The sequence below is a fragment of the Prionailurus viverrinus genome, chromosome A2 (assembly GCF_022837055.1).
Source record: "Prionailurus viverrinus isolate Anna chromosome A2, UM_Priviv_1.0, whole genome shotgun sequence".
NCBI classification, from domain to species: domain Eukaryota; kingdom Metazoa; phylum Chordata; class Mammalia; order Carnivora; family Felidae; genus Prionailurus; species Prionailurus viverrinus.
Window position 1 is genome coordinate 45,613,097 of NC_062562.1, and position 256,659 is coordinate 45,869,755.

Here is a 256,659-nt window from a genome sequence, read left to right on the forward strand (position 1 = left end):
GAAGAAGGAATTCATCACCACTAAACCAGCCCTACAAGAGATCCTATGGGGGATTCTGTGAGTGAAATGTTGCAAGGACCACAAAGTACCAGAGACATCACTACAAGCATGACACCTACAGACATCACAGTGACTCTAAACCCATATCTTTCAATAATAACAGCGAATGTAAATGGGCTAAATGCTTCAACCAAAAGACATAGGGTATCAGAATGGATAAAAAAACAAGATCCATCTATTTGCTGTCTACAAGATACTCATTTTAGACCTGAAGACACCTTCAGATTGAAAGTGAGGGGATGGAGAACTGTCTATCATGCTACTGGAAGTCAAAAGAAAGCTTGAGTAGTCATACTTATATCAGACAAACTAGACTTTAAATTAAAGGCTGTAACAAGAGATGAAGAAGGGCATTATATAATAATTACAGGGTCTATCCATCAGGAAGAGCTAACAATTATAAATGTCTGTGTGCCAAATATGGGAGCCCCCAAATATATAAAACAATCACAAACATAAGTAACCTTATTGATAAGAACGTGGTAAATGCAGGGGACTTTAATACCCCACTTACAACAATGAATAGATCATCTAGACACAGGATCAACAAAGAAACAAGGGCCCTGAATGATACATTGGATCAGATGGACTTGACAGATATATTTAGAACTCTGCATCCCAAAGCAACAGAATATACTTTCTTCTCAAGTACACATGGAACATTCTCCAAGATAGATCATATACTGGGTCACAAAACAGCCCTTCATAAGTATACAAGAATTGAGATCATACCATGCATACTTTCAGACCACAATGCTATGAAACTTGAAATCAACCACAGGAAAAAGTCTGGAAAACCTCCAAAAGCATGGAGGTTAAAGAACACCTTACTAAAGAATGAATGGGCCAAGCAGGCATTAGAGAAGAAATTAAAAAATATATATGAAAACAAATGAAAATGAAAATACAAAAATACAAATGCTTTGGGATGCAGCAAATGCAGTTCTGAGAGGAAAACACATTGCAATCCAGGCCTATCTCAAGAAACAAGAAAAATCCCAAATACAAAATCTAATAGCACACTAAAGGAAATAGAAGCAGAACAGCAAAGACACCCCAAACTCAGCAGAAGAAGAGAAATAATAAAGATCAGAGCAGAAATAAACAATCTAGAATCTAAAAAACCTGGAGAGCAGATCAATGAAACCAAGAGTTGATTTTTAGAAAAAATAGACAAAATTGATAAACCTCTAGCCAGGCTTCTCAAAAAGAAAAAGGAGATGACCCAGATAGATAAAATCAGGAATGAAAATGTAATTATTACAACCAATCCCTCAGAAATACAAGCAATTATCAGGCAATACTATGAAAGATTATATGCCAACAAACTGGACAACCTGGAAGAAATGGACAAATTCCTAAGCACCCACCCACTTCCAAAACTCAAACAGGAAGAAATAGAAAACTTGAATAGACCCATAACCAGTGAAGAAATTCAATCAGTTATCAAAAATCTCCCAACAAATAAGAGTCCAGGACCAGATGGCTTCCCAGGGAAATTCTACCAGACATTTAAAGCAAATATAATACCTATCCATCTCAAGCTGTTCCAAAAAATAGAAAGGGAAGGAAAACCTCCAGACTCATTCAATGAAGCCAGCATTGCTTTGATTCCTAAACCAGACAGAGACCCAGCAAAAAAAAGAGAACTACAGGCCAATATCCCTGACGAATATGGATGCAAAAATTCTCAATAAGATAATAGCAAATCGAATTCAACAGCATATAAAAAGAATTATTTACCATAATCAAGTGGGATTCATTCCTGGGCTGGTTCAACATTCAAAAATCAATTAATGTATACATCACACTAATAAAAGAAAGATAAGAATGATATGATACTGTCAATCAATGCAGAAAAAGCATTTGACAAAATTCAGCATCCTTTCTTAACAAAAGCCCTTGAGAAGGTAGAGATTGAAGGAACATACTTAAACATCATAAAAGCCATTTATGAAAAGCCCACAGCTAATATCATCCTCAATGGGGAAAAACTGAGAGCTTTCCCCTGAGATCAGGAACATGACAGGGATGTCCACTCTCACCGCTGTTGTTTAACATAGTGTTGGAAGTGCTAGCATCAGCAATCAGACAACAGAAGGATATCAAAGATATCAAAATTGGCAAAGATGAAGCCAAGCTTTCACTTTTTGCAGATGACATATTATACATGGAAAACCTGATAGACTCCACCAAAAGTCTGCTAGAACTGATACATGAATTCAGCAAAATCACAAGATACAAAATCAATGTACAGAAATCAGTTGCATTCTTATACATTAATAATGAAGCAACAGAAAGACAAATAAAGAAACTGACCCCATTCACAATTGCACCAAGAATCAAAAAATACCTAGGAATAAACCTAACCAAGGAGGTAAAAGACCTGTATGCTGAAAACTATAGAAAGTTTATGAAGGATACAAAGAAATGGAAAAACATAACATGCTCATGGATTGGAAGAATAAATATTGCTAAAATGTCAATACTACTCAAGGCAATCTACACATTCAATGCAATCCCAACCAAAATTGCACCAGCATTCTTCTCAAGCTAGAACAAACAATCCTAAAGTTTGGATGCAAACACAAAAGATCCCGAATAGCCAAAGCAGTATTGAAGAAGACTAAAGCGGGAGGCATCACAATCCCAGACTTTAGCCTGTACTACAAAGCTATAATCATCAAGACAGCATGGTATTGGCACAAAAACAGACACATAGACCACTGGAATAGAAGAGAGACTCCAGAATTGGACCCACAAAAGTATGGCCAACTAATCTTTGACAAAGCAGGAAAGAAGATCCAATGGCAAAAAGTCAGTCTCTTTAACAAATGGTGCTGGAAGAACTGGACAACAATATGCAGAGGGATGAAACTAGACCACTTGCTCATACCATTCACAAAAATAAACTCAAAACGGAAAAAGGAACTGAATGTGAGACAGGAAACCATCAAAATCCTGGAGGAGAAAGCAAGAAAAAAACCTCTCTGACCTCAGTCGCAGCAATTTCTTATTTGACATATCTCCAAAGGCAAGGGAATTAAAAGCAAAAATGAACTACTGGGACCTCATGAAGATAAAAAGCTTCTACACAGCAAAGGAAACAATCAACAAAACTAAAAGGCAACCAATGGAATGGGAAAAGATATTTGCAAATGACATATCAGACAAAGGGCTAGTATCTAAAATCTATAGGACTTGGCAAGATGGCGGCTTAGGAGGACGCTGGGCTCACTGCACGTCCTGCTGATCACTTAGATTCCATCTACACCTGCCTAAATAACCCAGAAAACCGCCAGAGGATTAGCAGAACGGAGTCACCGGAGCCAAGCGCAGACGAGAGGCCCACGGAAGAGGGTAGGAAGGGCGGCGAGGCGGTGCGCGCTCCACGGACTGGCGGGAGGGAGCCGGGACGGAGGGGCGGCTCGCCAGCCAAGCAGAGCCCCCGAGTCTGGCTTGCAAAAGCGGAGGGGCCTGATGGACTGTGTTCCCACAACAAGCGCGACTTAGCGTCTGGGAGGTCATAAGTTAACAGCTCTGCTCGGAAAGCGGGAAGGCTGGAAGACAAAGGGAGGGAGAGCTGCTGAGCCCCCTGACAACAGAGTTTAGTTTGGTGGGGAACAAAGGCGCTCGCCAGCGCCATCTCCCCCGCCCATCCCCCAGCCGAAATCCCAAAGGGAACCGGTTCCTAGCAGGGAACTTGCTCGCTCCACACAAACACCCAACTCTGCGCTTCTGAGGAGCCAAACCTCCGGCAGCGGATCTGACTCCCTCCTGCTGCCACAGGGCCCCTCCTGAAGTGGATCACCTAAGGAGAAGCGATCTAAGCCCGCCCCTCCTGCCCCCGTGCACCTTGCCTACCCACCCCAGCTAATATGCCAGATCCCCAGCATCACAAGCCTGGCAGGGTGCAAGTAGCCCAGACGAGCCACACCACCCCACAGTGAATCCCGCCCCTAGGAGAAGGGAAGAGAAGGCACACACCAGTCTGACTGTGGCCCCAGCAGTGGGCTGGGGGCAGACATCAGGTCTGACTGTGGCCCCGCCCACCAACTCCAGTTATACACCACAGCACAGGGGAAGTGCCCTGCAGGTCCTCACCACACCAGGGACTATCCAAAATGACCAAGCGGAAGAATTCCCCTCAGAAGAATCTCCAGGAAATAACAACAGCTAATGAGCTGATCAAAAAGGATTTAACTAATATAACAGAAAGTGAATTTAGAATAATAGTCATAAAATTAATCGCTGGGCTTGAAAACAGTATACAGGACAGCAGAGAATCTCTTGCTACAGAGATCAAGGGACTAAGGAACAGTCACGAGGAGCTGAAAAACGCTTTAAACGAAATGCATAACAAAATGGAAACCACCACAGCTCGGCTTGAAGAGGCAGAGGAGAGAATAGGTGAACTAGAAGATAAAGTTATGGAAAAAGAGGAAGCTGAGAAAAAGAGAGATAAAAAAATCCAGGAGTATGAGGGGAAAATTAGAGAACTAAGTGATACACTAAAAAGAAATAATATACGCATAATTGGTATCCCAGAGGAGGAAGAGAGAGGGAAAGGTGCTGAAGGGGTACTTGAAGAAATCATAGCTGAGAACTTCCCTGAACTGGGGAAGGAAAAAGGCATTGAAATCCAAGAGGCACAGAGAACTCCCTTCCGACGTAACTTGAATCGATCTTCTGCATGACATATCATAGTGAAACTGGCAAAATACAAGGATAAAGAGAAGATTCTGAAAGCAGCAAGGGGTAAACGTGCCCTCACATATAAAGGGAGACCTATAAGACTCGTGACTGATCTCTCTTTTGAAACTTGGCAGGCCAGAAAGAATTGGCACGAGATTTTCAGGGTGCTAGACAGAAAAAATATGCAGCCAAGAATTCTTTATCCAGCAAGTCTGTCATTTAGAATAGAAGGAGAGAGAAAGGTCTTCCCAAACAAACAAAAACTGAAGGAATTTGTCACCACTAAACCAGCCCTACAAGAGATCCTAAGGGGGATCCTGTGAGACAAAGTCCCTGAGACATCACTACAAGCATAAAACATACAGACATCACAATGACTCTAAACCCATATCTTTCTATAATAACACTGAATGTAAATGGATTAAATGCACCAACCAAAAGACATAGGGTATCAGAATGGATAAAAAAACAAGACCCATCTATTTGCTGTCTACAAGAGACTCATTTTAGACCGGAGGACACCTTTAGATTGAGAGTGAGGGGATGGAGAACTATTTACCATGCGACTGGAAGCCAAAAGAAAGCTGGAGTAGCCATACTTATATCAGACAAACTAGACTTTAAATTAAAGGTTGTAACAAGAGATGAAGAAGGACATTATATAATAGTTACAGGGTCTATCCATCAGGAAGAGCTAACAATTATAAATGTCTATGCGCCGAATACCGGAGCCCCCAAATATATAAAACAATTACTCATAAACATAAGCAACCTTATTGATAAGAATGTGGTAATTGCAGGGGACTTTAACACCCCACTTACAGAAACGGATAGATCATCTAGACACACGGTCAATAAAGAAACAAGGGCCCTGAATGAGACATTGGATCAGATGGACTTGACAGATATATTTAGAACTCTGCATCCCAAAGCAACAGAATATACTTTCTTCTCAAGTGCACATGGAACATTCTCCAAGATAGATCATATACTGGGTCACAAAACAGCCCTTCATAAGTTTACAAGAATTGAAATTATACCATGCTTACTTTCAGACCACAATGCTATGAAGCTTGAAAAAAAACCACAGAAAAAAGTCTGGAAAACCTCCAAAAGCATGGAGGTTAAAGAACACCCTACTAACGAATGAGTGGGTCAACCAGGCAATTAGAGAAGAAATTAAAAAATATATGGAAACAAACGAAAATGAAAATACAACAATCCAAATGCTTTGGGACGCAGCAAAGGCAGTCCTGAGAGGAAAATACATTGCAATCCAGGCCTATCTCAAGAAACAAGAAAAATCCCAAATACAAAACCTAACAGCACACCTAAAGGAACTAGAAGCAGAACAGCAAAGGCAGCCTAAACCCAGCAGAAGAAGAGAAATAATAAAGATCAGAGCAGAAATAAACAATCTAGAATCTAAAAAAAACTGTAGAGCAGATCAACGAAACCAAGAGTTGGTTTTTTGAAAAAATAAACAAAATTGACAAACCTCTAGCCAGGCTTCTCAAAAAGAAAAGGGAGATGACCCAAATAGATAAAATCATGAATGAAAATGGAATTATTACAACCAATCCCTCAGAGATACAAACAATTATCAGGGAATACTATGAAAACTTATATGCCAACAAATTGGACAACCTGGAAGAAACGGACAAATTCCTGAACACCCACACTCTTCCAAAACTCAATCAGGAGGAAATAGAAAGCTTGAACAGACCCATAACCAGCGAAGAAATTGAATCGGTTATCAAAAATCTCCCAACAAATAAGAGTCCAGGACCAGATGGCTTCCCAGGGGAGTTCTACCAGACTTTTAAAGCAGAGATAATACCTATCCTTCTCAAGCTATTCCAAGAAATAGAAAGGGAAGGAAAACTTCCAGACTCATTCTATGAAGCCAGTATTACTTTGATTCCTAAACCAGACAGAGACCCAGTAAAAAAAGAGAACTACAGGCCAATATCCCTGATGAATATGGATGCAAAAATTCTCAATAAGATACTAGCAAATCGAATTCAACGGCATATAAAAAGAATTATTCACCATGATCAAGTGGGATTCATTCCTGGGATGCAGGGCTGGTTCAACATTCGCAAATCAATCAACGTGATACATCACATCAACAAAAAAAAAAGAGAAGAACCATATGATCCTGTCAATCGATACAGAAAAGGCCTTCAACAAAATCCAGCACCCTTTCTTAATAAAAACCCTTGAGAAAGTCGGGATAGAAGGAACATACTTACAAATAATAAAAGCCATTTATGAAAAGCCCACAGCTAACATCATCCTCAACGGGGAAAAACTGAGAGCTTTTTCCCTGAGATCAGGAACACGACAAGGATGCCCACTCTCACCGCTACTGTTTAATATAGTGCTGGAAGTTCTAGCATCAGCAATCAGACAATAAAAGGAAATCAAAGGCATCAAAATTGGCAAAGATGAAGTCAAGCTTTCGCTTTTTGCAGATGACATGATATTATACATGGAAAATCCGATAGACTCCACCAAAAGTCTGCTAGAACTGATACAGGAATTCAGCAAAGTTGCAGGATACAAAATCAATGTACAGAAATCAGTTGCATTCTTATATACTAACAATGAAGCAACAGAAAGACAAATAAAGAAACTGATCCCATTCACAATCGCACCAAGAAGCATAAAATACCTAGGAATAAATCTAACCAAAGATGTAAAGGATCTGTATGCTGAAAACTATAGAAAGCTTATGAAGGAAATTGAAGAAGATTTAAAGAAATGGAAAGACATTCCCTGCTCATGGATTGGAAAAATAAATACTGTCAAAATGTCAATACTACCCAAAGCTATCTACACATTCAATGCAATCCCAATCAAAATTGCACCAGCATTCTTCTCGAAACTAGAACAAGCAATCCTAAAATTCATATGGAACCACAAAAGTCCCCGAATAGCCAAAGGAATTTTGAAGAAGAAGACCAAAGCAGGAGGCGTCACAATCCCAGACTTTAGCCTCTACTACAAAGCTGTCATCATCAAGACAGCATGGTATTGGCACAAAAACAGACACATAGACCAATGGAATAGAATAGAAACCCCAGAACTAGACCCACAAACGTATGGCCAACTCATCTTTGACAAAGCAGGAAAGAACATCCAATGGAAAAAAGACAGCCTCTTTAACAAATGGTGCTGGGAGAACTGGACAGCAACATGCAGAAGGTTGAAACTAGACCACTTTCTCACACCATTCACAAAAATAAACTCAAAATGGATAAAGGACCTAAATGTGAGACAGGAAACCATCAAAACCTTAGAGGAGAAAGCAGGAAAAGACCTCTCTGACCTCAGCCGTAGCAATCTCTTACTCGACACATCCCCAAAGGCAAGGGAATTAAAAGCAAAAGTGAATTACTGGGACCTTATGAAGATAAAAAGCTTCTGCACAGCAAAGGAAACAACCAACAAAACTAAAAGGCAACCAACGGAATGGGAAAAGATATTCGCAAATGACATATCGGACAAAGGGCTAGTATCCAAAATCTATAAAGAGCTCACCAAACTCCACACCCGAAAAACAAATAACCCAGTGAAGAAATGGGCAGAAAACATGAATAGACACTTCTCTAAAGAAGACATCCGGATGGCCAACAGGCACATGAAAAGATGTTCAGCGTCGCTCCTTATCAGGGAAATACAAATCATAACCACACTCAGGTACCACCTCACGCCAGTCAGAGTGGCCAAAATGAACAAATCAGGAGACTATAGATGCTGGAGAGGATGTGGAGAAACGGGAACCCTCTTGCACTGTTGGTGGGAATGCAAATTGGTGCAGCCTCTCTGGAAAGCAGTGTGGAGGTTCCTCAGAAAATTAAAAATAGACCTACCCTATGACCCAGCAATAGCACTGCTAGGAATTTATCCAAGGGATACAGGAGTACTGATGCATAGGGGCACTTGTACCCCAATGTTCATAGCAGCACTCTCAACAATAGCCAAATGATGGAAAGAGCCTAAATGTCCATCAACTGATGAATGGATAAAGAAATTGTGGCTTATATACACAATGGAATATTATGTGGCAATGAGAAAAAATGAAATATGGCCTTTTGTAGCAACGTGGATGGAACTGGAGAGTGGGATGCTAAGTGAAATAAGCCATACAGAGAAAGACAGATACCATATGTTTTCACTCTTATGTGGATCCTGAGAAACTTAACAGGAACCCATGGGGGAGGGGAAGGAAAAAAAAAAAAGAGGTTAGAATGGGAGAGAGCCAAAGCATAAGAGACTGTTAAAAACTGAGAACAAACTGAGGGTTGATGGGGGGTGGGAGGGAGGAGAGGGTGGGTGATGGGTATTGAGGAGGGCACCTTTTGGGACGAGCACTGGGTGTTGTATGGAAACCAATTTTTCAATAAATTTCATAAAGCACAAAAAAAAATAAATAAATAAATAAAATCTATAAAGAACTCATCAAACTCCACACCCGAAAAGCAAATAATCCATTGAAGAAATGGGCAGAAGACATAAATAGACGCTTCTCTAAAGAAGACATCCGGATGGCCAACAGGCACATGAAAAGATGCTCAACGTCGCTCCTTGTCAGGGAAATACAAATCAAAACCACACTCAGATACCACGTCACGCCAGTCAGATCGGCTAAAATGAACAAATCAGGAGACTATAGATGCTGGCGAGGATGTGGAGAAATGGGAACCCTCTTGCACCGTTGGTGGGAATGCAAACTGGTGTAGCCACTCTGGAAAACAGTGTGGAGTTTCCTCAAAAAATTAAAAATAAATCTATCCTATGACCCAGCAATAGCACTGCTAGGAATTTACCCAAGGGATACAGGAGGGCTGATGCATAGGGGCACTTGTACTCCAATGTTTATAGCGGCACTTTCAATAATAGCCAAATGATGGAAAGAGCCTAAATGTCCATCAACCGATGAATGGATAAAGAAATTGTGGTTTATATATACAATGGAATACTATGTGGCAATGAGAAAGAATGAAATATGGCCTTTTGTAGCAACGTGGTTGGAACTGGAGAATATTATGCTAAGTGAAATAAGCCATACAGAGAAAGACAGATACCATATGTTTTCACTCTTATGTGGATTCTGAGAAACTTAACAGAAACCCATGGAGAAGGGGAAGGGAAAAAAAAAGGTTAGAGAGGGTGGGAGGCAAAACATTAGAGACTCTTAAAAATTGAGAACAAACTCAGGGTTGATGGGGGGTGGGAGGGAGGGGAGGGTGGGTGAGGGGTATTGAGGAGGGCACCTGTTGGGATGAGCACTGGGTGTTGTATGGAAATCAATTTGACAATAAATTTCATATTAAAAAAAATAGATCTACCCTATGGCCCAGCAATAGCACTGCTGGGAATTTACCCAAGGGATACAGGACTGCTGATGCATAGGGGCACTTGTACCCCAATGTTTATAGCAGCACTCTTAACGATAGCCAAATTATGGAAAGAGCCTAAATGTCCATCAACTGATGAATGGATAAAGAATTTGTGGTTTATATATACAATGGAATACTACTTGGCAATGAGAAAGAATGAAATCCGGCCATTTGTAGCAACATGGTTGGAAGTAGAGAGTGTTATGCTAAGTGAAATAAGTCAGGCAGAGAAAGACAGATACCATATGTTTCCACTCATATGTGGACCCTGAGAAACTTAACAGAAGACCTGGGGGGAGGGGAAGGGGGAAAAAAAGTTACAGAGAGGGAGGGAGGCAAAACATAAGAGACTCTTAAATATTGAGAACAAACTGAGGGTTGATGGGGGGGAGGGGGAGAGAGGAAAGTGGGTGATGAGCATTGAGGAGGGCAGCTGCTGGGATGAGCACTGGGTGTTGTATGAAAACCAATTTGACAATAAATTTTGAACCCAAAAATTAAAAAAAATAATAATAATAAGGATGTATAAATTACAGCTTTGTGTAACAACATGATGAATCTCACAAACATGGTGTGGATCAGAAGAAAGCAGATTCAAACAATTTCCTAGCACATGGTTATGTTTACGTAAATACAAAACATCAGGCAAGCTAAACTATAGCAGGTAAGGATGCAAGTGTAGGTGTTAAAACTACAAAGCAAAGTAAGAAAGTGTTAAGTAAAATAAGAATTGTTAACTTTGGAGTGCACAGAGAGAGAGAGAGAGAACAGGGAAGAGCAGGGGCGAGTCCTAAGGTGGTGACATTGTTCTATTACTCTGTTTTTGACCTGGGTGGTAATTAATTGGTTGTTGGGGTTCTATAAATGTGTGCTATATTTTCCAATTAAAAAAATTGTTTGTGTGTGAGAGAGAGAAAGAGAGAAAAAGAGAATCAAAAAAAATTGTGGTTTTAGTTTATACTCCCTGATGATGAATGATGTTGAGCATCTATTCATATGTTTATTGATCTTTTGGATATTCTTTTTTATGGTTGTCTTTCTTTTATTTTTTTTAATATGAAATTTATTGCAATACAATAAATTACAATTTATAAGCAATACAGGGAAAAATAAACAAAAAGAAGCCAAAGACGCAAAATAACAATAACAACAAAAACAAAAGCAAAACCCAGATTTTGGCTCATCAAGAAGTCACAATAAAGTCAGCTAAGGTCACTAAGCTGTGAGTGTTCAGAACAGAGCAAACCCCAGCCTGTGCAAGTGTTCTGTGAGTGGGGTCAGGGCCAGAACATCAAATCAGACTTTACATGAGGGCATCAATTTATAAACAACCAGAAGCCTATTTTTCTTGTAATTCCTGTAGGCAATGAACATAGTATCCAAACTGAAAACTAGACCAAGTAACCATGAAGTCTTCAGAGACAACATTTTGTACATATTTCATGATTTCTTTTTAGGGAAATGCACAAGGTCTAATTACACAAGCTGTTTATTCTCCTCATTAGCCTTTTGGGTTTCAGCATATGTGGATTTTCTTAAGCTTTTCTCACTATTAAATCAGCCAAATTCATACTCACAAAGGAAGTTAGATTCCAGCATGCAGCTCTACAGCAGGTCCCCAAGCTACCCAAACCCATGGGGTAATCAAAAACATTCTGTCTGCTGCTATATGACTTTTTTATTTCCTCCTACAAATAGCTGTAGCAGGATTAATGTCAACACACACGCACCCACAGGTTTAGCCTGTTTAACTGCAATTAATCTCCTGAGTGAGATCTTTTGTGTCACTTGGTAAAGGTGAAGAGAACAGAGGGCAAAGAGAATACATTATTAATACAAATAAATGCATAATGCCTTATATTATTCAAATTATTTACCTTATATTATTCCAAATTTCAAAGCACTTCCACATATTTGATCTTTTTTAACTCAATGAAGAAGCAAGGTATTTTGCATTCCCATTTTACTGATGAGGAAAACTAAGGTACATGGAAGTCAAGTGGCTAGCCAAAAAGTTATATGGTTTGTAGGTGGCTGAAACCCATACTCATATCTTCCATTCCAGAGTTCTTTCCACTATGCCAAATGTCTAAGAGGCTCAAGACAAAAAAGTGGTGAAATGGCTTTACAAATTTCTTTCCATCCATGAGATGCAAATTCTCACACAGTCATGGTTTGCAGTAGACACAATTCCTTGATGCTTTGGAGACTAATCTTCACCTAAATTTCTCTTTTACCTCTCTGGCTTGCCACAGATCTGCATTTTCAACATTAAAGGTCATTCCTCTGGCTATAAAGCTGGACTTCACTATGTAAGCCAATTTTTCTCAGTACTTTTCATGAGGAAATACTTTCATTTCCCAGAAATAAACTGGGATTATGTTAAGAATATAAATTCCTGGGCATCATCCTAGATCCATGGAATCAGATTCTCTTGGGGCAGGTGTGTTTAGGAATGAGCATTTTTAACAAGCTCCCCACCATGGACTTGTTCCTAGTTTTCAAGTTGAGAAGCAGTGCTCTCAGCAATGAAAAGCCTGAGATGTTTTGAGCCAAAGACTAGAACTATCAACGGATTATTTTTAAAAGATAACTGTGGAAGCAATGTTTGACATGTATTGGAGTGAAAAGAGACTGGAGAACTGATCTGACATTACAGCAGTAGCCCAGGTACAGGATGGGTGGGAAGGGTAAATATGGGAATAGAAAGAAAAACTGTAGGGGTATTGCATAAGTCACTATAATTTCCTCCCTTTGTCTTCTACAAAATGTCTACAACTACTGTACATTATTTGTTTCATTTTACCTAAGCTCCATTACCCATTACTAAGAGGCAGAGTTAATTCTGGGAGCATATTTCATGGGTGCCACAGTTCAGCTCTTCTTCCTGTGTGTGCTATACTTCACATAAGGGGATTTAGCTATGGTTCATGCAGGATGGCTTAATTAGTGTCCTGTGACTAAAATTTGAGCTCCTTTGCTAAATTCATTTAGATTAGAAGAAAAGGTAGTGAGTTACCAATACTAGAGTCCAAAGCATTTCAAATTCATTTTTAAAATTATAACTCTCCAGGCTTCTCATGTGTGTTGGAGAATTTCATGAGAGCATCACTTTCCAAATCATTGTGTGTGACTCACATTTTGTTCCCTCAAAGTTAAAACCACAGAATGTACCATCCAGGAAAGCTCTCATTTTCATTTGTTTCCCTTTGCCTTTTGTTCTCACTTCCCCTCTTCTCTATCTTGCCTCCTTTCTCTTGCTCTTTCTATTTATAAAACACATTTAAATAGTGTCGAGTGTTGTTCTTGGATGATTTAAGTTTTTATCTTCCTCAGAAACTCAGAAATCACATCAGCCTAGATCAGAATGCTTGAGTTCTTTTCTTTTTAATTATTTTAAATGTTTATTTATTTTTGAGAGAGAGAGAGACAGAGCGTGAGCAAGGGGGACAGGCAGAGAGAAGAGAGGGAGACACAGAATCCAAAGCAGGCTCCAAGTTTCGAGCTGTCAATACAGAGCCTGACATGGGGCTCAAACTCACAGAACAGTGAGATCATGACCTGAACCAAAGATGACGCTCAACCGACTGAGCCACCCAGGCTCCCCCAGAATGCCCGAGTACTAGTTCATTTTACCACTAACTTGCTATAGGAGCTTGAATAATTCAACTCTCCCTCCTGGAGCTCAGTTTCCTTATCTGTAAAATGAGAAGACTGTACTAGCAGTTATTCAAAGTCCCTCCAGTTCAAATATTTTACAATTCCGAGTCGACTTTTCTGGATCCCTTCCAGCAACATGAAAGTTTAAAATCTCTAGATCCAAATTACTCTTTGGTTCATTTGAGTTCAGAGCATTTAAAATGTCTGTAAGAGTGTGCAGTAGAGTCCTGTGCTACAGCAGCGGAACTATAATAAAGTTGGTTTAGCTACTTAACTGTCTGCCCACACATATTTCTCATTGCAACTTCTTTAATCAGGTCTAGTAAAACTAGGTAAGGGAAAGGAATCTTAATGAAATAAGCAATCATCTTAGCATCTGGCCACATCAGAGAAGCGCTGTATGCCTTCTATTCACCACAAGGCTTCCTATGGGTAATTTCCCATCGTCTTCCCCCTCCAACCATCACACAAGAAACATGTGCTGATGCCAAGGACACATATGGCATAACATTAGCAGTACTAAGATAAACATGTTCCCTGTTTTCCTAGAGCTAGCTCACAAGATCAGTACAGTGAAAGGAGGAAGTGGTTTAAGTTGTCCTGAATCTTAAGAGTCAAAATGTCCTTTCTCATTAAGTTAAAAGCAGCATAAAGTTTGGGTTTGGCTTAGTTGTTTTTGGCTTGTTTGATTGTTTTTCTTTCCCCTTTGGCTTTAAAAAAAATGCACTGCTAACTATACATAAGGAAAAAGCCATAACCTGGTGTCCATACTTCTGAAAGCCTGATCCCATTTCCCAGTGATTAGACAGCACTCTCATTATCTCCTAATTTAAGACCCACCACAAAATGGACATGCCATTCATTTATATGGCATTTGAAAAATATTTATTAAATGCCTATTATGTGCCAGGCACTATACAAGGAGCTAGGAATACTCTGGTGAATGGGAGAGACACAGTCTGCTTTCATGATGGTTAAATTCATTTGGGGGTGGATGAAAAATATTAATCAAACATCTACAGGAATAAAATGTAATATGTATTATACAGATATATTTTACATACACACACACACACACGTTTAGTTTTAGTATATGTGCTGCTGAAGTGAGCACTCACACACACATTTAGAAAAAAGTCACGAAGTATATGCATTCAAATGTTAATGGTAGTAACTGCCAAGAGGGAAGGTTATGTAACTTTTTTTTTGTTTTCTTCCTTATAATGTCTTAAATATCCTCTGTGGGTTTTTTTGCAAGCATTAGATTTTTAACAGAAAAAGCCAATAAAAATATTTCATGCTTTTGAAGATTTATTGACAGAGAGAAATGTCATATATTGCTAAAAATTAAAGTTGTAGAGCCGCATGTATAAGATTTCATTTTGATTATATAATGCAGTAATAACAAACTAGAAAGATATATAGCAAAATACTAATAGCAATTACCTCTGGTGCTATAAGAGATCATCTCATTTCTTATTCTGTTAAAAAATTACCCAAGATCTCTACATTGAGCATGTATTAACCTTTTATTTATTTTATCTTACCTCCTCTGGGGAGCATTCTTTGACCATCAGCACCCTTAGCCCACATGCTCTCCCTCTGCTGAACACCTATAGCACTTGGTGACTCTATGGCCATTTTAACACCATGACATAATGTTCATAATTATTTTCCTTGTGAGAAAGGTATCAGGTGTTTTATTTCTTTCACCTACACTAGTATTTGATCATGGTCAGTAAAAGGTGGGAGCTTAACTGATTACTCTCAAATCCTACTAGGACACATTGCCAGCAGTGTATAGAATCAGGTTGTGAGATACACAGACAGTAGCACTCCCCAACAGCCCCACACCTTATTCCAAGCTCTTTCCCAGAATGCCTATCATCTTCATCCTCTCACACAGAGGGTACCTCCAAGGGGTAAGAACTCATTTCTGAAGTGTGAGATTTTCTGCCTCAACCCATCAAGTTTCACTGCAAAAAGGAGTACCAGCAGACAGAAGAAAAGGGCTCATTATTATAGAACATAATTTATTACCCACAGGATCCCTGAGTCACTGCTGCTGGGCAAGGGAATAGAGATTCAGAGAATCTTGAACCTTGAAAGGAGGCAAGTGTGAAACTCAAGCTTACCAATGAAGAAAGAGGGTACAGAGATAATAAGTGACATGCCCTGGGTCCCACAACAAATTGGTGGCAGAGTCGCTTCTCCCACTCCAGCAGGCTGAGAGATAAACTAAAATACAAAAATCTGCACAGAATGAAAGAACAACAATTGAAATGGGAAACTGTCACATTTGCCTCTGATTCTGTATTGTTAGACTCTTTTATAAGGAAACCACAATATTTCTTAATAAAGATATACCTTTTTAAAATAAAAATACCAGACAAACAGAATGATTTTTACTAATAATATCAGCTCTCTGGATGGATTTCATGGGACTGTTTGTTGGCTTCTTATCAAATTCATGCAGCACCCTCCAGCAGCAGAGCATTGTGGTTAAGGAAAAGGACTTCGGGGTCAAACAGGTTCAAGTTTGTATATAAACTTTGCTTCTTAGTAGCTGTGCAATTCGGGCAAGTTAATTAACTGCTTTGTGCCTCTGTTTCCTTAGCAGGAAAATGGAGATAATAATATTACATAGCTCACAGGGTAAGAATGAAAAAACATGATGCATGAAAGTGCTCAAAACAGTGCCTGGAGCAGAGCAGCTGCTCACTTTGCCTACTCATTTTTCATCATCACATTCCTTGAGGCCACTGTTCCTACTATCACCACTCCCAGGCTGGTTTTGTGACAGAAGACAGAAGCCACTTCTCACTCAGCTGCTTTATTCAGGTTGCTATTATTCCCTAGAACGGCCTCCCCTCTCCTTTCTATCCACCAAAAGTCTGCATTTTCTTCCAGACGCAAGATTCATCCCTCCAAAATTATCCCTAAATCACTGTCACAAAAAAATTTAAAAAAAAATTATTGGGATGGTGGCCATATGTTTAAATACAATGAGCAAACACGATAAGAGAATATGGGGAAGAGGAAAGACCCTGAGCTTCCGAGTCAGAAGGCTCTAAAAACTGCTAATCTGCCAACCACCAGCTGTGTGACCTGGAACAAATCACCTTAAATTCTCTGAGCCTTCATTTCTTCAATTTGTTCAATAAATTTCATAATCCCTCCAGCCATTTCTTCTGTCAGGAACTGCCTGATATAGAAAAGCATTAAGGATAAGAGCAGGCAGAAAAGATCAGGAAGAAAAACAGAACAATCAAGCGTACTCAAAAAAAAAAAAAAAACTGGCAAGGAGGGTGTGACGGCTGATGAAGATGGAAAGAGCTCAGCTGAGGGGAACCATGCAGGGTCTATATGTCCGTCCTTAGGAGAAAAAGCAGTTATGATTCCTTTGGGCAGAGTCAGAGGAGCCTCATACTTCCAGACTGGTGAATAAAAGAGCTTCTATCAGAAAGAAAGCAGGTGACCTTGGTATTGGTTAAGAAAACACCTGGAAAGGGAAGGAAAAGGCAAGAACTGAGCTTTACAAGTATCAGTTGAGAGCCTGGTTGCGATACTTAGACCCAAGCTGTGTAACTAGGGACTATTTTTAAAAATTTTTTTTAATGTTTACTTATTTTTGAGAGAGAGAGAAAGAGAGTGGGGGGGGCAGAGAGAGAGGGAGACACAGAATCCAAAGCAGGCTCCAGGCTCTGACCTGTCAGCACAGAGCCCAACGTTGGGGGGGTGGGGGTGGGGGAGGCTGTAACTCGAGAACCTCAAGATGATGACCTGAGCCAAAGTGGGATACTTAACTGACTGTGCCTCCCAAGCGCCCCAACTAGGGGCTATTTTATTATTGAATTCAGCATATAATGCTTGAGGCATATTATGATACCGCACAAATTTTTTAGGTCCCCAAAACATTTCCCCCTCTTATTTTTATAAAAAACCATGCCATGTACACCCCGACCACTACTCTGAGTTCACTGAGATAGACACATGATTAGATCTGGTCAATAAGAATACCTCACTTCTAAAAATGCTACTTAGGATGTTTCAACCAGCACAGCATGGGCTCCAAGAGTGAGGATAGGCTCCTGCCATAAATAACCATTATGACTATACTGGCCTGCCCACTGGTAAGCCCTGCCCACTTCCCTGGGCACATGATGAATATAACCATGGATCCATGACAAAGTAGGGCCAACTGGATCCTTTTCTGAGAATGACAAATGGGCGTTGGGAAAAAGAAGCAAAGCTCTTTACAATGGAATCGCTAAGACATAAAGCTAGATATAAGACAAAAAAATGAAAACAATCAGGGACAGGCAGAAATGAGAAATGAGCAGAAAGAAAATCCTGGTGAAATTGTGTCCTGATTCTCAAGTCCCTGGGTCCTGCAGTTCTTTCTTTAATTCTGTGGTCGGCACCATCATCCTTTCCAGTTATCTGAGCCAATCAACTCTATTTTTTCTTAAGTTTGTTCAAATTGGACTTGTCACATACAATCAAGGGTTCTAACTAAAATCCTTCTGCTCACTGTGGCAAACCTCAGCTTGAACAAGAAGTGACCATGTACCAAACTAATTACTCTAGAAAGACAAGGAATCATTAGAGCAAGAAAGGAAGTTAAGTCCCTGAATCTGGGTATTCGATCTTGTGTGAAAAAATCTCCTCTCCACCTATAGCACATTTAACCACTGGTGATAGTGTGATAGTTAATCTTAGATTAAATGTCTGCTGATAATTGTGCCTAAGAGGCAACCCTGTACCATGTTAACCCTCACCCCAGGTCTCTAGTTTTCAGTCAGCTTCAAGTTATTATGCACTTTCTCCTGTGTGCAAATACAGCTGGCTCTAGATTGTTTCAAACAAGTAAGTCCCATGGTGACAAGCTATTACTTTCTTAGCATTTCCCAGAAATGGAGGCTCAAGGACTTATATACAGTAAACACCCAATGAATGTTTACATCTAAAAGAGTGGCCACATACCACATTACAAAGTTCTTCAGTCTCCCACGTGCTTCAGTCTACATTTATAGGCCCTGTTGATATGCATGCAAGCAAACAGCACTAAATAGTCCAAATCCTTGGGGACCAGAGCTCAAATGACCAAAACTGATGGGCTTGTTAGATTGGAATCTGGGTGATCTTGAATGTGAGCAGTGAGTAGGGAAAGGTCAGCCGAGGTTAGAAAAGCCTCAGTAGGTTCTAAGAAAAACCCCTGAAGTGAAACTACTCAAAAATGCAGAGCTCAGGAAAAGTCTATACAGCAAACACCTTCAATTAATCCCACCTATAAGAGTTCATTATTATGGTCATATGACCTTGGTTAGAGATCACTAGGCTTACAAGTGCTTGTGGCTTATTGTAATGCTATGCATCAAGGGCAGCCAATAAGTCAGGAATGTACATGATAGATGACTCATCAGAAAGTGGTAAAGTGGGAACAGACACAGAATAGGAGGTTAGACATTACACCCACTATGTCCCAGGTCATACAAATGTCTGATCAACCTTTACCAATGTTCCCTGGACTAGGGAAATTTTTGAACCACTCCAAATAGACAAGATCCATTAATTCTCCATATATAAGCAATAGTGGTAAGTATTCAATAAATGTTAGCTACGTGCTAGGCACTGTGCCAGTAAGCACTTTGTAAACATCAAATAAGTTAACACTTGGTAAAAAGTTGGCATCATGTTTGACACTTATCAAGAGTTGAATATATGTCAGTTACTATAATCATCATCGTTTTTAATCTTCACAGTTCTTCCATGAGTTAGGTATTTATTTGTTATGGTTATTTTATAGATCAGGAATTGGAGACTTAGAGACATTGAGTGAGCTGTACAAAGTTACTCTATTAACAGAAGAACCAGGATTCTAAACCAGAAAATCTGACTCAAGAGCTCTTAAACTTTATACTCTACTGCCATCCTTCAGCTCAAAAAGGAGTTTTCAAAATCCAGATAGCAGCCATTGCCCATAATGTTTATATGACACAGCTGTAGAAGTATGATCTTGCTTCCTTCTATCCCCTATTCCAGGGGTTCCAAACATTTCTATGAATCAAAATCACCCAGGGAGCTTGTTAAACACAGGTTTGCAGGTCCCATCCACAGAGTTCCTAAATCAGGTGATGCGTGGGGCAGGGCCTGAGAATTTGCATTTCTGGCAAGTTCCCTGGTGATGCTGCTGCTGGCCTAGGCACTATACTTTAGCAGCCAGTGCCCTATTCTTGCCTTCAACTCTTGTCTCTACCAACCACTGAAATGGCTAGATTCCTCAGGAAACACTCCACAGCTTCTTTAGGTGTAAAGATATGATCACAACAATCTATCTCCCTTCTTCTCCCATACTCTGATTTCCTTGACTATTTAATTCATTCATTCCACATGTAATTACCAAGCTCCTATGTGCAAGCACAGGCACTAGAAAGTACCACAAGAACAATGTAGAACTGATTGCCAACCTAGAGAGGACACAGCAGATATTAACCAAATGAACACACAAAATACACTAAATTTCCAATTGGACAAGTGCTATGAGGAAAAACAACCAAATTCTGTAAGAGAAAAACCATGAAGGAGACTACAGTGGAGCTTGGTTGGCTTTCACCCATTCAGTATGCATTCTTCCCTATGTCTCCCTCCCACAATCCTCACCCCACTCCACCCCATGCACACACATATAAGTTCTCCACACTACATTGGTAGAATATCTCAAACACAGGACTCAATGCACTCCTCTAATCTAGGCCTAGCCAGGCCCAGGAAAGAGGGATGTAATAAAGTGGTCTTTAGACATGCCTCCTCCTCCCCCCCACCACCTGGTAAAGTAAGTCTCCAGACAGAGAGAATGAGTTCAACAGTGAACCAAGCTGAGAGATGAGAAAGACAGAGGAGACACAGAACCTAGGAAGTATTGTTTTTGACTGCCTGGATCCAGTCATGCCTGAAGCCAACTCCATCCCTGGGCTCCTTGGTTCAAAGACCCCTGAATTCCTTTTTCTGCCTAATTTTTATCATCTTATTAAACATAACAATTACAAACATAGAAACATTAATCGTATTTGAGAGCAATATTTCTTTGAAGAAGTAACATTTGAGTTGAGACCTAAAGTATAAGCAAGAGATGGGGCACCTGGTGACTCAGTCGGTTCAGCGTCCCACTTAGACTCAGGTCATAATCTCACAGTCAGTGAGCTGAAGCCCCATATTGGGCTCTGCGCCAACAGCTCAGAGCCTGGAGCCCACTTCAGATTCTGTGTCTCCCTCTCTCTCTGCTCCTCCCCTGCTCACACTCTGTGTGTGTGTGTCTCTCTCTCTCAAAAATAAATAAACATTTAAAAAATTAAAAAACAAAAACAAAAAAACAAAAAGAAGAAGCAAGAGAAGTAGCCAAGGGAAGAGTTAAAGGCTAATTTTAGGTAAAGAGAACAAATATGCAACGACCCTATGATGGGAAAGAGCTTTCTGAAGGAACTAAAAGCGGGAATGGCATGGGGGATGGGTGTGGTGGGCAAGGAGGTAGGAGAGTTATGTGGGGTCATATCCTACAGGCTGTGAAGAGGACTTTGTAACTCATTTTTACAATATTATCCATGACTATAAACTTATGTTTAATAGCATGATTTAAACTAAAATTAGTTAAACCAATATAAATTTTCCTAGACACCTGCTCTAACTCAAAACACAACTATAACCATACAAAGTCACTCTACCATGCCTCCTTGATTCTTTCTATATGCATATTTCCTCCTGCATTCAGCTGACTGAGTCCAAATATCCCTCATCCTATACTAGAACAAAGCACACATCCTTTGGTAGCAGATGGCAGGGGACAGAATACTCAGGATAACACTGCTGTTCCAATAACTAAGTTCATGGAAAGTGGCCCCCATGGGGCCAGTTAGAACCAATACCCAACTTTAATTAATGGCAGTAGCCACATTCTCTGACATGCCCTCACCTTTATGCAACTGTGCTTCACTGCTTGTCTAGATCAAATATAAGCGGAATTTAAGGATGGTGGAAAATATGGTTACAGAGAAATTCAAACACCTGATACCTCTAAGTAAAGAACATTCTTTCCTCCAGCTTCCTAAGGTCCAAAATCAAAAAAAAAACAAAAAACCTGTAAATCCTTAGACCTCTGACATATCAATTCTTTTATTTTTTTCAGTCCTTTTAAATGGACCTCTTTAAGCAGGAGCAGCAGCACTAGATAACTTTCATAGCCATTATGAGATGTCAGGCACAGAGAGAAGCCTCTGCATGCTTTGTCTCAGAAACCCATGAGATAAATGTTATAATTTTTCCCAAATTACAAATAGAGAAAATGAGGCCCCCAAAAACTAAATTATTATAACTAAGGATACCCAATAAGTACAGATAGGAAATAAAAATCAAACCCGATGCAAAGACGATGCCCATAACCACTGTGTTATGTAAACTTCACCATCAAGAAAGAGTGCTGACTGGTTTACAAATCAATCAGTCAAGGTCAAGACAACTAGTTCTAGGAACATAAACTCTAAATGAATAAAACCTATAAAGGATATACAGACAGATAAGTAAAACACCAGATAAATAAACACACACTGTATGGCCAATTTCTCTCTGGCTGGTCTAAACCTAGGGCTCAGGATAAGGCCTATTCCTTCCTGCATTCTTCCCTCATCACATGCATATATTGCCCATCCCACCAATAATCTGGCATCTGGCCGCATACATTTTACTCCTGTGAGATCCTCTGATGATTCTTTGATGACAATCCACCTTTTAGTTAAATGTTTACAGCCCCAAAAGTCAAGATGAGAAACTACTGTAGCATGTCTTACTCAAGTCATTTCTCCTAAGAGTTTCAGCCCCACTCCTTTCTAACTGAGTAATATGAGGCACATTATTTAACCTCTCTGAGCCTTAGTTTTTCATCTGTGAAATTACCTTCCTTATGGAGTTGCTGTGAAGATTACATGAAATAATTCATAGTTAGCACTTGGCATTTGGCATTATGCCTAGCACATAGTAAACATTTAATAAATTCCAGCTATTATTGGCCATATTATTATGTATGATATGCTCTAAGGAAATGCAATTTATGAAAATCAGAATTTGCAAATACATAAATTAAAGATTATTAACAATATTAAAAGAACTTTCATTTTACAAATATTTCTCATGGGAATTTTTTTTCTTTTTAGATCAAAACTTCTCTAGGAGACAAATGAGACTTGGTCTGTGCTGTTTCTACTCACAACACTTCTGATACCAGATGGGTGGGTTTTTTTCCTCACACCAAACAAATTCTCCAACTCTCTAAATATCAGCTGAGTGGCCTATAATTCAATGCAATTCCAACACTAGGCAGAGTTGGCATCAGACTCCACAGGTTTAAGAGCTGAATCCCATAAGACTACCCTCACTTCTGATGCCAGTTCCAAGTATTTGGTGCCCACAATACCCACACTTCTATCTGATGTGGCTACAAAGTTGACAGTTCCCACAATACCCCCTTTCAGGTTTGGTAATTTGCTAGAACAGCTCAAAGAACTCAGGGAAAGACTCTACTTACATTTACTGGTTTATTATAAAGAATATAGCCAGGAAGAGCCAGATGAAAGAGATGCGTAGGCCAAGGTAGGGAGGGGGTTCAGATATTCCATGCCTTTCTGGGTACACTACCCTCCAGCTCCTCAGTGTGTTCACCACCCTCCAGAAGCTCTCCAAACCCTATCACTTAGGACTTTCTGAAGGCTCACTAGGTAGGCATGAGTGATTAAATCATTTACTGTTGATTAACACCAATGAATGCTGGAGGTCACAGGTTGGACTGAAAGTTCCAATCCTCTAATCATGCCTTAGTCTTTCTAGTGACCAGTATTAATCCTGAAGCTATCTGGGGGGTCCTCAGCTACCAGTCATCTCATTAGGTTACAAAAGATACTCTGATTATTCCAAGGATTACAGGGTTTTAGGAGCTATATGCCAGGAACCCAGGACAAAGGCCAAATACATACTTCTTATTGTATCCACATTTGGGTACCCAAAAGTTAATTTACCACAACATTTGAATTACAGAATTTAATAACCTTATGCCCACAAAGATTTATAGCAAGGAAAAGAATATCATAAAAAAGATATTCTCATTTCTAGAGAATTCAAGCCAGCTAGCAGATATTCCCAAATAATTTATTGTGCAAGAGAACAAAAGAAAGTCCTTCTGCCCTGGAACCAACTAGAGAGCTGGCCTGCTAATAGCTGGGCACCACCCAGTTTTGAGAGGTGAGAATGAGTTTATTATAAGAAATTGAGGAAGAGAAGTATCATGTAGCCAACCATTCAATCTTAGCTAAATCACAAAACCTTTATGAACTTGAGTTTCCTCACTAATGAAATGAGATAGTTATAAAATAGATGATTTTTCAGGCCCCTTTTCGCTTCCAAATGCAATCATCCATTGCCTGGGGCGGGGAACAGTACAAAGAACTTGTCTCAAATAACACAACTCTTCCTTCAAGTGGAAAGCATGCTGTTTTATTTCAACCTCTCACTCTATCCCTTGCTGTAACCCAAACTAGGCAGCAATTTTATCTGCAAGAAAGGAAATGAACTGATGATTTTAAGGATCAGGTCACAGAGGTGCCATCCTGACAGCCCCAGTGATATGCCCTTTACAGCTTATACATGCAAAGAAGAGACATCTTCTTTTTCTTCCTTCCAGTTTTATTGATAAGTTCTGGGAAAGAGAGATTTTAAGCAGTCAGGGGCAGGTGTAACAACCTTCCCTTAAAAAACCACTACGCCTTGATAACATAGCTCTTTATGTTACAAAATCACGGTATTTATCAGAGGAGTAGGTCAACAGTGCATGCTATTATCCTGGCAAGGGAGAATCCTCACAATGGGAGGGAAATATGTATGCTGTATGGGAATCTTGGATATAAAAATCACCCTACCTTTATAGCATGGTCATCAATACTATATTGACTTTCAGGGTGATCTCATTACAGAGAAATTCATTTCATGTTTTATTAAGCCTAGGGAAAAATATGTATTTCTTAATCTGTCAAGTGGTAAAGAGTACAGGTGAAAATTAAACTGGAATGATCAGAAGATGTAACTACAACTAGTGAGTATCCAATGAAACTACTCCCAGACACTCATTCATAAATGTAAAATGAGTTCATTTTAGGCCACTAGACTTGGACATCAGAGTTCTTGATCATAAGTAACACAATCAAGGTTGATTAACAATCAAAAGCCAATATATTGGGTAGAATGTCACAGAACCAACAGGAGCCTGGAAGAGCAGGCTTAGCATCATGCAGCAACCAAGCAAATCCCAGAAAGCCAAGAAGCAAGAAACACAGCAAGCACACTATTGCAGTTGGAGCAGGAAACTACTGCAGCTGCTTCCCAGGATGAATTATTTCCAACTGTAGTTTGTGTCCTTAAATCACTCACTCAAGAGAAAAAAAAGAATGTGATTGCCAGGGCTAGGTCACATGTCAACCCCCCAGAGCACAGAGCAGAGGCTCTGTCTTCTTCAGATTCCATGGAGGGAGACAGGCACCTGGAAATTTACTGTCCCAGCAACACTAAATGAAATGATGGAGGGCAGTTCTCCCAAAGGAAATCAGGTTACTCTACAGGAGGAAGAATTTATGCTTTCTTGCAGCCAAAAGAAAAAAGAAAGCTATAAACAAAATCTGTACGTGTATTTGTTCATTAATCATTCAATAAAACTTTCAAGGTCATATGATATTATAAAGATAATCCCAGGGCAGAGAAGATCTCACCAGCCAAAAAGTACAATCTCTGATACACTTTCACTACCAGAGATATCCCAAACTGTTGTGCATTAAGGAAGAAAGAGATTCTGATATGGTTGCTATGCCTGTAGTCAAAACAAGAATGTTCAAGCACTTGAGGGCTGGACAAATCTCCACAAGGTCATTGGGTTATTTTACTTCCTCTCCTCCTTCATCTATAGAAGGATAAAAAAAATTAGGAGATTGCACAGGTCTAAGAGTCCCTAACTCTCAAATTTAGTAATTCCATGTGTGCAGATGCAGTTGAAAAAGCCTATGGACTTAAGTAAGGCAAATATCTGTACCCTCTGCTAAGCTAGGTTTTCAACAGTGAATCTAAAACAAATGATGTGGACTTATGAAGACTCATCCTCAGATCCGGGTACAAATGGGGTGTTTGGCAGCAGTATACCCTTTGTAGATCAATGGGTAAACACCTCACCTTCTGCGGGAGCTTGGCCACTGTTTATACTGAGATCTGCAGATGGCATCATGAGAGATGTCATTATGGCCTATCATGTCAATGTGAGTTGATGTGCTTCAAAAACCATCTACATCAAATCTTCCTACTCTGCTGAACAATGAGTTATAAGTTATAGCAATAAAAGTCCTTGTAGGGAGTTTTTACCTACAGAGGGTAATTTTCTTATTTTTTATAACCCATTTTAACTTTTTAATTTAATTATCACAAGCTGTTATTCCTATTCCATGAGGAAGTAGTCAACCTAGATAATTTCAGTCAGTGATTACTAAACTACAAAAAGTGCCACTTTAATATGGTCATTGTTTTTTAATATCCACAAAAGGCTACTCTGCTCTGCTAACAGAACACACTACCAATTTGAACAGTTGAAAATAAAGTATGCAATTCAGTAAGGCCTTAAACTATCACAGTGCAGTTTCAAAATGACTGAGTCATGAAAAATTGTTTGGGCACAGAGGAGCCGACATGAAATGCTGTTAAAGAAGTTTCTTGAGGTAGTCCCTGAATCTGGGTGAGTTAGGTGGGAATATGAGTTATGAAACTGAAGTCAATACTAAATGAGCCCCAGAAAGAAGGGTAGATGGGAAAAGCAGAGTATTGCTGTTCCCTTCCCCAAATAAAAGTGCCAGTGTTTCCAATGATACACCAATAAATATTTCAAGTATGCCAAGACGTGCCCCAACAATTACCAGATTCTCCCAGGGACTAACCAGATCACCCCTGCCTAATTAGTTATTAGTTCCTTGTTGTCCATCAGTGTCCCATATGTACTGGACTGATTACATCCTAACCTAAAAGAATTACTCCCATTTGTCTAAGGTATCTAAACTGAGAACTCAGATAATTTTCTACAAGAAACATAATGCTATTTTATGGGTGCTCATGTATACATGGTGCCTGAAAGTATGTGGCATCTGGTCCTGACTGTTTCTAGAACAAGTCACTTACCCTCTGTAAACCTGTGTTTTCTTATTTTTTTTTTAATTTTTTTTCAACGTTTTTTATTTATTTTTGGGACAGAGAGAGACAGAACATGAACGGGGGAGGGGCAGAGAGAGAGGGAGACACAGAATCGGAAACAGGCTCCAGGCTCCGAGCCATCAGCCCAGAGCCTGACGCGGGGCTCAAACCCACGGACCGCAAGATCGTGACCTGGCTGAAGTCGGACGCTTAACCGACTGCACCACCCAGGCGCCCCTGTGTTTTCTTACTTTTAAAATTAGTGATTAGGTGAGGCACCTGGGTGGCTCAGTCAGTTAAGTGTCTGACTTCGGTTCAGGTCATGATCTCACAGCTTGTGAGTTCAAGCCCCGCATTGGACTCTGTGCTGACAGCTCGGAGCCTGGAGCATGCTTCGGATTCTGTGTCTCCCTCTGTCTCTCTCTGACCCTCCCCTGCTCACACTCTGTCTCTCTCTCTCAAAAACATTAAAAAATTTTTTAATTAGGGATTAGGGAGAGGTAGTTCAAGATCACATCATAGGAGGATCCTAGACTTACCTGTTCCCATGGACATAACAAATCTACAGCTACATATGAAACAATTCCCTCTGTAAAAAACACCTAAAAACTAGCTTAACAGACCCTCCACTGCAAACAATAAAAAGGCCGCATTAAGACAAGAAGGAGAAGCAGAGACACAGTCTCATCAAAAATCCTACCTCTGGCACAGCAACCCACAGCAGCAGGAATTAGGAGGGATCACACAAATATAGAGTTTCTCTCTGAGGAGTGAGAGGGTTTCTGGCCCACATCAGGCACCCCACCCACTGGGACCTGTTATGGAGAGACGAGCACCCAAAACATCTGGCTTGGAAAACCAACAGGCTTAAATCTAGGAGAAACATATGATCGTGGAGAAAGGATATTCCACTCTGACAGGGCTCAAATGCAAGCTTGTTCACTCTGGGACCCAACATAAAAGCAGCAGATTGAAAAGCATTTATATCATATGTGAAGGAGATTCATTTTCTAACTTTAAGGTGTCTGCCAAAGAGGCATAAACCTTTGGGACCTTCTCTGAGGACAGAGGAGCAGATGAATACTATTCTCGGCATTCTGCCTCTGCTTTGCTAGTGCTGACAAGGTGGGCACCATCTTTGTGCTCTCCCTCTACTTTTCTGGCACTGGCAGAGGCAGGTGTCATTTTCACTCTAGCCCACTAATACTGGCAAGCAAGTGCCCTGGCCCTCTGTACTGTTCATACAGCTGCTTCTAGACCCAGGAACCCACACAACGGACACTTATTGAGTGCGTGGCCCTAATGGCCTGGGGGAACTGCATTTCTGGGCTCCGTGGGTTGGAAACAATCAGAGAGACAGTTCAAGAGACAACCAAGAGCTAGAGCAAACTTAAAAGATAAAGTTCATCCCACATACAAGTCCCTTCCTTCAATACTGTAAGAGATAGCTGTTTAACCTAATATATAGAAACAAACACAGAGAGTCAAGAAAAATGAGAAAACAGAGGAATATGTTCCAAATGAAAAGAAAAAAGATAAACCACCAGAAAAAAAACTTGAACAGAAACAAGTAATTTATGTAATAAAGAGTTCAAATTAATGGTCATAAAAATGTCAGCAAAATGAGAAGAAGAATGGAAGAACACAGTAAGAATATTAACAAAGAGAAAATATCAGAAAGTACCAAACAGAAGCCAGAGGGCTGAAGAATACAATAAATGAACTGAAAAACTGGGACAACTACAAGTGAAATAACATTCATGTTATAGGGGTCGCAGAAGGAAAAAACACGAAGGAGCAGAAAACATTTGAAGAAATGGCTGGTTTTCCTAACCTTGGGAAGGAATCAACCTCAAAATTCAGGAATCCCAGATAATTCTAAACAAGATGTACTTAAAGAGACCCACACCAAGATATATTATAGTTAAAATGTCAAAAGTTAAACAGAGATTCTTAAAAGCAGCAAGAGGAAATAACTTGTTACATACAAAGAAACCTCCATAAGGCTATAAGCAAATTTTTTTCCACAAAATATTTGCAGGCCAGGGGTGCCTGCGTAGCTTAGTTAAGTGTCTGACTCTTGATTTCATCTCAGGCCTCATGATCTCATGGTTGATAGGATCAAGCCCCACATAGGGCTCTGCACTGATAGCATGGCGCCTGCTTGGGATTCTCTCTCTCCCTCTATTTCCGCCCCTGCCCCACTCACATGCACACTCTCTCTCTCAAAACAAACAAACAAACAAAAAACTTTATAAGCCAGAAAAGAGTGGCATGATATATTCAAAGTGCTGAAAAGGAAAAATTTCCAATTAAGAATATTGTACCTAAAAAAATTATCATTCAGAATTAAAGGAGAAATAATTTCCCAAACAAGCAAAAGGTAAAGGAGTTTGTCACCATTAAACCAGTCTTACAAGAAATGTTAAAGAGACTTCTTTAAGCTGAAAAGGGCACTAATTAGTAAAAAGAAAAAATATGAGAGTAAAAATTTCACTGATAAAGTTAAGTATATAGTAAAAGTGGTCTTACAAAGCTAGTATAAACTTTAAAGATAAAAGGAGTAAAAATAAATATAACTATAATAATTACTTACGGAATACACAAAATTCAAAGATGTAAAATGTAACATCAAAAACATAAAACAGGGGCGCCTAAGTGGGTGGCTTAGTTGGTTACACATCTAACTCTTGATTTCAGCTCAGGTCATTTGTGAGATTGAGCCTCGAGTCAGATGTCAATACAGCACAGAGCCTGCTGTTTGACAATGTACAAATTCAGTGCAATCTCTATCAGTGGAATCTCTCCTCTCTCTCTCTGCCCCTCCCACTCTCTCTCTGTCTCTCTCTCTCTCTCTCAAAATAAATAAATAAACTTTAAAACACACACACATACACACACACACACACACACACACACACACACACACACACACAGGGGCACCTGGGTGGTTCAGTTGGTTAAGCATCCAACTTCGGCTCAGGTCACAATCTCAAGGTTCATGAGTTCAAGTCCAGCATCAGGCTCTGTGCTGACAGCTCAGAGCCTGGATCCTGCTTTGGATTTTGTGTCTCCTTCTTTCTCAGCCCCTTGCCTGCTCACAATCTGTCTCTATCTCTCAAAAAATAAAATAAAATGCTAAAAAAGTTTTTTTTTAATTATTAGCAAACTGAATTCAAAAATATATAAGTATCATACATCATGATTAAGTGGGATTTATTCCAAGGGTGTAAGATGGTTCAGCATCCACAAACCTGTTAATGTGATACACCACATTAACAAAATAAAGGGTAAAAATCATATGATCACCTCAATAGATGCAGAAAACCAACTGACAAAGTTCAACATCCATTTATGATAAAAACTCTCAAAAAGGTGGGTAATAGAATGTACCTCAACATAATAAAGGCCATATATGAGCTACAGCTAACATCACACTCAATGGTAAAAAGCTGAAAGCTTTTCCTTTAAAAGCAGAAACAAGACAAGGATGCCCACTCTCACCACTATAATTCAACACAGTATTTAAATCCTAGCCAAATCAAGAAAAAAGAAATAAAAGACATCCAAATTGGAAAGGAAGAAGTGAAACCATCACTATTTGTGTACAACATGATTTTGCATATAGGAATCCCTGAAGACTCCAAAAATAAAACAAAACAAAACAAAAACAAAAATAACACCTGTTAGAACTAATAAAAAATGTTGGTAAAGTTGCAAAGTATAAAGTCAGTATACAAAAATATGTTGTGTTTTTATATACAGACTCTCAGAAAGAGAAATTAAGAAAACAATCCTGTTTATAATTACATCCAAAAGAATAAAATGCCTAGGAATAAAATTTAACCAAGGAGGTGAAAGAGCTCTACATGGTAACGTGTAAGAAACTGATGAAAGAAACTGAAGGAAAAACAAGTAAAGGAAAAGTTATTCTATGCTCATGAACTGGAAGAATCAGTATTTTTTAAATGTCCATATTATCCAAAGCAATGTACAAATTCAATGCAATCTCTATCAAAATTCCAGTGGCATTTTTCACACAAATAGAAGAGCCACAAAAGACTGAATAGCCAAAGCAATCTTGACAAAGAAGAACAAAGCTGGAGGCATCATGCTCCCAGATTCAAACTGTATTACAAAACTTTAGTAATTAAAACAGGGTGATATTGACATAGAAACAAACACAGAGATCAATGGAATAGAATAAGGACCCCAGAAATAAACCCATGAATATAGGGTCAACTAATTTATGACAAGGAGATAAGAGAATACGATGAAGAAAAGATGGTCTCTTCAATAAAAGGTGCTGGGAAAGCAGGACAGCCACATATAAAATGATGAAAATGGAACTTTCACCATACACAAAGATTAACTCAAAATAAATTAAAGATCTGAATATAAGACTTGAAACCATAAAACTCCTAGAATAAAACAGGTGGTTTTCCTTGACATTGCTCTTGGTGATATTTTTTTGGATCTGACTCCAAAGGAAATGGCAACAAAAGCAACAGTAAACAAATGGGACTACATCAAGCTAAAAAGTTTCTGCATGGTGAGGGAAACCATCAACAAAATAAAAAGGCAACCCAGTAAATGGGAGAAGATATTTGCAAATCACATATCCAATAATGGGCTAATATCTACATATATATAAAGAACTTACACAACTTAATATCAAAAGAACAAATAATCTGATTTTAAAGTGGACAGAAGATCTGAAGAGACATTTCCCAAAGAAGACACACAGGGGACCAACAGACATATGAAAAGATGCTCAACATCACTAATCATCCGGAAATGCAAAATCATGATCAAAATCACAATAAGGTATCTCACAACTGCCAGAATAACTATTATTTAAAAGACAAGAAATAACAAGTGTTAGAGAGGATGTGGAGAAAAGGGAACTCTCATGCACTTTTGGTGGAAATGTAAATTGGTGCAGCCACTATGGAATGTAGCTTTCTCAAAAAATTAAAAATTGTACTACCATATGACTCAGCAATTATACTTCTGGGAATATATCCTAAGAAAATGAAAATACTAATTTAAAAAGATAGACGTATCCCTATGTTTATTGCAGCATTACTTACAACAGCCAAGATATGGGAATAACGTAGGTCACCACTGATGGATGAATGGATAAAAAAAAGTCATGGAATACACATATATATAGCAGAATACTACTGAGTCATGAAAAAGAAATAAGTTTTGCCATTGTAAAAATATGGAGAGACTTTGAGGATATTATATTAATTAAATAAGTCAGAGGTAAACATACACTGTATGGTTTCAGTTATATGTGAAATCTAAAAAAAAAACAAACAAACAAAACAAAAGTCACAGACACAGAGAACAGATAAGTGGTTGCCAAAGGGAACAAGAGCTAGAGGGATGGACAAAATGCATGAAGGAGACCAAGAGATACAAAATTCAAGTTATAAAATAAGTAAGTCATGGAGATGTAATGCACACTATGATGGTTACAGTTAATAATATTGTATTGCACATTTGAAAATTACTAATAAAGTAGATCTTAAAAGTTCTCATCACCAGAAAAAACAATTTTTTTGTAACTTCTATGAGGACAGATGGCAATGAGACTTGTTCAGATGAATACTTCACAATGTATACAAATACTGAATCGTTATTTTCTATATCCGAAACTAATACAATGTTATCTGTTAATTTTATTTCAATTTTTAAAAGGGAGAAAAAATACTTCAATCCTATTTCCACTATTCATTTTTCTCAAGAGAAAATATTTTGATCCTTTTTCTACTACTCATTTTTCTCAGCATTTTATGGAACTTTCTACTTCTTTCTGAAAATGGCCAAATTGCTAGAATGGCTCCTGGAATATAGTAGGCACCAATAAATAGTTATTGAATGAATGAAAACAATCATGGGTCAGACTAAAAATGAATAATTTTTATGATTAAATATTTCTATTTTATGAATTAACATTCAGAGAAAAGAACCAATTTATCAAAGATCAAAGGGAGTATGAATTATTTCATGTCTTTCTCACTTTAAGTAGAAGCAATAATTGGAAACTTTACCTTCTGGTATTAAATGTTTTCTTTCATGTTCTTGCTTTTATTTTTTTTCCTTTCACACACTTCTTTTTAACACCAAAGTCCTATGTAGATGCTAAATAGAATCTTTCCATTTCTCAGTTCGCCTACATACTCACTCAATAAGCATGCATATAAATACTTACGTGTTTTAATACATGCACAGAACTCAGCCTGCTGGGATCAAACATGCAAACAAGAATTATTATACATCATGACAATATACCTTGATGGAAAAAGCAAGAATATTTCCCAGGGAGGACCTCTGAATGATACCTATTCCAGAGTTCAGTGATAAAGGAAAGATTAAAGGAGAAAAAGATATGTAAAGCGAGTCAAGACACAAAAGATAAGAATGAGTTACCAATTAAAGAGGGGTAGGACAGACAGTCCAGGCAAAAGAAATAACCTGTGTGACATTCCAAAAGGACAAGAGAGTAAGATGGCCAAGGAAAAGAAAGAAATTCTAGCAAGAGGAGGCTATGACGTCTGTAGGCCATGTCCTCAAGAGCATGTCTGTGTATGTGTGTATGTATGTGTATGTATGGAGACATAGATGGTAGATAGATATAGATGATGTAGATATTAGGTATCTCCATATTATGATAATAAATTTTACAAGTCAACTTGACTAGACTAAGGGATGTGCAGATGGGTGGTAAAAACATTACTTCTGGGTGTGTCTCTGAGGGTGTTTATGAAAGAAATTAGGATTTGAATCATTAGACTGAGTAAAGCAGATGGCTCTTACCAATGCAAGAGGGTATAATCCAAACTGTTGAGGGCCTGAATAGAATGAAAACATGGAGAAAGGACAAATTCATTCTTTATGCTTGAACTGATACAATGATCTTCTGCACCGGTGCATCAGTGCTCTGATTCTTGGGCTTTTGGATTCAGATAGAGGCTTAGACTATCCATCCTGTGGTTCTCATGCCTTAACACATAGCCTGAATTACACCATTTCCTGGTTCTCCAGCTTAGAGACAGCAGCTCATGGGACTTCTGGGCGTCTAAAACCACATTAGCCAATACCTATAATAAATCTCCTCCTATATATTTCTCTACCTATATCTCATCAGTTCTGCTTCTTTGGAGAACCACAACTAATACATACATTTTTATGTTAGAGATTTAAGCAGGAGAGTAACACTGAATTTGTATTTTAAAAAGATCACTCTGGCTGAACACAATGAGCAAATCAGACAGAAAGCAGCTACAGTAATCCACTTGAGAAACACAGTAGCCTGGACCAGGACAACAGTGGTAAAGATCGACGTGAATGTAACAGTAAAAACAAACAAACAAACAAACAAACAAAGAAAAAAACAATTAAAAACAACATGTAGCAGGGAAAATCAACAGGACTTGAGGACCAACCAGATGTGGGGAGGATAAAGGAGACAGAGAAATAAAGGATGACACACATTTTTTTTTCCCTGAGCAATTGTTTGATAGTGGTCATATTCATTGTATTATGGAAGATTAAGAAATTCTGGAAAAAAAGGACAAGAGCAGTCATGAATTTCCTAAGTCTGGGGAACATGTTCAAGGAGAGTAATAACAGACGACACAAGAGATGCAGATTTGGGAGGCATCAGCATTCTGCAGGTAAGATCAGTGAGGGAGAATGTGCTAAGAAAGAAGAGAATACAACTCAGAAAAAAAGCTCTCAGGGATAATCAGTAAATGACTAAATTAACTATTATACAACTCTGTAGAAATGATGCAAGTCCTGAAACTATAATTAGGAAAAATGCTTTATAATATTCTGTTCAATACCTCATGTCCTCACCTTTCTTACGAAAGTAGAAGGTTGGGACAAGAAGCAAGGGAGGCTATCCCGCTGATTTTTTTTTTCCAGTTTACTGCAGCACTTTATTTTCCTCAAACAATGACATGTTGCTGAGAGCCTAATGTTCTCACATGACAGGAGAAAACCAAAAAATGTTGTCATCTCTTAAACAATTGAGAATTGTGTACAAAACCTTAGTATATTAAAAGGATGAATAAATTTACAGGTGTAAATGTAAACTGTTTTCCAACACAAGGCAGTTAGTAACAACCCACAGTGTTCTGGTAGGAAAACACTGGATAAGAAAGGAAAGTGGGTCCTAAACCTCAGACCTTCCTAATCCTGTCAGACCAGAAAGACAAAGAAATTTCAACTGGTTCAAAAATCTTGCCAGCCTCTAGATAATCCTGAAATAGGCAGCTCTCACACATTAATACCCAACTCAGATCAAGAATGTTATGGGGGTGCCTGGATGGCTCAGTCAGTTGAGTGTCTGACTTCAGCTCAGGTCATGATCTCACAGCTTGTGAGGTCAAGCCCCACATCAGGCTCTGTGCTGACAGCTCGGAGCCTGGAACCTGCTTCAGATTCTGTGTCTCCCTCTCTCTCTGCCCCTCCCCTGCTCACATTCTGTCTCTCTCTCTCTCTCAAAAAATAAACAGTAAAAAAAAAATTTTTTTAAAAAGAACCTTATGGAGGATGCTCATCAAACCAATGGATTTCTCTTCCATAAACATGTTCTCCCCTCAGCCATGAAATGACTAAGCCACATTCTATAAAAGAGGTTTAAATCAAGGTTATGTACAAGGTATTAAACATATACCAAGAGAAAATTTAATTTGAATACAAAGTCAAAATCAGCAACAATCTTCCATCCAGGGCTGACATCAGATACAAGCTTCAAGGACAAATTTATTTTCAAAGGCGTATTCCAGTTTATGAGGCTAGCATGAAGTGTACACATTTGCCAGGGTAAATTTATACTTAGGAATTAACTCATGCAGCAAATGCTACATAACTGCTTGCAAGGCATTTAGAAGCATCTGCAGTGGGAAGTGGAGGGGACCAACTCTTCATACTCCTGTTTGCTGATTCACATCTGCTTAAAGGTGAACAGCAAGGCCAGGATGGAGCCCCTGATCCACACAAAGTATTTGCATTCAGGAGAAGCAATGACTTTGATCTTCATAATGCTGGGTTCCAGGGTAGTGCTCCCTTTCTGCATTCTGTCCAAGATGCCTGGGTACATGGTGGTCCCACCATTCGGCACTGTGTTAGAGTACAGGTCCATCCAGATGTCAGAGTCACACTTCATGATGAAGTTGAAGGTGATCTCATGGATACCAAAGGACTCCATACCCAGAAAGGATAGCTGGGAAAATCCCACAGGGCAGTGGTACCACTTCTTGCCCATGGTGATCAGCTGACTATCAGCCAGCTCATAGCTCTTTTCCAAGGAGGAGGAGGACACCACAGTGGCCATTTCCTGCTCAAAGTAGAGGTTGACCTAGCAGAGCTTCTCGGTTATGTCACACACGATTTCCCACTCAACTGTGGTGGTGAAACTGTAACCACTCTCTGTGAATATCTTCAGGAGGTAGTCCATCAGGTCCTGGCCAGCCAGGTCCAGGCACAGGATGGCACAGGGCAGGGAGTACCCCACAAAGATGGGCATAGTGTGGGTTACCCTGTCCCCAGAGTCCATAACAATACCAGTGGTGGAAGTGTTGTAGTGCTCCTTGGGGGCCATGTGCAGTTCATTGTAGAAGGTGCGGTACCAGATCTTCTCCATATCCTCCTTGTTGGTGATGATGCCAGGCTCAATAGGGTACTTGAGGATAGGATGCCTTGCTTGCTCTGGGCCCTGTTGCCCACATAGGAGTCCTTTTGGCTAATGCCCACCATGACAACACCTTGGAGGCAGGGGGTTTCTGACAATGGATGGGAATATGGCGGGGGGACAAGGGACATCATTCCCAGCAAAGCCCACCTTGCATATACCAGAGTTATCATCAGTGATGAGTGCAGGGATCTCCTCTTCCAGGGTGATAGGTGGAGGTGGCAGCCGTGGGCATGAAAATGAGTGGTAGGAGGACAAGAAGCATGGGTGGACTGCAGTGAGCGAGACCCTCAATTTTCTTAATGTGTAAGCATCTCAGATCTTTTCCAGTTGACATTGCTAGAGACTAATGTGCCATCTCCCTCCCTTCTTTTAACTAAATGCTGCCCTGAATTACTGCATCCTTCCCCTAGTACCACCATGCCAATTTTTTTTAACACAGATTCACTGGAACTTCTTAAATGTACCAGTCTTCAGGAAAAATGCATGATAAAGAAATGTATTAAATGACACAAAGAGCATATGATCATCCAAATTCAAAAGTGGGTCAAATGGTTGTTTCTATAATTAAAAAGTGGCATTTTAAAAGAAAGGGAGCATGAACCATATGGATTACAAGACTCTTAAGAGCCACCCCAAACAAATGCAATATATGGATTTTACCTGAGACCTGATTTAAACAAGCCAAATGTAAAGGTGTTTTAGACTTACAGAAAAGTTGCCATAGTGCAAATAATTGCTTCCCCTAGATTTCCCAAATGTTAACAATTCATTATATTTACTTTAGCATTTTCTCTATATATATCCACATTCACTGTGTGAAAGTAAGTTGCAAATAAATGCTCCTTTACCCCTAAGTTTCATTGTGTATTATCTAAAGACAAGGACATTCTCTTACAGAATCACAGTACAATTATCAAAATCTGGAAATTAACACTAATTAACATTTACCATAGGCTTTATTAAAATTGTCCCATTTGTCCCACTATATCTTTTATTAAAAAAGAAAATAAATTTTTTTCTTAATCCAGAATCCAATCCAGAACTACATGTTGTAGTATCTCTGTAGTTTTCTTTAATCTAGAATAATATTTCAGTCTTTGTTATTCATGACTTTGACTTTTGAAGAATAAAGGCCAGTTATTTCGTAGACTATCTCTCAACTTTAGTTTGATTACTTTTTCTTTATTATAGTCACGTTACCACCATGCCTATTAATCTTTGAGGTGGCTTTCATGACAGTGGTGAAGTACTGAGAAGGAAAGCCAAACACATCGCTAACCCAAGGTGTATACTACATTAAGATTAAGATACCAAAATATAGTTTGAAATGTACAAAGGAAACTACTGGTAAAACTATATAGCAAACAAAATTAGTGGGGGTGGAGGATGATAAATATGAGCTGAATTCCTCATCTTTCTTAGCACAGCAACAAGAGAAACCTTCCAAAGCTGAAAAATCAAGGGTTAGATATAAGCATCTTACAATTACCAGAATAACTAACAAGAGAAATGAGAAATGAGAAATGGCCAAAGATGATTCTTTTCTAATAAATGGACCTGTAGAAATAGAAGGCTGGGGTGGAGGGGCTTTTTTTATTAGATAGACTCTGTCTTCTAGAGTAGTTTTAGGTTCACAGTAAAACTGAGTAGAAAGTTACAAAGAGTTCCATATATGCCCTGCCTCCACTTAATGAACACACAGCGTCCCTGTACCACAGTGATACATTTATAACAACAGATGAACCAACACTGACATACCATTATCACCTAAAGTCCAGAGTTTAAATAGGACTCACTCTTGGTGTTTTAAATTCTATGGGTTTGGACAGACATATAATGGTATGTATCCACCATTATAATATCATACGGAATAGTTTCTTCACTGCCCTGAAAATTCTCTATGCTCTGCCTATTCATCCCTCCCCCCATTCCCATCTTCTGGCAACCACTGATCTTTTTACTATCTCCATAGTTTCACCTTTTCTAGAATGTCATGTAGTTGGAATAATACAGTATGTAATCTTTCAGATTGGCTTCTTTCACTCAGTTAAGCATTCAAAGTTCCTATGTTTCTTTTCATAGCTTGACAGCTCATTTACTTTTAGTAATGAATAAGATTCCATTGTCTGGATATACCACAACTTAATTATCAATTCACCTACTGAAAGTGAATTCACATACTTTTGGTTCCAAGTTTTGGCTATTATAAATAAAACTACTATAAATATCTGTGTGCAGAGTTTTGTGTGCATAAGTTTTCAACTCTTCTGGAGAAGTACCAAGGAGCACAACTGCCGGATCATATAGTAAGAGTATGTCTAGTTTTGTAAGAATATGACAAACTGTCTTCCAAAGTGGCTCTACCATTTTGTATTCCCACCAGCAAAGAAAGAGAGTCCCTGTTGTTCCACATCCTCACCAGGATTTGGTATTGTCAGTGTTTTGGATTTTTGCCATGCTAATGGTGGTATCTTACAATACAGTTGTATTGCCATGCTAATGGTGGTATCTTTACAATTCCCTAATGACATATTATGTCACATATCTTTTCATATGCTTATCTGCCAACTATAGATCTTCTTTGGTAAGGTGTCTGTTCAGATATTTTGCCCATTTTTCAAACAGATTCTTCATTCTCTTATTGATGAGTTTCAAAAGTTCTCTGAATATTTTGAATTTAACAGTCCTTTATCATAAATGTCCTTTGCAAATATCTCCTCCCAGTCTGTGGCTTGTCTTCTCATTCTCTGGACAGTGACTTTGTAAAGCAAAAATGTTTTAATTTTAACACAGTCAAAATTATCACTTATTTCTTTAATAGACTGTACCTTTCATGTTGCATTTATAAAGTCATTGCCAAACCTGAGATCATCTAGATTTTCTCTTCTGTCATCTCCCAGAAGTTTCATAGTTTTGCATTTATATGTAGGTCTATGGCCCATTTTGAGTTCATTTTTATGAAGGTTAAAAAAAAGGCTTTTAATTTTTATTTTGAACTCTTTGGTACTATTTTATTATTGTTCCCAATTTTATGTTTTAATTTTAGAAAAAGTGATGATTTTTTTTTATTATTGCCCATGAACCTGATGATTCAACTTCTAAGCAATTTCCTAAGAAGATAATCGGAGGTTTGGGGAAAGAAGTTCATCCAACACCATTTATGATAATGAGATATTAGAAACAACCTAAGTATTATAAAATTGCAAGGATGGTTATATAATTATATTCAAATAATAGAATGTTATAAATCTATTTAAAATAGTCTTTTTAAATAATTTTTACTTTCCTGAAAGGGATTATACTAAATGTTATCATTAGAATAAGAAATATGGATTATGTTTATTCTTTATACTGTTTTATATGATGTGTGTTAGTTTTGTAATCAGAAAAGAATAAGATGTTCATAAAGCCCCCTCAAAATGAGATTTACAGTGACAAATTTTTCAGCACCCTGGACCAAAATAAAGATACGATGTTCTTTGCCACTGTTATCATGTGATAGATTTAAGTATCCAAAACACACATAAAAGTCCAATGCAGAAGTCAGTGGAAAGTAATTAATAGAATTTGGTTTATTAGGGAGATAATTCCAATGATTAGAAGGGGGCTTGGGAGATAGGAAGGATAAAATGACAGAATTATAGTCAGGAACCAGAAAGGGATCTTCAGGTATCTCTGTGAAACATGGTATCTCAACAGAGAACAAAAGATCTTCAACTTCGGAAACCTGTGATATAAACTACATCCAGCCTATCCTGATATCTATCATTTACCTTTATTGTGGACAAGGGGCTACCAAATGAAATTCACTGATTCCTTGTTTCCAAACAATATGTCCACTTAGAGAAGAAAAAAGCTTGGCACTGGTAGACTAGGTTATGGATTGAAGTCTAAGGCTCAAGTTTAAGTCCCAGCTTAACTGCTTATTTAGGGCATGATGTGGGTAGGTCGCATAACCAATATGGGACAGTTATCTCATTTGTTAACTATACCAGCTCTGCCTCTACAGTAGAGCTATCATGATGACCAAATGGGATCATATGAATGAGAGCTAAGAAATGTTAAACAAACAATAATAAAATAATTCTCACCCTATCAATAATTGTTTGCCCTCCAATACTAATTCAGAAGATAAGAAATTAAATCCATGGTTGAAAGAGAAATTGACATATTGATCTGGCTGCTGTTCCATGTGTAGTGTAACTAAATCTGGATCCAAAAGGCAGGTCAACAGAGAACATTCTTTGGCTAAAGTTTATGTGTAGCTGTGCTTCCAAGATGGGCCACCAAACAAGTTCTCAAATGTACCACTAGCCATTCATATTGTTTTGCTTGATCTGGATCATTCATTTATTCATTGAAGGCAGATTATGTGCCAGGCACTGGAAACAAACAATAAGGAACACAAATCAGACAAAGCCCTGCCCACTTGGAGCTCATACCAGGATGGAGAAACAAATATTAATCACAGAATCACATATGAATGTATCATGAAAATTGTGATGACAATAAAAAGAAAGAATATTTAGTTGGAGGGGCTAAACAGAGACATCATTCCTGAGTTGAGATTTGAGATGACCCAGTGGGGACACAAGAGCCAAAGGATCAAGTAGAGGAATCAGAGTTACTAAAGTTCCTGTGGCCCAAAACAGTGATATTCAAGAAACCAAAAAGGGGACAGTATGTCCAGAGCAAAGAGAGTGAAAATGAATGAAGTGTAAGATCAGAGTAAACAGGTAGGCTGTGTTAAGGATTTCTGCCATTATTCTGAGAGCAATGGGAGCCACTGAAAGCTACTAAGTAGAGAAGTGACAAAATCCATTTTGTGTTTTGAAAGACTGCTCTGACCATAATGTCCCAGGATGCCAGGTCACTGTGTATGAGACTCACATACAAGTTTGTTTTACACACAGAGTTAGGTACAGGGTCCTACAGTTGAAAATTTTCTATTTAAGTTCTAATTTCAAAGACCTCTGTATTTCCTTGACCCTATTTCTACAAGACAATATTGATGAGCACACACAAGAGATTCTTGATGATTCCTAACTTGATCAATACTGCCTAGGAGGAATTAATAAAATGTAATGAGTTTTTAGCCCCACGTTTCTCATCCTTTTCCAACATGGTATACCAGCAGGTTTTGGTTAACGAAAAGAAAGAAACAGATTAAAAGAAGCAAAGGGGCCCAAGTCTGAAAAAACTGGAAAATTCTAGCAAGCAATGTGAATTTAAACGTCAACAACTAGAATGGAGTTCTTATCCATAGTGTTAAGATATACTAATATGTTAATCAACAGTGATATGACAAAAGTAACTGGATTCTAATAACAGCACAAGTAGTAATACACTGAAGTTAAGAGATGATCAACATGTTTGTGGACATCCTTATAATAACTTCAGTCTCACTCGTGTCCATTCGGAAATGTTTTCTTGAACTAAAGAGAAAGGAGCTACTATAGGCTGGGACATTACACACACCCTTCATCTGTTCTGAAAACTCACTGTCCTCTCGTTACTAATATATAATTGGAAATTGAAACTACTTAAAATTATTGTACCACATGCTGTCAATAACTTAATTTTTTCTTATTTTCTCACATAGGCATAAATATTTAGTAATAAATCAAGTACAGATTAAGAAAGCATAAGTGGTACATGCATATTTACCTAGGGCAAATGTGAAGAGGCTGCCAAGAACAAATAATGGCACAACAATTACAATTTCTAGGTCAAAAACCATGTGATAGTACAAGTGAACTTTGTAGTAATGCTAGTCACACAGATAACATAGTTAAAATCTTGAAATTATAAATCTTATAATCATCACAATAAAATAAAACATTTTATGTTTATTCTTGATGATATATGCTTATTTCATTACCTTGTAGAGCATAACTCCTCTACTAAAGTGAAGATAAAAATCAGATTAGTCATGTTAACTGATTTTCTTATGTAAATTATAATTTTGAGATTATAAAATCGGTAAACTGTATTACTGACATGCCAGAAAAATATCTTACTGAACGCCATGTGAAATGAATACAAATTGGTGGTACTATTTGCTTATGTACTATGGATTTCATCGAACTCTGGGGTGTACTTGTAGAACAGTAATATACACGGGAATAACACTCATCTTGTGCATTCTATCAGTAAAAGTCTGATGTCCAGGGGCCATGGCAAGACAAAGTAAAGTGGACAGCCCAGATTAGAGAGACAGGAGATCAGCACAGGTGGGAAGGAGAAAGTTGGCATCAAAGAGCCACAGGGTCTGGCTTTTACCACAGTGTGGACATCATTAGCATAAAGTGAGGGTACAGGGAGCAAGAAGCAAGAACTTCAGTTAGAACAGAGGGAGCACAGAAGTAGTGACACAGACACTGAGACTGACAAGAAACAGAAGTCAGGCTCAAAGACGCTAATAATACAAGTCAGAGACCAAACCTTGAGAGCACAGAGTGCAGGACTTCAGCAGGAGCTGGAAGACATAGATCGAAAAAACTGACAGGAGGAAAAGAGGGGTGATGACACTGACTGCAACCTTGATTGGCTAAGGGCAGGAGGACAAAGGTGTATACTGGTAGCCATGGAGGGGCATATACTTCTCGTGACTGGAAGGTTTAAACTTCTAAGGAAATCTGACCTAGAAACTCAAGAAAACCCAGAGGAAACCTACAATGAACAGAATATCAATTGGGAAAGATTCATTGTGTGACATGCTTCAGATGGAGGGATGAGGAACCACCACTGGGTTCAAATCCTGGCTTTCTTAACTGCAGCTCAAATTTAGGTCAGTTCTTCAATTTCTGTGTGCTTCAGTTTCCTTTCCTAAACAAGATAAGTAGGGCTAATAATTCCCATTTTTCAAGGCTGTTAAGGAGATTAAATTAGAGAACACAAGTGAAAGATAATGGATCTTGGCAAAATAAATACTCATTTCTGTACCTTCTCCCCTACATCTACCAATACCTATTACCTTTCATCAACTGGGCAGTAGTGCTGACTTCTGTTCCACATGAACTTTACAAAGCTACAGTGGCCTTTTCTACATGCATTTGTTACTTCCTCCCTTGATTTTTTTGTGATGTTTCTATACATGTTGTCATGATTAAACAATATTCTCAGTCTTAGAAATAAGTGACTTTGCTTGAAATAATCTGTTCATTAGCTGAACAGTGTGTTATCCGTGGAATAGTGGAAAAAATTCACTGGTTTGCAATTCTTTTTGCCAAGGTAGCTTCAATGCTCAAAGTAGCTAATTGGCTCTAGGAGTCTTTTCTACCAAAATCACACCTCTCATTCAAATGACAGGCAAAAGAAGTAGCTGGATCATAATAATGTAAATCCCTGCTGCTTCTAAACAAACTTAATTAAACTGCTCCATTTTTGTATAAAGAGCTTCAAATGCAGATAAGCATAACTCACTGAAAATGCCAATTTAATGACAGCATTGTCTAAACTGGTCCTGTTGGGAGCAGAACATTTCAGAGAAACATATAGAAAATGAAGGGATTAAAAAGAAGAAGAAGAAGAAGAAAGAAAAGTTAACTGTAAAGTTGTTTAGGTAGCTACCCTCTCTTATGTTTTAATAGTAAAATACATCCCTTTCCCCATATATATCATGCTGAAACATCAAATCCAAAATCAGCTCTGTAAATTCCATGACCTCAATCAATTTTTGCCATAAACCTGATAAGTTAGCTAGCAATCATGGCAAATAAAAAACTACAAAGTGGGGCGCCTGGGTGGCTCAGTCGGTTAAGCGGCCGACTTCGGCTCAGGTCATGATCTCACGGTCCGTGGGTTCGGGCCCCGTGTCAGGCTCTGTGCTGACCGCTCAGAGCCTGGAGCCTGTTTCAGATTCTGTGTCTCCCTCTCTCTGACCCTCCCCGTTCATGCTCTGTCTCTCTCTGTCTCAAAAATAAATAAACGTTAATTAAAAAAATTAAAAAAAAACTACAAAGCATTACAATAACATAAATCCTGTATTTGCATTATAATTCTTGATTGATTCAGTCATTCATTCAATTTAACAAATAGTTATTGTGTGTCTACCACACATTTGTGGCATGTAACAAATTATGATTTTGCCCCTCAAATTAAAAGATAAAACAGGGGCACATGGGTGGCTCGGTCAGTTGAGCGTCCAACTTCAGCTTAGGTCACGATCTCATGGTTTGTGGGCTCCAGCCCCACGTGGGGCTCTGTGCTGACAGCTCACAGTCTGGAGCTTGCTTCAGATTCTGTGTCTCCCTCTCTCTCTGCCTTTCCCCCACTTGCATTCTGTCTCTCAAAAATAAATAAACATTTAAAAAAATTTTTTTAAAAGATAAACATTAAAAAATGTTACTGCAAATGAAGAAGGAAAGATGGAAAACACAGAATTCTGAAAAGTCAAAAATTTTTAAATTCCTTTACTCCAAGTGACAGTGTTTCTCTCTCATTCACAGTCTATTTCAAATCCCTAACTCCCATAAAAGTTAAATAATTCTGATAACTAATTTACTAAAGTCATGATCCTGTTCTTGGCAGAATTGTTTCTCTCTTTCTGAGTTAATTATTAGAACCTCTTCTATTCTGCCTCAGAGTGGAAACCAGTTCCTGATTTGCATTATTTTCATTGAATATATCTACCTTACTATGATAGAGAATCCTGTTAAAAATCCTTCTGCCAGACCCCACCACCTTTTGTTGTTTTGTCCACTGATGTAATTACATTTTCACATCTTTGGCCACAATTTGTATGATACCTGGTCTTGGTAAACGACCTTCTAACACAGGTATTCATTAGAAATTCCCACAGTCACTTGTCACTCCTTTTTAGTTGCCACTGTCATCTGAGCTTTTTGTTTTTCTGTTTCCCAATGTCTTTTATTTAAGCACTTTTGAAAGCTTTTTTTTTTTTTCATTTTAGGGACAGAGCACACAGGTGCGAGCAGGGGTGGGAACAGGGAGAGGAAGAGAATTTCAAGCAAGCTCCATGCTCAGTACAAAGCCCAACACAGCGCTCGATCCCACAACCCTGGGATCACGACATGAGCTGAACTCAAGAGTCGGATGCTCAACAGACTGAGCCACGAGGCGCTCCTGTTTCCCAATGCTTTCTTTTTTAAATTTTATTTTATTTTTCATTTACATCCAAATTGGTTAGCATATAGTGCAACAATGATTCAGGAGTAGATTCGTTAGTGCCCCTTACCCATTTAGCCCATCCCCCTCCCACACCCCCTCCAGTAACCCTCTGTTTGTTCTCCATATTTATGAGTCTCTTATTCTTTGTCCCCCTCCCTGTTTTTATATTATTGTTGTTTCCTTTCCTTATGTTCATCTGTTTTGTCTCTTAAAGTTCTCATATGAGTGAAGTCAAGTGATTTTTGTCTTTCTCTAATTTCCCTTAGCATGATACCCTCTAGTTCCACATAGTTGCAAATGACAAGATTTCATTCTTTTTGATTGCCGAGTAATACTTCATTGTATATATATGCTACATTTTCTTTATCCATTCATCCATCAATGGACATTTGGGCTCTTTCCATACTTTGGCTATTGTGGATAGTCCTGCTATAAACATGGGGGGTGCATGTGCCCCTTTGAAACAGTACAGCCGTATCCCTTGGATAAATACTAGTAGTGCAATTGTTGGGTCATAGGGTAGTTCTATTTTTAGTTTTTTGAGGAACCTCCATACTGTTTTCCAGAGTGGCTGCACCAGCTTGCATTCCCACCAACAATGCAAAAGAGATCCTCTTTCTTCCCATCCTCACCAACATCTGTTGTTGCCTGAGTTGTTAATGTTAGCCATTCTGACAGGTGTAAAATGGTATCTCATTGTGATTTTGATTTGTATTTCCCTGATGATAGTGATGTTGAGCATTTTTTCATGTGTCAGTTGGCCATCTGGATGTGTTCTTTGAAGAAGTGTCTATTCATGTCTTTTGCCCATTTCATCACTGGATTGTTTTTTGGGTGTTGAGTTGGATAAGTTCTTTATAGATTTGGTATACTAACCCTTTACCTGATATGTCATTTGCAAATATCTTCTCCCATTCTGTTGGTTGCCTTTTAGTTTTGGTGATTGTTTCCGTCACTGTGCAGAAGCTTTTTATTTTGATGAGGTCCCAATAGTTCATTTTTGCTTTTGTTTCCCTTGCTTCTGGAAATGTGTTGAGTAAGAGACCCAATGCCTTTTAATTGAAGATATTTCACAAGTCTCTAAGAGATGTGGTTATGTTGTGGTTAGACAGCAGCCCCCAAATCTTGACATTTTCATAACTCTTTATGACATGAGAATAAGGACAAACACAACAGTAATCAAAGGAAGTACAGCACTAATTCTATAGATCACAGACCCACTGTTTTTTTTAATTACATATTTTTTAACACACATTTCATTTTTGGTTAAGTTCAACCAATTTTTTCAGGGCTAATGAGTCCCTAGAAGCTAATGAGCTTTAAGTATATATCACATACATTGATTTCAGGCCATGTCTATGAATTGACTTTGTGTTTTAAGCATGAACTTCCATCCTGCTACTTAAATGGATCATATGTAAATAGTAAAACAATAAAAAGTACATGGCACAAAGACAAATATTCTGCACTGCCCCATTGCCTAGATGTTGAAAACAATGAGTCAGCAGCAGAAGTGGCACCAGAATCAAGGCCAACTAATTAATTCACTGTGCAACATTCATTGCATGAAAGATACAGCACTTAGGAACATGTGTTCTACAATTTCCACATTTGGCCCAGTCTCCTCTGAGCTAATATGTCCTTGATGTTCCCCACAATGAGAAAATCCATTAATTCAACTCTTCAACTCTATGTTAGACTAAAATCAGCAGACCCCAAAACACCAATAAAGATTTCTAGGTAAAACCATATTAAATTCAATATTAGGTTGTAAAATTATAATTCAGGATTTGGGAAAGTGGAGATGTTCACTACTTACTACATTAATCATCCAGGAAATCTGATTATAATCTACATTAAACAAGCAGAGGAGGATGAGATGAGTGAGAAACCTAGATGGAGCTCTGAAATGCTAACTGTGGGAGAGGACTGGCTTAGATTTGTTGTAGGCAAAGCAAGACATGAATTGGAGAGAGCAGCCAACAATCAGACTAAAATTAAAAGTGCACGTTTCAACATAGAGGGAGTACATCAAGAACAGAAAAGCAGTGGCCCACTAGACCTAGAAAAGCATCAAGCTGAATTTAGTGACCCAAACAAGTCACCACAAGACTTATTGATTCAGAAACCAAGACTGATGAAGTGCAAAGAGTACATGGAATCAGAATGCCTCAGTTCCAGTCTAGAATTTAAATTCTTGACACACGTGTGCTTGGGATAGCCTCTTGATCCCTCTGAGTCTTAATCCCCTCATACAAAAAGGGAATTTTAAAAAGCTACCTTGACAAGTTGTGGAAGGTATTCAGTATTTCATCAGAAAATGGTCTGGAAGATGCAAATTGACACACAAATGTGAACTGTGGTGGTGGCATTATTATGGCTCTTGATTTTAGCAATATTGACTTGATGGGCTAACATTTCGAATATTGTCTGCTACATTTTCATCCTGTCTAAATTTTGTTGACCATGTGATCCTCTAGCCACTGAGGCTAAACATCCACAGCTGGAGGGCAGAAAATAAAGAAGTCATTGCCCAACCTTGACTTTGTTAAGTAATAAAAAATGTAACAGTCATGAAAGCAATAGGTATCAGCTGTAAGAGCCATATAATAAGGAAGGGGGGGGAAAAAGCTTTTCTAAGTCACAGAAGCTTCTCTTTATATTAAAAACCAGACATTGACTAAATCAAGGCATCTGGTTTTTTCCTGTAAGCAATAGAGTAAGAAACATATAGGACACAATGCAAGAGGAACCTTCCACTACAAAAGAAAGCCTTCAAAACCATTCAAAAGCTTAATTAAGGAGGTGAGAGAAACAAAAGAGCATTAGATTTAAGTGAAGGCTTCTTTCACATCCTCCCACACATCCCCATAGACCTGGGGTTTCATTCCTGGAATGGGAGAATGGGTAGTTGAAATATCCTTCCTGGGAAGCCTGAATGGCTCAGTCAGTTAAGCTTCTGACTCTTGATTTCAGTTCAGCTTGTGATCTCACAGTTGAAACTGAGCCCCAAATCCAGCTCTGCACTGGGTGTGGAGCCTGCTTGAGATTCTCTCTCTCTCTCTCTCTCTCTCTCTCTCTCTCTCTCTCTCTGTCAATCTCTCCCAAAAATCAACCAACCAACAACAACAAAAAAACATTCTGGGGGCGCCTAGTGGCTCAGTCAGTTAAGCGTCTGACTTCGGCTCAGGTCATTATCTCATTGTTCATGAGTTTGAGCCCCACATCAGGCTCTGTGCTGGCAGCTCAGAGACTGGAGCCTGCTTCAGATTCTGTGTCTCCCTCTCTCTCTGACCCTCTCCTGCTTGCACTCTGTCTCTCTCTCTCTCCAAAAATAATAAACATTAAAAAAATTTTTTAAAAACACACATTTTTTCCCTTACCTACACTTTGAGTATGTAAGCGTAGAAGGGACTTTATTCCTGCTTCCACCTGGACTCCTGGGACAAGGCAAACTTTCAGAATATATTCCACCAAAAGCAAGGGTGTAGTAGAGAAAAATGGCTATAGACCGAGGGAGAGAAGGTACATGCAGAGAAAAGGTCTGTGAGAGCAACACAGTCCCAGAGCCTACATGTGGTATGGAGAAAAACCAGAAGCACCCAACTGCCCCTCTGGGGCCTGCAGACTTGCTGAGAGGATCAAGGGATTCAAAGAGGCTTGACATAGAGTTGAGACACAGATAGCATTTGCATGAGCTTTTGTCTCCTTCTCCTAGTTTCTTCTCTTCTCCTTGGGCTACATAAGGGTCATCTGTGGACAAACAAATCCCCTAAAAAGTCAACAAAAAAGTAGCAAATAATAATTCTGCAGCCATTTTTGGATTCCCCTTCTAATGTGCAGGCACATGCATGCATGCACGCACGCGCGCGCGCGCGCACACACACACACACACACACACACACACACACACACTCCCACACATACACACACACTGTGAGCTGTTGAAAAACATTTGTACAACCTGCCCACATTATCTTTATCATAAAATAAAAAAAAATAAAGTAATCCCTAAATATATTCACACTTAGGAAACTACTGAACTTTCAAATATTGAAAAATAAAACCCTGAGTGGCAACAGTAGGGAATGAACACAGCCAAGCTCATTACCAGCCTGCCTTTTTGCCTTTTTTTTTTTTTACAGATACAATGAACTCAGAGGTCTCAGGAAGAGAATGAAAACTAGGAAAATTGAAAGTTACAACCTCAAGCAGTTTCCATCAAACCACTTTCTTCCCAATTTGTTATATACACCCAGCCTACCCCTTCAATGGAGGAGAAAATCTGTTTTTTCATCAGATACACTGGGAAACCATACCAAAGCAAGGAAGTCTACTTCCAAGAGGAAAAACTGCAAATTGCTTGATTTGGTGAATAGTCAGGCACTCAACAATCTCAAATTGCACTCCTGTATCTTTATATTTAAACACAAAAATGCACCCTAAAACAAAAGTGTTCATAGTACAATCTTATCTAAAATGCCAACTTTTCCACTGACTCATTGCACTTCTGAAATCATAATTTGGGAACATTTGATTTAGATCATGTGACTTTCAAAGTAATTCATCACCAATTAGACTTTATTTGCACTTTTTCAGAAAGGTTTTCAATTTTTTAAAAATCCAGCTAACTTTTATATGTCCCATGAGTTGTAGTGTGAAAAAAGAAAAAAAAAGGCACCGTTAAAAAGGTTTTAAGACATAAGTTCAATTTATGTAACTAATTTATGGTTTGCTTTCCATCTCTTATATTCTCTTCAAAATGGGATCACAGGTTGAGGACGAGTCTTGCCTATCTCTAGCAAAATTTCTTTATATTATTCCCATATTTTCTTAATTTAAATTAATATCACCATGTTTGACCTATATAGTACTAAGGCAAAAAGCTTTCCGGAAATCTGCAGTTATTTAAAATGGTATGACCATTTAACGTCACATGAAAATATCAGACATGAGTTATTTACATGTTCCTGCCTTTTCAACAAAGTAATATTTGGATTAGATGTGGGATATGTGACTTTTTTGGACTATGGACTGGTTTTTGTTTATTTTTTTCAATCAACAAATCTCAGTACCTTGCCTTTTGTTTATAAATGACTCTGAATAATCTAGGAAGGGAATTGCAAGTCTCAAAATATCAAGCAATGAATAATTTTCCATTCAACTCTCTTGCCTAGAGCTTCATAGTGGTAGCACAAAACCTAGTGGCAAAAGGATGTTCTTTAAATAAATAATTTCCATTACATTTTTTCAGATTATACAAGTATCACTTGCACTTAGGACAGCTGGAAAACATTTTCAAAAAGAAGGCTATCAAAACAAACTATGATATACTACCTAGAAACAAAGAATTATCACCTATTTCCTTATTTCTTTTTTTACAAAAAGAAGGAAGTCAAAAATACTGAAAACCTTGAGAGGCCTGAGTGGCTCAGTTAGTTAAGTGTCTGACTCTTGATTTAAGCACAGGTCATGATCTTGTGGATCATGAGAATGAGCCCTGAGTGTGGCTGTGCACTGACATAGCAGAACCTGCTTAAGATTCTCTCTCTCCCTCTCTCTCTGCCCCTCCCCTACTCATGTACACATTCTCTCTCTCCACCCCTCAAAATAAACAAACATTAAAATAAATATTGAAAACCTCAATTAACTGTCTTGCTCAAAAGAATGGGTATAGTTGTAATGAGTTGGAAAATTTTCTCAAATACCATATGTATTGTTTTTGAAATCAGGAAAAAAAGATAAAATACAGTAATCTGTTTTCTAGCTCAATAATTAATAAACAAAGCATAATTAATGACTCAGGAACTCTTAGTACTCCTAGTCATCAGGGTAAAGTCCATTTTATAGTAAGGATGAAGTTACAGAAGGGATAAGAATATCCCCTTCTTAGGGATACAGAAGCTTAAAAATTCAAATGTTTATACAGGGACCAAGCAGATAATATAAATAAGCAACTACAAAAATCCTGTCAAGGGGGCGCCTGGGTGGCTCAGTCAGTGAGGCATCTGAGTTTGGCTCAGATCATGATCTCGGGTTTGTGAGTTTGAGTTCCACAGCAGGTTTTGCGCTGACAGCTCAGAGCCTGGAGCTTGGTTCAGATTCTGTGTCTCCCTCTCTCTCTATCCCTACCCAGCTCATGCTCTATCTTTCCCTCCTTCAAAAATAAACAAACATTTTTTAAAAATCCCATCAGGACAGCAATTGGTAGACACTCCCTAGTGTTATTAAATTCTCCTTTTTGTTGTTTTGTTGTTTCTTCAAGAGAAACCAGATATTTGTGTGCTTATGTGACATCTCCCAATTTAAAATTTTTCAGTTAAGCAAACATTTTTAAAATAAGTCGGCCAATCTGAATGACTATAAGCCTAACTTGGCCTATCAATTACCAGCGTGCAGCCCTGCTTATCAAAGACTGAGTCGAATCTGAGTTAACTCTAGACCATATTCTTGATTTACGAAACACTACTGGGAAAAAAGTAAGCTTCCATACCATATTGAAAGGGACTTTCAGAAGGCAGATGAATAACACACCACCCGTCAAAGATGTCCATACCCTAATCCCCACAACCTGTGAATATGTTACCTTGCACAACGAAAGGGACTTTGCAGCTATGATTAAGGTTAAGGACCCTGAGAGGGGGGGATTATCCTGGATCATCAATCTGGTGGGCTCAACCTAATCAGACCAGTTCTTTAAAATACATGAGTAAGGCAGAAGAGTAGATCAGAAAGATATGATATGAGGACTTGATCTGCCATTGCTGACTCTGAAGATGGAAGAAAGGAGTCATAAGCCAAGGAACACAGTGGCCTCTAGAAAGGCAAGGTAACAGATTCTTCCCTGGAGCCTACAGGAGAAAAAACAAGAACAAAAAACTAGTAACATCCCTGCTGACAGCTTGATTTTAGCCCAGTGAGATTCATATTGGGCTCCTGACTTACAAAACTGTGTGGTAATACATTCATATTGTTTAAGCCACTAAGTTTTTGATCATTTATTATGGCAGCAAAAGGAAACTAATACAGTGATCCTAGTTTGACATTTTACAGATTGGAACACTAGGGTCCACAGACAAAGCCAGGAGAAAAATACGTTTCAACATTCCCGGGCCAGTGATATTCCCACTTTACCAGCCCATGTTGATTGCTTTTGTGTTTGCCTTTATGTGATTTTCTCATAAGGGAAGAGCTATTAACTTGCAAAAAATGGAGGAATGGATGGGGAGAGAGGAGGGAGGGAGGGAGGGAGGAAGGGAGAGAGGGAGAGAGGGAGGGAGAGAGGGAGAGAGAGACAGACAGAAGGAGCTGGGGAGAGGGAAAGAGAAACATTCTAACTAGGACTTACTAGAGTAGTAACACTTGGTTTGGGATTCACAGCTAGATAAGAGGACAAATAAGTAGAGGGAAGAAAGAGATGTATTAAGATTAAAAATGCAAAGCTGCTACAATATATAATCAGTCTACCTTTTTATTATTACTTAAAATGCCTGCCTCTAATCCTTAGCTGTCTAACCAGTTTGGAATTTGCAGAAATTTAAACAGGCTGGGCATGGATTGCACGTCCTGCTGTCTGTGAAGGATTTGTAAGGATCTGTTAGCCCAGGATTATGCACATTTTCTGTTGGCTTAGGTGTCAACCATCTGCAATATAACTAAAGCTGTGATATGCCTGCCGAGATCATGATTGCAATCACAGCTCAACAGCAAGAGCAATGCCAGAGTCAGCAGCGTGAAGGACATCAGAGCTCAAGTTTGCTTGGAAAATCTGTCCACTTTCATGTCTCTTCCCCCTTCCAGTGTGTAGTAGAAGAACCACCTTGGTGCCACATATACACTTCTCCCAAAGGCCCCACAATTAGTGTCTGTGCTGCTGGCACCTGAGCACTAATACAGAGAGACAGGTGGAAAGGACAGGAGATGCTTCGGCTCTTTGGTCCTAAAAGTACACAATAAGTCCACAAATAAGGCTGTCCTTGATGTTCATTTTAGGCAGATTCGATCAGGAAAAATATTCGGGATAAGAACAAAAGGGAGAAAACCACGCATATGACATGATCTGCACCTCTTTTTCTCAAAATGGCCAAAATTGACCACATCTCCAATCCTCTCTCTGTACACTCAGAGCTGTTGTAACCAAAAGCATGTCTGTGCCTTGTCTCATCCCAGGCATACAGTTGAAAGCTGGGGTGGCTGCCCACCTTTTCTAAAAGCTGACCTCAAGGGTACCTAGAAATGCCCCTTCCTTGGCCAGGTAGGCTGAAGCACACTGCTCAGCAGAACCCCCAGAGCATGAAGGAGAGAGCTGAGCCCAATCCAAACCCATTCTTCAAAGTTCATTAAAAATGCCATCTCTAACATTATGACTTCCCAAACCTTTTCAGTTCCCATGAACAGGCTTCTTCCTTTGAGTTTGAACCCTAACACCTAGAGTATTTCTTTAATTGCATTCATCAGTAACAGAAACACAGTTCAAAATAGCCAAAGGAAATTATCTATCTATCTATCCTTACCTATCTATCTATCCTTATTATCTGTCTATTCTTATTATCTATTCTTATCTATCTACTCTTACCTATCCATTCTTATCTATCTATTTTTATCTATCTATTCTTATCTATCTATTCTTTATATATCTATCTATCTATCTATCTATCTGGGCAGACATAACTAAAAGAAAATCCAGAGTATAATGCCAATTTCTAGCATGGCTGGTACTTAGTCAAGATCATTGGTAATCTCTCTCTGGCTCTTGGTTCTGCTTTTTCTGCCAGTTGGCTTCATTCTTACCTAAGTGATAGCAAAATGGCTACCAGCAGCATTAGGCTTATATTCTATTTTCTCAGCAACCCCAGTAGAAATGCTTCTTTTCTAAAAGTTCTAGCAAAAGTCACAGAATTGAATCTGTGGTTCTGAATGGCTGACCCGGCATGAACACCTGCCCATCTCTAAGCCAAACATAATAGGCAGGATAATGCAACTGTTGAGTTGGCTAGTCAGGATCCTTCAAGATGTAGCGTAAGTCAGTTCTATACTAACTCCATGGCCCAAGAGTAGTTTGTTTCTCCAGGGAAAATCAGAGTGCTACATAAGGAAAAAAAACAAACAAACAAACAAACAAAAAACCAATGAATGCCAGGCTGGCAAAACCACACAAGTCCAACTTTGCCCTAATTCCTGGCGAGAGTGATAGCAGTAGTTCTATGAGAGGAAAGGACTCATGGGTATGTTTTCCTCTCTGTTTCTAAACTTTCCATAATGTTATTATATTGTCTTTATCATTTAATTGAAGGTGGAAGGCATGGAATAAAAGGAAAGAAAGGTATTGCTAAGTTTTAAATAAAGGTAGATATGATAATATAAAGGTCAAGGCTTTCCTTCAGAATAGAAGAATCTCCAATTTGTAATAGATACTATCCTTTTCAAAGTGTCTCCTTGTGTATTATCTCATTTGATCAGGTTTAAATGATTAAATAAGACAAATGGCATCATGAACTTATTTTCCAAATGATTTCTGTTTCACCAAAATATGTTTCTCTGAAAACAAGAGCATGACTCTGAGACCCTTGGATAGCTCAGTCAGTTAAGCCTCTAACTCTGAGCCTATAACTTTGGCTCAGGTCGTGATCCCAGGGTCATGGGATCGAGCTCTACACTGGGCTCCAGCTGAGCATGGAGCCTGCTTACAATTTTTTATCTCTCTCCCTCTGCCCCTCTCCTGCTCACACATTCTCTCTCTCTCTCTCTTTAATAATAATAATAATAATAATAATAATAATAATAATTTAAAAATTAAAAAAAAACACATGACTCCAAAATAATTCAAGGAAAAGGTCTGTTATGTGTTTTAAAGAAAAAAATAATTCAACTGGTTCCAAACTCTGTGGGAAGAGATCTAGATTTCCCAGACTAAGACCCTCCTGGCTCCTGCTCCAACATATCTCTTTAGTTTTGTCTCCTAGTACACACAACCATGTACCCGACACTCATTAATAATGGTCTGTTTCTACTCCAGCAACCCATCAAGCATTCTTAAGACTCCTGTCTTTTTCCACTCAGTTCACTGACTAGGAAATGCCCCCAGCCTCCTCTTGGCCTATAAAGTCTTTTCATCTTTAAAGCCCTACATAAATACCACATTTTCTAGGGAGCACTCCCTGATCCCCTTTTAAGTACTCTGAGCTCTCAAAGGACACTACGAATACTCCTCTGTGATCTTCATTTCAGTCTGCTTTATATTACAGTAAGCACTATAAGTAGGCAAGGCTGTGTCATTTTCTACAGTGTCACTTTACCATACTGAAGATTGCAAATGAACTGCTTATTTTATTTTACTTTATTTTATTTATTATATCACTGCATGATAGGAGACCAAAAGAAAAGATTAGAGAGTTGTTCCTCCAAAATCTCCAGAGAGGAAAAATATATAGCAAATCTTTAGTATTATGTATATAACATTTTCTAGGTAAGTCTAACATTTTATTCCCTTCTCCTAGTGGCAAAATACAAGAAGAAAAGAGTTATGAACTCCACTAAATAGGGGGGAAATTGTCTAAAAATGAAAGGGAGCTCTCCTCACTACGATCAGACTTCAGCAATCATCTGAAAGAGAGGCGAGTTAAAAATAAAACTCTCACCCAAAAGGCAGCCAGGATACAACCCAGTTGCTTACGCTGAGCCAGCATCTTTCCAGAGCCACTTCCCAGGTGGTTAAATACAGCCATGCAGTCCTCTGGGCCAGAGCCTGAGCTAATTAGGGAGTCTCTGGAAAGGAATACAAGGACTTTTAATAAAAGAGCCACCACAAGCCACTGCATTGGTGTTATACCTCTTCCAAATGCCAGTCCCTTTCTTACCATCAAGCATCACCACACTAACAAACACAGGAAAGGGGAGTTTGGGATGACAATAATTCTCTGAGTCATAAATGTTTCTGTGATCTACAGCATCAGAATCCTTTTTTATGGAAAAACAGCAGGGAAAGGCACACACTTTACTTTTCTATAGATATGACTTCTAAAAGTCTAACTTGGCTGTCTTTGACTCTTTAAAGTGCTTTTTTTTTTTTAGAGAAATAACATCCCATTTAGGTTTTCCATAAAGCTTATTAGTTTAAATGATAAAACAGATCGTATTATAAAGTACATCATTGGAAAGTAGGCTCATTGTAAATGTCAGGGAAAGACAGCCCTGACTCTCTCAGAGTATAAAAGTGATGCTTAACCAATATCAGATGTCATTACAGGAGCAATTTCTAACAAATCTGAATCCAGCTCTCATCAGTTAACATATAGGACAAAACTGTGCCCTCTGTATATGGTAAGAACAGGGAGAGCCATGGTTGTGTTAATATTTTTGTTATTTTTGAATTATTGCTTGTGTTTTCAGAGAATCTCAAGGTTGATTACCATAAAGATCATCTTGTCAAACCTTGAATCCAAACACCATAAAACTCGTGGAACACAATACTCTTCCTTTAAAATTCCTTTAGTCATTTATAAGTGACTTCAAGTGTGGTTTGTCCATTTTTCTTTTGGCAATAATGATTATGATTCCTCATAATAAATAATACTCTATAGCTTACAATACACTTTTTCACAAATAATACTATCTAAATTCTCACAGCAGTATCTCTGTTAATTGCCCCCAAGCTTACCTAACTAGCCCCCGCAAATAATAAGACAGATATTCTGTATCTTCCCAATTTATTTTTAAATACTAAAATATGATTTTTTAAAGAAGCAAAGAACTATGGAATCACATTTCAGAAATGTGAGTGCTTAATTAGTTCATTTTTAGCAATACACATTTACCAAAGTATATAAACCAATGCATTGGAACTATGGCATTCCAAATTTCCAAACCTTAAATGCAGAAATATAATTTTAATTTAGTTTACTCATAAATTATAATTAAAGGATTTTTAGTAAATATATGCAAATATAAGGCAATTTCAACAAAAGTGCCATATTTCAAATTATTTGGTATATTCACAAGATAGGGCAGCACTAACAGGAAAGAGAGCCTTAATAAAGTCCATAAAGGAAAGGAAGAATGAATGGGTAGTCATCCTGATAATCAAAAATTCAAGTTTCCCAAAGCCCAGCAGTCATGGCCAAACACAAAACAGGTAAATTCCTTATGTGGAATAATGTTGGAAGTCATGAAGAAGCTAACAAACACTCCATGAGATCCTTCCATTTGACTAATTAATTTGACTAATTAATTCCACCAGAGATGCATCCCTTCTGTTTGAGGATTTGGCCCTGTTAGATTTCCATTCTTTGCATGATGTAGTAGGAAATGTAGGGTGTATAATACAAGCTGCTCTTGGTTATCTATACTCCGTGTAACTGGCAATCTCAAAGAGGGAAATTTTAAAGGTGAAGAGTTGATAATTATATAATGAGTGAGTGTTATGTGCTAAGCATTTTAGAGCTACCATCTCATTTAATCCTCACATCAATGCTATGAGTTAGGTATTCTTAACCACATTTCATATATAAGGAAACAGAGGCTCAGATAAGTTAGATGATTTACCCAAGGCTCAGGGGGAACAAATGAGAACGTATGGTCAGAGCTGGACCATTAGGAAAGATAAAGAGATGCTAAACTGATACTAAGTCAATGGCTTTGGGTTCCTTAAAAAGAAACCTCAGTACCAAAAGCACTGTTGAAGCATGACTGACTCTTCAGGTGACTAAGTGGCCTCCGGTCTGAATCTAGAAGAAAACAAACAGGAAGACCAACAGAGAAAATATCTTTCTCTTCTCTTTTCTTTCCTCTCCCATCCCTCACCTTACTCCCTTCCTCCTCCCCCACACACTCTCTCACACACACACACCACTTAAATTCAAAGCACACTGATAAAGAGATAGAAAACTTAAATCACCTAATAAGCAATGCATGTATAATTACACCTCCTAATTCTTTAGGATTCTGCCACAACAAGGGTACATATTTACAGAGACAAAAGGAATTGAGTGTAAGGGGAATTTTAATTTGTGGCAAGAAGGTCATCAAAAAATAAATGGCACTGAACTTTGCCTCAGATTTGAACAAAGGACAACCAGCATGTGGGATACTCCCTAAATATAACTGGAATTAAAACTTAATCGGGTCTGGTAGCAGAGTACTTCCTGGTTTTGCCAAGCAAAGATGTTAGATAATTTAATATTGATATTAACAAAGATAAAGGGAGTAGTTATTTGATTTTCATCATGTTTAGAACTTCCCTAGAGGGTTTTATATTCTTAAACTGTAGCATTTCACCCAGAAGAGTTTTGGACACCACAAAATAAAACAAGGTCATGAAAGATGGAAATTGGTCAACTAGATCTGACTTAGAAATAGAAAATGATTTTAAATATGAACAGTCACACGCATCAAAAACAGTAGTATTAAGAATGACTGGAAATGCAGAGGAAAACAAATCCTGGAATATGCCAACTCAGTAACTGAAAAGACCATTGTTAGCCTGATTTGCCAATGCTAATACCTATTACCAATCACATTCATGAGTTATCTGTAGTGTTTTTTTTAAATGAATTAAAATTTTTAGCTCCATGAAACAATGGAAATAACCAAAGTCCTGTAATACAAAAAGGAGAGCAAGGTTTAACTTAAAAACAAACAAACAAACAAAAAAAAACATTTGACCAAATTTTAGGTCTTGTTCTTCCTGGTGTTCATGAACCAAGCATTCCAAGTTCTTCTGAGTCATGTATTCTTACCTATAAAATAAGGAGGTTGAACTAGATAAACTTGGGAGTCTAACATTCTCTGATATTGTAAGTCTTTTTTTTTTAATTGCTTATTTATTTTTAAGAGAGAGAGACAGAAACAGAGTGTGAGCAAGGGAGGAGCAAAGAGAGAGGGAGACAGAATTCGAAGCAGGCTCCAGGCTCTGAGCTGTCAGCACACAGCCTGGCACAGGGCTTGAACTCATGAACCATGAGATCATGACCTGAGCCAAAGTTGGAAGCCCAGCTGACTGAGCTGCCCAGGTGCCCATTAAGTCTTCTTGATTAACTTTTAAAAATCCACTTTATTCAAATGTTTCTATACTATAAATGGAAATACTAATTAGTTAAAAATTAAAAGCATAGCCTATGCTGACAAGTGTCCTTAAAAAAGGAATTCCTTGGAATTCTGCTGTTTTTTAGAGTATACTAAATGAAGTTTATTCCTACATATTCTGCAGATCTCTGGATGATATAGGAACATCCAACACAAATAATTATTTTGGAGAACAAAGTGCTGGAAATTTCAGAAATAATTAAATTCTCCTTTTTCTTACCACATGTTTGCTAGTTTAACTAGCATCTCACTGCCCTCTCTTGGTAGATTAAAATAACAGAAGCTGATTTCTTTGCAGGGATTGGAATCTGGCATCAAGCTTCAAGAAAATAGTCTGATTATTGCCAGTAGGGGGATCTACTTAATAAGACAAGTGTCAATGTAATCTGTAATATTTAAAAAGTAAGAATTTGTTAGTTTCAAGGATAGCCTCTTCCAAGAACCAAATTAGAGAAAGAGTAACATGCAGAAAGTTTAGTAGGGACTCAATACTTGCGGAGAAAAGAAGGAGGAAGGCAGAAGCTGGGCTGTAATGCAGTTCCAACAAGGGCCGAAAATGACCCCAAAGTTCTGAAGCTAGAGGGCCTTTGGAGCTGACCTGAGTTGGGGCAAGAAGACCCAAGGCTCATGTACTTCATAAGCCACATTTCAACCACTTATGGGATACTGACTTACCTTGGAAGCAGCTCTGACCATGGACAAGGTGACTCTTTAGCCAGGGACAATTTCTGGGGAGGGCTGACACCTGAGGACTGTCATTTAGCACTTCTGGAAGCTGGAGCAATAGAAGACCCTTCAGTCCTGAAGGAGAATCAGAGGTGTCACATCATAGTGTCTGCTATATACTGTCATTAATAACTCTCTGTTTCTTAATAAATACCATAGAACTAATCTTACAATAATTACAAAAATAAAAGGTAATGAATACAGGAAATGGTAATAGCCACTTTGGAAAGTAAACTGGTACTTCCTTTTAAAAGTAAATATAGGGGTGGGGCACCTGGGTGGTTCAGTTGGTTGAACATCCCACTCTTGATTTCGGCTCAGGTCATGATCTCACATTTCATGAGACTGAGCCCTTTGTTAGGCTCTGCGCCGAGAGCACAGAACCTGCTTGGGATTCTCTCTCCCTCTCTCTCTGCCCCTCCCCAATGCATGTGTGTACTCTCTCAATAAATAAACAAATACTTAAAAATGTTTTAAAAAATAAATTTACCATGTGACTCAGTAATTCCACTCCTAGGTCAAAGAGAAATGAAAATATATGTCCACACAAAGATTTATACAGAAAACGCTCATAACAGCATTATTCCTAATAGAAAAAAATAAAACAACAATTCAATGCTAAATGGATAAACATAATGTGTTATATGCAAAAAATGGAATAATACTCAGCAATAAAAAGGAACAAAGTACTGATATATATATGCTACAACATGGATGAACCTCAAAAATATTATGCTAAGTGAAAGTAGACAAAAGCAAAATACTACATATTTCTGATTCCCTTTAAATGAAATGTCTAGAAAAGGCAAATCTATAGTGAGAAAATAGAACAAGGACTACCTGAATTGGAGATGGAAACGTGAAATGACTGAAAATGGGCATGAGCAGTATTTTGGAAGCAATGGAAATGTTCTAAAGTTGGACTGTGGTGGTGACAATACTATGTGAATTCACTAAAAATCTTTGAAATGTAAAATTAAAGAGTATATTTTATAGCAAGTAGATTATAATCAAGGAAGTGGAAAGAAGAAGAAAGGCAGACAGGCAGGCAGGAAGGGAGGCATCATTCATCATACACTAGGTGGTGTGACCTGGTAAATGGGGTTTTTTCTCCAAACTTAAGACCATAGGGTTAAAATAACAGCCTAGTTTACATCTCAGAATATGTCATATCAGCAAGACCTTGAACATTAATGTTAGTGAATATTTGAATTCATTTTGGGTAAGGATCAGCATAGACTAGGGCTCATAAATAGTGTGACAGATACTTCCCTAAGGCAGCTATAGAAGACTAGCCTATAGATCATATTTTAAAAAAAAAAACAAAAAAACAAAAAGAAAAAGAAAAAAACACAGAGGTGCCTGGGTGACTCAGTTGGTTGGGCGTCCGACTTCGGCTCAGGTCATGATCTCATGGTTGGTGGGTTCAAGCCCCGTGTTGGGCTCTGTGCTGACAGCTTGGAGCCTGGATGGAGGAGTCTGCTTCAGATTCTGTGTCTCCCTCTCTCCCTCTGCCCCTCCCGCTCATGCTCTGTCTCTTTCTGTCTGTCTCTCTCTCAAAAATAACTAAACTTAAAAACAAAAAAAAGTAACAAACAACTCTGATACATACCAATGTACCTCTAAAATTTCCAACTTCACCCAGACTGACAAAGAGGATCGCTCTTCCTCACTTCTACATATAAGTGTGTGTATGTATATATGTGTGTGTGGAGGGGGTATATATATATATAATTCATAATAATTATGATTAAGTATAATCATTATAACATTAAAATTATTACTTAACAGTATTATTATTTAATAATTATTAATCTTCAATATTATTGCTTAATAATATATATTTACACATAAGTATGTACACTTAATATATATAAGTACACTTAATATATATAATATATATTTATATATAAGTGTACATATATACTTAATAGTACTATGTTTGACTTATTTCTTCCTTCATGATCAACCTTGATGTTCACTGTAATTTTATTTCATTAAGATACAGAATTCAGGGGCGCCTGGGTGGCTCAGTCGGTTAAGCGGCCGACCTCGGCCCAGGTCATGATCTCACGGTCCGTGAGTTCGAGCCCCGCGTCGGGCTCTGTGCTGACAGCTCAGAGCCTGGAGCCTGTTTCAGAGTTAGCCAGGAGTGAGAATTTTAAGAAATAAGAAAAAAGAATCTAGCCTCAACTGAGAACATACTATATTTAACACTCTCCTAGGCATTCTTCATATATCATTTATTTTAACTACATTGTGATGGGAATAATTATTTTTATTTACTGAATGAGAAAGCTGAGGCTCAGAGGATTAAGCAACTCACCCAAGGTAACCCAACATGGCAAATAAAACAACTATGGATAACACTATATAAACCTGACAACACACAAATATCACACTCTTTTGTAGTTGTCTTTTTGGAGTTATACAGTGAAACCCTGCCCCTATGAATAGGGATGGCAGTTCCCTTGGCGGGGCAGGGGGGAGGGGGACAAAAACTGAATACCCTACTGTAAAATATCCTGGGAAGCTGCAAAGAAGTCTTTCCTGTGCTTGGAATCAATCTCTGAAAACTTAAATTAAAAAAAAAAAGCTTCTGCATGGTCAATTTGCCTAGGACACCAAAGTTCAGAAGATCTTGGGACATGAGCTGTCCCTGGTCACACAGAGACAGGACAGCAGTTACACAGGAAGCTGGCCTGGAGTCTCAGGTGGATTCTCTAGAAGCAGATGCCAAGATGGTGTTTGGGGTGTGAGGCGTTTCTTAGGGAACTCTGCCAGTGAAAGGAAGGATGAAGAGGCAGGACTGAAAAGAGGAACAAGTTCAAATGTGATGCAGGCCCAATAAACCCCTGATCAACCTGTTGGGAATATCTGCAGGAGGCATCACACTTGTCCTGTGCTGCATCTGTGTCTACCGAACCTGGGAAGAGACCTTAGAGTGGGTTTGGCTTTATGAGTCTTTGAAAATTATTCTCTGCACTGCATATTCATTTCATTAGAGTCTAGTCTGTGATGTAAGCATTTGGAAAAAGAGCCTGTGATCATGCTAGCATAATAGACGCAGCAGAAGTATCACCATGAGAATGACTTCAGCTGCAAATACAGATTGTTTCAATGTGTTGAAACAATATATTGTTTCCTATACAAGGCAGTTCAGAGATAGAACGATTCCAGAATTTGTACCATCAGGGTTCCAGCTCCACATCCCTGTGATTATCATGCTTTTCCTCTCATCTGTGTTGGCTTTATCCTTAGGCTGGTGGTAAAATAAAAGATAGTTCCAAATAAAACATACAACAGTATAATGTCAAGAAGCAGAAGAAGGATGGTCTTTTCTGGTATATCCTCCACAAAAACAACAACAAAAAACTCTTCCCAGTACCTGCCACTGCTACCCCAGCAGTCTTTCCCTCACACCTTACTGGCCAGAACAAACCATATTGCATCCCTAAACCAACCACTGACAAGTGATTCATTTAAAACCATTATGACCGGGGCGCCTGGGTGGCTCAGTCGGGGAAGCATCCAACTTCAGCTCAGGTCATAATCTCATGGTTTGTGAGTTTGAGCCTCACATTGGGCTCTGTGCTGACAGCTCAGAGCCTGGAGCCTGCTTCGGATTCTGTGTCTCATTCTCTCTCTGCCCCTCCCCTACTCGTGCTCTGTCTCTCTCTGTCTCTCAAAAATAAATAAATGTAAAAAAGTAAATAAGTAAAAACATCATGACCAGGATGCCTGGGTGGCTCTGTCAGTTGAATGTCTGACTCTTGATTTAGGCTCAGGTCATGGTCCCAGGATCGTGGGAGCAAACCCCACATCAGGCTCCACATTCAGCATGGAGACTGCTTGGGATTCTCTCTCCTCTCTGCCACTCCCCAACTCACATGCACTCATGCTCTCAAAATAAATAAATAAACTTAAAAAATAAAATAAAATCTTCATGACTGGCTCACTCTAATCAGGATCTACCTACTATACTACACATGAGGCCAGCTTCTCCTAAAGCACATAGCTCTGAGAGGAGGGGTGGATATTTGGACAAAATCAGAATTCTCTTAGGAAGAAGAGAAAAGCAAACTGTTGGTTGGGCATGCAACCAACACTATTCCCTGTATAAGAGCTCTATTGCTGAAATCAGCAAATGTCACCCAGCCAACTATGCCACAAGGGTCAGAAGTAGCAGAAGCAGCATCTTCAGAACAAGAAAGGAAAAAATCATATTGGCTAGTTTCAGCTCATCTCATAGTGTCCTAACAGAATGTGCACCCTGAAAACATCTCCCAGGAGGCTAATTTCCCCAATCACTTTCACCTTACTGTGGTTCTGGTTATCTAATACATGACAAGCAAAGTATGTGAACTCTGATCTCTCCGAGTTCATGGGTTCAAGCACGGGTGCTAATTTTTCTCAGATCCCAAGTCCCTTGGGGGAATTTAGAGACCAGACCAAACACCATTCTCTGACAAGAGATCTGAAAGGGTCTTATACAAGAGACAACAAGGATGCTTAAGTTTAACTGGTGCAGGAATGGGCAGAAAATACTATTTACTGCATTTCCTAAAACTGAAGCCATATGACAGCACCCTGTGAATGTGTAAGTTAATTTAAATGAACAAATGGCCTGAAAAGATATTTTGTGACTCACCAAACAATAAATGTTTAACTGATCTCCCTTAATACTATTATTACATGAAAAAAATACACAACTATGTCTTTTACAATGAGAAATGAGAACTTTAGACCATAATTAAAAATCAGTAGAAACTTTCACCAATACTTTATTATAGAAATAGTCCTATTTGTTTTCATTATAAGAGGAAAATAAAAGAAGAAATTCTGTCTGTGAAAATAGTTTATAACTCTAGTTCTTCCACTCACTGTTTGGAGGTCTCAAACTCTTGAGAGTCTCCTCATTTTTTCATTTGTAAAAAGCAGGTGATTTCTAGGTTCTTTCTAAGCCTCTCAATCTAGGACTGTAAGATATTGATTCCAAGAACCAATAATACTATGCTATACCATACATGTCATGTGGTTCTTGGAAACAAGGTATTTCTTTTTGTTTTCTTAGTTACCAAATATGGTTTCATAGGCCATTGGGTGGTAATGTATGTCTCTCATTAGTAGTTTTATTTTCTAGGATTAATTGCAATGCTGTACATTTTGTTAGCCATTGAATTAAACTGAATCATTGTGTAAATGTTAACAAAATAATTATATAAATATTGATACAACAATAATCCTCCAAAGCTTTAAATGGGTTCATACTTTCAGCTTTCAAGACTTTCTAATAGAAAATAGGGAAGATGGAAGACAAAGAAAGATGAAGTAAAATATCACACAAATAATTTCGGAACTGTAAAACACCTTGGAGGTAATCTAATCCAGTGGCTGGAACACTCAGATATGTAATCTAGTGACATGCAGAACTGGATTAAAATAAAACTCTCCCCCACCAGCCATTCCCAGCCTCCCATCTCCAAAAGAGACTCACTAGTTTTAAACTAAAGCAAGGCTGGCCATCTGTATTTTTATCAAATTCCTTGAGTGATACTGAAGCACAGGCAGGTTTGGAAACCAATGATAGAAACCAACTGAATTATATAATAAATGAGAAAACTAAAGTTCAAGTAGTTAAAGAACAAAAGCAAAATCAAATTACTCAGTTCTCCTTTACCAAAAGTCGAGGGTTCTTTCTATTACCTCATCAATATACATCTTAATTATGTAAAATCAGTATGCTCAACATTAAATTAAGAACTAGTTGTAATTATTCAGATCCAGGAAGAAAGACTACCCAAGGAAGAGCAAGAAAATGAGGATTAATTAGGGGAAAACAACTGCATGGAATGAGGTAAAGCACATAGAGTAATCCAGACCTAATAAGAAAGAGGGAACTGGAGAGCATCTGGGTGGCTCAGTTGGTTAAGAAAGAGGGAACTGGAGGGGAAACAGTAGGGTACAGGAAAGGCAGGGATGCTATCCAGGTTAGTAAAGAAAAATAGCAGGGCAGAATCCTGAATTGAACTAAAAATGAAGAGTACTTAAATTCTTTACCTCCAGAAAAGATGGACAGAGCTAACATAAATAAGAATGACTTCATATGTACTATTTTTGTGTTATACTTTCTGATTCAGCATAATAATCTGAGGAAGTATAGTTATATTGGAAAAAAAAGACCTAAAAGCTGTGGTAGAGGATCTCCATTAAAAAACAGGCCAATACCTAGATCACTGGTGACAAAGGTAGAGCTTCCCCTGAGGGTCTATCATTTCCAGGCAATTAACTTTAAGCAGGGCCCATCCAAAGATTTAAGATACTGATGGGATGACTTAATCACCACTATAATCATCATCATCATCATCATCATCATCATCATCATCATCATCACCATCATCAAGTATGTACTACATACCCACTATGCCAGGTGCTAGAGATTAAGGGACAAAAAAACCTTCTTCCTGTTTGGCCAGGAAGGTTGAAAAGCACAGAATCAGGCCTAAGACATCTGGAAGCAGTAATACACTGGTAATGTTGAAGAACCATGGGAAAGCCCTGATTAGTCCATTTGCATGCTGTAAATACTCCCATGACGGTCAGTTTCATGCTACCAGGATGATATCAACCAGCTAAAAAAATACCTATAAATTTAACAATAGATTCTTATGAGCTGAAATGAGCTAGCCTCAGTCCACCACTGTTTAAAGACCATAAAACCAATGCTTCTATTCTCCTCATATCACATTCAGATAAAAAAACAAAGAGATAAAGTGACTTGTCAAAGGCCACACAACTAAGTTATGACAAAACTAAGAATAGAACCCACTTCCTTGCTTTTTCCATTATAACTCACCTTGTAAGTTCACATATGGTATTTTATGGCATTTGAATTTAGTGATTGAAAAATCAGGTCCTGAAGTCCACATGCCTAGGCTCAAATCCCAGCTCCAACTGTGAATGAAGACTATGACCTTAGAAATTTAATGAATTTGTCTGAGCCTTATTTTTTTATCTGTAAATTGAGGATGATTACACTACCTACATCTAACTAGATTGTAGTGAATATTAAATATGATAAAATGTGTAAATTGCTTGCCAAAGAGCCTGGCATACAATACAAATTCAGTATACATTGGCTATTATTATTATGGCATATTAATATCTGCTAGGCCAGCACTGATTCACAGACTGTTATGGTCCTTGACAGGATAACCTATAGAATCTGACAGTAAGTGTTTAGCAATGTGTGGGGCACGTGGATGGCTCAGTTGGTTGAGTGTCCGACTTCCACCCAGGTCATGATCTCGCAGTTCGGGAGTTCAAGCCCCGAGTGGGGCTCTGTGTTGACAGCTCAGAGCCTGGAGCCTGCTTCGGATTCTGTGTCTCCCTCTCTCTCTGTCCCTCCCTTGCTCACAGTCTGTCTCTCTCTCTCTCTCTCTAAAATAAATAAAAATGTTAAAAAAAATTTTTTAAAAAGAAACTTCTTTGGCAATTTGACATTGACACAATATCCAAGCATAGGACCGTGAACTCATTTTGATAAACAGGGTATAAACAAGTATGGATGCTGTTGAACTCAAGCAGTGATCAGCATAGGGCCCAAAATGCATGCTAGTTAAGCACAAAAGATTGCTTAAACACATGATATTTTATGTTAGTTTATCACCTGTAACCCACAAGTCAATGAAAATCTGATAAAATATAGGTATTTGTTTATCTTAAAAATGTATTATTTTTACAATCATCGCAATTTTAGGTCAAGCTTATTTTCTAAATTTATACTTTAGTAAGCTAAATTAGGAAAATAATATTATTTTATTTTTAACTCTAATTTACATATATTGAGATAAGCCTCACTGAACTTCTGTCAAGAGTAGACACTCATTTTTCTGAATGCAGCAGTGCTAGTAAATCAAATGATAATGATGGAAGCTATTCCTAATAAATGAGAACCAAAAAAGTTTGTACTAATTCTCTTAGGAATTTGGTTGGTACCTTGTATATTGACATTGGTTGTATAGCCATAATTCAGAGTGAAGTACTAACATAACAGTGTGATTATTTTTGAGATGTACTGACTAATCAAACTTAAATGGATCTTACATATAAATCATAACTAAATAAGCTCAAAATCAAAGAATTGTTTTAAAGAAAGGGCAATGAGTTAAAAAGCTAACAGAAACATGTTCTCAATATCCCACATATAAATATTAGTAATTCTCAGCTCTTTTTTAGGTAGCAATTCAAGTTGCTAACACTAAAAGATTACAGACAAAAATGTTTGCTTGGAAATACAGGTGAATCTAAGGCAAAGAATGTAGCTCAAATACCACTTTTCAAGGTATCTGAATAGCCCAACATAGCTAGGCACTGGCTAACGATATAGAAGACCAACTCACACAGCACATAAAGCCAGTTGAGTAGTTTTCATTGTTAATATAACTATTTTTTAACTGTGTTTTAATTTTTTCCCAGCTTCACTGTTAATAAACACAACTAGTTCTGAACCGTATAATATCCTAAGTTGTCAACATTGTCAACATATGGAATTTGGAATTTTAATTTTGTATAAGTGTGTTCAGATGGCATAGCTCCAATGACAGGAAATGTTTTTGAATAGCTAATCAGATTAAGGAGTTTGAGTGAAAACATAAATCATCACACTACCTCCTTCAATGACAAAGTCCTGTTATTCAAAAAAAGTCAACAGAATTAAACAGTGTGCTTATAACGTACAAAATCGTGTCATAATAAGAACTAATTCACTTAAATCTTATACAATTCTGTTTTTTAAGTATTGATATAAAAATTGATAATAAAGGGGAGCCTGGGTGGCTCGGTTGGTTGAGTGACCGACTTCGGCTCAGGTCATGATCTCAGGGTTCGTGTGTGTGAGCCCCTGGTTGGGCTCTGTGCTGACAGCTCAGAGCCTGGAGCCTGCTTCAGATTCTGTGTCTCATTTCTCTCTCTGCCCCTCCCCTATTTGTGCTCTGTCTCTCAAAAATAAATAAACATTAAGAAAACTTTTTTTAAGATAATAAAAATACTTGTGTGTGTAAGTACAGCACTTATCAACTGGAAAAAGTCTGTAAAGAATGTTTGAACTCAAAAATGAACTTGTTGTGCTGCTATGATATAAAGAAGTAGATGGATCCCAATCTTTTAAGGATATAAATTGAATGAACAGACTTGCCTGTTTGTCTAATATTTTTGGCATTTTAAATTCTCTTAATATCTCTATTGAAAGGAGTGCAACATCTTAAAGGCAGATAAGAACAAAAGACAAAATAATTTTAAAATCTTGGAAGTAAATACTATGACATTCTATAATTTATCAATATTATCAAAGAAATAAGTAGTCTTGATGTACCAAACACCTTCCCAATTTGATAAAATTTCTAGATTTTAGTTTCCATTAAAAGGAGATCTACTCATAAGAAATTCATTTATTTAGGATCTATTAATTTAATTGATTTATCAATAATTTTAAATGATAAAATTGTTAGAATTTGTGAAACTGATGAAAAACTGAAGAGGAACTTTAAAAATGTGGGATCACTTGCTTAATTTTGAGTCAAATTTTAAAAATTAGTACCCTGAGCTTGATGAGCTTGTTTTAAAATTTCTTCTTACATTGTCATCAAATACTTCTTGAGACTGGTGTCTATACTAGAATGTTGTTAAAACAGACCATAGACACAGTTCAGATATACATTACCTCCTACAATTAGCATTATCATCAAGCTAACCAAGATGAAATAAATTTAATAAGCAAAAAGCAAGTCACATTGAATTTCAATATGAGTTTGTCACATTGAAAGTGTTAAATTTTGAAATAAATGGTATTCTTTTTTTAAAGTTTATTTATTTTGAGAGACGGAGAGAGAAAGAGAGATAGCACGTGCACAGAAGGCAGGGGTAGAGACAGGGAGAGAGAGAATCCCAAAACAGGCTCTGTGCTGGCAGTGCGGAGCCTGACATGGGGCTCAATCTCATGAATTGTGAGATCATGACCTGAGCCAAAATCAAGAGTCGGACACTTAACCAACTGAACCACTCAGGTGCCCCATAAATAGAATAGGTGCTATTCTATTTATGCTATTTAACTAGCATACTATGTATGCTAGTTAAAAGTATGCTCTTCTTTTAAAGTGGGCATAGATATTTAATACAAGGAGACACTGTTTCACTTACAACATGCTGTGTAGTTATAATGGGAGAAAAATTAAAACTCATAATAGAAATTCTGTGTCAGCTGTTCTTAAACTTTTTGGTTTCTTTACATCTGAAAAATTATTGGACAACAAACACTTTAAGAACCACTCCTCTATATCATATAGACTTATTTTGTATGCTTTTTAAATTTTTATTTTTCTGATTATTTGTTTTTACTGCACTTTACAAATCTATCAGTCTGAAAAGGACTGGAATTTTTTAAAAAATCTAAATCTGTCACCACAGATAGTTTGAGAACTGCTCTAATTCAACCCTGTATGACTCAGTTAGACATTTCTATTTTAATACTGAATAATTCATCAGCCATTTCACTTGACAGATGAAGTTTATTAGTATTATATTGAAATACTACATGAAAGCCATGATGACTGAATAGCTCATTAAAAACCAGGTATGTGAAGAAAATCATCTAAATGCTCTTAACCTTTTATTCTATTTCAGGATGCCAATGTTAAAAAGTCTAATCCCTTTAAGAGGTCAAATATGTGTTTTTAACAGTTAAACGAATGACAACAACCTTCATGTCCATCAACACACCTATAGCCCCTATCATGGCTTTTAAATATCTTTCTCCACTGAAAGGAACCAAGATTCCTTGGAGAAATGGCTAATTACAGGACTGTAGTATGAAAAACATAACATAAACCTGTAACATCTTTTTTTTTATGCCAGAAAACTAAATAAAGGCTCAAAGGATAATGGCAATGTGTCAAAAGAACCCAGAGCAAGCTTGAAGGGGGTTCCCACTGGCCAATTCTGAGATAATATGAGCATCTATATAAATAATGATGGTAATCATTTAAAAATTAGGCATCTATGAGATTATAACTTACATAAATAAATAATGAATAAATCAGGAGGAAATGAGAAAGCTCTTTCCAACTGATGAATGTAGAATGAAGTCATTAGAAAATCACTGTTTTCAACCATCATAGTTATAATTAATTCAGCCAAAAAAATATTTATGGATGCTAAAGCCAATGGATAAAAGTTTGAAGAATAATAAGAAATTTACAGGGAAAAGACAGTCTCTTCAGTTAACAGTTCTGGAAAAACTGGACAGCTACATGCAAAAGACAGAAACTAAGACTACTATCTTACACAATACACAAAAATCAATTCAAAATGGAGGCATTTGACTCTTGGTTTTGCCTCAGATCATGATCTCCTGGTTTCCTGAGTTCGAGCCCCAAGTAGGGCTGTGGGGCTTTGCTCTGGCAGTGCAGAGCCTGCTTGGAATTACCTGTCTCCCTCTCTCTCTGCCCCTACCCCATTCACACTGTCTCTGTCTCTCTCAGGATAAATAAATAAACTTCAAAAAAAATTTTTTTAACAAAAAAATCAACTAAAAATGGATTTAAGCCCCAAATGTGAGACCTAGAACCATAAAACTCCTTAAAGAAAATATAGACAGGAGCGCCTGGGTGGCTCAGTCAGTGAAGTATCCTACTTTGGTTCAGGTCATGACCTCGCCATTAGTGGGTTAGAGCCTGCATAGGGCTCTGTGCTGACAGCACAGAGCCTGGAGCCTGCTTCAGATTCTATGTCTCCCTCTCTCTCTTTGCCTCTCCCTCACTCATGCTCTATTTCTCTCTTTAAAAAAATAAACATTAAAAAAAATTTTTAAAGAAAATATAGATAGTAATCTCTGGACAGTGGCATTAACAACATTCTCCTATATATGTCTCCTCAGGCAAGGGACGCAACAGCCAAAATAAACCCCACCCCACCCCCCAAAAAAAACTATTGGGACTACACCAAAATGAACAGCTCTTGCACACTGAAGGAAACCATCAACCAAAAGGAAAAGGCATCCTACTGAATGGGAGAAGATATTTGCAAATGATGTGTTCAATAAAATGTTAATATCCAAAATATATAAAAGATTACACAGGAGGAGCCAAGATGGCAGAACAGCATGGAAGCTTTTTGTGTGTCTCACGTCCATGAAATACAGCCAGACCAACACTAAACCATCCTACACACCTAGAAAACTGATTGGAAGACTAACACAAAAATCTGCACAACCTGAACCACAGAATTCAGCAGGTACGCAACATAAAGAGCTGAACTTAGGGAGCAAGCAGCCGCAAAAGGTAGGGAACCCCTTTTGCGAGCAGAGAGAGGATGAAGACTAGGGAGTGGGGAGCATACAGGAAAAGCAACCCTCCCCAAAAGCAGCTGGAAAGAAGGTGGAAAATTGGAAAAAGCCGCAGGGACTAAACTAAAAAGGGAGAAAGGAGGAAGGAGAGGGTTTAAATTCCATTAAGACTGTAAACAAGGGGAGCACAAAGGCTGCAACTCCACAGCTCCATACCCGGCAGTGCTCTGGTGGGAAAGGTGAATCCCCAGGAAAAGAGTGAGGTCGGGGAGGCTCTTGGGCCACACGGAAAAAAGCAGTTCCACTTCTGGAAGGACATTTGGTAGAGACTGTTGAAGCCACCTGGTCACAGCAGACCCCAGAAGGCAACCACATTCACTGGTGCTGGGCAAGGTCGTTGAGGGTGAAACCTGGTGCCAGATGTGTGTTGCAATTTTCCACAATCCCTGAAACGCTGATGCCACACTGTCTCATGATCTTTTTTGGGGGCAGGCTGGCACCTGGCCACAGTCTTGGGGCACATGCAACAGCAGGGTCCAGTGAGCGTTGCTGGGTGCAGCCAACATTTGACCATTGCTTGTTCAGCCATTGTTCAGCAAGACCCTCCACAGAGAGGTGGAACAGGTCAAAGCCCCAGTTCTTTGGAAGTAAGGGGCCGGGGAAAACAGCCACATTTGAGACAAAACTTGGGAGAGAGGTACTGCCTGGGGCCTGGTCACAGAGAGTGGAAAAGCGGGGAGGGAGCGAGAGCTGAAGACACAGGACCAGTGCGCGATTGCTAATCTGGGAGAACAGACTGGGTAGCTGGGTGGCGCCATTTTCACCGCTCCAGCGCATACGCACCTACCAGCACCACAACAATCCACCCCAGTAGGCTAGCAGCGCCATCTAGTGGAGAGCAGAGCTGTTACACCGAGCCTTGCCCAACTGGGCAACTTCGCTCCTCAAGAACACAAACCTCACCACCAGCTTAATTTATGGACTATAAAGAGCTACATGGACTGACCTCTAGGGGAAAACGAAGCAATTTCAGGCCTACTTCAATCTTTTAGCAGTTTCATCTATTTAATTTTTTTCTTTTTTTCTTTTTTTTCTCTTTTTCCTTTTTCTCTTTTATAATTCTTTCCTTTTTCGTGAATACAGAAAGAGAAAAAAACTCATCTTTATTTTCAACTTTTATTAAAGATATCTGTCTTTAATTTTTATTACTATATTTTTTACTTTTGTGTAAATTTTTTCAAATTCTACTTTACTTCCATCATTTTATTTTAGTCTACTTCAGTGTACTCAACTTTTCAAATTTTCAAACAATTTTCCTTTTTTTCTTTTTCATTTCTTTTCTTGTTCTTCAATGCAGAAAGAGGAAAAACTTCATTTTTACTTTCAATTTCTTTTAAAAAATATTTTTATTTAATTTTTATTACTATATTTTTTGCTTTTATGTAAATTTTTTCAAATTCTATCTTACTCCCATCATTTTATTTCAGTCTAAGACAGTGTATTCACTTTTTCAAAATTTTTTTCTTTTTTCTTTTTTATCTTTGTTCTCTTTTTTGTTTCTTTTCTTTTTTCTTAAATACAGAAAACAAAAAAATTCATATTTATTCTTAATGTTTATTAAAAACATTTTTCTTTAATTTTTTATACTATATTACTTACTTTTGTGTATATTTTTTCAAACTCTATTTTACCCCCATCATCACATTTTAGTCTACTTCAGTGTATTCATTTTTTCAAATTCTCAAGATTTCCTTTTGTTTCTTCCCCCCCCTTTTTTTTCCTCTAATCTGTCAAACCACTTTCTTTCTTTTTTTTTCCTTTTTTTCAATATATGTAGTTTATTGTCAAATTGGTTTCCATTCAACACCCAGTGCTCATCCCAAAATGTGCCCTCCTCAATACCCATCACCCACCCTCCCCTCCCTCCCACCCCCCATCAACCCTCAGTTTGTTCTCAGTTTTTAACAGTCTCTTATGCTTTGGCTCTCTCCCACTCTAACCCCTTTTTTTTTTCCTTCCCCTCCCCCATGGGTTTCTGTTAGGTTTCTCAGGATCCACATAAGAATGAAAACATATGGTATCTGTCTTTCTCTGTATGGCTTATTTCACTTAGCATCACACTCTCCAGTTCCATCCACATTGCTACAAAGGGCCATATTTCATTCTTTCTCATTGCCACGTAGTACTCCATTGTGTATATAAACCACAATTTCTTTATCCATTCATCAGTTGATGGACATTTAGGCTCTTTCCATAATTTGGCTATTGTTGAGAGTGCTGCTATAAACATTGGGGTACAAGTGCCCCTATGCATCAGTACTCCTGTATCCCTTGGGTAAATTCCTAGCAGTGCTATTGTTGGGTCATTGGGTAGGTCTATTTTTAATTTTTTGAGGAAACTCCACACTGTTTTCCAGAGTGGCTGCACCACTTTGCATTCCCACCAACAGTGCAAGAGGTGTCAAACCACTTTCAACACCCAAACCAAAACACACCTAGGATCTAGCATCATCTATTTGATTTTTGTGTGTATGTGTGTTTTTAATTTTTAATTTTAATATTTTTTTTAATTTTAAGTTTTTTTAACTTCACTTTTTCTACCTCATTAATTCCTTTTCTTCCTTCAAAATGACAATACAAAAGAATTCACCCCAAAAGAAAGAGCACAAAGAAACGACAGCCAACACAGATAAAAGCAAGATGTCTGAACCAGAATTTAGAATCACGATAATAAGAATACTAGCCACAGTTGAAAATAGAAAGAATCCCTTTATGCAGAGATACAAGAAGTAAAAAATAGCCAGAATGAAATTAAAAATGCTATAACTGAGCTGCAATCACGGATGGATGCAGCGGTGGCAAGGATGGACGAGGCAGAACAGAGAATCAGTGATATAGAGGACAAACTTATAAAGAAAAATGAAGCAGAAAAAAAGAGGGAGATTAAGGCAAAAGAGCACGATTTAAGAATTAGAGAAATCAGTGACTCATTAAAAAGGAACAACATCAGAATCATAGGGGTCTCAGAGGAGGAAGAGAGACAAATAGGGGTAGAAGGGTTATGTGAGCAAATCATAGCAGAAAACTTTCCTAACCTGGGGAAAGACACAGACATCAAAATCCAGGAAGCACAGAGGACTCCCATTAGATTCAACAAAAACCGACCATTAACAAGACATATCATACCCAAATTCACAAAATACTCAGGCAAGGAGAGAATCATGAAAGCAGCAAGGGGAAAAAAGTCCCTAACCTACAAGGGAAGACAGATCAGGTTTGCAGCAGACCTATCCACAGAAACTTGGCATGCCAGAAAGGAGTGGCGGGATATATTCAGTGTGCTGAATCAGAAAAATATGCAGCCAAGAATTCTTTACCCAGCAAGGCTGTTGTTCAAAATAGAAGGAGAGATTAAAAGTTTCCCAGACAAACAAAAATTAAAGGAGTATGTGACCACTAAACCAGCCCTGCAAGAAATTTTAAAGGGGATTCTCTGAGGGGAGAAAAGATGAAAATAAATAAATACATACACACACACAAACACACACACACACACCCCAAAAGCAACAAAAGATTCAAAAGGACCAGAGAACACCACCAGAAACTCCAACTCTACAAGCATGATAATGGCAATATATTCATATCTTTCAGTACTCACTCTAAACGTCAATGGACTCAATACTCCAATTAAAAGACAAAGGGTAAAAGAATGGATGAGAAAACAAGATCCATCTATATACTGTTTACAAGAGACACACTTTAGACCTAAATATACCTACAGATTGAAAATAATGGGATGGAGAACCATCTATCATGCTAATGGTCAACAAAAGAAAGCCAGAGTAGCCATACTTATATCAGACAATCTAGACTTTAAAAAAAAGACTGTATCAAGAGACGCAGAAGGGCATTATATCATAATCCAGGTGTCTATAGACCAAGAAGACCTAATAATTGTAAACATTTATGTGCCAAATGTGAAAGCACCCAAATATATAAATCAATTAATCACAAACATAAAGAAACTCATCGATAGTAACACCATAGAGTAGGAGACTTCAACACCCCCCTCACACCAATGGACAGATCATCTAATCAAAAAATCAACAAGGAAACAATGGCTTTGAATGACACATTGGACCAGATGGACTTAACAGATATATTCAGAACATTTCATCCTAAAGCAGCCGAATATATATTCTTCTCCAGTGCACATGGAATGTTCTCCAGAATAGACCATATACTGGGACACAAAACAGCCCTCAACAAGTACAAAAAGATCAAGATCATACCATGCATATTTTCAGACCACAATGCTATGAAACTCGAAATCAACCACAAGAAAAAATTTGGAAAGGTAACAAATACTTGGAGACTGAACAAAATTCTACTAAAGAAGGAATGGGCTAACCAAGCAGTTAAAGAGGAAATTAAAAAGTATATGGAAGTCAATGAAAATGATAGCACCACAACCCAAAACCTCTGGGACGCAGCAAAGGTGGTCATAAGAGGAAAGTATATACCAATCGAAGCCTTCCTAAAGAAGGAAAAAAGATCTCAGATACACAACCTAACCTTACACCTTAAGGAGATGGAAAAAGAACAGCAAATAAAACACAAAACCAGCAGAAGATAGGAAATCATAAAGATTAGAGCAGAAATTAATGCTATCAAAACCAAAAAAAAACAAACAAAAAAAAAAAACCAGTAGAACAGATCAATGAAACCAGAAGCTGGTTCTTTGAAAGAATTAACAAAATTGATAAACCACTAGCCAGTTTGATCAAGAAGAAAAAGGAAAGGACCCAAATAAGTAAAATCAAGAATGAAGGAGGAGAGATCACAACCAACACAACAGAAATAAAAACAATAATAAGAGAATATTATGAGCAATTATATGCCAATAAAATGCGCAATCTGGAAGAAATGGGCAAATTCCTAGAAACATACACACTACCAAAACTAGAACAGGAAGAAATAGAAAATTTGAACAGATTCATAACCAGTAAGGAAATCAAATTAGTAATCAAAAATCTGCCAAAAACACAAGAGTCCAGGACCAGATCGCTTTCCAGGGGAATTCTACCAAACATTTAAGGAAGAGTTAACACCTATTCTCTTGAAGCTGTTCCAAAAAATAGAAATAGAAGGAAAACTTCCAAACTCTTTCTATGAAGCCAGCATTACCTTGATTCCAAAACCAGACAGAGACCCCACTAAAAAGGAGAACTATAGACCAATTTCCCTGTTCATCAGGGAAAAATCCTCAACAGGATGCAAAAATCCTCAACAAGATATTAGCCAACCAGATCAAACAATACATTAAAAAAAATTATTCACCATGACCAAGTGGGATTTATACCTGGGATGCAGTGCTGGTTCAATATCCACAAAACAATTAACATGATTCATCACATCAATTAAAGAAAGGACAAGAACCATATGATCCTCTCAACAGATACAGAGAAAACACTTGACAAAATACAGCATCCTTTCTTGATAAAAACCCTCAAGAAAGTAGGGATAGAAGAATCATACCTCGAGATCATAAAAGCCATATATGAATGACCCAATGCTAATATCATCCTCAATTGGGAAAAACTGAGAGCTTTCCCCCTAAGGTCAAGAACAAGACAGGGATGTCCACTCTCACCACTGTTATTCAACACAGTATGGAAGTCTTAGCCTCTGCAATCAGACAACACAATGAAATAAAACGCATCCAAATTGGCCAGGAGGAGCTCAAACTTTCACTCTTCAAAGATGACATGATACTCTATATGGAAAACCCAAAAGATTCCACCAAAAACTGCTAGAACTGATTCATGAATTCAGCAAAGTTGAGGGATATAAAATCAATGCACAGAAATCGGTTGCATTCCTATACACCAACAATGAAGCAACAGAAAGAGAATTCAAGGAATCGATCCCATTTACAGTTGCACAAAAAAAACATAAAATACCTAGGAATAAATCTAACCAAAGAGGTGAAAAATCTATACACTGAAAACTATAGAAAGCTTATGAAAGAAATTGAAGAATACACAAAGAAATGGAAAAAGATTCCATGCTCCTGGATAGGAAGAACAAATATTGTTAAAATGTCGATACTACCCAAAGTAATCTACATATTCAATGCAATCCCTATCAAAATAACACCAGCATTCTTCACAGAGCTAGAACAAATAATCCTAAAATTTGTATGGAACCAGAAAGACCCCGAATAGCCAAAGTAATCTTGAAAAAGAAAACCAAAGCAGGAGGCATCACAATCCCAGACTTCAAGCTATACTACAAAGGTGTAATCATCAAGACAGTATGATACTGGCACAAGAACAGACACTCAGATCAATAGACACTCAGAAATGGACCCACAATGGGCCAACTAATCTTTGACAAAGCAGGAAAGAATATCCAATGGAATAAAGACAGTCTCTTCAGCAAGTGGTGCTGGGAAAACTGGACAGCAACATGCAGAAGAATGGACCTGGACCACTTTCTTACACCATACACAAAAATAAACTCAAAATGGATGAAAGACATCAATATAAGATGGGAAGCCATCAAAATCCTCAAGGAGAAAGCAGGCAAAAACCTCTTTGATCTTGCCTGCAGCAACTTCTTACTCAACACGTCTCCAGAGGCAAGGAAACAAAAGCAAACATGAACTACTGGGACCTCATCAAAATAAAAAGTTTCTGCACAGCGAAGGAAACAATCAGCAAAACTAAAAGGCAACCGACAGAATGGGAGAAGATATTTGCAAATGACATATCAGATAAAGGGTTAGTATCCAAAATCTACAAAGAATTTATCAAACTCAACACCCAAAAAACAAATAATCCAGTGAAGAAATGGGCAAAAGACATGAATAGACACTTCTCCAAAGAAGACATCCAGATAGCCAACCGACACATGAAAAACCGCTCAACATCACTCATCATCAGGGAAATACAAATCAAAACCACAATGAGATACCACCTTACACCTGTCAGAATGGCTAACATTAACAACTCAGGCAACAGATGTTGGAGAGGATGTGAAGAGAGAGATCTCTTTTGCATTGTTGGTGGCAATACAAGCTGGTGCAGCCACTCTGGAAAACAGTATGAAGGTTCCTCAAAAACCTAAAAATAGAACTACCCTACAACCCAGCAATTTCACTACTAAGCATTTATCCAAGGGATACAAGTGTGCTGTTTCAAAGGGACACATGCACCCCCATGTTTATAGCAGCACTATCAACAATAGCCAAAGTATGGAAAGAGCCCAAATGTCCATCGATGGATGAATGGATAAAAATATGGTGTATATATATATACAATGGAGTATTACTCAGCAATCAAAAAGAATGAAATCTTGCCATTTGCAACTACATGGATGGAACTGGAGGGTATTATGCTAAGTGAAATTAGTCAGTCAGAGAAAGACAAAAATCATATGACTTCACTCATATGAGGACTTTAAGAGACAAAACATAGGAACATAAGGGAAGGGAAACAAAAATAATATAAAAACAGGGAGGGAGACAAAACAAAAGAGACTCATAAATATGGAGAACAAACAGGGTTGCTGGAGGGGTTGTAGGAGGGGGGATGGGCTAAATGGGTAAGGGGCATTAAGGAATCTACTCCTGAAATCATTGCTTCACTGTATACTAACTAATTTGAATGTAAATTTTAAAAAATAAAAAATAAAGTTAAATTATAAAAAAAAGAAGGCACCCATATGACAACAAATGTTTTCTTAAAAAAAAATTTATACAACTTAATGTTAAAAAATAATCTGATTAAAAATGAGCAGAGGACCTGAAAAGACATTCTTCCAAAGAAGACATACAGATGGCCAATAAACACATGAAAATTTACTCAATACCACTAATCATCAGGGAAATACAAATCAAAACCACAATGAGATATCACTTCAGAATGGGTAGTACCAAAAAGACAAGAAATAACAAGTGTTGTTAAAGTTGTGGAGAAAAGGGAACCCTCATGCACTATAGTTAGGAATGTAAACTGGTGCAACCACTGTGGAAAACAACATGGAGGTTCCTCAAAAAATTAAAAATAGAAACATCATATGATCTAGTAATTCCACTATTGGGCATTTACCCAAAGAAAATGACAACACTTATTGAAAAATATATAGGCACCTCTATGTTTATTGAAGCATTATTTAAAATAATAATCAATATACAGAAGCAAACTAAGCATCCATCAATAGACAAATGGATAAAGAAGATGTGGGGTTTGTGTGTGTGTGCACATGCACATGCACACACGTGCAATGGAATATGGCATGTGCCATAGAAAATAATGAGATCTTGTCATTTGCAACCACATTGATGGACCTAGAAAGTGGTATGCTAAGTGAAACAAGTCAAACAGAGAAAGACAAATACCACATGATTTCACTTATATGTGGAATCTAAAAAACAAAACAAACAAAGCAGGCCCATAAATACTGAGAACAAACTGGTGGTTTCCAGAAGAAAAGGGGTATCAAAATGGACAAAATGGGTGAAGGGGGGTGGAAGGTATAGACTTCCAGTTGTGGAAGAAGTAGGTCATGGGGATGAGAGGTACAGCACAGGGAATATAGTCAATGGTATTATAATAGTGTTGTATGGTGACAATGGTAACTACACTTGTATTGAGCACCACATAACATAGAGAGCTGTCTAAGCACTATGTATGCAAGCAATAAATGTAATATTGCATGTGAACTATACTTCAATAAAAAAGAAAAAAGAGATTTACATATTTTCAAAGTAACTCCCCACAAATATTTACTGATTAGAAATGGAAAATGAGCAACTTTCCAATGGAGAAACTTGGTAAATATTATCTTAAAGAAATGACCAAGGTTAACACCATCAATAACCAGTAAAGTCTAGCATCACCTGATGGATGAAGCAAGAACACAGCATCATTTCTGTTGATATTACTGACCAAAATGAATATAATCATGAATAAATATGATACAAATCCAAATTGAAGGACACTCCACTAAATAATTAATCTTTAGCCTTCAAAAGCATCAATGCCATAGAAGTCAAAAAACTAAGGAAATGTTCCAGACTAAAGGAGAACAAAGATATATGACAGCTAAATGCAACATGAGAAATTAGACTTGGTAGTAGTGAACAATGAATAGAAAAGATTAATAAAACTAAAAGCTGATTCTTTGAAAAGATAAACTAAATTGGCAAACCTTTAGCCATACTTATCAAGAAAAAGAGAGAGGAGTCAAATAAATAATTTAAAAGGTAAAATAAGAAGTTACAACCAACACTAGAGAAATGCAAAGGATTCTGAGAGACTACTGTGAAAATTACATGCCAAAAAATTAGTCAACCAATGAAAATGGATAAATTCCTAGAAATATATAATCTACCAAGACTGAATCAGGAAAAAATTAAAAGTAGACCAATAACTAGTAATAAAATTGAATTGGTAATCAAAGAAACAACAAAAATCCAGAGGCAGATGACTTCACATGCGACTTCTGCCAAACTTTTAAAGAAGAGTTAATACCTATTCTTCTCAAACTATTCCAAAAATAGAAGAGAAAGGAATGTTTCCAAATTCATTCTACAATACCAGCATTAACCTTTACCAAAACCAAAGACACCACAAAAAAAAGTAACCAACCAATATCCCTGATAAATATAGATGCGAAAATCCTCAGCAAAATATTAGCAAATCAAATTCAACAATATATTAAAAGGATTATGCACCATGATCAAATAGAATTTATACCAAGGAGTCAAGGACAGTTCAATAGCCACAAATCATTCAATGTAACACACCACACCACAATAACAAAATGAAGGTTAGAAATCATATGATCATCTCAATAAATATAGAAAAAGTATTTAACAAAATTCAACATTCATTCACAATTAAAAACAACTCTCAACCAAAAGGATGTAGAGGGAATGTACCTCAATATAATAAAGGCCATATAGGACAAGCCTATGGCTAATATTATATTCAATGGTGAAAAGCTGGAACATTTTCCTCTAAGACCAGAAGCAAGACAAAGATACCCATTTCTGACCATTTCCTGACCTATTTCTGACCCATTTCTTGACTTTTATTCGATATAGTATTGGAAGTCCCACCCAGAGAAATTTGGCAAGAAAAAGAAATAAAAAGGCATACAAATCAGAAAGAAAGAAATAAAACTATCACTATTTGCGGATGACATATTATATATAAAACATCATAAAGACACCACCAAAAAACTGTTACAACTAATAAACAAATACAGTAAAGTTGCAGTGTACAAAATCAATATACAAAAATCTGTTGTATTTCCATATACTAACAACAAATTCTCAAAAAAAAAAGAAATTGAGAAAACAATCCCATTTACAATTGCATTCAAAAGAATAAAATACCTAGAAATATGTTTAACCAAGGAGCTAAAAGACCTATACCCTAAAAACTGTAGGTCGTTGATGAAAGAAATTGAAGAAGACCCAAATGCATGGAAAGATAGTCCATGCTCATGGACTGGAAGAATTAATAATGTTAAAATGTCCGTATGACCCAAAGCAATCTACAGAACAATATAATCCCTATCACAATTCCAGTGGCATTTATTCACAGTAATAAACCTAATCCTAAAGTTTGTATGGAACCACAAAAGACCTTGAATAGCCAAAGCAATATGGAGAAAAAACAACAAAGCTGGAGGCATCACACATTCTGATTTACAAAGCTATACTAATCAAAAAAGTATGGAGGCACCTGGGTGGCTCAGTTGTTTGAGCATCATACTCTTGATTTTGGCTCAGGTCACAATCTCAGGGTCATGGGATGCAGCCCTGTGTAGGGCTCTGCACCAAGCATGGAGTCTGCTTAAGATTTTCTCTCTCCCTCTCTCTCTGCCCCTCTCCAGCTTTCATTCTCTCTCAGGGGGAAAAAAAAAGTATGATATTGGCATAAAAACAGACACAATTAACATATATCAATGGAAGAGAAGAGAGAACCCAGAAATACATGGTCAATTAATTTATGATAAAGGAGCCAAGAATATACAACGGGGAACAGACAGTTTCTTCAACAAATGGTGCTGGGAAAACTGGACCACCAGCAAAAGAATGAAACTGGACCACTCTCTTATACCATACTCAAAAATTAACTCAAAATGGATTAAAGACTTGAATGTAAGACTGGACACTGTAAAACTCCTAGAATAAAACATAGGCAGTAAGGTTTTTGGTATCAGTCTTGGTGATGACTTTCTGATTTCATACCAAAAGCAAAGACAACAAAAACAAAAATTAAAAAGTAGACTACATCAAACTAAAAAGGTTCTGCACTACAAAGGAAACCATCAGCAAATGCAAAGCCTCAATGGGTAAAAGTGGTCAAAATGTACAAACTCCCAGTTATAAAATAAATAAGTCATGGGGATATACAGTCATGGTGATTGCAGGTAATACTTTATTCCATATTTGAAAGTTGCTAAAAGAATAGATATTAAAATTTCTCAGCACAAGAAAAAAAATTTTGTATCTGTATGTTTACAGATACTAACTAGACATTTTCTGGTAATCATTTTAAATATATACAAATATTGAATCATTATGTGGTACACCTGAAACTAATATTATGTTATATGTCAATTATACCTCAATAAAAAAATAAATCAAAAAATCGTAAAGCATCCACTCATATACAAAAAATTTTAGAATGAATAAAAGTAGTTCAGCAAGTATACAGGCTACAAAGATCAACATACAAAAATTAGTTTATATACCCAGAAATGAACCATGTGAAAATGAAATTAATAAAACAATTTCCTTTAAAATAGCACCAAAAAAGGAGACAAAAACAAGTATAAGACTAATACGCTAAAAACTACAAAACAATGTTGAAAGAGATTAAAGACCTAAATAAGTAGAATGACATCCCATATTTACTGACTGAAAGATATAATACTACTTAGATGGTAATCTTTGCAATTCTGAATTAGGCAACAATTTCTCAGAAGTCTAAGAAACTAAAGCACATGAACACAAAGGAAAAATAGATAAACCATAAAACATCAAAATTTATAACTTTTGCATATCAAAAGACACTATCAAGAAAGTAAAATAACAAGCCACAGAAGAAAATATTTGCAAATCATATAAATAGGGGTCTAGAATAAAGAATTATTGCAACTCAACAACTAAAAGTCAAATAACCCAATGTTAAAATGGTCAAAGGGGAGGCACCTGGATGGCTCAGTCAGTTAAGCATCTGATTCTTGATTTTGGCTCATGTCAAGATCTCAGTCATGAGATTGAGCCCCAAGTGGGGTTCCACACTGGATGTGGAGCCTGCTTAAGATTCTCTCTCTCTCTCTCTCTCTCTCTCTCTCTCTCTCTCTCTCTCTCTCCTGCTGCTCTCTCCCACTTGGACTCTCTTACTCTCTATAAAATAAAAACTAAAAAAAATTTAAAAAGATTCTCTCTCTCTCTCTCCCTCTTCCTCTGCCACTCCCTTGCTCTCAGGCTCTCACTCTCAAAAAAAAAAAAAATGGGCAAAGGATAGACACTTCTCCAAAGAAGACATACAAAATGCCAAAAGGCACATGAAGATGCTTTACATCATTTGTCGTTAAGAAAATACAAATCAAAGGCACAATGGGATACCACTGCATACTCACTAGGACGGCTATAATAAAAAGACAGAAAATAACAACCATTGACATAAATATGGAAAAAAATAAATGCTTACACGTGGCCAGGAGAAAGATAAAATGATGCAGCTGATTTGGAAAAATGTTTGACAATTCCTCAAAAGGTTAAACATCATATTTCTATATGACCAAGGAATTCCACTCCTGGAATTGAAAACCTATGTTCACACAAAAACTTCACACAAATGTCTACAGTAGCATTATCCACAACAATCAAAAAGTAGAAACAATCCAATTGTCCATCAGCTGGTGAACAGCTAAGGAAAAGGTGGTATCCACACAGTGGACTACTATTCCATAAAAAAAGCATTAAGTACTGATACATGCTAAACATAGTGAAGCTTGAAAACACTATGTTAACAGAAAGATACTAGATACAAAAGGTGTGTGATTCCATTTATATGATGTGTGATTCCATTTATATGAAATGTTCAGGATAGGCAAATCCATAGAGACCAAACATAGATTAGTAGTTTCCAAGGGCTGGGGGAGGGAAGAATGGGGAGTGACTATTAATGGTGTGGTTTATTTTTGAGCTAATAAAATGTTCTGCAGTGAGATGGTGGTAATGGTTGCACAACCTGGAGAATGTACCAAAACCACTAAATTGTAACCTGTAACAAGGGGTGAATTTTATAGTATGTGAATTGTAGTTGAATAAAATACATAGGTAGATAAATAGGTAATTAGGTAAAGAGGTAGATAGATAGATGATAGATAAGGATAATAGGCCTTTGGTTGAGGTAATTAATAATGATAATAATAATAATAATAATAGTGGCATTTTGTACCCCTAGGTGGACATCAGACTAGTCAATTAACTTGCTAACTTTACCCACTATTATCAGTGAAGAGGGAAAAAGCATCAAACAGATATGGCCCAGAAAGGGCCAATTCTGCTCCCAATCTGAAGTAATCAGCTCCCAATAATTATGTACAATGGATCCCAATCATGCCAGCAAGTTCAAGAGTTGGCCAGACAAAGCAGATGAAACTACATTCTTATTGAGGGTCATCATAGAATTTGACAAAGAGGATGTGATATGAAGCTGTCAACTGAGGTCAGCCAGGGAATGTAGTCTAGTCCTGAAAGGGGTAATTATTGTCTAGGGGACCTGAGACTTGAACATTCTTGAGAGGAAGACATTTGTCGGCAGAACCTGTTGAAGCCACCATACATCCATGGTGTTCACTAACCATAAATGTTAAGGCCAAAAGGCTGTAAATCAGATATGAGATTGAAGTGTTTAAGTGAAAAGTACTAAAAAGAAAGGGAATGAGACTATTCTGACAACAGAGTACCTGAAAAGTTATGCAATTGAGCTGTGACTATATTCTCTATGGGAGATGGAGGTTCATCATAGCAAAACTGGGGGTAACAAATGCCAAAAAGAAAAAAAAAGAATTTTTTGTTTATACTTTGAGAGAATGTTCATAATATGATCCAAATTACATATGCCAGTTCTGCAGGATGGAAGATAACTTTTTTAATGTGACCACTTTTTCCCAGCTCTCAGCTGTATTCAGGGAGCCCAGTTGCTAAGATTCTCAACTTTAGTACACATAAAAACTAGTGTACCAGATGGTACATACCAAAAAACTGCACATACTATATTTTATGAGGTATTTTTCAAGATTTTAAAGAGAATTTGGACAATACCTTAAAGATAACTTTAAAGAATCCTTAAAGCTGTATTCTTTAGAGGATTTGGCTCAACTGCAATAAAAACATATACATAAGAAGTGACAATATCCATCTGTAAAAAAGAACAATTCCAAGAAACATTTTATGAAAATTCACTGCTAATGAAACCAAGGATCTGGGAAGAACACCTTAGGGTTTTAAAAACACTTTAACTTAGGTTTACTTAGTCCATACTATGTGTTATGGACCACAGGAAATTCAAAAGTGAAAACACACAATGCCTGTCCTCAGGATCTAGAAGTACTTAATGTACCTTAACTTAAAATTTTTTAATAAAACAAGATAATCCAATAGAAAAAAGAACAAAGAACACAGAGGCAGGAACGCTTTATATGGGAGGAAGGTCAGGAAAGCTTTATAGAGAAGGTGACATTTGAGACAAAAATTTTAATTTTTTTTAATGTTTACTTATTTTTGAGAGAGAGAGAGAACACTAGTGGAGGAGGGGCAGAGAGGGAGAGGAAGACACAGAACCTGAAGAAGGATCCAGGCTCTGAGCTGTTAGCACAGAGCCCCATGTGGGGTTCAAACACTTGCACCACGATATCATGAGCTGAGCTGAGGTCAGACGCTTAACCAAATGAGCCACCTAGGCACCCCTAGGATGAAATTTTTAAAGACTGCATTTGTTTCCTGAGGTTGCTGTATAACATACCACAAGCTGGCTGGCTTAAACATCCGAAGTTTATTGGAGGAGGGGTGGGGGAGAAAGAGGGGAAAGAGGAAGGGGGGAAAGAGAAGGGGGAGGAGGGAGAGGAGAAGAAGAAGAAAAAGAAATTTATTGTCTCATGTTTCTGGAGGCCAGAAGGCCAAGATCAAGATGTCAGCTGGACCACAGTCCCACTGAAGGTGCTAAGGAAGGATCTGTCCTAGGGCCCTCTCCCAACTTCTGGTAGTTCCTTGGCTTGTGGCAACATAACTCCAATCTTAAAATGGCATTCTTCTTGTGCGTAAACTGTCTGTGTGTTCAAATTACCCCTTAAAAAAGACATCTTATTGAATTAGGAACCACCCTAATAACCTCATTTTAACTCAATCATCTGCAAAGACCTGATTTCCAAACAAAATCACAGGCACCGGGGGTTAGGACTTCAACATTCTTTTGAGAATGGGAGGCACATTTCAACCCACAACAGCTTGTTAAGTGGATACACAGGTACTGAGAAGTATGAGCAAGGGGGAAAAAAGACATGTGCAGAAGAGCAAGAAAGAGGACTTGCATGAAAACAAGGGTGAACAGGTAAGAAGAACCTAGATCATGAAGTGTATCACATGATCTCTGAAGTATATCCTCTGTGCAGAGGATAAAAGTCACAGAAAATGCTCTACCTGCAGTGTGATTGATAGATGGACAGAGGCTGTACTAGAGACAGGGAAAGTGTGAGCTTACTGTAGCTTTAATTCAGTGAATACTTATGGAAAAGGGTGATTGCACTTTGGGAGAGAGAAAAGGCCAGAGTAAACGGAATAGAAACTGACATATATTAATTGCCCACCAGAGGCTACTAGCTATGTATTACCTCATTTAAATCTCACAGCACGGGGTGCCTGGGTGGCGCAGTCGGTTAAGTGTCCGACTTCAGCCAGGTCACGATCTCGCGGTCCGTGAGTTCGAGCCCCGCGTCAGGCTCTGGGCTGATGGCTCAGAGCCTGGAGCCTGTTTCCGATTCTGTGTCTCCCTCTCTCTCTGCCCCTCCCCCGTTCATGCTCTGTCTCTCTCTGTCCCAAAAATAAATAAACGTTGGAAAAAAAAAATTAAAAAAAAAAAATAAATCTCACAGCACATGTCATACGTACTGATTCTTCTATTTTCATAAGTAACTGAGAACCTTAAGTTTAACCCAAGATTACACACTTAGTAAGTAGTAGAACCAACACTCAAATACAGGTTCATCTAACTAAAAGGCCAAAAATTCTAGTGCAAATATTTAGTGTTCAGGAGTGAGAGAAATAATTAGAAGAAATAACAGTAACAAAGATTCAGAACAGTCTATATGTTAAGTGAACTTTTAGGGGAAAAACTGGGCTGGAGAGAATAAATATATGTATTCATATAAAGAATAATTTAAAGATTTACCAGAAACTAGTAAAAGTTGTTACCTGGAAGTAGAGTGTAGACAGCAGAGAAAGAAAAAAAGTAGAAGTAGGAGTAGGAAGAGAACACCTGACACATACTTTTTATACTGTTTTGATTTTTTATCCATGTGACATACTTCCTTTTCAAAAAGCAGCATTAAACATTTTACAAAGAAAGAAAAATTCACTGGATTATGTGTTTTTTGGGGGGTTGAGTTTGGTAAATTCTTTATAGGTTATTGATAGGCAGAATACAGAAGATTATACCGGTACTTAGAAATTGCCTTTGGCCTTTTGGTAAAATCCCACAATATTGATCTTGTTTATTTAACATACCTGATTTGTCATTATCACTATACATTTTATTTAATGTTGTTTAGAGAAAAGAGAAAACATCTTTAATGACTCTGTGTCGGTTAAAAAGACAGCTAAATCCAGTAACAATGTAGAAAAAATTAGAATCAATAATCTCTTATTTTGTTAAACCACTAATCTCCATGAAACATAAAATCAATGTACTTATTTACACATAGAAAGAAATTGCATGCAAATGAATGGGATGGTTGGGGGAGAGCTTTATTACAGTTATACCAGAAGTAATACCTGGCCATTACTAAAATACAATACTAAGAATTTAAAACCTTGCTGTTTACAATGAAAAAACATACAGGGGGAAAGGATGTAGGATTAATGCACTTCTATTTCTATTTAATTTCTTTTTTTTTTTAGTAGGCTTCACACTCAGTGCAGCACAGAGACCAGTGTGAGGCTTGAACTCATGACCCTGAGATCAAGACCTGAGCTGAGATCAAGAGTGGGACACTTAACTGACTGAGCCACCTAAGCACCCCTATTTAATTTCTATACTCATTAATTAAAATCAAAAATTGATTCACACAAATCTTCCACAACTTCTCTACTATACAATTCTTCTCTTATCAGAGCAAGGAAATATAACTAGTTGGTACTGAGAGTGGGAAGAAAACCCTTATAGCAACATGAATGGCTCTTAGACCACAGTTATTATTATTTCAACCCTTTTACACTAAATGGCCCTTTCAGTGAAAACGATAGCCACACAAGAGTGGAAGATGAGAGAGCTGGTGCTTAGCCAACCCTTATTTTTAAAAAATCTTTAAAGAAAATTTTATTTTAAAATTTAAAGGTCATAAAGCACTTCTCTTAAAAGAAGTTGTCTGGTTTTTGTCCTGCATCAATCATGTATTCCTTTCTCCTGTAACTGCTATTGGACACATAATATCTTCAAACATACTGTCAAACAAGAACTCCAAAAATGTCTTTATTGATTGGATGCTCTGCCCAATGAAAAATTATCTTTTTATTGGAAATGGCTGTCAGAGCTATTTTTATTGCTTTCCTAAGGGCTCAGTCTGTAATCATGTACACACTTCTCTACTCTGAGAAGAAAATGAATTAGATGACTGCATCTCTTTTTCAGACTGCATATTTATGCCATTTTAGGAGTTCAAACTGTGGATGTGAAAGTAATTGATACTCTGCATTTGGTGCCTTTTCCTTGAAGATCTTTAGAGTCATAGAGATAGAAAAATCACTAAGGACAGAAGGCTTGCAAATCTGCTACAAGTTTGTTACTTTTAGTTTAAATCTCTTGAGGAAAATTGTCCCCACATTTAACTTCTGGAGGCAACAGTAAAGCCTATAAAACCTTGTAGAAAAGGAATTTCCACATGCCTATTTGCATTAAAGGCCACAAGTAGCACTTCCCTCATCTATTCTTTTCAAAACAGAACTATCTATTCAACTGGAAGTGTCTAGCTGTCCATACGATGAACTGAAGGGTCTGTGTTCACAGACTGGTCTCCAAATATCTTCTCCAACACATCTGAAAATTTAACAATAAATATTTGTTCATCTTAGTTAAAGCTTTGCCTCCCCAGAAATTTTTTGTCAAACTTCAAATAGGCATAAAAGATTAACAAATTTAAATATCCTAAAAACATCTTTGGGGAAGTCAGCCTATTGGCTTGTTTTCCAACACGATAACCAAGAAAACAGCCAACAGTATGTGTTTAGCTTTAATAATGAGACAAAGCATAGGTCTAAGTAATGGCCACCATATAAATAGAACAGGAACAGGTGTTACCCACCAAAAAGGAACTACAGAAAAAATAGCAAAGGAGAGCTAAGAATGGGGGAAAGCTAAGAGAAGATGTGCAAGTACAAAAAAATGGGTTTGCTCTGTTCTTCCATTATGCATACTGGTGGCCCTGCCATCAACTGTCCATTACCTACATGTGAGTGACCCACTTGAAATACTATTTTTGAACTATTGTTCACTCCATTGTGATATTTTCTTGACACCAAAAATGTCTTTAAGCTAGCTCCTCCAAGGAATTCATACTAGTATCAAAAATTACTTAAAAGATAAAACAGGAAAGGGAGAGAAATCTACCAAGGGAAAAAAATAGATTCCAACACAAAATATAAAGAAGCATGGAATCAGTTGATTTTTTTTTAATGTTTATTTATTTTTGAGAGAGAGACAGACAGAACGTAAGCAGGGGAGGAACAGAGAGAGAGGGAGACACAGAATCCAAAGCAGGCTCCAGGCTCTGAGCTGTCAGCACAGAGCCTGACGCAGGGCTCAAATCCACAAACTGTGAGATCATGACCTGAGCTGAAATTGACACTCAACTGACTGAGCCACCCAGGCGCCCCTCAGTTGATTCTTAGACTATCTGTGACATGATGCTTTTAAGTGAAAAAAATTGAACAAAAAGGAATTTTTTAATATATTTTCCTATGAATAGAAAATCTTAATAAAGCGAATGCCAATTCAAATACAAAGATTAACTGCTAACTTTTATGTGGGCTTAGTAGATGTGCTAAGATTTCACCTCTCATGTATAATGTCTCTAAGAATCAACTGACAGTCCTTCTCTTCTCTGAAGAGAAGTTTCACTTTTGTTTCTGAGTAGAACCTATCATATTCTTAGAACTCTATGAATGAAATTTTCCTGTTCCTAAGCCAGCAAGTGAGAAAGCTGCATTCTCTTTTGATGTCTTGGGCACAACTATGAAGTTAAACCCATAATCATAGCCAAATCACTACTGTCCATAAAACTATGTATGATTAAAGTAACTTGTCCTAACAGCATTTCCTCTTCCAAAATCACCAATACCAAGGGTGGTATGTAACATTTGCATTATTCCTAGAACTATACTGGAATGAGCATCCTTACAAAGCACTTTTCAAGAGTCTACTTAAAATAATGAAGTGGTTAAAGCAAACACCAAAATATTAATGATGATAATTGTTATGTCAAATTTAAAAATACAAGCATTTTTTCTTCTTTTTGACTTCCTAGAGTATGAATTTTTCACAATTAGAATATATTATTGTAATAAAGAAAATATATACAGTTAATTTCAATCTTTGACAATAAAATTTCCCAAACAAAACTAGTATCTCTCCATGAATGTAATTTTTGTTACTAAAACTTCTTTTCTAGTACTTAGCATTTTTGTCCATATATTCTATTTTCTTGTGCAGATATGTCATAGATTATAAGCTCTCTGAGGACACATTCTGGGTCATACATGTGTTTGTACCTCATATTTGGTAAGTGAGCTTTTTTGGTACTCTCACTTACCAAATGATCAGTAGGTATTTGAGGAATGAATACTTCCATGAATGCAAAAGGTTAGAATTTATATATTCATCAGATATTTACCAGAACTGGTAAAATGTTGAAATACTTCTGTACTAATCAGTAAATACTATAATAGTAATATACTAAGCAGAAAGATTTACTAAAAGTATCAATTATACCTTAAATTCATTAAGGGTGCCTGGATGGCTCAGTCAGTTGAGCACCCATCTCTTGAATTAGGCTCAGGTCATGATCCCAGGGTCATGATCAAGCCCCACATTGGGCTTTGCACTGAGCATGCTGCCTGCTTAAAATTCTCTCTCTCCTTCTGCCCTTCTCCCCTGCTTACACACACACTCTCTCTCTCTAAAATAAAATAAATATATAAATAATTAAAAAGTAATACATAATAATTTAAATTCATTAATTCAAGGTAATTGTCAGGGTATATCATGAAAAGAAATCCTAAATGGTCCTCCCATATGAGAGATAAGAAATATAAGCAATAACCACCTGTGTGGCCCACATCACAGTACGCAGCAAGAGTATACTGCACAGGGCACCTGGGTGATTCAGTCGGTTAAGAATCTGACTTCAACTCAGGTCACGATCTCACAGTTCATGGGTTCAAGCCCATGGGTTCAAGCTGTCTGTGCTGACAGCTTAGAGCGTGGAGCCTACTTCAGATTCTGTGTGTGTGTGCGCGTCTGTCTCTCTCTCTGCCCCTCCCCCTCTCACACTCCCTGTCTGTCTCTCAAAAATAAAATAAGCATTAAAAAAAAGTAAAAAATAAAATAAAATAAAATAGTGTATTATATTCCCAAATTACATAGTTAATTCTATTTTTAAGTGGTTTAGTTTTTTTTCTTTGGTTTTATTGTCAGGACTTCACATTTTTAAAATAGTAAGTGCATAGTTTCTTGGTATTTATACATGCAAAACTTTATAATAAAATATTAAATACTCAGAATTAAAAGACTATAAAGTTAGAATCGTTTCACAATGTTCCTTATGAATATTGTAAATATTAATTTTCTGAATCTGTAGGAAAACAAAGCAGAAACCATACTAATAAAGAACATCTTCTAATACTGTACAAAGTGATAATAGTCTAGGATATCTTTTGATGCTGAATATGAATCCGTGCAAAGAAAAAAAATTTACTTCTGGAATGAAAAATGAATTATTTGAACAAAAATATGACTGGCTTATTTTCTTAACAAAATTTTGAATATGACGGGCTTATTTTCTTAACAAAATTTTGAATAAAAATGATGCTCAAAAGTGTTACTGCTTAAAATTCATTTTCATCAGCACAACACTCAAGTTCCAAAAGAGAAAATGCAATTAATTAAGGGATACTGCATATAAATTTCACACACTAAAGCATCTAAAATAATTATAAGGTCAAAAGATATTTAATCAGTATCAATAAAGCAAATAAAAAATATTAAGATCTCTCATCACATAATACTTAACATGCATTTATAACACTATGCACAATAAAAATCATCAAGCATTTTTATATGTGAAATATTTACACATAACTTGAAAAAAAAAGAACACTGCTATTGTTTATCACTACAATCCAAATTTAGATTTTCACTTATTGTAAAAACTTATCTACTGCAAATGTTCTCAAAGTGTGGCCCAGGGGCCCCTGGGATCTCTGAGACCATTACAGGGAGTGTGGAAAGTTAAAATTATTTCATAGTAATACTCAGATGTCATCTGCCTTTTGTAACTATCATGCCCTCGTTTTCATAAAACTTTCATAAAAGTGAGCCCTCCCATCCTTGCATTTTTAAATAAGTTAATATGCATACATGTCTTATAAAAGCATATCCTTGACAAATATAAAAAGATATTTATTAGGTTGCTAATGAGCTACCTGGGAAGGAAATGAAAAGGTAGAAGAAGAAGGAAGAGGAAAGCTAGCAGAAATAGAATAAAATACATTTTAAAATAGGTAGATGATTACATTTGTACATTTAGATAAAATAATGGGGAAAAAATACAAGAGCTTTTCAAAAGAAAAAAAAAAGGCCACCCAAACAAGTTTTTAAAAAGAATTTAAACTATTGGTTGCCAGGGGCACATGGTGAATTAGTCAGTTAAGCAACCAACTCTTGATTCCATCATGATCTCATGGTAGGTAAGATCAAGCTCCATGTTGGGCTCTGCACTGACAGCATGGAACCTGCTTGGGATTCTCTCTCTCTCTTTCTATGTCCCTCCTCCATGAGCCTGTGCACATGCAAGTGTGCTCTCTCTCTCTCTTTCAAAAACAAACCAAACTAAACTAAACTAAAACTACTGGTAGCTAAACTTTTTGGTTCACAGTAACCTTTAATGTTACCTTTAATGTCATGACTTAATTTTTTCATGACATCTGTAGTCCAGAAGAAATACATAAGAGTTCTGTTAGGCACAAACAACTTAATAACTCTTTATATCCCAACCACTCAATTGCTATTTAGAAGGACAATTTACACAAATTGAAAAAAAGAATATTTTAATTTTAACCACATTTACTTACTAATGGGATGCATGTGTCTACTGATCACGGCACAACTTCTCAAGCCTTAGAATCAGTTAGAACACTGTCACTCTCATTTCCTGTCACACAATGATTGGCAACGGTACCTGCTTTATAAAAGAGTAGTCACCAAAAACCCAGGTTCCTGACGATACTACCTAATCAAAAGGAATGTAGGATAAGGATAATCTAACGTTGAAACTATGAACCATCCCAGAGCAGTAATTTGTGTATCACTGTGTTTCCCTTGAACATTTAAAATATCCTGCAGTACCTCTGTGAGTTGCCTTCAGTGCCCCAAGGCACTTCAGTGCATTTTGGGAACAATGGATTTAAAGCTTGAAGTGCTTTTCTTTGTCACCATGGTTAGTTCTGCATTAGCCAATTGTCTGTGGTTAGAAAATTCCATTATTAACAACTAAGCAAAGTTTTAAAGTAAATTAGCAAATCTTCCAGCACAGGGAAACAGGATGTTTGAGAAGATTTTTGACAGCTCATGGATTTGGAAAATTCATGCTGCTTGCTCTGATACACATGCTTTCTTTTCTCCTCATCTTCTGAGATCCCTTTCCCAATTCAACAGCGGTATGAAAAATTTAAAGATGATTCCATGTAAAAGTAAAATAATGACCCTGGAGAGTTCAGGAACCTACTATCTTCGATACAGGCCTATGACCATTTAGAACTACTGCACCAGAAAACACCTAGGGAAGGTGAGGAATATACAATGATATAAACGAAGTTCTTAATTGCTTCATTATTGATGCATAATTCCAGATCCCCAATCTCAGTGACTATGTGTGAGCAGCACACAAATAGTACTGACAAGTAGAAACACTATGTATGCATGGACAGAATTTCCCTCTTGGCAAAGCACAAAAATATCATCAGCTTTAGGCAAAGAATAAAAAAGCAGAAATTATTGTTTTGCACAATTTCCACTTAAAAAATAAATATTCTAAAGCTTTTGACTATGTGGAAGGAGTCTGAGAGAATTACTATGATTGGTCTCCATCCCCAAACAGTTAACTGTTCTTGTAGAGTTAACATTTAGTTAGCCCCTCTAACCTAGTTTAGGATTACAATATAAACACCTCACTCAGAAACTACAAGTTATGCAGCCCTCTATCTCTGAATAAAATTTAATTTCCACCTACCAAAGAAGGTTTCAAAACTGCAAACTTCCCTTTATTTTGCTCCTTTCTTATTTATTGTTTATCTATGACAATCAAGAAGAATCACAGGCCCACAGAGTGTTACTGTTCTATCAACTCTATCTCACTCTTCATTGCTATCCAGCTTTTTCTGCTACAGTATATAGCATAATTTTCTCCTGGTGGGAGGTAATGGCATTACAATTAGAGTGAGGGCTATTTTCACCTTATCTCCATCAAACCAGAACTGAACTAGATTAAAAACAACTGGAGGGTTGAGGGTAGAGATAGGGAGAGGGCTAATGACAGAAAGGAATCCTGAGAAACTCCAAGTGAAGGTGACAGAATAGCTGAAGGCTGAGACAGGGTCACTTGGGGATGGGGGCAGGAATCTACACATCCCCTTCCCCTCTTAGTGCTTAAAAATCACTTTCCAGTTCCCATGTCCCACATTTCCTTCCTAGTTAAATCTTCAGGCCTATCCTATGAAGGCTGCGGAAATGCTCTGTGAGAAACTGGTCACTCACAGATTGTGTGTTGGGGGCATGTTCTCACATTACTGTTCCAACATTTAGAAACTTGCAATAAGACTGAAAGGAACCTGAGACAGGCCATAATTCCTTGCTTTCAAGCAAGTCTGTGTTTTAATCACACCACTTCCGTTCTGGAACATTTCTGCAGAAGCACCACCCTTCACATTAGCCCTCCATCACCCAATCCACTACTGTTTCTGCTACTGTAGAATGGACCTACCATCTTTCTTAATTTAAACCCATCTCCTTTGGAGCTATCATCCATGTGGGATAAAATGTCTAGTTGTAAAGTTTCCAGCTGGAGCATTCAGTGAACTAAATGACCATTTAAAATAGCACCTAGCACAATAGATGACACACAGCAGGTACTCAATAAATGTGTATTAAATAACCAAATAAAAAATGCTACAAGTTACAAGTAACTCTACATCAAATAAACTGTGTTCTTGATTAAAAACACACACACACACACACACATTTTAAAACTTATACTGTAATTGGTTAAGTTGCATTTTTGCAACTATTAGCAAATCTAGACACAATGAGATTCAGATACAAAACATAACAGGTAAAACCACGTGGCATAATGACTGGCACACTTTAGCCATTCAAATCTGGTGGCTGAATTTAAATTATGTTAGACTGGGGTTTTTAATCACAGTGAAACTTAGATGTCAGCAATTCTTAACCTCAGACAAAATGCATCCCCAAGGTTAGTACCTCTGGACAGTACTTTATATCTTTGTCAAATTTATTCCATACCTACTCAAGTTATATCTTCAACATGAAATTCTCTTAGATTGTTAGAAATGAGCAGAAGACACGAATAGACACTTTTCCAAAGAAGACATCCATATGGCCAACTAACAGATGAAAAGATGTTCAACATCACTCATCATCAGGGACATACAAATCAAAACCACAATGAGATACCACCTCACACCTGTCAGAATGGCTAAAATTAATGTCAGAGAAAACAACAGATTTGGCAAGAATGCAGGGAAAGGGGAACCCTCTTGCACAGTTGGTGGGAATACAAACTGGTACATCACTGTGGAAAACAGTATGGAGGTTTCTTAAAAGTTAAAAATAGACCTATCTTATGACCCAGCAATGGCACTACTAGGTATTTACACAAAGGATACAAAAATGCAGAGTTGAAAGGACACATGCACCCTGATATTTATAGCAGCATCATTAACAATAGCCAAGGTATGGAAAGAGTCCAAATGTCTATCAACTGATGAATGGATAAAGAAGATGTGGTATATATCTCCAATGGAGTATTACTCAGCCATTAAAAAGAATGAAATCTTGCCATTTGCAACAACATGGACAGCACTAGAGTGTATTATACTAAGCAAAGTAAGTCAAACAGAGAAAGACAAATACCATATGATTTCATTCATATGTGGAATTTAAGAAACAGAAAAACATATGGAAGGAAAAACAAAGAGAGAAAGAAGCAAATCATAAAATGCTCTTAAAGATAGAGAAAAAACTGAGGGCTGATGGAGGGAAGGGTGGGGATTAGGTATTAAAGACAGCACTTGTTGTGATGAGCACTGGATATTATAAGTGATGAAGCACTAAATTCTATTCCTGAAAACAGTATCACACTATATGTTAACTACACAGCAAAAGAAAGCATTTCTCTGAAATTCCTCATCATGATTCCCACAAGAATTTTTTAACTCTTTCCTTATTTTCAACAGAGAAAAACTTCTTGTCCAGTTATGTAAAATGGGTAGTTTTTCATTTGCATTTAAAATGAGCAAAGGATAGAGTTATCCCACCACCTTGTGGACTATTAGGGTATTGCTACTTCGGAGCCAAAAGCACATTTTAATGGGAAGCTTGTGAACACTGAACACTGAACAGTGGTTTGCTCATGCTTTTCCAAATCCCCGCAGCTGTGCTGTCCCTGATTCCACATCATCAAATCTTACCCATTCCTCAAAGCACAGTTTAAAAGTCCCCTAATACAGCCTTCTATAACTGCAAATTAAAATTACAAGAAAATAGCTAAGTGAACATGTATCTCTGCCCTAAATTTCCATTCCACTTATCTGGTTCCTCTTATTTTCTAGTTGTATTACATAGTTTTATCTTCCCTATTGGACTTTAAATATTTTTAGAACAAGTAGACAATCCCTTTCAGTGGGGTACTGAAGCCAGCTCACACCTGCTCTCACGAACAGTTTAATACACAGAAATTTTGCAAGCCAGTTACTAAACTGTTGAAAGCTTAAAATCATCCAAGCTTGGATGTATATTTATACAACAGAAATCACAAAACATCACAAATCATGACACTTTTAAAAAAATTATTTATCTTTAACTTCTCCACATCTCATTTTCTCTACATGTAATACATAGTGAGAAGTAGCAGTAACTTCTACCTCACAAGATTGTTGTAAAGATTAAACAAAACCTACATAAAAGGCTTTGTCTAGCATCTGGCATATGGTATTTGTTCACCAAATATTATAATTATTCCCCATAGTCCATCACAGTTCCTGGCAAGAGTAAATCCTCAATATATACTCAATTGTTGAATGACAAATAAAATCAAGAATTCCAATGGGAAATTTTAAGAGACTTTAGTTAACAGTGATAATAGTCTCAGGTTAACAATAGGACAAACCATTACCAGGGACATAAGCTCATACTTAGAAATAACCCAGACATTTTCTTTCTTTCCCTCTTCCTCTAAATCAATCTCTGAGAGAAAGAGAGAGAGAGAGAGAGAGAGAGAGAGAATATCCTTATCTCCTTCAGTATTTCTCCGATTCTCATTTACTCTAAAGCGCCTTCCTTCCTCATTTCTCTTTTAACTTTATTTCATAATGCAAAATAAATAATTTATGCTGTACTCTGTTCCAAAAAAGCTTTGTGGTGAATAATAGATAACTTGGTTTCATGTTTAGTGAAGAAGCATTTTAAGTCTCTCCAAGGGAAGAAAATGAAGTAGGTTTTTAACCACCTCTTTCATTGATCCCATGCTCCTGTTTGGCTTTTGGCAGAAAATGCGTTCTTTATATTGACTTTTGGGGAAAGACAAAATTAAGTTTGCAACTACAAAGCTGAAAACCAAATTACCATTAATTCCAGACACTCTCCAAAAGAGGAAGCAAGAAATGACCCTGTCTTTTAAAGTTGATGTCACTCTTTTATCTCTACACCTATCTCATCCCAATCGTAATATGGTGTTTCTTTAGATATAAGGCAGCTTCTGGTAGTTAACTATGTCCAAAGATCTGCCATAGCTTTACTTGCTTACTGAAAAATAAAACCAAAAAACTGGAACAACCAATTAGTTGTACATAGAATATTATTTACTCCAGATGGTTTGAAATAAAATTCTAACTGTTCAAATACAAATTTATTTGCCTAAAATAAATTTTCCCTTGCTTAGATATTATTAACTACTACAGAATTTTTTAATGGTGAAAAATTAAAGTATTATAATACTACCTCTAAGATGACCATTTGCGCTAGAACATATAAATTCTGTCCATGATCATTTCTAGTTTAAAAATACACATAGGTTGAAACAAAGAGCAGGTCCACAAGGTAGTGCAAGGCACTCTGTTTAGTGGAATATGTACATCATTGTTGGTCTACATAGTGCCTTTGTCCAAGAACATGTGGATGACAATGTGTGACAGGAAAGGGTTTCCTCCAAGAAGTGGAAATAAGGTGGGTGAATCAGAAATTAAAACTCCAACTAACCTGCAGGCATCTATATTTAAGATAATATATTGTGTTTGACTCAACTCCCAGACTGTTTTCCAAAGGACACTGTCAAACGCAATGATTCTTTTCTCCCACCAGCTGTCACCACCAAGTTGGCTATACTTTGTGTTTTCCCTTTGTGTTTGAAAGTCAGACCCAAAGCAGATGGCTGGACTCAGTGCCAGAGCAAAAGTAAAATTGGTTGTCTCACCTCAAGAGATACTGCCAGACTTCAGTAAGACAAAACTTGTAGCAACAAACACCTACAAAATCTGGGGTCTGGAAAACACAAACTGAACCTCCTGTTTAATTTACCAAGTAAAAACAAACAAACACACAAACAAACAAAAAACATGTAGGGGGGAATTGTAATTAGTTTGCTAAAAAATGATGAGAAAACTCACATATTTCATCTTCAGTGAGACACTGTTCCTGTGTCCTCAACTCTATAATTTCCAGGCTCTGTAAAAAAAGCAAATTATATTCAATGTTCTTCTAAACTGAGCTCACAGATAAATTCTAAAACATGAAATATAATCTTCCAGAGCTGAAACTTTACTAAAGCAAATATATGTTAAGCTATTTGACTAAAAAAATACTGCAAATTAAAATTACAAGGGAACTAAATGGAAGGTGAGACTGTCCAACTGAGGGCATTAAAGCTAGAATCAGGATTAAAGAGGGGAATCCAGAACTGCAAGAAATGACCATTCATTAACCACAGTGTAATTATAACATATAACTGAGAGTGGAAGAGTTAGGATCAGTATAACACTGAAAAACCCCTCTTACTATTCCAAAAAAAAAAGTTTTACTTCCCATAAAAATAATCTTCTGGCCTTCCATTTTGAAGCTGAATGGTTTCTGAGTTCAAAGAGCCACCTATTTGGTCTGTCCTAGGTGGCACAGAAACAGAGCAATTTGTTGCTCCCATTAACTTATTAAAAATGTCTAAAAAGACAAGAAAATAATTAACTTAGTAAAAATGTCTAAAAAATCAAGAAATCACTTTGACAGCTATTCATAAATTGGTGGTTTTCTCTGCATTTTTATTACTACCAAGAGAGATGAAATCATATATGCAATAGATTTCTCTTATTCAGTCCCCTAGCTCAGATTACTGAAGACTAGTAAATTTATATAATAACAGCTGACTGTCACAAGGCGGAGACCTCAGTGGCCTAACTGACCATTTTCAGTAGTCAGGCTTCAAGAATAGGATACCCAGCAGTAAGATAAAGGTTTCTTTTGAGGCAGACTAATTAATCTGATTATTTAATCAAAGCCCAACGGCAACAGCCCTCAAAATAAAACTTTTTTCAGACCTTAAAAAAAGAATCTCTCAAATTACATGGTGCCCTTCACTACAGAAATCACTATACAATTAAACAATGTGAGGGTTAGAGGCACTGACCCCTCACACAGTTGAAAATACACATATAAATTTTGACTCCAATACTTAACTACTAATAACCTACTGTTGACTGGAAGCCTTACTGATAACATAAACATTCTATTAGCACATATTTTGTATGTTATATGTGTTTTATACTGTATTCCTACAATAAGCTGGAGAAAAGAAAAGGCTATTGAAAAAATAATAAAAATACATTTACAGTACTGTACTTTAAAATATCCATGTATAAGCGGACCCATGCAATTCATACCTATGCTGTTCAAGGGTAAATTTTACTTTCAAATAAGATGAAATATTGTATATATTTTTTAATTTCATGATTTCTAAGCCTTAACTTCCTCCACAGCAGCTGGTGGAAAGGTAGCCTCTGAAAATGGCTAAGACTTGGCAACACAACTTGTGAGAAACTTTGTCTTCAGAGAGGCAGCTTCAGACCTGGGCCCAAATCCCACTGTACCACTCATACATATAGGAGAGACAAAAAAATATATATATATATATTTATCTGAACTTCGGTTCCCAGATTTTATCCAAGACAGCAAATATTGCCTACTTCACGAAGTGGTTGTGAAGATTAAATAAAAATGTATAATGTTTAACACAGTGTGTAGAAATGTATCATCCAATACAGTAGTCATTAACTCTACGTGACTATTTAAATCAAATCTAAATTAATTACAATTACATTTTTTGATGTTTATTTACTCTTGAGAGAGACAGACAGACAAACAGAGCATGGGTGGGGGAGAGGTAGAGAGAGAGGGAGACAAAATCCAAAGCAGAGTCCAGGCTCTGAGCTGTCAGCACAGGGCCGGATGCAGGACTCAAATCCACCAACCGTGAGATCATGACCTGAGCCGAAATCAGATGCTTAACCAACTGAGCCATCCAGGTGCCCCTAAAGTAATTACAATTAAATAAAACTTAAAATTCAGTTCTTCATTCACACTAGCCATATTCCAAGTAATCAATAGTCACATGCAGCTGGTGTCTACTATACTGAACAGCATAAATACAGAACATTTTCATCATCATAGAAATATTTGGACATTGCTAGAGAATGTAAGTGCTCAATAAATGTCCATTTAATCTGCCTCGCATTTTTTCCTTCTCCTCACCAATTTCACTAAGTTCTCAGGATGCCCCAAGATATTTCCATATCAGGAAAGAAAGCAGTATGATAAAACATATATGTGTTTATCACTTCTTTCACTTCCAGGAATATTGGAGTTCTAAAAGAGGACCAAAGTGCTTACCACAAATGGGAGTTTTATTGATGGGGATTTCAAGCCTTGCAGTCAGATACTGGAGAAGGTCTTTTTGCAGAAAAAGAGTATCCACAATGTTCAATTCATACCTAAAAATCTACCTATTCACAGCAATGACATTGATTTTAACACATTAACATTTACTGAGACGATGAAAAAGAAAAGAGCTTTTTCCCCTATAGAATTAATTTCACAACATTTTTTCCTGGTTGGAATATCTAAAAATAAACATAATTATCAGCATTTTTCCAGAAATACTTTAACCATGTTCGTTTGGGTATTTGAGTAGAATTCTTTGCATCAGTCTTTTTGTTTCTTTGATTTAATTTCCTTTATCCTTCCAAATAACCAGAATTGCAGCTGGTAAGCTACTAGAGTGAACATACTGACAGAGGTATAGAAAGTTGCAGGAATTATAAAACACTGACATTTAATAAAACTCCTAAGAAAAATCCTGGTGTCAGATGATACTTGAGGGTATCTGGTGAAATTATCTCATAGATCCTTGTAGACATGGGCTTAAATGTTCCAGGTAGATTTCTCTGCAACACGACATTTGTGGCACTAAACTTCAAAGGATACACATCTTTGCTTTCAAAATTATGAGTAGAAGAGGCTGGCCTATGTGCCTTATTATAAATGAGGAGAAAGGAGATGTAGTACTTTTTAAAAATCATGACCTTCGCTTATGCATGGCATCTTTCTAGGTAATATGCAAAGCTACATTCTCGAGTCAAAATGAAAATGTGTGAACCTAACTCCTTGAATGGCTTTTGCAAACAAGTTGCAAACACAGCCAATCTATTCTCATAGCCTTGGTCATAGTACTTGAATACACCTGGTAATAAATCTGATCATAGGTCTTTAATGAGTGAAATAAATTCCCTGCTGGTGATGTTTCAGAATTAAGTACATAATTCTCTTCTTTCACCTCTTTTACCTATGTTACTTATGCTAACAATATTCTGTACTTTGCTAACAATATTCTGATTGTGATTATTCCTCGATGTGTTTTGTTGTCAATATCAACAAGGTATGGATTTCATTAAACTACAATGCAATGCTAACAATATAGGACATGAGCAAGTTTTTTATTCTTCTGAAACCATATATTTGCTAGCAGTCTAAACACAAAAACATAAGCCACTGTCTTGTTAAAAGTACAAATAACACAGGATCATAATTTTGTAAACAACTCTCAAGTTATTTTAATCAATAGCCATATTTTTTCTTACTGCAAAATGATCCACATGCCATCCACTTTGACATACAATTTCAGCTACTAAAAAGACACATTTTCTGAACAATTTACTTTCTATTCTGCTATCATTTTACAATATTGGGCACATATTATGTACAGTATAACTCATTATTATCCCTTCCACCAGGTATAAATTTTATGTTTCTTACTATTGTTGGATGTAAATTTCTACTCATGTTATCCTGGGAGGCATTCTGTAGTGAAAACCCATCAAAAAGACAAAGTATTCAAAATAAAACACATAACTTACCAACTTGTAAAATGAATACCAATTCATAAATATCAACTAACTTCTGTACAGAGCAGAGTGGCTGATATTCTAGCCTGAACCTTCTAATAATGATAATGGTAATAATAGTGCCGTCATCTCCAGTGGTCTAAATTCTTTGACTACAATTAAAAAAAAAAAACCACACTTGGGGCGCCTGGGTGGCGCAGTCGGTTAAGCGTCCGACTTCAGCCAGGTCATGATCTCGCGGTCCCGGAGTTCGAGCCCCGCGTCGGGCTCTGGGCTGATGGCTCAGAGCCTGGAGCCTGTTTCCGATTCTGTGTCTCCCTCTCTCTCTGCCCCTCCCCCGTTCATGCTCTGTCTCTCTCTGTCCCAAAAATAAATAAACGTTCAAAAAAAATTAAAAAAAAAAAACCACACTGACTTCACCTAAATCCAAAGGAAGAATTTATTATAAGAATACAAATATGTAGTGTGAATTAAAAAGCGATCAGAACCAGAAATATCCAGGTGTTAGGAACTAAGAAATCCTCTCTCCTTGTCACTTATCTGCCTTGTTTTTCTCTGAGAAAACTATCTGCCTCTCCATCAATATACCTCTGCTTCTCCACCAATATACCAAATAAAGCTACCTCCTGCTCCCAAATTATACATATAGTTTTAGCTGGGTTTGGTCTCAGTTACTCACAAAAACAATCTTAGTGGCCTAGTGTAAATAAAATATGCATCAAGAAGTCAAAAGTATGAGTTAAGACTTAGGAGTCATGTAATACCAGCAAGCCCACTCCATGATTGGGATGGGATGGGATGGGATGGGATAGGATGGGATGATGGGGAGGGGCATGTTCTCAGAAAGTAAAGAGTCAATAAGTAGGGCAGAAACCCCCAGAAGTATCAACAGCTGTGCTTTGTTCTCTTCAAAATGATTTCATTTACACAATCTTATTTGATGAGAGGATCCAGGTGCTTATACTAGGCCTACTTAATATTAGGTAGTGATAATTATTATGGGAAAGTTAAGATTTCCAAATTATTCTATTCATGCTGTCATTAACACTAACTATATAACTTGTGCTTACTTTAGGCCTTTCATCACTGACTATAAAGTATATCCAAGATTAAACTCAAATAATGCTAGTAAGACTTTGAGGAAAGAGTGGCTTCTTAATACAAAATCATGCAGAACTTCATTAAAACATTGCAAAAAAGTAAAAAATAATATATACATATATATATGATAAAACTATGTCTATTATAGTCTATATTTTTTGTTAAAAAAATGGTAAGATCATATGGTCATACTCCATAATTTAGCCAAAGATCATTCAACCTACATAATGTTAGAGTTTTAGTATACTGAATTATTTTTTATTAGTGATCCAAGATTCATTTTTCTTCTGCCAATGAAAAAGCCAAAAAAATTTTTGAATAATCAATGTAATATTCAGGTCCAAGACTATTCATAGCAGTCAATTTGGGCTACTCATTAATGTCCAGGAATACATCTTTTTCTTTTTACCTGTAACAGTTTTCAGAATAAATTTTGAAGATCTAGGTGTCTGGTAGTGAAGAGCAGGTGGCTAGAGAAAGCAAGGTAAGTTTTTAGACATGGAAAAGATGAAAGACTGACTGCTTTGCACTCTGAAGATTGGATATATCAGTCTGCAAACATCCTCTCATTATTTTAATCTCACACAAAAGTATATAAAATACTTTTGGATCCTTTGTTAACAAGATAAAAACAAATTAAACTGAAGGGCTGACATGGACTGAATCTTATTCAGGAAGCACCGTCACCAACAGCTTCAGGAAAAAACCAAAGTGGATCCTTCAAAATATCATTCCAAAGGGCAGATGATACTACCACAAAAGAGTAAAAAAATAAAAACAGCATGATAATTGCAAATACAGGATAGTGGGTCTTCTCATTGCTCCTATAATTCTTTCTTCATAACACTCTTATTATTCTTATTAATTTCTGGGTATATGCAATTATTTGTTTGCTGGAATGGAACATTCCTTGGACATCTTGTCTTCTTCATGAGTACTTTCCCCAAATTGGTAAACAGACCACTATGCATGTAATCATTGTTCAAAACTTTTCTTAAAATGGAAAAATGGCATGTTCTTTAGGCATTTGCAAAATTTTTTCATTGTTTACAATTCCTGAAAAATGAAATGAACCTATCTTCAGCCAATCTGAAATTACTCTTTTCTATACACATCTTTCTCTTTATTCCTTTACTCATGCTATTCCTTTTGCCAGGAATGCCCTCTCTTAATCTTCCTAAATCCTATCCATTCTTCAAAGCCTATGGTAAATAGACTCTTCTCTGTGAAGCTTTCCCTGGTCTCCCCAGCTAAAAATTTTTCCTTCTGTTGAAGTTCCATAGCATTTTACCTAAACCTTCCCTATATCCCTTATTTATATTATAGCCGATTGCATTACATAAATGAATATCTCCTAAGTTTAAGAGTAAGTACACAACCATGTCTGATGAAGTATTTACTAGGCAGCTACCTTTAAGCCTATGGCTCTTAGGGGTATAAGACTTCGATTTCAGGAAGCTCCCACACTCTATTAATGAGGTTCTCTTCTACTTGCATTTGAGCCATTCTCTGGGAAGACAAAGAAGAATGCTCTGAGGCACCTTTGTGACCTGCCGTGTAACTGACCACATGCACTATTCCCACAAAACATCTGAAGCCTCTCTGATGGCAGGCTGAACATTCTCAGTTAACCTAATGCCACATGTGGCCTATGAGAGTCCTGTGAGTCTGAACATTTAGTTAAATCTAAAATGATCCTGGGTAGGCCATTTTAATAAGGATCCAAATACCTAATTATGGAAATTAAATAATTAGTACATGGAAAGATTTTAGTGGTGTCTGGCACATAAAAACAAATAAATAAATATTAGCTACTGCTTCCCATGGTCAGAAACTGGTCCAGTAGAACTATAAACTTAGGCGTGTCTGATTCCAGATTCTATGCTCCATTTCTTTGGGGCATTTTACTACATAGAATTGATTTCCTATTTTCCCCTCTAAACCTGCTCTCAAAAATGAATTTTTTTGGAAATGCAAACTGGTATATCACTCTGGAGAACAGTATGGAGGTTCCTCAAGAAACTAAAAATAGAACTACCCTATGATGCAGCATAGTTTGGGTTAGGTAGCATAGTTTGGGTTAGGTATTTACCCAAAGGATACAAAAATACAGATTTAAAGGGGTACATGCACCCCAATGTTTATAGCAGCATTATCAACAATAGCCAAACCATGGAGAGAGCCCAAATGTCCATTGACTGATGAATAGATAAAGAAGATGTGTGGTGTGTGTGTGTGTGTGTGTGTGTGTGTGTGTGTGTGTACATACACACAATGCTATAGAACTCAGCCATCAAAAAGAAATCTTGGGGCACCTGGGTGGCTCAGTCAGTTAGGGGTCCGACTCTTGATTTTGGCTCAGGTCATGATCTCCTGATTTGTGAGATGGAGCCCTGTGTTGGGCTCTCAAAATAAATAAACTTAAAAAAATATGAAATCTTGCCATCTGCAGTGACGTGGATGTAGCTAGAATGTATTATGCTAAATGAAATAAGTGAGTCAGAGAAAGACAAATTCCATATGAGGAATTCAAGAAACAAAACAGATGAACATATGGGAAGGCAGGGGGAGAAGAGAGTGAAACAAACCACGTGAGACTCTTAACAATACAGAACCAACCATGGGTTGATGGAGGGAAGTGGGTGGGGGATGGGCTAGATGGGTGATGGGTACTAAGGAGGGCAGTTGTGATGAACACTGGGTGTTGTATGTAAGTGATGAATCACTGAATTCTACTCCTGAAACCAAAATCACACCGTACATTAACTAAATTTAAATTTTAAAAAGAAAAAAAATCGGTTTTTGTATCACACGTGTACTTCAGTGCAAAACGAAGTTACTTTCTTACTTGTTCCTGGATACACATTATACGCCTGATTATCTATTTCTAAACCTATTGGGTATGGACTGAATGTTTGTGACCCTCTAAAGTTCACTTGTTGAAGACCTAACGTGATGGTATTTGGAGGTGGGGCCGCTGAGGGTAATTATGTAATGAGAGTAGAACCCTCATGATGCGATTTTATAAGGAGATGAAGGTAAAGCTAGCTCTTTGTCTTTCCCCCACATACGGATACAATGAGAAGAGTCAGCCATTGCAAACCAAGAAGAGGGCCTTCACCAAGAAACTGACCATGCTGGCACTCTGATCTCAGACTTCCAGCCTTTAGAACTGTGAAAAATAAATGTTTGTTGTTTAAGACACTCAACCTATAGTATTTTGTTATAGCAGCATGAACTAAGACACTATTAATACCAAGGGAATGGTATGAACTATGAGTGTAAACAGTTTCTTCCCTCCAGAAAAACTAAGAGCAACACTCTGGAAAACATGGGGGAAAAAAAAAGAAGACAAGTCACCAAAAACCATTTTGTATTGAAATGGGTCTAAGAAAAGTATAAAAAAATGGGGGGGGGGGGGGGGGGAAACGGGACACAGATCATGAACTCAGATTTCTTCACTGTCTTTTCGTTCCTGCACCATTTTAAAGACCCCAAACTGGAATTGAGAGTAAGCATGACATGGATTCTAATCAGTATACCCCACACCACCCCCAGGACACACACACACACACACACACACACAGACTTTGGCCTTGTATCAAAAGACATACAAATAAATGTACCAAAATTACTTCTTAAAATATTTCCCTCTCCCTCCCTCTTTTCTATATCTCTTCCATGTATATGTAATTTTTATGACTTTAATAAGAGAGTTTTGCCTGCGAGTATACTAAAAAGTTTCAGAAACCAAGAGAAATACCTTATAGAGTAAATTGGGAGCCCAAAAAAAAGAATAACCAAACCTATAGAAAGCAGGATCAGGAAAGATAGAGAAATGAAGACACTTGAGCTGAGTAAACAGACAGTATGGGGAAAAGGCAATGGAGACACAAGAATAATGTGGCCAAAGCTACGGAGGCCCAAGTAGCATGACTGGTTGAGAAAATGTAAGTAGAACAAGGGGTTAAAATTTGAGACCAAAGAAATAGACAAGGGCCTTATAAGCCAGGATACAGAAGGTGGACTCTGAGAGAAACATGTAACAAACACGGGATTTTAATTATTATTTTTTTAATATAATTTATTGTCAAGTTGGCTAACATACAGTGTATACAGTGTGTGCTTGGCTTTGGAAGTAGATTCCCATGATTCATCACTCAATTACAACACCCAGTGCTCATCCCAACAAGTGCCTTCCTCAATGCCCATCACCTATTTTCCCTTCTCCACTGCCCTCCCACCATCAACCCTGTTTGTTCTCTGTACTTAAAAGTCTCTTATGGTTTGCCTCCCTCTGTTTGAAACTATTTTTCCCCTTCCCTCCTGCCATGGTCTTCGGTTAAGTTTCTCAAATTCTACATATAAGTGAAAACATATCTGTCTTTCTCTGACTGGCTTATTTCACTTTGCATAATACTCTCCAGTTCCATCCACATTGTTGCAAATGGCAAGATTTCATTCTTTCTCATTGCCAAGCAGTATTCCATTGTATATACAAACCACATCTTTATCCATTCATCAGTTGATGAACATTTGGGCTCTTTCCATAATTTGGCTATTGTTGATAGTGCTGCTATAAACATTGGGATACATGTGCCCTTATGAATCAGCACTCCTGTATCCTTTGGATAAATTCCCAGGAGTGCTTATTGCTGGGTCATAGGGTAATTCTATTTTTAAATTTTTGAGGACCCTCCACACTGTTTTCCAGAGCAGCTGTACCAGTTTGCATTCCCACCAGCAGTGCAAGAGGGTTCCCGTTTCTCGACATCCTCACCTCCATATCTGTTGCTTCCTGACTTGTTAATTTTAGCCACTCTGACCGATGTGAGGTGGTTTTCAATGTGGTTTTGATTTGTATTTCCCTGATGATGAGCGATGTTGAGCATCTTTTCATGTGTCTATTGGCTATCTGGATGTCTTCTTTGGAAAAGCTTCTATTCATGGCTTTTTTCCATTTCTTCACTGAATTATTTGTTTTTCAGGTGTGGAGTTTGCTGAGTTCTTTACAGACTTTGGATACTAACCCTTTATCCAATACGTCATTTGCAAATATCTTCTCCCATTCTATCGGTTGCTTTTTAGTTTTGTTGAATGTTTCCTTAGCTGTGCAGAAGTTTTTTATCTTGATGAGGTCCCAATAGTTCATTTTTGCTTTTATTTCCCTTGCCTTCAGAGATGTGTCCAGGAAAAAGTTGCTGCGGCTGAGGTCAAAGAGGTTGTTGCCTACGTTCTCCTCTAGGGTTTTGATAGTTTCCTGTCTCACATTTAGGTCTTTCGTAATTTTGAGTTTATTTTTGTGTATGGTGTAAAAAAGTGGTCCACTCATTCCTCTGTATGTTGCTGTCCAGTTCTTCTAGCAACGTTTGCTGAAGAGACTTTTTTCTTGGATACACTTTCCTGCTTTGTCAAAGATTAGTTGGCCATACATTTGAGGGTCCAATTATGGGTTCTTTATTCCATTCCATTGGTCTATGTGTCTGTTTTAAGTACAAATTTTAAAGAAACTATAATAAAGTAGGGGTGATTTGGGAGAATGTTAGACTCGAAGAAAAGAATTTCAAGAGTCAAAGGAAGAAACCACAACCTGAGACTAAATAGAAATGAAAATGTGAAAAATTACAAAAGTAGAATCAACAAGATTTGGCCAGGAAGCTCCTAACTATGGAGGTCTAAAGCGAGGAAGAAATACAGGGAAATGCTTTGGTTTGTTGCTTTAGTAACTCTGGCAATCGTGGACAAATTACTGTCCCGGTTTATTTTAAAAGAGAAAAGGAAGATTAGCAGAAGAATTAGTCACCTAAGGTCCATATGAACTTGTGGTGTCTGTAAGACAGGAAAAATGTTCAATAATCAGGGGCACCTGGGTGGCTCAGCTAGTTAAGCGTCTGACTTGGGCTCAGGTCATTATCTCCAGGTTCAAGAGTTGGGGCCCTGTGATCCACTCTGCTGACAGCTCAGAGCCTGGAGCCTGCTTCAGACTCTCTCTCTCTCTCTCTCTCTCTCTCTCTCTCTCTCTCTCTCTCTGCCTCTCCCTCGCTCACGCTCTGTCTTTCTCTCTAGAATAAAAAAACATTAAAAAAAATTTTTTTTATGTTCAATAATTGGCTATCCACAACCAGAGCAAAGCAGATATCCACGTCTGAGCTGGAGAGAGAATACCTAATACTTTATAACAGTATTTGAAGCTATGTGGGGAAATGCTATTACTGAGGAAGCCCAGACAAGGCAAGTGAGAAGGAGCAGAGGCAGAAACCTGAGGGACACCCACCAATATTTCAGAATCAGGCGGGAAAGGACAGTCAGCCAGAGGGCAGCCCATCCAGGGCAGGTGCCACAGAAGCTGCAATGAGACGGGGTTTCAAGTAGATGCGACAGAACAATCAGGTCAGACAACTTGGGAAATATCCCACTGGATTCAGCAATTTCGAGTTTTTATCAGAATCCTTTGTTGAGGCAGAGTTTTTTCTAGGAAACGGGAAGCTGATGGGAAACAGATACCGCAATCAGGGCGTTCCCACACATGCCTTACGACGCCCTAAAGGCTATTCTGCCGCCTGAGAGCAAACCCCTTCACACGTCACCCAACTGCCACGCAAGTTCCAGAACCTGAAAAACCCTGGTGTGCAACTCCCCACTCAGCTTAGAGCGCGCTCCTCCCCCCCACTCCCGCAATCTTCCCAGCCCTCAGAAACCTACACAAATGACTTCACCTCCAACCCTCCCTGAGGCTCACAGGAAAAATTAAAGCACTTCATTTTATGGTTCCAAAGCTATGTCCGTACCTTACAAAGCTTTGTATTATTTGTTGTGCATCTGGCTCAAAACAGAGCGAGCCACACCAAAACGTAGAGGAAAGCTGAGAAGACGCCCTCACAGGCCACTTGTGAAAGGAGAGAGAAAAACTACGACTCCCAAAAGGCAGCGGAGGCGCACGACCCGTGATTCCCAGCATCCTCTGCGAGGCTCAAAATCATCTAGGTGGCCAGCGCCTCGAGACGACAGGAAATGTCCGCGGGAGAGTAGAAAGAGAGTCTTGCGGGAATGGCAACGTCTAAGGAGGGGCCTGAGAGACCGACGGAGCGCCTGGATATTGCGCGCGGCCTGGAGAACGTGCCCGTGAGCGCGTGGCCCCCGGGGGCGGAGCCAGAGCCTTTCCAGGTAGGGGGCGGGGCTCGGCCGCAGAGACTGGGGCTGGTGGGTGCCGGCGCCCAGCTCTCCGGGGAAGTTTGCCCACCACGGGCACTGAGGGCTCAGCCACCCGGGTGGAGCTGGCGCCGGTCCAGGTGGGGGGCGGAGCTGAATAGCCCCAAGGACCAAGTGCGTTGCTTGCCCACCGGGCCGAAGTTCTGTGGTGCTCATACCGCAAGTTGTACCCGTACTTCTCGACGTTCTTTCTTACTCCATCGCAGAGCTGTTTCGCGCAGGAATAGCTCTTACATGCTCAGGTTTTCGTCTTTATCTTATTTATTTATTTATTTATTTATTTATTTATTTATTTATTTATTTATTTATTTATTTTTATTTTTTTAATGTTTATTTTTCAGAGAGAGAGAGAGAGAGACAGCATGAGCGGGGGAGGGGTAGACAGGGAGACACCGAATCCATCTGAGCTGTCTGGGCAGAACCCGACCTAGTGCTCCAACTTACGAACTGTGAGATCATGACCTGAAGCGAGGTTGGCGCTCCAACGACTGAGCCACACAGGCACCCCGGTTTTAGTCTTTTTCTATGAACCCTCCGTAATGACCTTAACAACAAGAATATTCCTCTTTTCTGCCTGTAGACTGGCAGTTCCCTGAAGGGCAAAGCCAAGCGTTTCGTGTGGTCCCTTGGAAACAGCCCTGAGAAACTGGCCTTTTTTTCCCCCTGGTTCTGTCCCCAGAACTCACTGAGGGATCGGGGCAAATCATTTACCTCGCTGGTGTCAGGTGTCTCATATGTAAGATAAGGCATGGGCCGTATTAACGGCCCTCAGCCTAGTGGTAGGGTTACAAACTTAGGTCCTAGTCCCTAGGATGAGACTTTGCTGAGTCTCCCTCGTGGTCTGAGGTCTTTTGCAAATATAAACTAGCCTCAGCTAAGCCTTGGAATCCTCCCGTGTACGATTAAAATAATAGTGCCTCTCCCGGATTGCTTTGAGAATTACAAGTAAAATGCACTTCTGGTTTGCTAAAAGAACTCAGGAAATGTTCTGCACTGTTACCACATCAAAACCTTTCCTGAAATAACTTTCCCACTCCTGTGACTTTGGACTGCTTGTTGCCTAAATAATATGACTAAAAAACAATGATGGAGTGAAAGGAGCGCTGGACTTGGAAGTAGGAGAGGGTGAGTTCAGGGCTTGGCCATCTTAGCTATTTCTTGGAGCCTGAGCTTCTTCATCTGTAAATGAAAATAATTAAAAATGTATAACCCTTGTCATGTACATTGTCAGTATGGAGCCCCGTGTGCCCCGCCTTCCTAGGGTTGTTGTGAAGCTCAAATAAAACAGTAGATTCAATAGCAATTTTCAGAGTGGGCAGGATATTAATGTTAGAAAAGGTTATTTTTCCTCAAACTACCTCCGGCAGTTTATGGTTAATAATATAGTTGGCTAGGACCAAACACTTTAGGGATTCAACTGTAATCCCTAAAAGCTTATTCAGTACCAAACATTGCCGAATATGTGGTCCAAAATCCTGACAAATGTTTTCTTTATTCAGCAAATAATTGATTGTGTATAATGTGCTAGGCGTTAAGCTAGACGTAGAAGATAAAATGGTGACAACTTTTCTTTTGAGCTTACAAGACCACATAGAAAGCATTCATTTGCTATGGGGGTCAGGAGGAGAGGGTAGAGGGAGGAGAAAGGAAGCCTTATGACTGATACTTACACCTACAGTTAATGGGCATAAGTGAAAATCTGGAGACCAAGACTCAATCCCACAGTATTCTAGCTGCCAGCCTATATGCATAGCTCTGGATAGAGTCAGGATTACTAAGATCCTTCCTCAAGGAGCTTATAGTCTTTTTTTTTTTTTTTTTTTTTCAACGTTTATTTATTTTTGGGACAGAGAGAGACAGAGCATGAACGGGGGAGGGGCAGAGAGAGAGGGAGACACAGAATCAGAAACAGGCTCCAGGCTCTGAGCCATCAGCCCAGAGCCCGACGCGGGGCTCGAACTCACGGACGGCGAGATCGTGACCTGGCTGAAGTCGGACGCTTAACCGACTGCGCCACCCAGGCGCCCCTAGGAGCTTATAGTCTTGATAAAACATGCTTGAAACATATTTATGACAAGCCTGAAGTGCCTTTAACTAGTTTGCTTTCATATATTCATAGAGCACAAAACAAGTCTTATGAAAGGTCAAAACAGCTTGCTTACCCCAAACCCTGCCTTCACAGGCATGTACACACATAGGAATTAAGGCATGAAAAACTCAAGTTAAAAATAACTTTGTGTCTAGTTTGCCTTTGAGTACTGTGTGAAAAGGCAAAAAGAACATTCACATATTCATACTGGAAACAAGCCTATCATAATGCCATCTGTGTTGAAAGCCAAACAGAAAGTAAACTAATTGATTTTCTTCAACTGAGTGTTGAATCTAGCCTTTTTTTCAGGTTTCTGAAACCAGCTTTCAGGTTTCTGAAACATTAAGATTTCAGCTTGGCCTTGACAAGAATTATCTGGCTCACACGCTCTTAATAGCTGCTTGAAGCAAAAACAAACTCATGGGGTAGAGGCCAAGTACAAAGATTCATGTAGCTGGTGTTTCAACACAACCAAAAAAGGAATGAAGATTTTCACAGTACTTCCTTAAAATTCAGAATCAAGGCCTAGGTTTTAAGCCCAAAATATTATGCAGTGTCATAGTTAAGTTTCTGGGGCTTTGATATAGAATGTGACTTAGAAAAGTCAGACTTCTGATCAGAAGTTATCAAGAAGTGCAGTCAAGCAGCCAAAAAATATTTCCTACGCCAGCTGCCCTGTGCCTAGCGCTCTGAAAAGTAACTCATCCCCCATTATTGTGTCATACCCCAAATCACAGCACCATTTCTTTGAGACATATATTTGTTAAAAAAAACAAGACTTACACTTGTAGTAGAACTGGAGATCCCTACAGGCCATGCCATTTAAATCCCAAAGTTCATGCTTTTAATAAGTGCAGGTCTAGTTCAGAAAAGAGAGAGATTGCGTTTGAGACTAGCCAAGGAGGTGTATTTGCTTTTCGACATGATGTCTCCTGGGCTTCTTGAGTGACGATGGTTTATAAAAAAGTTTTAAGTTTTGTGTCAAAAAACTTGAAATCTCCACCCAGTTCTTCAAGGATCTGGTTTCTGCTACATGATTTTGCCTTTGTCATTTTGCATTTATTCCCAACTCTTGCATGATCAATGATTGCATTTTGATACATACCAAGAAAAAGTAAAATTTATGTTATTACAATACAAAGAAATGATAAAAATCCCATTCTTTGTGTCCTTTTTGTATTTTTCTGACTGGTTCTTTCTAAAACCTGGCATGTGCACATAATGGGCAATAAGGCAATATTTGTGGATGAATGAAAGATGTGTGTGCTGGGTCAATTCTTAGTTTCCTCCCTTTCAAGATGAATAAGTAATGGAAGATAGGAATATAGTCACATGGTCTCCTAGAGATAATTTTGGTTTGACTATGTTTGAACCTGGAAAATTTAACTTCAGAATCTGTTGTTTCCACCACCCTACTAGATAGCCTACATAATTCATATTGAACACTTATGTGCCAGCCACTAGAGTAAGCTTTGTACATGGATTCTTTGACTTTATTTTCCTTCACAGCCACCTTTGAGATAGACAGAAAGGAAATATTTAGAGAGATTAAGTAATGTGCCAGAAATATATGATGTTTTACATATAAAACCTAGAAATAACATCTAGAAGCATTGAAGGAAGCTACTATTCTAAAGATATAAAGGGCCTGGCACTGAGTATGGTGTTAGTTATTTAAATTTAATAATATCTGGGGTGGGGGACAGGTACAGGTATTATTCTTGTTTTATAGGTGCTTACCTGAAGCTTGCCCTAAGTCACAATGCTATCAAGAGGATTGTATATGTGTCTATGTTCTGTACGTGTCTCCTTTAGGACATTCCATGCTCTACATTAAGAAGGTCTCCACTAGGGAGCCTGGATGGCTCAGTTGGTTAAGCATCCAACTCTTGATTTCTGCTCAGGTCACGATCTCATGATCCGTGGGATCGAGCCCTGTGTACGGCTCTGGGCTGACAGTGCAGAGCCTGCTTGGGATTCTCTCTCTCCTATCTCTCTGTCCCTCCCCCAGCTCATGTTTTCTCTCAAAATAAGTAAACATTTAAAAAAAAAGCTCACCATTGCCTGTCACAGGCATCTCTGGCCTCCTGCACATTTTGCCTTAGCCTCATCTCCCAACTGGAGACCTGAATTCTCATTACCATTTATATCTTTGACTAAATTTTTCAGCCATTTCCTGGAACCATTGTCAGTTTCCACCATGAATATATCAATAAAGAGTCATTTGTCTGTGGGGCGCCTATGTGGTTCAGTGTCTGACTCTTGATTTCAGCGTAGGTCATGATCTCACAGTTCATGGGATCAAACCCTGCATCGGGCTCCACACTGACAGCACGGAGCCTGCTTGGGATTCTCTCTCTGTCTCTCTCGGTCTGCCCCTCCTCTGCTCACTCACTCTCTTCTCTCAAAGTAAATAAATAAATTATAAAAAAGAAAAAAGAGTCATTTGCGAGAAATAAAAATACAATATAAACTAACTCAAGCATAAAAAGGAAGGAATTGCCTCATAACAGCAAAGTCCAAGAGTGGTAATTATAGGCATGTCCAGATATAAGAACTCTAACGATGTCATCAGATATTTCTTTCTACCACCTCCACCCTTTGCACACCTGCTCCTCTTTCCGCTGGTTGGCTACACATTCAGTAGGTCTTACGTATGCAGTAGAATTTGAGATTTCCAGGTGAACAGGTAGAATGAGAATGTCTCTTGCTGATTGTTTAAGCAGAAATCCCAGAATCTTTTTTTTTATGTTTATTTGAGAGAGTGAGCATGAGCGGGGGAGGGGCAGAGGGAGAGGGGGTAGAGGATCCAAAGCCCACTCTGCACTGACAGCACAGAGCCCAATGTAGGGCTCAATCCCATGAGCCGTGAGATCATGACCTGAGCTGAAGTTGGACACTCAACTGACTGAGTCACCCTGGCACCCCAAGAATTATTTTTCACTGATCTGGCTTAAGTACTGAGCAGATCCAACCAAACACTGTTGAAAGGAACAAATGATGACCTGATTAACCAAGTATCCCCCATCCTAACCACTGAGACAGTAGTGGGAAGGTTTCCCTGAGAAGTCAAGGTGCTGTTATCAGAAGAAAAGGAACAGATGCTGGATGAGTAAAAACATGTCCTCTGTGGTCTCATTCCTCAAGCTTTGATCTCTCCTTGGTTGAAGGTAAGCACAAAAATCCTCAGGGTAACTCCCTTTTTTCTGAATCAGTTTGGTCCTGGGCTTTGTTCCAGGAAGTAGAGGACAGACTATGGAAAGAGCTACAAATTGGGAGCCTTTAAACTCAGGTCAACTGACTCCCCATTTATGATGCACTTAACATTAGCTTTCAGATTCTCAAGAGTTAACAATTTGCATAACATAATATTTGAATAGAATATAAGGTCAGTGACATCAGATTATTTCTGAAAACAATTTTTCAATATGTAGTTAGATACCTGTAAATCATGTTAAATTAGAAATGGTTTTCAAAAGATTATTCTTTAGCCATTTTTCTAAGTCAGGTGAATCATCTTCCTGGAGTGGTATTTTACTGACTGTTTAAGGAAGAGAAAATGGAAATATATGGAGATAAAATGATTTGTGTTAAGCATTGGTTTCTGGATTAAGGATTACATCCATAAGGGAAAACAAATATTCTCTTCAAACAAGAAGTTTATCCAGAGGTCTCTATTATCTTTTGGAAGGTGTCTGCAGCTCATTTGGAATTATTTATAATCTATCTCTAAAAGACCTTAGATTGTGCATCAAGTTTAAATTCCAGAATTTAAAAAAAAAAAACAAAAACTGTATCACTAGATTCTCCAATATCTTTTTTTAAATATGTAAATAAAAATAAGCAAATAAATGTATTTTTCCAAACCTCACCACACCCAAATAAATTCAACAAAGAATAATATGCTCTTCTGGTTAGAAAACAGCAATAAGTCAGACTTGATTTTAAAAGGAATTATCTGTATCCAAAAAAAAAAAAAATCACTTTAGACTTTAGTGATTTATATGGTACTTTAAAAATATGTGCACTTTTAAGAAGAAATTAATTTAAAAGAATTCTTCATGAGAAGTTTAACAGAGAAACAGTAAAATCTTCATTTTGCAAGTACTTTTTAAAAATGTCTCATAACCATTTATGTTTCAACCTTGACTCTTTCAAAAGCTGGAAGTAGATTCTGTATAAAACAGCAGCCATTGAATTTGACTGATAGGGCATCTTTTTCTAAGCCATTCTTTATCCCTTTAGGACATCTCTACTAAGCTAAAGCTGTAAGAAATGACACAAACAAGAGAAGCTATTTCCGCTCTCCACCCCCAAATCACTTTTTCAGCAGAGTGTTGGCCTTCCCCCACAGGTGCTCCCACTCATACTCCTCATCTTACCCAAAGGATGTCAATCCTTACCCCAGCTCAACGTTTTTTAAAATGTAGGGTTTTGAGCCTAACTGCATAGCTCCACCAAGGCTCCACCACAGGGTATGTAAGTACATGTTGTTTAATACTTTCTCCAAAGCTTAGTCCTGAGAGATAGGCGGTTCAGACATTCCTCTAGATACTCTTAAAATCTATCCCTGAATTAAAGCCTCTGCAGCTGGTCCCTCACAGTACTGCTCTTGCTCTCTCTGCATGGGCAGCATGCCAGTAGCCTTTGTTGAAAGTCAGAATGAGAAACAGCCCATGAAACTGCTTTCTGGAAGAGAATGGTTTAGACAGACACAATGGTGAAATTTCCCTCCAGTTTCCATACTGGAAAAAGTCAGTACTTCTGAACAGTGAGAATGTTCTTTATGGATAGTGTAAGCCATATGTCATATCGTATTTCCCTCTTGGAAGTGGCTGTGCTCAGAACCAAACATCCAGTTTACTTCTGGATAGGCACACTTTGTGTGCCTAAGCTCTCTCAACTAGCTCTTACTGTTCTTCACCTTACATTTCCTATGTATTGTTCATTTATCTTATATCTTTGTTAGTCTCATTAAATCCTTTTTGGAACAATGCAGCTGTGCAGCTGTGATTTTGTGATAAGAAATACATATGTGATCTTTGTCCCCATTTCTGGCACCAAGTTCCTAGAACCCTTGTTATTCACTAAGTGATGAGAGCAGCCAAAGGTATCTTTTGTTATGTTAATGAGGCAAGTTTTGGAAAGCACCTGAAGGTGAGAGCTGGTTGCCGGTGGAGCCAACCAGGTGATTTGAGAGTTGGAACTTTCAGTACCCTCACCCCTAACCTCCAGCTACAAGAGGGGCTAGAGGTTGAATCATTTGCCCGTAGCCAGTTTTAATCAATCTTGCCTCTGTGATCAAGCCTCCATAAAAGCCCAAGAAAACAGGGTTCAGAGAGCTGGGAGCAAAGGTGCTGCGAGTGTGGCATGCCTGCGGACGGCATGGAAGCTCCTCTCCCTCTCCCCATACCTTGCCCTGTTCATCTCTTCCATCTGGCTGTTCTGAGTTGTATCCTTTTACAATAAACTGGTGTCTGCTATGTAAAATTTTTCTCTGAGTTCTGTGAGCAATTCTAGCAAATTAAGCGAACCCAAGGAGGGGATTTTGAGAACTTCTGATTTACAGCTTGTTGGCCATAAGTTCAGTAACAACGTGGATTAGTGACTGGTGTCTGAAGTCCAAGGAAGGGGTCATGGGAACCTCCAGTATACAACCCATCAGTTAGAAGCACATATGACAACTTGAGCTTGGGACTGGTTTCTGAAGGTGGTGGGAAGCAGTCTTAGGACTGACTCCTTAGACTGTGGAATGTGATGCTATTGGATAGTGTCAGAACTGAGTTGAATTACAGTATACCGACCTGGTGTGCGAAGCATTGCTTGTTAGAGGTGTGGGAAAACCCCACACTACCACCACACTGAAGTTGGGTCCAAGAACACTAACAGCATGTATAAATGAATTAGTTTCCATTTAAGCAAAAACTATTCTATACATAAGGAAATATCTGGGCTTATAAGAGATACTTTAGGGGTGCCAGGGTGGCTCAGTCAGTTAAGCGTCCGACTTCAGCTCAGATCATGATCTCATGGTTCATGAGATCGAGCCCTGTGTCTGGCTCTGTGCTGACAGCTCAGAGCCTGGAGCCTGCTTCGGATTCTGTGTGTGTGTGTGTGTGTGTGTGTGTGTGTGTGTGTGTGTGTGTCTGCCCCTCCCCTGCTCATGCTCTCTCTCTCTGTCTCAAAAATAAAGAAAAACATTAAAAAAGTAACGAGATGCACTTTAATCTTTAAGGTTTGGAAATATGCTTCATTATGCTAGTGAGGAAATAACCGGAGATCAGTTTTCACACAGAGATTTTAGACTTGAGACTTTCTTCTTTTTCTGTAATGTAAGAAACTTTTCCATATTATCTCTTTACCATTTAATAAAAACAGGATTTCTTCACATGTATGTAATACACCTACATTTATTAATATCTGTATAACAAGTATGATTTTTGGAATTCTGTCTGCAATTTCTTGGCCAATTTTGCCTATTTTTAACATTGTGAAGACTCAAGTAAAACTCTGAAGTAATAGTGTCTTTTTTGAACATCAAAGAATATTTAGGAATTTAAGTAATCTTCAAGTTAAGAATTCCTTTAAAAATCAATGGAAGACTTTCTTCCACAGTCCACTTTTCATTAAGTTATTTATCATTTATGACTTTCTTATCCCCAAAAAGCATCTGCGATGACTCAATAAAATACATACATGCAGGGGTGCCTGGGCAGCTCAGTCAGTTTAAGCATCAGAATCTTGATTTTGGCTCAGGTCATGAACTCATGGTTTGTTGAAGCTCCAAATGGGATTTTCTCTCTCTCCCTCTCTCTCTCTGCCCCTCCCCCCGCTTGTGTGCGCATGCGCACACATGCACGCACTCTCTCAAAATAAGCAAACATTTAAGAAAAATACATACATACATTTATATTGTTAGATAAATGTGAAAAGATCAAGAGCCAAGGGCGAAATTCTTAACTGCATTCAAAAACTAAACTCAGCACTGATTATTCTGATATTAAAGAAGAAAACAAAATGAGTTACCAATCTTCCAATTTCTGATGAGAGAAAAACTTTTTTCTTTTGTTACCCCATACCTAAAATAAAACCACAGAGTTTTAAATGTAAAAATTAATCTTGGGGTGCCTGGGTGGCTCTGTCAGTGAAGCATCCAATTCTTGACTTCAGCTCAGGTCATAATCTTACGGTTCACAGGTTCAAGCCCCACATCAGGCTCTGCACTGACATTGCCGAGCCTGCTCGAGATTCTCTCTCTCCCTTTCTCTCTGCCCCTCCCCCACTCACTAACTCTCTCTCAAAATAAATAAACTTTAAAAAAGTAAAAATTAATCTTTTTAAATTGAAGAGGTATGTTTTCAAACAATATTTTAACAGATTGTTGTTCTTTGTTAGTTTCGTTTGAACCTATTTTTATATATGTTGGAATTAGGAAGTGTCTCATCCAAAAGCTGCTTGAAATGTGTATGAAATACATGCCATGGCATGCTGACTTACAGCATTTCTGGTTTTGCAGTATACTCCTGACCACGTAGCTGGACCTGGAACAGACATCGATCCCACACAAATAACCTTTCCGGGATGCATTTGTCTCAAAACCTGCCTCCCTGGTACTTGCTCCTGTCTCCGTCATGCAGAGAACTATGATGATAATTCCTGCCTTATAGATACAGGATCCCAAGGCAAGTGTGCCAACCCGGTTTTTGAATGCAATATCCTGTGCCAGTGCAGTGACCAGTGCAAGAACAGAGTGGTCCAGCAAGGTCTACAGTTCCAACTCCAGGTGTTCAAGACGGATAAAAAAGGCTGGGGACTTCGTACCTTGGAATTTATACCAAAAGGACGGTTTGTCTGTGAATATGCCGGAGAAGTTTTGGGATACTCTGAAGTACAGAGAAGAATTCAGTTACAAACAATACAGGACCCAAATTACATTATAGCCGTCAGAGAACATGTTTACAGTGGGCAGGTAATAGAAACATTTGTTGATCCTGCCTCTATAGGAAATATTGGAAGATTTCTTAACCATTCTTGTGAGCCAAACCTGTTGATGATTCCTGTCCGAATTGACTCAATGGTACCCAAGTTGGCACTTTTTGCAGCCAAAGACATTTTGCCAGAAGAAGAACTCTCTTATGACTATTCGGGAAGATTTCTTAATTTAATGGACAGCAAAGACAAAGAAAGGCTAGATCAAGGGAAAACAAGAAAACCTTGTTATTGCGGCACCAGGTCGTGTGCTGCTTTCCTCCCTTATGACAGTTCACTATACTGCCCCTTAGGAAAGTCAAACATAAGTTAGGAATGAAAAAATTCCTAACCTAAGAGTCAAAAGAGTCTATTCCAAGTCTTTCCTAAACACTGAGTTAAATGCATTTACTTTATTACCATGTTTTTAAAAATGGTGACACTTCTATTTTTGAGAACAAACATTAATAGATATGCTTCTGTGTAACTGTTAATATAATAATATGTAAACATTTTATAATTATAAATTACTGTAAATTAGAAGGTTAAAAGGTAGCATATATCTTTATGGAATTAAAACATAAAAATTGGCTTCAATTTGAAGTCAATTTCCACTGACTTCATTGAAACTGGAAATGTGTACCTTGGAAACAGTTTTGGCCCAAGAGTAATGAAGATCATACTTGGAAAATTAGGCTTTTCAAATTGATTTTTAATGATTTTTTAAAATTCCAAATTTATATTTACAAATTATCAGTGGCTAAATGGAAATTTTTGCTTTAATTGGAACTATTTCCTTCTCCCTCTTATTCTCAATATTATGTCTCAGTACCAGTTTAGCTCTGAAGCATAAAGCAGGAGTAGATTCAGGATATCAACGGGAGACTAACTTGGATAGAACAGAAGATTTTAAACTCAGGAAGGTCTTGTTGTAAGGGTGGGGGGAGGTGAAACTTGCCCAAATTGTTTTCATTCTCCTGAGTGTTCAAAGAGTATTTGTGCAACATATTTCTAATTTCAGCTTTGGCACTTTTCAGTGTATTAGTGTTAAGCAAGTTACTGAACCTCTCTAAATCTGAATTCCCTTTTCTGGATATAGCAATATTGGGAAGATCAAATGAGTTAAACCTTGTAAAGGGTTTACCACCATTACTCAGTACTAGGATGGCTATAATAAAAAAAGACACAGGGGCACCTGGGTGGCTCAGTTGGTTAAGCACCCAACTCTTGATCTCAGCTCAGGAACTCGATCTCAGGGCTGTGAGTTCAAGCCCCACACTGGACTTAAAAAATTAAAAAAATTTTAAAAGACACAAGTGTTAACAAGGACATGGAGAAATTGGAAACTTCATATATTGCTGGTGGAGGTGTAAAACTGCACAACTATTTTGTAAAGCCTTTGGGTTAATTCCTTAAAACATTAGATATAAAGTAAACCACATGTTCCAGTAACTCCATTCCTAGGTATGAGCTCCGGAGAAACAAAAACATGTTCACAGAAAAGCCTGTACACAAATATTCATAGTGGCATTATTCATAATAGCCAAAAAGTTGACCCACCCCAAATGTCCATTGACTGATGAATAAATAAACAAAATGTGGTATCCTTACTGTGGAACATAATTCACCCATAAAAAGGAATAAAAAGTATTGATATACACCACAACATGGATGAACCTTGAAAATATTATGCTAAATGAAAGAAGCAAGATACAAAAAGGCTACATATTATGTGATTCTGTTTGAATGCAATATGCAGAATAGGCAATTCCATAGAGATAAAAGAAGATTAGTATTTGCCAGTGGCTGGTGGGGAGGGAGGTATAGGAAGTGATTCCTAATAGGTATAGGGTTGCTCTTAGGGTAAATGTATGTACTAAAAAACACTCTCAAGGGGTGAGTTTTCTGTTATATGATTTATACCTCCATTAAGCTGTTATAAGAAAAGGGAAGAAGACATGAGTGCCTCTCCTTTGGAAGCTGATAACCAATGATGCTGAACATTGCTCTCAGGAAAAACTCTTCAGGTCCCAGAGAAATGCTTCTCCAGTCACCTTATGCCCTAAAACCAGACACAAGTGTGCCTAATGCTGTGATTGTGGCCATTACCACTATCAGAGATGACCACTGCTTCAGAGTACAGTGAGATTTTGAAGCACACAAGTGTTTGGTTTGATAAGAACATAAATGAAGCCATTAACTTGTCAGGTCCTTCCTTTCAGATGGCATGAATGCAATTCTTAAATAACAAAGTGTGGTTTCCTTGTAGTGTTGAATGCTAGTTTTCTCCTTTCTCTTTCTGTTTGTTTGTAGTTGCAGGCGTACTCACACATTAGCACTGTATTCATTACATTTGCACATGGAGACACACATTTGGCAACATTAAACAATTCATATTACTTTTAAACTTGTAGATGTGCAGTCTAGAAGTTTGATATTGGTTCTGCACATTACTTCACACTACTTGGTTGTCATTATGTTACTTTTAAGAAACGGTTAAAATTGATAGTTGTGATAGTTTATTTTTTTAAAATTAAAATATTTTCTGCAATAATAATTCATTAAATGCAATCCCATTACAGTGTTTGAACAGGATAAGTAAATTCCATGGTTTATTTTCAAATCTGTCTTTGCAGAGTGAAGCTTTCTCAAATTGAAATTAATAAAAAAAAAATATCAAAGAGCTACTCTGACTCAGGAAAGATGGTCTCATTTATTTATTTATTTATTTAGTGTTTATTATTTTGAGAGAGAGATAGACACTAGTGGGGGAGGGGCAGAGAGAATGAGGGAGACACAGAATCCAAAGCAGGCTTCAGGCTGTGAGCTATCAGCACAGAGCCCAACGCAGGGCTCGAACCCATGAACCGCAAGGTCATGGCCTGAGCTGAAGTAGGGTGCTTAACTGACTGAGCCACCAGGTGCCCCAGGATGGTCTCATTTAGTATCATTGTTAATAGAACACGAACTATATGAAAATCTTGCTTATAACAACACAGTTTATGATTTTACTAAAAAGAAAATAAGAAAAAATAGAGTCTTTGAAATAAATATATAATAATTTATGATTCAGGTCATTATTTTATTATCCATCTAAACATTGCCAGTTCAGTTGGGTGCCCATGCATGAGCAAGGATAATTAAGTTTAGTCATATCTGATATTTTGCCTATTTTCAGTCATATAAAAAAATGACTTTATACATGCTTTCCATTCTTGTGATTATGAAGTTATTTTTGTCCAAGTAGGAAGATAACTTGGTTTGTAACTCTTAACTATTTCTACGTATTGCCTATAGTTCTCCCACAAGCTGTCTGGCCTTCACACTTATAAGGAAGGGATGAGCTAGCTTCCCTAGCAAGGATCACATAAAATAATGGATGTATATAGGCTATAACATACTATATAAATTTTGATATCATTTCAGACCTATTTCTGTGTTAACACTGCTATACAGAACAGACAGCATATTACCATAGACATCTTTGGTTACATCAAAATTCATTTAGATTCAATATAACAGTAGGAGTGTCTTGGTGGTACAGGTTATGAAAATATTAGAATAAACTCCTAAAGGAGGTCTGTGAATCATTTAAGTGAAAGGACACCTGTCTTTGGCCATTTAAGTGTAGCTAAAATTATAGGCAAAATCTGAAGTTGGAGTTCCTTTTTGCTTTAAAACTATTAGGGATTTCCCCAGGATAATTAAAATCTCCTCTATTCTTGTGTATACACCTATTCAGTTAATAGGATTACTTTTCACTTCATTGGCTAAAGCTACAAGCTGTCCGTGCCTCTTCCTCCTCTTCCTCACTTCAACCACGAAGTCCTGCAAATCCCCTGCAGACATGTCTAAAACCTGTTTTATTCACCTGTTTTATCATTTTGTGCCACGTTTCCATCATTTCTTCCCTGCAACAGCCTCTCGGCCTCCAGCCTCACCATCCCTACTGTGCATTCTCCCCACCTCTAAACCTTCCCATGACTTCTCATCACACTCAGGATGGAGCCCAAACTTCTCAACATGGCAAGAAGGCCCCTTCCTACCTTTCCACATCATCTCTCACTTCAATTCTCTGTGGTCCTCTTTGAAAAACCATATGCCCTCTCTCATCCCCCACCTTAACAACTGGTATTCCCTTTGGGAAGAAGCTTAAGGAAGCAAGTTGCTTACCTTTGCCTTCAGAGGGCATTAGAGGGGTGGAGGTGGGGGGGAGGAATTTTGCTTTTTTTTTTCTTAAGTTTATTTTGACAGAGACAACATGAGTCAGGAAGGGGCAGAGAGAAAGGGAAAGAGAGAGAGAATCCCAAGCAGGCTCTGAACTGTCAGCACAGAGCCTGATGCAGGGCTCAATCTCAGGAACTGTGAGATCATGACCTGAGCCAAAATCAAGAGTCAGATGCTTAACTGACTGAGCCACCCAGGCGCCCTGAGATATTTTACCTTTTTTTTTTTTTTTACTGTTTATTTATTTTTGAGAGAGAGAGGGAGACAGAGCACAAGTGGGGGACGGTCAGGGAGAGAGACACACAAACAGAATCTGAAGCAGGCTCCAGGCTCTGAGCTGTCAGCACAGAGCCCTATGCGGGGCTCGGACTCACGAACCACAAGATCATGACCCGAGCAGGAGTTGGGAGATTTAACGGACTGAGCCACCCAGGTGCCCCGATATATTTTACTTTAAATTATTCTTACCCTTTCCTTCTTTGTAGAATACTCTGGAGTTTCTTCATCCTTATATCTTTTTTTATTTATTGCTGGGATTTCTTACATTCCCAATCTTACATGGAAAGCCACTAGTGAAGTTGGAGCATTTCCTATGCTGCGTATTTAAAGGTGGCTAAAATAACAAAACAGCCAACGATATATTCTGTTTTATTTCCCTTTCTCTTGCTCCTTCCTTCTCCTGTTTCTGTTTGCTGCTAGCTGGCTATTCACCACTCTCATCAGCCTGCTGTCTCCTTGTTATTCATTTTCCTCCACCAGCTTCCCAGGTTGTCCTCAATGCCACATTCCCATGGTTGAACTGGGAAAATACGAATTACTTGATTTACTGTATAACCATCCCTGCTGCGTACTGCTTTGCTAACTTTGTTAGTTCTCTGGTCCAGACACACCCAATGCTCCCTGCTTATAAGGGAAGCCAATTACAGAGTGCTGATGCCACTAATTACAACCCCATATGTCCCATGGCCTCTGCTCACCATGCCCCCCTCTCTGGCCAGCCCACATTCTACCCTACCTCCACCCCTTGTCCACTTCTGTCTTCTTTTCTGAAACTGCCAACACCTCAAAGCATTTACGCATAGTAAGTGGACACAGAGAAGTGCTTCCAAACAAATTTGAGACCTATTTCTCCTTACCTGTATTTGAACATAATGGAATCTGCTCAGAGCTTCCATTTGCCCTCAAGGAGTTTTACAAAGTGCATTTGTATTTGCTGTTTATTTTAGAGGTGTTTGCTTTTTTATCAATCTGTTCCTCCTATCTTCCCCAACTCATGAAAATAACCTCCTTCCCCTTTCCTCACTTCCTCCCACCCCACCTGCAATCCTAGACTCATTGGTATACATCCGAAGCTCTTTCAAGGGTGGGGATTAAGAACAGCTCAAAGACTAATCCTTGACCTTCAACAGACACCAGAACCTTTCACTATCTTAACTGACCCTGTAGAATTGTTCCCCAAATCCTGGCTAGTTTAAAGCAATTTTAGCTACTTTTTTTTTTTTTTACATTTTTGCATAGTAAGAGTATTTAAAAATAAATTAATACTTACTATCATCATCCTTCCAGGAAGAAAAGGCATTTTAACACAGGTAAAGGGGCACATAATCACTTGAAATCTCTTAGCAATTCTTAAAATGAAGTCAGTGTAGCTTCAGAAATATGACACCTTGTCCTTATCTTTCTTTGTTAAGACTATCACTAGGGAAGGGGTTCTGGCTGAACCATCTAGGCAGCTAAACAATTTTATTATTCATTCATTCATTCATTCATTTCATTCATTCTTTCGGTCACAAACATCTGCTATATGGTGTGAAGTCAAGTTTCTGAGCTCATAATTCATTCAGCAAATGTTTCTGAGTACCTACATTCTAGAAATGGAGACAAAAAGTTATCTTTATTCTCAAAGCATTCATAGTCCAACTAGAAAAAAACAAAAAACAAAAAAAATAGAGAGGGTCTCAACTTAGGGTCCACGCATCGTGTCTACACTTCATAGGTCTTTGGAACACTTTAATTTGGTATGTGTGTGCAAATTTGACATTTGTGTGATTGGTTTATGTCTAGCCCTGCATTAGACTGTTAGCTCCTTGAGGACTAGGACCAGATCCATTTTTGCTCACTGCTGTCTGTCTAGCACTTACTGGACACTGTTGAGCGAACAAACTAATAAATGTTAGTGTCATGAATCTGACATTATCTTTAGGATCAAGTCCAAATTCTTTACCAGGGCACCTTAATGCTTCCACAACCTACTTTTTCATCATAGCCCACAAGTCCCTTCTCATTTTATCATCTGGCCTATCTGGGTAGTTCTCCATTTCCTAAACAAGCCTTAGGATAAGTTTGGCTCACAATGCTTTCCTCCTGTGGAACATGTCCCATCTCAAATCCTACCACCCCCTCCCTTCACTGCTAATTGACTTCTTTCCCATCCTTCTTTAAAGCCTCAACTCAAATCCCATTTCCTCTTTGAGGCATGTGTTTGGGTTCCTGGAGAAGGAGACTCTGAGAAGAAGAGGGGGAGATTATTATGGGGTGCTGTTAAGATTAGCGCCTGTGGAATAGATGATAAGGAAGCAGACTGGGCAAAGGAGAGTTGGGCTGCAATGAAATTTCAACAAAGACCACAGTCAACCCAAGGAGCTCTGAAGATGAGGTGGCCTTTCATTGGAGTGAGAAATGGGGCTTTTAAATTCCTGCATCAGGGGCGCCTGGGTGGCTCAGTCGGTTAAGCGTCCGACTTCAGCCAGGTCACGATCTCACGGTCCGTGAGTTCGAGCCCTGTGTCAGGCCCTGGGCTGATGGCTCAGAGCCTGGAGCCTGCTTCCGATTCTGTGTCTCCCTCTCTCTCTGCCCCTTCCCCATTCATGCTCTGTCTCTCTCTGTCTCAAAAATAAATAAACGTTAAAAAAAAAAAAGATTAAAAAAAAAAAATTCCTGCATCAGCCAGTCACTGGATGCAGACGACCTCTGGAAAGGGGTGTGGGCTTGGGTGAGAAGACCCAACAGCATTCTCAGCAGCTAGGGAAATAAATCCTTCCGTCTTTCACGGGGCGTGTGGGCACAGCACATAGCATTCACCACACTGATTTTCTCAAGTTTTAGCACTCATCAAAATCACCCAGAGGGCTTGTTAAAACACAGATGATTTGGCCCCAATCCTAGAGCAAAACCTAAATCAAAAGATCTACTAAATCAAAAGATGTAGAATTTGTATTTCTACAAATTCTAGAAGTTTCCAGGTGGTGCTGATGTCGCCGAGCTGCAGACCACAATTTGAGGACCACTATACAACACACTGTAACCACATAATGCCCAGAAATGTAATTTCTGACCATTCATATTGCTCTTACCACTTGCTGCCTTGTGCTATGTAAGTTGTGTGTGTCATATTTTTCTGAGTCTCATCCTCCTGAGAATGCAAAGCTTACAGGTCATGTTATGGTATATGTTTGTTATGGACTGAATATTTGTGTCCTCTCAGAATGCATACATCAAAGCCTTAACCCCCAATGTAATGATATTACCTCCTTTGGGAGGGGCAGGGCCCTCATGATGGGATTCGTGCCCTTACAAGAAGAGGAAGAGACACCTATGTCTATCGGTGTCTCTCTGTCTTTTTCTTCACAAGCACACCAAGGAAAGACAATGTGGACACACAGGCAGAAGACAGCTGTCGATAAGCCAGGGAGACAGCCTCACCAGACACTGAACCAGCCAGCTCCTTGATCTCAGACTCTTGAGACTCCAGACTTCAGGAAATAAGTATCTGTCGTGTAAGCCATCCAGTCTGTGGCATATTGTCATAGCAGCCCAATCCAAGTAAGACAATGTTCTCCCTGAAAGTACATGGAAAGCCACTAGTGAAGTTGGAGCAGAATGGGGACGTGATCACATTTATATTTCTAAAAGAAATGGCAATAGTGGGGACAGCTGACTTGAAATGAAGGGCAAATGGTTTGTCAGAGAGGATCCAGGGACACCAATTAGGAGATTGTACATAACAGTCCAAGAGAAACATGCAGCTTGGACTACTGATGGTGGAGAAAAACAGACTGGAAGGTGTATGTCAGAGGCAGTAGTGACAAGCCGTGCAGATGGACTAGATGCGGGAGATGAGAGAGATGGACAGGTCAAGAATGACACTGCAATTTCTGGCTTATGCACCTGGATGTACCGAGGAGAATTTCCTGAACACTGTGAGGGAATCAGCTTATAAGACCAAAGGGTCTCAGCTACCTGATTTTTCCGCATTAATATTCCCAGTGTAAGGAGATGTATGTGATGTAGCGTTTGTCTTCAGGAATGCTTCTTTGCATATTTGACCATCAAAAACAGGTTTAAAGTCTCATAAGAGAACATCTTGTTCTAAACTGGCTGTACCCAAAAAAAGTGACAAAGAACATCACATGGCATTATTGCCAGAAAGCATCAGCATCTGGCCAAATTTGTTCTCCCATCTCAGATACAAGCTCTGGGCAGTCTGATGACAGGAGAAACAGGAGAACAATAGGAAGGGTGACATGGAGCAGAATATGAACAGTGTAGACAATGGATTCAGTTCAAGCAAACCTCCCACCATGAAGCAGAGGTGCTTAGAATAATGATACATTTGGGAGACCAAGGGCATTTTAGTCTTTCAAAAGGAATGGCTTTTCCCCATTTAGATCAGTTTTCATTATTTTTTCCATTTAACACAGTTTGTATTACTATTGTTATTTTTATAGAATATATCTTTAAATGGTTTTAATATTCAATATTTTAATGTTTAATATCTTGTGGCATACATTTTAACATGACAAAGTGGTAGAAAATAAGTGTGTTTTTAGGGTTCATTTCAAAAACATAGGTAACGTTCTGCAGTACTTTTTAAATCTAGGCTTTTATCCCCCTTTCTGTTTCTTTTTTCCACTGAGATACAATTGAAGTATAACATTGTGTAAGTTCAAGGTGTACAACTGTGTTAATTTGAAATATGTTTGTAACATGTTATATATATTGCAGTAAGATGACCACCCTAGTGTTACCTAACACCTCCATCAAGTCACATGATTACCACTTCCTTTTTGTAGTGAGAACATTTAAGATCTAGTCTCTTAGCAACTTTGAAGTATGCAATACAGTATTGTTGACTATAACCACAATGCTGTGCATTAGATCCCCAAAACTTCTTTTAACCCTACACTTTAACCGGTAAGTTTTAGCTATGAACAAATATATAGCTTTCCTTTTTTTCTATTAAGATACCAGATAAAAATAAGAATTTAAATTTCAAAAAATCAGAAGACTTACAAGGCTACAAAGCAAGGGGGATTTTTTAGAACCTGTTGTTTAAAATAATTTAAGATACAAAAAGCATTCCATAAACATTCGTTACTGGGCAGGGATCAAATGGATTCACTAACAATATTTTCCCTTTGAAAGGACTCTATTTCTTGGGGTGTCTGGGTGGCTCAGTCAGTTAGGCATCTGACTTCGGCTTAGGTCATGATCTCACGGTCTGTGAGTTCAAGCCCCACGTCGGGCCCTGTGTTGACAGCTCAGAGCCTGGAGCCTGCTTCAGCTTCTGTGTCTCCCCTCCCCTCCCCTGCTGGCACTCAGTCTCTCTCTCTCTCTGAAAAAAAAAAATAAACATTTAAAAAATTAAAAAAAAAATAGGACTATTTCTTTACCAATACACCTATTATGTACTTGGTATTTATTTACCCCTATGTTTGTGGTTAGATAGGCACGCGGTCCACCTCCCCAACAACCGCCACAAAACATGAAGGGTGATGACAAATGCTATTCATACTTTTTCTTTTAACTGAGAAGAGATTCGGTTGGAATTCTCCAACTGCAGTTTCAGCTTATTCATTTATAAATAGTGCCACTTTGAGGACACATAAGGGAATAAGTAATAATTTATTTTCTACCACAAAGCCAACTTGGCTGAGTGTTGCAGACATTCTGGGACCTAACAGTTCCAAGTGCCAAGTTTATATTGCAAAATCCATAGGTCCCCACAAAGAAAGCACATGCCAACGGTAACCAACAGGCCACACACCATTGAGAAGTTGCTACCAGGTCGACCTTAGGTCCTCACTTCCCACACATGTCAAAACCTCAGCTTTTAGCCAGCATTTCTGGAGCATACCAACATATCTGCTATTGTTTAAGGGCTCCCATACTATGGTAAGCTTTCTGTTGTGTTTTTGTTTTGTTTTGTTTTGTTTTGTTCAAAGATTTTATTAAGTAATCTCTACACCCAACAAACATGGGCTCAAACTTACAACACTGAGATCAAGGGTTGCAGACTACCGACTGAGCCAGCCAGGCACCCCACTGTTGGTGTTTTTTTTAAAGCTACTATAAAGTGAAAGCTACTTTTCACCCACCTAGGTTTACGTGGGTGGTTTCATCTTTGTTTTACTTCACCCAGAAAACCCCATCACGGACTTCCAGAGTGGAACGTTCCTCAAACCATATGAAATGAGAGGTCTACAACAGATCTATGTGAAGGGAGGTGTGTACAGTTTTTTCCATCTTACCCTCTTCCCAACTGGTTTCCTGTCATCTGGTTTCCTCTCTTCTGGTTTCCAGAAGAGTCAAGAAATAGAGCCGCATCCATCAATGTTTCAGCAACAGGGCCATCCAGATGGACACCCCAGTGACTTCCGGGAGCAACTGTCATAATGTAAAGCCTCCAGGCAAAATTTTCATGACAACCCTCCTCTCCTTTCCCCTACAGAATAGCTCCAGTAATTGAAACCCTCATTATACAGAGAATGCAACTGCACCTTCTAAGGGGTAAAAGGCTCAGGGGGTGAGAATGGGGACTTGGGAATGTATCTAATCCCAGGCCACATTTCAGTCCTAGTCTTCCTGGGAAAGGACTCGTAAAAGTGTATTTTTTACAATATCCCCAAGGTACTTCTATCACAATAATCCAGGTGAGGCAGGGACCAACTCTGAGGACATCAGATAGAGGAGGGTGACGGGTGAGAGGAGGCTGGAGAGATTAGATAATATGTAAGATTCCTGACCTTCAGACTGTGATTTTTTTACTTTTTCAGAGGCACGTGAGGTCAGATGCATCCCCCACCAAGCCATACTTAGGAAAAGTCAGAATTATTAACTCAGCGAGGGGTTCCAGATCACCAAACCACAAAGAGAAAAATAACATGGTAATTAGAAGCAGTTAAGAGGTCACTGTCGGGTATGGGCAGGGGTGGAGAGTGGAAGCAATTTACTAGTGAAAACTGATTTAATTAACAGTGAGTCACTTTTTGCAGACCAGAGTCATTTGCAACCAAGATTGGACCGATTAGCATGCCCTAGAGTTGTATTTCAGCAACAACCAGGAATGCTCTAGTGCTGAGGCCAGATGAAGACCTCAGTTTGATTTCATTCATCTCCCCTGACAACTATTCCTGAATCCTATAGATGAATTTGCCTGATGCTGAGCTACCTTGGTTGTTTTCAGATTCATTTTAATATTAAAAAAAAAAAACATCGAAAAGCTGCAGATTCACGGCATGTGGGATTATAAATTGGTTCAGCCTTTTTGAAAAGCTGTCAATCTATATCCATCACAACTTAAAATAACCATGTGCTTGGATACAGGATTTAGACTCCCAGGAATTTATCCTACAGAAATATCTGCACAAATTGGCAAAGATATATGTAACTACAAATGGGTTTATTGAAACATTTTTAAATAAAAAACTGAAAATAACCTAAATATTCATCAGTAGTGAAATGTTTAAATATATTAATTTAATTAATTCAGCTATTTTAAAAAGGGCTAGACCTATATAGTACTTTCCTGAGATGTACAAAATATATTAAATGAGTAACATTTATAGAATGATTCCAGTTTTTATTTTATTTAAAACATTTTTAAAGTGTATTCATTTATTTTGAGAGAGAGAGAGAGAAAGAGAGAAAGCACAAGTGGGGTAGGGGCAGAGAGAGGGAGAGAGAGAGATTTCCAAGCAGACTCCTTGCTGTCAGTGCAGAGCCTGACGTGAGGCTCGAACTCACAAACCATGAGATCATAACCTAAGCCGAAACCAAGAGTCAGACGCTTAACCAACTGAGCCACCCAGGTGGCTGATTCCATTTTTTTAAATTATTATTATTTTTTTTTATGAGAGAGAGAGAGAGCGTGAGCAGGCGAGGGGCAGAGAGAGGGGGGCAGAGGATCCCAAGCAGGCTCTGCACTGATAACAGTGAGCCCAATGTGGGGCCTGAACTCACAAACCATGAGATCATAACCTGAGCCAAAGTTGGACTCTCAACCAACTGAGCCACTCAGGTGCTCCAATACGATTCCATTTTTTAATAAGAACCAAATATGTTATATACACTGTGCCTGATTTCTGAGTGTGTGTGTTCAATATACATCAATATATACATGTATGTCTCTAAATGCAAAGAAAAAAAGGCCTGGAAAGATACAGTAACTGTCAGTAATAGTTACCTGCTGGCACAGGTTTGGAAGAAGACTGGAACCCACAGGACAAAGGGTTTCTAAGGATACTTCGAGTATTTTTTAGAGTTTCTAGTTTCACCCTACGCATTTTGCTGTTCTTATATTTAAAAATAATAGTAAAGAGTTTTCTAATGAAACTTTATGGATAGCAATTAACAACATAGTTGTTAATACAGGCATAGGAATTCAGAAAATAATCAGAGCAAAAAGATAAGAGATGATTCCAAAGCCTTTCCTCCCTTCTACTGACCACATTCGTCATCTCCAACTCCTCATTAAAAAGCTAGATTGGGGTGCCCAGCTGGCTCAGTCAGTAGAGCATGCAACTCTTGATCTGGGGGTTTTAAGTCTGAGCCCCACGTTGTGTGTAGAGATTACTTAAACTAAATAAAATCTTAAAAAAAAAAAAAAAGATAAAAAGCTAGAGACTGTAATGGACAAACACTTTAGAACAATTTTTTCCTGTGGAAAAGAAGTTTGTGTCCCCCTGTTTTTTACCCCCTCTTCCTAGCCTTCCCAAATCTAGAGTACCCCTAACTAAAAGGTTCTCCCACTCAAGAGATGATTTGTACAAAAATAGTAAAACCACAAACGATCTGGCCACTAGAGGGGGAACATTACATATAAAACCATCGTAAGTTGCCACTTCACATAAAAAAAAACGTTCCCACAGATGGAGGTCCAAGGGCCAGCTCCAAAAGAGGTTGTTCAAAGCTAACAGCCCACAAGCAATAATCCATGTGATTCAGCCTTTGGCTTGCCTAATATGTCCCGAAGCAAAAGGTTTTGTTAATAAATAAAAAATTATACATGTGAATGTGGTTCACATATTAGCGAGGTTTTTTTTTCCTTTACCCACAGAACTGAGGATTTACAAATGTTCTGGAATGGAGGCAAACGTTGAGTTGGAAACTGCACTGAAAATTCGTCCAGTTTTTAGCCCAGCAACACAGTTCTTAAAGAGTGAGAAACTTTAGCCTAGATTCTCAAGCACCAGGGGGATTTCATCTTATCAAGAAGTCCTCTCTGGCTTTTTCACAGTGCTATTTAACAAGCCTGGTGCAGGACACTTTTCTCATCGGTCTTTATCAGCTGTATTCTTTTCATGGATTTGAGCTTGGTACAAATGAGCTGATAATGCACCTTGTGATCATTATTTCCAGAGGATCAGTGTTTCCCATATACCCAAGACTTCTCCCAACCCCCACCAAAAATCCCCTTCTTTATGGATGCATAATCGATTTTATAAAAAGAAGTGATGCATTTGGGGGTTGGGGGGAGGGGAGGGGATGTGATGAAAACATGCCTTTTGAAAACACGTAGCCTTAACCTTTGGCATCTCATTACCATATGGAGAATAATTACTGCATCAATCTTCAAAGTTGGGATGGACGTAAAGCAGGTCAAAGGTTTAGATGCAGATAACACTATTCTATTTTAAACCTTCCTGACTCCAATTCCACCTTTGCTAAAAGTACTTTCACTTCATTTTCAAAATCAGAAAAACAAATAGGTTTAGTAACTTGCCCAAAGTCACAATACTAGCAAGTGGTAGGACAAGAATTCAAAGCTAGACAGTCTGGCTCCAGAGTCCGTGTCCTTAACCACTAATCCATTTCAATTTCTTGCTCTTTGCCTTTTTCCACCTCGGGGCCACTTCCTGCCCCATTATTCTCCCCTCTTCACTCCACCTCTCCCCACGCCAAACTCATGATTGAACCATGGGTTTAAGGGTACAGTGGAGAGAACAGAAGTCTCAAAAATGGTATGAGTTGCTGCTTCTGCCTGATTTGGCTGTGTCACCTGAGTACCTTGGAAATACTGTGAGTCCTAGTTTCCTAAGTGCACATCGGAAATGCTAACCAAAAATAACTGGTTCCTCCCAAGATTGCCTGCAGATTAAATTAGATCAGAAAGCACCCAGCACAGTGCCCAACTAAGAGGTGCTGAAAATTGTTGGCTGGAAGGCACACCGGCAAAGAAAAGAATCAGAACAATCACAATTTATGGCAAAATGAAGACAAAATCCACCAGGAGAAAGAGTTGCTTCATGGAAGCAAAACTACGATCTTTCCCACTAGCTTTATAACACAACCACCATCTGAGGAGGCAGATGTGGGTGACATACAGGGTCCCACCATAAGGTCACCTTGGGCAGAGGCTGCAGCAGTGGGGGTGGGGGGGCAGGGAGCTGCATGTACCTACACTTGTGAGTCTCTTTTGGGGAGTTCTGTATCAAAGTGATTCCAAGTACAGCACTGTTCACACACAGAACAGTCTTTCGGAGGACCTGGTCCCTGTCACCTCTGCGTTTACTAGATCTCCCCAAATGAACAGGAGTGGTCCTTAACAGTTAATTTTACTTTCTCTTATGGCCACTTAACCTCAGTTCCTCTTGACTGTTTTCGAAAGAAATGGAGAAGAACTCGTCATTATTCCCAAAACGAATTCAGACACCAGCAGACCTTACTTTTCTCCTAGATCCAGAGTTCCCCAATGTTTTGCTCTCAGGACCCTTTTACATGCCCACAAATTACTGAAGACTCCAAAGAGCAGCTTTTGTAATTGGGTTAAATCTAGAGACATTTAGCATATTAAAAATTTTTTTAAATTTTTTTAATGTTTATTTTTGAAAGAAAGAAAGCACATGAGCAGAGGAGGGGCAGAGAAAGAGACAGAGACAGAGACTGTGAAGCAGACTCCAGACTGTCGGTGGAAAGCCCGATGGGGGGCTTGAACCCACAAACCGTGAGATCATGACCTGAGCCTAAGTCAGATCCTCAATCGACTGAGCCACCCAGGTGCCCCAAGACTAGGACATTTTTAAAACATAAAAATATACAAGCTTATATTTTATGTAGTCTCTGGAAAATCCCACCACACAGTCAATGAAATAATGAGAATAAAAGAGGCAAATAACATCTTAATAGTATTATGAGAATAGTTTCAACTCAACCCCCTGCGAAGGAGTTAGATAGAGATCTCCAAGGGTCCACAGACCCCATTTGGAGAACTGCCCACTACATTAATCCCTAGGAGTGCTGTCTGCCAAACCATCAACTATTCTCCTTTGGACATCATATTGATTTTTATTTTTAATTTTTTATGTGCTTATTTATTTACTTTTGAGAGAGAGACAGAGAGTGTGAGTGGGGGAGGGGCAGAGAGAGAGAGGGAGGGAGAGAAAATCTCAAGCAGGCTCCAAGCTACCAGCATAGAGCCCTACACGGGGCTCGACCCCACCAACCCAGAGATCATGACCTGAGCTGAAATCAAGAGCCAGATGCTCAACCGACTGAGCCACCCATGCACCCCTGATTTTGAAATCTAGTAATTTATGAAGTCAGAATCTAGATCCTGGACCAAAAATTTCAAAGAAGGATTAAATGAGAAAGAAGAATTTCAATGAGTAAGCAGAATTTCCTAAACAACTATTATCCGAAAAGCAAATTGTTTTCTCTAGCATCAAAGACACCACCGAAAATGTTAACAGGCTGATCAACATATTGCAGGCCAACTACCCTCCTTTTTCTGTTATCCTCTTAATTTTTGTTAAGAATAACTATCTCTATGATATCCAAGAATGATACTTTCATTGGTATTAAACATAGCAGAGGTTCTTTTCTTTGTGAGGGTAGATTCAAGAGGAAAAGCTTAATAATTATATAATATATGTAGCGATAACCAGATCTCCTTTCATGAGAACTTTATGGGACCATGTAGTATCAGGATATTTTCAAATTCAAGCATTAACAGAGATTTGGGGATCAATCATGTGGGCTTATTTTTTTAATGTTTGAGACAGAGGTCAATTTCATGCTTTTATATTCAGCCTCTTAACTCTTTCTTACTTCTTGTCGATTAAACTCTCCGTTCTATAGCTGTCTCCCCTGGCTGACCAGAACCATCCAGTAGTACCTTCTTGGTCCTCCACCTTTAATAATCATATCAATAATAGGAACAAGAGCCTAGTAAACACTTAACCCAGTACTTTATTTTTGCTTTACTCCATTTCATTCCACAACCCTAACAGGTAGGTACCCTTATTATCCACATTTTACCTGAGAGGACACTACTTGCCTATAGGTACCACACAGTTAAGTATCTGGTTGGCTAATTCCAGACAATCTTATTCCAACGTTCTCTTCACGTGATGCTAAACTGCCTTTTAAAGACAGTCACTGAAGAGATTAAAGGGACAGCCTTCCATGTCACTTAAAAGTAAATAAGTAAAACCTTATTTGGAGTGTCTGGAGCGGAGAAAATTGTGGCCTTCAAAAAATCAGCCACAAAGAGCCTTTCCTCATCAGCACCAAACTAAATGCAGGTGAACCTTTATCAGCGCCACCTGACAAGGCACAGCTTATCTCTTTTCCTGATAGTTAGCTGGTTTCACTTTCCACCCATTTGTTGATTCAGAGCTCTTAACGTTACTCTGTTGAGGTGCCAAATTGACAGGTTGGAAGAGTTGCTCTGATCAGTCTCCCATTCCCTCAGCAAAGAAAACAGGAGTTTGTCAAACATGGCCCAGACCAGGAGGTGGGAGAGCAATCCTATCTGACCTTCAATTATTCTGAAAAGGAATCACTTTCTTGCCTGACAACTGTGACTAATTCCAAAGGCCCAACCAGGCTTCTCATAGTGATGACTTTGGGGTCAATTACCATCTGGGGGCAGATTAGAATCTGAAGAATTAGAATTAGAATTAGAATTAGAAGCTGAAACATTCCACCCCTTAGTGCTAATCCCCTGAACTTTCCAATCCTAAATAGGGCAAGTTTCAGAAAAGAGCATTTCTCACTTTATAGCCTACCTGAATATTATCTGTAATGATTTTGCTTAATCAAAAAATTAAACTCCTGCTCTAATGGTCTAAACAGAAGAGTCAGAGGAAGGAAGAAGTTCTGGCCAGCTGCCAAAGCTCCATCTGAGGCTCTAGGCTCAATAATTTCCATGGTGTTTTAAGCATTTGAAACAACAAAGGCCAGCTTTCACTAAGACCACAACGGATTCCAGCAAATCTATAAATACAAGGCCAGCTCTAGGGTAGTTTGTATTATAGAGAATTAAGTTTCAATAAATGAAATGAAAACCAAAGTCAGGAAAGTGACGTTTCTGCTATTTTCGGGTAGGAATAAGTGCTAAAGCTAGTAGGAAAGGACTGTCAGGGGCGCTGCTGAGCCTGCCTGTGTCTGTTAAGTGGTTTCAGGTGGGATAAGCTGGGGACGAAGGGCGAGTCTCATAAGGCCTTTCTATGTAACATGTCCTTGGGCTCAAGCCACGGCCCTTTTTCACACTTTTCCAATTGGTATCTGATCAGTATTTTTCAGATAAAAATACATGAGATTTTGTGTTCCATGAAATGAATCAAATTTTCATAATCCAGGTTGAAAAGTGCCCCCCACCCCCCAAGCCAAATCTGGCTACAGAAACAATTTATTAGGTCTTCACAGTGTTTGTTTTTTCATCTGAATTGGTTGCCAACATACTCAAAAAAAGACTTCACATGAAAAGGCATGTACCCAGTTACCCTCAGAAACTGGGAAAATTGAGCAACTCTGGACTCTTATTTCTTTTTTCTTTCTTTTTCTTGTTTATTTTGAGAGAGAGAGAGAGTCCCAAGCAGGCTATGGGCTGTCAGTGCAAAGCCCAACACAGGGCTCAATCTCATGAGAACTGCCAGATCATGACCTGAGCCAAGATCAAGAGTCGGATGCTTAACCGACTGAGCCACCCAGGCACCCCTGGTCTTGTATTTCTGATACAGCAGCCCCTTTAGAAAGGGCATCACTCATACACAGCCTGCATCTTGCCTGACCCCATTCCCACAAGGACCCCACTCCGTACCTCCGGTTTTCCTCCTAATATCCAGCCTGTAGATTAATTCCCTTATGAGGAATATTGTTAATGGTAACGTTAATATTTGTTGGAAAGGAGAGGAAGAAATGCATGCAAAATATCATGTTAAAAAAAAATAAATCCCTTGGGGCCCTTAGGTCATGACCTTGCCATCTGTGGGTTTGAGCCCTGTGTGCTGACAGCTCAGAACCTGGAGCCTACTTCAGATTCTGGGTCTCTCTCTCCCTCTGCCTCTCCCCAGCTTGTGCTCTCAATAATAAATAAATAAGCTTAAAAAAATTAAAAATAAATAAATATCACACCAGTCTCTTTTATGAACTTCCTGAAGTCTCAGAAGAAAAAACACCATAAGTCACTGTGTTTTTCAAGATATTCTTTTCACTGTCAACTATGGATTTTACCACATGCAGTAATTGTATGTGTAGCTTGAAAACATGATCTATTCTGAAAAGGTGAGGACTAGAATTCTGAGATTCTTGTGGATCAAAGGCCCATTGCCTTATTTTATGTCAAAAGCAGAATTCTTGGTAAAGAAAATCTGTGGGAAAATAGAATTTACCTATACACTAGTTGGGAGCTACTACTTTACCACACCTCAAATCAATACTTACTAAAATAAACAGCACCTTCCATTTCTTCAGTGTCATAGTGACAACAGAGAAGCTTTGTACAAAAGGAAGAAGAAAGGGAGGAGGAGGAGGAGGAGGAGGAGAAGGAGGAGGAGGGAGAGGAGGAAGAGGAGGAAGAGGAGGAGGAGGAGGGAGATAGGAGAGGAAGACGGGTGCCTGGGTGGCTCAGGCAGTTAATCGTCCGGCTCTTAGTTTTGGCTCAGGTCATGATCTCACAGTTCGTGAGTTCGAGCCCTAGATTGGGCTCTGTGCTGAGAAGCATGGAGCCTGCTTGGGATTCTCTCTCTCCCTCTCTCTCTCTCTCTCTCTCTCTCTCTCTCTGCCCCTCCCTCCTCACACTCTATCTCAAAAATAAACATTAAAAAAAAAGAAGAAGAAGAGAGGAATAAAATGTCTAAACTGATGCATATCAATATTCCATTTTCAGTTGAATGACACAAAGTCTGAGGCATCCATGTAATATGATATTTTCCAAAAGGGAAATTTCACTCTTGACCACCATCACCTTCATTTTCCATTCCCTCCTCACTTCTAATCATGTTTACAAGGCTTTAAAAAAGAAGATATGACTTACTTCCCACTTGGCTCAGCAGGTACGGCCCTGAAAATAAATTAAGACTGTCCAGGAATGAAGACCAAAGCAGACTGAAGACCAAACCTCAAATTCCCTCCATCCTTCAATGGGGCAAAAAATAAGAGTTATAAGCACAGACCCAACATAAGAGCTCCTTAAACAAACAAAACCCAGATTTTCAATACTGGTACTAGCACATCAACCAAATAGTCTGTACTGCTACAATAAGTATTTCTTTAATGCAGAATAAGTGACCAGTAAAGAGACAATGGAGGACAGGAGAATGCAGAAGTCATGTTGGGGCATATGTAATCTGAAGTATGCCTTGTGATAATCAGGGGTAAACTTTCCTGTAGTTTAACAGAAAACCTCAGCAATATATGGAACTTGCAGAAAAAAAATTAAAAATCTCATGAAGTGCAAGCAGTAGTTCATTTAGCGGCTTCAAGAACTGCTGTGCCTTCCACCACTTAATTAAGCTTTCTGAAAAGCTGAGGGTGCAGAGAAAGATGTTACGAAGACAGTGCCCATACCCCTTAAAAAATGAGTGATCAAGAAGTGTACACCCCAATATTTTGAGTTTTGAACTGGTCTCTGTTAAAAGCAAATGTCTTGGGGCTCCTGGGTGGGTCAGTCAGTTAAGCATCCCACTCTCTCTCTTTTTATTTTTTTAATGTTTATTTATTTTAAGAGAGAAAGAGAGCATGAGCACCTGTGAGTTTGGGAGGGACAGAGAGAGAGGGAGACAGAGAATCCCAAAGAGGCTCCGAGCTGTCAGCATAGAGCCCAATGCAGGGCTTCATCTCACGAACCATGAAATTATGATTGAACCAAAATCAAGAATCAGACGTTTAACCAAATGAGGCACCCAGTTGCCCCAAGCATCCAACTCTTGATTTCAGCTCAGGTGATGATCTCATGGTTTGTGGGATGGAGTCCTGCGTTGAGCTGTGCACTGACAGAGCAGAGCCTGCTTGGGATTCTCTCTCTCTCCCTCTCTCTCTCTGCCCCACTCCAGCTCACATGCACTCACACTCGTACTCACTGTCTCAAAATAAATAATAAAATAAACATTAAAAAAAAAAAGCAAATGTCTTTCAGAACTTATATCCTGGAGAACAAAGAAGGAATCCCAGGGCATATGGATGCAAAGGGCTGACTCAGGCTGGGATACTGGCTACAAATGCCCCTGGATAGTTAATGGAGCTACTGTGTTTCATAGGATAGTTATTATTTTTGTTTATGTTCTAGTTACAAAGTTCCTTAAGCTTTGAGTGGTCTGCCCTAGCCATATTTTTCCCTTATGTCCCCTGTTTTTTGCATGCAAAAACAGGTTTTTCAGGAACGAATCTACGGCATTAAAGCTGAAGTTATCCGATCGCTGTCTTGTTGGTCTGTTCACATGTCAATACGCAGTTGTATGAGGTGTAGCAGTCACGGCTGTCTATAGTTTGGTGTACTTGTTGATTAATAACCTAGAAATGTGGTTCTTAAGGCTTTTTGGGATTTAATTTTAAATGCTTTCCAATATTATGCTGCTGCTAAAAATCAATTGTGAAGACTAAGCCAAAACACACCCAAAAATATTTATGCTATATAACATTCATTAACAAGAATCTAAATATACACACTAAAAACATAACTGTGTTAAGAAAAATTCAAGCAGGTGGGAGGTAACAAGTAAAACAAAAACTGTGCTTGAGTAGTGATGACTTTAAGAATAAAACACCTTATTTTTTACATTAGCTTTTTCAATTAAGCAAGTGCATTTTTTGTTTGTTTTGCCTGGAATTCATCATCAGTTGGTAAAAGTTTGCAGAGAAACATTTTGTATCCACAAACTGACAGATTAACAAATATAGCTGAACACCCCAGCAACATGATTGTTTTTTAAGACAAGTGTTTAAATGTTAGGTGGCTATGTATGAAAGCAGCAATCAAGTGTTGTTGGAATACTTATGAGTATTATCTGACTTAATTTTTGAACACTGACATAAAGATGAGCCATTTCTTTCAAATGACCCGTCTTTTTGGGGTCTTCAAGGGCTGGGGAATCAGGATGGGATCCTGATGAAGGGTCATCTGGTTGAGAACCATCGCTTTAGAACAAGGTGCTCTCCTGACAAGCGAAACTGTCGGGTTTTTCGGGACCACCAACCGAGGCAAACGCCCCTGCCTCTGCCCCATCTACTGAGGCACAAAGAAGCAAGGTTATAATAAGGTTCCTGGCCAAATGGTTTTGCTTTCTGGAACAAAAATTCCCGCAAACTGCTCACACATCAAAGTTGTCAAGTATCCAATGGACATGAAAGCTTTATAGCAAACAAAATACATACATGTCACAAAGACATTTCTTTAAAAGAAAACACAATGGAGAGAAACAAGAGGAGAAGGAAGCCTCCTTTAGCAGATACCAGTTTATTCGACATAGTGCAGGATTCAGAGCATCTGATATTCCACAGCCAACAAGATGTCCTACTTCCCTATTATAAAATACTGGATACCCTGAATAGAGTTAATTCAAGGTTCTCTTTCCTCTTCTCCTCCATCTAGAATTAAACGTTTCTTCGTGTAGCATACATTTCACATTCACCGAAGGCTTTGGGGAGAGGGGGGGATATAGGGCTTATAACCGCCCCCCTGAACCAAAGGCACTTAATGTTAAAAGATAAAGCACAGTAGAGTCACCCCACAGACATTCCTGCATGTTCAGACTGCTGAACTTGAGTGCACTACCAGGGGCCCACGTGGGATTCATCCTAACCATGTAAAAGACACTGATTTCCTTGAAAACACAAAGTGCAGTATGAATATAAAGACTCATCACCATCACCTTTTCCACCACCCCATCCTTTTCTCAAAATAATACATAAGAGAACTCTTATTTTACATGATTAGTATTACCCAAGGTTCACACATGGAAAAAAATAGCTAAAAAATAATCTGTCATAAACTCTTACTATGAAATCACAATAGAATCTAATATACGCATAGAATTTGTCGGAGAAGGCCTCAGAGATCATGCTGTGCATCCGCCCCACTGGATAGAGGAGGTCATGGAGGCTCCAGAAGGTCAAGTGTGGGACCCTGAGGTCTAGCCCTGGTGGCAGAGCCTGGGAAGAACCCATGCCTTCTGAAGTTTAGCCCAGGGTCTCCTTCACCCCCTTCCTCTTTGAGAGACTCTCCAAACTCAAGCACAGCGATGATCTCCAGAAGTGCGCCACACCATAAAGCACGCACGCTGACACAGGTCAGCAGTCTGGTCCTGCGAGGCAGCTCCTTTGGCCCCTGGGCAGGTATGTAACCCAGCTCGGAGTGGGGATTCTTCACTCGAGGTTGGTTGTTCAGCGTTCTGAGGAAAGCCAAGGGCGGGGCAGACGAGACTTCTGGGCATAGGAAGGCTCTTCTTGGCTCTTAGCCCGTGGTGGGCTGACGGTCGGCCGCACAGCGGAAGCCCAGGTTGGAAGCAGAGCTGTCGGGTGTGTTCTGGCTTCGAGCGGCACAGCGGTACCGATAGCAGTAGGACTGAGCAGAGACGAAGGGAAAGGGGAGAGTGCTTAGTTTCTCGCTTAAAGGCTCTAAACTGTCAGATGCATGCTGCACCCGAGCACCAGCTACTGGGAAGTCATGCCTACCTGTAGACAGGGCTTCCCAGCGCCCCGCCCCACCCCAAACACCCCCTCGGGCCTACTTGGCACGTATGTTTTCAAGAGGGCAGCACGTCCAGAGTTTGACCAGTAGTTACCTTATAAACAGAGACACGGTGCAAGGATGCTAGTACCAGCATTGCTTAGAACAGTTAAAAAAAAAAAAAAAAAAAGGAACAACCGATGACTACAGAGGTTATGCACATCCACAAGCTGGATTACTCAGCAGTCATTAAAAGTCATGTTTTTTATGTAATACTTAATGACACAGGAGATTCTCGCGATACACACACAGTTAAATGAAAGAGTCAGAATGCAAAACTGTGTGCGTGGTATGATCTCAAGCTACACAATTATATACGTCAAGGAAACAAGACTGATGATTCAAAACGGACCACAATATATTTGCGCAGTGGAGTTTCAAATTTCCCACAATAAGTGTATGTTACTTTTATAATTTGAAAAGTTATTTTTACATTTACAGTATATGACATTAAAGCAAAAAGTAAAGCTAAATGGCAATCAAGGAAATATTAATTATGAGTACCATTAACATATTAAATATTCAACAGACTGGCAAAAAATAATTTTATTTATTTAGTTATTTTTAATTTACATCCAAGTTAGTTAGCATATAGTGCAATAATAATTTCAGGAGTAGAATCCAGTGATTCATCCCCTACGTATAACACCCAGTGCTCCTCCCAACAAGTGTCTTCTTTAATGCCCCTAACCCATTTAGCCCATCCCCCCACCCACAACCCCTCCAGCAACCCTCAGTTTGTTCTCTGTATTTAAGAGTCTCTTAGTTTTGTCCCCCGCCCTGTTTATTATTTTTGCTTCCCTTCCCTTATGTTCATCTGTTTTGCATCTTAAATTCCTCATATGAGCAAAATCATGTGATATTTGTCTTCCTCTGACTGGTTAATTTCACTTAGCATAATGCCCTCTAGTTCCATCCACGTAGCTGCAAATGGCAAGATTTCATTCTTTTTGATTCAGATTGGCAAAAATTAAAAAACAAGCCTAGGAACATAAAAAGTATGAAAGGCTGTGAAAAACATTTTTTGAAATACACTGCTTTTGGATTGGCTACACACTGCTGTGTGTGGATGTTTTGTATCTGTTTTCTTTTACAGGGACAGAGAACACATATATACATGTGCACAAACACACACACACAGACACTGAGCACCTAGTACACATCAGGCACACTAGACACTTCAAGTGTTATTTCATTTAATCATAACAGCACAGAGGAATTAAATGAGTCATCCAAGATGACACAGTTGTTGAAGGAAGCAGAATTTGAACCCAGGTCTGACCATGGCGCATGTGCCTCCGAGGCAAGATTCTATACTCCTAGATGGAAAGACAGCACATCTCATGCTCCTCTCCCACCTCTAATGCATTCATCCTGCACGTACATGCATACTTGCACAAATAAGAAGGACTAACACTCATGGATGGGCACCTAGTAGGTATTCAGTGAATAACCACAGCTGACTTACATCAAAAGTTTCCACATTCCAAAAACAACCATGCACAGAACTCTCATATCCTAGGACTGTACTTTGATCCAAAACAACAGAGAATGAAAATAAACTAGTTATCTTGTGTAGCATGAGCATTAATGCTGAGTCGGCCCAGTGAAACTAAAGCGTCTGCCAGGTTACAGAAACTACTACACAAAGAAACTTTGGGACTCAGGAAGGAGAGATCATTGGGGGGGGCCGGGGGGGGCATGGGGGAAATAGGTCTGCATGAAAGAGGTTTTTATTTTTTTCTGAATTCTTACTCTCCTTTCTCAAACAGAAGGTGAGTGTTTCTAACCTGCATAAAAATGATCTCTTGAGGTGCCTGGTTGGCTCAGTTAGTTAAGCTGAGATCTTGATTTCAGCTCAGATCATGATCTCACAGTTGTTGAGATTGAGCCCCTCATCAGGCTCTGTGTTGAGCATGGAACCTACTTGGGATTCTCACTCTCTCCTTCTGCCCCTCCTCTCTCTCAAATCAAAAAAACATTAAAAACATTTCTTAATTAAAAATAAAAAAAATTATCTCCAAAGCTGCCACAGAAATTCTCCAGAGTACATCTATCATAAAAAGAAAGACAAAGTGGTTTGTCTTCCATAGATAGTGAAACAGTAGCAACCAATTTTCTCATTTTCCCTGTGGTCAGTGAGGAATATAACATATTACCAATACTCAGGCAGAGAGAGGGAAGATGAATAAAAAAATATACCTGGAAGAGTGAAAAGCTGATGGCATCTGCTATACTGCCTGTGCCTGGCGTGCAGCTCTAAAATGTCTAGTTTATCACACAGGGGGATGCAGCAGAAGCCTCATCCCACAGAGGCCCTACTCACCAGGCTGCTGTCAAGCAGTGCTTTGGTATTTCTAGAATCAAATTCCGGGGGACAATCCAGGACTCTGTGCTACCAACTATGTGTAGTGAATTTGACACTGGAGCAAGAATCGAATTCAGGGAGAGGCAGGCATCTAGACATGGATATTCTTGTTCCATAACTGCACCACACATGGCAGAAAACAAGCAAGCACTTCCTGATTGCCTGCTGTGCACAGCCTAGAGGAAGCCTGACCGTACGCATGGTCCTGTCCTGCTGCAGATCACAGGCTGGTTGCGGAAACAATGGCTGTACATCAAACGGTTATAAAACAGGCTAGGGTTAAAAGAGTCTGAGGTTTTTTGTTTTTTGTTTTGGGGGTTTTTTTTTGTTTTGTTTTGTTTTTTTACTAATTCAGGTGAAGGAATTGTCCCTTGTAGAATGCCAAAGTCTTTAGTAAAGACTTCTAGAAGGCAAAACCAGGCCATGGCTGGATTGACATAATTACAGCAGTGGTCTTCTGACTTGAGTATACATTTAAGAATAGCCTGAAGACAATCAAAAAGAATGAAATCTTGCCATTTGCAACAATGTGGATGGAACTAGAATGTATTAGGCTAAGTGAAATAAGTCAGAGAATGACAACTATATGATTTTGCTCATATGTGGAATTTAAGAAACAATAAAATAGGGGAAGGGAAGCAAAAATAACAGAGAGGAAGACAAACCATAAGAGACTCTTAAATAGAGACAACAAATTGAGGGTTGCTGGAGGGGTGCTGGATGAGGGGATGGGCTAAATGGGCAATGAGAATTAAGGAGGGCCTTGTTGGAATGAGCATGGGGTGTCATATGTAAGTGATGACTCACTAAATTCTACTCCTGAAATCATTATTACACTATTATGTTAACTAACTTGGATTTAAATTAAAAAAAAAAAAAAAAAAAAAAAAAGAATAGCCTGAAGAGCTTAAGTACCTATTCCCAGGCCAGACACCTAAAGGTTCTGATTCAGTACATGTGGTGCAGAGTCCAAGAATTTGCATTTCTAACAAGCTTTTAGGTGCTGCTGATGCTATGGGACCAATAGGCTGCAGTTTGAGCAGCAAGGATTTATAGAATTCAGAAAGGAAGAAAGAACGTATATTAAGTAGAGAAGACAATGACATCAGAGGTATGAAAATGGAAAAATTCAGGCAATTTAAGGGGATAGCAAGGCCATAGCCTGATCATGTCAGAGCAGGGTTTATTTACTCATTAAATATATGAGATTTCACAACATGCTAGATGCTATTCTGGGCACGAGGGATAAGATGGGGAACAAGACAGACAATGCAACTGTCTTCAAGAAGCTTACATTCAACAGGGATTAGTTAGACAATAAATGAATGGATAAATTCAAGATGGTTTCTGGTAGTGGTCAGCTTGGAAGAAAGTAAAATAGGGAGAGAGGAGTGGCACTGACTAGGTGGCTACTTTAGACAAGGTGTCCTGGGAAGGCCTATCTGAGGTGGTGCCAGATGAGCTGAGTTGCCCAAAGGTTTGGAGAACAGTAATTCCAGGCAAAAGCAATCACTGTATAAAGCCAATAAGTGATAAAAAGCAGGAAACATGGGTAAATAGGATGGAGTTACATTACAGGTGGTCTTCTCACCAGAAAGAATTTGGGCTTTATACAAACGGAAATCATGACAACCATTGCACTAATTTATGAAAAGAAAGAGCAAAATCCGAGACGCATTAGCGATTTAACCTCAGGTAAAGCCTTTCTCAGTCTGTCCCCCCATCGACGAAATGGGGCTATTAATGGGAAAATGTCAAAATGCTTCATCTTGAGGCGCCTGGGTGGCTCAGTTGGTTGAGTGTCCCATCTCACAGGTTGTGCACTGCTAAGTGCAGAGCCTGCTTGGGATTCTCTCTCCCTCTGTCTCTGCCCCTTCCCCACTTGTTCTCTCTCTATATATAAATAAAATAAACATTAAAAGACATTTTTTAAAATCCTTTATCTTCTCTTGACATAAAAAAGCAAAGCATCAGACACATGGAAGTTACTGTAACTGTTACTTTATAATGAACATAACACTCTTAATTATAGAAACTAACTTTGTCTTACCTGACATTTTGGGGTTCATCTGCTTTCTCACTAAAACAAAAGCAATAGCCAGCTTCTCTACAGGTCTTAAAACCTTATGTTGGAAAGATAATACTGCCAGTATCCGAATATGGATTTACAGCTGACCCTTGAACAACATGGGTCTGAACTACACAGTTCCATTTAGGTACAGTTTTTCAATAAATACAGGACTACTGTAAATGTATTTCCTCTTCTCTTTATAATTTTATTATTGTTTTCTTTTCTCTAACTTACTTTAAGAATACAGTATGTAAGGGGAGCCTGGGTGGCTCAGTCGGTTAAGTGTCCGACTTCGGCTCAGGTCATGATCTCCTGGTCCATGTGTTTGAGCCCCGCGTTGGGCTCTGTGCTGACAGCTCAGAGCCTGGAGCCTGCTTGAGATTCTGTGTCTCCCTCTCTCTCTGCCCCTCCCCCACTCGTGCTCTGTCTCTCCCTCAAAAATAAATAAGCATTGAAAAAAGTTTTTAAAGAATACAGTATGTAATACATATAACACACAAAATGTGTGTTAATCAACTATGTGCTTGATAAGGCTTCTGGTCAACAGGAAGTTACTAGTAGTTAAGTCTGGGGAGAGTTAAAAGTTTTATGTGGCTTTTTGACTGCCTGGGGGGTTGGTGCCCCTAAGTGCTACATTGTTCAAGGGTCAACTGTGCATTTGCTACACAAATGCCAAAGGTATTTGCTATAAAAATGGAAAAATGAGGAATATGTGTAGGAAGGCATGGGACTAAGGTCTTTGTTGGATGGCATATTTCTATATGCAACTTATCCCTCAAATTATATAAAAAACTATTTTAAAATAAGATGTTGTCCATATGCCACAAAACGCAGGCTGTAACAACTCTGACAAACCATCCCTGCCCGGAGCACTGTGTTCAGAAGGAATGTGAGGCTGTGACATAAGATAGTAGAAAAAGATCCATGATATGTAAGAGATTTTTACAACAGCCGTATCTGAAGACCCTGGCACATAATGAATAATTCCATTTGGCGGGGAAAAGAAATAGAAGTGTACCAAAAAGTGTGGGTAAAATACTATCAACAGTTTACTTCAGGAAGCAGGATGAGTGGTTTTTATTTTCATTTTTATGTTTATTAGTTTCTAATTTTCATGTAATGAATGTTTGCTTCTGTAAAACAAACAAGCTTAAAATCAGTGACAACAAAAAGAGCTAGTCTTTATGAGATCACAGCAGACCCTAAAATCTTCCATTAATCTAAATGGCTGTGAAGAATTGAGCCCTAAAAAGCAAGGCTCACTGTAAATTAAAGTTTGGGAGGTCAGGACCACCATAAAAGAGACCGTTCACATCATCATTCCATTTCAAATGAACTCATTCACTCAGCAAACATTTATTAATAAGTAGTTCATTTTAAATTCGAATAATGGGCAACTAATGGAACACATATTTAAAGCAGAAAATGGCCTGATTTTAATGTCCTCATTGCTTTTCCTTTTTTTCCAACTCTACTTTTAGCACCAAAAATGGTTATTAATGATGTTAGGTCTTTTTGAGTGGCTGAAATATGGGTCATTTTACTAATTAAGAACACAGGTAGTGGCAAGGACCTGTATTAGCCCCTTTTCATTAAAATGGATAATTATTGTGTAAAACTGATCTCAATATCTACACTAAGAATGTGATCCTGGACTCAGAAACAATCCATTTAAGATAATGACTTACCAGCCTTGGGGCTCTGAAGTCAAGTGGGACAGCAATATGGTTTTTATGAGAAGACAACTTTCAGGAATAAAGGGAAGTTTTAAGGAAATTATAGCTCATTGTGAAAAAAAAAGAAATCATTATATAAAATCACCTAAGCAGAATCCTGGTCTCTCAATTTCACATCCACTGCTCTTGCCATTGACAACTAAATCAACTCCTTTCTTAGTAATCTTGGTGTAAAATGGCAGGAGAGTGAGGATTTCCTCCATATTATGAGTTGGGATAAATACCCCACAGGGATTAGTCTAACAACATCCAAGAACAATAGCTAATATTTCTTGAGTACTTACTATATGAACTGTTCTAAAAAATTCACATGTATTAATTCACTTAGCCCTCCCACTAATCCTCTGAGGAAGGTATTATTCACATCTGCATTGTATACACAGGAAAAATTGAGGCACAGAGATGCTAATAGTGTGCCTAGGGTCACCCGGTTTTGTAAGTGGTGGATCCAAGCCTTTTCAATCCCATTTCAGAGTCTAGGCTCTTAACCCAATGCTGTGTTGACTCATAGTTTTTCATTCTGTGCTCTCTTCTCATTACTAAAGCTGTACTTCAGATGGACTTTCAAAAAGTTATGAATAATCATCAGAGCTTACTTTAATCATGCCAACTAGCTCTGGTCCATGATCAAAAGTAAGTCCTCTTCTAAGCAGGGTGATTTTTTTCGAAATGAACTTCAACATTTTTTTTTTCTTTACAGCAATTTCCTTTCTTTTACTGATCTTCACCTATGCCAAAAGAATCATTTCAAGGATTCTGCCTCTCAAGTTAGTTCATTAGTTGGCTCCTTATTCAAAAGGAGAGGGGAAAAAACAATCTAATGATAACAAACATGATGGTTAATGATGATGGTATTAGTCATGCTTATATACTTGGTCCATTCTTTACTCATAAGAACCATACAGTAGGTGCAATTATGGTGTGCATTTTACAAACGTGAAAACTGAGGCTGAGAAAGGATAAGTAATTTTCCTAAGACAACAGACTAGCAAGAAGTTATAGAACTCCAACTCAGATCTAATTTCAGAGTCTATAGCTCAATAATTTAATAATAGCTGCCACTCTTAATCTAGTGGAAAGGATAAGTGCTCTGAAAGCAATTCACAGCCAACACTGTGTTGTTTCTCCTGACAGACTGATGTTAATTACCTCCATCATCTACAATTAACTTGACCAAGATCCTAGAGCTACTGTTTTTGTTTTGTTTTGTTTTGTTTTTTCTGAAAAATCCCATGGATCTAACCATGTTTTGTTACTCTGCTATTCCTCTTCTAGAATACTCTATCACTCTGAGCATAACTAAATTAAAATTTATCTTGCAAGTAGATTAAGAAAAGCTAAAGATATGTAATATAAGCTCTAAATGAAACCCTAAAATTTTAAGACAAAGAGTTTTAGCTAATAAACCAAAGGAGAGAGAATAGAGCGATAACAAATGCTTAACCAAAAGAGGTCAAAAACAGAGAAAAGAAACAGATGAGACAAAAAAGACTAAAAATATCAAAAGGGCAAATTTAAATTCAGCCATATCAATAATCACATTAAATATAAATGGACAAACAGCAGGGCAGAGATTTTGCCAGTAAATTCAACAACTCAGATGAAATAAACAAATTCCTTAAAGACACAAATTCCCAGAGATTAATCAAGAGGAAATATAATCTGCATAACCTTGTAGCTATTAACTAAATTAATTTTATGGTTACAACTCTACTCCTAAATGGTTTCCCTGGGGTGGGGGAATTCTATCAAACATTTAAGGAAGAAATACTGCTAATTCTACATGAACTATTCCAGAAAATTGAAGATAAGGGAATATTTACCAATTCAATTTATAAATCCAACAGTACAGTGATTCCAAAACCCGACAAGAAAACAAGCGACCAATACCAACCATGAACATATATGCAAAAATGCTCAACATTTTAACAAACTGAATCCATAATTTATACATAATATAATACATCATACCTAATGATAATACATCATACCTAAATTAGCACACTCTAGGAAGGCAAAGATGGTTTAACATCTGAAAACTGAAAATCTATGAATGTATTCACCATATTAACAGAGTGAAAAAGAAAAACCATACAAACATCTCAACAGCTGCAGAAAAGGCATCCAGCAAAATTTATATCTATTTCTGATAAAAATTCTCAAGAAGCTAGGAATAGAAGGAAACTTCCTTGAACTTATACAGAACATCTCTGAAAACACTATATAGCTAATATAACTAATTTTGAAAAGTTGATTTTTTATCCCCTTAAGATAAAAAATGAGGCAAAAATGTCTGTTCTTACCAGTCATATTCAATACTATACTGAAGGTTCTAGCTAATGCAATACAGCAAGAAAAAAGTAATAAATATTTTAAAAGAAGTAAAACTGTCTATATTCACAGATGATATAACCAGCTATTCAGAAAAACCAACAGAATCTACAAAAACATTACTAGTACAAATGAGTTGACAAAGGTTGCAGAACACAAGATAAACCAATTATACCACGTATATTTATTTATTAAAAACATGTATTAGGATAAAAAATACTTTAAAAATAATAAACTGAGAAGCTTATGAAAATACAGGTTTAAAATAAGCAAATAATATTAAATGTTAAAGTAAACACATTCATATGCATGGCAATGAAATACATTAGTGTTCACACTTAAATGTTTTTTACAAGCTTCATTTTCTCTTACTTTCTTGAGGGAAAATCTTCTGGTCCTCAATTCTTACAGAGTAAATGGATTCTCAATTTTTAAAAGTGCCATATGTCAGAAACACAACTGGAGGTAATTAAGGTTTTGAGATACTATTCTTCAAAGAGAAATTCACCTGTTTTTCATGGAATTCCATTTCCCCAGTAAGAGGATTCAATATACTTGTAGTAACAGCTTGAATAAGAGAAAAAATCTGGGACTAAAGACTAATGTATGTGAACATGACCTAGGGCAATGTTTTTATTTCAAGTTAAAATTAGAATTGTAAAGATAAATTTCTATGCATCTTGTTATAAATGTAGGTGTAAAGCATAAAATAAACTCAATTATAAACCTCACTTAAATAACTGGATTAAAATTTTTAAGAAATACAGAAGACACACACAATCTACAGAGATTCTCTTAAAAACATTTTTTTATGTTTATTTATTTTTGAGAGAAAGACAGAGTGTGAGTGGGGAGGAGCAGACAGAGAGGGAGACATAGAATCTGAAGCAGGTTCCAGGCTCTGAGCTGTCAGCACAGAACCCAAGGTGGGGCTTGAAACCACGAACTGCGAGATCATGACCTGAATCAAAATCAGATGCTCAACTGACTGAGCCACCCAGGCACCCCCAGAGATTCTCTATAGACTAGTGGTTTCCAAACTTTACAGAATGTTTTAAACCCCTTGAGACCTTTAAAATCCTGAAGCCCAGGCCACACTCCAGAGAAATCAAAATGAAGTGAGTGGGAAAACAGGCAACAGTCTTTTTTATGGATCCCAGATGATTATAACATGCAATAAAGTTTGAGAACCACAGTTTTAAGGTAAAGTTTGGTAGTACATCCATCGTTAAATTAGTAACTTAACGTGGAGCCCTGATAGCTTGTTTTAAGTCTCTAACTGCCTGGACTGACTGAATTACCATAGGAAACTTCTTGTAATAACCATCTGCAAAATGCCATCTTTGCATAGGGATAGAAAGAAGCTCAAGTGTTGGAGATACTAAAAATATATGATTTAAAGAAAAAAGGGAGAGGTGGTATTCAATTTCCAAACTCCTTAAAAAGGTTATTCATGAAACACCAACTCATGCTGACTACCCAAGAACAACCAGTTCTGACACTGAAATCATAGCCCAAAGAGCAGAAACACTCTCTGAGATTGATGCTTATTTCATAGAGCACACACATTATACCTAGAACATTTGTGATGTTTCCATTCCAGTACAGCACAATCCACCCTCCATTTCTAACCCTACCTTAATCTCCACAGAGTATCCAGATATAATCTCAAATAAATTAAGGGTGTACTTCCAAATAAGCATGCTGGAAATAGTATATAGCCCACCCTGGTTCAGGGGACAATAAAGGTCTCTCAAAGGGATCAAGTTTCAACAGATGGAATTTGGTTAACAAAAGATTCACAACCTCTGCTGTTTTTCCCCATGCCTGTGTGCAAATTTGAGATGACTATTTTTTTTTTTTTTTTTTTTTTGGTTTTGATGAAGATAGGTATATATTCACAGAAGTGATGGGACATTTTAGGGCTAATGACAGTGGTTCCATTAATGAGCTGTGAGTACACCAAAACAGAATGTAATGACTTGACTCACCTTATGGCACATGTAGGATCCACCTTTCTTCACCCGGTCTTTCCCAGAAGGGGGTCCTTTCTGTGGATTAAGAGAACTCATTAGCCCAGAGAACACAGATGCTCCTCACAGACTGGCGGAGAGTTCATTTTAGTCCAACCAGCTCTTCCATAGCTGCCTTAACTTTCTATGTGCTTTTCCACCTGTGGGCAGAAAACCCGTGAACCCATGCACCCTGAACCCATGCACCTTCCCAAATGCCCACCTCTCCAAATCCTACCCATCCTTTAAGGTCCCGCTCAGGTTCCCACTTTGATAAAATCTTTATGACTATAGTAAGCAATCTCACCTCTAAACCCCTGTAATAGCATTTCTCACCTAGATGACTAACAAGCTGCTTGGCAGTATCTCTTATATCACCTTCTCAAGCTGATATGCAAATTTATCCTGCATAACAACTGACTTGTTCAACTAGACTGGCTAGTCTCTTTGAATTATGTTTTTATAATCCTACTGTGTAACACCTAGTAAACCCTTTGCTGACTGAAGAAATTTGCCTTTTATCTTTTAAAAAAAATTTAGGTCAGGTTTATTGAGGTATAATTTACGTACAGTAAACTTTAACCTTGTTAAGCCTTTTTAAATGCACATGCCTGATGAATTTTGACAAATGTATAGGCATGTAACCACCACCACAATCAAAATATAGAACACAGTTTATCTTTTCCAAAAAGATTTATATAGTGCTTACTATGAACAAAGCATGGATGCAAATATTAACCCCTGTAATCTCCGTAACAACTTTTTTTTAAGATTTTAGTTTTAAGTAATCTCTGTACTCAACATGGGGCTCAAACTCACAACCCCAAGGTCAAGAGTCACATGATCCACCAACTGAGCCAGCCAGGTACCCCACTCTATAACATCTTTTTTTTTTTTTTAATGTTTGTTTATTTTTGAGAGAGACAAAATGTGAGTGAGTGAGGGGCAGAAAGAGAGGGAGACACGGAATCCGAAGCAGGCTCCAGGCTCTGAAGTGTCAGCACAGAGCCCGGACACAGGGCTTGAACTCATGAACCGTGAGATCATGACCTGAGCCAAAGCCAGACACTTAACTGACTGAGTCACCCAGGCGCCCCTCCATAACAACTTCTGATGTAAGTTAAGCAAGTGGCAGAACAAGGATTCACACCCAGGCAGCTGGTTTGAGTCCATTACACTCCCTGTAATGGGACCAGAAATGGAGGAAATTGGACAATCCCTAAGAGGAGGCAAGAACACACAGTGACTACCACTGTAATGAAAATTGAAGCCAGAAACAGCCAGCCAAGAGGTAAGACTATTTTTTCTAAGGAGAGCTTTGGATAGAAGTGCACTGGAAATGAACATCCTAAAACTTCAGTTGCCAGGATAAAAGGGCCTCAACATCAGATTAGCCATGCAAAGAACATCTGAGAAGTACCAATAACCTCCTACAAACCAGAACCACATACGGAAAGTTTGGGGGCTACAAGGATCTTTTTGCTTTTCCCCTATTATGCAAAAAAAAATCAACTAATCACACAGCTGCCTACTTTTTGTCTACTGAACACAAGAGATGGTTGAGTAATGCTGCCTATCTTAGTTTTCCTTTTTCTTGACAACTACTTGTCTAGTGTCAAGGGCTCAGACAAAAGTGGCAGAAGTTAAAAGAATCATGTTTTCTCCAAGCATGGTTAACACACTGACTTGCAATTTTTTTTTTGAAGTTAAAGATTTTTTTTTATTTTTTCAATAAATGAAATTTATTGTCAAATTGGTTTCCATACAACACCCAGTGCTCATCCCAAAAGGTGCCCTCCTCAATACCCATCACCCACCCTCCCCTCCCTCCCACCCCCCATCAACCCTCAGTTTGTTCTCAGTTTTTAAGAGTCTCTTATGCTTTGGCTCTCTCCCACTCTAACCTCTTTTTTTTTTTTTTTCCTTCCCCTCCCCCATGGGTTTCTGTTAAATTTCTCAGGATCCACATAAGAGTGAAACCATATGGTATCTGTCTTTCTCTGTATGGCTTATTTCACTTAGCATAACACTCTCCAGTTCCATCCACGTTCCTACAAAGGGCCATATTTCATTGTTTCTCATTGGCACGTAGTACTCCATTGTGTATATAAAACACAATTTCTTTATCCATTTGTCAGTTGGTGGACATTTAGGCTCTTTCCATAATTTGGCTATTGTTGAGAGTGCTGCTATAAACATTGGGGTACAAGTGCCCCTATGCATCAGTACTCCTGTATCCCTTGGGTAAATTCCTAGCAGTACTATTGCTGGATCATAGGGTAAATCTATTTTCAATTTTTTGAGGAAACTCCACACTGTTTTCCAGAGTGGCTGTACTAGTTCGCATTCCCACCAACAGTGCAAGAGGGTTCCTGTTTCTCCACATCCTCTCCAGCATCTATAGTCTCCTGATTTGTTCATTTTGGCCACTCTGGCATGAGGTGATATCTGAGTGTGGTTTTGATTTGTATTTCCCTGATGAGGAGCGACGTTGAGCATCTTTTCATGTGCCTGTTGGCCATCCGGATGTCTTCTTTAGAGAAGTGTCTATTCATGGTTTCTGCCCATTTCTTCACTGGATTATTTGTTTTTCGGGTATGGAGTTTGGTGAGCTCTTTATAGATTTTGGATACTAGCCCTTTGTCCGATATGTCATTTGCAAATATCTTTTCCCATTCCGTTGGTTGCCTTTTAGTTTTGTTGATTATTTCCTTTGCTGTGCAGAAGCTTTTTATCTTCATAAGTTCCCAGGAGTTCATTTTTGCTTTTAATTCCCTTGCCTTTGGGGATGTGTCAAGTAAGAAATTGCTACGGCTGAGGTCAGAGAGGTCTTTTCCTGCTTTCTCCTCTAGGGTTTTGATGGTTTCCTGTCTCACATTCAGGTCCTTTATCCATTTTGAGTTTATTTTTGTGAATGGTGTGAGAAAGTGGTCTAGTTTCAACCTTCTGCATGTTGGTGTCCAGTTCCCCCAGCACCATTTGTTAGACTGTCTTTTTTCCATTGGTTGTTCTTTCCTGCTTTGTCAAAGATCAGTTGGCCATATATTTGTGGGTCTAGTTCTGGGGTTTCTATTCTATTCCAGTGGTCTACGTGTCTGTTTTTGTGCCAATACCATGCTGTCTTGATGATGACAGCTTTGTAGTACAGGCTAAAGTCTGGGATTGTGATGCCTCCTGCTTTGGTCTTCTTCTTCAAAATTACTTTGGCTATTCGGGGCCTTTTGTGGTTCCATATGAATTTTAGGATTCCTTGTTCTAGTTTCAAGAAGAATGCTGGTGCAATTTTGATTGGGATTGCATTGAATGTGTAGATAGCTTTGGGTTGACTTGCAAATTTTAACTATGTGGTCAGAAGTTCATGTTTTCTAAGCATTTCCAGGTACTTAGAAACAGTCACAGACTAAGCCACTGTCTATTCTTCATTCCACTGCAGGGTCGCAGTATTTCCATGGCCTTAAATGCTTAATGTTACATTAACAAACTTTTAGGACTTGATCTCACCAACTGTGAAATCATGACCTAAGCCAAAATCCAGAGTCAGTTGCTTAACCGACTGAACCACCCAGGTGCCCCCAAAACTGGAAGTTCTAAATGTCTGCCCCAATAATCCCAAAAGGCCAAGGTGCAGCTAAAGTTCTCAGGAAAAGAGATAAAGAAGCAATCTCTGAGTGTCAGTGCAGGGGAATATATCTTCATTCAAAACACGTAGGAAGGCATGAAGGCCGTCAATAATGAAAAATCCACACAAGATACCACAGAACCCTCATCAGTACAACTGGCTTACTGAATGAGAAACAAGCCTGCAGGAAGGAAGGTGGCCAACGTGCTCAAGGCCTGCCAAGATGTATTTCATAAGAGAACTAACAACGACATTTTGTGTAGTCAGGAGAGACACTTCCTTGTCCCTCCTTTTTATACCCAACACAATGACAAGGGAAAAAACAGAAAGGACAGAGTTGGACAAATTTTCATCAGTCAGCAAAGAGTCAAATAGCACTACTATTAAACATGCTGTTTGATAAAGTCCACAGTGTGGACTACTAAACAGCTATTAAAAAGAATGAGGCATGAGGCATTTCTGTAAGAGTCTATTGCACTATCACTTTTGCTTAGAACATAACACGGAATCAAGCATTTATTCTGATTTTCTTATACATGGTGTCCCAGTGGGGAGTTGGTTACCCGGAGCGAGCATCTGACCCTGGGGCACAGGAGGATGCCACGTGGGCCACTCCTCGCTGGTAACACATTCATCTACGTCTTCATTCTCATTCAGTTCAGTGCACTGTTTGATTTACCTCGAGGCTTGCCCTATGACCCATGGATTATTTAGAAGTGTGTTGTTTAGTTTCTAAGTGTTTGGAGATTTTCCTATTTTGTTTCTGTTATGGATTTCCAGTGTGACTCCACTGTTGCTGGAAACTATACTTTATACAATTAAAACTTTTTAAATGTACTGAGGTTTATATGATGGTATGGGATGTGGTCTCCATTGGTATATTTTCCATGACTACTTGAATGGATATTCTGCTGTTGTAGGGTAATTGTTCTAGAAATCTTGGTTAGATCCTATCCACTGATTGTATCACTGTTATTTTATGTCCTTGCTGATTTTCTATGTAATTATACTATCAATTGTTGAGAAAGGGGCATGAAAGTTTCCAGCTACAATTGTGGATTGGTCTATTTCTTCTTGAATGTTCTGTTAAATTAGTTTTTGCTTCATATGTCTCAGCTGTATTCAATGGTATATACACATTTAGTATTACTATTTCCTGGGGCACCTGGGTGGCTCAGTCAGTTAAGCATCTGACTTTGGCTCAGGTCACGGACCATGAGTTAGAGCCCCACATCAGGCTCTGTGCTGATAGCTCAGAGCCTAGAGACTGCTTCAGATTCTGTGTCTCTCTCTCTCTCTGCCCCTCCCCTGCTCGCACTCTGTCTCTCTCTCTCTCTCTCTCTCTCAAAAATAAACATTAAAAAAAATTCTTAAGTATTTCTATTTCCTCTTGTTGGATTAACCATTTTATCACTATAGAATATCCTTCCTTGACTCTGGAAACTTGCTTTGCTTTAAAGTCTACTTTATAGGAGTGTGTGGGTGGCTCAGTCATTTAAGCTTCCAAATTCAGCTCAGGTCATGATCTCATGGTTCATGGGTTCAAGCCCCATGTCCTATGCTGACAGCTCAGAGCCTGAAGCCTGCTTCAAATTGCCTCCTTCTTTGCCCCTCCCCTGCTCACACTATGTCTGTCTCTCTCAAAAGTAAACATGAAAAATTTTTTGAAGTCTACTTTATGTATTAATAAAGCCATATAGCCATCCCTGCTTTCTTTTGATTAATGTTTGTATCTCTTGTCCCAACATTTTATTTTTTTTTAAGGTTTATTTGTTTTTGAGAGACAGACAGAGTGCTAACAGAGGAGGGGCATAGAGAGAGGGACACACAGAATCCGAAGCAAGCTCCAGGCTCTGAGCTGTCAGCATGGAGTCCAACGCAGGGCTCAAACTCACGAACCATGAGATTATGACCTGAGCCGAAGTTGGACACTTAACTAACTGAGCCACCCAGGTGTCCCCCAACATTTTGTTTTCAGTCCACTTATATCGTTATATTTTAAATGAGTTTCTTGTAGACAGTATATAATTAGGTTATATTTTTTAGTCCCCACTGCCAATCTGTCTCTTAACTGATATATTTAGAGCATGTACTTTTAATGAAATTATTGATATGTTAGAACTTAAATCTACCATTTTGTTGTTTTCTGTCAGTTCTCTATGATTTTGTTTCTGTTTGCTTTTTCCTGTCTTCCTATATATTACCTAAACATTTTTGTTAAGAAATCCATTTTTACTTACCTATAGAGTTTTGAGTGTACATTTATATATATATGTGTGTGTGTGTGTGTGTGTGTGTGTATACATGTATATTGTCACAGTTTTATATATAGATCACAGTTTTATATATAAATCACAGTTTATATCTTATCATTTATATCTACATTACAGATATATATGTGACATGTAAACATATATATAAAACTGTGATGATATAAAACATCAGAGTCTACTGGTGTTATTTTACCAATTCCAGTGAAACATGGGACACCTGGGTGGCTCAGTTGGTTAATCATCTGACTTTGGCTCAGGTCAAGATCTCAAGGTTAGTGAGTTTGAGCCACAAGTCAGGCTCTATGCTGACAGCTCCGAGTTTGAAGCCTGCTTCGGATTCTGTTTCTCCCTTTCTCTCTGCCCTTCCCCACTCTCTCTCTCTCTCTCGAAAATAAACATTAAAAAAATAATGTATGAAAGACTTCTTCTAAATTCATTTAGAAACACATCAGACTATGCTATAATTTCTGCTTCAACCATCAAACAAAATTTTTAAAACACGAGACAAAACGCTTTAAAACTATCATGCCATTTCTTCGGGCCTTTATTAGGATCTCTGATGAGAAGTCCACTGTCATTCGATTTGACTTTTTCCCTATAGGTAAGGTATTCTTTCCTCTGCCTTCTTTCAATATTTTTCTTTGTCTTTTATTTTCAGCAGTTTAATTATGATGTCTTGGTATGGATTTCTTTGGGATAGTCCTGTTTTGGGTTCACTTAACTTCTTGAACCTACAGGTTTAAGTCTTTCCTCAGTCTGGGAGGTATGCATCCAGTACCTAATTTGAGTGCTCCCTCAGCCCCACCCTCTTCTTTCTCTCCTCCAGGACTGCCATGACACAAATGTTAGATCTTTTGTTAAAGTCACATAGGTCCCTGAGGCTCATTCGTTCGCTTATTTTCTCTTTTTTCTTCTGTTGTTCAGACTGGGTACTTTCTTTTATTCTAGTCTCCAGTTCACTGATTTTGTTGTTGTTGTTCTTGCTGTTGCTATTCTGTCCCTCCTATTCTACTTTTGAGCCCATTCACAAAGCTTTTATTTTGGTCATTCTATTTTTCAGCTCTAAATTTTTCATTTGGTTCTCATTTATATCTTCTATTTCTTTCCCGAAGCTTTCCATTTTTCTTTCATTTGTTTCAAGCATGTTCTTAATTGCTCACTGAAGAATCTTTATCATGGCTGCTTTAAAATCTTTGGTGGAAAATTCTAAAACCTCTGCCATCTTAGTGTTAGCATCTACTGTTTCTTTCGTTTGGTTCTGGGTATGATTAAATGATTATTCAGTTGAAACCTGAATACATTTTTATTATGTTGCAAGCCTCTGAATCTTATTTAACCGTGCTGTTTCACCTGGCTTTCTATGACCCACTGGCAGGGGAAGGGAGGGAGGGAGCGATCTCATTATTGCCAGGTGAAAGTAGAAATCCAGGTTCCCCACATGGCTTCCACTGACACCTCAGGAGAGACTCTCGTTATTTACTGGTACATGGAGGGGAGAGCTCTGGTTCCCCACAAAGTCTCCACGTACACCACAGTGAGGGTGGCAGTATTACTGCTTGGAAATGATGAAAGGCCTTGTCCTTACTTTACCTTCTCTGATGCCACCCTGGTGGGGGTATTATGGCACCTCAACACAGAGTCATGAGGGTGCAAGTCTAGGCTCTCCACATGGACTTTGCAGGCTTGGATGAGAACACAATTTTTTATGCAGCGTTTGGATGGAATAGAGTGGTTACTGCCTAAAAGTTTTCTGTATGGTTAGACTACCCCTTTCCTATTTTCTCTTTTAACTAGGTAGAGCAGGCTTTCCTTGGGACTTTATCTATATCTGCTGGCATTTGTAGGTTGCTGGTTTCCTCAGCTCCACTTCTGAGACATATGGATCAAAAAGAAAATGCATGTAACTCACTACCATTTCATTTCTAAGGTCCACAGGTACTCTTCCTTTTTTTCACCTATCTTATTTATTTATTTATTTATTTATTCATTCATTCATTCATTCAGAGAGAGAGAGAGAGAGAGAGAGAGAGAGAACATGAGTGGGGTAAGGGCAGTGAGGGAGGGAGAGAGAATTCCAAGCAGGCTCCACACTGTCAGCTTAGAGCCTGATGCAGGACTCAAACACATAAACTGCGAGATTGTGACCCCAGCTGAGATCAAGAGTTGGACACCCAACCGACTGACCCACCCAGGCACCCTTCTTTTCACCTTTCTTACATTTATTTTATTTGTAGTATCCAGAGTTTTAATTACATTTAGTGGGAGGAACAGGGAAATGTATGTCTCCTCCACTTTGCCAGAACCAGAAGAAAAACCTCCTTCATCTTCGTTTTTAAAGGATAGTTTTGTTGGACACAGAATTCTTAGTTGATGGTTTTTTTCAGCACTTGGGATCTATCACTACACCATCTTCGGGCTTCCATTGTTTCTGATGAGAAATCAGCCATTAGTCACATTATTCTTGCCCTATATGTGTTAAGGGGCTTCCTCTTTCTACTTTCAAAATATTATCTTTGTTTTTCAATAGTGTAACTATGATTTGTCTAGGTGTATTCTTCTTTGTGTTCATCCAAATTGAGGTTATTTCAACTTTTTGGATTTTTCAGATAATTTTTATCAAATTTGGTATTTAAACAATTTCTTCAGAAATATTTTGTCCCTTTTTCTCCCTCCTCTCCATCTGGGACTCCTATTATACATGTGTTACATAATTATGTTGGAGCACCTGATATTGTCACACAGTGCTCTACTGATTTGTGTCCAATTTTTCTCCCCTCTCTATTCTTTGGCTTGGGAAATTTCTCTGGATTTACCTTCAAGTTCACTGATTCTTTCTTCTATTTCTAATCTACTGAGTTAATCTAGGGAAATTTTATTTCAGTTATTGTATTTTTCAATTCCATAAATTTCACTTTTTTTAAATCATTTGCATTTGTCTATTGTGATTCTCTGTTGACTCACATCATATTTCCTACTGTATCTTTGAATACATTTTCCTTTAGTTCTTTAAATATAGTAGCTGCTTTGAAGTCTTTGTTAAATCCAAATGTGGGCCTAGTCAGTTTCTATCTAACTAATCTTTTTCCTTAGTATGGGTTAAACTTTGTTAATTTGCATGTTAATTATTTTTTAGGTGAAAAGTAAACATTTATTTAGATTATCTGCTCATGTGCACACACATACATACACAAACACACACACACACACACACACACACACACACACACACACACACTAGTTGCTATCATGACTGGCAAGATAACATTCTCTCTACTCTTACTAATTAGCATTTCCATAACAAAATCCTAAAAAAAATAACACACTCATATATGCTAATACAAGTATAGACTCCCTTTATAAAAAGGGCCATTAAAGGACAACTGAAGTTGCTTGAAGAGGAAAGAAGGGATTTGAGATACAGGATGAAAGTGTGTACCTTTTGAAATTCACATCCACAAACTACCTATTCATTTAAAAAACAAAAACAAATCTGTTTCACTGATACTCAGCAACAGCACTGTTCATTAAAACCTAAAAGCACCTTTTATTTTGCATTTACTACCTCCTCATTATAATCGATTCTTAACTACAAAATAGCACAATACATTTTTAAAGCAGGAAATAAGAGTTGGCCTCCAAAAAATGGCTAACCCACCACATCATACACTTTCCTTTTTACAACCATCATCCTTTTTATGAACCAAATAAGTGAGGTACCACTCCAATGGTATTCAGATGCTAGCTGACTATTAGCCTTTCAACTATTGTCAGTGGGAGCAGGTTTGGAAATACTATTCAGTTTAAAAGTAACAAGCAGATTTCTTTTAACACTAAAGGGACTCAGAGCTGAGCAGAAAAGGTGGGAGCAGTGGATTTACTCCTGGATGGCAAAATCTAGGTTGTCTGAAATCAGAAAATGCTTTTGAGATCAGCTTGTTCAGAAGCTCCCCATCTGAGATCTTTGGAACTGAGAAAATAGGAATGGGATATCCTGCACTTATTCAAGATTTCAAGGAGACTTTTTAAAGACCTCATAAAATTATCAATGAAAAAGCTGCTCTAGATAACCAAAATAGGTATTTTTTAGGCCCTAAGTCTTTTTGGTCATACCTGCATTATCAACATTATTTCTCATCATTAGCCCCCAGGACAATAAGTTTCTCACGTCCCCGCATTGATACTAGATTCTTTCTACCTTATATGCCAGTCCCCACTGTCCATTAAACTTCTATTTATCTTGCAAGATCCACCTCAAGTATCATCTCTTTTTTTAAAAAGAACACATTTTTATTTATTTTGAGACACAGAGAGAGAGTGTATATGAGCACAAGCAGGGGAGCAGCAGAGAGAAAATCCCAAGCAGGCTTAACCAACTGAGCCACCGGGGAATACCATCTCTTAATGAAAATATTATCTCTTAATGTAAAGCATGAGCTCTGCAGCCAGACTACCTGCCTGGGTCCAAGTCATAGCTCTAACCCTGACTGTGAGACTAGTCTAGGTCTCATCAGGTATCCCGTCTGCCTCCCACGTTCTTCCCCAGCAAAATGGAGATGATGATAGTACCTACTTCATTGGACTGATGTGGAGATTAAATAAGATAATGCATATAAAGCACTCAGCAAGTAATAAACAATAAATGTGCAGTTGTTACTATCATATAGTATTAGTTCATAACTAATCAGGTTTCCCAAAGGTGCCCATAAACTTAATAATCCAGGTGGCATGTACTTTCTAAAATTCCAAAACCAAAGAAATCACTTGACTCAGTTTTTCTGAATCCAAACCCCCAAAGGGAGTCCAAGTTCTAATAAAACACCTGACATGTTAATAACCCTGTAGAAGGAAGACAGGCTATCCTACTTTATGGTGAAATTCACAAAGCTAGTCACTGCGTGCAGATGTTATCACCACAGCATCAGACTTAGCAGAACATTTTCAATGATAAAACCAGCACAAAAACATTCTGGGAGCCATGAAAAAAGTGGAATGAACTTCACCTCAAGCAGCTTTTAAAAGCTCTTAAAAATGTGATTTGCCTCTGTACTTCTTAGTCTCTCCTTGCCTGGTCCAGATGATACTACAAACACCTGAGGAGAACAGTGAAATTCATTATTTTCAACTTGACAATGGCAGCTAGACTTTATTTAATATTATTCCTGATAACACCCAGTAATCCTGTAAATACTTTAAAGTGCTTCAAATACAGTTTTTTCATCTGCAGTTCAAGTACTGCTTCAAATCAACCAATGATAATAATGACAGCTTTGAAGAAGCAATGGACATTCAGGGAAGGACTGAATCAGGAAAGGTCATACATAGCTGCTCCTCACTGAGTCTCCTCTGTTTCATCACACTCTCTTCATGTGCTCAAGCTAGAATCCTCAGGGGTAATTCTGGATCCCCCCCCTGCCCTAATCCCCAAATCCAGCTGGTCTGATTAGCTCTACCTCCAAAGCAGATCTCTAATTGTGGCAGCTATCATCTCCATGGTAACCACCTGGTCCAAACCACCATTTCTCACCGGGACTACTATAATATCTGCTAAAGGGTCGTGCAGCTTCCTAAATGGTACCTAGTCAGAGCATGATGATTTTGGTAGAATAGACAAAAGACTATGCTACGGCGAAAAAAAACTGGACAAAAAAAAAAAAAGTATGTACTTTATGATCTCATTCATCTAGAACTCTAAAAAATAGAAACTAATACATTGTGACAGAAAACAGATCAGTAATGGGTGGCAGAGAGGGGCAAGAGGAAAGGATTACCAAGGGACACAAGGAAACTTTTCGGTGATGGATATGTTCACTGTCTAGACTGTGGTGGTTTCATGGATATGTGTGTGTATATACTTTTTGATCTGTGTGTATACACATCCACACTGATGTATAAACTTATCAAATAGCACACTTTAGTTTCCTGAAACCTATGCCAATTATACTACAATAAAACTTTTTAAAAATAAAAACAAACAGGATGATATTTTTAATAAAATATAAAGTGTGGGATCTGCTTCAAATAAACCAGGGGAAGTAGGGAGCAAGGACAAAATGGGTAGAAATACAGATGAAACAAGATTAGACATGAGTTGATAATTTTTAAAACTAGGTCCTAAGGACATGGGGGTATAATATACTATTTTCTTGACTTTTGCATATTTGAAATTTTCTATAATAAAAACAATTTTTAAGTTAAAGGGGAGAAAATCATAAACCAGGATAAACTAAAAGAAGAAAAATACTATGCTGGCTCCAGAGCCCCAGACTGCTAGTAGTCAAAGACTTCCTTAGAAGTTGAAGAGCAGGGGAATGTGGAGTTTAAAGGGACAGATTTTATTCTCTACCCTATCACCTGAGAAATGTGCATGTTCCTTTGAGAGCTAAGTCATCCTATCCCTGGTTGGCTCAAAGCTGGGCGCCCTTGCACAGTTGACTTCTAGTCGAGCCTTCAAGCTGTCAGATCACACAGGCTCCCACAGATATGCTTCCAACAGCCTGAAGTTTAGGATAAAAGAAAAACCATCTTGCCGCCCATTTGAAGTACTTCATACATGCTGAAGCAGCACCTGGTTAGATAGCCAAGTACTACAGCCACGGGCAACTCAGAAACACACAAACAGAAGCAGCATTTTTATCCTCTTTTCCTCCAAGCTTCTGCTCATGGATCTTCCAAAAGGAGTCCCAACCACATCAACCAATTTTTAAAGAAAGGAACTCCTGGCCAACATTTGCTTAGAGCACGCTAACTCATCATCTCATTTGAGCCTCATGTTTAACCTTGGAAAGCAGCACATATCTTTACCCCCATTTTAAGCATGCTAAATACTGAAACTCAGAGAGATGAAATAAATGGAGTGCCCAAGGTCACACAGCTAGCATGTGGCAGGGCCAGGAGTCAAGGTCTGTTCCACCTCTGTGCCTGTCTAGCGTGACTACCTTTCAAGCTTAGCCGCAACTCTGATCAAGATGCATATATGAAGAAAAGTCATATCCCAATTAACCCACTTTTTTTTTTTTACCCAATCTCAAACACGTCAAAGGATTTTAAGAGTAGGTACATGAAACCATTACTGCAAATAAAGCTTTTTCAGTTATGTATAATTTCTTTATCCCCTAGCACAAGGATGTATGAAGAAGGGACAGCAATTAACTTTAGACATTACATAAGGAGAGGAAAAGGAAGGTGATGCCCAAAGAAAGATCAAAGAAAGAAAACTAGGGATCAGACTGGAAAGAACAGCACATTAAACACAAAACCCAAATTAACAACCCCCATGGTATGTTCTCCGTAAAACCAGCATGCCCTGGGTGGTGATTACCCTGTTAGTGAAATGAAAGAAAACAGCCATTTCTTTCAAGCTACTTGTTTCACCCATGCTAGGTTAAAGTGGAAGAGAATTTTTCAAAACTGTATTAAATTTGCTCACACTGTGGTGATTCTCCATTTTCCAACAAAAAAAAAAATGTCACTTTCAGAGCTCAAGGTCTACAGTAACAATTCTTGCTTCTGGGGTAATGCATGAAACTGGATACTTAAAACATGGATTCTAGTTGTTACAGCTAATAATAGCAACTAATACTTACTGAGCACATATTATAAGTAGGTATTGTTTTTAATGCTTTTAATCTTCAAAATGTATCTTCTGACACAGGTTCAATTATTGGTAGGGCAACTATATAAACAAAGATACTTTGAGGAATCAAAGGGGAAAGCCATTAACAATTGTGCCAGGCACAGCCACAATCCAGAAACATTTGGACATACAATCATTAGCCTCATTTTGCAAATGGAGACTTAAGGAACAGAAAGGTTAAATAGCTATCCAAGGTCACACATCTAGTAAGCCAGGGTTTAAGCCCAGGTCATCTGGCTCCAGGCTCATATTCAGCCATTCTGCCATGTGCCCCCTCATTCCACTGTTCACTTTGAAGCACACAAACCTCTCTGTATTTCAGAATACATTTGCTACAAGAAAATGGCTAAAACCCAAGGAGAACTATGACCCAAGAGTTCATATCTTTAAAAAACAAAGACAGGGTGCCTGGGTGGCTCAGTCAGTCAGCCGTCGGACTCCTGATTTCAGCTCAGGTCATGATCTCACGGTTGGTGAGATGGAGCCCTGCGTCAGGCTCTGCACTGCCAGATTCTCTCTCTTCCTCTCTCTCTCTGTCCTTCCCCTGCTTGCATTCTTTCTCTCTCTCTCTCTCTCTCTCACAGAATAAATGAAAACTTTAAAAATACACACATACATACATTTGCTCTTAGATATGCAACTGAAACATGTCCCTTGTTAGACATGCTTTTCTTAATTACTTTTCTCCGCATATAGTATCTCCTCATTTCACTCAGGAATAAATCCACATCTAAAGCAGCAACACCTACCACTCAGACATGCATACTTAGATTGATACCACAGATACATTCAGTGTTTTCACTGGCTCAAACCACACTGGGCTTTGGGGTCTTAACCTTATACCATAGAAGCAAAGTCTCACCTTCCCTTGAGTATTACTGGAATGGGTTTCAAAAACTTCCAAGGAAAAATGATGTCCCAGAAATGAGTTTGGTAAGTAGGGAGTTCAACATTTTCCTTTCATTACTAAAAAAAACTACAGGCATCATAAAACTTCAGAGAGCCACAACGTCAGGTAGGTAGAAAGTGTTTTTGTGAATATACAAGACCGCTTGCGGATGTGCTTTTTAAGGCAACACAATACTGGCGTGTTTCACATCATCCCCTTTCTCAAATCCCTCAGTGATACCACTGTCCTTTTACACTTACAGCTCTTCCTGCATCTTCCCTCAGATGAATGCACGTTTGCTTCAATGCTCCATTTAGTGTCTCTGTCAGATGGCACTTCACCAGCCAGGCTGAAAGATCATGCCCTCCCTCCAGCCAGCATTACTCTCTCTCCTCTTACCCCATCTATCCCTTTCTTCCTAGCCATGGTAGAAGAAAAAATAAACATTTGGTCTTTGTCCCTACTTCCTGGCAAACAGCTCCTAAAACCCTTACAATTTCCTAAGTGCTAAAAAAGAAAAAAAATTCTTTTGTAAGATAAAGAGATGTTTCATTAGAGATAGGGGCTGGGTGTAGCTACCTTCAGGACGGGGCCTGGTTGCCAGAAAAACCAAGCCATTAGAGGGGTTGGAACTTTCGGGCCCACGCTGACATCCAGGGAGCGGGGTCGCAGGGGGGATGGACATTGAGTTCAATCACCAATGACCAGTGATTTGATCAATCACGCTTACTTAATTAAACATCTATAAAAACCTCTAACCAACGGGGTTCGGACAGCTGGATCAACAAATGGATGTGCTGGGAAGGACATGGAAGCTTGTGTCACTCCTGTTCCTGATCTTTCCCTATGCATCTCTTCTATTTGGCTATTCCTGACCTGTGTCCTTTAAAATTAACCAATAATGATAAGTAAAGTAACTTCTTAAGTTCTGTGAGCTGTTCTAGTAAATTACCAAGCCTGAGGAGGAGAACATGAGAGCCCCCATGTTTGCAGTTTGCTGGCCAGAAGTGTGGCAAGCATGGTGACCTCATTTGCAACTGGTGTCTGAAATCTGAGACCTTGATCTGTAATGACTAACACTAACTCCAGAAAATAAAAAGTCCTGGGCTTAAGACAGATTACAAGCAGGAAGTATCAGTGAGAAAACTTCTGAGACCCCACAGGATGAGCCAGGGCAAAAGGTATCATCAGGGAGCCACCACACAGGCCAATAAGGTAGGAGAACCCGTGTCTACTCCAGGCTCTGTCACTTTACTAGTGGCCTGAGTTTCCTCACTCATGAAATGCAGATGCTGCACCAGAAACCTTACGAGGCCCTTTCTTCACGACCATTCAACACAAGCTAGTGGACACATCCCCAGATCCTTCCACCTTAGAGTTTCTCCATCCCAAATCACTTCACTCCCTCCAGGGATCCTTTCCACTAATTCTTGCCAAGACAGGAGACAGGCAATTAGCAACACGATTTTCTTTCAGGTGCCTTATCCAAGGACGTTAACTTTTTTTTTTTTTTAATCATGGTGAAATACACATGACCTAAAACTTACCATTTCAGCCATTTTTAAGTACAAGTTGATCCTTCAACAAACCGGGTGTGAACTCTACAGGTCCACCCATAGGTGGATTTTTTTCAATAAACACATTATAGTCCTATATATGTATTTTCTGATTTCGGTTCATCCTAAACAATACATGGTATATGGTGGTATCATTCTAAAGAAAGGTAACTTCTGGGTCAACTGACCAAGCCGCCAACATCACAGGGTATAGACTACATTTGCTGAAAGGTTTGCTCCGACTCAAATCACTTCCATCTCTCAGAATAATGTTATAAACCTGTTCAATCCTCCTTGCAAAGTCAGACATGGCTCTAAGCACTGCGTGAAGTGAGACACATAAAGTTTTACCCTTCCTAAGGATTTCATTGATCACATTCTCTTACTCTCACAACTTCCTTTGTCCTTCAGTGAAAACTCATTAGCAAGTTAGGAAGAGAGTATAAGCAATGAGCTTATACCAGATGGTATTTAGAGATAAACATTATTTTCAATGAGTACTTGAAGGCTTCCATGTTTTTATTTTCAACATTTTGAAAGTGGACAAGTGCTAAGGGCCCAATTCTCTAAGTTCTGCTTAGAGGAAGCAGTGTGTACTTCCTTTAGTAACTATAAACTAAAGACTGTCCACAGAAAGAAGTGTTATTTATAACTGCATGCTACCAGATGGCTTATCTCCTTATCACATCCCTAAAAAAGTCTAGAATAAATGTCTTCCGTAGACTTGATTTCAGAGAGAGGTATCAGTTCATAGCTTGCTAACTTACTGTACTTAAACGGTCATTGCACATTGAACATAGTGGTCATAATTAGGTTTATCAAGTAGTTACTACAGAACAGCCACGTTAAAATTTTTCTCTGCATTATCTTACTGAAACCACAAGGGGCGCTCCTATTTCCTCACCAATGAGGAAGCTGTGTGAGAGTTTAAGTGACTTGCCCCAGGCTATTCAGCTAGTAGTGGGCAGAGCTAGGAAACCAGGTCCAACTCTAAAAATGCATGCTCTTTTTCTTTTTTAAAAGTTATTTTTTAACTTTTTTTAATGTTTATTTATTTCTGAGAGAGAGAGAGAGAGAGAGAGAGAGAGAGAGAGAGAGAGAGCATGAGCCATGGAAGGACAGAGATAGAGGGAAACACAATCTGAAGCAGGCTCCAGGCTCCCAGCTGTCAGCACAGAGCCCGACACAGGGCTCAAACTCACAAACTGTGAGACCATGACCTGAGCCAAAGTCGGACGCTCAACTGACTGAGCCACCCAGGCGCCCTTAAAAATGCATGCTCTTAACTATCATGTTATATATACTTCTTCCATATGTACAATTAAATACATATGCATATATATGTATATACATACGTATGCATATATATGTATGTTTATACATATGCTTAAATGTGTATACACACACACACACACACACACACACACACACACACACACAATTAGGTGCATTTGCTTGATTCTTTAACATCTACAAGATCCTTGAGGGCAAGGAATTTGTGTCTGTTGGACTCCCAGAACTCAGCACACGAGTCTGGCATTGAGTGGGCTGCCAATAATTTTCCTGAATGAATAAAAGTATAGACTTACACAGAAATCATAGGTGTAGATATGTATATGCCTATATTATAAATGTGTCTACATATCGACATGAAAAAAAAAAAAAACAACAGAATATCCTGGCAAAAAAAGATGATTTAACTGTTCTGTTTTTCTCTTCTCAATAACATGATTTTATTTCCAGATCCTTAGGGAAAGAACAAATGAGTCACACTATAGCATAGGGAGTCATGGAAGGTAAAGCTATAGAAATGGGAATGACACTATAATACTCTGAAATTAATTAACAAGTCAAATGTTAGGTACAAAAGTCAATTTGCCAGATCAATATTTTTAAAAAATAATTTAGTGGAAATAACAGATTAGGAACGTAAGAAGAGAAAACTGATTTAAAATCTCAAGATATAAAGAACGAGAGAAGTAATTCACTGCCTCTCCCTTGCTTTTGGAAGAAGCCACTGCATGACACAGCAATTCACATCTCTTAAATTATCTTTCATATTTATAACACTTCCTGAAATTCCTGACTTAATGTATGCAGTTTGTGATAAAATACTACGTGGAAGTAAGTAGCCTTTCGTGTTTTGTTTTTCAAATAACATCTGGAGTCTGGTAAACACTGTACAAGTCTCAACATCAGAAGACCTGGGACTTAATCCTGACTCTGAAAATCAAATTCAAAATCTGGGGCAAAGTCAACACCTCTCTCCATTCCATGAATTCTCATAAGAAATGAATCTAAGACCACATTCCTCTTTTTACACAAGCAGGAATATTTTGAGGATATGAGAAATGAAGGGAGAGAGAGAGAGGGAAAGCACTTTGGACTCTTCAGGGGGAAAGAAAACCTCTATAAATGTAAAGAATAAGCACTTTGACTGGACTCCTCCCAAAAGCACTAGGCAGCCCCGGGTATAGTCAGGGTGATCACACCAGAATGCAGGGTCTGAGGCTTATCTCTTTGTCTGGAACCAAAAACACACTTCACACTAATAATCTAGAAAGCTAATGTAGGGAAGGGCTTGGGGGACTGTCTTCAAGCTGAGAGACTGCACTTTTTCTTCCCAAACAATTGGTAATGATTCTGACAGAGAGGTGCCATGGGAAAATGGTTTATGAATATGGACTGTTGTGTGGGAAAAACTATAAAGAACAGAATTATTCTGTGTGTTGGAAAATACATATAAGTGAGGTTAACTTTTGCTGACTTCCACGTGTGATGAGATAGAGGTCTTAACTGCAATCGTTAAGCCTAAGTTAGGGGCTAAGATACCAGGGAGATATTGGGAGATTCATTGTAAAACCAAGAAGAAAACTTCCCAGGGGAGCCCACATATGCAAGAGATGGAAAGGGAAGCCCACAGAGTGGAAGACAGAATGCCAAGCCCAGCTGAGAGGGTCTGGTCCTAGAGGTAGCATATAAGCTTCTGGCTGTCAATTCATACCACAAAGCACACCAAGACAGGAGATTCAAACCTCAGCAAGTGGCCCGCACTGCACACCTACTCCACCTAGAATTTCATGAGTACCCCTCCTCTGGCCAGAAAAGCTGCTCAGCCCTGGTCTTTGGGCTTTGGACCCAAATAAATAAGGGAGCCTTTGCAGGCCCGACCATGCTCCTTTCTTCTCAGCCCTTTCCAGGTAAACAGAGCACATGGAAAGAATAAACAGCCTTTGAGAGGAAGCCAGAAACCTGGGCTTTGGTTCTGACTTCCTAAAGGTCAGTGGGGCAAAAACTTCCTATTACTGTTGAAGTAGGGGACCATAACTAGGGATTTTGAAATCCAAACTCTCTGTAGGCAAGGACTAGCATTTTTTTTTTAATGTTTACTTTTGAGAGAGAGCATGCGTGCAAGAGGGAAAGGGCAGAGAGACAGGGAGAAAGAGGATCTAAAGTGGGCTCCTTGCTGTCAGCACAGCCCAATGTGGGGCTCGAACACATGAACCGTGAGATCATGACTTGAGCTAAAGTCTGACGCTTACCTGACTGAGCCATCCAGGTGCCCCAACGACTGTGATGTTTACCACAGCAATTAACTGCCCCTAGCACACAGCACATGCTCATTAAATGTTTATTAAATAAATGAAAGAAAAAGAACTTAATCTGGCCCAACAAAAAACAAGAGGAAGTGCTGAAGGGGACAAGATTTTCAAAAAGGAAATGTTCCAATAGACAGGTACTTGGAAAAAAATAACTGGCTTTAGACTAATGAGTGCTGACTATGGGGCAGGCACAGTGTGGACTGCTCTCTCTAACCTCTTTCTAATCCTGCGAACAACCCAGTATCCTCATGTGTTGTTGTTAGTCCCATTTTGTAGATGAGGAATCTACAAATGACAGATGACAGAATCAAAAGATGTCATCCTCTTCCCATGAGGCCACCATGCCAGTAAGTGGCAGAACTAGGATGTGGGCCTATGTCTGAATCATTTTAAAACCAGTCCTCTCAACCATGTTACTGCCAGCCACTTCACCCATCATGGCCTACTCTCCGAGCCAGCACCAGACGCCAGGGCGATTGCCAAAATTTACTGTGCACCCCACGAATTGCTTGCTACACCCCTAGCAAAATGTACAGATGAAGCAGTAAGCCAAACAAGGGCAAGAACACCTAAGGCCCCATGACTCTTTAAAACTAAATTTCAGATGGAAACCCAGGCTACTGACCTCTGCTTTCATCACGTAACAATGGTTCTGTTACTCAGCGCAGCAGGACGAACCTGACTGAGGATGGCAAATAATCACATTAGCAAACTCTTCACTGTTTCATTTAACGTTTCTATTATAACCCCAATCCATTATGCTAACCTTCTGTCCTCCCAATCTTAGAGCACACATGGTTTTCCCTTCCCAGGAGTGCCATACACTGTGAAAAAGATAGCTTATAAAAGCCCTTTTACTGAGCACATACCAAACTAAGAACGACAACTTACAAGTCATTCTCCAAAGCCCTAGTTGGTTAGCTAACAAATTCTTTAAACAGCTCTAATGCTCCTATAAGGATGAGGTAAATACGTTACAGCAAAACTAAAAAAAGCAAGCACACAAGGACACAGGCATGCACACATGCGTGCACTCATGCGCGTGCGCACACACACACACACACACACACACACACACCCCTCACTATTTTTACTTTTACTTTGAGCATGGAGAGGGCTTGATGTTTCAGGACTAAAGGGCAAGGACAGGGCAGCTGTGGCGCAGGGTACCAACGGCTGAGCACTTACTTCAAGAAAATGAAAGCAGTGGAAAAAGACAAAACTCCTTCTCTGCTTACTATGAATTCTTCAAAGGGCTGTGCCCTGTCTTCCCTGTCTGGATGTCAAGGACCTAGCAGAGGGATCTTGCCAACTACTGCCATCCTTTCATAGGGCACCTCCTCAGAGAAGCCCTTAAAGCTCCAACCAGCAGAAAACAGAGTTCATCGAGGCTCCCACCTCTACCATACCAGCAACAATTCTTACCACGGTGCCTCTGGATTAATCTGATCGCTACCCAACCTACAGGCTTCTCAACAACCAGGTCTGTCTCATGCATCTTTGCATCCCCAAGAGAGCCCTGGAACATAGTAAGTGCTCAGTAAATGCAGGCTGAGCCCCCATTCAGAGTGTATCAATGACAAAAACACAACCAAATCTGTCAATTATAAAGAGCTGGAAGGGAAGGCTATTACCATAAATGACAGTGCTGATAGTCACAACGATTTCTATACACTGTTTCTCAAAGTTGAAAATCATAAAAAAAATTGAATTTCATGGACAGAAGACATAGGCTCTGAATTGTTTCAAAATGCAGCTATAAACATAGAGAAATTTCTCAAAAGTTTTCTTTCAAACTACTTTAAAAAAAATAGTTGCATAAAAAAATAGCTGTATGGGGGCGCCTGGGTGGCTCAGTCGGTTGGGCGTCCGACTTCGGCTCAGGTCATGATCTCGCGGTCTGTGAGTTCGAGCCCCGCGTTGGGCTCTGTGCTGACAGCTCAGAGCCTGGAGCCTGTTTCAGATTCTGTGTCTCCCTCTCTCTCTGACCTTCCCCCGTCCATGCTCTGTCTCTCTCTGTCTCAAAAATGAATAAATGTTAAAAAAAAATTTAAAAAAAAATAGCTGTATGGCAAGTGTATGTGGGGGGGAAATAGCCTAAAATCAATGTATATGGTGGTGGGGGGAAGGGAAGTTTTATTTGGTTACAAGCTTACTAGGGGCCAACAGTGAGAAGCTGCCCTTCCTGTTGCTGCTGCACTATTCATAAAAATAATAGGACTCTCAAGAATAATGCTACAGTACTAATAATGATTAAAATGTATCATATGCTTGCCATTTGCTAAATATCATGCTAGGTGATACAAACTTTCTCTCTGTCCCTCACAATTCTATGAAGTCAGAATCTTCTATCCCCACTTAGGAAAAGAAGCAAACTGAGTTCCAGCGTAGTAAAGTGACTTTCCCAGGATCATACCCAGGATCATACAATACAACTGGTAAGCCAGAAGTATAGCAAAAACATTCAAACCCAGTTCTATTGGATTCCCCTGGCTCACCTCTTCACTGCTGACATAATCTGAGATCTGATGAGAGAAAATGATGGAAAAGGACAGTCCTAGAATTAATAGCATGGATCAGGGGACATATTGAATACTGCATACAGTTCTGGGTGCCCGTTGAGAAAAAAGGATTTTTCCCTCCCACTCTTGTTATTCAGAGGAATGTAATGCAGCTTGCCTTGGACTGGAAACCAAGTTATCCAAGGTGCACCTGAAAGTTGGGGATGCTTATCTAGAAAGACAAAGACAGAGGGGCACAGGCTGGGACTATCTTTAGGTATTTGGAAAGCTTTTGTGTACAAGACAGAGAGAAGATGTGTTCTGTGTTCTCACCAAGTACAGAATGAGGTGAAACTTCAGGACAGGATACTCTGGTTGGTCACAGCAACCTCACAACAAGGAGAATATCTGATAACACAAGTTGCCGCAGGTGTTAGAGCGGCTGCAGGATCAGAGCTGTCCAGTGTACCAAAGAAGGGATTCCTACAGAGGCAAAGGCTGAAGGTCTTCATTTCCCACTTTTAAATCCACTGGTCCTCCAAACTGAGAGGGGAGGCCAAGATACACGTGAGTGTCCTGCTCTGTTTGCTCAGGGAGAGTCAACAGTAACAAGAGGCTGTAAAGGTAACTTCTTATTGTAAAGTAGAAACAAACAGTGTTTTTACGATCTTCCAAACAGCAACTGGAATTCGCATTCACTCTTTGCAAGCAAAAAGCGAGTGTTTGGATAATGGGTTTGAAAATGTGTTTACAGGATCTAAATATCTCAGCCATATACATTCACGGTTATTTCTATTTCTCAGCACTTTTGTTGTTGTTGTTGGATGATCAACCTTGCTCCAGAGCCACAAAGAAAAGCAGCAGTGGAGAAACATTAGCTTTTTCTCCTTAATGATTTCCATCTACCACTTGGGAGAAAAAGAATTATTTTCCCTGACACAGTCCCAAGACACTGTTTTCCTTTTAGCACATACTAAGTACAATGTAAACCATATTAATTTACTATCAAGTTTAAGTCAGCTTCATTAACACCTGAATGTTTTTTTTTTCATTTTTGATACTAGGTTACTTCTCCTTCAAATCGATTTATTCATGCCCCTAAAACATCCTCATTAAAAATATGGGAATGAGGTCCTTAGGTAAGGTAAAAGCAGGTAAAAGTCCTCAGTCAGCTCCTCGTCCTAGCACAACCTAGGTACCAATGACGGCTTGCTGCACTGATTAGGCTGCTGTTGGGTAATCGCTGGGTGTGGCAGGCTCAACTAAGAACGATGACATGATATTTACCGGGTTTTGCCAGACTGAAACAAGGACAGTCGCATGCCAATGGCAGAGGAGGACTAGGAAGACAGGCTAAGTAGGAATCTAACATTCTTGCTGTACAAAATTCATTGATTCATGCAGTGGCAGGAGACCAGAGGAGGGGTTACTGGGAAAAGAAGTAATCAAGTGTGGAGTGTAGAGGATGGACCAAAGTGATGTCCCAAGTGCCATAATCCCAAGTCCCAAGGGCAATCACCGCATGGAAAACAAGATTTTGAGCAGGACTGACAAGTGTGGCACCTGCCAGCACACTGTACATGCAGATTTCAGGTCAGAGGGAAGGCATGCGCCATGTGTGACAGCCAGGGGCTCCGAGTGTCATTCAAAACCGTGTCATTCAATGCAGACAAGGAGGGCTTACCACCTCCCTGGTCAACCCTATACCGTGACAAAGCAGCCTGGCAAAACAGGATACAGTTCCAAAAATGTCTGGAGCTATACAATCTAATTGAACAATCAAATTACACACCAACAAAAACAAAACAAACTCAATCTCTGGCTAATAGAATTTGGCAAGCAGCCGGATTCATTCAAAGCAGGAATGGTTTTTGAAAAACTTTATTCCCGCTGAACTTGAATGAACCATGAAGCACTAGCAAGTTTCTCATTTAAGGATGACAATGTGTTATGCCAGCCAACGGTAAGGAGAGAAGGAGTTCTGAGCATTCTTTATTTATAAATATCACTTTCTTCCCCAACATTCCTCATCAACTCTGCCTGAGAGAAGCATATAATACCCCAAGTAGGCAGTCAAAACACAATTTAAACAAAAACAATACACAACAACACTTCTGAGGTATAAAATACTTTCACATGCAGCATCATCAAATTTAACTTCACAACAAATTCATGATAAAAGTAAAATTATTCCCAACTTGTAGATAAGGAAAGTTAAGATATCCTAAGTTTAGGGGTACCTGCGTGCATTCGTCAGTTAACTGTCTGACTCTTGGTTTTGGCTCAGGTTATGATCTCATGGTTCATGAGTGTGAGCCCCCCTCATTGGGCTCTGCACTGGCAGTGGAGAGCCTGCTTGGGATTCTTTCTCTCCCTCTCTCTCTCTCTGTCCCTCCCCTACTTGTGCTGTCTCTCTCTAAAAATAAATAAATAAACTTTAAAAAAAAGAGAGATATACTAAGTTTACAGAAATTCCTTTAATATTAAGTGGCAGAGCTATAATCCAAATTACTTTGACTCATTCCAAGACTGGAGTTCTTTCCCTCAGGAAAAAAAAAAAGCTGCCCGAATGAAACCATATACCTCAAAGTTAGAGTGGAAAATATATCATAGATCACACCATCCTCTCACACAATCAGCAAGCAAGTCAGCATGGTACGTGGGTAGTGTGAGTGAGTATGCAGGTGCTGGAAATTAGGGTGCTATGTAAGCTCAACACATTCTTTACTGAAAGCACTACATACTGCCATAGATTAATATGGGCCTTGGGGTGAGGTAACTGAAAAGGGAAAAAAATGACCTTTTTTTGTTTGTTTGTTTGGTTAAAAGAAATAGTAGCAGCAATGGTAATACTCTGGACTGTATCTGTGTGGAAAGAGGTGATGCCATCTTAAGCAGCTCCAGAAGACACACACACACACACACACACACACACACACACACACACACACATATATGCACACACCCTCCACGTAACCTCCTACCAGCTAAGACCAAACCAACCCTCACTTCATATGGTCAAATACATCAGCCTCTCTCAGAATTGTGTGTACAAAGCACACAAGATATTTCCACCACCTGCTTCTGCCATAAATGACTGCCCAATAAAATAAGCACTAATGATTAACTTTTGCTCCCTGGAAGTCACTGAATGAGAAAAAGATATTCCCTGAATAGCCTTTGCATACAGAACACTGACTTTTCTCAAGCTCCCCAAAGAAGCTTTAAAATGATTTGCCATTATGAGTTAGTCTTGGAACTAACACATATGCATGGCATGGAAGAGATCAGTTCCTGAGTTGAAATATTTACTAATCGGGGCGCCTGGGTGGCTCAGTTGGTTGAGCGTCCGACTTCAGCCCGGGTCACGATCTCACGGTCTGTGGGTTCGAGCCCTGTGTCAGGCTCTGGGCTGATGGCTCAGAGCCTGGAGCCTGCTTCCGATTCTGTGTCTCCCTCTCTCTCCGCCCCTCCCCCGTTCATGCTCTGTCTCTGTCTCAAGAATAAATAAACGTTAAAAAAAAAAATTAGAAATGTTTACTAATCACGTGGACATTTTGGTTCAAAACTCTCCCTGAAAATGTCTGTTTCCCAGCAGCCTTTGCTTTTGAAACACCTGAAATATGAATAGTGGTCACACTCAATTCTAGGTCTCTGGAACTGGCTTTGTTACAGGACCAGCTATTATGCACCACATTCTTTGCTAGGCACTGGAGATACACAGGCCATTAGGGAAAGAAGGCAAATAAATTGAGACCTCAGTGAGAAATAGGAGTTTTAACCAAACCAGATGAAAACTACTATAGTTGCAACTATAGTTGCAGTTCCAGAGGAACTGCAGGGCTCAAATTCCAGAGAAGAGGGAAGCTCAGAGACGACCTTTCCCATTCTTAGTTTCACCTAGAGGTCTGCTGATTCACAAAGGCAGCAGGTATAAGGCTGAGAAGCTGAATAGAACTCTCAATAGACTCGTGGCCTAAGGAAACAAAAAATGGAATTACAAGACCCTTCAAGGAAGAAGAGCCATAGTAAAACCCCTGACTTTTGGTTGGCATCCTAAAAACTACATCCAGACAAGCCCTCACAGGGACTGAAGCGCACCTTCAAAACATCCCAACTCCTGATTGGAATTAGCTCATCTGAAATGGAAGTTTCCACAGGCAAAGGTACATCCTCTCTAGAGAAAGATCACGCTATCCAGATCTCCAATAATATCTATAATTTTTCATATGCATTGTCTGGTACTCAGCCAAAAATAGCCAGGCATGTGAGAAAACAAGATGTGACCAAACCCAACAATGACAACAGAAGCAGGTCAAAGGGTAGCTAGAGACTAGAGTTATGAGATGCAGACTTTAACATATGATGACTAAAAACCACAGTGAGATTGCACTATACATTGACTAAAATTGTTTAAATTAAAAATATTAACAATATCCAGTGTTAACCTGGAGACCAGTTTTTGTCCTTTTCCTCTGGTTAAAAGAAATACAGTAAATACAGTAAACTATTAATATATGTTACGTCTAAATGGCAGGTATGTATTATACTATTTTCTGTACCATCCTGAATTTTTATTAAATTTTATAACTAAATGTTTGAAGAAGAAGTAAAAGGTATGGCTAGAAAGATCAGCAAGGATTAAATGATCTTAGCCTTGAGAACTTGTGTTCAAGAAACTGTACTTTCTTCTTTAGACAAGAAGCCACTGAAGGGTTTTAAACAGAGGAGTGACTGCGTTAAATCTGTTCTCTGTAGACGTCATTGTAGCTGCATAGTGCAGAGAGATGGAAGGCAGAGGCCCAGCTGGGAGGCTGTTGCAGTACCCCAGATGGGACATGCCAGTGGCACTGGAAATGAAGGAAGTTGTAAAGATTTGAATGACGGAATCTGAGTTCTCTAGGAAGTTGGGGTTTAGTTCTCAAAACAGATGAATTTTAGCCCATTCAAATCAGGAAGCAAATGAGGCCACTGTGACCAAGAGAAATCTAAAATCAGAACAATTTATAAAGCAAGGACGACATCTAAGATAGCTCCTGGGACTGGGGAAAACAAGAGAAATGTGAATTTTTCTGTAAATCCTTAGAAGACACACAAGCAGTTATAAGACTGGAAGCTAATAAGCACTCAGCTCGACAACAGATGGTCAGATAGATACATTCACAACTTGCCAGAATCCTGAAGCCTTGTGCACCCCCTTGCAAACATGCAGATGCTTTTATCCGAGGGGGAAAAGTTCTATTTCTGACTCTGACAGCAAATGCCAAGTCACATCTTGCCAGTAGAGAATGGCATCTCCCAACCACAAACCTACGGAGAATTTCACAACCTTATTCTCATTTTGGAGAGAAGAGTTGTCTTTGACCGCTACTTGCACCAGCCCTGCCAGAAAGTACAAGGGAAATGAGTGGGGGAATGACAGTTTCCGAAGAACTCAGCTTTTTCATCTGCACCCAAGAAAGTAGGTTTGTGTCTCCAGATTATTCATGAGCAGCCCACATGTTATTCTGTGAAGAAAAATCAAGCACATCAAACAAATTTATCCTTATATTCCGAAAAAGGGCCTGAGGCACAGAGCCTGACAATTTCTTCAATTACTCGAGCTGCTTAACCCTCCACTGACGAGAGACTGAAGAATTAATTTTCTTTATAGTTACTCTTAGTTGCCTTTTCAAAAGTTTAAGGTTTAAAATTGAGCATATTAAGTTCCCAGTCTAGCTAGTTTTGGTATAAATATATATTCTTGATTCTGACTTATGAATGTCTAGCTTGCTAGAGATAGGATTTTTAAATGGTTCTTTCCCCCCACACAACAAAAAATATTCAGACACGGTTTTTTTTTTTAAGGAAGTACTTCTCACCTACACGCCCATGTAGTCCCTCAATTTTTGTATGTTCTTCTGGCAGAGCCTGGTTTTAGGGGCACAGTTGAATGTTAGTTGCATTTAACATTCTTCCCATACCAGAGTAGGTAAAACTTAGATAAACTTGGTTGTCTTAATTCCCAAGGCATATGATGCACCGAACTGACATACTGCAGAGTGCAGGAAATAATCACTAAATGACTCAACTTCCTGACTCAACATTGACCAGAAAATACTTTCTCGTTTTTCTCTAAATAACACTCCTGAATCAAAATTTCAGCCAATCAAAACTCAGGCACTTAGCTGCATGATAAATACCATCTAGCATATCTCACTGGTTATTACTAAAAACATTAATGAATTTTGCATAGTTATTTAGATATCTTACTCTGATCAAATTTATGAGGCTGAATAATAATTTCTAAAGTTATAGGCAGATTCACTCAAATAATTATTACCATCACCATCCAGAAGTACATAAAATGCTTGTAGATATTTCTACACAGCGCTTTAAACTTGAAATGAGAGACACGTACTTAATATCCCTTTGGGGAAATTCCAAGATTAATTTCAAGAGCAGACAAATACTCTTCAGAAACACATGAAATTCTTGCCACAGACTGCCTAGGGGATGGATATAATCTTCTCATGATACAGTCTGAGAATGATACTCACTGGATTAAGTGTTTTTTCAACAGAATGGTGAACGGTCCACCAGTCTGAAGTCCATTCCCATGCGTTCCCCACTATATTGTATAAGCCATAACCATTGGGAGGAAAGGCGTCGACCTAAAAATTAAAAAAAGGGAATATGCTGTCAAAGTACTCACCTTCTTTGGAAAATCTCTTTGCTGCAAAAATGCACTAAAAGAAGTAGAACTTCAAGGTATGAATATTAATTTTCATTCTGACCATCAAACTGCAATTTGGCCAATGTAAAAACAAAGAAAGAGACATGTTTTGCTTTGATTTCTCAAGGGGAGTTTAGAAACCTAAGGAGAGTTTATACTACATGGTAAGGAAGTCAACAAAACTCTTCCTAACAGACAAATAATGACCAAATCTGTACCTGATGGGGGAGGGGGGAGATGATGATTTCAACTCTCAAAAGCATAACAGAAACATCATATCAGACCCACTATAAGTTTTACCATCAGAGCTAAGATATGTGGCCACATGATGTCTTTTACGTTGAAAAACACCAAGTCACTTCTGTCCTCTCTACCCACCAGCCCCCTCCAACTCACTATCTTATCTTTAAGCCTCAGTCATTATCATCAAAACACTGAGACGACTTGTTTTTCTAAAGAAAATGTGAATTCATTATCAAGCATATTTGTAAGAAAAGGTTTGCAGTCAGTCTCTGGAACCTGGAAGTATGAGGCCAACTGAGATTCATCAGCAAGCAATCATATCACATTTCAAAGGCAGGTCAGACAGCCTGCCACATAATATTGTCATAGACAAAGAGCCAAAGTATAAAGCTTTTTTAAGAAGGAGGGAAGGGAGAGGGGTAAGAAAAAACTTTAACTGAAAAAGTTAGTGTAGACAATTACACTATTTTAGCGACTTAAAATATTTTCCCAACATTTTTTAATGGAAATTCTCAAACATAAAGAAAATTTTCATTTTTTAAATGAAAATATACTAAGTTATCTTTGGGTTTTTATTATTTATTTATTTATTTTTTTTTTTTTGAGACAGAGAGAGAGAGAAAGTACAATCAGGGAGAGTAGAGGGAGAAAGAGAAAAGGAGAGGGAGAGGAAGAAGAAGAGAGAGAGAGAGAAGGAGAGGGAGAGAGAGAGGAGGAGAGAGACAGAGAGAGAGAGAGAGAGTATCCTAAGCAGGCTCCACACTCAGTGCAAAGCCTGACACAGGGCTCCATCCCACAACCCTGGGACTGTGACCTGAGCGGAAATCAAGAGTCAGATGCTCAATCAACTAAACGCCCCAGGCGCCCCTATCTTTGCGTTTTAAAAAATATTTTTGTAAAAAATAAAAATAATAATATAAAATACAAAAATATATATGTTTTTGTAAATCCATGGGGTTTTTTCCCCCATACTAATGACGTAGGACTAAAGAAATGAATAAACTAAAAATTCACCTCCATTTGACACTTGAATATGGAAGCACCTGATACTTGGGCAGTTCAGAGCACTTCAAAGTTATGAAGCTACTTCCTAAAAGAACTTCATCTGGATAATTTGGAAAGCTAAAAAATTTTGCCACTCTGCTTCCATATTCAGCATTCATTATGGAAACAGCAGTCTTTATTTACTGCATCATTCAGTAATTCCATGCATGTCAAGTGAAGGCAGGAAGGGATCAATGGCGTAAAGACATCAAAGAGCTTACTGAGGGAGAAAAAATATATACCCAAAACAAAAAATCTAATTTTGTAAGACAGAGTGGGATGAGTAGGGAAATGAGTGGGGAAAAAATGTCTCAGAAATTCCCAAGAGGGAGAGGATTTCTGGCTGCAGAGATTTCCGGTTGCAGATTTCTGGCTGTATCCTCCTCTACAAAGGTAGAAGAGTCTCATTGGAATCAAGTTCACAGTTCTAAACTGAGAGAGACAGTAAAGGTGGAGAGGCCACAGGCATAAACCGTTCTTCAAGAATTTAGAGATGATCGGAAAGAGTAAGGTGGGATAATAGCTGCAAGGAATAGAAAGAAAAAGAAGAATTTAATTTGTTTCAAGAAGAGAAGAGAAAGAGCCAGGGGCACAAGAGCAATTAAAAGATGCAACAAACATTCTGGAGGAAAGAATCATTTCTCAGGCTCATAGAACACACAAGCGGAGGGGGCTCAAGTTCATGTGCCTGAGGTCCTTTATATGTGCCCACACTTAGCAGCTACTGAGCAAGCAATTTAACCTATCTGGTGCTCTTAAACCATTCAGATGGGGAAATAAAATTGACTCAAATTTTGGGGTTTTCTTCCCCCTTTAAAAAATCTGATGTTTAAGTGAGATAAAATCTGGAAGTCACCATCCCTAAAATTACCATCTATGAGTATGCCATTAAGGAGAAGAAACTGTATAACTGCTCATTGTTAAATTAATTGCACTAACCAAAGCTTCCTTCCAGGAACCTCACAAGAAAACAAATGTGCATGAGAAATATTTCAAACCTGCTGAATGATTGCTATGCATTAAAACCAAAACACACTAATAGTTGTATGAAAGCAGCTAACAAAATAAAAATCCAATTCGTAAGATTCACTGTGGTCAGAATAGTTTGCTCCGTCCACACCAGAAGTAATAGCATACATAAAATATCAGGTGAGAGAGCTGTTTCACTGTAGTCCACCCCACCATTGAAGTTAAATTCCTTCTCTCTAATGAACAGACTGTGTGGACACAACAGCTCAAGTGGACTCAAGGTAACTGTCTGGGTCAACAGTCCTATTTTGAAGATACAGATCTTGCTAAGTCTCATTCCAAACACAGGTGGAAGCCACCTCCCTGTGCCCTCCTGCTTCTTTCTCCCCAGGTCATGTCTCTCAAATTGGTTCTTTGAGGGCCCCTGGGAACTGTTCTAATTTTGTCTTAGGAACTTGCATGGTTGCTTCTTGAGGTAATTTCTGGTGCATATATTCCAGGATAGACATCTGCTGAACTCCCAGTTAAATGTTCCCACTCCAAACATCTGTAAAGTGTCCTTATTTCACAGGGAACTTTGTGTTTTCTGAACAGGTGCCCTTAAGGATAAATGACTGTTTTCCTTGGAGACTCAAGTACTGAAATAGGATATGAAATTCCATAGCAGTAAGCACTGTAAAATATTCATAACTGCCCAGTCCAGCCTTTTCTTGGCCTTTTACTATAACTGACAGGCGCTTATATAATTTGGTCCATTGGAAGCCCACACCTTAGGATTCAAGGCTTACTGCAGTAGCCCTACTTCTCACAGCCTACCATCTAGGAAGGGGACCCAGGCTGCTAAGGCCCTTGTGCCAGTCTCTCTAATGTATCTGCTACCAAAGAAGGCCGGGTATGAGCCCAATGTTCTGAGCCATCCATGTTAAAGGTTAGCGCACTGCAGGTGAGTTGCTGCACACTCCGTGGCAGTGTATAACACTTCGATGGCCACTGTCCCACTGCCTCCATCTACCAACATCTTTCCTAGGGACTCGTGAGCATCCTCACCGAGCACCTACAATTCCAGTTTTGCTGACCAAAGGTGGCCCATCATTAGCTAGGTTTCTCACCCATGGAAAGTCTGAGAAAGGGTGGAACTCCTTTAGTCCCTGACATGTCTAATCCCTCATTTTGCTGAATACAACTATGTGCTTGTGAGAGTAGCAGCTATCATGAAGGAAACTTTGGAGGAACCAACTTCTAGATCAAATGATTAGTCTTCTGCTTCCTTCGGGTAGTACATCATTTCCCATTGGTTTGTGTTGGTTCCTTTATCACATGCTTACACATATATATGGAATTTTATATATACACATATGCACTCCAATACCTCTTGGAAGGCTACATCTTCTCATGTAATCTATTATTTACATCAATTGCCCCCCAAAAATGAAACTATAATGCTTTACTATAGCTCAAACTATTTTTAGATTTCTGGTAGGTCAAGTGTCTCTCCATTCTTCATCTTTTCCAAAAATGTCTGGGTCTTTCTCACTACTTTATTATTTTAAGTCAAACTTTAGAGTCATTTGGCCATCTTCCAAACAATGTATCTGTGTTACATTTATAAGTAAATTTTGGAAGAATTATTTTTGTGTGAAACAAAAATACAAATATGAAAAAAATGACAACTGTTTAAAAGAGTGTTGAAAGAAAATCATTCCCTGTAACAACAAACCCAGTAAGGTGTTACTTCCCCACCGCAAGATTTCTTTCCTCACTGTTAGGAGAAAATGAAATATTTCCAACATTGCTTCATTAGTGTATGACTTTGCCAGCAAAAGAGCAATGAGAAAAGAACTCTTATATACTTGTGGAGGGAAGTATGCGATATGCACTCTGGAAAACAGTTTAGCCATATATCTAAAACCTTTACCAAGAGTGTTTACTAGTCTTTGGCTCATTAATTTCATTTTGGGAAACCTATCTTAAACAAATCATCAGATATACAATTTAATATTTATTTATGTACAAGATGTTCCTTGTTAAATTATTTAGCAAAAACAAAACATGACAAAACAACAGATATAACCTAAATTAGTGAATGATTAATAAAAGGCAAATAAATTAGGGCTTATTCAAATGACAGGTTATCCATCTGTTGAAAGACAATGTATTTGTTCCTCATATTAAGCAGGGAAAAACAGGATTTTAAGTATTACATTCAGCATGACCCAAAAGCAACATGTAAAAAGTATATACATATATATATATAGACATATGTATATGCATATATGTATGTATGTGTGTATACACACACATATATACACATATACACAGCTATATATACACCAGAAAAAAATATGCTGGCATATATGGTAGTTCAGAACATGGGCTTTGGAAACAAACAGACCCAGTTCAAACTCCAACTGTGCTACTTTCCAGCTGCGTATCCTTGGGCAAGTTAGTTAACCTTTCTGTCCCTCAGAATGCCCACCTGGAAAATGAGGATAAAATACATGGTACCTACTTTACAAAGTTGAATTAACATTAAATGCATTAACTCATAAAAATGGCCTAGCACCAAGCCTGCCACACTGCACTCACTCACTAACTACCAGCTATTATTAGCATCAATAAACATGGAAAGGAGCATAAAGAAATGTACCAAAATGCTAACAAGGTTTATCTCTGAGTGGCAAAATTCCAAGTCCTGTTAATTTTCTCTTTTATACTCTTTTTGTTTTCCGAAGTTTCTCTAAGTATGATGGAATCAGAAAGAAAACTGTGTTATGAAAAAGAATATTTGATTAATTATTAGGAACTGCCACGCGCACAGGCGGATGAACACAGGAAGACGGCAACAGACTGGTCAGAGAGCGCGCAATGCCTTCCGCGCATGTCCGCGTTCTCTGTGGCTGCCGCCCGCCTCCGGAAGCCTTGCTACTCACAGGCGCAGTCCCTCGGAAGCCATCCTCCCCAGTGTTGGTCACAGGAAACTCGCCCTGCCAAATGTTGGCATAATGTTGGCCTTTCGGCTGCAGTTTGTTGCCCCAGGGGAAAAGTCTGTCAGAAGAGACACAGGCATCAGCCTGTCAAACAGGCACAGGTTTCTGGATTAAAGTCAAGAGAAGGAATGCAATGAAAGAGAGGGCATTGCTCACTTGTTCTGAGAGAACTACGTTTTACATTTCAAATATATAAATAAATAAAGCTTTTAACCAGAACTGTTTTGCTTTTGAAACTTCCGCACAACCAGCTCATGTCAAGTTCACCACAATCTCCGTGTTTCCCGGGTACTAGAGAGGCCTGCAATAAGTCACATAGCTAAAAGAAGGGCTTATAGAAGGCTGGGAAAGTAGGCATCATTGTGGACTTATATGGTAGCACAATCAGGCAGTATCACACCACACTTTTTTAAAAAGCCTCTGCTATTTTAAGGAGCCTTTCCTAGAAGATGTGACCCAAACATGAGCTTTCTGTCTCATGGTTCTAGAAGCAGAGAAATACCACTGCTTCAGGACATGCCTAAAATAAGAAAATCCTAAACGCAAGGCAGCCTGCCAAGAGGCTCTGAGGAGGACTCTGTAAGATCATAGGGAGATGAATGCGTGAAGCACCCTTTGGGGCTGCAGGGAGCCCACTTCACCTGACGCTTTGGTGACCCAGGCATCAGTGTCTCCTAGTAAGTTCATGCAGATGAAGAAAGCCTAGGAAGAAAAAGCTCTTGTTTTCAATCAACTTTCTAACCGAAGTAAGTTCCACAGATTTAGAAAAAGGTCAACACATAGTTAGGCAAGGTGAGACGCTCCAAGTACCTGTTTTGCAGGCCTCCTCGACAGCTGTATTCCCACTCAGCTTCCGTGGGCAGCCGCTTTCCCGCCCACGTGCAGTAGGCCACGGCATCGTTCCAGGAGACGTGCAGAACTGGATGATCAGGCCTGGGGAAGAGCAAAAGCAGAGTGTAGAGGGGCACAAACTAGAACAGGAAACAGAAACCAGCTTCAGCAAAGCGCCTATAATCACCCTCAGTCCAATCTGGGTGTCCAATCTCAGTCCAACCAAACCCCCAGCTGTGCCACATCTGTCACCTTCCACCACAGGTGTCTGACATCCGAGTCTCCCAAATGGGTTATAATCCTCCTTGGAACTAGACTTAAAACATGTCCTCCCCAGCAGGCAGGCCTAGACCCCCAGAGAATCTCACTTGGTACACTGGGTGTGGAGATGCACCCCCCATGTCCCCCTCGAAGGAAGGAGTGCTGTTCCAGCTGCTAGGAGTGCCCCTTCAGGGTCTCCCACAGCTGTGGAGAGTCACCTAAGAACAGCCAATGACTAACCACAGTAGGGGCATAAAAGTCCAGCCATTTCAGAACACCCACAGCTCCGTCCTACAGGCCCTATTTACCCCAAAGCCCTCAAAGGGATCAGTGGGGACTTCTTGGGCCTACATTATAATCTCAATTGTTCCCTCTGCACAATCTTGCTTTTCCCCTCCTCTGCACAGGTTGCTTGGCTTTAAACTTTGTGCCTTTCTACTACAGATTAGTCATCTATATGCACCTCCTGCTAGCAGATACCAAATGAGTATTTTTTCTAAGGGCATAGAAGGATAAGGAAGGTTAGGGGGAAAGTTTGCAAATAAGGGGATCCGCACGTTCATACAGCACTAGATAATTCTAATTCCCTGTTCACCCTTTTTCAAGTGAACTACACACTCCTAGTCCATTCCTTAAACACCTCTGAATTCCCTCCAGCAATTACACCATGACTTTCATTTATTCCTTCAACAAATGTTTACTGAGTACCTGTTACGTGTCAGTTACTATTTTCAGCAATTAGAGACATACTTTGCTAAGAAAATACACTCAGTGGAAAAAATACATTCTCCTCTGGGTTTTCCTTCTGCCTTAGCTTTTTCTTCTATTAAGTTCATGAAAGAAAATACCACTTGGGAGCTAAGAGGCCCAGTCAACCTGTGGTGCCCAAGAATTCTATGACTTTCTGCCTCACAGTCCATTTCTACCACGAAGGCTGCCAGCTCAGGCTTTGCAAGGTTTCTGCCCTTCGTCAAGGGGCTATATCCCTAAAGCTGAACTTCATGAGCTCTTAGCTCCCTGACAATGAGGGCAATAACCAGGGATGTTGTTAAAAATAGAGGCTCAAAATTCCCATCAGAAAAAGTGGGTTAGGAGAACAGTTTTCTTAGGCTGTTGAGATGCTGAGTCCTGACCCAACCTTTCTCCATCTCCAGGGCTTAAAGTGCTACTCTATTTTTGCTTGAGATAATTATTTCCTTGCCACCCTGGAGACTGGCTGACCGACTTGCAGCTCTGTGGTTTTTCAGTCAGATGGTGGCCTCAAAGTATGTCAGTCCAGGACTGGAGATAACATGAATCCTATACCCAAGGCTTGAGTTTCCACAGTGACCACCTGGCCAGACACAACTACTTATCCACAGCACAGATGGTCTTCTTCCTCATCGTGACCCACTCATAGGAGAGAGCAAACAGACAGGTTGCAAACATTAAATATGTCAAGAGATTTATAATAGGCCTGTCAAAGGCGGAAAAATTTTGCAAAGCAAACTCTTTGAGAGGCCAAATGAGGAAGAAAGAGGTCACTTGTTAGGAGCCTTCTATGAGTTACAACAGTGTTTGGGTCTCCACATATGTTATTTCCTGCTATGTTATTTTCCTACCAACCAACGAGAGTTGGTCATTAGCACTCTTTTACAGATGAAGATGGCCACCGAGTTCCTTTTCAACAGCACAGGAATCTTTTTGGCAATTAAAAATGTCCACCAGGGAAAGAACCATCAGCCTCACCTGTGTCGAACAGTAGAGTCTGGTCCTTCTGGGTGTCTCCAGTTAGCGCCTTTAACAGGTAACCACCAGGGAGCAGCTGCAACCTCAAAGCAACACCCAGAAAAGCTGAGGTTAGTTAGGATGACTCTAGAAAAACAATGACTCAGTATGTGCAGAAAAAAATCTGACTTATGATCTTCAACTTCCATATCAGTTACCAAACAAATACTTTTACCAGACTATCAAAAATAAATCTTCAACAAAAAAGTATTATTTCATATCAAAAAGCACCACAATGACTAAATAGACATGTATTTAAATGATGTGTATCTCCAAGAATTGTTTAAAAGAGGAAGTGCTAGCTAATCCTCTATAATCTCTAGCAAGTGAGAGACAGGTAGTACTGCTCCTGTTTAAAACATGGGGAAACAGAGTTAACCTTACAAGTATGTGCTGGGCTGAAGGTCCAACCCAGGTGGTCAGATATCAAGCTGAAGCATAGGGTGAAAAGCTGCAGTGTGCTTTCAAAAGACCCTGGTTCAATTTCTAGCCCAACATCAGATGTGCAGCCCCAAGCAAGTTCACTGTTTATCTGGCTTCATCTGCAAAATGGGCACAGGACCCTGGCCTCACCTACCTCAGAGGTTGAATTAGATAGGGAAGTGCTCAGCCAGATGTTCCCAGGACCTTAATTCCTACTTTACAGTTCCAGTTACCCAAGTAAAATACCAAGTGGGCCTCATTTAGTGACTGGTTAAGAGCTTGGCTTTGGAACCAGTCAAAACAAGAGTCAAATCACGCATGATGTGACCCCTGGCAACCTACTGAACCTCCCAAGACCTGTTTTCATACTTTTAGATGGAGACAGTAACAATACCTACCTCATGGGTTATGACAAGGAGGAAACATAACATATATGAAGGGCTTACGAGTATGCCTGGCACTACCATGCACTCAGTACAGAGAACTCATCTCAACCATGGCCTCCTGACAGGAGGAGAGTCATAAAACATCTTCATTACCACTAACCGAAGAACAGAAATTTGCAAATGACTCTTGTAATATAAACCGAAGTAGACTCAAGGTTGTCCCCATGACAATGCTACTGTCAGTCATTTGCTCCCTGATGAGCTGGGTTGAGTGGAAGAGAAGGGGGAAGTGTTTCTGCTAACAATTACAGCACTCACTGAAAACACCAAACTCTGTTCTTGTTCTTTTTTTCATATCAGCACAATCAAAACATTCATGGGATTCCAATCACAACCTGATGGGAAAAAACAAATTCTCTTATATTTTTCAATGATACAGGCATTATGTCCTTAAAGGACACTATTGCAAGGTGTTTTATTTTTCTGAGACCAGGAGAGGCGAAAGGCATGGCTTATTTCTGTTTCAAGTATGGCCCTGCAGACACTTAAATCTGGGGATGTTCTCACTGACTTGACTGCTGGATGCTTAGGGTCCAGCGACAGGTAACCCCTTCCATGTCAAGGGCAAAGGTGCATAGAAAGCCGAGGTTTTCCCACTTTTGAGTTTCAGTAACTTCAGATCACTCACCCAACCCCAACCCATCCCCAACACTGATCAGAGAGGGCACCAGAAGTTCTATTTCTTAAAATAATAAAAGAAGTAAAGAAGACAAATGTGACAAAATGTTAACCTTTGTTAAATCTGGGTGGAAGAAATGAGATTGCCTAATTTTCTTGTACCTTTTGTGTTTTGAAACATTTCATCAGTAGCAACTATTTTTAAAAAACTGACTTATTGATCTATTCTTCTACTGATGGGCATTTGGGTGGGTTCCAGTTCAGGGCTATCTATTATGAACAGTGTTTACTTCTATCAACATTTTTAGGTGCTCCTGACTTTCAGCAAGTATACATATGCATTTCTGTGGACTGCACACCACAGAGTGGCACTGCTGAATATGCACACCTTTAGCGAAGACAACCAAACCCAAGCCCGAATGGCACATGTGCTCCAAGGTTTCCAGCCCCTTCTTCAGAGGGGAGCTTCCATGGACCTGGCTGATGTAGAGCAGACCCTGGTACGGCTGCTCCAAGGGCCTCTTAGACTGTTCCCTTTCCTCTCCTCTTCCCCTCAATTCACTCTGGTTACAAGTATTTGCTGAACACCCACTGTCGGCCAGCACTGAGCCTGATTCCTAAAAGATTTCTTCCACTCCAGGAATCCTCAGAGTATGAGTTAAGACAGTATATTGAGGGGCACCAGGGTGGCTCAGTCAGTTAAGCGTCAGATTCTTGGTTTTGGCTCAGGTCATGATCTCGCGGTTTGTGGGTTCGAGCCCCATGTCGGGCTCTGCACTAACAGCGCAGAGCCTGCTTGGGATTCTGTCTCCCTGTCTCTCTGTCCCTCCCCCGCTCACTCTCTGTCTCTCTCTCTCTCTCACAATGAAAGACAAGACAGTATATCGATAGTTTTTAAATTATTTTGTTTATCTTACATGGTTCATTGCACAAAGTGGGGAAAAAATGTGGACCTAGTCACTTCATTTTCCTTTAAAAATGTCTACAAAACTCAAACTGGTGGATCTAGGTACCACCTTACACACACTAGTGCTATAGGTCTGACTCAGTTTCCTCCCCACCACACACACACACTTTCTCTCATTCTAAATATCTCCTTTTCACTTCTCCCAGGATTTCTCTTCTCTGGAACCTTTCACATTATCTTAGCAACGCATCCCAACCAGACCCCTAGCTTACATGACTTGAATTCATGGAGGTTCACAATGATCAACAATCTCAGGGATGTGCACAGTGAAACACGAAGAACAGACTGGCTTGAGATGGGGAGGGGACACCACGGTAACACTGCCCTCGTCCAAAGGCCACAACCTAGTTTTTCTCCAAGATACTAAGACCTGAGGTAAGTATGCAAAGATACATCTACAGTATTATAGTATTATTTCTAATTAAAAATTACAAAGTAACCCAGCCTTGGCAGCCATCCATCCAAAGGAATACTGTACAGTTATCAAAAGATACTCCGAGGTGGAAATATGTATATAATGTGTTATAAAGATAACCTATAGAATAGGATATGTATTTGATTCTGTAAAATATATGCATACGAATGTATATGTAGTATACTCAGAAAAAAAGTCTGGAAGAATATACCTGCAATTATGGGGGTCAAGACTAGAGGAGTAATATGCTTTTTTAAGAATGAGTGTATATTACGATAATAAGAGTTCTCAACCTCAGCAATGACTGACATATTAGACCAAGTAATTCCTTGTTGTAAAGGGCTGTCTTGTGCCCTGTAGGATGTTTAGTAGCATCCCTGACCTCTTCCCACTAGATGCCAATAGCACCCTCCCCCTAATTGCGGGAGCCTAAAATGTCTCCAGACATTGCCAAATGCACCTAGGAGGTGCAAAATAACCCACTGCACTATGGTAATCAGGAAAAAAAAAAAAAAAAGATCGTCTTTCTTAAATGTTAATATATAGTTCATAGAGGCATAGTAGTAAGAGCATCCTATCCTGGAGCCTGGCTACCTGAGTCTGAACAATAGCACCACATTTTACAAGCTGCATGATCTTGGGTTTCTTAGTTTAACCTTTCTAGGTCTCAGTTTCCTCATTTGTAAAATGGGATAATAATACTTCTATCCTCTTCCTTGGGTTGTTGTGAGGATTAAATAAAGAAATGTACATAAAGAGCTTAGAACAGTGCCTGGTACAGAGTAAGAATTACGTAAGTGTTAGCTCTCATTATTACTGTTATTCATTTACGCTATTGCATGTTGCAATATTCTCTTAGAACTTTTGAAGAATATATATTCTATCAGTGAAAATTTGCCCCCTAATACTTCTTCAGCATGAGCCCCAGCCACCCCCCAGTTCAACCTTTTCAGAAGATAGGCTGAGAAATTAGAACATGTGTCATTTCCAAAGAATTCTCAAGAAGAGTGTATAGTTGTCAACTTTCATCACAATCATGATGTGAGAACCATCTACACATAAACTAACCCATTCCCTGAAGCAAGTAGCACCACAGAGTTGGGGGGTGGGGAGGAAGGGGGTAGGGTATAGAGGATGCAGGAGGAATCCACAGTCGCCAAGCCCTAAGCCAGACGAAGCTTTGGGACCTATAAGAGTACCTATACCACATGCCTATCTGTGATAAAGACCTTAAGTCTTCACTGTAATCATCAGATACATAGTCAGGAACAATCTCCCCATCTGACACATGATGAAGAAAAAACAGGTAATCAAAGTCACCCCACACGAGAGGACCAGTGCAATCAGAGGTAGGACATCACTTATCCTGGGAATCACACTCTAGGAAAGCCATGATGTTTTCCAGCCCAATTTTAGGCAAACCCCATCCAATGTCACTAGATGCCTTCCTTTTTCCAATTGTTACTGTTAACACTACGTTTTTAAAAACTTGTTCTTGAACTCCTGGTTTGTCTTGAAAATAAATGCTATCCTACCATGTTGAGGAACTTATGAAACAAATAACTTCTGAGAGCCATATATGAGTCAGCTAATCAAGGTCATACTGCAAATTATGGTATCTCTAAGCTCCTTTGCTTCAACAGCAAGGGTCTGCAGGTGTGTTGCTCACAGAGTCGAGCAGACTGGCATGTATGATAAGCCTCATCCTACAAAGAGGACTTTTTTTTTTTTTAATGTGGTTGCCCACCTACCCATTTTCTGTTCAACTGAGACAATTCCAGAGTTACAGCACTCCCTTATATCCAGGGGGAAAAGGATTTTAACTTGACCTATTTCTACTTAACCATCTCCATAGCAACTGTCTTGGGTTTTAAGTTGAAACAGCTGTACCAGATAGCCAGTGACCAATTACAATGTAAATAGAAGCCATGTGAGTATTGATGTCCCCTTGAGAAATGGACTTCCTGGCGCAAAGACATCTTTTCTCACCTCTCCCTAGGGAATTGTAGTAACAGTTTAAAGAAAAGAAATGGAGAAGATATCAAAGGCATCTTTATTCTTGCCAGAGGTGGTAAATTATGCTTCTTATACACACACAGCCTAGAATACAGTCGGCACAGGAAAAAGAGCACTGTGTAATTATGCATATTCAAGTGTAAAGATGTCAGGTTCACAACTTTACAGCTGTTCTCTTAAAAACTAAATGCATTTAAACAAGCAAATTAAAAAGATGGACATTTCTTGAAACAGTTTAAATATGACAGTTACCCCTATAAAAACAGCCTGGGAGAAGTTTCAACTGACTCTAGTGAACAATGAGAAATTATAGACCTGTTCAAATTCATGAAGTGTAAGTTAAAACCGGAGGAGAATCCAGCAACTGAAGGAATCAAACAAAATAGAAAGCATACAGTGAGTTAAAAATCTCTTCCTTCAGGGGCCCCTGGGTGGCTCACTCAGTTAAGCATCTGACTCTTGATTTTGGCTCAAGTCATGATATCAGAATTTGTGAATTCAAGCCCCACATTGGGCTCTGTGCTGACAGTGCAGAGACTGTTTGGGATTCTCTGTCTCCCTCTCTCTCTTCCCCTCCCTACCCATGTGTGCGTGCTCGCTCTCTCTCTCAAAAATAAACAAACAAACAATTAAAAATAAAAGAACTAGGCTTTAATAAAGAACAAAAATGAATTCATCATTGAAATAGGTAGGTAGTCAATTCTGAAGGCTTATTTTAAATTAAATCCTAAATTAGGTATTCATTAATAGAATTTGTGTGACAGAAAAAGGCATACTTTTTCACACAGAGTACAAATATTTATGAAATTTAGGACATATATGAAAATTTTCAATACTTTTTGCTTCAGTTCTTAGTGAAATTCCTCATGCTAGAATGCACTACATTCCCACGGCATCAATCAGTATACTCTAAATATTCATTACACATCCTTAAGAGAGAAGTGGGTAGATAGCCTATATATAGTCATTCACTATATGTAACATGAAAAAAATCGCTCAAAGAATCACTGGGCTCAAAGAATCCTTAAATATGATCTAGTTTGTCTCCTTTTTTTTTATCTTATTCTTCCTTCCCTTCCCCCACGTTCATCTGTTTTGTTTCTCAAATTCCACATATGAGTGAAATCATATGATATTTGTCTTTCTCTGACTGACTTATTTTGCTTATCATAATACACTACCCATAAGAGACTCTTAAATACAGAGAACAAACTGAGGGTTGCAGGAGGGGAGTTGTGTGGGGGAATGGGCTACCTGGGTGATGGGCATTAAGGAAGGCACTTGTTGGAATGAGCATTGAGTGTTATATGTAAGTAATGAATCACTAAATTCTACCTCTGAAACCACTACTACACTATATGTTAACTAACTTGGATTTAAATAAAAAATAAATACATTTTAAAATTTTTTAAAAAATAAAATAAGTGCTCTAGTTTACTTCTCAGTTGTGTGAAGAAAGTTGATTTGGGATTTTTAAAAAAAAGAGAAAGAAAAAGATTTTTTTTAATATATATATTTTTTACTTCTTTAGGCAAAGAGGTGTCCATGTAAATCAACATAACAGCAATTTGATAATACTCAGCAGAAGACTACATCATATGCACACACAGCGAGGAGACCGGCTGAGTTGCTTAGCTTATTTGTACATCCAGAGGAAGGAACAGAATGTAGTCATTAAAAATTATATGCAGGAAAAATGTAAAAATGTAATTGCTTAGATAAATGTTTACCCTACACAGAAAATGAAAAAAGCCACTTATAAGTAAGTATGTGTAGACAAGTCTACTTAAAAATGTGTTTACAGACAGACACCATAAACACACCCACCCCAAGAAAAGATTAGTAGTACATATACTGAAGTGTCTGCGATGGCTATTTCTGGGTAGTGAGATTATGGATAATATTTAATGTTCTTTTGTGGGCACCATTTTTAATTTGTAAATTATCTACACTGAACATATTTTTACTCAGCTTTTCTGTTTTCTTTTAACAGAGGTAAAAGACTTAAGTTTACAATGAAACACCAAAAAATAATCAATATTAAAAATATTTATTAATTTAATTAAAAATTATTTATATCCACCATTCTTCTGCAAACTATTATTTTTAATGTTTATTTAATTTTGAGAAAGAGAGAGCAGGGAAGAGGCAGAGAGAGAAGGAGCAGAGCATCTGAAGCGGGCTCTGTGCTCACAGCAGATAGCCCAATGCAGGGCTCAAACTCACCAACCGTGAGATCATGACCTAAGCCAAAGTAGGACGCTAAACTGACTGAGCCACCCAGGTGCCCCTGCAAATTTTATTTTTATATTCATCTTCCAGTTTCATCAATCAGCGTACACATTTTTACATATTTTTTCCAAATTATATATTGATTGTTTTCATTCATTTTACTAAATATTTTCCTATTTTTAATCTGGACTTCACAACAAACATTTTTAGTGGCCACACACAATATTTTGTCATCTTGATATATCATAATTTACCAAATAATCTCCTAACACTGAACCACTCAAGTTATATTAAACTTTGTTGCTCTTGGGGGGGGGGGGGGCAGCTATTACAGATAACAATACAGTAAACATCTTCAAACACCTTTACTTACATTTTGAATTTTTTTTGCTTCTGCTAAATTTCCAGAAATAGTACCTAAGAGTATATCTCTATAGTTCTTTCTAAAACTCATTTTTAAAAATCTTCAACATTAATAGATTTTGTGAGTAGTTTCCCTCTGCAAAGAGGGCTGAATATATGTAAAAAAAATCATGGCACTCCACAGCAAGGTATTTATTACAATTCTTTACAAGGAGGCTCCATTTAGGCTCCTTAAATTGGTAGTGGCTTACTTAGATCCTTTTCAATGTATAATACAGGAAATTGCACAAAGTCTGAATGCCATTTGATTTTTTTCTTCATGCCTTCCAAGTTCTGAAGCTTCTGAGAAAAAAAAGGGCAAACAGAAGACAGAATGTAGAAAAAGCATCCTAAGAATGGGAGATTTTGGAGGTAAATCAGAAAATGAATAATCCTGCCTGTTTTTTGGAAAAGAGAAGAAAAAGAGGAGAATCATCACCCCCAAAAGTATCATGATAAAGGGGACAGGACTCTTGCTGCAAAGGCAGTCAAGGTCCACAGTCAGACATGATCTATCTACTTCCTAACTGTGGTTTAGCGACAGGCATCTGCAGAGGGTCACACAGCGTGGTGGTTCAACTCCTGTCCCTTGAAACTAGAGGCTACTAGGGGCGCCTGGGTGGCTCAGTCGGTTAAGCATCCGACTTCAGCTCAGGTCATGATCTCGCGGTCTGTGAGTGCAAGCCCCGCATCGGGCTCTGTGCTGACAGCTCACAGCCTGGAGCCTGTTTCAGATTCTGTGTCTCCCTCTCTTTCTGACCCTCCCCCGTTTATACTCTGTCTCTCTCTGTCTCAAAAATAAATAATAAATGTTAGGAAAAATAAGAAAAGAAAAGAAACTAGAGGCTACTACTGAGCTAGCTCATCTCAGCCTAGGGCTGCAGGACCACAGAACAAATTCTGAATACTCCACAGGGCTAACTTCTTCAGGTTACCAGCCCGACATGTACGTTTCACCCTGCAGCTGGACACTGTGCCAGAGGCAGCATAGTGAATGCTGATTCTCCTTGTGGTGACAACACACAATATAGGAAACATATGCATAATTTTTAACAACATTGTGTATCTTGCAAAGCTCTGCTAGAGTTGGGGAAGCAAAGACGAGCTTGGCAGGGAGTGGAAACCTGGCTCTACACTCAGGGATGCCATGTTTTCCCAGTATGACTGCATGCTTAACACAGGCATGCTTACAATGCTGCAGGGTTTTAAAGGTGGGATGGATCTGGGAGGCCATCTATTTAAACTTCCTCATTTTACAGATGAAAAAATAAGCCCTGAAAAGCAGCAGGCAAAGCCAGGAAAAGAACTTACAACTGCAGATTTTCAGTTCATAACTCTTTTCTACTATCCAAGCATTTTCCAACAGCTGTTTCCTAATAGTTTACAAGATGTTGGTAGGTGAAGGGGGAGGTGGTGGTGGAGGTGGGGAGGCTCCACAGTCACAGCAGTCTAAGTAGTTAGGAAGGCACAGGGTCAATCAAGTTAAACAAGTTATTTATTATTATTATTATTATTATTATTATTGCAGAACTTTTCAAAATCTTTAAACTGTAACATGTAATTAAGTTTTGAATAAAGGGATATAGTATGCATCTGAGCCAAGTAGTTCACCAAGTTGTTAGTAGGTTCCAATCCTGCCTCTCCTACTATTTACTAGCGATGTGACATTGGGCAAGTTACTGAACCTCTCTGAGCCATGGTTTCCTCAATCAGTAAAATTAGTACACTAAGAAATCTTATCTAATATACTAGATATTAGTAATATACTAGTAACACCTAGTCAGTTTATTACTAGAAATCTATAAAATTAATTCACAACTTATTTATTTATTTATTTATTTATTTATTTATAAAATTATCTCACAATTTGTGGGTTCAAGCACCAAGTCAGTCTCTGCACTGACAGAGCCTAGAGCCTGCTTCAGATTCAGTGCTCACCTCTCTCTCTGCCCCTCCCCCATTCATGCTCTGTCTCTCTCTCTCTCTCTCTCTCAAAAATAAAAATAAACATTTAAAAAAAAAAACTAATTCACAATGGTTTCATTCACTCATTCATTCATTCACTCAATAAACATTCCATGAACATCTGCCCTACACCAGCCCTGTGCTGGGCCCAGGAGGTGCAGAAACGAAGCATACAGTCTGGGGGTGAAGGCAAACAAATGAGTAGATGACTTTAAGCCTGCATTTAATACTGTGACCAAGAGGAACTGGATGAGCTATGGGAGCCCAAGGAGGGGCACCCAACCACAGTCAGGGGATGCTACTTTGCAAGTGCTTCCCATAAGAGGTGAGAAGGAAGAGCAAGTGAAGCAGGGAAGGAGTGGGTAGGGCATTCCACACAGGAAGCTGCCTGCATTGTAAGTGTACTTCACTTAATCAGAAAAGTTGGGCATCAATATTTTTGGTTCAATAAAACATACCACAGATCTTCAGAACCTTAGATCTGAATGGAATGTCAAGAGGTCACGTGATTTCAACTTTTATACCCAAAGGCATCCTTTCTACGGTGTCCCTAGGAGGACAGGTAAGGTAGGATAAACACTGGTCCTCATGTGATGGAGCAGTCCAGATTTACACCTGTTATCCAGCATAATTAAGAGCATCCCATTTCACTCTCAAAAGTGTCCTGATTTGGACAATAAATTGTATGGTCACTCTATCAATAGATGGTCTCCCTGTCTCAGCTTGAACAATTCGGGTGACCAACACCACTTCCTCACAGGCAGTCCCTCATGTCTAGGTCATTCTAGTAAACAGAAGATTGCTAATCAATGGTTAAAATGAAATGCCTTCCAGAGGCCTTCCAACTGCTGGCACTCATTAGGCTCCCAAGGATCACATGGAATAAATTAAATTCCTTTCAGATCACCTTTCAGACATTTGTAGAATAATTATAATTCAGTCAACTCTTAGTCTTCACTAGGTTCAGTGATTTCTCCAACCTTCTCCAGGTTCTCTACCATCTCAAAGGCAATCGCCATCTCCCCAGCTTCTCAGGCCAAAACGTAGTAGTCATACTTGAGTCCCTCCTCTCCTTCTCCCCTTATGGGTTCAGATGTACTTCCAAACATCAGACCACTTTGAGCATCTCTACTCCTACCACCCTGCTCTACAGCAATCAAGTCTCACCAACTGTGACAAAACCCATGCAGAAGCCAGAGCAACCTCTTTACTTTTTTTTTAATTTAAATTTTTATTAGTTAACATATAGTGCAGTATTGGTTTCAGGAGTAGAATTCAGTGATTCATCAGTTACAGACAACATCCAGTGCTCATCCCAAGTACCCTCCTTAATGTCCATCAACCATCTAGCCCATCACCCATGCACCTCCCTCCATCAACCCTCAGTTTGTTTTCTAACATTAAGAGTCTCTTGTGGTTTCCCACTCTTCTCTTCCCCACCCCTTCCCATATGTTCATCTGTTTTGTTTCTTAAATTCCACATATGAGTGAAATCATATGGTATTTGTCTTTCTCTGATTGACTTTGTTTAGCGTAATACATTCTGGCTTCATCCACGTCATTGCAAATGGCAAGATTTGATTCTTTTTGAGTAATAGTCTACTGTGTATATATACCTCATCTTCTTTATCCATTCATCAGTCAACGAACATTTGGCTCTCTCCATAGTTTGGCTATTGTTGATAATGGTACAGAGCAGCCTCTTTAAAATGTTAACTAGGTCCGGGGCGCCTGGGTGGCTCAGTTGGTTGAGTGACTGACTTTGGCTCAGGTCATGATCTCATGGTTTGTGAGTTCAAACCCCACGTCAGGCTCTGTGCTGACAGCTCAGAGCCTGGAGCCTGCTTCGGATTCTGTGTCTCCCTCTCTCTCTGCTCCTCCCCCACTCATGCTCTGTCTCTCTCTGTCTCAGAAATAAACAAAAAAATTTTTTATTGAATGTTAACTAGGTCCAATGGCTTCTCACTGCACTGAAGAAGAAACCCAAACTTCTCTGAGGCTGCAGAGCCCTATGTAATCCACTTGCCACCTATTTTTCCAACCTAACCATCAACTTACATCACAATCCCCCTCGTTCATCACTCCCTCATTACTGGTCATGCTGGCTCCTATTCCTCATTTAGGTTTCCACTCAAGTGTCAGAGAAGCCATCCCAGACCCCACAAATAAAAGAGCCAAATGAACCTGACCACAGTACATTACAGCCACTTTCTATCCTGTTACTCTCTTTACTTTATTCATAGACCATTAGCATAGTCCATTACAACTTCACTTGTTTAGAGTCTTACAGAGTTAAACCTTCAAGAGACTGAGGACTCATACCTGCTTCCCTGTTGTATCCACAGCACTCAGAACACTGCCTCGCCCATAGCACATACGAGATAAACATTTGTTTAATGAATAAATTCACCTGTTCCTGAGGTTTCCATGTTTTCCAAACCCCTCCCCACTTTGGGTGACCATGTTCTGGATAAATACCAATTTTAGATATAGTCTTTCAATGGGATGTCCTTTTGTAAAGAGAGACTCAGCTCCTGGCTTATGAGTTTTACACAGTGGGAAAGGTCCTATACTGGTTCTCAGGGACTAATAGGTAGGTACCACCCTCGACATTATCCAGAACTGAGGCAAACCATTTCCCCTCCTGGGCCATAACTGCCTCATCTATAAAGAAAGGGTTTTTTGCCAAATAGTTTTGAAAGTTCCATTGACTCAAAATTCTCATTTTTGCATAACTTCTTCTTAAAGCTGGATCTCTCCTAAGCATGACTCCCTACTCAATAGTCAATCTTTGTCTCACTTTAGAGGTTTACAATGCAGACACCAATATTTGGGAGGTACGAGGATGTGAAAATCATTATTACTTCTTCATCGAAGTCAAATCACAAAAGACCTAGGACTTGGAAAGAAACTTAAGGGGGTACCTGGGTGGCTCAGTTACTTAAATGTCCAACTCTTGATTTCAGCTCAGGTTTTGATGTCAGAGTGGTGACTTCAAGCCCCGTGTTGGGTTCTGTGCTGGGTATGAAGCCTACTAGAAGAAGAAGTAGGAGAAGAGGAAGAGGAGGAAGAAAATGGAAAAGAAAGAGAAGAAGAGGAAGAGGAGGAGAAGGAAGAGGAGGAGGAGAAACTTAAGGACTCCTTAAAGAGATATTTCAAGTCTGAGCCTCTAGAACCCCAATATGCCTTGCTTCATTCACACTCATTCTGATCAGGTGCCTTGTTTCAGAGCAGGTTGGAAAAAAAACTATGCCCTGTTATCCTATTGTATTGGGTTCTCACCTTCCAGGGTTATCAGGCTTTGCTTCCTGAGCCTACACCACACATTGACTCCTCAATCAGACAGACAACTATTCTTTTCAAAAACAGACACAAAATACAGTTGTGTGATTATGTTTTCTTCTTATCTTATCCCGTCAGCCACCCCTGGACCACCCTTCCCAAATAACTCAGTTACTGTGAACCTACCTCAACCCCGATTGACTAAGCCAGTGTTTTCTTGCCAAGAAAAAGCAACTTTCCAACATGAGACAGGTCATGTGAGGTCTGAGCCCCGTAGCTTTCAAAAACTAAATGCTCTAATAGATGATACCCAAATGGCATTCTTTCATTTTTTTGGCAAATATTTATTAGGTGCTTAAGCGATAGTAACTATGCTGGGGACATAGTGGTATAGTGCATTCTCACACACCATTATAGAATATACCTGGTAAAGGGGAAGGCATTCAACAAATACCTACAGAAACAATTATAAGTGAGACAACTGACATAAAAAGAAAGCACAGGAAGCGACAAGAATAAATGGAACAATCTAAATCCGGAATATGGGACAAGAGAAAGCCATTTCAAATGGACTTCCCAGAGTAAATGTAGCTAAGACCAGACTATAGAAGGCTGAAGGTGAGTAGCCAGAGCATAGGAACATAGTAGGTCCTTCACCAGATGCTTTGCTCTAGTTGATCCCAAAATTAGTTATTCCATATCTGCAAGGCTTCCCTTAAATGCCTCTTCCTCACACAGTCCTTTCCTGGTCAACAACAAATGCAGCTCTCCAGGCACCTCCCCTAACTGCTCCACAGCACTCCTTACCACAGCACCTGTCCATGCCCTTCCCAATTTATTTCTCAATGTTATTTCATGCTACCTCCAGGACATTCCACGATGGTATGGATCTCACATATTCTCATTCTTTTTGAAAATTTAAAAAAAACATGATGTATGTGTCTTCGTTTTTATTTCTCTAAAATATTTGATATAAAAAATTCATAAATCAGAAAAAAACATCTAATTTTGGTTTAGAGCCTATATGACCCCATCCCTTAAATTGTGAGCCTGTAAAGGGCAACAGGGTGGAATATCTTCCATTTCTGTATTCTCAGGAATAGCAAAGTATCTGGAGGACAGTAGGACATTTTTTATTGTTTGCTAAAGAGGCCACATTTTAAGCCAAAAAGCAAACTTTCAAACAGAGGGAGGTAGACTCATTTCCATCACTAGAAGAAGTCAAAGAACACACCACAGGGATAATGGCAGGTAATTAAGGAGGCATGAATCCAAACAACTACTCAAAAAATACGTCACTGTACATAGTCAAAAGAATTGAAAGCAGGCACTCAGACACTTGTAGACCAATGTTCACAGCAGCATTATTCACAAAAGCCAAAACAGCTATTAGATGTTAAATAGCCAGAAACAGCACAAATGTCCATTAACAGATGAACAGATAAACAAAATGTGGTCTATAGAAACAATGGAGTATCATTCAGCCTTAAAGAGATGAAATCTAATACATGCTGTAACATAAATGAAACTTGAAGACATTTTGCTAAGTCATGTAAGCCAGACACAAAAGGACATTTCTATGAGACACGGAGAGTAAAGAAACTTATAGAGAGACCAAGTACAATCAAGGTTACCAGGTGATGGGAGGGAAGGGAGAATGTGAAGTTATTGCTTCATGGGTACAGAGTTTCTGTAAGGGATGGTCAACAAATTCAGAAAAACTACAGTGATGATGACTGCATGACATTGGGAATGACTTACTGCCAGCGAACTGTATGCTCAAAAATGGTTAAAAAAGGGCGCCTGAGTGACTCAGTCGGTTAAGCGTCCAACTTCAGCTCAGGTTGTGATCTCGATTCGTGAGTTCCAGCCCCACATCGGGCTCTGTGCTGACAGCTCAGAGCCTGGAGCCTGCTTCAGATTCTGTGTCTCCCTCTCTCTCTGCCCCACATCCCACTCACACTCTGTCTCTCAAAAATAAATAAACATTAAAAAAAAATTTTTTTAATGGTTAAAATGTTAAATTTTATGTTTTTGTATATTTTCACCACCCCCACTAAAAAAAAAAAAGAAAAGAAAAGAAAAAAAAAAAAGAAAAGGAAAGGATGTATCACTGATATTTCTCCAGCCAAGGACTCTGAGATAATCCAAGAGGATTTATTCCACAATACCAAATCCTTTCAAAATATCATTACAACTTGGCAGAGTGCTATATATGATGTTATCAAATCTTACAAATGGGCAACAGTAAAGCAAAGCAAAGAAAATTTAACTCAATTTTCAATTAGAGATAGCACACTGGAAGAAGCCAGCATAATGACATTTACTAAAAGACTTTTTATGTGCTAAGTACTGTAGTAGGTGGTTCTTTGTACATGAATTTGATCTTTACAATACTCTCCTAGTTAGGCATTATTACCCATACAAGAAATTGATTAAAAGAAGCAAAATGCTAGTTACAGTAAAGAAAAAAATAATTAACCACAGTGATGCACTGGCAAAAAAGGAATGAAGAAACAAACTACAAAATCACCACTGGCAGTAAACAAGACAAAACTTGGGGTCTACACCTAACCAGGTTACCAGATTAACTGCCTTTAAAAACAAAACAAAACAAAACAAAAACCTCAACATTTTCCTGAGAATTATATCAAGACCAGAAACTCAACACTGAAGGGAAAAGAAAACGAACCAGTGCCAACCATAAGATACCCCATAAAATGGAATTACTCCATAAGATGGAATTCCATAAGATGGAATACTCCATAAGACGGAATTATCAAAGACTTTTTTTAAGGGCATGGAGCCCAACACAGGGTATGAACTCACAACCCTGAGATCAAGAATTGTACATTGAACCGACCAAGCCACCCAGGCACCCCGGAATTACCAAAGACTTTAAAGCAGCTATTACAATCATCAGCTATGAGGTAAAGGTGAATATTCTTGAAATGAATAGATAGGTAGGAGTTATCAGCAGAGAAACAGGAACTATTTTTTAAAAAGAAACTTTAGAGGGGCGCCTGGGTGGCTCAGTCAGTTAAGCGGCCGACTTCAGCTCAGGTCATGATCTTGCAGTCCGTGAGTTTGAGCCCCACATCCGGCTCTGTGCTGACAGCTCAGAGTCTGGAGCCTGTTTCAGATTCTGTGTCTCCCTCTCTCTGACCCTCCCCCGTTCATGCTCTGTCTCTCTCTGTCTCAAAAATAAATAAATGTTAAAAAAATAAAAAAATTTAAAAAAATAAAAAAACTTTAGAATTGCAAAATATAATATCTAAAATTAAAAATTCACTGGATAGGCTCAAGAGCACAATGACAATAACAGAAAAGAGGGAACTTGAAGATATATCAATAGAAAGTACACAATCTAAAGAACAGAGAGAAAAAAACGATTTTAAAACAATGAAGAAAGCCTTAGGAACCTGTAGGATAATATCTACATGGGATAACACCCATGCATTGGAGTCCTAAAAAGAAAGGAGACATTAATGTTGAAAAATATTTGCCAAAATGGCTGAAAACTCCCCTAATGTGGTTAAAGCCATAAATCTACAGACCAAGGACCTCAAAAAATAGGATAATCCCTAAATCCTAAGAAAACCCCAAATGTCCAAATCATAATCAAACTACAAAGACAAGATTTTTTTAAAATGTTTTTAATGTTTATTTTTGAGAGAGGGAGAAAGGGAGAGCATGAGCAGGGGAGGGGCAGAGAGAGAGGGGGACACACAATCTGAAGCAGGCTCCAGGCTCTGAGCTGCCAGCACAGAGCCTGATGCGGGGCTCAAACTCACGAACTGCGAGATCATGACCTGAGCTGAAGTCTGATGCTTAACTGACTGAGCCATCCGGGCGCCCTAAGACTTTTTAAGTCTTGAAAGGAGCCAGAAAATAATGACACTAATAGATATAAGAGAACAGTGATTGAACTGGTGCTATCAGAAACCACATGACTAGAAAAGAGTCAAACATTTTCAAAGTGATGAAAGAAGTGCCAACCCAGAGATCTGTTGTATCCAGTGAAAATATCCTTCAGGAATGAAGGGGACATAAAGACATGTCTCATCTCAGATGAGAACAAACTAAGAGAATTCATGGATATAAGACTTGTTCTCACATAAATGCTAACAGAAGTTATTTAGGTTGAAAGGAGATAATACCAGAGGAAAACAGGCAACTTCTGAAATACAGAGCAACAGAAATGGTTTGGGTAAATATAATAGATTACTTTTCTTCTTTAAATTAAAAATATAGGGGCACCTGGGTGGCTCAGTCGGTTAAGCATCTGACTTGGGCTCAGATCATGATCTCACCGTTCATGAGTTTAAGCCCCGCGTCAGGCTCTGTGCTGACAGCTCAGAGCCTGGAGCCAGCTTCAGATTCTGTGTCTCCCTCTCTCTCTCTCTCTGCCCCTCCCCCACTCGTGCTCTGTCTCTCTCTCTCTCACTCAAAATTAAATAAACATTAAATATATATATATGTATAGGGGCGCCTGGGTGGCGCAGTCGGTTAAGTGTCCGACTTCAGCCAGGTCACGATCTCGCGGTCCGTGAGTTCGAGCCCCGCGTCGGGCTCTGGGCTGATGGCTCAGAGCCTGGAGCCTGTTTCCGATTCTGTGTGTCTCTCTCTCTCTCTGCCCCTCCCCCGTTCATGCTCTGTCTCTCTCTGTCCCAAAAATAAATAAACATTGAAAAAAAAAATTTAAAAAAAAAAAAAAAATATATATATATATATGATGTTGCAAACAAAAATTATAACACCATCTTGGGTCTTTTCAATGTATAGAGATGTAGTCTATATGCCAAGTATAGCACAGGGGTAAAGGAACCTTGATATGGTTATGAGGTACTTACATTTACTTGAAGCATTAAAACGTTAACTCTATGATAGACTGTGAGAAGTTATGCACACATCTTGTAATCCTTATGGCAACTACTAATATTACCAAAGACATAGCCAAAAAGCAACGAAAATTAAAATAAAATATATAAATGGAATATATATACCTATAGATTCAAAAGTGGGTTTAAGAGATTGACAAGGGCTGACTCACACCTAACTGGAGTCCCTAAGAGGGGTAAGTGAGAATGAAGAAAAAGCAATATTGAAAACAATAATGGTTAAGAATAGTCTGAAGTTGGGGCGCCTGGGTGTTGGTTAAATGTCCAGCTCAGGTCTTGATCTCAGGGTCGTGAGTTGGAGCCTTGTGTTGGGCTCCACGTGGGGCATGAAGCCTACTTAAAAAAAAAAAAAAAAAAAAAAAAAGAGTCCACAGTTGTTTAAGAAACAGTCCTCAGATCCAGGACGCCCAATGACACTCAAGCTGGATAAATGATAGAAATCAACACCTATAAATATCACAGTCCAAATGTATAATCACAAAGACAGGAGATAATCTTAAAAGCAGCCAGAGCCAGATCACCTGCACAGGAAAAGCACCAGACTGAAGAATGGCAACAACAGAAGCCAGAAGACAGTGAAATCATCTCTTCGGTGAAGAGACAGCAAATAATTGCCAATCTCAAGTTTTTACTTCACGAAAATATCTTTCAACAATAAAACAAAATTAAAGATACTTTCAAACTATTAATAACAAGAACATTTACTACCAAAGGATGTCCTTTAGTCAGAAGATACATTCTGTCCGGCATGCAGAAAGGAGGGCGCAGACAGCAGTAATTATAGCCACAACTGAATATTGATTATATAGAAATGTATTGATAACATCTAAGTACTGGAGGAAGAGAACAAATTGGAATAAAATAGTGGATGTCAGTAATACATAAGTTGGATGGGGATGATGAGAGCACAGTCCTAGTATTATAGAGCAGAAAAATGAACAGACTAAAAGTTAGACTTTAAATGAACGTTACAATAGTTTAGTAAATGAAGATACATACATAAAGAACTTCTAAGGAGACAAGTGAAATTAGAATGAGGAGAAAAAAGAAAAATATGCAAGAAATTGAAGAAAAAAGAAGAGAAAAAATGTGATAAAGAGAAAGAAAAGAATAAAATGGTAGAAATAAAGCCAATACACAGGTAATCATAATAAACTATATATAAACATAAATAAACTCTTGACTGAAAGACAAAGACTATTGGAATGGATTTCTTAAAAACAGTTATATACTGGGGTTCTGGGTGGCTCAGTCGGTTAAGCATCTGACTCTTGATTTCAGCTCAGGTCATGATCTCGTGGTTTCTGGATTCGAGCCTCTTGTTGGGCTCTGTGCTGTTAGCTGGCATTCTGTCGTTCTCTCTGCCCCTTCACCACTCACTCTCTGTCTCTCAAAATAAATAAATGAACTTAAAAAAATAAAAATAGGGGCGCCTGGGTGGCGCAGTCAGTTAAGCGTCCGACTTCAGCCAGGTCACGATCTCGCGGTCCGTGAGTTCGAGCCCCGCATCGGGCTCTGGGCTGATGGCTCAGAGCCTGGAGCCTGTTTCCGATTCTGTGTCTCCCTCTCTCTCTGCCCCTCCCCCGTTCATGCTCTGTCTCTCTCTGTCCCAAAAATAAATAAACGTTGAAAAAAAAATTAAAAAAAAATAAATAAAAACATCTGTATACTATTTACAGGAGATATACTTAGGTGTGCCCCACTGGCTCATTTGTAAGAGCATATGACTCTTGATCTCAAGGTCATGAGTTCAAGCCTCACACAGGGTATAGAGATTATTTAAATAAATAAAACTTTGGGGGAAAAAACCCAAAAAATCTACCTAAAAACATAGATACAGATAGAATGAAAATGAAAAGATGGAGAAGTATGTATTAGATAAAAATTAGACAAAAGAAAGCTTGTGCACCTATGTAGATACCAGAAAAAATAGACTTGAAGATAAAATTTACTAGAGAAAAAGAGAATCCCTTTTTACAAACCACAAAACATTTAATTCAACAAAAAGAATACATTTCTACACTTATGCACTTACAATTTCAAGCTTAACAGCATAGCTCTGAAATATATGAAGCAAAAACAGACAGAATCACTAAGAGAAATGATATTGGACGTTAGAAAATATTTAGGTATAAATACAACTATATTATAGGATGTGGAACTAATGGGATCATAAAAAAAAAATCTGTAGGTCAAAATGCTTAAAAAAGATGACCCAAAACTTTCAAAATAAACTCTCAAACTTGAAAAGTCAAAAAAAAAAAAAAAAAAAAGAGTAGCAAAGAAATTAAGTGCCTTTTCCTAAAACCAACTGGTAAAAGGCATAGCTGAGGTTTAAAACCAGGTCTCCCTCACTCCAAGGCTGTGATCGTTTCCTTATGGCTTCTCTGAATAAACAAGCCCCAAAATCAGTTTGAGAAACAAAAGCCTTGTTGGTCCTGTGAAAGCAGAAACTTCTTAAAGCCGAAATGAAGTTGTTCAGAGAAACCGTGGTTGAGCTACCAGAAAAGTAAAACTTCTAACATCAAAAACGAGCCTGAGCCATTTATCCGTCAGGTTAATGTTTTGAGTCATTTGAATTTACTTTTCCTACATACTGGAACTTGCCTTTCTGAACACTTTCTGGCTTGGCTTACACTAGTTGATTTACCAGGGCTTTTTCTAAAAATTATTTTTGCGGTATGACCTCAGAATCTTGCTGGGCCCCAAGGCATTTCTCATTACAACCCATGCACATTTAGGTAACTGAATCACATCCTTACTAAGGGCTCTCTTTCTACCTCAGAGTCGTCACCCAGTTGTGATTATTTAAGAGACAGTCAGGCTGCATTACTCCTTGCGGTTTGTGCTGGTCCAGCCTCATCCAAATAACACAGTACCCAGCATTACTTGGGCAGGAGACGGCTGTCTCGAAATTGTTTTTTACTTCAAAAAAAAAAAAAAAATGACTTGGTAATTCTGATTCCTCACTTGAAATTGGCTTTCAGTTAAAAAGAACTTCTCAATATAGTCTACCCTCCTCCTTTATCAAGGACACCTATTCAAATTTGTTTCCTTAAAATGTTAGCAAATTCAGAAAGTGCCAAACCACAAACCAAGAGCAACTGTTTTCACCCCACCCCATGGCCATTCTTCATGTCAAAGATTTATGAGACATATTAATAATACAATTATTAAAAAGAAGGTACTTTTTAAACATTAAATATTTTAAACACTATCTTTTTCAACAATGGAAGGTTAACTAGATTAAAATACCATAAAACAAAAATAGCACAGCAACAAAAACTAGCATTAATCCTTTAAAGGATTTAAAAGCTATACCTTTTAAGACGATTGTTTCAAACTGAGCATTCAAAAGATAATCACAACAGGGGCGCCTGGGTAGCTCAGGTTAAGCATTCAACTGTTGATTTCAGTTCAGGTCATGACCTCAGAGGTTCCTGGGACTGAGACCCGAATCAGGCTCTATGCTTAGCAGGGAACCTGCTTGGGATTCTCTCTCTTCCTCTCTCTCTGCCCCTCCCCTCCTCACTAAGGCACTCTGTCTCTCTCAAAATAAATAAATAAACACTTTTTTAAAATCCCTTCAAATGATAATCACAACTAAGTAGATTTCATCATGCACATGTACTCTGTTTTAAACAATTCACACAGTTTCAGATATTTTTGCGGGAAAACCCTAAAAGCCAGTTCAATGTCTTGCCTCAAAATTTTACATTAAAAAAAAAAAAAAAAACACCTACCTAAGATGAAAGCAGCAGTATAATTTTTGGATCTCTCCAAATCTATGCATAAGACAGACAAAGCAACTAAACAGCAACATCAAAAACCTAAGAACAATGTATACAACAAACACCATATTATCTGAGGTCTTGCCATAGGGCTTAAACACAAGTCTGATCAGGCCTGTGGATCCAGCTCCCAGACCACAGGAAATGCAGAGGACAGAGAAAACAGGTGAAGTACACCACGAGAGGGAAAACAACAAGATTCAGACCAGGGAAACGTCCACAGGATTCTTCCAGAGATAAATTGTTAGGGATAAAAAGGGGGGGGGGGGGGGGCGGCGGAGGAAAGAGGACAATGGAAGGGAAACTTGTGATTTAAAATGTCTTGAAAAAGCCACAAATTTATGCTTAAATGGGTAGGATTAAACTATAGTATAGTAGTCTTGGGATGTACAAATGGTGATAATACTATAAAGAAATACAGGGAAGCATTTACTTTATTTTTTTTAAGTTTACTTATTTATGTTTGAGAGAGAGAGAGAAAGCATGACTGGAGGAGGGGCAGAGAGAGAATCCCAAGCAGGCTCTGAGCTGTCAGCACAGTCTGACTGGGGCTCGAACCCATGAACTGTGAGATCATGACCTGAGTCAAAGGTGGACAGTTCACCGAGTGAGCCACCCAGGTGGCTCAGGAAGCATTTACTTTAAAAAGCAGGATAGCTTGATCTGATCTCAGCTCAGGTCTTGATCTCACAGTCATGAGTTTAAGTCCCGCACTGGGCTCTGCACTGGGCATGAAGCTTATTTTAAAAATAAAAAAATAAAAAGCAGGATAATGGCAACTTTAGGGACAGAGAAGGGGAACAAAGCTGTGGTTCATGGAGGGGGTTATTGGTACAGGCAGCGAAATTCTTGTTCCTGACTTAAGTGATAGTTACAAACATGCTCACCTTAGAACACTCAGTAAGCTAAACATTTGCTTTGTGCGGTTTTCTGTATTTGTGTTTTATTTTACAATAAAAAGGCTTTATTAAAGGAAAATCTGTATCACCAGTGCTGTCACAAAAAGAACATTTATTACATTTAAAATAATTACATTCATTTAAAAGTTGTATGAATTATTTTAAATAATTATATGAAAATAAATAATATTATAAAATAATTACATGAAAGTAAACAATATTACTAAATTCTGTTAGCTACTGTAGCCTGGGGAAGGTTTCAAGGTCAATTTTGCATGTTTAAAAGGAGACTAACAAGTGTCACCTAGTGCTAATGACGTTATCACTCAAATGAGACTTACGCCTTGACGTATTCAGGTTTAGGAAGAGACCTGAAAAGGGAATATCTGTCTCACTCCATGGATTAGCTTATGCTTAGCTGCATACCACCTTAACTTAACTCCTATTTCACTTCAAGTCCCCTCCTGGGCCATCCCATATGCTATGCTTGTGGAAACACTGGGTTAAAAAAAGGTCTGGTGCATGAGGCTATGTCAGGCCTAAGAAGGGGTTGAAAACAAAAACTTAGCTTTCTCAAATCACGAATAGATTCATCGTATTCATTCCAGCCGTTTCTAAACATACTTAAAAGGTTTGCTTTTCCATTATGAGCATTTAAGCAAGTGAGCAACACTAGGATCCCGTGAGAGCGGCTTGTTATTGTCCTAGTTACAGCCACACACACTTCGCTAGGCACTTACAGGGCACCTTCAGAGCCTAGCAATAATCTGCCTATGCCTTTATGCCTAATGTGTTTGGAGGTTCTCAAGTGACAGGAGGCTCTGTATCTAAAAGAGCAAATTACAAAAATAAGTACAGAGGCCTCCCTCATCTGAGCTCCGTATCTCAGAACAAGGTACTGCATCCTGAGTTGCTGGCTCATCAACCCTAGGCCAATGTGACCTCAAAGGCCTTAAAAAAAAAAAAAAAAAGTCTATCAGATTACATAGTAGACTTGTAATAAAAACTTGTAATGAACAAAGAAAACTGAAATTCAGATGCAGCTTGGTCACGTTTTAAAAACATTTATGTAAAACACATACAAAAAAGTGGCCTGATTCTCCTATAAATGAATTGAGAGCAAGTCTGGTTTCACCTCATGTCTCCCCCACCACTTTTGCTACAGTCATTGGAAAAGAAAGAAAACGGGAGCCAGGACAGTTTAATTTTTTTGGCACTACTGCTCACAAGAGAGAACAGTGACACCAATACAGAAAGACCAAGTTCAGCCAACTGAAAGGGAATCTGTGTAACAAAGGAAGATTAGGGTTGAATTCCTGTCTTCAATCTCTGTATCTTAATCAGTCTCCCTTGCAATCAAGGCGGCCCCCAATTCCCTTCTCTCTCACCACCTCCTGCCTCTTCTGCATTCCCTACCCTCTTTGTTTTGTGAACCTTCAACCTCCTAGCTTACCCACACCCCTTCCCTTGTTCTTATACTTTCTGCCTCCTTCTGAGACGTGTGTAAACAAATATTCAAACATACAGAAATCCCAAGTTCCGCTCACCACACAGGTTATGGAAGCCCAATGCACTATTCCCATGATTTCTGAGAAAAACACACCTAATTCACATTCCCTGGATCCTCTCTATGAAAGCAGGTACACCCTGGGTGGTAAGGCCAGTTCCGTGGCTCAGTGTCTTGTGACTATCCAGAGCAAAGGTCCCCCTTTCATGAATACTACTCTGATCATAGGAATTCATGAATGTTTAATTAAATAGGAAGCTCTCTCTCCACACTGGCACCTGAGGTCAAGACTTTAAGAAGAGAACTTAAAAAAAAAATTCACATTTAAGCCTCCATTCTAGACATGACTATAAGTAAAAGAAACCCAGAAACATCTAGTGACCAGTTGAGTTTTCCTCAGCAACACAATGTGTCACTCAGGTACACGAGACAGAAACCCAAGTCAGACCCAACACTTCTTCAAACACCATCCTGGACTTGCGGCATTTTCAATTCAAGGTGGTCTGGCCCATGGGCCTGTTACCACAATGAAATCTAGAGCAGAAATGGTTAGGTGCTGGGGGTGGTGAGGAGGGTGGCACTTGTAGTTTGGAGTTTTCAAGCCCTTTCCAACAAGCAGTAGGAAAATGTGAGAGTCTGTTTAAACATTACTTACTGCCTGCTGGATATCAGTCTTCACTTGCTCACTCAACATGCCTTCAAAGACAAAGGAGTCACCAAACTTCTCAGCCTGAAAGGAAAGAAGGCAATAAAAATCCAGGAAGGTTGGAGTAACATGTTTCACAAGTACCATTTTCTTTGCACACTGTTAAAGTGATTCTTCTTGTCCAGATGAACTTAAGTTGTTCTTATGACTTCCCAGAGGATTCAGAAATGACTTAAAAGCATCTGGCTTCCTATTAAAACAGGTTAATATCACTTACAGAGGCCACTGTCTTTTCAGGTTCATTTAGCTGATAAGAACGCAGACTGGAAGAGATTAGCTTTTGAGAATGTGATTGCTCCTGTTGATGGAAATGCATCTCCCCAAGTATTACAAATGACTTGGAAATAATAGTATTCCTTACATGTCAGATTACATAATCAACCTTTGTCCTTTGTTCTGCTGCTGCAATCTAGCTAAAAGAACTAAATGGCATTGCTTGCTGATATTCTGATATGATACTCTGGCTCCATTGAAGTGTCAACTGTGTTTATAAATCTCAAGTGGCCAATTCAAGCATCAGATGGAAATTTGTATTTTGATTATTTTCGTTTAACATTACCGTCTCAAGTCCTCATCTACCTGGTCTTATTTGTTGCATGTGACCTCATTCTGCAAATGCCTACATTAACCCCTTGGTCTCCATGGTTCTATTCTGCTAGTTTCCCTCCTCTTTCTGACTCTTCCTACTCATCCCCTGAAATACACAGACTCTTCTTCTAGTCTCTAGACCACTGTTCCTCCCTAGTGCTCTGTCTGGGCTCTCTACTCGTCTCTCACTACACCAGTGGCTCTTGGGCTTTGCGCAGTGGAGATCACCTGGCCAGCCTATCAAAACTACACATTACTGCTTCTCAGTTCCAGAGATTCTGATTCTGGAGGTCTGGGGTGAGGTCAAGGAACCTGCATATGTGAACAGCTCAGCTGGTGATTGTAACACAGGTCGTCCAAGAGATCACACTTTGAGATACAGTGACAAACTGCTACACAAAATCCTTCAGTCTCATCCCTTTAATGGCCACCAGCACACACTGCAATTGACCCTCACATCTCTACCTCCAGTCCTATTCCCACTAGATGATATTAACCACCTACTGGATCCCTGTAGTTCAGGCCTTACAGACAGCTCAAACTCCTTTTCCTCATCAGAGCTCATCATCTTTTATTCTCCCCTGCTCTTCTTCCTTCTTCCCTTGTGGGGACATGCCTAAGCATCTAAGCCAACCCTTCATCCAATGAACATGTATCAAACACCCATCTCTGTTCGGTGCCTGACTATGAACTAAATGACAGAGATACAAGATCAATATAAAATAGGCACAGTCCCTGTCTTAAGAGCAGTTACTTAGTGCAAGGGGAGGATGCAGACAAAAAAAATCAAATCAAAGAAAAAAAAAGGAAGAAAATAATTACAACTTACTTGACGCTGTAAGATGAAGAGTATCAAGAAAAGCCTCTGTTTGATAGAGTGCGCCGAGAAAGCCTTCTTGAGAAGGAAACATTAAGCTGACACGAATCAAGAAAGAAGCCAGCCACAGTAAGAGGGGGACAGGCAAGGAGAAAGGGAAACTCCAAGCAGGGAAAAAAAATATGGGCCACTGGGGTACCCAGGAGGCTCAGTCGGTTAAGTGTCTGACTCTTGATTTCAGCTCAGGTCATGATCTCAAATTCATGGGTTCAAGCCCCATGTCAGGGTCTATGCTGACAGTGTGGAGCCTGCTTGGGATTCTCCGTTTTCCTCTCTCTCTCTTTCTGCCCCTCCCCAACTCATGCTTTCTCTGTCTCTCTCAAAATAAATAAATAAACTTTAAAAGAAAAAAAATATGACTGAGATCTCAAGATGGAAAAGAATGCTGAGTTTTCAAGGAATAGAAACAAGACCAGCTGGGCTAGAACATGGTGAGTAAGTAGAATGTGATATGAAATGAAGATGCAGGGGAAGAAAAAAAATGTAGTGTCATAAAAAGATGAAGTATTTATGCAAAATAGGGGTTCTTAACACTTTTGTGCCCTGGACCCTTCAGGCAGTATGGTGAAGCTTAGGGGCCTCCGTCTCAGAATGAAATGTTTAAAGGCATAAAACAAAATCAATATGATTACAAAGAAAACTAGTTATCTATAAATATTAATAAGGTAAATTTATGCTATAGTAATATACATGTCCTCTTTATTAATAATATTAAGTGAGATCTAGTGGAAGGTATCATAATTATCATTTCTAAAGTGGGGATAAATGCAAATATTTTAAGATATATACAACAACAATAATGTGACAAAAAACATTTGTGATTTCTATTGGTGACAAAATTAGAGGTGCTACTACCATTAGTATGATTTGTCATCTGCCTCAGAATTGAAGGAAAAGCTAAATTTCAGTTAAAGAGTAGTAAAAAGCTAGATGTCATTTTTCCCCATCCATGTTCCTGGGTGCCCTAAATTCTGTTGATTCTATCTTCTTTATGTTAAATGCTAATCTGAAGGGAGCTCCTCTCCTTCCAAGTCTTCGAACTTACGTAGACTAATGAGGAAACTGATCTGAGAGGAACCTTACGAAACAATGAAAAAAAGAGGGACTTCTTGTACTCTAAACACATATAAAAGAGAAAAACACTTTATATATTTTAGGAAATTCAAAGAAATGTGATGCTGCATAACCACTGTTTGAACACTGTTTTGCTTTCAACATTTACTCTCAAATTACTATTTTTTTTTAAGATTTTATTTTTAAGCGATCTCTACACACAATGAGGGGCTCAAATTCACAACTGTGAGATCAAGAGTCGTATGCTCCACCAACTGAGCCAGTGAGGCTCCCCTCAAATTACTTTTTTACTTAAAAGAGAAAACTGAGGGGCACCATGATGACTCAGTTGGTGGAACGTCTGAGCCTTGATCTCAGCTCAGGTCTTGATCTCAAGGGTATGAGTTCAAGCTCTGCGTTGGGCTCCATGCTGGGCATAAAGCCTATTTAAAAAAAAAAAAAAAAAATGATGTCTTGGGCCTGGGCAGGGGGAAATAAAAGAAAACAAGGATCCCACAAACTGAAGGCAAGGGTAAAGTCCTCTGGTGACAGAAAACGGGAAGTCTACAAAAGTACACTCTAGACACTTAGAGAAAGTTTCATAAACTAGAAAGCTTCCATCTCATTCCCTTTTAGAATAAATATCCACTTTCAGAACCTTGCTTTGGGATTCAGAACCAGAGAATAATCTGGAACTGCTACAGGAGAGCTTATGGGTTGTCAGGCATTGAAATAAAACCACAAAAATGAAAAGCCGCACTTCTGCATCTATAGCTTAATGAAATATGTAACCAAACTCCAATTTTTTGAAAGGGAAAAAGTGGCCTTACTCTAGATGCTATGTGCTATCTCAAAAACCCCGAGCAGTGGTACTCTGCATATTAAAGCCCAGACACAATATAGGCTACTGGTTAAGAACACAGGCCCTGCCATCTCACTAGCCAGGCCTGAATCCCAGCCCCAACACTAGCTGTGTAACTCAGGGCAAACCACTTTCTAATCCTCAGTTTCCTGAAACATAACTGGCCTCATGGGGTTGCTATGAGAACTAGATTAGATGAAATATACATAAGGTGTTGAACATGGTATTGGGCACATAATAAAAAGTGGATAATCAATATTAGAAAAGAACAAGTTCAGGGCACCTGGGTGGCTCAGTCAGTTAAGCGTCCAACTTCAGCTCAGGTCATGATCTCATGGTTCATGGGCTCAAGCCCTGCATTGGGCTTTGTGTTGACAGCTCCGAGCCTGGAACCTGCTTCAGATTCTGTGTCTACCCCTCTCTCTGCCCTTCCCCCACTCATGCTCTGTCTCTCTATCTCTCAAAAATAAACATTTAAAAAAATTTTTTTTAGAAAACACCAAGTTCTTCCTCCCCATCCCAACCCTATTACCTCTGTCAAATAGCCAGTTGAGTTCACAAACTTCTCAAATTCAGCATTACTGACTTCATAGGCATCCATGTAAAAGGCATCAATAGCAACTCTCCTCGCAGGTGCTTCCCCATCTTGCTTTATCTGAGGATCATCTGTGCCCATTGTAAACACTCCAGCGGGGATGAGGACCATCTGCAGTGAAAGGGGAGACGAGGAGTTGTGCCATCAGAGCCAAAGTGGACCTGTGTCAAGCACAGAGCACCTAGCACACAATAAGCACCTACATAAGGTATTACATGCCTACCACATAAATCACTGCACAGTGATATCACTCATGCTCCTGTGCAAGTCTCAAAAACACGTGAAAATTCTTTCGCAAGGTAGTTTCCTTAATCAAAACTCTACATGATATATGCCGTGGAAATAGGTCTGGAGCAATAAATAGTCACCAACCTGCTAATGGCTGGAGTGCAAAGGCAGGGAAAATATTCCACTTTTTTATACATTTCAGTATGATTTTCCTTTAATATGCTCTCATTTCCTTTGAATTTTTTCAAATTTTATTTTTAAAAATAAAATCAAATGCAAAAATGCCATATATCATATTCTTAAAAACCACTGAGTGAGGGGCGCCTGGGTGGCGCAGTCGGTTGAGCGTCTGACTTCAGCCAGGTCACGATCTTGTGGTCAGTGAGTTCGAGCCCCGCGTCGGGCTCTGGGCTGATGGCTCAGAGCCTGGAGCCTGTTTCCGATTCTATGTCTCCCTCTCTCTCTGCCCTTCCCCCGTTCATGCTCTGTCTCTCTCTGTCCCAAAAATAAATAAACGTTGAAAAAAAAAATTAAAAAAAAAAAAAAAACCACTGAGTGAATGTGGGTCTCCAATGAAATAGAAAAGACTTAAATCACTGAAATGGAATATGTAAAAAGTTTAATAAGGGACCATGTCTTGCCCTTATTATGTCCTTGTCCTTAATTGATTCCTTATTAAAACTCTAATTGCAATTACTTTGCTATCTACGGTCTCAAATAAAATCTAATCTCCAAGAGAGCAGTGGACTGCCTTGTTCACAACTGTATGCCTAGCCCTAAACAGAGCACCTAAGGACTGCACCGAATATATTCACCTAACAAATGCAAGCCTATGCTCAACATCATGAATCATTAGAAAAATAAAAGTAAAAACTAAAAAGAGACTCTACTTCATGCCCACTAGCATGACTACAACCAAACAGATTGACAATAACAAGTATTGACAAGGATGTGGAAGTTGGAACCTTCACATATTGCTGGAAGGAATGTGAAGTGATGCAGCTGCCTTAGAAAGCAGTCTCTTGGTTCTTTAAAAATCTAAAAACAGAGTTACCATATGACCCTACAATTTCACTCCTACAAAGATATCCAAGATAAATGAAAACAAATGTCCACAAAGAAACCTCCTACACAAATGTTCAGAGTAGCATTATTCACAACAGCCAAAAAACCAGAAACTCAAATGTCCATCAAATGACAGATACACAAAATGTGGTACATCTATAAAATGAAATATTACTCAGCCATAAAAAGAAATGAAGTGCCAATACATATTACAATATGGATGAACCTTGAAAACATTATTCTAAGTGAAAGAATCTACTCACAAAAGGCCACATCTTGTATGATTCCATACCTATGAAATGCCTGGAACAGACAAATCCAAAGAGACATAGTGTAGACCAGCAGTTGCCAGAGGTAGGAGGAAAATAAAAATGGGGAATGACTGCTAATGGATACAGGGTTTCTTTTTGGGGGTGATGCAACGTTCTGGAATTACTGATGCTGGTTGTGAAACCTTGTGAATGAGATATGAAACATTGAACTGTGCAACTCATAAAGGTGAATTTCATGGTATGTCATTCTATCTCATTTTTTTTAAGTTTATGTATTTATTTTGAGAGAGAGAAAGACAGCATGCACACACATGCAAGCAGGAGAAGGGCAGAGAGAGGGGGAGGGAGAGAATCCCAAGCAGGATCCACACAGTACAAAGCCTTGATTTGGGGCTCAATCTCATGAACTGTGAGATTGTAACCTGAGCTAAAATCAAGAGCCAGACAGGTAACCAAGTGAGCCACCCACGCATTCCTATCTCAATGTTTAAAACACACACACACACACACACACACACACACACACACACACACAACCATACCATCTGTCAGAAATATACTCTGCAGGCACAGTATCTTACTTTCTAATCAGCTGAATGACAAATCAATTCATTGACCTCCCAGCAGCTTAAGAATTGTGAGGTATCTAATCTATAAAATAAGGGTTCTCAGGGTGCCTGGATGGCCCAGTCAGTTAAGTGTCTGACTCCTGATTTCAGCTCAGGTCATGATCTATCTAACAGTTTCATGGATTTGAGCCCCACAATGGGCTCTGCACTGACAGTATGAATGGAGCCTGCTTGGGATTCTCTCTCTCTCCCTCTATCTCTGCCCTTCCCCCACTCACACTATCTCTGTCTCTCTCAAAAATAAGTAAACTTTAAAATAAAATAAAAATAAAATAAAATAAGGTTCAAATTGAGGAAGGAAAAAGAGGAAGTCAAAGAGAGATAACTAGGAATAAAAAGAAAGAATGTGGGTTAGCAGTAACAGCAGAAGATCTGGAAAAACAAGATCAGAAGAAATGGAAAGTAGTAATCAACAATCATTGATTCCTACTATTTCCATTGATTATCTTTGCTAGTGGTTGTCTTTAATTCTGTGCATATATTTCCCAATGAAAATGAAGCTCTTTTCATCTATGATATATGGGTAATAAATGCTTATTGTTTGTCCAATGTATTACTATTCCTCTAAGGAATCATGCTTGGGGCACATGGATGGCTCAGTTGGTCAAGTGTCTGACTCTTGATTTCAGCTCAGGTCACGGTCTCATGGTTGGTGAGACCACATGCGTGCACACACATGTACACTCCCTCTCTCTCAAAATAAATAAGTAAACTTAAAAAAAAATCATGCCTGACTATTCCTGTCCCTAATCCCAGCATTACAGAGGTCACCCTGTCTTACTGGATCTCCTAAATGTATTTCCCTCTGATTTGTCCCCTCTTTTCTATTCCCAGACAACTGCAGGAGCCTCACAACCAGTCACCCTGTCTCCAGTCTCATCCTTTCAAATCCCTCCTTGCTCCACGCTAAGCTGTTTATCTTCTGTTCAGTCATTCATTCAGCAAATATTTAAGGACCTACTGAACTTTCTGAAATGCCAATCTTTGGTATCCAATACAATTTATTACAGCTCTGTTTTTAACAGAAGATTGGAAATAACCTAAATGTCCATCAGAAGTAGACAGGTTAAGTAAATTGTGGACCATCCACAAAACAGAAAGTTAAACATCCACAAGTAAAGGAAATACATAATAAATATATTTACCAATATATAGCAAACATAGTGGACTAATCACTTATAAAACTAGCATGAAGATTAAAAGACACAGAAAGTGAAAACAACTCATCACAATAACAAGTTAAGGGATATGTAAAATGAAAAGATACAAAATGAGATACCAAAAACATGAAATATGGCAGTAGGGAGTAAAAATGTGATACTTTAGAATGCAATAAAACAAGTTATCAACTTAAAAATAGGCTATATAAAAATCTCATGGTTGTTATATGAAAACCTCATGGTAATCACAAAGTGAAAACCTATAGTAAATACACAAAAGATAAAGGAAAAGAAATATAAGCATACCCCTAAAGTAACCAATCAAACCACAAAGAAGGAGAGCAAGAGAAGAAAAGAGGAACAGAGAGGAATAACAACAACAAAAGCCAGAAAACAATGAACAAAATGGCAATAAGTACATACCTATCAATAATTACTATAAATGTAAATGGGCTAAACTATCCAATCAAAAGACAAAGAGTGACTGAATAAATTAAAAAACAAGAACCATCTATATGCAGTCTACAAGACACTTACTTTAGAGGTAACCACACACAGACTGAAAGTGAAGGGAAGGAAAAAGATATTCCATGAAAATGGAAACCAACAGGAACCTGGAGTAGCTATACTTACATCAGACAAAATCAACTTTAAAACAGAGACTACAATAAAACACAAGGAGGGGCGCCTGGGTGGCACAGTCGGTTAAGCATCTGACTTCAGCCAGGTCACGATCTCGCGGTCCGTGAGTTCGAGCCCCGCGTCAGGCTCTGGGCTGATGGCTCAGAGCCTGGAGCCTGTTTCCGATTCTGTGTCTCCCTCTCTCTCTGCCCCTCCCCCATTCATGCTCTGTCTCTCTCTGTCCCAAAAATAAATAAACGTTGAAAAAAAAAATTTAAAAAAATAAAACACAAGGAGCATTACATAATGATAAAGAGGCCACTCCAACATGGGGATATAACACTTGTAAAAATGTATGCAACCAACATATGTAAATATATAAACATGTAAATAGATAAACCAAATATTAATAGACCTAAAGGGAGAAATAGACAGCACCACAATAATATATCCCACTTATATCAATGGATAGGATACCCAGATAGAAAATCAATGAAGAAACCACAACCTTAAACAACACATTAGGTCAAATAGACTTAACAGACATATACAGAACATCCCATCCAAAAGCAAAAAATACACATTCTTCTCAAGTGCACATGGAACACTCTCCAGGATAGATCCCATGATAGGCCACAAAACAAGTCTTAATAAATTTAAGAGGTCTGAAATCATGTCAAGCAACTTTCCAAGCACAATGATATGAAACTAGAAATCAATTCCATAAAGAAAACCACAAAATTCACAGCTACGTTAAGATTAAACAACAGGCTACTTATCAATCAAGGGGTCAAAAAAGAAATCAAAACATAAATTTAAAAAATATGAGACAAACAAAAATGGAAATATACTAAAATTTATGGGATGCAGCAAAAGAAATTCTGAGAAATTCAGAGCAATAAATGAAGAAACCAGTTCTTTAAAAAGATAAAAATGATAAATCCTTAGCTAGACTCACCAAGAAAAAAAGAGAGTGGACTCAAATAAATAAAATCAAAAATGAAAGAGAAGATATTATAAATGATACCACAGAAAGACAAAGGATCATAAGAAACCACTATGAACAATTATATGCCAAAAAATTGAACAACCTAAAAAACTTGAAAAAATTTCCAGAAACATACAACCTATCAGAATGAATCATGGAGAAACAGAAAATCTGAACAGACCTATTACTACTAAGGAAATTGAATCAGTAATCAAAAACCTCCCCCAAAAAACAAAAGTCTAGAACCAGACAGCTTCACTGGGGAATTCTACCAAACATTCAAAGAAGAATTATTACCAATCCTCCCCAAACATTTCCAAAAAACTGAAGAGAGAGAACTTCCGAACTCATTTTATGAGGTCAGTATTATCCCAACACCAAAACCAGACAGGATGCTGCAAGAATAAGAAATTATAGGCGCATATCTGTGATGAACATAGATGCAAAAATTCTCAACAAAGTATTAGCAAACTGAATTCAACAATACATTAAAAAGATCACACACCATGATCATGGGGGATTTATTCCTGGGAAGCAAGTCTGATTCAACATCTACAAATCAGCCAGTGTGATACACACATTAACATAACGTATGAGAAAAAATCATATGATCATATCAACAGATGCAAAAAAGTATTTGACAAATTTCAACATCCACTTAATTTTTTTTAAGGTTTATTTATTTTGAGAAGGCGGGGGCAGGGGCAGAGAGATGGAATCCTAGCAAGCCACATGCTGTCAGCACAAAGCCTGACACAGGGCTCTATCTCATGAAACATGAAATCGCGACCTGAGCTAAAATCAAGAGTCAGACACTTAACTGTCTGAGCCACTCAGGCACCCCCAAAATTCAACATCTACTTATGATAAAAACTCTCAACAAAGTGGGTACAGACAAAAAGTACCTAAACATAATAAAGGGTATGTGACAAGACCACAGGTAACATTATACTCAATGGTAAAAAGCTAAAAGTTTTTCCTTTAAGATCAGGAACAAGACAAGGATGCCCACTCTTGCCACTTTCATTCAATTTAATATTGGTAGTTCTAGCCAGAGTAATTAGAGAAGAAAAAGAAACAAAAGACATTCAAATGAGAAAGGAAGAAGTAAAACTATCACCATGTACAGACAACATTATATAGAAAACCCCGAAGACTCCACCAAAAAACTGTAAACTAATAATCAAATTCCAGTAATGTTGCAGGATACAAAATCAATAGCAAAAAATCCTGTTACATATCCATACAGTAATAACCAAATATCAGAAAGATAAAACAATCCCATTTACAACTGCATCAAAAATAATAAAATATCCAGGAATAAATTTAACCAAGGGGCTGAAAGACTTGTATACTGAAAACAACACATTAAGAAATTGAAAACAACCATGGAAAAGATATTCCATGCTCATGCATTTAAAGAATTAATATTGAATTAATTAATAAATTAATAAAGAATTAATAAAGAATCGCATTCTTACAATTCAATGCAATTCCTATCAAATTCCAATAGCATTTTTCACAGAAATAGAAAAAAACAAACCTAAAATTTGCATGAAACCACAAAAGACTCTGAATAGCCAAAGCAACCTTGAGAAAGAACAAAGCTGGAGGCATTGCACTCCCTAATTTAAAACAGTATTACAAAGCTACAGTAATTAAAACAGTATGGTATTGGCATAAAAACAAACAATGAAACATAACAGAGAGCCCAGAAATAAACCCATGTAAACATGGTCAATAAGTTTACAACAAAGAGGCCAAGAATATCAAATGGAGACAAGAGTCTCTTCAATAAATCCAGGAAAACTGGATAGCCACATTCAGAAGAATGAAACTAAACCACTATTTTACACCATACACAAAATTAACTCAAAATGGATGAAAGACTTGAACATAAGACCTGAAACCATAAAATTCTGGAAGAAAACCTAAGCAGTAAGCTCCTTGTTACAGGTGTTGGTGATGATTTTTTGAATCTGACACTAAAAGTATAACAAAAGCAAAAATGAACAAGTGGGTCTGTATCAAATTAAAAAGCACCTGTACAGCAAAGGAGACCATCAATAAAATAAAAAGGCAACCTAATGAATGATAGAAATTTTTTGCAAATCATGTATCTAACAAGAAGCTAATATTCATAATATATAAAGATCTCATACAATTCAACAGCAAAAAAAAATCTGATTAATAAATGGCCTAAATAGACATTTTTCCAAAGAAAATACATAGATGGTCAACAAGTACATGAAAAGATGCTCACCATCATTATCACAGAAATGTAAATCAAAACCACAATGAGATTGCACCTCATACCTGTTAGAATGGCTATTATCAATACACCTCACATTTGTTACAATGGCTCTTATCAACAGTGTAAGAAATAAGTGCTGGCAAAAAATGTGGTTAAAAGAAACTCATGTGTACTGTTGGCAGGGATGTAAATTGGTACAAGCACCATGGAATACAGTATAGAGGCTCCTCAAAAAGCTAAAAAGTATTATTTAAACAATGATCACATAGAGGCGCCCCTGTAGCCCAGTCAGTTGAGCGTCCAACTTCGGTTCAGGTCATGATACTGCGTTTCACAAGTTTGAGCCCCACAATGGGCTCTGTGCTGACAGCTTGGAGCCTACAGCCTGCTTCAGATTCAGTCTCCTGCTCTCTCTGCCCTCCCCCACTCATGTGGTCTCTCTGTCTCTCAGAAATAAACAAACATTAAAATATATTTAAAAAATAAAAAAATAAAGAACCACATAATCAGTAATTTCACTTCTGGGTATTTACCCAAAGATAACTAGAACAGAAATTCAAAAATATGTATGCACCCCAATGTTCAAGGTAGCACTATTTATAATAGCCAAGATATGGAAACAACTTAAGTGTCCATCAGTGGATGAATGGATAAAGAAACTGTGGAATGTATGTAAGTATATAAATATGTGTGTATATATAAAAATATACCGCCTTGTGTATATCATATACATGGTATATATAATGTATATATACATATATTTCTCAATCGTTCAGTCATAAAAAAGAATAAAATCTTGTCATTTGCAACATGGATGGACCTTGAGGGCATGACGCTAAGTAAAGTAAGTCAGACAGAGAAAGACAAATAACATATGACCTCTCTTCTATGTGGAATCTAAAGAAACAAACAAATAAAAAACAAGCTTACAGATACAGAGAACAGATTGGTGGTTGCCACAGGCAGGGGGTGGGGGGCAGGAAAGGAGGTAAAAGAAAATTGGTCAGTTACACCTCAATAAAAATAAATTTTTAAAAAAGATTGGTCAGGAGGGACTGGATGGCTCAGTTGGTTGAACACCCAACTCTTGATTTCAGCTCAGGTCATAATCTCATGGTTCATGGGTTCGAGCCCTGCATCAGGCTCCACGCTGATGGTGCAGAGCCTGCTTGGGATTCTGTCTCCCTCTCTCTCTGCCCCTCTCCTGTTCCCCTCTCTTAAAATAAATAAATAAACATTTTTAATTTTTTTTAATTAAAAAGATTGGTCAGTTCCAGAAAGGCATAGCTTTTTACTTCTCTTAAAAAATACTGTGTACTTTTTGACAGTTCTATAAGGAATCAGGTGGAAACCCAACTTGTAACCAATACAAGATTTCAAATTTATTCTGGGGCTTCTTTAGTGCCCCATACACATCATTGCTTAGAAAATTCAGGGCACTGTAGCAACGTGGATGGAACTGGAGAGTGTGATGCTAAGTGAAATAAGCCATACAGAGAAAGACAGATACCATATGGTTTCACTCTTATGTGGATCCTGAGAAACTTAACAGAAACCCATGGGGGAGGGAAAGGGAAAAAAAAAAAGAGGTTAGAGTGGGAGAGAGCCAAAGCATAAGAGACTCTTAAAAACTGAGAACAAACTGAGGGTTGATGGGGGGGTGGGAGGGAGGAGAGGGTGGGTGATGGGTATTGAGGAGGGCACCTTTTGGGATGAGCACTGGGTGTTGTATGGAAACCAGTTTGACAATAAACTTCATATATTGAAAAATAAAATAAAATAAAAACTTAAAAAAAAAAGAAAATTCAGGGCAAATGGCTGTTTTTGTTATTGTTCTTGTTTTAGGAGAATGGACACCTTTACTGCAGCACCTAAAACCTAAAATCTTTTTTAGTTGTAACAAATATTTTAAAAAGCATTACATATATTGCTTAATAAATTGTAAGGCAAACATCTTTATAACCCACCCTCCATGAAAGAAAGTACTTTGCCAATTACTGCAGAAGCCATTATTATGCCCATGGTGAACATAAATCCTCTGTCTCATCAGAGAGGAAAACCACTGCTCAGACTTTTCACTTTTATTTAAGATACAATTGATACAGGACATTATATTAGCTCCAGGTGTATAACATGGTTCATTAATCCTATATAGTATGAAATGATTACATAATAAGTCTAGTTAACATCCATCACAACAGTTAAATAATTTGTTTTTTATGGTAAAAACTTTTAAGATCTCTTACCAACTTTCAAATATATAATACTGCATTAACTATAGTCACCATACTGCACTATCCTTTTATATGCACTGTTACCTTATTTTATTTGCAGTTTAATTATTTAACTATGCATCCTATACATTACAGTTTACATTGTTTTTTTTTTAATATGGTATTTAGGTATCTAAATCTGTAAGTTCTCCCTTAACTTTTTCCTTTTGCAATTTATTTGCTGAAGAAACTGGGTCATTTGTCCAATAGAGATTCCCAGAGTCAAGATTTTGTTGACTATAAACTTATAGTGTAGTTTACCATTATCCCCTGTCGTCTGCACCTCCTGAAAATTGATAGCTGAATCTGGAGGCTTTATCAGATTCAGGTTTGATTTGGGTGTAGTTAAAACTTCCCTAGAGGTGGTGATGTCTTCTTCATTAAGAAGCACATAGTGTAGGGGTGCATGGGTGGTTCAGTCAGTTAAGCAACTCTTGGTTTTGGCTCAGGTGATGATCTCAAGGTTCATGTCAATTTAATCATATACCACTTTCCTACTTAATTTGTTTAGGTGTGCCCCTCACCTTTTCAGGGTAAAATAAAGTATCTAAGCCTTGAAGCCTAATCTCTCACCATCTCCCTCACCCTGTATTCTACCTACACTGTCTGTAAACAGTCAATATTCAAGATCACTTCCTCTAGGCCTATTGCCTACAATTCCCTCCACTGTCTGAGTCGTATGTCCCTCATTTGGGTTCCTCAAATAAATACCTCTATGTATCCTAAAAAATGGCACACACAGTAACTTAGTGATGGGTTTTCACCTCCCCCAGATCCTAGGCTCTTTAGGAATCACAAATAAAGTTTTCACTTCTATATCCCCAGGGCCTAGCATGGCACATAGTTCAGGGCAGACACTTAAAAAAAAAAAAATCTTTATGGACTGAATAATTGAAATCATGAATATGATGAGGAATTAGCTATTTGAATTATTCCTAATTGTAAAAATTCTTTTTCTTTTATAACACAGTCCCAGACTTGGATAGCATGGTTGCATGATAGTGAAACCTGTGTAAAAGACACTGCTTGACAAACATTCTATATTTTCTTAGTAGAGTTTAGGCCTCATCTTTACCTTTGAACCTCAGATCCAAATGCACTGTCTTCTGGAATCTCAGGCCAAAGGAAATTCTCAAAAGCAACCACAAGGTAATTTTATGGGAAGAAGAAACCATGGCCCAAAGCCAGATCACCAGCTCGGTCTTCCCTTTTAAGGAAGAAGCCAGTCCACACCCTCGGGTAGTACGCTGATCAACTACAAAGCAACACAGCTCTCCACCAGAAAATGCTCCAACCTACACAGGGAGAAGTTTTCAAGTGTGAAGAAATTAGAACATTTGGAGACAGACCAAGTGAACAGGGTCAATATTATTTTGGGGTTCCTAGGAAGTATTCTTGCAGTATTTCTGTGACTGGGTATAATGTAAAGCTGTTGTAGTATAGAGGAGTAATAGGCACAGGTTGAATTGTGTGACATAAAAGCTTTGCCTCCCCTCCCCCCAAAAGAAAGACTGTGCTCAAGGACTGAACTAGGTTCATGCATTATTCTCATAATCCTCCAAATGTCTGAGACACAAGATTCCTCAAGCCTTGGAAGAGAAGGCAGAATGTTAAGCAGTTCTGCAGAGAAGCAGAAAAATAGAAGACTTCAGACAAAAGCTTCAAGTGTAGTCTTAAAATGATTATTAAAATGGTCTAAAAAGAGGTTTAATAAAGGACTTAAAAGGTAAAAATGAAAAAGCTCTCCAGCAGCAGACAGGTAGGTCCTATCCTGAGAACAGATGTTCAGACCCACAGGAAGCTGTGCGCCTTGTTCCTAATGAAGTTTTACAATCACCTCATTTTCTCATCCTCTTCTCCCTCAAGGTGAGTACCAACAATGTTAATACAATCACAACTTCCACTGTGGACTCCTGGACTAGTTTTTCTTTTTCTTCTTCTTTCATTAACCATCAGAGATAGCCAACCCTGAATAAGCCAAGTTTCCGTTCTGGAGGCGTTCTGGAAGTAATAGATAACAGTAGCCCGCATTGCTCCGAGTAGATCAGAATTTCCAATTTCCATGAATGAGATAAAGTTTCCTGTCCTACAAATGTGAAATGTGGTGCTGGTAAAATCCAGAGCACCAGGTGTTTCAATCTGTAGGACCGTAAGCCAGATGAAAGAACCATTCTAATCAAGTCTTCCTTTTGAAGCTCCAGATTCAAACAATCCATTCCTCCTTGAAAGTATGTTAAAACCCTTTTGCCACACCACAGTTTGTGTCAATGACACTCAAGCCAAAAGCACAGAAGTCAAGGTGATTCTTTTACCCCTAGAACCATATTTGGGCTATACACTCCAGCCAGGTGCAGTGGGCATCTATTACTTTTGCCCACCTGGCATTCAATGCTTCCTGTTCTTGTCAGAGCAACTGACATCCCTTTGAAAACCATGTATTCAACTCTCTAATTATAGAGAGTCATGAGCTCTTACCCCACCTACTGTGGCTCAGGTTGGCCAACTGTGACTTTGAGAAAAGGGGTACTCTCTCTTCCATCAGTAAAAAGAGATAGACAGAAAGAGAGAGATTGCCTGAAAACGGAGCAAACACATAAGAAAGAAGAGCCAGGAGACAGTCAAAAAGGAAGATCTGAAGATACTGCCTCAAGCCCTGGAACCAGTTGTGTCTGGGGCCTTATCTGCTCTTGAACTTTCCAACTATGAGAGCCCATAATGGCCCTCCTCCCACTTTTTTTCCAGCTGAGGTCAGCTTTGCCTTTTCTTTCCCTTGCTGTGAGATTTTTATCTTACATACAAAAATGAAATAAGCTTATATGAACACTTTTGGGTAGGCCTCCCTTTTCCTTCTTTCCTCTCCTCAAATCTAATAAGCTAAAGGCTCAGAAGAAAGTGAGGTGAAAAAGAGAAGCATGATCTCTGGATCTGCCTTAGCTGTCTATACAAGGCTCATTTATCTATACCATTCTCTTAGTCTACCGCCTACACAGACAGACAATAATTATAGATGGAATAACATTAAAGTTCCTTCAAGCCCTGGGATTTATGAGTCTATTAAGCCTCAGTGGCCTCATCTGTAAAGTGGGCAATAGTATCTCTTACTGGATTCTTGGGAGGATGAGACACAGCAAAAGATTATTTTACAAAGTTTTCTTCAAAGTATGGGACACCCTTTATTCCCACAGCAGTTTTTTCAGTATTGTATCCACCAAAAAAAGGTAACAAATCATTCAAGCAATTATTAGAGAACGTCTAAAATGTGTAAGGCACTCTGGCAATAGAGATACAGAGATTTAAAAAGGTCTAAAAATACTTCCCATGTAGAATATCAGACAACTACACAGAAAATACCAAAGAAAATATACAAGTTGCCTTTAATACTACTTTCTGGAGGAAAGGTTTCACGGAAGAGATGGCATTTGATCATGCTTCGACACATGGGAAAGCATTACCCAATCAGAAACATTCTCAGATAGGAAATCAGGACTGGAGTTACCCATACATACAGAGCCATGACATACAATTTAATCATCCCATGATTCCAAATGCCTTTCAAGCAACAGTTTTAAAAGATACGTGGAGATCAAAACATCTTGCTACCTTGTACAAAATAACCCCAGTAGAAATCGTTAGGACAATTTTCTCATTGAGAATTATATATATTTTTAACCAGAAGGGACTTGAGTAAAATTTTAAAATATCTAAGTTGTTTCCCATACAATTTTTACTGCAAGAACTGTCCAATGAAACTGTAAATTCCTTGAGGGCAAAGCCAGTGCTATTTATTATTTTGTGTCCCTCATCTTGCCAAGTGATCATTAAATGAATTGAAATACAAAAAAAGACTCACAGTTGAAAAGCGTTACATTAAAAAGTGTGAAAATGTCATCCCCAGAAACCTTACATTACTAACATTTCCCAGAACACACCATGCACCTGCGCAACGCTTTGTTTGTGCCCACACTCCTCCCCTTCTTGGAATGTCCTTCAATCTGTCCTTCCATCCCAGCTCCTGAAAATGTCTCCTTCAAGCCCTAGCTCTAATGTGACCTTTTCTTTAAGACATTTCCTAATTTGTCCAGAAGAATGAATCGTTGCTTCCTCTCCAAGGGCTTTGTAACATATTTCTCCTGTAGTGTTATCACTATGGGAAAATGATGCTTACATGTAATTGTGCGTGGAGGGGGAAGGGAGAGAGAGAGAGAGTGAGAGAGAGAGGAAGGTAGGGGGAGAAAACGATGGGAGAACAGAGAGTGCACATGTGCAGACGCTAGCAAGCGCACACCCACCAGAGAGTAAATGGTAAATGCCTTAAGGGGAGGGCATAGGTCTTTTTCATTTCTTTATGCCCAGGACATAAGGTAGTGTTATAAAATATGTGTACCAAATAAACATCTGCTGAATTAAACTAAATAAACACAAAAGAAAAAAATTAGATTTAATACAACCCCAATCCAAACCTCAGAAAGTTATTTTATGATATCAACAAAGTGATTCTAAGTTTATATGAACAGACAAAAGACCCAGAATAGCCAACACAACACTGAAGGAAAAAAACAAAGCTAGAGGGTGGATGCTACCCAACTTGAAGAGTTACTGTAAAGTTACAGTAATCAAGATGGTGTATACTGGTGAAAGAACAAATAGATCAATAAAACAGCAAAGAGAGCCCAGGAGAAAACATCCGTAAAGAAAGTCAACTGGTCTTTGAGGAAGGAGCTAAGGCAAAACAGGGGAGCAAAGATAGTCTCTTCAATAAACAGGGCTAGAACTGGATATTCACATAAAAATAATAATCCAGACACAGACATTATACCCTTCACAAAAATTAACTCAAAATAGATCACAGACCTAAATCTAAAATGCAACTGTAAAACTCTTAGAAGATAACATAGGAGAAAACCTAGATGACAATGGGTATGGTGATGACTTTTTAAATTTTTTTAATGTTTATTTATTTTTGAGAGAGAGACAGACACACAGACAGACTTGAACAGGGGAGGGGCAGAGAGAGAGGGAGGCACAGAAACTGAAGCAGGCTCCAGGCTCTGAGCTGTCAGCACACAGCCCGACACGGGGCTTGAACTCATGAACCGTGAGATCATGACCTGAGCTGAAGTCAGATGCTTAAATGACTGAGCCACCCAGGGGCCCGGGTGATGACTTTTTAGACACAACATCAAAGGCATCATCCACAAAAGAAGGTGCCAAGCCAGGCTTCAATAAAATTAAAAATTTCTGCTCTTCAAAAAATAATTCAAGAGAATGAGAAGACAAGCCACAGACTAAGAAAAATTCGCAGATGACACATCTGATAAAGGACTGTTATCCAAAACAAAGAACTCTTCAAACTCAACAATAAGAAAACAAAACAATCTGATTTAAAAACAGGCCAAGGGGCACCTGGGTGCCTCAGTCAGTTACGTGTCTCTTGATTTCAGCACAGGTCATGATCTCATGGTTTGTGGGTTCGAGCCCTCATCAGGCTCCACACTAACAGTGTGAAGCCTGCTTGGGATTCTGTCTCCCCCTTTCTCTGCCCCTCCCCTGCTCACTCTCGCTCTTGCTCTCTTTCTCTCTTAAAATAAATAAACATCAAAAAAGAAAAGGAAAAAAATTAAAAGGAAAATAAAAATGGGCCAAAGACTTAACAGACACCTCAACACAGAAGACACACAGATGGCAAAGATATCATATGTTAAGCAAAAAAATGCAAACTAAAACAACAGTGAGATACCACTACATACCTCAGAATGCCCAAAATCTGGAACAATGACAACACCAAATGCTGGTGACAGTGTGGAGCAAGAGGAACGCTCATATATTGCTAGTGGGAATGCAAAATGATACAACCACTTTGGAAGACAATTTTGCAGTTTTTTAAAAACCTAAGCATATTCTTGCCATATGTTCCAGCAATTGTGCTTCTTGGTATTTATGAAAATTTATGTCCATACAAAAACCTGCACACAGATGTTTATAGCAGCCTTATTCCTAATTGCCAAAACTTAAATGCAAGCAAGATGCCCTTTGGTAAGTGAATGGAGAGATAAACTGTAGTTTATGGATATTATTCAGTGCTACAAAGAAACTAGCTATTAAACTATGAAAAGACATGGAAGAATCGTAAATGCATATTACCAAAGAAAGAAGCCAATCTGAAAGGCTACATAGTATATAATTCCAATTGTGGCATTCCAGAAAAGGCAAAACTATGGGCACAATAAAAAGATCAGACATTGCCAGTGGGGAGGAGGGGAAGGAATGAATAGAGGGAGCACAAACAGTTTTAGGGGAATGAAAATACTATACTATATACCACACTATATGATATTATAATGATGAATATACACCATACATTTGTCCAAACCCATACAACGCACAACACCAAGTGTGAACCCTAAGGAAAACTATGGACTTTGGATAACTATGATACATAAATGTAGGCTCATCATTTGTAACAAATGTACCATTCTGGTGGAGGATGTTGATAACTGGGGAGGCTATACATTGTGTAGGGGCTGGGGATATATGGGAAATTTCTGTACCTTCTTCTCAGTTTTGTTTTAAATGTAAAAATCCTCTAAAAGAAACAGTAAGTTTAAAAAAAAAGAAAATTAAGGGAAACAATGTCAATCACTACAACCAAGTATCTCTCTCATAATATTGGACTTCTTGAATTCAGAATAATGGCTAAGTGTCAGAATTAGACCAAAGTCATCTCCACATGAACTGAAACACTTGAAACTAAGGAAAACATAGAGATAAAGAACTGCCTCTTATGAAGTCTTTTGTCTTGATAACAAGGCTACTTTGGGTTCAGTCATTAAGTAGAGTCCTTGAATGCTTGTGAGCTGTGTTCTCAGCAACAGCTAGTTCACTAATAGCATAAGATGCCTCCAAACATTAGAAAGTGAATTCAAGGGAAGACTAGCATAAAATAAAAACATGTATGGAAGAAACAAACAAACAAGCAAACAGGAACTTGCCAAAAATGACTCAAACAATACCTAGGCCAGACCCAAAACCACTCTGAAAAAATGGAAAAAAAAATGTTTATCTTATGAACATAATTAAACAGACATTGGCACCCACATCTCATTCTGAAATTAAAAAAGAAGTTAGAGCACTTAAAATGAGGAATGTTCTGTACTGGCCAAAAGGTTCTAGGGAAAAATTTGATATAGATCAATCTGTAAATGTCACCCTGTTAGTAACAAAGCAGATAAAAAGATACAAGTCATTCTCTTTTGAAGGAGGGAGGAACTGATTATCATTTACCACAAAGGTAGAAAGAAATTAAAATCATCAATGGTCAATACACACTACAACAATAACCAGGGCTCCTACCACACAAAAGATAAACACTAATAAATCAGGGCATCCTCTGGGTAACAACCAGAAAATGTATAAGGCCAAAAATTACACAGGATAGAGAAACAACCAGAAGCCCAGCTACCAACCTCCTAACCCTCTATACCTGAGCCACAAAGTTAGAGTCCTCACCCCCAACATCCTCACTCCCTAGCTGGGGAAAGGCACCCCCAGACAGTATCTTTGGTAACTGTAATGTGAAAGTAAAGAACTACTATGGTGGCAGCATACGGAAATACTGAAGAGGAAGAAAAAGGAAGAAGTCAGGCATGGCCTGATGGAAGACACTACCTCTCACCTAAGTCCTGAGTACTGTTCAGAATTAAACCACAGGAAAGAAAAGGGGGATAGAAAAAATAAGGAAAGGATGTACTAGATATACAAGAAGGAGTTTAGGAGTCAAACATCTGGGTTCTAGTCCCCATAATTCCACACCCATACCAATATGCAAAGTACCTGGAAAGAATGAAGTAACTGTTGTTACTAATGTTATTATTCATATATACTAAAACAACACATCCAGGCACTAAGAGAGGCACAGATAAATAACACTAATAAAGGAACTACAATTGGTTTGGTCCTTCCTATGTGCTGAAGTAATAAGGATAATAAGATAAACAGGACAAGTCCTTGCCCTCAAGAAAGTCTACTGAAAAAACAAAACAAAAGAACCAGTGTCTACTGGAAGAATCTATCGATAAACATACAACAATGTTAACGACATTTAAAGACCACTGTCCAGATTCCTTCACAGTTAATAAAACCTGTCGCCCGTAAACGCCTGAGAAACTCAAGAGGAAGATAGGGTGGAGTAAGGAGGAAATGAGTAAGAAGTGAGAAAGGGGAGTGTCAACTGTCCTCAAACCAAATTCCCTAACAAGCAGGATTCAGCCGGGCCCCAAGATCCCACCGTCTTGAGGGGGAAAAGGGGGGAGGTGCTTTTCATCGAATCGAATCAGCACGTGAGCGACTTGGGGTGTGGTTATAATCTTTACCTGCCTTCCTGCAAACCCCTTGCCTTGCTCATCCCGACCCTGTCCAAGAACCCCGAGGTCCCCACCCGCCTTCAGGGAATCGAGAGAGCACCTTGGTGGGCGCGAGCGGCCGCTCTCCCGGGACCTGCCCGGGGGCGTTCGCTTCCCGCGAGTATCGGTGCGCGGCCGCCGAGCTGCCATGGTCCCCGCGACGCTGGGGAGTGCCACAGCCGCATGAGCCCGCCAGGGAAGCCGCGCCCGCGCCAGTCCTGGCCTCTTCGCCCCCAGCCGCCTCGCCCGGCAGCAAGAACAGTGGCAGCAAGAGGACGAGACCGAGCCGGGCGCAGGATCCACCAGCCAGCCCTAGTGAGGGCGCAGCCATGTTGTCCCGCAAGCCATGTGACCAGGTGGGTCACGTGACTGCGCCCTCCTTAAAGGAGCCAACCCTGAGTTGATTTTTGAGGTAGCCTTGCTGTGTCTCCAACTTTCTCTGGGTACCATTCCTATGGAGCGCCTCTGGTAGGCTCCGCTAACCCTGCAACGCAAAACTCTACAAAACTCAAGGCCTTACAGCGACTCTGAGCCTCATCATTATTTCTTGGTTGAAAAATGATAATCAAATTTGTTGAGCATTTGCTAAATGCCAGGCAGTATGCTAAGTAAGTACTTAACTTTTTGAAATCTCATTAATCCTCACAGGGACCCTGTAATATTTTTTAAATTTTTTAACGTTTATTTTTGAGAGAGAGAAAGAGAGAGAGAGACCACAAGCGGGAGAGGGGCAGAGAGAGAGAGAGAGAGAGAGAGAATCTGAAGTAGGTTCTAGGCTCTGAGCTGCCAGCACAGAGCCCGACGCAGGGCTCAACTCACAAGCTGTGAGTTCATGACCAGAGCCAAAGTCAGAGGCTCAACCAACTGAGCCCCAGGTGCCCCGAGGATCCAGGAATACTGGGTTCACAGAGCAATTAAATGACTTGCCCAAGGTCACATAACAAATTAAGTGTCAAAAAACAAGTTTTAAGCCCAATCTAACTTAAAACCTGAGTTTAGTCATTATGCTGTACTGTAGGCAATTAAAGAAACTTCCCTTAATAAGAAATAAGGGGAAGATAAGCGTATTGAAACACTTCACTGAGGGTATAATTAGAGAAATCCTAGGTACACTGGGATAGGTACAACAGTGGCTCTTGAAAAGTCTCAGACCAGCCAGCGTCAGCATCATCTGGGGACACGTTAGAAATGTAGTATTCAGTCAGAATCTGTGGAGACAGGATGCAGCAACCTGTGGTTTGTTGTTGTTGTTGTTGTTTTTAATATTTATTTATTTTTGAGAGAGAGAGCCTGCAAGCATTTGGGGGGAGGGGGGGAGACTCCCAAGCAGGCTCTTCACAGTCAGCACAGAGCCCAATGTGGGGCTTGTGAGATCATGACCTGAGGTGAAATCGAGAGTCAGATGCTTAAATGAATGAGCCACCCAGGCACCCCCAGCAACCCGTGTTTTAACATGTTTTCTAGATGATTCTGATGCATACTGATGCACACTAATACACACTAAAGTTCAAGAGCTACTGTTTTACAGGACCCAGTTTCCTCAGGAAAAAAAAAAAATCAAAAGAAAAAGAGGCAGAAAGAATAAAATGATACCTCAACCAACTGTAATATATGCATCTTATTTTTAAAAAATTTTTTAACGTTTATTTATTTTTTGATAGAGACAGAGCATGAGCTGGGAAGGGGACAGAGAGGTGGGGGGAGTCACAGATTCAGAAGCAGGCTCCAGGCTCCGAGCTGTCAGCACAGAGCCTGACACGGGGCTCGAACCCATGAACCATGAGAGCATGACCTGAGCCGAAGTTGGCCGCCCAACGACTGAGCCACCCACGCGCCCCTGCATCTTATTTAAATATTGATTCAAACATTTTTTTGAGATCTAAACATTTTTGAGATAATCAGGGAAATATGACCCTGAATCAAACTACCATATTCAATAAAATTAAGGAATTAATATCAATTTTGCATGCAGATTTTTAAGATTGGTAATAGTATTTGTGGTTATGTTTTTAAAGAATCCCTTCCTTTGAAATTTATGTGGTGGAATCTATATATAGATAAGGAGATATGCTGTCAAGGATTTGCTTCCCAAAAAATGGGTGATGGGAGGAAGGTGGTGACTAGAATTGAAACAGAATTGGCCTTGAGTTGATATTTGTTGAAGCTTTTTGTTTATGGGTATCTAGGTGTTTGTTATATCACTATCTAGTTTACATTTGGATTTTGTTGGTTTGTTTTTTTATTAAAGAATATAGGGGCTCCTGGGTGGCTCAGTCAGTTGGGCGACCAACTCTGGATTTCAGCTCCGGTCATGATCTCATGGTTGTGAGATAGAGCCCTGCTTTGGGCTCAGTGCTGAGCATGGAGCCTGCTTGGGGCTCTCTCTCTCTCCCTCTCACTTTCTGCCCCCCCCTCCCCAATAAATAAATAAACTTAAAAAAAAAGAATATAGGATAGTCCTTTCCCCCTTGTTGACTATCTCACAGTTTTCCAAGAGCTTTCACACACTTTATTATTTGAGATCACAACCACTTGACAAGGAGCCTACTATGATTATACCCATTTCACAATTGGTGAGGCTAAAAGTTCATTGTTTTAACTATGGTTATAAATTTACTATGGACAATTTAGATTCCAGAGTCTAGGTCAAAGATAATTGTTATCAGTCTCTATGCAAAAGTTCAGTCTCTGCACATGCTGTGTCAGCTACCCTTCTGAAAACTGAACACCTTAGATTCATGATCCTCCTATACCATTAGGGTATGACCTCCATGAAGGCAAGAAGCCTGCCAATTTTCACCCCTGTTATCGGCAAAATTAGGCCAAAGCCTGGCATGTGATAAGCACTCAGTGAATTTATTGAATTAATGGATAAATGAATGAATGTGACCTCTTTCTCTTAAAGGGAAGCAGATTGCTGAGAAAATAATACAGATCTAGGCTTAGAAAGAGCTGAGTTTAAAGCTATCCACTTGCGAGAGGTAGGACATAAGCCAATTCACCTTTCTGAGCCTCTATTTCTTTATATGTGAAATAGGGATAACAATATCTTCTTCTTAGAGGTTTTATAAAGATTAAGTGAGTTGAGGCGCCTGCCTGGCTCAGTCTGTTAAGCGTCTGACTTCGGCCTAGGTCACAATCTCACAGTTGTAAGTTTGAGCCCCGTGTCAGGCTCTGTGCTGTTAGCACAGAGCCTGGAGCCTGCTTTGGATTCTGTGTCTCCCTATCTCCCGCCCCTCCCCCATTCATGCTCTATCTCTCTGTCTCTCAAAAATGAATAAACGTTAAAATGTAAAAAAAAAAAAAAAAAAAAAAAAGATTAAGTTAAAGTATGTAAGGCTTAGCCCAGTGCTTGGAATTTCATAGTACCTCAAAAAATAGTTTGCTATTTTTAGCAATCATTATCCAAAATGGATACTTTGTAGATTCTCCAGGAAGTGTCAACCTCCTGTCTCAAGCCACTGGATAATTTCTTACTGGTCACCAATCAAAGAGTGAGTGGAAGATATTGGTAAGAAATCCCTACATGAAGAGGCTTACACTAGACAGTAGAGGTAAACATGCAATTCACCAACAAACTCTGTACAAATAAGGTCATTTTATTCAGTGTCTCTCCCACTCTCCACCTCCCTTTTGAGGTACTTGTGCTGGTCTTCTTGCTCCTTCTACTAATGAAGCTGGATGAAAGAACCCTAGCCCTGAAAGTATGCATGTTTTCTAAGCAGCAAGGAGATGAGTTTGGCTACAATAGAGTGAGCAAAAGGAAGATAAAAAGAAAGGGAGATCAGAAAGGTAGCAGAGGGCTAGGATGATGTACGATATGGTAAACTTTTACTGTAAGTGAAAAGCAGTGCCATTGTGCAGTTTTAAGAAGACACCTCACATTTTTTTCTGACAATCAGGTCAATTTCCCTGCCAAATTAGAGATTCCTTATATTGCCTGCTGATCTCTGAACACAAGGAATCCAAAGTGCCCTGATGGCAGCCATGACTTACAGTTCAGTGGGACCCTTCCTGTATCTAATGGACCAGGACCTTCAACTCTGCAGGGCTTAGAGTTCCAGAGATGGGAGGAACAAAGTCCCCAGCGGGTTATTACAAATGATAATAAGTGGGGGCGCCTGGGTGGCTTGGTCGGTTAAGCGTCCGACTTCGGCTCAGGTCATGATCTCACGGTCCCTGAGTTCGAGCCCCGCATCGGGCTCTGTGCTGACAGCTCAGAGCCTGGAGCCTGTTTCGGATTCTGTGTCTCCCTCTCTCTCTGCCCCTCCCCTGTTCATGCTCTGTCTCTCTCTGTCTCAAAAAATAAATAAACGTTAAAAAAAATTAAAAAAAACCAAATGATAATAAGTGGGGCCACTTCTACTACCACCCCCTTGATTCCTAAACCATTTACTCCTACTACTTGGGGACACAGTGCCATATAGGCATCCTTATAAATGACCCCATCCCGAAGAGGATGGCCTCCAAGCTGGCATTTCAACTGTGCCCTCAGTAACTCACTTCCAGTTTCCACAAGGACAGCTTGTTTCCGGTTGATGTGGTATGAGATAAAACCATTGGATGGGTTCACCCCTGCATCTCCTTCCTTATGAAATGGGTCCCCTGCTCAATTGCTGTGTTGGTGGGAAAACTTGCCTGTGGATAAGGCATTCTACTAGCTCTCCCATCCATTTTCGGGTTGCATCCTCAACCTGAGGCTGCCCATACAAAAACCCAGCTTGGGCTTTTTTTCTCCTACTTCTGTGAGTCATAAGAGACCCCTACATGACCCTAAATATGAGTGGAGGAAGGGGCACTGGTGCAATGGTGGTTATGTGCAGCTTGCTCATGTCATCACGTCTTGCTTGGACTTGATCTTGGATGTACCATTTCCATCTCATAATGGATTGTTGTTCAGCTTTCCTGACTTAAGAACTTAGTGGGTCTGACAGAACAAGTTAATAATGCAGTTCCAGATTCATGATTACTTGGTCACCAACGATTCTATCTCTATCAGTGCTTAGGAGCATGTCTTTCTATCTCTACCAATTCTTAGGAGCAGTGCTTAGGAGCACTGCTTTTAAAAGCAAGAACTGCTTTTAAAAGATGCATAATTGGGGCTCCTGGGTGGCCCACTGGGTTGAGCATCCAGTTCTTGATTTCAGATCAGGTTTTGATCCTAGGGTCATGGGATTGAGCCCTGCATCAGGCTCCATGCTCCGCATGGAGCCTGTTTGGAATTCTTCCTCTCTCTCCCTCTGCCCCTCTTACCTGCTTAATAAAACTTAAAAAAATAAAATAAAAGATGCATAATTTCCAGAGAAACAGAACCCAGAGAGAGAGAGAGAGAGAGAGAGAGAGAGTGTGTGTGTGTGTGTGTGTGTGTATGTGTGTGTGTGTGAATAAATAATAAAGAGGGGCGCCTGGGTGGCTCAGTCGGTTGAGCATCCAACTTCGGCTCAGGTCATGACCTCACAGTTCCATGAGTTCTAGCCCTGTGTTAGGCTCTGTGCTGACAGCTCAGAGCCTGGAGCCTGATTCGGATTCTGTGTCTCCCTCTCTGCCCCTCCCCCACTCATGCTCTGTCTCTCTCTTTCTCTGTCAAAAATAAACATTAAAAATAATTAAAAATAAATAAATTAATAATAAAGAGATTTATTATGAGGAATTGAATTACATGACTACGGAGGCAGGCAAGTCCCCAGATCTGCAGGGTGAATGGGAAAGCTGGAGATCCAAAAGAACTGATAGTGTAAGTCCAAGTCTAAGTCTGAGAACCAGGAGAGATAATGGTGTAGTTTTAGTCCAAAGGCTGGCAGGCTCAAGACCCAGGAAGAGCAAATGTTTCAGTTCAAGCCTGAAGGCAGGAGAGAAGGTGATGTACCAGTTCAAAGGCATTTGGAGAGGAAGAACTCTCTCTTACTCAGGGGAGGATCAGCCTTTTTATGCTAGTCTGGCCATCAACTGATTATATGGGGCCCACCAACATGAAGGAGAACAATTTGCTTTTGTCAGTCTACCAACTTAAATGTTAACCTAATCCAAAGACACCCTTACAGAAACAACTGGAATAATGTTTGACCAAGTATCTGGGTGCCTCATGGTCCAGTGAAGGTGACACAAAATTAATCATCACAGTCATTCTCTGCTGTGGATGGCACAACTTTGCTTCTAATGAATCCCTGAGGCCTAGTGTAGTGATTCTTTCACTTGGGCTTGCCATTCTCTCCATATGGCCTCTTTCCTGCTGCTGAGCTCTTTCTTTCTCCTAGCCCCACTTAAACCTGCCCTTCCACGTTACCTGGTGTATGGGCTATCTCAACAGTCCTAGCTGTGGAATAGTTGTCTCTAGAACCAGACTAGCCCTTGTGCTTCCTTTTTCATAGGATGCCTAATGCAGCAATCTGTCTTTCACTTTGGAGAAGCTGTCCTGGCACAGGCCTGACCAGTGAACCCACCTTTACAGAGATGGACAATTCTTGAATCTTCACGGGCTTATCTCCCTTCTCTGGAGTGTTACGTTTTATACAAAGGCCTCCAGTGCTAACCCCCTCTTGCTCATCCTGGCTGATTAACCTAATATCATCAGTGTGATATAGCTTCATAATATTCTGAGGATGTCCAGATAACTTAGTCCAGCTGTCTTCAAACTGTACTATGACACAGGGCAAGAACATTAACACAGATGGAGAGTAAAACTGTAAAGCAGGGGTGGGCAAAATTTTTCTATAAAGGGCCAGATGACAAATATTTTAGGCTTTATGGGCTGCATAGTTTCTCTGTTGCATATTCTTCAATTTCATTGCTGTTATTTTACAAACCTTGAAAAACATAAAAACCATTCTTAATTCAAGTCTGTTCTGGCAACAATGCCACATCAAGCACAGCAGTTGAGATTGAGGCCAGTATTGGTTGAGCTTGCTGATGTCTGCACTCTTTTTAGTGGGCTGACCACCCTTAGCCTCCTTCTAACTGTAGCAGCGCTCTGTTGGTTACTCACCTATTTTACCATCCACACACGCCCTGTGGGACAAGTCTCCTTGGCTCCCCCTCCTACTTGTCTGCTGTTGCACTAATGCTATCCCCCTGGAGGCTAATGATAAATGCCACCAGCTAGCTTGTATTACCCCAGGACCCTGTCATCTCCATTGCTATTTGCAAGCTCCAGCTTTGTGGCTGCCCTTCCCAGTCAGCCCTGGCCTGCAGAGGCAAGCCTCCACTGAACTGCTGACTGATGCTGGTGCCCCTCTGCCCGGTGCATGTCTGATGGCCTTGGGGAATGTGTGTCCTCTGAGCCCTCCAAGGGGTTATAGTCCTCGGTGGGTCTTCTGGCCTCTTGGAACAAATGCAAACATCATTCCTTCTTGCCTGAACTGTTGAGTTTTAGCCATTATGAGTAATGTTTTCATTTCTGTTGGGAATAAACTAGGAGTGGGACTGTTTGGTCATATTGTAATTCCGTTTTAACCTTTTGAGGGATCTGCCAAACTGTTTTCCAAAGTGGCTGGATCTACATGCAAAAGAATAAACCTGGATCACTTTCTTACATCATATACAAAATAAACTCAAAATGGGTTAAGGACTGAAAAGTGAGTCCTGAAACCATAAAAACCCTAGAAGAGAGCACAGGCAGTAATTTCTCTACATCAGCTATAGCAACGTTTTTCTATATATGTCTCCCGAGGCAAGGGAAACAAAACCAAAAGTAAACTATCAGGAGTACATCAAAATAAAACACTTCTGCACAGTGAAGGAAACAATCAACAAAGCTAAAAGACAACCTACTGAATGGGAGAGGATATTTGCAAATGACATATCCAAATGGTCAGTATCCAAAATATATAAAGAATTTACACAACTCAACACCAAAAATACAAATAATCTAATCAAAATGAGCAGAAGACATGAACAGACATTTCTCCAAAGACTCACAGATGGCCAGCAGGCACATGAAAAGATGTTCAACATTACTTAACATCAAGGAAATGCAAATCGAAACCACAATGAGATATCACCTCACACCTGTCAGGATGGCTAAAATCGAAATGGTTGTGCCATTTTACATCCCATCAATAATGCATAAGGCATTCCAATGTCTCCACCATGATAATTATTCTTGCATCTCCTTTAACATAAAGTCTTTTCTCCCCTTTTATCAGGCCCAGCATTTCTTATGTTTGGCTATACTGGGATTTAACCCTGTTTTTTTTTTTTTTTTTTTTTTTTAATTTTTTTTTTTTTTTTCAACATTTATTTTTGGGACAGAGAGAGACAGAGCATGAACGGGGGAGGGTCAGAGAGAGAGGGAGACAGAATCGGAAACAGGCTCCAGGCTCTGAGCCATCAGCCCAGAGCCCGACGCGGGGCTCGAACTCACAGACCGCGAGATCGTGACCTGGCTGAAGTCGGACGCTCAACCGACTGCGCCACCCAGGCGCCCCGGATTTAACCCTGTTTATAGCCTGGCAGCCACAGAGGAGGTGGAGCATGAAGAGACACTTTTAGACAAACAGGTTTGGGTGATGGAATGTAGAAAGGGCCCTCAGCAATCACCTGGTTGAATACAAACAGGCCCATCGGGAGACCCACCCCAAAATATCCATAGGCCCTAAATGACCAATGGGCTACTTACAACCAGGCACCGTTACCAAAAAAAGAAGAATTCCATACATAGCCTACCTCCTCACTTTCCCTCTTTAAAAATAGCCCCCACTCACTGCCTCATGGCATATAGCCTCTCTTTGGCTGTCCCGCCCATGCTCCCTTGCAGTGTATTCAATGAACTTCTATTGCCTTTATTCTGCCTCTGGTGAATTATTTCACCTCCTGCACCGTTGGCGTCCACCTGATCATTGCCCTACATTTGGGGGCCCTCATCCAATCAAGAGACACCCCATTAGACACCACATTGCAGCTCCTTGTGTCAGGGGGACCTATTACCTTGTAAGGGAGGGGGTTCTACAGTGTCTTCCCCCATGGGGGAGCTGTTACTTCTCTATAGGGAGGGATAGGCCACCTCCACAGGCTATGGGGGTTCAAAGTCTATACCACTACATTTCCCAAGCGCATCCACCTAAATGTCCCTGTCCCATGTTTCAGGCCCCAGGTTTTTCCAACCTGATCCCTAACTTTAGCATAGGAGACTTGCATTAGCTGAATGTCCAAACATCTCTGGATTTCTGGGTTCTAACAATTAGCCCATCAGCCTACCACTCAACTGAGTCTGGTCTTGCATAGTAATGGATAAAGGCCTCTTTGCAAGTTACCAAAGAGGCCCTCTGGCTCTCTCACTCAGTTTTTGACTATTAACTGCCTTCAGTTTTTCATTATGTTTTGTAGGGGATCAATGCATCTTGGTAATAACCAGACAGCCCATTATCCATGGATTTATTGTACCTATTGACCTTTCAAATTTGAGTCCGCACACCATCACAGACATTCCTTTCCACATGGACATGTTCCCAGGTCACAACCAGTAAAATTTTTAGCAGATGGGCTGCCACCTTGTGCCAGGAATTATATGTGTCCCACACACCACTCAAAATGGGAGTCCTCACTGCCACTTAGGCAGTGAGTGACCCCGTCCAAAAACTCATCTTGTCACCTGAGTTTTTGGACCATTTTTAGTATCAACTGTATTATTGTGGTTTCTCTCAAAAAACAGGTGCCAGGATTCCATTAGAAGTGCAAGAGCGTTCTTTGGTGTTAACACCTGTGAAAACTACAAATAGGAGAGAGAATGAGGAGGGGTTGGCATCAAAAGCCTCCAGGCTCCAATACAGGCATGACACCGATGAAAGGAAGGAACCAGGAGGAAACACTGGGCAGGAAAAGCCTCTGGGTCTGGTGTTTGTGAAGGTTAACTTCATGTGTTAACCTGACTGGCCATGGGGTCAACATTATTTCTGGGTGTGTCTATGAGGGTGTTTCAGAACAGATTAGGATTTGAATCAGTGGATTTATTAAAGCATATGGCCTTCTCCAATGTGGGAGGGCATCGTCCAATCCATTGAGCACCTGGATGGAACAAAAAAAGTGGAGGAAGGTTGAATTAGCTTTTTGACTACTTGAGTGGGAACACTGATCTTCCGCTTTTGGGACTCGATGGTTCTCAAACTTTCAGACCTAGACTCGAACCTGCACCATCAGCTCCCTGATTCTCAGGCTTTGGAATGACATCACCAGCTTTCCTGGGTCTCCAGCTTGCAGGTGGTAGATATAGGACTTTTCAGCCTCCGTAATCACATAATCCCATTCCTTATAGTAAATCTCATTATCTATGTCTGCATCTTTTCTATGTCTATGTTTAGATCTACCTTCTGTTGGTCCTGTTTCTTTGGAGAACCGATACAGTGCTGCACTGAGAAGGTCTAAGCAAGCACAAAGGGAAATTCTAGAGCAAAGATTGCTCATTAGAGGAGTCTTGCATGGAGCCAAAATGGGCAGCTCCTCGTCTTCCCACTGTGTTCAGTCATTGGCTGGAGATGCCCAGGACAAGTGTGTTCTCAGTTTAAATACTGGCTAATCCCACAGGGGCTGCTGCTGGAGACTGTCAGTTGACTGTACTCCTTGTGGCAGGTCCGTTCTTGAAGAGAGTTCAGAACACACACCTCCTGGCTGCCACCATGACTCATAGGACCCTCTTTGATCTGTCTCCCCCTCTCATTTCATCTTCAGTCATGTGACCTTTGCTCACCACGTTCTAGCCATGGTATCCTTCTTACTGCTTCTGAAAACCCAGCAAGCACAATCCACCTGCAGGTCTTTGCATTTGTTGTTCCCTCCACCTGCGATGCCCTACCCTTTTCATGGCTGGCTCTTTCTTGTCATTCAGGTCTCAACACAAGTATTATCTCTTCAGTGAAGCCTTTCTTGATCTCCAAATATAAAGCAGCCCTTCTCTATTACATCATATCACATCACCTCTTTTATTGTCTCCATGTACTTGTCACTACCTGAAATTATTTTTTGTAACCTGTCTCCCTATCAGGGCAAGTATAGCGTCTTTAGTGTTCAATGCTATATCCTCCATCACTCTAACAACACATGGTATGTATAAGTGCTAAGTAAATATTTGTCAAATAAATGAATGAATCATTAAAGGAATAAAAGCCTTGAGACTCTGAAAGGTTTTTATTGTGGAACATCAAAATTCCTTAAATAACGATGCTTCAAAACATTTGTAAGATGGACCCTAAAGATCAGGTTCTTTGTCTCAGAAGCTTGCTGCCTGACATTGTTATGCTCACATAGACATTCAGGATGTGACTTTCCATACTGACAGCCAGGAGTGTCTGTGAGATGAATGGATAGCACCTCCATCCAGGATTTTGTGATGCCCCATTGTAATTCATTCAATAAGTATTTATTGCATATTGACTAGCTATCCAGCATGATTCCAGGTTTGAGAACAAAACAGATAAAAACTCTTTCCCTTGTGGAACTGGCATTAAATAATTCAAAATACGTGAGATATTTAGAACATTTCTTGGTTCACAGTAATAGCTAAAAATTTATTAGTTATGATTATTATAATTATTAAACTATCTAGTATCTCAAATGAGCATTCCAAACTTCTTTATTTTTATTTATTGTTTTTTAGGTTTATTTATTTTTCAGAGACAGAGAGAAACAGCCTGAAGAGAGGAGGGGCAGAGAGAGAGGGAGATACAGAATCCGAAGCAGGCCCCAATGTGGGGCCTGAACTTACTGACTGTGAGATCATGACCTGAGCTGAAGTCAGACACTTAACCGACTGAGCCACCCAGGTGCCCCAAAGGTTTTCATTTTTTTTAATGGTTATTTATTTTTGAGAGAGACAGAGACAGAGCGTGAGTGGGGGAGGAGCAGAGAGAGAGGGAGACACAGAATGTGATACAGGCTCCAGGCTCTGAGCTGTCATCACAGAGTCTGATGCGGGGCTTGAACCCACGAACTATGAGACTGTGACCTGAGCCGAAGTTGGACACTTAACCGACTGAGCTAGTCAGGCACCCCAGGTTTTCATTTTTAATACGACACTATCCTCTGTATGTTTAGAGAGTAAAAATGAGAAGTGCAAATAATTACAGGCAGGAAAATGTTGCCAGGCAGTTCTTCATTAGGCATTCTTCAGAGCCATTGTGTGGTGAAATCACCTGACTGGAAAGCTTATTAACTTAGGCTTTTTAAATTTGCTAAATTGTGCTGCAGTCAATGAGGAAAACTCACAGACAGAAAATTTTTCATTTTTTGTTTGTTGGTTTTCTTCTTTTCTTATAATAGGTTGGTCTTCTCTCCCTCCTTGAAAGCACACACACACACACACACACACACACACACACACACACACACACAGCTTCCTTAAAGAAAATGCAAAGAAGAGATACATTTTAAGGATTCACAAACAGAACAGGAGCAGCAGAAAAGTTAACTATTCCACTTCAGAAGGGACTGTAACGCCATTGAGAATGGAACCAGAACCTGAAGATTCTGTAGCAGGTGTTCTTGATTTTCACTTGGGTGCTGCCCTGGTTCACTGCCCACTTCCCCAAGAGGTCTGTTATTCCCTGCACACTTATTTCTTCTGCAATTGCCTTACCTTGAGGAGTGTATCTTCTTATCTTTTTTTCCCCACAGCTTCTGTTTAATCACAGTACAGTTCCTATTTCCAGTACCCAGGACCCTTCATGGCCTCAACACCACAGCAGAGCCTCACTCAGTATTGCCTGTGCTGCTAACACTCGGAGATCACTGTTTCCCCACTCAGCTGTCAAGAAGGGGAGGACTGGCTTGTCCAGTTCCTCTGTCTCACACCACAGCCTACCACAGGCTACAGGAGCCTATGGCTTAGCTGTACTTGAGTCAGGTAGTCACCCTTGGTCCAATCAGCTACCATTAGAAGTTCAGGCAAAACTATAGTGTGAATCAGAATTACTTAAAATAACAATTGGGTGGCCTATCCCCAGATTCAGTAGGTCTTGGGGTGGGGATGGAGAATTTATATTTCTTTTTTTTTTTAATTTTTTTTTTCAACATTTATTTATTTTGGGGACAGAGAGAGACAGAGCATGAACGGGGGAGGGGCAGAGAGAGAGGGAGACACAGAATCGGAAACAGGCTCCAGGCTCTGAGCCATCAGCCCAGAGCCTGACGCGGGGCTCGAACTCACAGACCGTGAGATCGTGACCTGGCTGAAGTCGGTCGCTTAACCGACTGCGCCACCCAGGCGCCCCGAGAATTTATATTTCTAATGAGTTCCCAATGCTGCCGATGTTGCTGATCTGGACAGTTTGTAAACTACTATTTTCTTATTGTAATTATTATTAAAAATATTTTTAAGTTTTATTTATTTATAAATAAAGAGAAAGAGAGAGAGGGAATCCAAAGCAGGCTTCACACTGTCAATGCAGAGCCCAATGTGGGGCTCGAACCCATGAACCCCAAGATCATGATGTGAGTGGAAACCAGGAGTCAGATGCTTAACCGACTGAGCCACAGCTCTACACGGAACAAGTCTTTCAGTGCCATTTTTCAACAGCATTTGCTCAGTTCATGTCTCCATGTCCATTTTGGTAATTCTCATGATATTTCCATTTTTTTCATTATTATTGTACTTCTTATGATGATCGGTGGTCACTATCTTTGATGTTGTTTTGGAGTGCCACAAGCCGTGCCCATATGATGGTGAACTTCATCAATAAATATGTATGATTGTTCCACCAGTCCCTCCCCTCTCTCTCCTCTTCACCTCATCTCCCTATTCCCTGGGACACAAAAATATCGAAATTAGGCCAATTAATAACCCTGCAATGGCTTCTAAGTGTTCAAGTAAAAGGATTAATTGTATATATGTCACTTTAAATCAAAGGCTAGAAACGATTCAGTTTAGTGAGGAAGGCCTGTTGAAAGCCAATAGGCCAAACACTAGGTCTCTTGTGCCAACAGTTAGCCAAATTGTGAATGCAAAGGAAAAGTTCTTGAAGGACATTAAAAGTGCTATTCCAGTTTAACACACAAACGATAAGAAAATCTTATTGCTGATATCAATTTTAGTAGTCTGGATAGAAGATCAAACCAACCACAACACCCCCTTAAGTCAGAGCCTAATCCAGAGCAAGGCCCTAACTCTCCAATTCTATGAAGGCTGAGAGAGGTGAGGAAGTTGCAGAAGGAAACTTTGAAGCCAGCAGAGGTTGGTTATGTTATCCATAACATAAAAGTGTAAAATGAAGCAGCAAGTGCTGATGTAGAAGCTGCAGCAAGTTATCCAAAAGATCTGGTTCATTAACGAATGATATTTAATGAAGCTGGCTACTCTAAACAGCAGATTTTCAATGCAGGCAAAATAGACTTCTATTGGAAAAAGATGCCATCTAGGACTTTTTCATAGCTGGAGAGAAGTCCATGCCTGGCTTCAAAGCTTCAAAGGACGGGCTGACTCTCTTGTTAGGGGATAATGCTGATGACTTCAAGTTGAAGCCAATGCCATTTGGCATTCCAAATAACCTAAGGCCCTTAAGAATTATGCTAAATCTTCTCTGCCTGTGCTCTATATGTGGAACAACAAAGCCTGGATGACAGTACATCCATTTATAACCTGCTTTACTGAATATTTTAAGCCCACTGTTGAGACCTACTGCTCAGAAAAAAAAAATCCTCACAAAATGTTACCATTCATTGGCAATGCGCCTAGTCAACCAAGAGCTCTGATGGAGATATACAATGGGATTAAAGCTGTTTTCATGCCTGCTAACACAACATCCATTCTGCAGCCCAAGAATTAAGGGGTCCTTTTGACTTTCAACATTTCATAAGGCTGTAGCTATCATAGATGGTGATTCCTCTAGTAGATCTAGGTAACATCAGTTGAAAACCTGGAAAGGAGTCACCATTCTACATGCCATTAAGAACATTCATGATTCATGGGAAGAGACCAAATTACTGACACGAATAAGAGTTTGGAAGAAGCTGATCCCAGCCCTCATAGATGACTTTAAGGGAGTTCAAGACTTCAGTGCAGAAAGTAACTGCACATGTGGTGGAAATAGCAAGAGAGCCAGGATCAGAAGTGGAGCCTGACAATGGGACCGAATTGCTGGAGTCTCATAAAACCTGAACTGATGAGAAATTGCTTCTTACAGATGAGGAAAGAAAGTAGTTTCTTGAGATGGAATCTTCTCCTGGTGAAGATGCTGTGAAGTTTGTTGAAATGAAAACAAAGGATTTCGAATATCACAAAAAACTTATTAATAAAGCAGTGGCAGAATTTGATAGGATTGAGCTTAATTTTGAAAGAAGTTCTACTGTAGGTAAAATGCTATCAAACACTATCACAAGCTACTGAAAGGAAGAGTCAAACTTCACTGTTGTCTTATTTTAAGAAATTGCCGCAGCCTCCCCAACCTCTGTCAACCACCACCCTGATCAATCAGCGCTGTCAACATTGAGGCAAGACCATCCAGCAACAAAAAAGATTATAATTCACTGAAAGCTCACATAAGGGTTAGCAATTTTTTTTGCAATAAAGTATTTTTAAATTAAAGTATGTATGTTTATTTATTTAAAAAATTTTTTATTAAATGTTTATTTTTGAGAGAGACAGAGTGTAAGTAGGGGAGGGACAGAGAGAGAGGGAGACACAGAATCCGAAGCAGGCTCCAGGCTCCAAGCTGTTGGCACAAAGCTGGATGTGGG

The 256,659-nt window shown here is 39.0% G+C and overlaps 2 protein-coding genes, 1 long non-coding RNA gene and 1 pseudogene across 3 annotated transcripts; 1 reads left to right on the plus strand and 3 right to left on the minus strand.

The window, feature by feature from the left end:
• Positions 1 to 35,985: 35,985 nt before the first annotated feature.
• LOC125153244 (actin, cytoplasmic 2-like) lies at positions 35,986 to 39,630 on the minus strand (annotated as a pseudogene).
• Positions 39,631 to 56,559: 16,929 nt separating this feature from the next.
• Positions 56,560 to 113,325, minus strand: LOC125160985 (uncharacterized). The gene is made up of 4 exons (XR_007150425.1): positions 113,228 to 113,325; positions 101,559 to 101,616; positions 60,682 to 60,807; positions 56,560 to 56,691 (listed from the first exon to the last, which is right to left on the minus strand). It is a non-coding gene; the product is annotated as an uncharacterized LOC125160985 (long non-coding RNA).
• A 61-nt stretch (positions 113,326 to 113,386) lies between these two features.
• LOC125160984 (histone-lysine N-methyltransferase SETMAR) lies at positions 113,387 to 126,770 on the plus strand. Its single transcript, XM_047850535.1, has 2 exons — positions 113,387 to 113,603; positions 123,254 to 126,770. Exons 1-2 carry the CDS (start codon positions 113,487 to 113,489, stop codon positions 124,037 to 124,039), a joined length of 903 nt encoding a protein of 300 aa, XP_047706491.1. The 5' UTR covers positions 113,387 to 113,486; the 3' UTR covers positions 124,040 to 126,770.
• Positions 126,771 to 145,872: 19,102 nt separating this feature from the next.
• Positions 145,873 to 241,345, minus strand: SUMF1 (sulfatase modifying factor 1). The gene is made up of 9 exons (XM_047849650.1): positions 241,064 to 241,345; positions 223,051 to 223,224; positions 219,088 to 219,162; positions 194,530 to 194,612; positions 192,520 to 192,642; positions 191,653 to 191,767; positions 186,291 to 186,404; positions 157,658 to 157,717; positions 145,873 to 146,995 (listed from the first exon to the last, which is right to left on the minus strand). Exons 1-9 carry the CDS (start codon positions 241,331 to 241,333, stop codon positions 146,885 to 146,887), a joined length of 1,125 nt encoding a protein of 374 aa, XP_047705606.1. The 5' UTR covers positions 241,334 to 241,345; the 3' UTR covers positions 145,873 to 146,884.
• Positions 241,346 to 256,659: the final 15,314 nt, after the last annotated feature.

Coding starts and splice junctions, on each gene's coding strand:
- LOC125160984 (XM_047850535.1), top strand. CDS start 113,487: ATGGCAACGTCTAAGGAGGGGCCTGAGAGACCGACGGAGCGCCTGGAT. Junction 113,604..123,253: donor CGGAGCCAGAGCCTTTCCAG/GTAGGGGGCGGG, acceptor CTGGTTTTGCAG/TATACTCCTGACCACGTAGC.
- SUMF1 (XM_047849650.1), bottom strand. CDS start 241,333: ATGGCTGCGCCCTCACTAGGGCTGGCTGGTGGATCCTGCGCCCGGCTC. Junction 186,405..191,652: donor GCTTCCGAGGGACTGCGCCT/GTGAGTAGCAAG, acceptor TTTAATTTTTAG/GTCGACGCCTTTCCTCCCAA. Junction 146,996..157,657: donor GATCCTACATGTGCCATAAG/GTGAGTCAAGTC, acceptor GTCTCTGCTCAG/TCCTACTGCTATCGGTACCG.